Below are 288,358 nucleotides of genomic sequence, written 5' to 3'. Positions count from 1 at the left end.
CGTTATGTTGTGATTGAGTAATGTAATATTTGTCTGCGCACATTTTTAATTGGGTGGCAAAAATATGTAAGTCTGAACTTATGTTTATATCTGTAATGCGTTGTGTGCACAACACTGCGCCAAATGAGGTCAGTCAGTTTCCACAGCAACCATTGTGAGAATGGAAGCAAAGATTTGTATAACTAAACATTGTTCTATCTGTGACGGAAGTGTGAATGAGCTGGCTGCTTCTGCCTCCCTAACAGCCACGCTTGTGTTCACCCTCCCGCCTTAATAAACACTTATTATATCGCCATTTTGTTCGAAAAAGAACACGAACCATTTTGTTCCACGTTGGCATTCCTGGAATAAAATCGTTCACCCATTTTTTTTTATATATATATATATACCAATTTGGTGACAATGTGTTAACAGCTCACTGACCATTTTGCCCGAAAGAGATACAATGTAACATTCTCTGATCTGACTCGTGATGTCTGTATCCAATGTCATTCCAAGGATTTGTCTGGCGAATGGCAAGATATACTATATGCATTTGTAAAAATACTTCGCTACACAACATAAGCAGGTTAATAGTTTCACAAATTGAGGTTAGAGCTCATTGTCGTCATTGACCTGTCACAGATTCACGTTAGCTAGCCACTTGCCTACAAATATATACTTACGTCATTTTGACAAATGTGAAGTTGAAGCAGTGCACAGGATTGATGCACTGTTGGATTTGCTGCTGCTAGGACCGCCGCGAGCCGTTAAACTGCCATTTCGCCCAAGAAAGCGGTGTCACTTGGATGTTGTTGGGTGCTGGTTGTAAATGGCGCATGCTGAGGGCGCAGCGTAATATACAACTTGCAAAAAGACCAATGATGTATATATACACACTAGATTACATTTGGGAGGCTTTGTGTTGAAGCCACCGTGCTTCCATCTTGCCCCCCCTATTGTAAAACATATTTAGGAAGTTATAGAAAAGCATTTATTAATGTCTACATTCATTTTTTGTCACGTTTATACTATTACAGACACCTTAATGCATACTTTGAAATTATATTATGTGAGATAAATATATAAAGTGAAAAAATACATAACACTTTCCTCAGTCAGATTCTTTGAGGTTATTGATGTTACTGTCCCCACTACCGCAACAAATACTTAAATACATGTAATTTTGTCCTTGAAACATTTAAATGAAATATAATTCCATTCATTCCTTTGGAGGACTGCGCCTACTGGGGAGAGCCAATATGTCCGACCAGTGGCTTCAAAGCCTCTAAATGGCCAATACATATGCAATTAAGGGTTTATATACATCGCTGATGCAGACCTAGGAAACTCTTCCACAGGTCCTCACTAGCTTCTATAGCCACAAAGTCATAAACCCCACCCATTTCTACAAATTATCTTCTTAAAATGTGATATTAACCCTAACCACACTGCTAACCTTATGCCTAACCCCTACATTTAAATTAAGACCAAAGCAATTTTTTTCCTGTGGAATCTGACTTTGTGGCTATTGAAGCTAGTGGAAACCGTATCATTCCACACATTGGGGGTTAACAGGGGCCAGTTTTAGAAATCATCCTGTGATGTCTTATACTAATCACATAATTTATGTGAGCAAACAACTTTTCAATAAAGTTTATTGCATGTCCTTTTTAATATTCAGATAATTCACAAATAGGATATAGATAAAATGTCCTGTGGATATTCTCAGCAGTACACACTGCATAGTAAAACATTTCACATTCATACTCGTACATTTTAAATACTTTATTTGAATCCACAAATCACATTAGTCGAGAGGATTCAGACATTTCAAAGTTCATGGATATATGGATACAGAAAGCACCAAGGCTGCCCAAACAGCTGACACAGAGCAGTATCGCTGCTTTGCCTTTGTCCTATTCAGAACTGCAATCTGAAAGTCACGTACTGTCAGCCTATGTACATGGCTGAGACTCCCAAATATTAGCACTGCAAGTTTGCACTGATAACCAAGGCTGTTCACGGGGGCTGACATTTCAGCAACTTGTCAGCAAAGGCTGGCTTCATGTAGGCTTCAATAGGGCAACCCACTTAAAAAATGAGCACCTCCCTTCGGCCTCCCCCCCCAAAAAACAATATCTTGTATGTGTCCAAAACATTGCCAGACCTTTACTGCATTAACGACGGCACACACACAACTCAAAATCTACTGGCTTCTAGAGAGAAAGTCTGCCACACTTGGTGCAGTTCATTGAGCTCCTCCTGTAGCTCTTGGGTCACACCACGAATCCTGGTTGCAAACTTAGTGTCAGAGCCCTTTTCAGCCTCTGGTCGCCCTTGTCAGTATAATACAGGTCCATGCCTCTGGTAAACCCTTTAGGATCATCTCAGACTTCATGCCCAACTGTTGGGACTTATTACACCCAGGATGCACTGCCTCCAGCACCCTGGCTATCCGCAGGGCCTCAGGATCAGCATGATGGAGCCCGTGGAAGTCGTACCGCCTCAGCTCAGCCATCCCACTGTGGATGAAACAAAGACACAACTCCACGTCTGCTATCTCGGCTTTGTACTTCTGCACCACCTCCTCCAGCCTCTTCCTGTCCACAGAGTTGATTTTGTTGTTGCCCATGGCCGCTTTGATGCCTATCCCATTACCCGACGCCACCATGCCCGCCCAATTGTTGTGGCTATGCAGGAGGAACCCATGGTCATGTGGGTGAGGACGATGCCCACAACGGCCACCGCCCCTCCCATGGTGCCTGTAGTGCCCCCTGCGATAGCCATGGTTTTGGTTTTCTTTTGCATGTTTTCCCATGAGTCTTTTCCTATGAGTCTTTTCCATGTTTCTACATCTGCGTTGCTTGCTGTTTCTGGTTTTAGGCTGGGTATGTGTATAGCACTTTGTGACATCTGCTGATGTAAAAATGTCTTCATAAATACATTTGATTGATTGGAGGTCCCACATATGCTGAGCACTTTTTGTCTGCTTTTCCTTCACTCTGTGGTCCAACTCATCCCAAACCATCTCAATTGGGTTGAGGTCGGGTGATTGTGCAGGCCAGTTCATCTGATGCAGCACTCCATCACTCTCGTTTTTGCTCAAATAGCCCTTACACAGCCTGGGGGTGTTTTGGGTCATTGTCCTGTTGAAAAACAAATGATAGTCCCACTAAGTGCAAACCAGATGGGGTGGCGTCTCTTTTTCTTATTGGTGTCCTTTATCAGTGGTTTCTTTGCAGCAATTCGACCATGAAGGCCTGATTCACGCATTCTCCTCTGAACAGTTGATGTTGAGATGTGTCTGTTACTTGAACTATGTAAAGCATTTATTTGGGCTGCAATTTCTGAGGGTGGTATCTGTAACGAACTTATCCTCTGCAGCAGAGGTAACTCTGGGTCTTCCTTTCCTGTGGCGGTCCTCATCATAGGGCTTGTTGGTTTTTGCGACTGCACTTGAAGAAACTTTCAAATGACTAACCTTCATGTCTTAAAGTAATGATGGACTGTCGTTTCTCTTCGCTTATTTGAGATATTCTTGCCATAATATGGACTTATTCTTTTACCAAATAGGGCAATCTTATGTATACCATCCCTACCTTGTCACAACACAACTGATTGGCTCAAACGCAATAAGAAAGAAAGAAATTCCACAAATGTACTTTTTTGAAGGCACACCTGTTAAGTGAAATGCATTCCAGGTGACTACCTCATGAAGCTGGTTGAGAGAATGCCAAGAGTGTGCAAAGCTGTCATCAAGTAAAAGGGTTTGAAGAATCTTGAAGAATCTAAAATAGAATATATTTTGATTTGTTTAACACTTTTTTTTGGTTATTACATGATTCCATATGTGTCATTTCATAGTTGTGATGTCTTCACTATTATTCTACAAAGTAGAAAATAGTAAAAGTAAAGAAAAACCCTGAAATGAGTAGGTGTGTCCTAACTTTTGACTGGTACTGTACATCTGTGGTAATAATGTTTAACTCACATCCCACTGTCTTCATCCATCTCATTAGATTTTCAAATTCCTGATGAAAAACAAAAATAGGTACAAATAGGTTTTTAGATCAAATTGAAATGATTGATAATCTAATAACGCAGGTGAACAGCAACAGAAAAAGGGAAAACCTCATGTGAAGCCTGGTTTTGGCTTAGGCACTGAGAATTGGACATACTACATACATCAGTACTAAAGAAGGAATCAAAATTCCCCCAATCATTACAATACAAATCCATCAGCCTGAACACCTACAGCTGGTATTCCATAGATAAGATGTGGTGGGTGTCAGAGATAGCCTGGAGGAACAGAACAAAGGACTCAGTATTCCTAATTAACCTGGCATCTGGGAAACTAAGCTGGGTTGGGAGTTAAAACAACAGCCCCCATGCAGATGACCACAGGAGATGAACCCAAAGTAGCTTATGGTGCCCCCCAATCTATATGGAGGGGTGGATCTATATGGGAGGGGTGGAACCAGCCATGACTAAGCATTCTTGGTATCAGCTATATAAGAAACAGCATGCTCTGTAAAGGGGAGGCTGCTCGGCCCAATAGTCAAGACTGTTGGCTGACTAGTCTCATTATTGCAATAATTAATCGATTTCATGTGGTAAAATCTCATTTTTGTGAAAATCAAAATGAGTCATGATAACATAGAATTTAATTCTTCGACACACATTGTGTATGTTAATTTACATTTTAGACAATTAGTAGTCACTTTTATCCAGAGCAACTTACAGTAGTGAGGGCATGCATTTTTATATTTTTATGTAATTATTATTCAGCATGTCCTCACCTGGGATTTGAACTCGCAACCACTTGGTTCACGGCATTCCAATCTTTCTGCTACTCCACCACGTCTGTGTAGATAACTGGTTTCACCTGCATTACTACATTTTGGATTTCAAAGTAAATCTCATCTTTGTATAATACACTCAATAAAAACTATTATATTTATGATAGTGATTTCAGAGTAACATTAAAACACAATAATATGCCCCACCAGCATTAGACAACAGTAAAATCTCAAATTGTTGAGAAGTCAGATTAACTGATGACTAAAATAGCAGTGCAGAAGGCACTCTTTTGCTAAGTGCAGAGACTTATTGTAGGTAATGAATGTGAAGGGCAATGCTAAATACTTTGTGGTGCAGCAGAAAGATCAGTGCACCACAAATCCAGAGGTTGTGACTTCAAATCCCAGGTGGGGTCATGTTTCAGCTGAACAGCGTACCACTTACTTTAAAACCACCAAATCATTACTTTATTATAATGGTTTGGGATCATCTGGGACCATCATGTGACGTCCTGACGACTGGTAAACAAATGTCTTGAGAACATTTTACAAACATCCTAACATGGTCCTCACCCCATTACAGATAAACCACATGAATTTCACCTGATCACGTGTTTAAGCTAAGTTAATGTGACAACATGTAAAGTGTGAGTGGACCAAGTAATTTTCAGTTGCTCTAAAGCGGAAAGGTGGAATAAACGAGTCGGGAGCAGGTTTACTTACATTGAACAAAGTTCTCTATTGAGGTATTTTTTTATTCTCAAACAATCCCACACAATCAAGGATCTCACAAGGAGAACACAAATCTTCTTTACAGGGATAAGGAACACCAGGTGAGTAACTTTGAACTATAACATAAATCACGGGTGTGTCACCGCCTCAACTATCCTTTGGAGAGCTCCTTTCGGGTGGTGGTGCGGATCGGTGGTTGCCATTCCCAAGAGGTAGTTTGTCCTCTTCTTCTCCCTTTCGTCAGGTAAATCCTCTCTTTTGGAGAATCAATCACCTTTTTTTTTTCTCCAGACTGCCGGTTCTCTCCTCTCTCTTGTAGGGGAAAAAATAGGTGATTAGTACAGTCAGCTGTGCTTAACTGCCTTTGATCACCTTTACTCACATGCCGGGCTGGGCTACTATCCATGGGACCAGGCTGCCGCCTGGTGGTCCTTCCACAAAAACAACATGTATTAACATGAAACTAAACACGTGACATGTGAAAACATGGTCTCGTGAAATGTTCCAAAAACATGTTTGCAAATGATTTCACGTGAAATTTCACTTGCACATGTGAAGTGTCCCAAAAACATGTTTTCACATGTGAACAAAAACAGCAAATCAACAAGACACAAGTACATTTAATAACCATAAGGGGACTTTTTGAGTTTCAGGCAGGAAGGAACATAAATAGAGGTAGCTATATTTCACTGTGAACACTTCCCTGTCTCTGTCACACACATACAGTATCTGTTTCACCTCAGATGAAAGCAATGAAAGCATATCACAATAAATAAATGTTGTACTATATCCTTTGAACGGCACCATGTGTGTATGTATAGTCGTGAGCATTTGGAGACAGGGGCATGTACGGCTCTCACCTGCAGCAGGGGTTGGAGTTGTGTGGCCAATCCCTGAGGGGGAACGAGACAGGGTGTGGGAGGGGGGCCCTCCCGACCATGGTGGGGCCGTGAAGGGTGAGGCAACCTCTCATTGTCTGTGTTTGAGGGCTATTGAACATGTAAAATCCCAGAAGCGATGTTAGTTGTGAATTGATATATAAGGGCCTAAAAAGTAACTTGAGTGATGCTGATATTGAGTGGTGCTTACCGTCGGAATCTGGGATCTATTGACATCATAGCCCCCATACAAGGAAAGGGGTTCAGATTTGGGTGGAGCTGGGGGTCGAACAGGGCGAGGGGACTGACTATGCTTTCGTTCTATGGAATCCTATACCAATACAAAGATATCTTATTGACAGAAAGTAAAGTTACACTGATAAAACAGTGAACGTTGATGTCTTTTCTTCTTTGCAATGAATATGAAGTACTCTCTCTCACCTAAGGTTGTAGTAGGTGCATTTCTGGTAGCTTTCTCACATACTCTGAAGAGGCTGAAGATGAACGGAACATCATGGGGGATCGAGGGGTCTCACAGGCCATGGGAGAGGAGGAAGGGAAGGCTTATTTTTGCTATACACGTCGAAGGCCTGTGTTAAACCACAGCGAAGAGTAGTGGGTTGATTTGTTTTATTCAACCTATCTTACTGTATACACTATATGCTGGCTTATTCAGTGGTTCTCTTGGTTTACCTTCTCAGTCATTCCAAGTTTAGATCTATCAACATTGTCATAGTCCCCACCTGCAGATGGAGAGGGCCTTAGAAGAGTGCCATAGGTCTTGGGAGGAGGGGGGTTCAAACGGGGGCTCTGATAGTCTGTTAGGGAGCCAGTCTTGATTGGAGGTCTGTCAAAACAGTTCATCAATCATTTAGCAACAACAATTGTAACATTAACTGCAAAACACAGTGAGCCAGACTAGAAAGGGAAGAATGAGAGGGGAAAAGAGGAAGAGGCCCCGGCCTCTGCACAGCAGTGAGTGCATCTTCTATGCTGGTTCTGACAGGAAAACTGATTAGAAGAACCTAGATGTAATGCAACACGAGAAGAGAGTGTTGTTGACTCACCTGGGTATCCATCACATTGCTATAGCTTGAGGAGAGGCCTGGGAAGCCTGGGTTCTGTCTCTTGTCCAGGGGCTCTGAGTGGGCCATAGACTGGGGTAATGCTGGCTGAGTCTAGATTTGGTAAACAGATTGACTTCTTCCTGTTAGACTTAGCTGAGACACAAATCACAAAGTCATGATTATGTGCAGTTAAACGGCATATAGACTGTTGTGGTGTCAGAGCTTTGGGCCAGTAACGGAAAGGTTGTGTCACGCCCTGACCATAGAGAGCCCTTGGTTTTCTATGGTGTAGTAGGTCAGAGCGTGACTAGGGGGTGATCTAGTATGTCTATTTCTATGTTGGTGCTAATATGGTTCCCAATTAGAGGCAGCTGTTTATTGTTGCCTCTGATTGGGGATCATATTTAGGTAGCTAAAACACACCTGTGTTTTGTGGGATATTGATTGATTGCTAGTGTGTTTGGGCACTATGTCCTCACGGGCTTTGTAAGTTTTGTTATTTTGTTTTGTTAGTTTCACTTAAATAAATATGTGGAACTATACTCACGCTGCGCCTTGGTCCGATCATTTTCAAGAACGTGACAGAATATCCCACCAAACCAGGACCAAGCAGCGTGTTCACCAGGTAAAGGAGTTTTGGACATGGGAAGAAGTGATGGGTGGATGCGAAACCCTTCCTTGGCGCCAGACGGAAGGTAATAATGGAGGACAGCGATGACGCCAGGGTTCGCGGCCACAGAAAGCCCAAGGACAACCAAGTTTTTTTGGGGGGGGGTGGCCGGTCGAGCCGAGGAGAGTGCCAGAGCCCGAATGGCAAACTCTGGAGGAGCGTGTCATCACACCACGGCCACAGAAACCCCAAGATTTTTTTTGGGGGGGGGGCACATGGTGCTGGCGGCTTAGAGCCAGAGACTGTCAGGGAGGCAATGGAGAAGTTGGGGGAGAGAGAGAGAGATAAGAGAGATGTTGTCTGCTCAACATTTGACCAGAAGATCCGGTTACCGGTCTGGTGAAACCTGTGTCGGCTTCACGCATCTGGCCTCCAGTGCGCCTCCCCAATTCGGTATGTCCTGTGCCTGCTCCTCGCACTCGCCCTGAAGTGCGTGTCACCAGTCCGGTGCCACCTGTACCGGCTCCACGCACTAGGCCTCCAGTGCGCATTCACAGTCCAGAGCTTCTGGCGATGAGTTATTTCCCCTCCTTTTGTCAGTGTGTGCGCAACTGGTCGAAGGAAGTCAGGTGCAGGAGAGCAGAGATGAGTGAACAGGCACACTTTAATCAGGCAGAGGAAAACAGCCGGACGCAACTGCGTCAACATACTCCGGCCCAAGGTAAAAAGTGATAGGTAACAAATACCAAAACCACGGGTTACAATAATACCCGGCGCAAAACCAGCCTGAAGCGTCACACACGTAACGAAACGAGCAATACCACACACAGACATGGGGGGAACAGAGGATAATATACACTTAGAGTAATGAGGGGATGTAAACCAGGTGTGCGGGAAAACAAGACAAAACAAATGGGAAATGAAAGGTGGAGCGGCGATGGCTAGAAGACCAGTGACATCGACCGCCGAACCTCACCCGAACAAGGAGAGGAACCGACTTCGGCGGGAGTCGTGACACCTTTCCACTTTATGTCCACCAAGTCGTCTTTTCCATGGCAGGATCTTCTCATTTTGAAGTATTCTCTTTTTTATGTAAACATAATGGAATTATGATTAGTTATAGGCAAATGAAAACACCATCCAAATTCGTGTCCTGTTTTCCTTATCACTATAATCTAGTAGTAATTTAGTAGTAGAGGTAATTTCCTTTATGCCCCATTCTACAGACAGCCTAAATTATAGGCACTGAACCATTTACAGGACAATAATAAAAGTAGCATATAGGATCCAACCCTATCACATAGTGAATAAATGTAGAGCGTTTGTAGACTTTAAGAAAAAAATATTAAGTGACAGTTTCATCAGTGCGTGCTTAAAGAAAGGCATGTCAAAGATCACAGATGACAGTGTCCACCAAAATCTATGACAATAGAGAATGAATTGTAAGCACCAAAGTGTGTTTGTCAAAATAATATCTGAAAATGTCAGTTGTTGAACATAATACTTCTATTTGCAATAGCAATTTATGATATATGCAGTTGAGGAATATTCCATGTACCAACACTACATGTAGAACGGACATAAGACATTCCCACATACAGTATTTTTTTATTTCTTAAATTTTTTATTTCACCTTTATTCAATCAGGTAAGCCAGTTGAGAACAAGTTCTAATTTACAACTGCGACCTGGGGTGCAAAGGAGCAAAAAAATATAAAAAATATCAATAAAATAAATAACAATATGGGGATGAGGTAGTTGGATGGGCTATTTACAGATGGGCTATGTACAGGTGCAATGATATGTAAGCTGCTCTGATAGCTGATGCTTAAAGATAGTGAGGGAGATATGAGTCTCCAGCTTCAGTGATTTTTGCAATTCGTTCCAGTCATTGGCAGCATAGAACTGGAAGGAAAGGCGGCCAAACCAGGAATTGGCTTTGGGGGTGACCAGTGAGATATACCTGCTGGAGCGCGTGCTACGGGTGGGTGCTGCTATGGTGACCAGTGAGCTGAGATAAGGCGGGGCTTTACCTAGCAAGGACTTATAGATGACCTGGAGCCAGTGGGTTTGGCGACGAATATGAAGTGAGGGCCAGCCAACGAGAGCATACAGGTCGCAGTGATGGGTAGCATGTGGGGCTTTGGTGACGAAACGGGTGGCACTGTGATAGATTGCATCCAATTTGCTGACTAGTGTTGGAGGCTATTTTGTCAAGGATCGGTAGGATAGTCAGTTTTACAAGGGTATGTTTGGCAGCATGAGTGAAGGATGCTTTGTTGCGAAATAGGAAGCCATTTCTAGATACAAATTTTGATTGGAGATGCTTAATATGAGTCTGGAAGGAGAGTTTACAGTCTAGCCAGACACCTAGATATTTGTAGTTGTCCACATATTCTAAGTCAGAACCGTCCAGAGTAGTGATGCTAGGCGGGCGGGCAGGTGCGGGCAGTGATCGGTTGAAGAGCATGCATTTAGTTTTACTTGCATTTAAGAGCAGTTGGAGGCCACAGAAGGAGAGTTGTATGGTTAGTTAACACAGTGTCCAAAGAAAGGCCAGAAGTATACAGAATGGTGTCGTCTGCGTAGAAGTGGATCAGAGAATCACCAGCAGCAAGAGCGACATCATTGATGTATACAGAGAAAAGAGTCAACCCGAGAATTGAACCCTGTGGCACCCCCATAGAGACTGCCAGAGGTCCAGACAACAAGCCCTCCTATTTGACACAATGAACTCTATCTGAGAAGTAGTTGGTGAACCAGGCGAGGCAGTCATTTGAGAAACCAAGGCTGTTGAGTCTGCCGATAAGTTCCTAACTTCCCTGAAAAGTTGCATATCGCGGGGGCTATTCGTTGTTAATGCAGTACGCCACAGGATGTTTTTGTGCTGGTCAAGGGCAGTCAGGTCTGGAGTGAACCAAGGGCTACATCTGTTCCTGGTTCTACATTTTTTGAATGGGGCATGCTTATTTAAGATGGTGAGGAAATCACTTTTAAAGAATAACCAGGCATCCTCTACTGACGGACTGAGGTCAATATCTTTCCAGGATACCCGGACCAGGTCGATTAGAAAGGCCTACTCGCTGAAGTGTTTTAGGGAGCGTTTGACTGTGATGAGGGGTGGTCGTTTGACCGCAGACCCATTACGGACGCAGGCATTGAGGCAGTGATCGCTGAGATCCTGGTTGAAGACATCAGAAGTGTATTTAGAGGACAGGTTGGTCAGGATGATATCTATGAGGGGGCCCGATTTCATGGATTTGGGGTTGTACCTGGTGGGTTCCATAATAATTTGGGTGAGATTGAGGTCATCTAGCTTAGATTGTAGGACGGCCAGTGTGTTATCCCAGTTTAGGTCAGCTAACAGTAAAACTCTGAAGATAAATGGGGGGCAATTAATTCACATATGGTGTCCAGGGTGCAGCTGAGGGCTGAGGGGGGTCTGTAACAAGCGGCAACAGTGAGAGACTTATTTCTGGAAAGATTTTTAAAAGTAGAAGCTCGAACTGTTTGGGCACAGACCTGGATAGCATGACAGAACTCTGCAGTAGATTGCAACTCCACCCCCTTTGGCAGTTTTGTCTTTGCGGAAAATGTATACACATACATAGAGGCATTTTTCAGCTATGATGGTACCACTCAGAATCCAGAACGGATATGACAATGGGGCCAGCACAGGATGTAATACACCCTTATAACAATCTACTTTTTGATCTTCTTGACTTCTTATCTGGTAAACTGCTACTATGTGTCAAGAAAAGAGACCCAATTAGGGGTTAGTGTACTCCAGTAAAAAAGGGCTGGTTTAGATGAAAAACTATTGCCATGTGTCCCCTTTCATAGGGGCATGAGAGACTCGTCTCTGGTAGAATTGAGTTGGCACTTTATTGGCCCAAACACCCACAGACCCACAAGGTTGAGGTTACTCATGGACAGTAATTATTAATTTTTTTTGTTGCATTGATGCATTGTGTCTTCTAACTGTCCAAGAATAGGATCCAAAGTGCTAGGAAATATTTGTTCCCATAAATACAAAGGAGGATGTCTCTCCTCATACCTCTGGCACTTTAGTCAGACTGCCAGACTGTGCACCACAGAGCCAATCAGGAGAGAATACAGTGGGGGGAAAAAAGTATTTGATCCCCTGCTGATTTTGTACGTTTGCCCACTTACAACGAAATGATCAGTCTATAATTTTAATGGTAGGTTTATTGAACAGTGAGAGACAGAATAACAACAAAATAATCCAGAAAAACGCATGTCAAAAATTTTATAAAATGATTTGCATTTTAATGAGGGAAATAAGTATTTAACCCCTCTGCAAAACATGACTTAGTACTTGGTGGTAAAACCCTTGTTGGCAATCACAGAGGTCAGATGTTTCTTGTAGTAGGCCATCAGGTTTGCACACATCTCAGGAGGGATTTTGTCCCACTCCTCTTTCCAGATCTTCTCCAAGTCATTAAGGTTTTGAGGCTGACGTTTGACAACTCGAACCTCCAGCTCCCTCCACAGATTTTCTATGGGATCAAGGTCTGGAGACTGGCTAGGCCACTCCAGGACCTTAATGTGCTTCTTCTTGAGCCACTCCTTTGTTGCCTTGGCCATGTGTTTTGGGTCATTGTCATGCTGGAATACCCATCCACGACCCATTTTCAATGCCCTGGCTGAGGGAAGGAGGTTCTCACCCAAGATTTGACGGTACATGGCCCCGTCAAATGATGCGGTGAAGTTGTCCTGTCCCCTTAGCAGAAAAACACCCCCAAAGCATAATGTTTCCACCTCCATGTTTGACGGTGGGGATGGTATTCTTGGGGTCATAGGCAGCATTCCTCCTCCTCCAAACACGGCGAGTTGAGTTGATGCCAAAGAGCTCCATTTTGGTCTCATCTGACCACAACACTTTAACCAGTTGTCCTCTGAATCATTCAGATGTTCATTGGCAAACTTCAGATGGGCATGTATATGTGCTTTCTTGAGCAGGGGGACCTTGCGGGCGCTGCAGGATTTCAGTCCTTCACGGCGTAGTGTGTTACCAATTGTTTTCTTGGTGACTATGGTCCCAGCTGCCTTGAGATCATTGACAAGATCCTCCCGTGTAGTTCTGGGCTGATTCCTCACCGTTCTCATGATCATTGCAACCCCACGAGGTGAGATCTTGCATGGAGCCCCAGGCCGAGGGATATTGACAGTTCTTTTGTGTTTCTTCCATTTGCGAATAATCGCACCAACTGTTGTCACCTTCTCACCAAGCTGCTTGGCGATGGTCTTGTAGCCCATTCCAGCCTTGTGTAGGTCTAAAATCTTGTCCCTGACATCTTTGGAGAGCTCTTTGGTCTTGGCCATGGTGGAGAGTTTGGAATCTGATTGATTGATTTCTTCTGTGGACATGTGTCTTTTTTACAGGTAACAAGCTGCGGTTAGGAGCACTCCCTTTAAGAGTGTGCTCCTAATCTCAGCTTGTTACCTGTATAAAAGACACCTGGGAGCCAGAAATCTTTCTGATTGAGGGGGGGTCAAATACTTATTTCCCTCATTAAAATGCAAATCAATTTATAACATTTTTGACATGCCTTTTTCTGGATATTTTTGTTGTTATTCTGTCGCTCACTGTTCAAATAAACCTACCATTAAAATTATAGACTGATCCTTTCTTTATCAGTGGGCAAACGTACAAAATCAGCAGGGGATCAAATACTTTTCCCCCCCACTGTACATACAGGTCAACGGTGCCCATTGAAAGTCAAGGGGTGTGTCTGTGCCTTTTGGATCACTCTCTCTTTACAGAGAACCCCTGAGATTCAAGTCAAGAGCTACCCTTCCCCTTTCAGTCTGCTCTGCGCATGTCTGAAAGTGACAGAGCCAGCAGCCAAGAGAGTTTTTCACAGTATGTCATAAAAAATGATTACACTTATGAATGTAGGTAAAATGCTAATATGTATTAGATCCAGTACAATGGAATAATAACTAAGACCTGAATTTGAATGCAGCCTGTTCCGATTCCTCCTCTTTCTGTCCAGCAGGGTCAACCAAAAACACTTGGCCTGATGGTTCATGCAGATACTGGGGAAGCAATATAGAAATGTATTGATCCCTTAAATTATTTTACTATGAAATGACCCATATCACAACCCTCATACCTCTTTACAAAAATGTACCTAAATCAATTTAGGAAAAATGGATTTTACTCACAAAAGACGTAGGAATTTATTTTTCCAGTTAGAAATAGTAGGCCATGCATCAAATAACTATCTTCATCAGAGAAAAGAACCCTCAAATGCACTATTGCATTTTGTAAGTTGTCTGCAGGTGGCTTGTTGTGAATGCACTCAAATATCAAGTCATTGTCAGGTTATGTAAACTGCGTTCTAATACTCAATGTAGAAGGATTTGTCTTAATGTACAGTATATGAAAGTGATGCTATGAAAAGGATTCTTTCACCTTATCAAGCTCACTCTGACAGACAAATCACTGCCTATTACTGTGATTAAAAAGAGCATATGAAACATTGTTTTTCATGAGGCCTACCTGTGCGCCTTCCTTTAAGCACCTCTGTTCAAACACCTCTCCTGTCCTTGATCCATACCACATACAGCCATTTGCAGATCTTTTCAGTGTCCTGTGAAAGATAGTTATTGCGAGGCTGGAACATTTGTTAACTTCAAAAAATGTTTTAACACCCATGTGAAATGAATGCCTGCAAAGCTTACAGATTTAAGTCCAATAGCATGATATGAAAGTAGACAAACATCAGAATGTGCGATATGAAGGTATAGTCAGTCGACATTCTGAACCTTGTTTGAGGTTAGTAGGTCACATGACCAAGGAGCTATTGAAATGTTACATTTAGAAAAATTCATGTAAGATCTTGTGAGATGAAAATGGACAAACTAAAGGGTGTGCAATATAGCAGGGTAGTCAGTGGACACTCTGAACATTGTTTGAAGTCATTAGGTCACATGACCAAGGAGCTATTTACATTTTAAATTTAGAAAAATTAATGTAAAAACGTGTGAGATGAAAATGGACAAACTAAAGCGTATGCAATATAGAAGGGTAGTCAGTGGACATTCTGAACCTTGTTTGAGTCCAGTAGGTCACATGACCAATGAGCTATTGAAATTCAAAAATGTAAATAAATAATTTAAAATAGTGCGAGATGTAAATCGACAAAAAATAAATGTGTGCAATGTGTGTCTATGCCATCGGGTTAGCTAGAACCAGTTTTGAAAGTTTTAGGAGTAATGGTTAAATAGCTATTGAAATTTGAAAAAATAGATTTGTCACTATGTTGACGGTCCCTAACTGCTGTTGGTTGACATAAGGAAGACTACAGACGAATATCCGTTGAATATCCAACCTGAAACTGTCTTTACCTCGGTCCAGGTCGCAGTTGTAAATGAGAACTGATTCTCAACTGGCCTACCTGGTTAAATAAAGGTGAAATAAATTTTTAAAACTGCAGCTGAGCAACTCATCTACGACTTTATTTCATCCCGTCTGGACTATTGTAATGCCCTTTTTGTTGGCGCATCTACCAACTGCCTAAACTGGCTACAATATGTCCAAAACTTTGCTCCACGTGTCCTCACCCACAGCTCCACCACAAGCACATCATTCCAGTGCTCCTCAACCTCCACTGGCTCCCCACGCATCGACTAGAAAATCCTGGTTCACACCTACCAAGCTATCCACAACTCTGAACCCAAGTACCTGTCTGATCTCATTCTGCACTCCTGCCCCTGACGCACCCTTCGCTACTCCAGGTTCGCCTCCCTGCAGCAGACTAAAAACTATGGGTGATGGTTTTCAGTTGCGCTGCTCCACGGCTGTGGCACACACTTACAGACACTATTAGGGCTGAAGAATCTCTGTCCTCCTGTTAGGGCTAGGGGGCAGTATTGACACGGCTGGATAAAAAACATACCCGATTTAATCTGGTTACCACTCCTACCCAGTAACTAGAATATGCATATACTTATTACATATGGATAGAAAACACCCTAAAGTTTCTAAAACTGTTTGAATGGTGTCTGTGAGTATAACAGAACTCAAATGGCAGGTCAAAACCTGAGAGATTCCTTTACAGGAAGTGGCCTGTCTGACCATTTCTTGAACTTCTTTTCCATCTCTATCTTTTACTAAGGATCTCTGCTCTAACGTGACACTTCCTACGTCGTCCATAGGCGCTCAGAGCCCGGGAAAAAACAGAATGTCGTCATCTCAGCCCCAGGCTGAAACACATTATCGCCTTTCTCAAGTGGCCGATCAAGGGACTCTGGGCTTAGGTGCGTGACCCGACCGCCCCCGCCTTTGTGATTTTTTTCCTCTGTTTGCCGAAAAGGAGATTCCCTGTCGGAATATTATCGCTTTTCTACGAGAAAAATGGCGTAAAAATTGATTTTAAACAGCGGTTGACATGCTTCGAAGTACGGTAATGGAATATTTAGATTTTTTTTGTCATGAATTGCGCCATGCGCACGACCCTTCTTTACCATTTCGGATAGTGTCTGGAACGCACGAACAAAACGCCGCTATTCGGATATAACGATGGATTATTTTGGACCAAACCAACATTTGTTATTGAAGTAGCAGTCCTGGGAGTGCATTCTGACGAAGACAACAAAAGGTAATCAAACTTTTATAATAGTAAATATGATTATGGTGAGTGCTAAACTTGCCGGGTGTCTAAATAGCTAGCCTGTGATGCCTGGGCTATGTACTTAGAATATTGCAAAATGTGCTTTCACCAAAAAGCAATTTTAAAATCGGACATATCGAGTGCATAGAGGAGGTCTGTATCTATAATTCTTAAAATAATTGTTATGCTTTTTGTGAACGTTTATCGTGAGTAATTTAGTAAAATGTTAGCGAATTCCCCGGAAGTTTGCTAGTTCTGAACGTCACATGCTAATGTAAAAAGCTGGTTTTTGATATAAATATGAACTTGATTGAACAAAACATGCATGTATTGTATAACATAATGTCCTAGGGTTGTCATCTGATGAATATCATCAAAGGTGAGTGCTGCATTTAGCTGTCTTCTGGGTTTTGGTGACATTATATGCTAGCTTGAAAAATGGGTGTCTGATTATTTCTGGCTTGGTACTCTGCTGACATAATCTAATGTTTTGCTTTCGTTGTAAAGCCTTTTTGAAATCGGACAGTGTGGTTAGATTAACGAGAGTCTTGTCTTTAAATAGCTGTAAAATAGTCATATGTTTGAGAAATTGAAGTAATAGGATTTTTAAGGTTTTGAAAATCGCGCCACAGGCTTCAAGTGGCTGTTACGTAGGTGGGACGAATTCGTCCCGCCTAGCCCATAGAGGTTTTAAGGCACAGCTCAAGACCTTGCTTTTCAGAAAAGCTTTCAAGGGACCTCTGCTAATTCTGTTTTCATGTTCTCCGGATCTGGCGATATTTGATCATTGCCTGTGTTCTGTTTTGGATTGTTTTTATTCATTTTTTTTGTTTAATTTATTACATACAAATTAAATGACAAATTATTATAATGTTAGTGGGAAAATGGACATCTTCAAATCAAAACCCAACCTTAATTTACCCGTTGTGTCAAACGGATGTTCGAAACTCCGTTTTAGACGAGACTGACTTTATGACCAAAATTATTATATTTACACTTTGTAGTAAATTTTGACACTATAATAACTTTTTATGACTCATATCGATGCCTGATAGGCTGTTTTAAAAGTGATGCGTTGCTTTTTAAAGGCAGTCGGTCTTTAAGAGGGGTTCTTGCAGATGCAGCAACGCCCAGAATTGCGGGCCGCAATCAGATCCTTCTCCGTGTATCTCGTGACCCTGAGACAACGACTTGTCATTTTACATTTACATTTGAGTCATTTAGCAGACACTCTTATCCAGAGCGACTTACAGTAGTGAAAGCATACATTTCCTACATTTTCTTTCCGTACTGGTCCCCCGTGGGAATCGAACCCACAACCCTGGCCTTGCAAACACCATGCGCTACCAACTGAGCCACACGGTTCAGTTGGTGTGATTTAAAATGGTCGGTGCTATCGGGGATCCCCCCAAGCTTTTATAATTTGAATCAACTGTGCAGTATAAAACAAAAACACGTCCACTCCGGACGTCCAAAGTACCCCGATTGCACTGGACCAATTTAAAAGGATGGACACTTTACTAGCCAATAAAACCGTCTAATTTTTGTGCTCTCTCCAATCAGGGTTGGGCCGAGTGAAGAAAACCGAGTGTTTACGGAAATCACCGAAAGACATACGGATATAACTGGGTTTAGTGCGTAGATTTGATAGTGCTCGGGTCTTCTGTGGACAGACGGTTTGGACGTCCTAGATTCTTGCCTAAAGTAAAATAACTTACTATCCAGTTGGTTTATCAAAGACAGAATATGAAGTGTCTTAAAATATTGTATATAACCATCGCGCTGTTGATAGCGCACAGCTCTGCTATTATAAGGTAAAATATTTGTCTACTGTTTGGGACATTTTTGAATAACTTAAGGAATTACTCTTACGCCATCCTGTGAGAATAGGCTATCTCTGGGGTAGTTTAATTTCCTGACATTATGCAATTATTATTACATGCATGTTTGTTTAGGCACATGTGGTTCAGATTTTGTTGCACACGTAGAACGTTTCCATAACGCTAGCATGTCCATGACATCTAGTTTGCATTGAGGTTAACATAGATTGTACATTAAAAAAAAGAACCAAGCTGCTCGTACATGAATGGGGTCATCAGTAGAACACTTGTATAAAACAGGAAGTAGAGCGCACGAGTTCTGCATTATTCGTTAAACAAATTACGACAAAAACGGTATCTTTCCTTATCATACATATTTGCCCTTAGAATTCCCCTCCACAAGACGCGCAGTATGCGCCGCCTGATGAGTGACAATGGGATGAGTTTTGAACAACTCCAGGACATGGCCAAGACCGGTTGTGGTGCAGGAGCTAACGTACCAATAAACGCTCCGAGCCCGAAAGTGCCAGTTGAGAGACTCACCAACTTCATGGATGTAAGTGGATATTGTCACTAGGCCTGGGTTAACTCTAGTTTGTTCTAGGCTGACTGAAGCAATAATAAATAAAGCCAGGGTTCTCCAGGAGTTGGGTGTGCAGGCTTTTGTTCCAACCCTTCATAACATGGCCAATCTTCTAATCATGGCCCAGATTGAAGATCATGTATGTATGTATGTATGTATGTATGTATGTATGTATGTATGTATGTATGTATGTATGTTTGGTTGAATAAAGCTTGCACATTCAGAATCTCTCTCCCTATGAGTGAGGAGAAGAGAACTGTAGTATAGACTTAGGAATATGTATTTATCATATGAATGTTGTTTGTATCAAATCTCTCTACAGGCTCAGTACTATGGGGTGATCAGCATAGGCACACCACCCCAGGATTTTACTGTGCTGTTTGACACTGGCTCCTCCAACCTGTGGGTGCCCTCCATTCACTGCTCCTTCCTGGATGTCGCGTGTTGTGAGTCAGTCTATTATTGCATTCACTGCACTTCACCATAGCCGCAGGAAGTAGGGGTGCTGGGGGGAAAAATGCAGCAATTAACGATGTTACTGAGTTAGTTCATATAAGGAAATCAGTCAATTTAAATAAACAAATTACCAAGGACTGAGGGCTCTCCTTCTCCGTGGCCGACGTGAGTATAACACGTCGGCCAAAGCAATCTTGAAGCGTGGATTCCGATTTAGTCAGACCAGCATTGAATAGTTCGAAGCACGAGTACTTCCTGTTTGAGTTTATGCCTATAGGACGGGAGGAGCAAGATGGAGTCGTGGTCAGATTTGCAGAAAAGATGGCGGGGGAGGGCCTTGTAAGAATTCCGGAAGTTTGAATAGCAATGGTCGAGAGTCTTAGCAGCACGAGTAGTACAGTAGATATGTTGATAGAACTTCGGCAGCATTTACTTGGTTAAAATCCCCAGCTACAATAAATGCAGCTTCAGGATATGTGGTTTGCATAAAGTCCAGGGAAGTTATTTGATGGCTGTTGAGGTAATGGCTTGAGATGGGATGTAAAACAGCCGTGGCAATGACGGAGGATAGTTCTCTTAGGAGATATTATGGTCAGCATTTAATTGAGGTACTCTAGGTCGGGTGAACAAAAGGACTTGAGTTCCTGTATGTTCCTAGAATTACACAATGAGTCGTTAATCACGAAACACCCCTCCGCCCTTCTGCTTCCCGGAGAGATATTTATTCCTGTCTGCGCGACGTAGTGAGAATCCTGCTGGCTTTATCGACTCTGACAGAGTATCCCGAGAGAGACATGTTTCAGTGAAACAAAGTATGTTACAGGCCCTGATGTCTCTCTGGAGAGAAATCCTTGCTCTAAGCTCATCAACTTTGTTATCCAAAGACTGAACATTAGCGAGTAATATACTTGTAAGCCGTGGGTGGTGTGTGCGCCGTCTCAAGTGCCTCTCCTCCGCCAGCGATGTTTTGGGTCGGGCCTCTGGAATAAGTTCAATTTCTCTGGGGAAAGTGAACAAAGGATATAATCCAGGGAAGTCGTATTCCTGGTTGTAATGCTGGTAGTTCTGGTGAGTTACCGCCGCTCTAATATCCAATAGTTCTTCCCGGCTGTATGTAATGACACAAAAGATTTCCTAAGCTAATAATGTAAAAAATAGTACATAAATAACAAATACTGCAAAGTTTCCTAAGAGCTAGCCGCTATGCTGCCATCTCTGTCAGTGCCATTTTATCAGATTAACTGTTTTGTACAGATAATTATCGGACTCATGTTACAAATGCTTGTGAACATTGAAATACAAATACATTTACTTGAAAAAAAATGTCACACTAGTGCACTGGGCCTTCACTAGTCCTGTATTAGCAGACAATATAGATGTCTACAGCACGGGTTTTTTGCATCCTGTCGATGCAGCACCCCCACCCCCAAACTACTTCCCGTGGCTATGCACTTCACTAATAATAACATGGTTTTACTACCTGCTGAGTCTCCTATCATATAATCATGAGATGGGTGCAAAAGCTAAAGTTGCAAATACCTTGTTTGCTCAGCCATGCTTTGGCATTGGAAGTCATATTCATCTTTTTAATGCATCATGAAGGACCTGTTTGGATAAATGGCATTCCTTTTCATACAAAACAATCTGAGAAAGGTGTGACCTTTATCTACACCTCTGCTTAGGGCTCCACCATCGTTATAACTCCAAGAAGTCGAGCACATACGTTCAGAATGGCACCAAGTTCTCCATCCAGTATGGCAGAGGAAGCTTGTCTGGGTTCATCAGTGGGGACACTGTCTCTGTAAGTGAACTGTTCTGTGCTGTCCATTGTTCATTTGCATTCCTCTAATTTAAGTGGGCAAATCCACAGCATTTTTGTGTAATTTTACCACTGTCCATTTTAAGTGATTGAATGTGGAGCATAGTCTGCATACCATTCCTTACTGTGTATTGTCTGTAAACCTCACTGTTTTAGTGTTCAAGAAGTCTGCTTTGTACATCACACTTCCTGTTCTTCATTCCATCCCTCTCTCAGTTGGCTGGTATGCAGGTCACTGGTCAACAGTTTGGTGAGGCTGTAAAGCAACCTGGCATCACGTTTGCAGTGGCACGCTTTGACGGGGTACTGGGCATGGGCTACCCTACCATATCTGTCAACAATATAACCCCTGTGTTTGACACTGCCATGGCTGCCAAGCTGTTGCCTCAGAACATATTTTCCTTCTATATTAGCAGGTTGGTTGGTTTTAGGGATTTTACCTTTTTGAATACATTCTTACTGAGGGCCCTAGGTCAATGTGTGGTTTGTTGACTTGTGATTTGTTTTAAAACTTTTGTCCTGTTCACTGTTGGTGGAGGTCAACTGAAAGGAGTTTCTTGTATTTGAACTGGGATATTTGAACTGTTATCCTGAAATTCTTTAACTACATTTGCTGTCATATTTCCTCAGAAACAAGGAAGTGAAATAGTTAACCTAATTTCAGTTTGTGACAACAAGCACGTCAGTGTAGAGAATCATTGTACCATCTAAACCGATGTCAAACTATATTTTCCATTTTACCAAAAATATTATATTTTCAGCTGCCTAATGGTGTACAAAACTGAAAGTAAGATGCAACAACAACTTAATGGAAGCATAGAAATAGTGCACATAGAACATATCTACTGCTTAGACTTGCTTGCAATGAGAATGACAGATCTATAACTCACGTTTACATGTGAATTTGGTTGGGTCACCCAAAAAGTTGCATGTGTGCAGCTTTAAAATGGCTTCCTTTTTGTGGGTAAAGTCTATGAACATAAACCACAGGGTAATTCAATTCATTTTTCATAACTTGTACAACCTTGTATTCTTGTCGTCACTAGCTTCAATGGGGTTGAGGCAATACATTTTCTCATCTGATATTAGATTGACGATCAAGACCCTCTTCCAGTGCACTAGTAGATTTATCCAATGAACTAATACCTTGTAACCCCTTTGATATCCTGTTCCTTAGAGATCCATTGGCTGCTGTAGGAGGAGAGCTGATGCTGGGAGGCACGGACCCACTGTACTACACTGGAGACCTGCACTATGTCAACGTCACACGCAAGGCCTATTGGCAGATCGAGATGAGCAAGTAAGCAACTTGGTTCTCATCTACACAGAGGCTCTATTATAATATCCATTCAAGAGGAGAACTGCCATCTCATTGAAGCCATGAAGTTCAAGGCTGACGGAGTACTGCATGCCGTTTCCATAAAGCAGGGTCCCCATTATAGTGAATAGAAAAATAGCAATCTTCATGTAAATAAAATGTAAATAATCAAAGACAATCATGGTAACAATAATTGCTTCTATTACACCAGATGCATGTCCTTGAACCGATTTATAAATCGCACACAGAAGTTATAAAGATAATATAGTCGTGAGTGATCGCAGCTAATTGGTGCTCTGCAGTGTGGAAGTGGGCAACCAGCTAACGCTGTGCAAGGCCGGTTGCCAGGCGATTGTTGACACGGGAACATCCCTCATCATCGGCCCTGCAGAGGAGGTCAGGGTGCTGCACAAGGCCATCGGAGCCTTGCCTCTACTGATGGGAGAGGTAGGTAGAGGAGTCTGTAGACTAAATGTCTACCTGTTCTGTCAGTTCCAACCTCTTGTTTTAGTTCTCCTGAATGGTCAACAAAAGATTTCAATCATGCTTGGTAAGGCTCTATTTTCTTGTAACCTCAGTTGTTTATTTGTATTATACTGACAGAAGTTAAGTTTTGATTTGTGAAGTACATGCAATAATTTTTTAACTTACTTTCACTTCCTCTCAGTATTGGATTGACTGTAAGAAGGTTCCATCTCTCCCTGTCATCGCATTCAACCTGGGAGGGAAGATGTTCAACTTGACTGGAGATGACTATATCCTGAAGGTAAATTACACCTTCTGATCAGTGTTCACTGTGGCCGGCCTGCCTGCCTGCCAGAGAAAATAGTCAGAAATTTGGCATCAATCAGCATGAATTAAACAGTTAATCACAGTTCGCATGCATAGAGATGCATTTTATTACATCTAGAAAATGTATTATCTATTTCATTTTGTGGACATACCTGTAGATGGGTTGAAGTGACAAATCATTCAAAGCTTCTCCCCTATGTGCTGCAGGAGTCCCAGATGGGTCTAAAAATCTGTCTGTCAGGCTTCATGGCAATGGACATCCCTCCTCCGGCTGGACCGCTGTGGATCCTGGGAGATGTGTTCATTGGACGCTACTACAGCGTGTTTGACAGGGACGCAGACCGCATGGGGTTCGCCCCCGCAAAGTAGAAGGGAGAAAAAACAGCCCCTAGCCACTTGTGGAGATTTGAGTATAAGCAATATAGTGGGCTTATGAAACCAAGGTGGAGCTAGTACCTATCAAATCCTCACAGATCATGCTGAATTAGGAGGAAAAGCACACCACCAAAATGAACGAACTCCAAAGGGGTACCTTTGCTTTGTTCCTTGTCTGTTTTGCTTCTTGTGGGCCCTTTTTTTTGGGGGGGGGGGTTAAAAATGTTATTTTAAGACCAATAAGTGTTAATGTGAGTTGGGTGAATGATTAATAAATAGTTGCAGAACGAGACTGATATGAGCTGCTGTAGGCAGTTCAGCTTGGTGTTTTGTATGAAGATAAAGTGATGCAACATTGCTGCAAAGATACACTATCTCCTTTCTGACAATGCAACCACTTTGTTTTTGGAAAGCAGATTACTGAATGCACGTCTTTACTCAAAATACATTTCCTTTGTAGATGAAGCAGAAGATGGCATGCATATCATTGATTTAACAAAACTGATGTCCAGTGAATTTAACTATGTACCAGGGTCCAGTAATACTATCAAGGGTTGTGAAACAATGTCATGTGTACATTTACTCTTGTATGTTGACCAAGACCACAATGCTTCTGTTATAGCCTAAAAAGTAATGCATTACAGGATCAGGTGATTCTAACCGATTTGAAATAAGTGCATTTATTAAATAAAAATCAATCTTTTTCCAGAATGAACTGCATCTAATTTTTTTTTTGCGTATGCTTCGGCAGACAAACTAAGGGTAAGTGCCCTTAAAGAAGCTGTACAAATGTGTTAAGTACAGGGAAGGAAATTGACCCAACCAAATGTCACAACCCCACCCCTTTCCCTATTACAGGTGTAGGGATTTAAAATTAAGGATTTTAAGCACTGGTCAACTGAGTTAGTAGGCCAGATTTACTAGCTGGTTTCAAAATCTAGACACAATTTTACTTGCCAATTAGTTGAACATTTACTAATTTCCATCTTTGCCAGCAGCCAGCTAGCTACCTGTTGCTTCACCTGCTGCTGTATCCTACCCAAAGATTATTTTCCCTACAAGCCTCATGATTTGAAATGATTTACTTATTTTAAATTACAAACATCTGCTGCAACATTTATCAGAGAATACAAAGTGCTGTGTACCATTCAGTTCCAGAGCTAAAATTAAATAGAAAACCGTCATAAAAACATACATTGCCTGCAAGCATATCGTCACTAGGCTGAAATCCACAAGGTAGATGTAGTTGTCTACTTTGGGCTTCATAAGATGTAACAAACTTGCATGGCAAAATGACTCCAACAGCACAGAAATTATAGTTGAAGTCAGGTCTGCAAACAAAGACAAATCTGCGCACACACACATCCTCTATTTATAGTAAGTCCCATGAATTCAGTACATCCAGAATGAAGCACTTCAGAACACTGTGGTTGTGGTGGTAGCATTGCAAAACACTTTCTGGTTACAAAAGTACAATAAATAGTCAAATACTCATCTCTACACAGATTTTGTTGTATAATGCACTACTGTACCAAAGCACACCCTCCACTCCTAGAAGACTACCTGTGTGAGCCAATATTGTGGTAATTGGGAAGATAGATTTTTTTCTATCACAGATGAGCAAAGTGATAATGATGCATATTTGCATAACAATCTTGAACGCTTGTGATTGGACATCTTGGCATGGGATGGTTATAGCTGCCACCTGACCTGGTTTAAATCCCTGTCTGCTGAACATAATCTGGTGTTGACCGAGTTGAACCCTGGCTGTCTTTCAATGTGGGTTTACCAGAGTCCTTAAATGCACACAGTGAGCACCAAGATGAATACCCCAAAAATACCTTGTGTCTAAGTGTAAAGTTAATGGAACTATCATAAATAAGGGAAATGTCTCTAAACCGAACACACCTTTGTTCCAATATCCACACTAACATACCACTAAGAATGAAGCAATGTATAGGGTTGGGCATGCATCCCAAATAAGTGGTATGATGAAGTGGATATTGGAATATAGCCCACGCGTCCTCGGCCAAAGTAGCTCTTTGAGAAATGTCTTCAGAAAGTATTCACAACCCTAGACTTTTTCCACAGATGAAAAGTTGAAATGTCTTGAGTCAATAAGTATTCAACTCAGTCATGGGAAGCCTAAATAAATTTGAGTAAAAAGTCACATAAGTTGCATGGACTCTATGCAGAAGTGTTTAACATGATTTTTGAACGACTACCTCATCTCTGTAATCCACACACAATTATCTGCAAGGTCCCTTGCAGATAATTGTGAATTTCAAACACAGATTCAACCCCAAAGACCAGGGATGTTTTCCAATGCCTCGCAAAGAAAGGCATCTATTGGTAGATGAGTAAAAAAAAAAGCAGACATTGAATAGCCCTTTGAGCATGGTGAAAGTTATTAATTACACTTTGGATGGTTTATCAATGGTGTATTTAAAACAGTTACAGAGTTTAAAGGCTGCGATAGGAGAAAACTGAGGATGGATCAACAACATTGTAGTTACTCCACAATACTAACCTAAATGACAGAGTGAAAAGAAGAAAGCTTGTACAGAATAAAAATATTCCAGAACATGCATCCTGTTTGCAATAAGGCACTGAATCAAAACTGCAAGAACTTTGGCAAAGAAATCAACTTTATATCCTGAATACAAAGCGTTATATTTGGGGCAAATCAAACAGCACATAGAGTACCACTCTTCATATATTCAAGCATGGCGGTGGCTGCATCATGTTATGGGTCTGCTTGTCATCGGCAAGGCCTAGGGAGTTTTTTTGGATTCAAAAAAAGAAACAATAGACCTAAGCAAAGGCAAAATCCTAGAGGAAAACCTGGTTCAGTCTGCTTTCCAACAGACACTAGGAGACAAATTCACCTTTCAGCAGAACAATAACCTAAAAAACAAGGCCAAAAAGACGACATTGAATGTTCCTGAGTGGCCTAGTTACAGTTGACTTATAAATCGGCTTGAAGATCTATGGCAAGACTTGAAAATGGCTGTCTAGCTAAAATTAACAACCAACTTGACAGAGCTTGAAGAATAAAAAAAACAAAAGTGCAGATAAATGTTCAATCCTGTTGTGCAAAGCGCTTAGACTTACCTAGAAAGACACAGCTGTAATCGCTGCCAAGAGATTCTAAGATGTATTGACTAAGGGGTGTGAATCGTACATAAATTATATATTTCTGTATTTCATTTAATACATTTGCAAAAACATTCTAAAAACATGTTTTCACTTTCTCATTTATGGGGTATTGTCTGTAGATGGGTGAGAAAAATATATATTTAATACATTTTGAATTGAGGCTGTAACACAACAAAATGTGGAAGAAGTCAAGAGGTATGATTGCTTTCTGAAGACACTGTATCATGACTGAGCAAGAGTTACCTTATACCAGTAGGGGCCACTGAAGCAAGATCAGACCAGAAAGCCAAAGTATGTGCAACTGGAAACAAATAATTTTTTCACAGCGACCGACAAAGAGGCGCACTGTTTTTGATAAATTTCCTCTCAGCTTATAACATCCCAACTATCACAAAGTTTAATTTGCAAATGCACACCAACCATTTTGTGTTATGAGTAGGAGAAAGTCATGGCAGATTTTTCATACAAGGTATGCAACAACCACTTTTACCTAACAAAGACCTATGAATTAACATATAGGTCAAGCATTTCATCTTACAGTACAAAGATGGTGTATAACAATAACTCAATGTATGGTTAACTTTCTACATTGGTATTCTTACTCATGCAAACAGCAAACCTACCTAACATGAAAGTATATATTCTTATTTCTCAACCTTCTTTCATTCAACAACTTTGTGGGAGGACTCCTAGAAAACACACAAATCATCCGCAATTTAAATCCCACGAAGATAGAAACCTCTACGTGATTTATACAATAGGCCTTAGAGGATGCTTCCACCAGTGGAGGCTGCTTAATGTGTTTGATACCATTCACTCCATTCCGGCCATTATTGAGCCGTCCTCCCCTCAGCAGCCTCCACCCTTGCAAAGTTTGCTACAATTTCAGAAATATAACTGCAAGTTGAATTGAAAAAAAAAAAATAACTCACTTCAAGAACTCGCCAAAAAAAAGAAAAAAAAAAGTGGGGGAACATGTTCTTTTTTAACTCAAGAATGTCAAGATTTCAGTCGTACCACAATCATTTATTTGCTTTAGGGGCGGCTCACATGGTCAATATTACATTCTATCCATTTACACAGTGGTAGCCTACTTTAAGTGTTACCTGGTCCCATACTGTATGCAGTGTAAGCAACTCTTCTAGCCTTGCCATGCATGACGAGAACAGTTGGCTACAGCGAAAATTTTCCGATACCATTCTACAGTACTATAAGTGCCCTGCAGTAGAAGAACAACCTCTGCCATGTCCCACTCACTGGTCTTGTTTTCTCGTGGACCACAACAGTGCTTAAGACAATTTACCTTGTTAGGGGTGGCAGTACTGACGGTGTCACCAAACTATCTGTCCATCTGAACTGGCATCTCATGTCAGAGTGTAATAAGCACCCTGCCTCCAAGTCTCAGCTAAATAGTAAGCTATATACACTAACGGTCAAACGTTTTATAACGTCTACTCATTCAAGGGTTTTTCTTTATTTTTGCTATTTTCTACATTGTAGAATATTAGTGAAGACATCAAAACTATGAAATAACACATGGAATCATGCAGTAACCAAAAAAAAGTGTTACACCAAATCAAAATAGATTTTATATAGTTCAGATTCTTCAAATAGCCACCATTTGCCTTGATGACAGCTTTGCACACTCTTGATTAAAAGTTAATTTGTGGAATTTATTTATTTCTTAATGCGTTTGAGCAAATCAGTTGTGTTGTGACAAGGTAGAGGTGGTATACAGAAGATAGCCCTACTTGGTAAAAAACCAAGCCCATATTATGGCAAGAATAGCTCAAATAAGCAAAAATAAATTACAGTCCATTAGTTTAAGACATGAAGGTCAGTCAATAAGGAAAATTCCAAGAAATTCCAAGAAAGGAAGACCCAGTTAACTCTGCTGAAGAGGATAAGTTCATTAGAGTTATCAGCCTCAGAAATTGCAGCCCAAATAAAATCAGAGTTCAAGTAACAGGCACACCTCAACATCAACTGTTCAGAGGAGACTGTGAAATCAGTTCTTCGTGGTCAAATTGCTGCAAAGAAACCACTACTAAAGGACACCAATAAGAAGAAGAGACTGGCCTGGGCCAAGAAACACGAGCAATGGACATTAGACCGGTGGAAATTTGTCCTTTGGTCTGGAGTCCAAATTGGAGATTTTTGGTTCCAACCGCCGTGTCTTTGTGAGACGGGGTGTGGGTGAACGGATAATCTCCGCATGTGTATTTCCCACCGTAAAGCATGGAGGAGGTGTTATGGTGTGGGGGTGCTTTGCTGTTGACAATGTCTGTGATTTATTTAGAAATCAAGGCACAATTAACCAGTGTGGCTACCACAGCATTCTGCAGCGATACGCCATCCCATCTGGTTTGGGCTTAGTGGGACTATCATTTGTTTTTCAACAGAACAATGACCCAACACACCTCCAGGGTGTTTAAGGGTTATTTTACCAAGAAGGAGAGTGATGGAGTGCTGCATCAGATGACCTGGCCTCCACAATCACCTCAACCCAATTGAGATGGTTTGGGATGAGTCGGACCGCAGAGTGAAGGAAAATCAGCCAACAAGTGCTCAGCATATGTAGGAACTTTTTCAAGACTGTTGGAAAAGCATCCCAGGTGAAGCTGGTTGAGAGAATGCCAAGAGCGTGCAAAGCTGTCATCAAGGCAAAGGGTAGCTATTTGAAGAATCTCAAATACAAAATACATTTTGATTTGTTTAACAATTTTTTGGTTACTACATGATTCCATATGTGCTATTTCATAGTTTTGAGGTCGTCACTAATATTCTAAAACGTAGAAAATAGTAAAAATAAAAGATAAACCCTTGAATGAGTAGGTGTTCTAAAGCTTTTGACCGGTAGTGTATGTAGAGACCAATAATGCTAGAGCCGATTATTGAGGCTTGTTCATTTGACTGAGATCTTTCATGCCCCTGTTCAGACATGTTATTAACTAGCATTAGACTAATGTTACCCATCATAATCTCACCGTTTGAAAGACCTGCAATCTGAGGATGGAGCTAACAAAATATCTTTCAAATAGACCCCAATTTCCATTCCCATATATATTATATTTATTAATTATAATTTTTTTCCCGACACCATTCATTCCAAATTGGTTACATAATATTATGGTAACATAATATTAGCCAATGATGCAATCCCCAGTTCAGCAAACACTGAGTCCTAACCCAAGGGGTATACTACGAAGCAGGTTCAACTTTGATAAACAACCAGAAATAACTGTCGATTTTTTTTGGTTCATTAAGAAAGCTTAACTTAGACCAAGCCCATTTGAAGACTATCTTTCTACATTTTTTAAAAGTAATTTTAGGATATCTAGGCAAGTTGGCTGGCTAACTCTTGATCATGCTTTGTAGTATACCCCTCTGAACAGTACTATTTATAAACGGCTTACGTGCACCATTATGAAGAGACTGGTTTCATCATCTGAGGTTTAACTGGTATTTGGATGATCCTGCATTTGAATTTAGCAGATATGGCTTGCATGTCAAAGAAATGTTGTTAAACCCCCATACTAAAAAGTGGTTGATTTTGCATTTCTACTTTATCACAAACATAATTACGCAAATAAAAAAAGTACAAGAGAAACATATTGATTGATGAAACAGTGACTCCAGAGACGTGATGTTGAATCAATCACACAGCAACGTGGTCACAGGGGACATGGTCCATGTGTGAAGCACATATGAATTACATATATCCTTTTCTGCAGTATGGAATCTTAGTTAGAATTATATACCATCTGTCCTAAACCCTAGAACCCATGACCAGACTCAGTCAGAATGAGGAGTCTTTAGGAGTCCCTCTGGGTCAGAGAGGGAACAGTAGAGGGTATATCCTAGCTCATCCACTTCCATTGGCGTCAGCTCACAGAACAGGTTGACCTTGGGGATCAGTGCACAGGGGAGCCTCCCGGCCTCTAGGTGTCCCACTAGCGAGCGGAGCAACTGCAGGAAGCGGTCAGCCAGCGCCTCCTGGGTCCAGTCGCCCTCCTTCTCGCTGAGCAGCAGTATGGCGCTGGTGAGCTGACTGGCCGACAGGTGCGCCAGGGCGGGGTTCAGCTTGCACACAGCTTTAGTCACCTTGAGGCAGGCGCAGCGGCAGCCACCGTCCTCCTGGTCCAGCGCCCGCAGGCGTGCAGTCTCCGCCACGCGGAAGCTCTGCCGCCAAAGGTTTTCGTGGCGCTCGGCGGCCAGCCTGTGTGGTTTGGCGATCAGCGAGGTGCCGTCGTCCATCACCAGCAAAGGCAGGAAGTCCACATAAAGATGGCGGTCCGTCTTGTACTGGATCTCCAGGGTGAGCGTCTCCGAGGGAACCACTGGCCGGATCACGTAGTCCAGAACGCTGCCGATGGCCGGCCAGTTGATGGAGCCCGCCACCAGCTTCTCGAACACCTCCAGGACAGACTTGGGGGAGAGGTAGCCTCCTACCATGCAGCGGTCCCAGTAGCTGCTGCCTCGGGGGAAGTATTCCAGGTTCTCCCTGCGAATCAGCCAGAAGCCCGGAACATTCATAATGGTGTCCTCACCGGGCACTGACGACCACAGGTTCTTCTCCAGGGTCAGAGGGACCATGAGCTGAGCGTGATCCGCTGTCACCACCTGAGAAAGAGTGGGAGAGAAAGACAGAGAGAGCAAATAATTTTATTCTTGTAAACCACAACATTTCAAACCCAGAGACAGGCACGGAGATAAAAAGCATTGTTTGTGGTCACAACACTCCTAAGCCTGTGAAGTGAGATCTTTATCCTTTATCACCCGGAGGGATAATACAATTGTCCTACTCCTACCCTCTTATTACCTGCAGGTCATCGTAGAGACTGCCGCTGAGGTACATCTCTCGGAGGGGCATGTCGGGCAGCTTGCCGTGCAGGAAGATCCTCAGCTCAGCGCAGATGTCCAGGGCAGCCCGGCGGGCTGTGGCCTGCTCCTCAGCGGGGATGGCCACTTGCTCCTGGTAGAACTCCCACAGTTTCTCCTGTAAGGAGAGGCGCATCCTGGCCCGGAGGAGGTCGGTCTCCCCTGCAGCGCTACGTCCCCGCCCCGTCGCCCTCCGCATGCAGTCTGAGGGGGATACAGCCATGACAGGCAGAGGTTAGGAATGTGCAGGTATGGGTAAAATAATAATAATAATAATATCGGCATATACAGTGTATATAAGCCCATGTGGGCTGGACATTCTGATGATGCCAGACACTTTAATAATGAAATAAATAAATCAAATATGTTGAAAGGGCATGGGAGGTAAATAAGAACAAAAGTAAGAAGGATATTGGGTGACGACAGGAAATCAAACCCAACTAACAAGTAACATGAGAGAGGCTGCTTTCCTCTCCTACAGAGAGTAGCCTACTACTAAAGCCGGGCATACACTACACAATGTTTTTAGTTGAGATCAGACCGTATTGAGAATCTTGTAGTGCGTGACCCCCCCCCCCCCCCCCCGGTTTGTGCCACATTGTTTAGTGTGAGCACCAATATGTTGGGAAGACAAAGAAACGACACGAAAGACAGTCGTTAAATGTGAGAGGCTCAGTCAGCAATGTTAGGATTTTGAAAGTTGTGTAAGTTGTGTAGTGTACACCCGGCATAAGAGAACCATCCAAAAGACTGAGGTATTTTTTTTTTTTACTTCATAAAAAAAAAAATCGAATGGAGTTCAATAGAAACTAGCCATCAGTCTATTAGTGGGGCTTCTACTAACAAAACTATAGGGTCGTTCCATTCAATTTCAATAGCTTTGACTTCACCCCTTTTAATTTGAACATAACTTTCCATACATGTTTGCCCAAGGGTAGAAGTGGTCAGAAAGGACATTTTTGGACCTGAATGGCAAAACATTCAGGAGAGAGGTGCCCAAAATGTGATTCATGTTGCATACCCCACCATACCATGGGACATCCACTGTATGTCTTTATCTCTTGAAAAGATAAAATGGCTCAGTTTGATATCATTTAAAAGCTTACAAATAGGATTGTCAAACTATTTGGTCATTTCTTTAAAACAAAAAAGGAAATAATTTTTTTTTTTTACCTTTAACGTCAATTATCTAAAAATGTGTGAACTCAGATTTTCACATATGTTGTAGCTTCGATCCTATTTTACATCTGAGGTTTATGTTGAGACCACCATCGGTTGAGACACAGCATGCACTTGAATACAGAGTGGGTGTAATGTTTTGGCTGATGAATGCACTAAAATGGGAATGACATTGACATTTCAACTTTCCAATTGAACCACAAAGATGATTGGAGGTGTATGAATATGTCGAAGATAAATACACAACGCAGAGGACGAGAGGTCAAAATTACTGAAAGTCAATAGAGTATTAACGGTCAATAGGGAATTATCAATGGAAATATTGGCTTTCAGTTCAACATCTGTTAGGAATGTCAGTTCTGAACTTATAGCTACGTGTGGCACGTTCTCATTGGTCCAACCTGAATACTTGTTATTTGGCCAGTTTTATCGCAAGGAATTGTAATTGGTCAACCACACGCTAGGGCTGGGTTAAAAAAAATGACATCCTGTCCCTTTGTTCTGTGGAGAATCACTGAGGACAGGGGAGCATGAACATCTACCATCTACCTCCCTGCATAATTTGTCCTCTTTGAATAAGAATAAACCCATTTTCCTCCCCCTGATTTGCTTTGGGGTCTGTGTTATTGAAGAGTAACATCAACTGCTAACAGAGGTCCACACAGAAAATATTGACTTGAATGGGAATATCAGTTGTCTTAAAATGACAATGGCAATCTTCCATAGGAAACCTATTGAAATCACAAATATAGATAATAGAATAGACATTCCATTTAAATTGACGTTCGACGGTGGGTGGACCGGTGGCCATCTTTGCGGTAGTAATTGGAACGTCAAATTTCAATTCAATTAATTTCAAAGGTGTAACAGCTAAATTGCAGCTGTCTGAAGGGATGGGTCCATTCTATAAATTATATTTCTATGATTAAAATGACACCCACCCAGTATTCAAGAGTGTGCTGTGTCTCAACCAATGGCAGGCACAACACATACAGTACACCTGAGATGACATACATTAGGGTCTAAGCGTCAACATATGAAACATTTTAAATAAATCTGAGTTTACATGTTTTTAGATTAATTAAATATTTTTTCTGAAATGTATAATATAGTTTGGCAACCCTGTTTTCAAGCTTTTAAATTATATCAAACTTAACCGTTAATCTTTTCAAGTGATGAATACATGGACGTCTCATGGTATGGTATGTAAATATGGGTCAACTTCGAGCACCTCTCCTGCATGTTTTAGTATTCAGGTCCAAAAAGTAATTTTCTGATCACTTCAACCATGGCCAAATATGTATGGAAAGTTCAGTTCAAATCAAAAGAGGTGCGGTCAAAAACTGATTGAAATCAAATGGAACGACCCTATAGCTTCCTACAACAAGCACTGAGAGTCAGTAGCGTCACCCACAATACAGGAAGTACAGCCATCCTGCCATCAGCCATCCTGTCATCAATAGACACAGCCAAGGATTAGAAAACACTGCACAGAGATGAGGTCAAACCATCTGAAAACACACTACTAACCCACTGTGACCACCTGCTACTACATCAATCCCAAGTGTTAGCGTTCAGGCCTCTCTGAACACAGATAGGCAATGTGTACGAGTGTGAGCAAGTGTGAGTGTAACAGGCGTCCCTGTGCTGCTTAGCAGTATAGATTCCTCGCTCACCAATCCTTACCGGTACTTGATCTCACATCCTCTGCCTTGCCAACACACATAACCATCCTGCTTGACAATGTACTAACCAGTCGCACCACTGAAAAAGTACCAGTTTGGTAGCGCCATCGGCAACGTTTCACACTGTGGGGTGAGCTAACGGCACGATTGTAACTGTTATATGAGCAATGTTGATTGTTGTAATGCGGAATAACATTATTGTGTGTGACACCCTAAATACATTAGCGTACCTTACCTGGTTCAAAGGAGTTGGAGGAGGTGGGTAGAGTCTGCAGTGACCTGCTCACTGTTGACTTCATATCATGGTTAAGTACCCGTTGTGACGAGCCCATCCAGCTGGGCTCCTCCCAGCTCCTTTTCCCTGATGGTTCCATCTTAGTAGGGCTGGTCGGAGCACTTATGGCACGGTCATACATCTGAAAGGAGATTGAATTGAAAAGCTTTATTGTCCATTAGAATGTTTCATAAAATGGACATGTCTTCCACTCGTGGTTAAAAACAGTAAAATTACTGATGTAGAAATCAGATGCCAAATAGTGAGACGTGATCCCATTTAGCCTACAACTGGGGACAAATAACGTACATAATAACATTTACAAGAAAATAATTGCTTAGAGAATGTCCCACTTACTCTTTTGACTGCTAGTGTTGCAATGCCAAGCATGGCAGCTCCTCCGACCCCAAGCACAAGCTTGGCATTAGAGAGCAAAAAGTCAACGGCCGTGCCCATCCCGTTGTCATCCTTCTTTCCTTTACGGTCACCGTTCACTCCCGCCATTCTGCCTTTGTGAATGTAGAGTTAGAAGGGGAAAACTATGAGAGAAGAACAAAGAAAGAACTTACTCAGAAGTGAAGAGTCTTGCGTTCTATTACCATAACTCAAGGACTGTGTAACTTTTATTTTAAAATATGTATTATTAACTTATGAAAGCGATAGGATAGGTGGTCAGTTAAGTATCTGAATAGTTTACCTGTTAGTAGTCTGACACAAGCACGTCTTGCTAAAGGTGTGGTTGGATGGTTGACCCCCACCTACATTAGCCCCCCCAGTCTACTGCTGAGGAAGAACTGGCCCTTCTTCAGTGCGTCCTCCTTGTCACTCGGCACGGTCAGGGCCTGGCAGCGGCGGAACTCCCCGGCCACGGCGCGCTGGTAGCAGTTGCGGTCTGTGTAGTGAAGGTGGCGCCCTGCACGGAGCAGTGCTCGGTACAGATCCAGCACCACAATACGAGACCAGCCGCCCATTAGGGATGCACATGGAGAGGGGAGGACTCCTGTGAGGAGAGATAGAGACAGTAGGACATTTATTTATTTCAATAGAATAGGTCATCATCATTATGCAAGGGTAGTATTCGCTTTGATTTTCGAACACTGTCGCCTAGGCATCTGCCACTGGTGAAGCAGAGGGACAACATGGACCAAGTTAGGCTATACTAATCCTGAACAGTAACTTCAACTACTTGGTGGCAAGATGGCGCCGATAGAGATGACAGCTTCGCTTCAAGTCCTTAGGAAACTGTGCAGTATTTCGTTTTTTTATGTATCATTTCTTACATTGTTAGCCCAGAAAACTTCAAGTGTTACTACATACAGCCGGGAAGAACTATTGGATAGACTTACCAGCACTACGACTAGGAATATGACTTTCCCAAAGCGGATCCTTTGTCTGCACCTCCCTGGGCATTTCAACTGATTCCAGAGGCCGACCCAAAACAATGCTGTCAGAGGAGAGGGAGCCGGAGCAGTCTTCTAGTGAGGCTTTGGATGCGTGCACACCACCCACCGCTTCCGAGTATATTATTCACTAATGTTCAGTCCCTAGTTAACAAAGTAGACGAACTTAGGGCAAGAGTTGTATTCCAAAGAGATATCAGGGATTGTAACATACTCGGTTTCACGGAGACATGGCTAGCTGGGGACTTGCTGTCGGAGTCCGTACAGCCAACGGGATTTTCAGTGCAAAGCGCCAACAGAAGCAAATAGCTCTCTGGTAAGAAGGGCGGGGTGTATGTTTCATGATTAACGACTCATGGTGTAATTGTAACAACATACAAGAACTCAAGTCCTTTTGTTCACCTAACCTAGAATTCCTCACAATCAAATGCCGACCGTATTATCTCCCAAGGGAACTCTCCTCGGTTATCGTCACAGCCGTGTGCATATCCCCCCGCAAGCGGATACCAAGATGTCCATCAAGGAACTTCACGTAAACTGGAAACCATGTATCCCGAGGTTGCATTTATTGTAGCTGGGGATTTTAACAAAGCTAATCAGAGAACAAGGCTACCTAAATTCTATCAGCATATTGATTGCAGTACACGAATATGTTACACACTCGACAACTGCTACTCTAACTTCCGCGATGCATACAAGGCCCTCCCCCGCCTTCATTTTGGCAAATCTGACCATGACTCCATCTTGTTGCTCCCCTCCTATAGGCAAAAACTAAAACAGGAAGCGCCCATGCTTAGGTCTATCCAACACTGGTCTGACCAATCGGATTCCACGCTTCAAGATTGCTTCGATCACGTGGACTGGGATATGTTCCGGGTAGCCTCAGGCAACAACATTGAGGTATACGCTGACTCGGTGAGCAAGTTTATAAGGAAGTGTATAGAAGATGTTGTACCCACTGTGACTAATAAAACCTTCCCTAACCAGAAACTGTGGATTGATGGCAGCATTCTCGCAAAACTGAAAGCGCGTACCACCGCATTTAATCATGGCAAGGCAACTGGAAATATGACCGAATACAAACAGTGTAGTTATTTCCTCCGTAAGGCAATCAAACAAGCAAAGCGTTAATATAGAGACAAAGTGGAGTCGCAATTCAACGGCACAAACATGAGACGTATGTGGCAGGGTCTAAAGATAATCACTGACTACAAAAAGAAAACCAGACGCAGACGTCGACGTCTTGCTCCCAGACAAATTAAAACAACTTCTTTGCGTGCTTTGAGGACAATACAGTGCCACCGACACAGCCTGCTACCAAAGACTGTGGGCTCTCCTTCTCCGTGACCGACGTGAGTAAAACATTTAAATGTGTTAACCCTCGCCAGACGGCATCCCTAGCCGCGTCCTCAAAGTATGCGCAGACCAGCTGGCTGGTGTGTTTATGGACATATTCAATCAATCCCTACCCCAGTCTACTGTCCCCACATGCTTCAAGATGGCCACCATTGTTCCTGTTCCCAAGAAAGCTAAGGTAACTGAAAAGACTATCACCCCATAGCACTCACTTCTGTCATCATGAAGTGCTTTGAGAGGTTAGTCAAGGATCATATCACCTCCACCCTACCTGTTACCCAAGACCCACTCAAATTTGCTTACCGCCCCAATAGGTCCACAGACGATGCAATCGCCATCACATCGCCCTATCCCATCTGGACAAGAAGAATACCTATGTAAGAATGCTGTTAATTGAATACAGCTCAGCATTTAACACCACAGTACCCTCCAAACTCATCATTAAGGTGGAGGTGGAACGTTTTAAGTTCCTCGGTGTACATATAACCAACAAACTGAAATGGTCCATGCACCCAGTGTGGTGAAGAAGGCAACAAAGCCTCTTCAACCTCAGGAGGCTGACATTGTTTTTGGCTTGTCACCGAAAACCCTTAACTTTTACAGGTGCACAATTGAGAGCATCCTGTCTGGCTGTATCACCGTCTGGTACGGCAACTGCACCGCCCACAACTGCAGAGCTTGCCAGAGGGTGGTGCGGTCTGCACAATGCATCACCGGGGGCAAACTACTTGCCCTCCAGGACATCTACAACACCCAATGTCACAGGAAGGCAAAAAAAGATAATCAAGGAAAATAACCACCCGAGCCACTACCTGTTCACCCAGCTATCATCCAGAAGGCGAGGTCAGTACAGGTGCATCAAAGCTGGGACAGAGAGACTGAAAAACAGCTTTTATCTCAAGGCCATCAGTTGATAAACAGCCACCACTAGCACAGTGGTGCCTACCTACAGACTTGATATCATTGGCCACTTTAAGAAATGGAACACTAATCACTTTAATAATGCCACTTTAATAATGTCTACATATCTCGCATTACTCATCTCATATGTATATACTGCATCTTTCACCATCTATTCTTTACTATCTATTGCATCTTAGCCGCTCTATCACAGCTCATCCATATAGTTTATATATTTTTATTCTCATCCCATTCCTTTACTAGATTGTGTGTGTTAAGTTTTGTTGTGGAATTGTTAGATATGAACGTTAACTGTTAGATACTGCTGCACTGTCGGGTCTAGAATCATAAGCATTTCGCTACACTCGCAATAACATCTGCTAACCATGTATGTGTGACCAATAAAATTTGATAGCATTGGGCAAATTTAGCTAGATAACCATTGTGAATGATGAGGTAAGAGATGAAACTGGTCATTTGCTGCTGTAGATTCGGTGGTCGTTATACCGATTATTGGTACTACTAGCTAGCAGCAAGTCGTCAAGTTAATTTGCAAACTAGCTAACATTAGCTATGTTACGCCTGTCTAGTCTGCATGCAGCCCAGCCGATTAAACTCAACTTGAGGTCGTGAGATGAGTTTAGTCAGCTATGTGCAGCCGTGTCAGACCAGAGCAACACATAAAATACACCAAAGATACTGAACTAACTAGCTAACCCCTTTCATCTAACATTAGCTAGCTATCTAGTTTACGATAGCACTCGCCCAGCAGAACACATGTTAACAATTTAACTAGCCAACGTTAGTTGCTTTTGCCCCGTTATCCGTATAGACAGTACGATAAGTTAGCTAACAATTAGCTAGATAACGTTACTAGAATAGCAAAACCAGTAGCATAGGCATTATTCCCTTTGATTGGCTAATAGTAAACATAAAATTGAAAAAAAAAAAAATCACGTTAGCTTTTTACAGTAGTACTAACTAACCTTAACTGCTTTTTTTTTTAAACTATTAGCCAATCAAAGGGAACAAAGCTGAACGTCGCTGACCTTACACATTGAGGAATTGATACTCACAATCAATTTAATAAAAATATAGTATATTGACAGAACAACATTTTACATTGTCAAGAGAGAACGCTGAACTTACGTTTGAGAAAGTATTTCAAAGATTTATCCTTAAAAGTACAACAAACACAGTTCCCCCTCATGCCGGGGTCAGAATGACAAACAGGAAAGTATTGGCTACTTATTTTTGCACTGGAGTTACTACATCCGGTTTGAAGTATTTTTATGGTTGAGAAATGTGACATTACATTTACATTTTTACATTTACGTCATTTAGCAGACGCTCTTATCCAGAGCGATTACAGCACTCAATCTTATTTAGCCTACAAACCTACACATTTCTATGATGGAATAAAGCATTTTTATAAAGAAGTCGTATAAGAAACATATGTGAATAAGATCATAAGCCAAAATAATAATAGGACTATATGAGTAGAGTAGACCAGAGTAGGCTAGAGGAGAGTGGAGTATTACTTTATTGATCCCAACTTGGGAAATTGTTTTGTTACCTCTAGCATTATCACTGATTACAAGGACATGACTAGGATAAATGTAACACATATAATAAAACCAACTCATATTAATATGTATTGGTCAGTTTGTGAGCAGCTAAAATACGGCACAATCCCTCTGGCACCAGAGATGGGTAGATTCAACAGAGTACCCGAAGAAGAAAAATGTGTGTATTATGTGATCTTGGGTTAATAGAAAGTGAAGCCCATTTTGTGTTTAATTGCCCTCTGTATGATGACTTGAGACATGTTATATTTGGTAAAATTGTTGGTGCTCACTCATGAAGTGTTCGACTACAGGATGAACACAGGCTCTTCACAAATTGCCCAATTTATTTTCCTGGGGTAGAGAAGGAGAAGTGTATTGTTTGTGTAGAGAGACAAGGTGAAAACTGTACTTTGTTATGATTGCTAATTATGCATTTAAGTGTTAAATGCATTCCATTTGTTTAATGTAACATTTTGTTTTGTGATTTGTGCACACATACGTGACACTTGATATCATGTCTTATATGCCTATACGGGCTGGGCACCATGTTGCTTGTGGTTTCAAGTTTTATTTGTCACATGCCCAAGTACACTGAAATGCTTAACTTGCCCTTGCCCTACCCAACAGTGCAGTATTCAATATCAAATAATATAACTAATAACACAATATAAAATGTTGTTTTTATTGTTATCATAAATATCTACATTCTTATTGTTGTGTAATTGTAGAAACAGCTATTTAGGAATTACACATAACTAATCAAAGTTGTTTCTGGGATTGGGGAACCAAACGCCATTAAGTGGTGAAATCTCACAACTAGCTTACCTAAGCAGCTCGCAAACAATCACATACTGTTTGTCTCCATTAAGAATGTCTGAGTACTTTGTCTGCTAAATTACCCTTAAGTGAAAATGAGGCCCAATAATCTGCGGTGTCAGCAATCTTATCCAAAGGCTTACAATTAATTATATTCTTTCAAAAAATCAGAAACAAACAGAAACAGAAGCCAATGCCCCACGTTTTGGCTAGGTGCCTTTGTGAAGAGCACAACTCCAAATAGAAAGACTGACAAAAGGAGTAATGTTGAATACTATATGTCTAAAGTAAAAAAAGGTTTTAAAAATGGCTAAGAATTATATTTGATTTACAATAAAAATGTACAGCACAGTTCTGTCTAAGGTGTGTCTGTCTAAGGCTGGTGAGGCCTACTTCGGTCAGGGAGTCTCGGGCAACTGAGGTCAGAGGTCAGGGGGGTTTCGGGCAGCTGAGTTCAGGGGGCTTCGGGTAGTTGTGGTCAGTGAGTTTTGGGAAAAGCACCAGTTTTGAAAGTGAAACTACATTGGCCAGACCCATATGTTAAGAACAGTTCCCACTAAGGGGGAAAGGGAAACAAGGCATGGGTTTTACTATGTACACAATAAGAAAAAACATGCATCAGAGTATAAATATAGGTGTGAAACCTCAGGAGGCTCATCACACATCTTTGACACTTTGACTGGAGGTATGGAAATTTTTTGGCAATTTGCTAATTTACTGAAATAGGGATTTCTATTTAACTAGGCAAGTCAGTTAAGAACAAATTCTTACTTACAATGACAGCCTACCCCGGCCAAACCCTAACGACGATGGGCCAATTGTGTGCCGCCCAATGGGACTCCCAATCATGGTCGGTTGTGATACAGCCTGGAATCAAACCAGGGTCTGTAGTGACACCTCTAGCACTGAGATGCAGTGCCTTAGACCGCTGCGCCACTCTGGAGCCCTCGGGATAAGATAACTAAAATATTCACTGAGCTATTCCAATATTTCAGAACTGGATACTATTGATCATAATCAATAATACCAAGGAAATACTTGTGTAGTTACGTCACATGATTGAATGTATGGTGGTCAGTATTAAAAAATAAACCACAGAATTCTCATATTACATTTTGCCCTATGGCCATAAGGATGATGTTTGTGAGTCAGATAATGTTAGTCTACCTAACTGAACTTCACAAGGAACCAAGGCACTGGCAGCAGTGATATTTGTAAAAGTGTTTTCGAATATGGTCTAAATTGTGTTAAATCGTTAAGACTATTGTAACTGGAGATGGCATAAGCCATTGCGAGAGACAGTCATTACTAATTCAGCCTTGTGCCTCTAATTCTAGTGTAGCTACAAATCTAATTATGGAGACCAGGAGTCATGTACCAGGAGACATTTTCGAAACCAGTTAGTGCATTTAATGTTCAGTCACAGGGGTTAAAAGGTCATGTGGAAAACTGTCTGTCAATGACTGGGTGAAATAGAGCATGAAACTAATGATGTACCTGAAAAACTTTAAAAAGAGTTCCAACGTTTGTTGAACATTGACATTGGCCATTCCATTAAGGAGAGTATTTGCAGTGAGAGGCTGCCTCAGATTCACCCAGTGTCTATTGAGAGACAGGAAATGGAATTCCTTAATTGGAATCACTAGGTACATATTATAGCCATCCCTTGTTTGTGTGGTACAACAAAACTTGCTGTTCACTGACTATCGCTGCATCTTACGGAGCGTGCATATCTTGAAGTGTATTCGGTATTGAGGTAAACTAGTTTCTACTTTTATGAATGACATTTTATGAGCTTATACACATACAAACAATGGCTGTAGGAATAACACAACTTTATCTACTAATGTGTAATTACAGACTGTAATGTAAGAGCCATGTATCTGTGAATGCTTGTGTTGTTGATCATAGTGATATTTTGTGTACCTACAATTTGCATTGTTTTTCACTTACGAAGCTGAGCCAGATGTGTATGCTGGTCTATCTTGAAATGCATGTTTTAAAGTTAGTCACGCTTGAATGAGTCATAGTGGTATGATACATTCTTTAGTGGAGGGCAGCCTCCTTGCTAATACTGTTGAGAGGTGTATGGACTTCAGGACATATCCCTGACAATGTATGTCAACTTAAATGATTTACTCTCCTATTTCTAGTCTAAATCATTGCAATTGATCTTAGCAACGTTGATGACAAAAAGTTGTCTTAGGCAGAGGGATTCAAAAATATATATAATAGCTGTGTTGTTATTTTACATGTATTTTAGGCATGTAAAATATAATAGCATTGGTTGTCAGTGGGGTTGTCACAATCACATTTGAGGAACTTACACATTGTAACCCTTACACACCCTATATTTTGGTTGTGTTGCGGTTGTGTTGCCCTGAGATTGTAAACAGATCTCTTGAAGAGAGCTGCTATTACATTCAAAAGTAAATTTTAAACATTTCATTTCAAAGTACAAGAGAAAAAATTCTAAATAACCAAAAATGTATTTTGTGACATGATTTTGACATCTAATAAGCTGGTTTAGTTTGCTGATAACTGATTTTAATGAAACTCCATTTTCACAAAAGTGACACAACTGTGTTATTAGTTTTTTTTATGGTAAATATTACAATTTGGTACTTAAATCCTACAGTTTAATCTTACAGTTTATTTCGGAACTTATATATTACCTATACCATTTATGAAGGTGGTATTACATAAAACCTATCGATTGTAACATAATTTAGTTATAATAATTAGTAACTTCCTGGTAATCAGAAGGTCAGAGGCATAGCTGAACTTGAATTGGGCTTAGAAGAATGAAAAACAGGCAGCATTGTAAAGAGAGACTAACTAGGCGAATCAGCACAAATCTAATTACCCCAACAGGGTCATGCAGCATGAGACATATTCCCATGACAACTGGCAATACAAACACCATGCTATTCTTATTATTAAGGGATGAGGGTAATGTAGAGCAGCCACTCTCACACACAGTGTGATAAAGGAGAAGTCACAATGTATCTCCGAAGGATACATTGACCTTACAGGAGGTATTGTATTCACATCAGCCAACTGAATCCATAAAGAGTCCCCTGTGTATCTCATGAGCTCTTCTCCTAGATAATATGAATAGCCTGATTGAATTACAGCCTTTACTACTCATGCAGGTTAATATGTCACGTTTTTGCATACTATGGTTGAGAGGGAATATTGGGGCAAATTACCTGAGTGTCTTTACAGTAACTCAATTGATTGTGCATCCTCGCTCTCTCATTGCATTAGATTCCCGCTATCAACAGGACAGGATGGCACTTCTCGATTACCCTATTCCAGCGCTAGATGTCACCTTACAAGAGGCAAGCCGTGTGCTCCAGCTCACCCTGAGCCCCGAGCTATACCTTCAATTCAAAAACACCCTTAGCCAACAGAGGGAGGTCCTGCAGGAGGCCCAAAACGGCTTAGCGGCTGCCGCCTCTGGCCGAGAGAACTGGGTGACAGAGCAATTCAAGAGCCGGCTGCTCTCATGCACTGACCCACTGCCCACCTCGACAGCCATCCCCGCTGTCCTGCCCCCCTCCAGAGCCAAGAAGGAGTGTGCCCAACTTGAGAGGGCTGCCGCTCTGCTCTGGGCTGTGGCCAAGATGTATAGTGAGCCTTCGCTGGTAGAGGGCGAGGGGCAAACTGAGCGCACACAGCAATCAGAGGTGTTTGCTGCCAGCCGCATTCCTGGGCAGACCCAAGATGAGATTAAAGTAAGCTTTAGGAAAAAAATAGAGTACTTTGACTCAATGTTGTTTTGTGTTTTCATACACCATCTCTGATGATAATGATAACAGTTCATCATACTCCCTTGTCTTATTTTCATCTAATGTGATTATCTCCTAATTCTTAATGTGCTATTTGTATTACAGGTATACCCAGACTGCCTCCATGCCATCGTAATCTGTGCTGGAGAGGTATTTTCAGTCAACATACTGCAGCTTCTCAGCCCAGGCGGGCCTATGTCCCCTTTACCGTTCCCTGACATCTACAGCCAAGTGGCTCATGTGATGAGCCAACAAAGAGCTGCCAAGAACAATGAGCCCTCTGCCATCTGCGGCCTCTCTGCCCTGCAGCGGCAAGCCTGGAGTGCAGTGAGGGAGGAGATCCTTAGAGCAGCTGGGGCAGCGGCCGCCTCACTGGGGTTGATGGAGAGTGCTGTGGTGGCTCTCTCCCTGGAAGACTGCAATCCACCAGCTGATCTGGCAGACACCCTCAACGCTGTCAGACTGGGAGGAGGAGATGGGCCCTGTCTGAGATACTATGACAAGGTACAGTATGGGATGTTTGTGGTTCTGTAATTGTGGATGACAACTACTACAATACAGTGTCACGTCTGTTTCCGCTCCCCCTCTCTGGTGCTCGAGGCCGCCAGGCTGCTCATCATTACGCACACCTGTCACCATCGGTATGCGCATCTGCGCTTCATCGGACTCACCTGGACTCCATCACGTTATTAATTACCTCCCCTATATCTATCACTTCCTCTGTTTCTTTCCTGAGTCAGTATTAATGTCGTTATGTGTGCCTTGTCGACACTGTTCGTGTTTTGTTTCCTGTCTGTTTATTCATTAAATATTCGCTCCCTGTACTTGCTTCTTGTCTCTCAGCGTCTGTCCTTTCAATACAGTACAGTACAGTGGTGCTGTAGTGAATCAACTGGATTCATCGGGTTACCGGATTAGGATATGGTCTTAAATTATACATATCATTTAAAACCTGGAACATGATTTTATGTGTTGACAAAAATATACGCTAGATAATGGAAGTGCATCAATTTTTCTATATTGAATCAAATTATAAGTGGATATTTACTGCACATCAGCCATACATAATTGCACCCAAAAAACTTCAGTTTATTATCTCACTGACACAAGACTTGAAAACATAGGTTCCTCTTTAGCTCAACATCACAAGCAAACATCCCAAGTATCACAAGTAAAATAAAAATGATTTTTCTATACTTTTTCTACAGGTGGTGAACCTGGTGGTATTCAAAGACAGCACAGCAGGGATGGTGTTCGAGCACAGTGCACTGGATGGAATGGTGGCTGGGTTAGTGGCTGATACTGTGTGGTATCTCTCTGAGTCTCTTAATGTGGACCTAGTTCAGGCCAACACAGGAAGCAATGGGTCAACCTATCTTAACAAGGCTGATTCCTCCTCCCCAAGCCCCCTAGCATTCCCACTACAGGGTATAACTAAAACAGACCCCCCAAAGTCCTCCCCTAAAGCAATTAATCCCATAATCACGTTTGAGGTTCCCTCTTACCCAGATGTCTTTGCTACCCTCCGGGGTCACAGGGGCCTGTACGATGCCTGGATCAACTTTTCCTTGCAGCTCTCCCTAAGGCAGACTCTTGGGGAATCTGCTGCCAGCCACATTCTTGTAACCCCTACCCATATGCGTCACTACAAGCATGGCCGCTGCGATCCGACATACTCCCTCACCATGCAATCCTGCCAGCTCATTAGTGCTTTGGAATCCTGCATCGGACCAGATAACAATCCTCGATACACGAAGGAACTGCTCCGTCAGTTCCATGTGGCTTTCCTGGAGCACAAGAACCTGATCAAAGCCACTAAAAGTGGACATGGTGTGGGCCCTCACCTCGCAGCCCTACGCTGGTCCATGTCTCCAGACAACCCTCTCAAGAAGTTTCTTGACCCCTTTGCGTGCCCCTCCGTTTACCTTACTGGCAAGGATTTAATGGAGGGAGTGGAGCTTGCTGTAGGGAATGTGTACGCTAAAGACCAACTGGCTGTAACCTACTTGGGGAGGAGAGACCGGGTCCGTATGGTGCTCAATGGGAAAGGCACATTTGCCACAGTGTTGGAGAAGCTTCAAGATAGCCTGAAAGTAAACCTGAAGCTGGTGATGCTTCTCGCTGTCAGATATGCCGTAGCCGGACAAATGGGAGCAATGGAGTGTCTGCTGCAAGAAGGACAAGTAGGAAGAAGGAATGGATCCACCCAAGGAGAAATTCGCAAAAGTATCAGTCCAGCAGGCCAAAAACAAGGCAAGACAATGTCCAAGTCAACACTTCCCTCTGACTCTGCCTCCAACATGAGTCCAGACTTTACTCTGGTGATCCATGGTGGAGCTGGGGAGGAGATGATGCTAAATACAAAGGTGGTAGACGTCATTGAATTTGCTCTGCAGACAGCCCTGACCCTCGGAGCACAAGTGCTACAACAAGGAGGCAGTAGTCTTGACGCAGTGCAACAGAGTGTGCAAGCTCTTGAGGACTGTTTTCTGTTCAACGCCGGGAAGGGATCGGTTTTCAACAAAGATGGGAAAAATGAGATGGAGGCGACCATAGTAGATGGAAATGGGATGAACTCTGGGTCCGTGGCTTGTGTGCAGAGTGTGAAGAACCCAGTGAAAGCAGCAAGACAGGTCATGGAGAAGAGTGCACACTCACTCTTAGTAGGGGAAGGTGCAGAAGAGTTTTTGCAAGGCTTAGAAGAGAGTGAGAAGCCTATGAAGGCGGAGTACTTCCAAACTGATGTCCGTCGCAGAGAGCTGATAGCAAAACTCAGTGCTGGCAATGCCTCCAAGAACAACCACCCACAGACAGTGGGAGCTGTTGCTTTGGATCGATGGTGTAGGTTAGCTGCTGCAACGTCCACAGGTGGGTTGGTGGGAAAATGGAAGGGTCGAGTTGGGGACACAGCAGTAGTGGGAGCAGGTATATTTGCTGATGACAAGCTTGCAGTAACCTGCTCTGGTGATGGAGATGTGTTTCTAAGGCACACAGTTGCACAAAAAGTAGCCAGTCTCTACCATCATAAAGGCTACAGCCTTAGGGCAGCATGTCGAGAAGTCATGACTGAGAACTTGAAGGGCAGCTGTGCTGGAATCATTGCTGTAGACGCCAAAGGCGATGCTGTTGTTGAAACCAATGCTGGGGTGTTGTTTGTAGCATCCATGGTTGGTGGCATCGCACGTGTCGAAGTCCTGAGACCCATGAAGAGTTATTCCAATGTGATCTGGGAGACTGACAAACTAGTTGCTCACCTACACTCAAACCCTTGGACACCAGGTGCCACCATCCTTACCCAAAAGACTCTGAGTGGACCGAGCAGCATCTTTCAGTTGGCTGTACCAGATTTCTTAGAACTGTTACAAGGAGCACGGGCTGTTTCAAACCTGCTATGCGAACGACTGGGGGTACAGCGTTGCGCCCTAGTATTTAACCCACATCCCGAGACCCCGGCCCATATCCGAGTGCTACCACTTCATGGCCTGGAAACCAACTGGTGCCCCCATCTGACCGGGGAGGAGGAATTTCAGCCCTATGACCCAGGTTACTGCAGCTCAAAGAGTGGCCCACGCTGGGAAGATGCAGATCTAGACCAGGTTCAGGCCAAGATTCGGGACAAGCTGCCAACGCCTAATGCACCATCGTGTTATGACTTCTTAGGAAATCCCTCCCACAATGGACTGTTCTGCCGTATCGTCCGTGGGGAGGAGCAACAGTGGCGGGTATGGGAGGACAGTGATCATGTGGCTTTCCTCACTCCCTACCCTAATACACCTGGACTCACAGTTCTAGTGCCACGTAAACCACTGTCAAGCAACATTTTCTGTCTGGAAGAGACTGATTACACATCACTGATCCTGGCCACTCGTAAGGTAGCTGGACTGCTGGAGGAAGGAATGCATGCTCGAGGTGTTGCACTCATCTTTGAGGGCTTTGAGATTGATTATGCCCATGTCAAGCTGATACCTCTGGTCCCTCCACGTGGTGACAAGCCTGCTGAGGTGTTCCCAGAGTACTTCCAAAGCTACCCTGGGTATGTCTCATCTGCCGATGGCCCTCCCGCCAGCCCTGAATCTCTAAAGGAAATCCACACCAAAATCACACTTTGCAGGCCTCCTCGTTCCTGGGAGGACCCACAGAGCCACTCCATGTTAGCCATCAAGAGCCAGTGGTACCGCAATCTCTTTCAGATTCAAAATACTCTCTTCCACAGCACAGTGGAGTACTTCAACAACACCTGTCAGTACGCGTACGCCCTGACTCCTCTCACCACTGACACAATCTCCTCTCCGATGGGCCTGGGATCAGACTCCGAGCCCGTTTACGTCAATTTGCTGGGGCAGGATGTGTACTTGGCTGACTCCATGCAATTTGTGCTGGAGTATTTCTTGCGATTCCAAGATAACTTGTCGGGGGCATACTATATATCGCCAAGTTTTCGGGGAGAAGATCCAGATGCCACACATCTTAACCAGTTCTACCATGTTGAGTGTGAGCTCCTGGGCGACATGGATACTGCCATGCACATAGCTGAGGGATACGTGGCTCATCTCACCAATGCAATGCTGAAAAAACACTCCAACATCATCCTGAACTCTGCTGGGACCCTTTCACATGTCCAGGACTTACTGGTGAAGTTGGAAGGAGGAACCGCTCTCCCAAGAGTCACTCTGGACAAGGCCATCCCTATGATGCCCTCGCCAGACTGCTTGGAGTGGGTACAGGATGACCAGCCTCAGTTTGGCAGGAAGTTAACCCGCAAAGGAGAAAAGGTTTTGATTGAGAAGTACGGAGGCGCTGTTTGGCTGACAGAGATGGACCACCTGGGAGTGGCTTTCTACCAAGCATATGTGGAGGGCTCTGGCAGACGCAAGGCAAAAGCATCAGACCTCCTCTTGGGATTGGGAGAGACTCTGGGTCTTGGGGAGCGTCACTCCAACCCCGAGATGGTGCAAGAAGCCCTCAGACATCATGCTGTCCCAGAGGAATCCTACAAGTGGTACATCAACATGCGGCAGGTCATTCCTCTACTCACCAGTGGGTGGGGCATGGGCACAGAGCGCTATTTGTGTTGGCTGCTTCAGCATAATGACATCAGAGACCTACATATTATACCCCGTATGAAGGCCAGGAAATACATGCCTTGAAATATCCCTAACCCATTAGTTACTCAAAGACTGATGAAAAAGTTCCCCTAACTGTCAGCTCTTTCATTGAATGTCGTAAGGGATGCATAGAAAGCGAGACAACATATCTATAAAACTCTGAAAGTATACTATAACATTAGGAACAAGAGATGAGTTGCAGTTATGAGAGAGCAGTGATTGTGTGTTGAAAATGTGCTGATTGTGTAGATGAGGAAGGGCAACAAATAGGAGGTATTTCCTATCATATACAGTACCAGTCAAAAGTTTGGACACACCTACTCATTCAACGGTTTTTCTTTATTTTTACTATTTTCTACATTGTAGAATAATAGTGAAGACATTAAAACTATGAAATAACACATATGGAATCATGTAGTAACCAAACGTGTGTAACGGCCGTCGTAGTAATGAAACTAAGGTGCAGCGGAGGATGTGTGTTCATCTTGAAATTTAATTGAAAAAGAGAACACTACAAAAATAAACAAAAGACGACAGCAAAACAGTCCTGTCAGGATTAACTCTACACAGAAAACAATCATCCACAAACCCTAAAGGAAAAACAGGCTGCCTATGTATGACTCCCAATCAGCAACAACGAACTACAGCTGTTCCTGATTGGGAGCCACACACGGCCAACCAAAGAAACAAACCAACATAGAAAAATAAACATAGAACGCCCACCCATGTAACACCCTGGCCTAACCAAAATAGATAACAAAAAAACCCTCTCTATGGCCAGGGCGTTACAGTGCCCCCCCAAAGGTGCGGACTCCGGCCGGGCGCAGGCACAGGACTCACTAGGCTGGGGAGACCCACAGGAGGCCTGGTCCTGGGAGGAGGCACAGGATAGACCAGGCTGGAGAGACCCACTGGAGGCCTGGTCCGAGGAGGAGGCACAGGATAAACCGGGCTGTGGGGGAGCACTGGAGTTCTGGTGCGTAGGCTTGCCACCCAAACTCCAGGCTGAATGCCCACCTTTGCCCGGCACGGGCGAAGCGCAGGCATAGGCCGAACTGAGCCCTCCCAGCACCCCGGAGACACAGTACGCAGCACCGGTGCAGGATAGCCTGGACCGAGACAGCGCACCGGAGACCAGATGCGCTGAGCTGGCACATTCCGACCTGCCTCGATGCCCACTCTCGCATGGCACTTGCGGGGGGCTGGCATGTAGCGTTCCGGGCTATAAACGCGTACTGGGGACACCGTGCGCTTTACTGTATAACACGGTGCCTGACCAGTACTGCGCTGCCTCCTGTAAGCAGGTCTCCAACCTGACTCTGCCACACTGTGCACGGGCTGCCTCTCGTGCCTGTTGCGCTCCCTTGCCTCATACCAGCGCCTCTCAGCTATCGCCGCCTCGATCTCCCACTGCGGGCGGCGATACTCCCCAGCTTGAGCCCATGGTCCTTTACCGTCCAGTAGTTCCTCCCATCTCCACGAGTCCATACTGCCCCTCTCCTGGTGCTTCTCCTTCCTCCGTTGCTTGGTCCGTTTCTTGGTGGGTGATTCTGTAATGGCCGTCGTAGTAATGAAACCAGGGTGAAGCGGAGGATGTAACAGGTGTGCCTTGTTAAAAGTACATTTGTGGAATTTCTTTCCTTCTTAATGCATTTGAGACAATCAGTTGTGTTGTGACAAGATAGGAGTGGTATACAGAAGATAGCCCTATTTGGTAAAAGACCAAGTCCATATTATGGTAAGAACAGCTCAAATAAGCAAAGAAAAACGACATTCCATCATTACTTTAAGACATGAAGGTCAGTCAATAAGGAACATTTGAAGAAATTTGAAAGTTTCTTCAAGTGCAGTCGCAAAAACCATCAAGCGCTATGATGAAACTGGCTCTCATGAGGACTGCCACAGGAAATTAAGACCCAGAGTTTGTCACTCCCTGATCTGTTTCACCTGTTCCTGTGATTGACTCCACCCCCTCCAGGTGTCGCTTATTTTCCCCAGTGTATTTATACCTGTGTTTCCTGTCTCTCTGTGCCAGTTCGTCTTGTATGTTAGTCAAGTCAACCAGCATGTTTTTCCTGCCTGCCCTTGATTCTGCCTGCCCTTGATTCTGCCTGCCCTTCGGTACCTTTTGGACTCTGAACTGGTTTTGACCCTTTTGCCTGTCCACAACCATTCTCTTGCCTTACCGTATTGGATTAAATAATATTGTAAGACTCCAACCATCTGCCTCCTGTGTCTGCATCTGGGTCTCACCTTGTGTCATGATAGAGTTACCTCTGCTGCAGAGGACAAGTTCATTAGAGTTACAAGCCTCAGAAATTTCATCCCAGATAAATGCTTCAGTGTTCAAGTAACAGACACATCTCAACATCAACTGTTCAGAAGAGAATGTGTGAACCAGGCCTTCATGGTTGAATTGCTGCAAAGAAACTACTACTAAAGGACACCAATAAGAAGAAGAGACTTGCTTGGGCCAAGAAACACAAGCAATGGACATTACACCGGTGGAAATCTGTCCTTGGTCTGATGAGTCCAAATTGGAGATTTTTGGTTCCAATCACCGTGTCTTTGTGAGACGCATAGTTGGTGAACGAATGACCTCTGCATGTGTGGTTCCCACCGTGAAGCATAGAGGAGGAGTTGTGGGGGTGCTTTGCTGGTAACACTGTCTGTGATGTATTTAGAATTCAAGGCACACTTAACCAGCATGGCTATCACAGCATTATGCAGCAATACGCCATCCCATCTGGTTTGCGCTTAGTGGGACGATAATTTGTTTTTCAACAGGACAATGACCCAACACACCTCCAGACTGTGTAAGGGCTATTTGATCAAGAAGGAGAGTGATGGAATGCTGCATTAGATGACCTGGCCTCAACAATCACCCAACCTCAACCCAATTGAGATGGTTTGGGATCAGTTGGACTGCAGAGGTAAGGAAAAGCAGCCAACAAGTGCTCAGCACATGTGGGAACTCCTTCAAGACTGTTTAGAAAAGCATTCCAGGTGAAGCTGGTTGAGAGAATGCCAAGAGTGTGCAAAGCTGTCATCAAGGCAAAAGGTGGCTACTTTGAAATCAAAATATATTTTCATTTGTTTAACACTTTTTTGGTTATTACATAGTTTGTCATCACTATTATTCTACGATGTAGAAAATAGTAAAATTAAAAACCCTTGAATGAGTAGGTGTGTCCAAACTTTTCACTGGTACTGTATAGACAAGCCAATTGTACCAAATAATATTTTTTTTCCAAAGCAAGATTTTGTTACATGTAGAAACATCGGTCTGTCTGTAAATCCTTCTATGTAAAACCCTTAATCATTCTCTATCCTTGTTACAAAATATCTGTTTAAATGAGGAATAACTTGGTTCAATTCACACAAAATAATTACTGTTCACAGGCATGTCAACTGTCTAAACAAGTGAGAGAAGATATTTGCTAACATAACACATTGGTCAAGTGGACACTTCTCTACCGTATTTAAGAAAATTCATGTTTGGCGTATGATTATAAAAACACTTGAGAATACCATAATTGTGTGAATTTTCAAATATTTATTATGAGGTGAATTGTTTGTTTTATATGTATGATCCTTTCAATTGTTTCCTATATTACCAAGGCATTAATAAATGCTGTCTTCATCTGCCATCAAACAATGTAAATCTCTTGTACTTTGGTATTTTTAACATTCAAATTAAATTGTTGCTGGATCATATTTTTGCCTTATTCTTACTCCTGGAATGTTTAAGTATGGCCTAAATAGAAAAACAGCAGTAGAAATGGTTTGTAACAAGCGGATCTCCCAAAACAACACTCTCCTAAATCTCTTCCATCACCAAGAGTCTCTCTGTGTAATGAATACTCAGGGAGAAAAAGATGTAGATTCACACGCAGAGCGCAGCAGGTGTTTATTTCGCCATTGCAGAAGGCAGGAATCGTGGTCACAGGCAGGCAATGGTCATACACAGGTAGACAAACAGGCAGGTGAATCAAAACTAGGACTGAAGGCTATAACTGGTTCTCACAAACAAGCTAGGAAAAAGCTTAGTAGAGTCAAAACGAACAATACCTCACAAAGGCACAAACAGTATGAACTGAACTAAATAAGGAGCTGATGAGACCAGGTGAGTAACTAACACAGGTGAAAACAATGAACAAAAATGAAAGACAGGGCTATGTTCAAAAACACAAAGAAACAGGGCTACGTTCCAGAACACAACAAAACAAAACACAAGGTTGACTAAGAAAATAAACACAGAACCTTACACTTTGAGGCAAAATACTTTTGCCTGAAAATGCACAAGATCACAAGCGAAGCAACGACTTCACAACAACACAGAAGTTTCTCGTGACACCCGAAACACAGAGAGAGTAGTCTTGCACTTTTGAAAGATTGTGTGCAGGTTTGTAGACTTAATGAACTTAAACACTGAGATAACATTTAAGTTAATTGCTAATCAAAGGGTTAGTCGAGGTAAAGGCCTCGGAAATCAGCAAATCACAAAAATTCCTCAAGTTGTTAAATAAGCAGGAGTTTATCAAATAGAATTGAACAAATAGGCCAGGGATCAGGTTTGTCATTTCTTTCAATTGTCCAGTCGATGAGCAACGCACAAGCCAGGCATTGAGCATGTAATCAGAACCCCATGACAAAGCACACGTTCCCACAGCTGACACTATCTCCCACAGGGCAGGCAGCACAACATCGCCTCTCTGCAGACTTTGACCAAGGCAGGATGGGCACAAACAAACACACAGAGAGAACAGGACACAGTGTATCTATCTCTCACATGGGTACATCGGATGATGGCATGATCATGCTCAATGGCACATATCCATTGCTCAACACATTCCTGGTCTAACTACATACTGTACAGTTGAACAAGAGTTGTAGTAGGTAGTGGTGGAAAAGGCACCCAATTATCATACTTGAGTAAAAGTAAAGATACCTTAACAAAAAATGACTCAAGTAAAAGCGAGTCACCCAGAAAAATACTAATTGAGTAAGTATCAAAAGTAAAAGTTTTTTTTATTTTTCTCCAAATTGCTTATAATAAGCACATCAGTCAGATCTTTTACAGATTGCCAGGGGCACACTACAACACACAGACATCATTTACAAACAAAGCCTTTGTGTTTAGTGAGTCCTCCAGATCAGAGGCAGCAGGGCTGACATGCAGACGTGCTCAGTCCCCTCCTGTACTCCCTGTTCACTCATGACTGCATGGCCAGGCACGACTCCAACACCATCATTAAGTTTGCCGACGATCACCGACAGCGATGAGACAGCCTATAGGGAGGAGGTCAGAGACCTGGCCGTGTGGTGCCAGGACAACAACCTCTCCCTCATCATGATCAAGACAAAGGAGATGATTGTGGACTACAGGAAAAGGAGGATCGATCATGCTCACATTCTCATCGACAGGGCTGTTGTGGAGCAGGTTGAGAGCTTTAAATCCTTGGTGTCCACATAACCAACAAACTATCATGGTCCAAACACACCAAGAAAGTTGTGAAGAGGGCATGACAAAGCCTATTCTCCCTCAAGAGACTGAAAAGATTTGGCATGGGTCTTTAGATCCTCAAAAAGTTCTATATCTGCACCATTGAGAGCATCCTGACTGGTTGTATCACTGCCTGGTATGGCAACTGCTCGGCCTCCGACCGCAAGGCACTACAGAGGGTAGTGTGAACGGCCCAGTACATCACTGGGGCCTAGCTTCCTGCCATCCAGGACCTCATACCAGGCAGTGTCAGAGGAAGGCCCTAAAAATTGTCAAAGACTCCAGCCACCCTAGTCATGGACTGTTCTCTCTGCTGCCACACGGCAAGCAGTACCAGAGCGCCAAGTCTAGGTCCAAAAGGCTTGTTAACAGCTTCTACCCCCAAGCCATAAGACTCCTGAACAGCTAATTAAATGGCTATCCAGACTATTGCATTGCCCCCCCCCCCTTTTACGCTGCTGCTACTCTCTGTTTATTATCTATGCATAGTCACTTTAACTCTACCTACAAGTACATATTACCTCAATTACCTCGACTAACTGTTGTCCCCGCACATTGACTCTGTACCGGTACCCATTGTATATAGCCACGCTATTGCTATTTTACTGCTGCTCTTTACTTGTTACTTTTATTTGACATTTTTTACTTATCTATTTTTTACTTAACACTTATTTTTCTTAAAACTGCACTGTTGGTTAAGGGCTTGTCCAAAGAGGTTAAGGGCTTGTAAGTAAGTATTTCACTGTAATACCTGTTGTATTCGGCACATGTGACAAATAACATTTGATTTGATTTGACCAGTGATGTTATCTTGATAAGTGAGTGAATTGGATCATTTTCCTGTCCTGCTAAGCATAGAAAATGTAACAAGTACTTTTGGGTGTCAGGGAAAATGTATGGAGTAAAAAGTACATTATCTTCTTTAGGAATGTAGTGGAGTAAAAGTAAAACTTGTCAAAAATACAAATAGTAAAGTAAAGTACTGTTACCTAAAAAAACGACTTAAGTAGTACTTTAAAGTATTTTTACTTAAGTACTTTACACCACTGGTAATAGGGTATCAATAAGAGCAAACTGATTTTTCCTAACACCCTGGAGTTTGGTTGTTTGTTGATACTGTACTCCCCACTGATAGATCTACACTACTTCTATGACCAAAGTTCCAAAGACTGGACCTAAAATTGTGTATAAATGTTCATACAAGAGGTTTCGCAATGATTCCTATGTCAAAGATGTGAATAATATTTGTTGGTCTGATTTGTGTAATGAGGAACATTCGGACGCTGCACTTGAAGCATTTATGAAACTGCTTCTTCCAGTTACTGATAGGCATGCATCAGAAACTGACTGTTAGAACTGCCAAATCCCCATGGATAGATGATACATTGAAAAACTGTATGGCTGAGAGGGATGAGGCAAAGGGAATAGAAAATAAGTCTGACAAGACAGCAGACTGGTAAACATACAGTAAATTGAGAAATCACTTAACTAAACTAAACAAAAAGAAGAAAAAACTATACTATGGAAGAAAGATAAATGATATAAAGAATTATAGTAAAAAGCTCTGGAGTACTTCAAATTAAATTCTAGGCAAAAAAGAAAACTCGGCTCCATCCTTCATTGAGGCAAATGGCTTGTTCATAACAAAACCCTTTGATATTTCCAACCACTTTAATAACTTCTTTGTTGACAAGATTAGCAAACTTAGGTATGACATGCAAACAGCAAATGCTGGGCCTTCATATTCATGCATAATGGCCGAAATAATGAAATACAAGCACTGTAGTTTTGAGTTCCACAAAGTGGGTGAGGAAGAGGTAAATTTTTTTTGCTATCTATAAATATAGCCCATCTATAATTTAGCCTAAACAACTACCTCTTCCCCTACTGTTATTTATTTTGCTCCCTTGCACCCCATTATTTATATTTCTACTTTGCACTTTCTTCCACTACAAATCTACCATTCCAGTGTTTTACTTGCTATATTGTATTTACTTTGCCACCATGGCCTTTTTTTGCCTTTACCTCCCTTATCTCACCTCATTTGCTCACATTGTATATAGACTTATTTTTCTACTGTATTATTGACTGTATGTTTGTTTTACTCCATGTGTAACTCTGTTTTGTTGTATGTGTCGAACTGCTTTGCTTTATCTTGGCCAGGTTGCAATTGTAAATGAGAACTTGTTCTCAACTTGCCTACCTGGTTAAATAAAGGTGAAATAAAATAAAATAAATAAATAAATAAAGACAATACCACATGTTACCGACAACGTGGATGGTAAATTGCTGAGGTTGGTAGTGGAATATATTGTGACTCCTGTTTGCCACATCTCCAATTTAAGCCTAGAAAACGATGTGTGCCCTCAGACATGGAGGGAGTAAAGGTCATTCCACTACCAAAGAATAGCAGAGCACCCTTTAATGGTTCAAACAGCAGAGCAATCAGCATGTTACTGTCACATTTGCTCCCACTACGCCCTCTGGTGTTCATCCGGTGGCGTCTTAACCTGCAATTCTCCCCCTGTAGTCTCTCTCGCTCTCTCTCTTGGTGTGATTGTGTGGTTGGAGACAGGTGTGCTGGAGTCAGAGCAGATCCCAACCAGTTGCAAATCGTCCCATAAATCAAGACCTCTACATAAACTCATTCCTGCCACTTCCACTCTGCCAGATCATAATCTCTGCTCATTATCGCGCCGTCTCTGGCTCCTGTACTACAGCTCACCATCCAACCACCTTGCTCTGGACTTCACTCCCCACCACTGCCTTGGATTCCCCTCAGGACCTGTTTACCCTGTTCAACTCAGTCAACTCCAACCTCACTCTACACTTCTGGTTTTCTGTAACTCATCTGAGCTACCCCGGTTCTGCACTCCACATCTCTCTGTGTACAATAAACATTTTGGTTCATTCATCCCTGCTTCCGCATCTGAGTCCGCTCTTGGGTTCCCCTGTTTTCACTCCGCGTAACAGTACGACCTGGCCAAGAAATGAACCCAGCAGATTCTACTACTCTTCACCGAATTCTTGTGGGGCAAGGCACTCTTCTTGATCAACATGACTAAGCCCTGAAACCCTGCTGGAGAACATCAAGGAGTTTTCACAGAGCCTGTCTGACCTACAGATCTGAACCTCCGTCCAGCATTCACAACCTGTCTCCAGTTCCTCTTCTCCTCCCCGGGAGCCTTTTGTTCCGACTCCTGAGCTCTATGATGGCAATCTTGTGGTTTGCAGAGCCTTTCTTGTACAATGTTCACTAGTGTTTGAGCAACAGCCCTACTCTTATGCTAGTGAACGAGCCAATTTTTGGGGGGGATTGGCTGCCTTCGGGGAGCAGTGCTCTCCTGGGCCACTGCGGTTATGGAGAGACAGTCATCTACCTGCTTCTCCTACAGTGGATTCACAGATGAGCTAAGGAAGGTCTTCGACCACCCGGTCTGTGGAAAGGATGCTGCCAAATGACTTCTGTCCCTTCGTCAAGGTTCTCAGAGTGTGGCTGAGATGGCATGTGAGTTCCACACCCTCGCCACAGAGAGCGGCTGGAATGACCAGGCCCTTCAGGGAGCATTCCGGATCACACTTACTGAGACCCTCAAGGACGAGTTGGTGACCAGAGAGGAGCCTGATGGACTTGACAAACTAATTTCTCTCACTATCCTCATTGACAACCGTCTCCGTGAGCGTCGGAGGGAGAGGGGAGGTAGGGTTGCATGTCCCATGACGTCTGCTTCTGTGCCTTGCTCAATTTCTCCGACTGCATCACATCACCAGGCAGATCCCAATCATGAACCCATGCAGCTCGGCCGGACCCGTCTAGCTCCAGAGGAGAAGCAGGGGCGTATCAGTACTAGGAGCTGTCTGTATTGTGGGCAGGTTGGTCACCAGGTCTCCACTTGTACCCTGTGTCCAGTAAAAGAGAGGGCTCAGCAGTAGTGGGGGATATACTGTTGAGCCAAATCGCCTGCCCATCATCTCCCAGACCCCTGCTTGAGGCCAACCTTGTGTGGCAGAGCCAGGCTTTTCCTCTGCCTGCTCTCGTCGATTCGGGCGCCGACGAGAGTTTTCTAGACCGAGGGGTTGTTAAGCAGTTGGGCCTGGACATTGTTTTGCTCGATTCACCTCTGGAAGCCAACGCTCTCAATGGAAAACTACTCTTCCGTGTTTTGGAGAGAACTGTTCCTGTTATCCTGCATCTCTCTGGTAATCACCAGGAAAAGATCAGTTTCCATATAATCGACTGTTCTCACCCACCTCTGGTTCTGGGCCATCCATGGTTGAAGCTACACAACCCACAGATTGACTGGTCTTCCGGAAGGATTACTACTTGGAGTACATTTTGCCATGCTAATTGTCTACATTCTTCCCTTTATTTTTACTATTTTCTACATTGTAGAATAATAGTGAAGACATTAAAACTATGAAATAACACATATGGAATTATGTAGTAACCAAAAAAGTGTTAAACAAATCAAAATATATTTTAGATTCTTCAAAGTAGCCACCCTTTGCCTCGATGACAGCTTTGCACACTCTTGGCATTCTGTCAACCAGCTTCATGAGGTAGTCACCTGGAATGCATTTCAATTAACAGGTATGCCTTATTAAAGGTTAATTTGTAGAAACGTTTTCCTTAATGCGTTTGAGCCAATCAGTTGTGTTGTGACAAGGTAGGGGTGGTATACAGAAGATAGCCCTATTTGGTAAAAGACCAAGTCCATATTATGGCAAGAACAGCTCAAATAAGCAAAGAGAAACGACAGTCCATCATTACTTTAAGACATGGTCTGTCAAGTTTGTTAAAGTGCAGTCGCAAAAACCATCAAGCGCGATGATGAAACTGGCTCTCATGAGGGCCGCCACAAGAAAGGAAGACCCAGGGTTACCTCTGCTGCAGAGGATACGTTTATTAGTTACCAGCCTCAGAAATTGCAGCCCAAATAAATGCTTCAGTGTTCAAGTAACAGACACATCTCAACATCAACTGTTCAGAGGAGACTGCGTGAATCAGGCCTTCATGGTCGAATCACTGGAAAGAAACCACTACTAAAGGACACAATAAGAAGAAGACACTTGATTGGGCCAAGAAACACAAGCAATGGATATTATTTTTATTTAACTAGGCAAGTCAGTTAAGAAAAAGGTCTTATTTACAATGGCGGCCTTTCAAAAGGCCTCCTGCAGAGACGGGTGGTGGGATTAAATATACAAATAAATTAAATAAAAAATACAGGACAAAACACACGTCATGACAAGAGAGCCAACATAACACTACATAAAGAGAGACCTATGACAACAACATAGCATGGCAGCAACACAACATGACAACAACATGGTATCAACACAACATGGCAGCAGCACAACATGGTAGCAGCACAAAACAGGGTACAAACATTATTGGGCACAGACAACAGCACAAAGGGCAAGAAGGTAGAGACAACAACACATCACGCAAAGCAGCTACAACTGTCAGTAAGTGTCCATGATTGAGTCTTTGAATGAAGAGATTGAGATAAAAATGTCCAGTTTGAGTCTTGGTTGCAGCTCATTCGAGTCGCTAGCTGCAACGAACTGAAAACATAAGTGCCCCAGGGATGTGTGTGCTTTGGAGACCTTTAACAGAATGTGACTGGCAGAACAGGTGTTGTATGTGGAGGATGAAGGCTGCAGGAGATATCTCAGACAGGAGGGAGTGAGGCCTAAGAGGGTTTTTATAAATAAGCATGGGTCTTGCGACGGGTATACAGAGATTACCAGTTTACAGAAGAGTATAGAGCGCGGTGATGTGTCCTATAAAGTGTATTTTTTAATATCTAGGAATATTTCACTTTCTCTGGTCATCGGAGTAACAACATTAATTGGTGAATGAGGCAAAAATGTGACTTGTGTTTCGCCATCAGCTGGAAGAATGTCGCCTTTTCTCAGCAGAGGGGCGGAGGGATGGTGAATCGGATGATGGCCATCAGTCCAGAAAAAAAAGGCAATTGTTATGCTCACTTAGGCACTTAGTGCCTCACATGTAATACAACAAATGATCAATTATCAGTGTGATCATATACCCAAACGGTCTGATAAGAACAACATTGGCAGGGCAATTCAAGCATAGCCAATACGCTGTGATAATGTATTAGGCATATAGCCTACTGCACAAACCTCATTGCTACAGAACTGTTTTTAATTGGTTAACGTTGCATTGGCTTACGTTTAAGTAATGTTTATTCGTTTTTTTATCTGCGCTGTAGACCTCGGCTTGCATTTTGACTCAAAGTGATCTTTAATTGATAAAAAGCTCCGATATATAATATATCAACAAAAAAAATTGTCGAACACCACATGAAGCCAAACACGACGCCACACCAAAGATGGCCGAAAAGAAAGACCATGAAAGGTGCCCTCCGAAGTGCCTGTCGGTTATGTCGAGATAAACAAATTTAGGTCCTCTTTCTTGACTTTAGCGAGCAAACTAGCTGAATGCTGTCGTTCAGGTATTCAGATATGCGGTAACAGATAAGGAAATCTTTCAATCAGTTGATTTATGTCAGGGGAACTAACTTGGTCGAATTATTAGCACGAAAGTATCGTCATTACTAAGCAGCTTTAGCTAGTTTTGATAGTAAAAACAATAGACGACCCAGCTCATTGTTTTTAGCTAGCTAACGTTAGCGTTGACAAACACCAACAAGCGAACGCCATCTAGCCAGTATCAATTGAATTATAAGGTAAGCAACTACTAGTAACCAATGACTTGTAAACGAACTTCAATGTATTAGCTAACTAGGCTTACAGGTGGGTGGATGTATGTTGCTTGGCTAGTTTGATGATTTGTTGCTAATTAGACTGCTAGCTGGGTAGCTAGCCTTACATATGGCTCTGGTTATTGATATTGCCCGTAGCTAGCTAGCTACGGGCAATATCAATAACCAGAGCCATATGTAAGGGATAATCACTAGGGGCTAACGTTGTGTACTATGGAAAATAATGAACAACGTGGAATGTTTGTTGCGGAATGGAAGTAACCTTCCACTGAGTTGCATTATTTTCCAGAAAACACATAGAGCACCTAGTTGAAACCCTTTTATACCATGGCTATAAATTAACACATTAGCTGCTAGAAATGTGTTCATTCGCAGGTAGAAATGTGTTCAACACCACTGAAGTAGATAGCAAATCTACTACATAGCTACAGTAGTTGCCTTGGTAATCACAGATTTGTAGTTTAGCTAACCTAACCATTAGTCCTAGCTTGCTGATATGAAAATCGAATTCAACAATGCCAATAATGTTTTCAATTCGACTTTTGCTTTCAGAAGTTAACTCATAGCCATTTAATTCTACCATGCAATTTAGGGAAATATTGCACGCTCTAGAATAACATTCAAACCAATCAGAAACGAGTATTCAACAATGTCATTGTATAAATGTAGTTATAAACTGGGTGGTTCAAGCCCTGAATGTTGATTGGCTGAAAGACGCGATATATCAGACTGTATACAATAGGTATGACAAATGACTATTTAGTGGTCTAATTACGTTGGTAACCAGTTTATAATAGCAATAAGGCACCTCAGGGGTTTGTGGTATATGACCAATGCACCATCCACATCATTGCTATCCAAAATTAATGAGGTTAAATCTTTATAGCTAGCTAGTGAAGAGGTTAATTAGCTTTCAAGTTAACTTCATGTCATAAGAATTTTTCATGAGTAATATGGCAAGTCAACATTTTACACTTAGATTTTTGTCATTTTCAGACGCTCTTATCCAGAGCGATTTACACAAGAAATTGGTGTTAAGTGCCTTGCTCAAGGGCAGCACGTCAAAATATTTTTTGCCTAGTTGGCTCAGGGATTAGAACCAGCAACCTTTTGGTTACTGTTCCAAGGCTCTTAACCACTAGGCTACCTGCTGGGCAGGGCAATAGTTTCCTGTCCCAAATTGTAATCAGTAATGTAACTTTTGGATTACCCAGACTCAGTGATGTAATCTGATTACTTTGTTTCTTTTGGATTACGCTCCCCTCAAGAGATATTAGAAGACAAAGTATCCATCAAACACATTTGGTGTGTCATCATAGTGGTCTCTGACTTGTGGTCAGACTCGTTCAGGTGGAACAAACTTGAACTGAATTGAATGTCATTGAGAAAATAAAGGAGTCGTAATATATTTTTTCGCGAACATCCTTTCTGAATTTAAAAGTAATCCATCTAGTTTTTTAAAATATCTGTAATCTGATTACAATATTTTTGGCTTGTAATGTAGCTGATTACAGTGAGGGTTTTTTGTAATCATTTTACATGTAACTGATTACATGTTATCAGTTACTCCCCAACCCTTAATCCAACTATAGTACACTGCTCAAAAAAATAAAGGGAACACTAAAATAACACATCCTAGATCTGAATGAATGAAATAATCTTATTAAATACTTTTTTCTTTACATAGTTGAATATGCTGACAAAATCACACAAAAATAATCAATGGAAATCCAATTTATCAACCCATGGAGGTCTGGATTTGGAGTCACACTGAAAATTAAAGTGGAAAACCACACTACAGGCTGATCCAACTTTGATGTAATGTCCTTAAAACAAGTCAAAATGAGGCTCAGTAGTGTTTGTGGCCTCCACGTGCCTGTATGACCTCCCTACAACGCCTGGGCATGCTCCTGATGAGGTGGCGGATGGTCTCCTGAGGGATCTCCTCCCAGACCTGGACTAAAGCATCCGCCAACTCCTGAACAGTCTGTGGTGCAACGTGGCGTTGGTGGATGGAGCGAGACATGTTGTCCCAGATGTGCTCAATTGGATTCAGGTCTGGGGAACGGGTGGGCCAGTCCATAGCATCAATGCCTTCCTCTTGCAGGAACTGCTGACACACTCCAGCCACATGAGGTCTAGCATTGTCTTGCATTAGGAGGAACCCAGGGCCAACCGCACCAGCATATGGTCTCACAAGGGGTCTGAGGATCTCATCTCGGTACCTAATGGCAGTCAGGCTACCTCTGGCGAGTACATGGAGGGCTGTGCGGCCCCCCAAAGAAATGCCTCCCCACACCATGACTGACCCACCGCCAAACTGGTCATGCTGGAGGATGTTGCAGGCAGCAGAACGTTCTCCACGGCGTCTCCAGACTGTCACGTCTGTCACATGTGCTCAGTGTGAACCTGCTTTCCTCTGTGAAGAGCACAGGGCGCCAGTGGCGGATTTGCCAATCTTGGTGTTCTGGCAAATGTCAAACGTCCTGCACGGTGTTGGGCTGTAAGCACAACCCCCACCTGTGGACGTCGGGCCCTCATACCACCCTCATGGAGTCTGTTTCTGACCGTTTGAGCAGACACATGCACATTTGTGGCCTGCTGGAGGTCATTTTGCAGGGCTCTGGCAGTGCTCCTCCTGCTCCTCCTTGCACAAAGGCGGAGGTAGCGGTCCTGCTGCTGGGTTGTTGCCCTCCTACGGCCTCCTCCACGTCTCCTGATGTACTGGCCTGTCTCCTGGTAGCGCCTTCATGCTCTGGACACTACGCTGACAGACACAGCAAACCTTCTTGCCACAGCTCGCATTGATGTGCCATCCTGGATGAGCTGCACTACCTGAGCCACTTGTGTGGGTTGTAGACTCCGTCTCATGCTACCACTAGAGTGAAAGCACCGCCAGCATTCAAAAGGGACCAAAATATCAGCCAGGAAGCATAGGAACTGAGAAATGGTCTGTGGTTACCACCTGCAGAACCACCCCCAATAAAGGAGTGGTTCTGCAGGTGGTAACCACACACCATTTCTCAGTTCCTATGCTTCCTGGCTGATGTTTTGGTCCCTTTTGCTAATTGCCTATAATTTCCACCTGTTGTCTATTCCATTTGCACAACAGCATGTGAAATTTATTGACAATCAGTGTTGCTTCCTAAGTGGACAGTTTGATTTCACAGAAGTGTGATTGACTTGGAGTTACATTGTGTTGTTTAAGTGTTCCCTTTATTTTTTTGAGCAGTATATATCATGGACATTTCTAATAAAAATGTTAGTTAGCTACATATCCTTGTTCTCTAGTGGTTCTGCTATCTAGCCATGTTAATTAAGTGTTTTTATGTCTTCCCACAGGACTGTGTTAATGAGTAGACATGTCTGGTATCGCTCTTAGCAGACTGTCACAGGAGCGCAAAGCATGGAGGAAAGACCACCCATTTGTGAGGAGCTACCATACAAACAATGAAAATAAACTTGTTCTGATGATTTGTAGAAGGCAAGCTTGTTCCTCAAACCTTATTCCCTCCCTCTCTCAGGGTTTTGTCGCTGTGCCTACCAAAAATCCTGATGGTACTATGAATCTCATGAACTGGGAATGTGCCATTCCAGGGAAGAAGGGGGTATGTCAACTTTTACTTTCTGTCGTTTTTATTCTAACAAGACCCAACATCCACTACCAGTCTGTCAGAATGAGTAAACAGATATCAGTGTTTCTTAAAGTAACATAAAAAAATGGCCAACACAAGTACAAATGCAAACTGATGTGTTCTCATTTAAAACTATTTTATATAGTGTGTAGGCACTCCCTCGTGAGCTGGAACAATTAATGGATGTAATAACTATGTTCTTCAATTCTCTAAGACGCTGTGGGAGGGAGGCCAATACAAACTCCGAATGCTGTTCAAAGATGACTATCCTTCCTCGCCGCCAAAATGTGAGTAAACCTGCAGCTTGTTGTTATCGACCATTCACAAGTCATCAAACCAGCATTAGGCTATAGTAATAGAGCTAGAGCCTCCACGTGGCAAGTTATTAAGAGATATCTAGGCTAATCAATTAAGATGAAATTAAAATGACAGAACTAAAGTTAAATGAGAAGAGCAGGCTACAGCACCAAGAGCCAGCAGGTAGGCTGCTTCTTAAGTTGAAGAGGAGAAAGCACAGTTATGTAGTCTTAATTAGCCAAGCTAACGTTAGCTCAAGATGGGTACTATGTAATCAGATGATAAATAACTAGCAATAACTTAGTTTACCAGCGCGAGTTGACTTGGTTGCTATCCCTCTCCCCTTCCTGTTCCCCTTGTCACTCATATCGCATGGCCCCTCGCCTCTGCCTGCTTGAGCTGCTACTCTCATACTGTATATACAGTCATTGGTTAATAAAGTAGCGTAAATTGTTACACCATTGTTGCATTAGGTAGTTCTATAATATTTCTTTAATCCCCTATATGAGGACGATCAGGACCTATAATTGGTTGTTTTGTGATTACTGCACTTTGATTTTAATTTTGTGAAAAACAAAACGGTTAAGGATTTTTTCTTAACTTTAACAATTCCAATTTAATTAACATTTTAACACCCCTTATGTGCAGTGTTTTGTTCCTAGTCATTTTTGATATCGATGATAAGGAAGTCAACAGAAATGCTTTTTAATCATCTATTCTATATCCTCTCAGGCAAGTTTGAGCCACCCATTTTCCACCCCAATGTCTACCCATCTGGCACGGTGTGTCTTTCCATTCTGGAGGAGGAGAAGGACTGGAGGCCAGCCATCACCATCAAACAGGCACACACACACACACACACACACACACACACACACACACATAAAGAGTGGGAGAGGCATCAGTGCTTTCACCGGTTTGGAGGAATGCACGACATTGGCTCAACGGGTATCAAATTACTGTATTTTTTTTATGTGGATCAAAGCATGGTACTCTCTGGTCGAGTGATTGTTTTCTGATCTGCATTGTTTTGTATTTCAATCCATTCTAAAAGCTGACTTCATCTGTTTTGTGTTCACAGATCCTGTTGGGTATCCAAGAGCTTCTCAATGAACCCAACATCCAAGACCCAGCACAAGCAGAAGCCTACACAATTTACTGGTAAGTTTCAGTTGAGAGATACTTTTTTATATTTTTGAATGTTCTACTGTATAATTGATATAGGTAAAGGGGCTCTTAGTGTGGTTTAAGACACTTGCAAACATACACAATCTCACTTCGCTAAATCGAAAATAATAGCCTTGTTGGGTGATACTCAATTTCATAGTGGATTAATCCCCCTTTGTTGCCTCTTTTAGTCAGAACAGAATGGACTATGAGAAGAGGGTGAGGGCGCAGGCCAAGAAGTTTGCCCCCACATAAAGCTCAGCTGAATATCTGCCTGAGAAGCCTGATACAACACCTGGGTACTGAACAGCAAGCAGCACTTAGAGGACCAATCCAATGATCAATCTACAATTTGAAACGTTCTTCTTTACATGAAAAAAGTATCATGTAGCCTACATGAGAGCCATTTTAAAACAAAAAAATAATTTGTCCACATTTTGTTGTTGTTGCCTTCTAAAACATGTTTAAAACGCTTTCTTATAATTTAATAAGATTGCATTTGGATTTGTGATCTATAAATCAGGACGCTACTTTGCCTTATATTTAGTCTTATCAAATAGTCATAAGGTTTAATAACAAATAATTTCAAATTGCAGTGTCTGATACATCATTTTGTAACTGAATCTGTACTTAAATAAATTACCCCCGTAAGTTAAGTGAGCCTTATTTTTCTGAATGTCTGGTCACATTGAATTTAATTGTAGATTTTTATTGGGATGCCTCTTTAATAAGATGGATGTCAGAGCTGAGAGTGTGCTGCATAGAGAGCTGAAGAGGTTTACCTCCAAAGACTTGAGTGTATGTACATAATATAAATATGTAGGTCCATATGGATCTTATGTTCTTTTCTATTGTTTTAGCAAGTTGATATGTGTGTGGTATTAAAAGTAATAAACACATTATAATGTAAGAATTGTGAAATAAAGTTAATGGAAAATACTAAACGGTGTCCTTTCTCCTTTTACTTTCTTTGCTGATAGTTGAATTTGTTATTCTCTGTGTGGTAAATGTACACGGTATGAGTATTTAGTAGGGTAGGTTTTGTTTGACCTTTTATGGGGGATTAAGGTATAGACTTTATTTAACTGTGGTGGCGTTATATTGGATAACTGAATGATCTTTAGCTCTGAATATGGAGTTCAAATGTCAGGTAATGCGCTCTACACTGTATCAGAGCCCCCTTCACGCGACTACCTTCTATGATAACTATGATGTCATTATCCAGTTAATGTGTTACTCTTCACGCTGATTGGACGATGCGTGGGGTTGAGAAAAAAATAATATGAGGTAAGATTAGCTACAGGATCGCAAAAATACACAGTGACAGGCTCTGAATCGAAGCACAGATGCAAGTATATTTAGGTTGTACTTTTCCCACAAAATAATAACAAATGTAATTTCTCACTTACGGACATTCTATGCAATGCACCTTACATGTGATAATTAAACGTGCCAACGATGGTTATTGTAGCCCAACTGACCCAGCTACAACGAATTCATGTCAGGAAAATAAGGTTGTCACATTTTTCCGGTTTGGTTCAGCTTGAGGTTTGGTTTAGGCTATGTCCTAATGAGGGTAAGATTATATTTGAAAAATAATATTTAATTTGAACGCTAATGCGGACACTTGTGTAAAATAATAAATAGGCATAGACCTTCAGCGTCCCAGTGTTCTGAAAATTAGCGATTTTGAAAGTAGACGCACTTGTCAACTGCAAAAGTAATCTTATTCGCGGGAGGGCAGCACCGTATAATTCTCTGTTAGGTTCACACTAACTTTTTCCGTGCCTAATAGTCCCATTGAAAGCCAATACTCTGTCAAACAGTTACTATAAATCGAGAAAAGTGTATTATCTCTATTTAAACATTAGCATATGTTGATTTGTTATGGCTCATGGTTGCCCAAATGTTTGTGCATCATTAGATTTATTATGAAGGAGCTTATAATGCTGCATCTTTTGATGGAACACTGGACAGTGAATGTTGACATGGGAAACATTCAGGACTCTACCAACAACAAGAACACTTGTGGTCAGGCAGTGCATTCTTTAGTTCTGTTCTCTCCTTACATGACCTAGAATCCTCGTTGCCTCTTGTTTGTTAGTCAAGGCAATGACCTTCACTGGCCAGCCGGAGACAACAGTTGGAGACGAGCCGCAGGTCAGTAGCGTTGGAGAGGGATGGTATAATTCAGTTTATATCCCAAAACGTGGTATTCCACCATAACCTATGCACACAATTAAAAAATTGCTGAAGCTGGAGACTTATATTTTTGTTTTTGCAACTGTGTGTGTCTGTGAGTGTGTGTGTGCTGGAGGTGAGAGTTTTAGCATGCCCGGAGGTTCCTCCTCTCGTGCTGCCTCACTATACTGAGAAAGGGTCAGCCTTTGTCCCTCCCCATTGCTCCTACCACAGCCTGGGACACTGTCTGCACACCAACATCTTTCCAGGTCAGTGTTGCACCAGGTCATTGTTGGGCATCCCTGATTCAGTATGATAAGTGAATTATCAGCACAGGCAGTGACATATACAGTCAAGGAGTACTGTTCCTCTGTCTAATGCTCATGTTCTTTTCTTTTCCTGTCCATGTAACTATTCTATTCTTCCCAGGAGCTCCTCTGGTGTGGAAGTCCCTGATAAAATACTCCTACATCGGTCACCCCTTGTCCGCCCCTCCTACAGACGCCCAGCGTTGGTATGGCCGCAGGACTGATGACATGGGTGGGTGACCTGCTGCTAATGCCACTTATTGCTATATCAGCAACTATTACTACCACTACTACTACCACTCCTAGTAGTACTATGAATACAAATAGTGTTACATTATTCATAATATGCTTTGATAATAAGCTAGATAATAGCTTGATAATAAGCTAATAATAAACACCACTTATTTGATTACTACTACCAATGATATGACAACTAGCTCTATCCTTGCTACATCCACTTATACTCAAACCCCGTTTTCATTCTTCCTCATTTTATTTCTTCTTCCATAGTGAAATGGACAGAAAGAAACATTGTGAACCAGAAGTTGAACAAGGCGCTAAAGGCAATGGGAGAACAAGGAGTCTAAATGAGGCCATGGTGCAGTGGCCATTTCACACCCTCACCGCAGCGCCCATGCACCCTCCACATTATTCACATCTCTTTTAACACATATATCTACATGCAAAACTTTTACAAACCCTCACATTCAGACACACGCACAAGCATACACACAAACATTGTCACAAACTCTCAAAAGTACAAAAACAACCCATCTCCTGACCTCTAAACGCTGTTTTCCTCTCCGCAACAGTTCTGCCCGCTCTGACTCTGGTCCCTGTCTCCAGCCCCACGTCTCGTCATCCTGCTACTCTGTCCTGGATTCCCCACTCTATTACTCCCTTGGATTCCCCTCCAGACCTGCTTACCCTGTCTCAACCCCTCTCGCTCCAGCCTCGGCCTCTGCACCTGGTTTCCAGCAACCCGCCCGAGCTTCCCCTGACCTGCACTCCATCTTCCTCCTGTGTTCCATTAAAAACCTTGGTTACTTCATCCCAGTCTCCATGTCTGAGTCTGCTCTTGGGTTCCCCTGTACCACTCCACGTAACACTACCACTTCGCGGCTGAGCCGTTGTTGCGCCTAGACGTTTCCACTTCACAATAACAACACTTACAGTTGACCGGAGCAGCTCTAGCAGGGCAGACATTTTACAAACTGACTTGTTGGAAAGGTGGCATCCTATGACGGTGCCACGTTGAAAGTCACTGAGCTCTTCAGTAAGGCTATTCTACTGTCAATGTTTAACTATGGAGATTGCATGGCTGTGTGCTTGATTTTTTACACCTGTCAGCAACAGGTGTGGCTGAAATAGCCGAATCCACTAATTTGAAAGGTGTCTACATACTTTTGTGTATGTATATATAGTGTATCTTATTTTCAGCAAATTTGGGTGTGGGTGTCACAAGCACTTTCATTATGTGGCCTTGAATTAAAAGCTTTAGACCAGCTGTGACTTTTCACTCTATTCTAAGAATAGAAACCAATTAGTCAAACAATTATATCATTTCTAAAATGAAATGTTTGAACACCAAATGACTCATTGTGGAGCTTAGGATATGATTTCAATCTGATTAGAATGATAGAATCCGGGCCCCACTTAGAGTAATTACAAAAAACGTTCCACTAAGCTAACATATGGAATTGTTTTAAGATGGTCATACCAATGATAATTTAGCTATTTGATTTAGAATTTTATGACCCCTTTAGGTATCTTTTTATCGATTTAAAAAAATTATTTTATCAAACATTGAATTTGGCTTTACTGCTATTAGCCCATAGAAATGCATTGATTCACAGATTCATAGTTGAAAAATAAATCAAAAGTAAGTAAAGTGTCTGTCCTATATCTGAGAGATATAAGAAGAACAGGAAATTATTACATATATTTTCTTGCCCATATTGAACCTTTTTTGGGGGGTATTAAACTACTTCCATATTTTCTTCCATTATATTGTGGGCGCCCAGGAGCAAAACGGAGAACACCATCGCCTTCGTGAGGTAATATTAGTTTGCATGAGGTGCTTCATTTTACCGGGCGGACAACAGTCTGAAAAAGGACACGTTGCACCTTCACACCCAACTTTTTGAGCAAGATCTCAAAAAGCCCTATAGTTATCAAACTTCAGAGGTGTTGTGATATGATTAGTACACCTTCTCTTTACAAAACATTGTTCTCACCTCCTCCCTTTACACACCACAGCCCCTGTCCCCCCTGTGATCTACAGATGGAGATTGTTTTTCTTATTGCCTCTGTACACAAACTACACATAACACTGAGGCCTCGCACCAACTTCCCGCCACAAAGCGGACTCTGACAATACAACAAGTTTCGTATGTGTCACGTACCCCACCCCCGCCACTCTTCTGCAAACCTCCCTAACCCATGCTGCAGAGTGAAAAGTACTCAGCTAGAGCCCATATGTCTGATGGTGTCAAAGTGCCATCATGGCCAAACCAATGCATTCACTCGCATTCTGTGAACAAACAGGCAGTTGTTGCGACACAAGCCTGAACTTCACTTTGTTTATTGAATGCTTTGTTCCTCACCGTTCACATAAAGAGTGTTTCACAATGCCCTCCTGTACCAAAAGATAAAGCATGAGTTAAGATGTGCAGATACACTTCACAGGACCTGCTCATCTCAATGTGCTGAGCATCTACAACAGCATGCATTTTGTAATGTTGTGACAAGTAGAGGTTTCGATTGGTTTCTATGATGAAGGGATGATTTTCATTTTCAATACAAATTCATTCCAGTACATTGATTGATACAAAGCATTTCATGCAACTGTGTGACATAAAATAGCAATCTACCTATTGCTTATGTTGTTTTGTAAGTCGCATAATATGTAAGTATGTGAAAGAAATCCAACAATGGAGGAAATGGGTATCATGCTGGAGATCTGACACTGTCAGGTGTGTCAAGTGTCAGTTGTGCAGAGGTGAGGACGGAGTCAGGTGCAGGACACAGAACTGAGTAAAATAACATACTTTACTCTGAAAAATAATCAGCCAAATAAATCCACACAGGGATAACAGACCCTAACACAAAAGACTAACACAAAACCAGGAAACAATCACGCACAAAACATAATGAGAACCAGAGGGTTAAATAGGGAAATAATAATAACGTAATGGGAACCAGGTGTGTACAATCAAGACATAACAAATGGAAAAATAAACGTGGATCGGTGGCAGCTAGAAAGCCGGTGACGACGACTGCCGAACGCCGCCCGAACAAGGAGAGGCACCAACTTCGGTGGAAGTCGTGACAAGGTGCCTGCCAGGACCTTCTGCATGACACCATAGACAAACCAATACTCCTTCTATGAGAAAAAGGCCTGTCTTTCCATGGCTACAAAATGAGCGTCCGATGACCTTTGCTTTGTCATACTAACTCAGTTCATCTTTCTATTGCCATTTCTACTTCTGCATTTTATTGACTTTCACAAGGATCTTTTCACTCCAATATCCATTTATTACTTGATTGAAACATTTTTATGACCTAACTTGCTTTCATGAGTGATATACAGTATATTGGAAAACCATTATTTATTTTAACACGTCTAAATGTAGTGTATTCACCTTATGCCTTGATCACACTGACAGTGTCATTGTGCAAAATGGTACACAGCATCATCTGGTTACGTGTGCAACAAAAGTTCAACATTCACCTTCTGCTACCATTTCTGTTTTGCCGTCTACGCATACAGTTTGAGGCATACATTTGATAAATGCAATCCAACAGTATGCACACAGAATGCGCAGAACGCGCTGCAACTGCCTCTCCAACGCAATGTCAGTGTAAACGTGCGTCTCTGTTCTAGCCTACTTTACTGGTGTTCGACTGGAACAGGATGCGGTGTATTCACTATTTATACCTTAACACATAAAGGGGCTCAGGGGCCTAATGGCTTTGCTTGTATTGTATGTGTTGTAGATAAGTGTTTCTCAATCCTGGTACTAGGAAGGGCTACCACATCCTTGTTTTGGACCAAGCACTATTGTACTTAATTTAACTAATCAACTCATCATCACGCCTTTAATTTGAATCAGGTGTGTGACTGCTAGGGCAAAAACAAAAATGGGCAACCCTTTGGGTCCCCAGGACCAAGGTTGATAAACACTGTTGTAGAGAATGGTAATTATACTTTTTTTAATCATCAGTGTTTTGTGTGGCTTCCTGCAAGACACAGGCAAATGTCAGCCTTAGCGAGAGGTTGTGGTTACGTGTGTCACCATGAAATGTCATTGGGCACTTCAATCGAGAGGGAGGGAGGGAGGGAGAGAGAGAGAAAGAGAGCGATAGCGTTAAGGAGCAGGAGAGAATGATAGACAGAAAGTCAGATTGAGAGAGCGCTAGAGGCAGAGAGAGAGAGACAGTCACAAAGGGAGAGACAGACAGAAAGAAACCTACCTGAGGCTAAGGAGACAGAGAGGAGAAAGCATCTACACAAGTCAAATAGTCAAAACAGAGCAAAGAAAGTAGGAGAACAGAATGAGGACTGTGCTGACACGTCGACCCTGACTAAGAGGGTAAGTCTGAAGAGGTTGAATACCTATTTGTTTACATGTGCATTAGCACTTACTTTCTGTAAGATTCAACTTAGATTTACATTTTATATAAAAAAAGCCAAGTTATCATTGAGTATGTATCCCTGTATTGTTCTTGTTATCATCTAGGTGTCAGCTGCATCATTGAATGTAGTCATTTAAAACTAACCCTTAGGACGGCAGGTAGCCTAGCAGTTAGGGTTGAGCCACAACGAAGGTTGCTGGTTTGAATACCCGAGCCAACAAGGTACAAAATCTGTTGACGTGCCATTGTGCAAACACTTAACCCTAATTTGCTTAGTATTACTATGGCTGACTCTGTAAAACAACACATTTCACTGCACCTATCCGGTGTATGTGACAATTCATCATACTGTATGTATGTATGTATGTATGTATGTATGTATGTATGTATGTATGTATGTATGTATGTATGTATGTATGTATGTATGTATGTATGTATGTATGTATGTATGTATGTATGTATGTTTTTTACATTTAGGCCAACCTGGTGAATCTGTCCAACAAGCACTCAAGAGGATAGTGTTTAGACTGTCTAGTTTTTTAGCTGTCTATTGGTGCAAACGAACTTGAACATCTGCCTATTAAGGGGAGACAAGGGTACAAAAGGTTCTCATTGAGAGTTCAACATTAAGTCATGCAGTATTCAGCAGTCTCTGGATGAATGTGTATTCTTTATCGATATCGATTCTAGAGGAGTTTCTGCTGCTGCCTTTAAGTGTGTCACGTCCTGACCATAGAAAGCTGTTATTTTCTATGGTAGTGTAGGTCAGGGCGTGACGGGGGGTTTTCTAGTTTAGTTTATCTATGTTGTCATGTTCTAGTCTTGTATTTCTATGTTGGGTTTTGTTTGGGATGATCTCCAATTAGAGGCAGCTGGTCATCGATGTCTCTAATTGGAGATCATACTTAAGTAGATGTTTTTCCCACCTTGGTTTTGAGTTAGTGTATGTTTCTACTCTGCGTCACAGTTTGTTGTTTTTGTTCGTTCAGTTTATTGTGTATGTATTGCATAGTTTCACAGTGAAAATAAAATGTGGAACGACACACATCCTGCACTTTGGTCCGCTCCTTCCTACGACAACCGTGACAAAGTGCCTACCAAAACTCTTCATGTACTGCAGTCAAAGGTGATGACAGTGGGTAATAATGGTATTGGGCTTGTGACGGAAAGATTTTCATGTCGTATATAATCAATTCAGGATGTCCCTTATCAGTATCGTGTCTGCTGCTGTTCTATGCAACTGTTACTCAGGAGTTTTACTGTCTAAATGTTTCTGGTGTTCCAGTGCTTTGTTATAACAGCCTCTTCATCTTAAGTTTTCATCATCTTTGTTTTACATTTAAACAGTGGTGGTAATGGCCAAGACTCTGTAAGTGATAGTTTCTTCATCTTCTTTTCTTCATCTATGTCATCTTTTGTTTTCCAGTTAGACAGGGGTGGTAATGATGTGGTCCATGCTTCACCTGCTGTTCCTGCTCTCTGTCCCACCAGGCTTCACTCACAACAACCAAGGTAACTAGTGACTTCATGTTACTCTCAGCCTACTCATTCAGATAAGATCTGTGAAAAACAAACAGTACTTGCACCTTGTGGAGAAACACGATTTATTGATTGAATTTATCCCCCCCCCCCCAAAAAAGAAAAAATATTAAAATAAAATGTAAGTCAGATTTGTGAGGTTGGTGAGTTTGTGGATTTTAAAATGATAAGTGTTACTATACAGTAATAATCTTTTTGGTTTGTCTTTGCTGTCTTTCCCTCCAAGGACTGTTTTGTGTGAATGACTACATCAACAACATCACCTGTGTGTGGAACAGCTCGGGAATAGATCCAGATGTGGCCTGCCAGCTCCTCGGTACAAGAGAAGACTATGAAAACAATTTTTTGTAAGGAATATTTTTTGTCTGTCTTTATTACTACTGCAATACAGAAAATGACTGCATTGTGTTTTGAGGTATAAATGCATCCTTGTGTAATATTTTATTTATTTTGTTTTGTATAGCCATAGTAGTTGCGATCTCAAACCCTTGGAAGGTCATTCTTTAGGAGGCTGCAGTTTTGTCTTTAAGGGCCATGTAAGTTTTTCCTGATATCAGAATTATATACAGTATGTTATTCTCCATATATATGTTATTTTACATATCATTTTCATTGTTTTCAATATATATTGATTCCTATTGTATTTTTCAAAAGTGAACTAAATATATCATGTGAAATTTATTTTATAAAAACTACTTGTGAAAATGAGAATTAAAGTTAGAATCCTTAGAATTATTCTCCATGAATGTAGAACAGATGCAAAGAGTTCTTACTTTATTAAACATGCAATCTGTTTTCTGACTGTGTTTCTCTACAGTATTTCAGTTCAAACGAGAACCTCCCCAGAATTAAGGTGGAGTGTGATGGGTCTGAGGCGAAAAACCTCATAAATTACACACCTATCAAGCACAGTGAGTGTCTACTTTTTCAGTGATCTCTTTTGTCTAGTGTACCTGCGAGAGTAGCCTCTCACTAAATAGCTGTTCTTCTTCACTGGTTCATTTGAGAATTTGATTCTTGCATGGGCCATATTCAATACTGAATGTATGTACCACTATCAATGTAAACATTGCTTTGGAAAGCATCTGCTAAATGACAATATTATTAAGTCTTCAGGTCTCAGACAAGGTTACTCATCACCTGATCTTGGTTCACCAAACCGCCTCCTCTATATTTCCACTTCATGGTATTAGATGACTGTGACATCTCCCTCTGTTTCCTCACAGTTAAGATGCATCCTCCTGGTATCCCGGTCATCAATGGGATTAATGCCACCTGGAGTGCTGGTAGTCCGCTGTCTAAGAAGATCTTTGCATACGAGTTCCAGGTGAAGGTGAAGAGGGAAGACCAGCTATGGGGGGTGAGTGAGACAAACCATTGTGTGGGTGGGTGTGAAAGTGTGGTATTGGCTGAACATGCAGTATTCCTGCTGAATGAGGTATAGTGAATCTGATTAGTGGGTAGTCATGCATAATGCCGGTGCCTGAGTATTTAGCTGTGATTTTTGGCTGATTCTTCACTTCCGTAGACATCAAAGCATGATCAAAATCAAATGTTATTAGTCACATGCGCCGAATACAACAGGTGTAGACCTTACAGTGAAATGCTTACTTACCAACAATGCAGTTTAAAAAAATACGGATAAGAATAAGAGATAAAAGTAACAAGTAATTAAAGAGCAGCAGTAAAATAACAACAGCGAGACTATATACAGGGGGCACCGATGCAGAGTCAATGTGCCGGGGCACCGGTTAAATGAGGTAGTATGTACATGTAGGTAGAGTTATTAAACTGACTATGCATTGATGACAACAGAGACTAGCAGTGGTGTAAAGAGGGGGGGGGGTGCAAGTAGTCTGGGTAGCCATTTGACTAGATGTTCAGGAGTCTTATGGCTTGGGGGTAGAAGCTGTTTAGAAGCCTCTTGGACCTAGACTTGGCACTCCGGTACTGCTTGCTGTGCAGTAGCCGAGAGAACAGTCTATGACTAGGGGGGCTGGAGTCTTTGACAATTGTTAGGGCCTTCCTCTGACACCGCCTGGTATAGAGGTCCTGGATGGCAGGAAGCTAGGCCCCAGTAATGTACTGGGCTGTTCGCACTACCCTCTGTAGTGTCTTGCGGTCGGAGGCCGAGCAGTTGCCATAGCAGGGAGTGATGCAACCAGTCTGGATGCTCTCGATGGTGCAGCTGTAGAACCTTTTGAGGATCTGAGGACCCATGCCAAATCTTTTCAGTCTCCTGAGGGTGAATAGGTTTTGTCATGCCCTCTTCACGACTGTCTTGGTGTGCTTGGACCATGTTCGTTTATTGGTGATATGGACACCAAGGAACTTGAAGCTCTCAACCTGCTCCACTGCAGCCCTGTCGATGACAATGGGGGCATGCTCGGTCCTCTTTTTCCTGTAGTCCACAATGATCTCCTTTGTCTTGATCACGTTGAGGGAGAGGTTGTTGTCCTGGCACCACACGGCCATTTCTCTGACCTCCTCCCTATAGGCTGTCTCGTCGTTGTCGGTGATCAGGCCTACCACTGTTGTTTCATCGGCAAATTTAATGATGGTTTTGGTCTGCCTGGCCGTGCAGTCATGAGTGAACAGGGAGTACAGGAGGGCACTGAGCACACACCCCTGAGGGGCCTCTGTGTTGAGGATCAGCGTGGTGGATGTGTTTTTACCTACCCTCACCACCTGGGGGCGGCCCGTCAGGAAGTCCAGGATCCAGTTGCAGAGAGAGGTGTTTAGTCCCAGGTTCCTTAGCTTATTGATGAGCTTTGAGGGCACTATGGTGTTGAACACTGAGCCTTAGTCAATGAATAGCATTCTCACATAGGTGTTCCTTTTGTCCAGGTGGGAAAGGGCAGTGTGGAGTGCAATGGAGATTGCGTCTTCTGTGGATCTGTTGGGGCGGTATGCAAATTAATGTGGGTATAGGTTTTCTGGGATGATGGTGTTGATGTGAGCCATGACCAGCCTTTCAAAGCACTTCATGGCTACAGACATGAGTGCTACGGTCGGTAGTCATTTAGACAGGTTACCTCAGTGTTCTTGGACACAGGCACTATGGTGGTCTACTTAAAACATGTTGGTATTACAGACTCAGACAGGGAGAGGTTGAAAATGTCAGTGAAGACACTTGCCAGTTTGTCAGCGCATGCTCGCAGTACACGTCCTGGTAATCCGTCTGGCCCTGCGGCCTTGTGAATGTTGACCTGTTTAAAGGTCTTACTCACATCGGCTGCGGAGAGCGTGATCACACATTCTTCCGGAACAGCTGGTGCTCTCATGCATGTTTCAGTGTTATTTGCCTCGAAGCGAGCATAGAAGTAGTTTAGCTCGTCTGGTAGACTCGTGTCACTGGGCAGCTCTCGACCGTGCTTCCCTTTGTAGTCTGTAATGGTTTGCAAGCCCTGCCACATCCGATGAGCGTCAGAGCCTGTGTAGTACGATTTGAGTTACACACACTCATCTCAAATCAGGATTTCAGCCTGAATAGTTTGAGACAGTCTTCTAGCTTTGCAGTGATTATGCTTATTTTTGTCTACCTGTCTGTCTCTGTCAGGAGGTCAACAATTTGACCAGACCAAAGCAGGAACCGTGGATGGAGCTGGGTGTGGAGGAGAGTGGGATTCATCACATCAGGGTGAGAGTCAAGCCGACCCAACCCGCCTCTAGCCACTGGAGTGAGTGGAGCCCCACTGCCTCCTGGACATCAGAGGGTGAGGTCTTACCAACCTTTGCTACGTTTGATGCCATGCCATGCCACAAACTTAAACATTACATCTACTATATGTTCGGTCATGCAGAAGACTCTATCCTATCCAGAGAAACTGACAGTCGGTGCATAGTGAAGTTCATGCGGCCCATACAGGAATAAAACTCATTTGCTTGTCTACAAAATTGTGTTAACGACCAGTGTTAAATGCATCCAGATGCATTTCCGAGACATATATTCCAACCGTGCTTCCGTTCTGTGTTTCAGTGGAGTCCCCGGACCTGACTTTGTGGCTGGTGTTGAGTGGTGTGTTTTTCATTCTCATCGTTGTCATGTTGCTAGTCTTCTACAAAACACATATTAACAATAGGTGAGTTATGCGTAAAGGTGGATTTATATGCGTATTGCTGGGTCAGATCAGGAGTGAGACCCACAACCTTTGTCTCAGTGAGTTAATTTGGTCTTGTGCCATGTTGATGACGGGGCTTGATTTTTATCATTGGTTGCATAATCCAATATGAAGCAGAATTTGCTGTCAGGACCTTAGGTCTGTTTGGGTATGTAGTGTCAAGTTAATTCTGGGACAGACCCAAGATGGTTTATTAAAATCCATGTTGTTTTGGTGCTCTACAGGAAACACCAGTATGTGCCTGACCCCGCCAAGTACTTCCAGCCACTTAACTCTGTCCATGGTGGAAACTTTCAGGTACCTGGAAAATACTCCAACTTCCTGCTAAACTTAAACTGTTGAACCAATAAAATTCTGTGTATGTGGCTTTATTCACTAGCGTGAATGTTTTCTTGATATGAAAATCTAGTGAACAGCCTAATATAATATTCTTGAACCTGGTTGAGTGGAAATGTCCGCATTTCTATCCTTATTTAACTTTACTTACTACTTACTTACATTTGATACTTACAGTTGTGTAACTGCCGTCGTCAAAATGAGACCAAGGTGCAGCGGAGGATGTGTTCATCTTGAAAGACTTTAATGGACTAAATGAACACTTACAAAATAAACCAAAAACGACCAGCAACAGTTCTGTCAGGTTGTAAAACTAAACAGAAAACATTCACCCACAAACCCCAAAGGAAAAACAGGCTGCCTTTGTATGACTCTCAATCAGCCACAACGATCTACAGCTGTTCCTGATTGAGAGCCATACACGGCCGAAACAAAGTAATACACCAACATAGAAAACGGAACATAGAACGCCCACCCATGTCACACCCTGGCCTAACCAAAAATAGAGAACAAAAAACCCTCTCTGGCCAGGGCGTTACAGTACCCCCCCCCCCAAAGGTGCGGACTCCGGCCGCAAAACCTGACTCTAAAGGGGAGGGTCTGGGTGGGCCTTCCTTACGGCGGTGGCTCTGGTGCGGGACGTGGGCCCCGCTCCACCATCGGCTTGGCCCACTTAGGTGGCGACTCCGGCTGCGCCCGGCTGGCGGGCGACTCCGGCTGCGTCCGGCTGGCGGGCGACTCCGGCGGCTCCGGACAGGCGGGCGGCTCCGGCGGCTCCGGACAGGCGGGCGACTCCGGTGGCTCCGGACTGGCGGGCGGCTCTGGCGGCTCCGGACTGGCGGGCGGCTCTGGCTGCTCCGGACTGGGAAGACCCACTGGAGGCCTGGTCCGAGGAGGAGGCACAGGATAGACCAGGATGGGGAGACCCACTGGAGGCCTGGTCCGACGAGGAGGCACAGGATAGACCAGGATGGGGAGACCCACTGGAGGCCTGGTCCGAGGAGGAGGCACAGGATAGACCGGGCTGTGGGGGAGCACTGAAGTTCTGGTGTGTAGGCTTGACACCCCTACTCCAGGCTGAATGGCCACTCTAGCCCGGCACGGGCGGAGCGCAGGCATAGGACGAACTGAGCCCTCCCAGCGCCCTGGAGACACAGTGCGCAGAGCCGGCGCAGGATAGCCTGGACCGAAACGGCGCACTGGAGACCAGACGCGCTGAGCTGGCACAATCCGTCCTGGCTCGATGCCCACTCTCGCATGGCACTTGCGGGGGGCTGGCATGTAGCGCTCCGGGCTATCAACGCGTACTGGGGACACTGTGCGCTTTACCGCATAACACGGTGCCTGACCAGTACTATGCTGCCTCCTGTAAGCACGGGAAGTTGGCCCAGAATTCCATCCTGGCTCAGCCACACTTCCCGTGTGCCCCCCCCAAAAGTTTTTTGGGGCTGCCTCTCGTGCCTGTTGCGCTCCCTTGCCTCATACCACCGCCTCTCAGCTTTCGCTGCCTCCAGCTCCTCTTTCGGGCGGCGATATTCCCCAGCTTGACTCCATGGTCCCTTTCCGTCCAGTAATTCCTCCCACGTCCAGGAATCCTGAACCTTCTGCTCCTTCCTCTCACGCTGCTTGGTCCGTTTATGGTGGGTGAATCTGTAACGGCCGTCATCAAAATGAGACCAAGGTGCATCGGAGGATGTGTTCATCTTGAAAGACTTTAATGGACTAAATGAACACTTACAAAATAAACCAAAAACAACCAGCAACAGTTCTGTCAGGTTGTAAAACTAAACAGAAAACATTCACCCACAAACCCCAAAGGAAAAACAGGCTGCCTATGTATGACTCTCAATCAGCAACAACGATCTACAGCTGTTCCTGATTGAGAGCCATACACGGCCGAAACAAAGTAATACACCAACATAGAAAACGGAACATAGAACGCCCACCCATGTCACACCCTGGCCTAACCAAAAATAGAGAACAAAAAACCCTCTCTATGGTCAGGGCGTTACAAGTTGGGAACAGTCTCTTTAGTTGCCAGTAAAAGGAAAGTGCCCAGCCACAGTAAAAACCCAAAGAAAACATTAGTCATGAGCATAGGCTCCTTGATGTGGTTTCTCTGTTGGTTTGAATTTCTTGCAGTAACAGTTAGATGCAGACATAGACACGCTCTCTCTACCACACGCACACATTAACACACCAATAAACTCACGTATGCACTCATTTTAGACTTACAAACAAGCACACAGACACACACTGATCTTGCAGTATCTTTCAAAACTTGATACTTGCCAGTGTAGATGCAGTAAAATATTTATCTTTGTCATTTTGCCTAAGTGTCAGCATAACTTTAAATTTCACCAATAACTGACACTGTACATGTGTGTCTCTGGCCCTCCCCATGCAGAAATGGCTGAGCCCCTTGTTTGCTCCAAAGTGCTTCATCACCGCCCAGCTCGGCGAGGACATCTCCCCTGTGGAGGTGTCTGGAACAGAAGTCTGGGACATCACCGACTCCACCAGCTCCACCAGCGCGGCCTTCCTCCTACACTCTGACCCCAACACCCAACACCGCGGCCAGTCCTCCTGCTTCTCCAACATCGGCTACTTCTACCCCAGCGGCCTCCGCATCGAGTCTTGTCCCGTCTACTTCACCTACCAGGGGGAGCACAGCTCTCTCTACGCCACCACCACATGCTCCTCCTATGAGCTCTTGGAACTTCTCGGTCAGCTGCAGAGGGAGCCCCAGAGCCCAGACTCTGGGTTCGGCATGGAGAGCATAGAGAGGAAGGCCCAGGTGGAGGAGGAAGGAAAGGGTAAGAAGGAAAGGGATGTGGCTCCAGTTGACCATCATTCACCCCCTCTTGTCCTACCAGTCTCCCTGCCTGCTGGGATCCCTCCAGGCCCTCACCATCCCCTGAGTCTCCCTCAACTCCCCCTTCATAATCCTGAGTCTAACTCTGCCATGGAGCCTAGCAGCAGTTACAATGCCTGGCCAGTAGAGGCTGCTCTAGGCAGATCCTCCTCAATGACAGTGGAACCCAGTTGTAGCGGCTATTTGACCATTAATGAGCTGCAGAATACCCACAGCAACAAGTCTATTTGAACAATCCATTTTTTAATCAATTTACATTTTAGTTAAGCTGTTGAACTTATTCTTCATGCAAACTATGACACAAGGCTCAGATAATGCAGGTACAAAATATTTTTTTTGCATGGTATTTTACATGATAAAATACCATGTAGCTTATTTGTATTTTATATACATTTTGTATATTACTTGTATTACTATTGAGGCAGCTGGTTTGCCAATGCGTTGTTACTTTATCTCAGATAGTTAGTGCTGCTAGTTGTTTTTGTCTTTAAATGTGCTCACTGACAGCTTGTTTGTATGAAGACCTGAATAAAACCTCTGGCAGAAGAGAAGTGGGTCAGCCTTAAACTTCCTATGTTTGTGGGCTTAGGTACAAAGCAAAAAGGCAGTAACAGCTAATTTGGTCGAAAATGAGTTAGGCATTTTTGGTACATTAAATACATGCTTAATCATGTGGACAAGTATCCTGCCTCTAATGTATTGTGTTTTGGAGAAAATGGGGTCATGTTAGCAGTAACTGCATTCACCCAGTTCAATGTAACATCAATAAGTTTAGGCTACTACATGATACTCAAATTTTCCCTATACCCATCATGAGGTTGTTACAACCTAGCCTAAGAATGAAAGTTTACAACGTAGGTACACACAGGTCGAGAGAAGTTAAAGATTACAGACAGTGATACATTGATAGACAGCGACACATTCAATCCCGCCTTGCACACTCTTGTCTGCTATATGGTATGACATCTTCGAAGAGTTTTTACACTGCTGGTAAATCCACAGTGGGATTCCCTGACCTTTTCAGCTGCTCACAAAGAGTTTTCATACTCCCGTGTATTATGCTACAACTTCTCTATAGCTAAGAAGAATGAGTGTATTCAAAGAGAAATGATAAGACAAGAGGTGGTATCAAGTGATTCAATTAATAGAGATACAAGACTACTGAAAGTCTAACTAAAGACTCCCACATGAATCTCGAAAGCAGAAGGTCACTGTGAATTTGGCTTACTACCTTTTTTTCTGTAGAATTTGTCTTGGAACGGGTCCACCCTGGAATCTGAGGATGTAGGGCCAAGTCGAGCGTGTCTGTCCTCTTTATTTGTGTGGATTAGAAACAGAGCCCGGAGGAAAGTTTCGACGACACTGTAATCGTAACCAAGATACAGACTAGCCTAAATTAGAGGGAGGGAGCATATGGAAGCACTTCTATTTGAGGCAATAGGGATAACCAGGGACAAATGTGGATCGTGTTCCAAAGATCCACTTTATTTCCCATTCATTCCAGATGGTGTGGTGGACTTCAAATAAAAGCCATACAAAATGTGATGTTTCTCATATACTTTCTCATCATGCCTGGCATTATATACAGACTTTTACTTTACTGAGATTATTTTTACAGGGACAATGCACATTAATCAGCGTTTCAGTAAAAGTGCCGGTTTTAGCCAGCCGGCTAATTTTCAGTACTTGCAGTACCTGGGCAGGTTATTAAAAACAACTATAATAACAATACAGACAAACAAAGAGCAGTGAGAACATGCAGAGCAACATATGACAAGCAACACTTAGCACACAGACAGACAGACAGAGCAATAGCACAAAAAGAAACAGAACAAAATATATAAAAGCAACAAGCAAGCTACAGACAAAATATATATTTTTGTAGGCTGTCGTTGTAAATATGAATTTGTTCTTAACTGACTTGCCTAGTTAAATAAAGGTTAAATAAAAAATATAAAGAAACAACAGATAGCAATGTACTGCCGCTTTCCATGTTAACAATGATGTTCACAAGTCTGATTGTCCTTTAGACATGTCTTTATGTATTTTGTGAAGGTGAGATAGGTGCTGCACAGAGAAAGCAGTTTGAATAAAGGTGTTTTTCCTTGATTAAGGGAATTATACAGTCACTTCTCATGGCAAACCTTGTGGATCTGCTGCCAAGGCTTTTGTCTTTGACAAAAGTGCTAAGTGGGGGGAGGGGGGTGGGGGTCAGGCCATTTAGGATCTTGAATACCAGACATGCATCGGTTTATTGCACAAGATTTTCTGAACTCAACAGCTCATGCTTTCTGAGGATGTAACAGCAGTATGTTAAGTAAGGGGAGTATCATAGAATTGAAGTACTGTTTTGCTGTCTCTGTAGTCAAACAATGTCATATGTATTGGAAATTAGCTAGGTTCAATTTGGATATTCGAGTTACCCTTTTCACCTGCTTTAATTTTTGGGGGGTACCCCCCTTTTCTCCCCAATTTCGTGATATCCAAATGGTAGTAACAGACTGGTCCCATCGCTGCAACTCCCGTACGGACTCGGGAGAGGCTAAGGTCGAGAGCCATGCGTCCTCCGAAACACAACCCCTTGGACAAGAGAATGCTACTGGTAGGTAAACATACATTCATAATCCATTGTCCTAGATTTGAAACAGAAACAAATCTTTATATCTCAGCAAAAATCTTACCCAAGTTTGTTGAATGCCACAACCATATGAACTACTGCATTGGTGTCCATGTTTCAGGTCAAATAATATTTGCCACCTCATAAAAAGGAATGAGTTCTGCCTGGTGGAACACTGACTATGTCCCAAATAGCACCCTATTCCATATATAGTGCACTACATTTTGGATGCAGCCTCTCTACCTTCTGGTTATTGGTGGGCAATTAAGTTGAATAGAGAAAAGGAGCGAGTCTAGAGAGGGTTATAGAGGTTTTAATGAGATGAGAAAATGAGAGGTCAACTCGGGGTCAGTGGTTAAGGCCTAGGTGTGTCAGAACAAACTGTATAAACATGTGACCACTTGTAGGAAAGGTCACAGGTCAAGAGCTCATGTCAACGATATGATTGAGGAGGCTCATGCTGAAGAATTTCATTTTGGAATCTCACTATTAATATATCCCCAAATATAAATAATTTATTGTACATCTGGTGTTTTTGTATTATTTATTCATGTTCATTCATTTATTCAAATTGAAGGATAGTCAATGAAACAAAATGCATATTGATGTAGTGTAAAACATGGTTTGATATGTGATTTATCAGTTCCCCTTCCTTCAACACATTACATTTGTGGGACAATTATGTTCTCACAGCTGAATGTTTTTGGATGTTTTGCAGTTTTCTCTTTTAAAACCTGTTGAGGCTCGGGGGCAGTATTGAGACATTTTGAAAAAAATATGTGCCCATTTTTAACTGCCTCCTACACCAACTCAGAAGCTAGGATATGCATATTATTAACACATTCGGATAGAAAACACTCTGAATTTTCTAAAACAGTTTGAATGGTGTCTGTAAGTATAACAAAACTCATATTGCAGGCAAAAACCTGTGAAAAATAGATTAAAAATTTTTTTGAATTTTGTGACTGTACTATTTAGTGTCATTGTTTTATAGATACCATAGTGAGAAAGGATTCATTTCGCAACTCCTACGGCTTCCACTAGATGTCAACGATCTTTATAAAGTTGTTTGAAGCGTCTATGATGAACAGAGACCGGATGGCAACGAAGAGAAGTTGACCTCCCTGGGATGTCGTCACTTCATTATTGGCTGCACCTGCGCAATCATGTGATGCGATACATTTTTCAAAGACGTTTTTCAAGACACAGGAGAGGTCGGGTTGAAACATTACTGATGTTTCACGTTAAAAATGGCTCTAAAGATTGATGCTAAACAACGTTTGACATGTTTGAACAATGTAAATAGATTTTTTTTTTACTTTTCGCCGTGAATCCCCCCCGCGCTACTTTTTAGTAGCCTACCGAAGCGCTAACAACATGGAACAACTTGGAGTTATTTGGACATCAATTATGAACTTTGTCAAAAGAAACCACATTTGTAGTGGACCTGGGATTTCTAGAAGTGCCAATGGATGAAGATAATCAAAGGTAAGGGAATATTGACAATAGTAATTTTGATATTACATGGTTACATATGGTGCTAACCTGTATAGCCTAGCCTATTGTTCTTAGCACAGCACCCGGTTTATTGCAAATTGTGATTTCCCAGTAAAGTTATTTTGAAATCTGGCATTGCAGTAGCATTTACGAAATGTTAAACTATGAATATTTGAATGACAATAATATAATTTACCAATGTTATCGAATAGTAATTTTGTGATTTGTAACGTTGTTCACCGGAAGCATTTGAGAGAAAAAAAATCAGATTTTCACCGCTTCGGTAAAATGCTGTTTTTGGATATAAATATCAACTTGATGGAACAAAAAATGCATGTATTGTGTAACATAATGTCTTAGGAGTGTCATCTGAGGAAGATTGTCAAAGGTTGGTGTATAATTCTAGCTGGTTATCCGCTTATGGTGACGCCTGTGTTTGAATTGACAAAACATTACACACAGCTATTTTCAATGTACTCTCCTAACATAACCTAACTTTATGCTTTCGCCGTAAAGCCTCTTTGAAATCGGACAATGTGGTTGGATTTAGGAGATGTTTATCTTTCAAATTGTGAGAAATAGTTGATTGTTTGAGAAATTGAAATTATTAGATTCTTGCAGTTTTTGAATTTCCCGCCGTGGTCTCTTGACAATGAATCCCGATATCGGGATAAGATCCCCAACAGGTTAAGATTAGGAGTAGTGTTGACATTGTCGGAAAAGAAAGGTACAGAGAAAGAGATAATGGTTGAGTAGCTTGCAGTTGAAAGGTGAATCAATAGTCTGAATGAAAGCATATCGAGCTACAAATAACGTTTTAAAAATAGCCTTCCTTCCTTATTTCCTCCCTCCTTTCCTTCCATCCTTATTTCCTCCCTCCTTTCCTTCCATCCTTATTTCCTCCCTCCCTCCCTTCCTTCCTTCATAGATATACACAAACCGGTACTATTGACACTGGAAGTTCAAGGGAGGACAGTCAGTGTCAACGTAGTAGAGTCAATAAAATATGGGTCAGATGTGTCTGTTAATGTCATGGAGATGAAAGAAGAAGAAGAAGAACACGCCTGACATAATTACATAACAGTCTGTGGAGTCTCCTTCAATCATGGACCCCTAGGCGGTAATGCGTTCCAGATGTGCTTGTGTTACACGTGTACACCAATTTGAAATCAACTTCCGCTCTCGGCTCTCACAGCAATGGCAATAAGAGCTCATCCAAAAACTTGCAGAGGGTAAATAAAAATAGGCCTGTTCATTCTCACTGTTTGCTGCAGGTAGACGGTTGTGCCAACATGGTTGTGCTGAATCTGTGTCTATTCTAATTAACAAAAACTATTGGGCCCAATAAATAGTAAAACATATATTGTCTCTGCTAAAAGTGGATCTCTGTGTGCTCGCGCGTGTGTGTGCTTGCCTGTGTGCCTGCACATGGGCATGTGTGTGTTACTGTCCCTTCCCCAAGGTTTCTGCCACCAATTTCTCCCCAGCGATGGTCCTCCCTCCCAATCTTTTCCTTCCCTCAAGCTAGCCTACCTCTCCCCTCTGCCCCCCTCACCTTCTGTCTCCACCCCAACAATAACACTACCCCACCCTGTCTGTCCCTGACTCCATGTGTAAAACCCTGTGCCCCCTTTCTCCTCAGAGTGCTAGCTCCCCTCCAGGGCCTCCACACTCCCACACTAACATCTGCTTCCTCCTCTCCTTTGTGGCTTGAGCTTTTACAGATGTGAAGCAGCAGAAAAAAAGAGCAGGGGGAAGGAATTCACCACAGCAGAAATACAGGACTGGACTGGAAGGATGGCAGACAGTACTTGCAAAGGCAATGGGATGGCTTCTCTTGAGCCTCCCGCAACTATTATGCAGATGTAGTGTAATGTAATGTAGGGTAGCGTGTGTGTGTGTCCACTGTTTGATTGGTTATGGGATATTACTAAAACGTTCCTATGTGTGTTCTAATTCATTTCTTTAACAGAATGTAATAAATGGGTGTTCAAACAGAACCTCCAGACATAGCCTATACATTCCATCCGTTCTGTATTGTCAGAGCCCTTAAGCATTCCCGTCATTTTTCATGAGTTATCAACTTTGAAATGGGCTCAAATTAAGATCTTTTTACCAGTTTTTTATTTAGTATTTCTAGCTATTCTTATTGTTATCGATGTTGTTTTCATAGTTTTTATGTGTATCACTTTGCTTTGGCGATATTGAATTTGAATTTTAGAGAGAGAGAGAGAGGCTGACTCAGGATTCTCCTCCTCCCCTCCCCTCTCTCTCCTCTCTCTCCTCGGCTGATCGACACGACTTGCAGAGACTTCTACGAGAGGTAAGTTACAGCCTGCTTTACTATCAATCACATTAACTGTCATTCTGCGGTAGCTTCTGCACAATGCCAAGAGTTTCACGCAGTCTCGCATCTTTTATTTGGCTACATTAAATGTAATGCCTCACTGATGGGCGTCGCCAGAACTTGCAGAGAGGAGGATAGAGCAGCACCAGAGAGCTGGTCAAGTTGCATATCAGCAGCCGCAGCTTGTTTCAATAGTTGGCTGCCTCTCTACATGACCATAGAGGCATGGCCGTAATTAAAAACATGTTTTTTAGGAACTCAATCTCAAATTACTGTTGAGAGTTAGAATTGTAGAATAGACAAGGTGCAATTTCAAAACTTAGTTGTGCATCAGCGCTTTTCCTCTTGCTATATGTCACTCACTGACAGTCACTCAACTAAACCATGTCATAAAATAGACTTCACACTCTTGTTTATCACTATCCAGAGCTCAGCCTGTTCTTTTCCCTCAAGGTTAGGAACTCTTTGAAGCTTTTACTCCTTTGACCATCTGCTTCTGTAGCTATACTAATTGCATACACACATTTCTTTCCCTCTCCAGTGGTTCCTGGACTTTCCGGAACTAATCAGACTAATCGATCCCTACATTGATCATTACATTGATTATTCATTAACCCTGCTGTATGATTAATAATTCATCATGGTTTATTGATTCATTTACATTTATTAGATCATTCTCCTATCAATTAGTCTAGGGGAGAATCTCAATTGTATACTCCTTGTGTCCTCTCTCCTCGCCTCCTTTTTTAAAACCCATTGGAGGAGAAGTTCAGAGGGGAGGGATCTCTGGCTTTCTCAATCAATGGGTTTCGAGAAGAAGGCAAGGAAAGATGACACGAGGAGTGTGCATTTGAGATTCTAGTTAGCTGGCTAGACTATCTAAATTTGTAGTAATCAGGGCAAATTATCGACAGGTAACACTGGGCCCCCATTGATTTTGTTTGTCACTCTCAGTCAGATATCATATTAGCATGACATTTACAGCTAATTCCTTGCAATTCTACACGGTTTGCCATGGGGTGGGGATACATTTTTGCAGTTTTAAAGCTAATTCCATGAAATTCTACATATTTTGCCATGACTTATGTCATGCTAATATGATATCGGAGTGTGAGTGACAAACAAAATTTCACAGTATTATTCCAACATCATAGTGTGGACTTATATATTAAAACAAGAAAAATCACTTTTTTGACTACACTGAGCCTTTAAAAATGAACAGAGCAGAAATCGCCATTTCCTGTTTGCAAAAATTCTAGTAGTTTGCATAATTTCAGTTTATGTGACAAAACAAGAAAGTATATTGTAGAGAATATTGTGCCATTTAAACAACTGCCACATAATGAAAGTGATTGTGACACCCAGATTTACTGAAAATAAGATACACTATGTACACAAAAACATGTGGACACCCATTCAAATGAATGGTTTTGGCTATTTCAGCCACACCTGTATAAAATCGAGCACACAGTCATGCAATCTTCATAGCTCAGTGACTTCCAACATGACACCGTCGTAGAATGCCACCTTTCCAACAAGTCATTTCGTCAAAAATCTGTCCTGCTAGAGCTGCACTGGTCAACTGTAAGTGCTGTTATTGTGAAGCGGGACGTCTAGGAGCAACCACAGCTCAGCCGTGAAGTTGAAGACCACACAAGCTCACAGAACGGAACCGCCGAGTACTGAAGCGTGTAGCGCTTTTAAAACATCTGTCCTCGGTTGTAACACTCACTACTGAGTTCCAAACTGCCTCTGGAAGCAACATCAGCACAATAACGTTGGTCAGGAGCTTCATGAAATGGGTTTCCATGGCCGAGCAGCTGCACACAAGCCTAAGAACACGCGTTTTCTGGAATGATGAATCACACTTCACCATCTGGCAGTTCGACGGACAAATCTGGTTTTGGCGTATGCCAGGAAAACACTTCCTAACCCAATGCATAGTGCCAACTGTAAAGTTTGGTGGAGGAGGAATAGGCCCCTTAGTTAGGCCCCTAAGTTCCAGTGAAGGGAAATCTTAACGCTACAGCATACAATGACATTCTAGACAATTCTGTGCTTCGAACTTTGTGGCAACAGTTTGGGGAAGGCCCTTTCCTGTATCACCATGACAATACCCTCGTGCACAAAGCGTGGTCCATACAGAAATGGTTTGTTGAGATTGGTGTTTTGAAGAACTTGACATGCCTGCACAGAACCCTGACCTCAACCCCACTGAACACCTTTGGGATGAATTGGAACGCTGACTGCGAGCCAGGCCTAATCGCCCAACATCAGTGCCCGACCTTGCTAATGCTCTTGTGGCTGAATGGAAGCAAGTCCCCGCAGCAATGTTCCAACATCTAGTGGAATGCCTTCCTAGATGAGTGGAGGCTGTTATAGCAGCAATGGGGGGACCATATTAATGCCCACGATTTTAGAATGAGATGTTCGGCGAGCAGGTGTCCACATGCTTTTGGCCATGTAGTGTATGTAAGGCCACATATGGCCATATTACTTTTCCGTATGGGGCAGCTTGCTCCGAAATGCTAATGTACATGATTTATCTAATGCAGATTAGGCTACTGCAGCATTCCACATGGCTTTATTAGCATGTTCTCTGGTCTAGCACACCACCAGATCATATAGCTTTAAACACAGACGGTACCATGTCACTGCTACTACACGCCAAAGTCAAACTTGATTAACCATGCTTGTGTTACCATCGCCTTGGTCTAGGACTGCAGGCCAGCTTTGCTGTAGTGTATGGATATTCACTCAAACAATGTTTTCTGGATCAGTTGAATCCTGATTCATAAAGTCAGCCTTTATACTCTGTTTGCTCTAGAGATCTACCCAGTGTGAATCCCAAATGGCACCCTTTTCCCATAGAGCCCAACTTTTTTCACCAGGGCCTAAAGTACTGCACTATGTAGGGTATAACGTGCGATTTGGGATGGCGTCCAAATGTCCATCTTCTAAACTGTAAAATTGAACTCTGTGGCACAACTATCAACTAAAGAGGCTGAATGATTTAAAGCACTCCTTAATATCAAATCAATGTAGTTATTTCTGACCCTTCGGTAGTAGCAAAACATTTGGCCCATAGCTAGCCTGTACCAGAGGTGGGACCAAGTCATTGTTTACAAGTCACAAGTAAGTCTCAAGTCTTAGCACTCAAGTCCCAAGTCAAGACAGGCAAGTCTGAGTCAAGTCTCAAGTCAAGACCGTCAAGTCTCAAGTCCTAAACTTTGAGTTTCGAGTCTTAAACAAGTCATAATGTGCTCTTTACCAAATGTAATACCATTTCATATTTTTAACAAGAGTAATAGTTAGTATATTACATTTACGCAAATCATGAATGCTTTAAAAAAAATCTATACATTTATTATTTTCCAAATAAATGTTATATTTCCATGGAAATACATGGGTAGCCATGAGAAAGACCCCCCCCCCCCCCCAATAGTGATCGCCTATCGAGGATCGCTATGGGGCACAATCGGCGATGTAGGCTTGTACACAATCACCCAACCACAATCGCCCAACCTTGTTTTAGGAACAGCAGTAACATCAGGCAGGATTTAGGCTACCAACTGCCAAGCCAGTTGTAGCTCAATCTTGCGTGCAATGGTCACGTTCCCGCACTGACTGACTGTGTAGAGGCTCATTGATTTAATGTTACGTTAGCCTACATTATACACTAGTAAAGTAATAAAATATATTAGCCACGACTTACCGTTCTTGGTGCAGCTTCAAATGTCGAACAAATTTGGAAATTGTTGCGCCTCCATCTGTAATTTTCTTCCCGCATGTTTTGCAAGTTGCAATCCGTTTTTGTAGATACAGCGTCGTCTTTATATCCGAAAATAATAATTTTGGGTATCATCTTTCCAAGGGCTCCCTCTGAATTCACCCACCGACGTTCCTCTGCACTGCCACGCACCACTTTTTCTCAGCTGGCACAATTTCATTGGCTGCTGTCCGATTCAAACTGTAATCCGTTAAATTAAGAGTTTATGTGCAGCACACTTTTTTAATAGCATAATTTTTTATATTTGGGCTTGGGGAGGGTGTCAAGTCAGGTCGAGTAATAAGGCTCAAGTCCAAGTCAAGTCACGAGTCATTGGTGTTAAAGTTAAAGTCGAGTTGCAAGTCATCATATTTGTGACTCGAGTCTGACTTGAGTCCAAGTCATGTGACTCGAGTCCACACCTCTGGCCTGTACAATCAAAAAATTATCAAGATACTGTACCTCAGTACACTTCACAAGTTTAAATGGTTCACATTTTTTGCAGCGATTAAGCATTTCATTGTACAGAGTACTATGCTGCATTCCGTGCATATGACAATCAACTTTGATTTGATTTGAAAATCCCAGAAAAAGACCATCAAGATCACTCAGATGTCTGCAGATCATGGCCATTTATTTCAGGGACATTATGGAAGAAGCTATAGCATTGCTATACTTTTGGTTTGTTGATGAGAGCCACACTAGTGTTTCTTCTGTGGATTTTCATTGGACCACTGGCCCTATGTTCTGTCACTGCAATGAGCTATGGATCTAAAATGGCACCTTAGTATAACAGCTGTGTTGGACTGTCTGTCTGAGACTATAGGGCTGGCATCATAGAAAATGATCAATGATGGTCATGGTTTGAATAGAAGCTCCAGACAACAACAGTGGTTGCTGTCTCATGGATAGTTCATAGCTAGCTCAAATCAAATCAAAGTTAAATCAACATTTATTACAGTGACATGCTTACTTACAAGCCCTAACCAACAGTGCAATTTTTAAGTAAAAAATAGTTATTAGGTAAACAATAGATAAGTAAATAAATACAAAAAATAAAACAGTAAAATGACAGTGAAAATATCAGTAGCGAGGCTATATACAGGTGGTACCGGTACAGAGTCAATGTGCGGGGGCACCGGTCAGTCAAGCTAATTGAGGTAATATGTACGTGAATGTAAAGTTAAAGTGACTATGCATAGATGTTAAACAGAAAGTAGCAGCAACGTAAAAGAGGCAGTTGGCGGGTGGGGGGTGGCGGGACACAATGCAAATAGTCCGGGTAGCCAATGTGCGGGGGCACTGGTTAGTCGGGCTAATTGAGGTAATATGTAGGTGAATGTATAGTTAAAGTGACTATGCATAGATGATAAACAGACAGTAGCAGCAGCGTAAAAGAGGGGTTGGGGGGTTGGCGGGACACAATGCAAAAAGTCCGGGTAGTCATTTGATTACCTGTTCTGGAGTCTTAGGGCTTGAGGTAAAAGCTGTTGAGAAGCCTTTTGGTCCTAGACTTGGCACTCTGGTACCTCTTGCCATGCCATAGATGAGAGAACAGTCTATGACTGGGGTTGCTGGGGTCTTTGACAATTTTTTTGGCCTTCCTCTGACATCGCCTGGTGTAGACGTCCTGGATGGCAGGCAGCATAGCCCCAGTGATGTATTGGGCCGTACGCACTAGCCTCTGTAGTGCCTTGCGGTCGGAGGTCGAGCAGTTGCCATACCAGGCAGTAATGCAACTAGTCAGGATGCTCTCGATGTTGGAGCTGTAGAACCTTTTGAGGATCTGAGGACCCATGCCAAATCTTTTCAGTCTCTTGAGGGGGAATAGGTTTTGTCGTGCCCTCTTCACGACTGTCTTGGTGTGTTTGGACCATTCTAGTTTGTTGGGGATGTGGACACCAAAGAACTTGAAGCTCTCAACCTGCTCCGCTGCAGCCCCGTCGATGAGAATGGGGGCGTGATTGGTCCTCTTTTTCCTGTAGTCCACAATCATCTCCTTTGTCTTGATTACGTTGAGGGATAGGTTGTTATTCTGGCACCACCCGGCCAGGTCTCTGACCTCCTCCCTATAGGTTTCCTCGTTGTTGTCGGTGATCAGGCCTACCACTATTGTGTCGTCTGCAAACTTAATGATGGTGTTGGAGTCGTGCCTGGCCATGCAGTCGTGAGTGAACAGGGAGTACAGGAGGGGACTGAGCATGCACCCCTGTGTCCAGTGTTGAGGATCAGCGTGGCAGATGTGTTGCTACCTACCCTCACCACCTATGCGCGGCCCGTCAGGAAGTCCAGGATCCAGTTGCAGAGGGAGGTGTTTAGTCCCAGGATCCTGAGCTTAGTGATGAGCTTTGAGGGCACTATGGTGTTGAATGCTCGGGTTCATCATTCCTAAACCTTCCCTGCTCCCATCTATGCAAATATACTGTATGCTTTCTCTGGCTCCAAAACCACTCTTTTTCCTACTGTCCTGGAACAGCAATGGGACACGTAATAATTCAGTTGCTAAGCAGAGACTGATATTTCAGATTATGTTTTTTTCCAATCTTATTTATGTGGATATTCATTATACCACTATAGCAAACTTTTTTGGCCCACAACCACATTTTAATATCTGAAAATGATTGCGACCCCAACCATGTGAAAAAAATGCATGTAATTAACAGCCAATGTTTACTTTGTTATTTGGGGTCATGGCAGTTCATTGTAAAACATTCTAACAGTATTTCTGATTGTGTTCTCAAATCACAATCATATACTTTTAATGTGGGGCTATGACAGTCAATTGCAAATTAGTCTGACATAATGTCTCTTATCTCACCACCACTAAATAGATGGGTGTACTTGATCCATGTCGCGTCGGAGCTTCTCAAAGTCAGGGGATGTGGTCGACAATGCGCACCTCATCTCTCCTCTCACATCCAACCTGGATCGATATTGTTTTTTTTCTAATACAGACGAGAGCACTGAATCAGAGTACCGTAATGTCCGAACTATTAATCGCACCTGAATATAAGCCGCATCCACTGAATTAAAAAAAAAATATTACTTTGAACATAAATAAGCCGCACATGTCTATAAGCCGCAAGTGCCTACCGGTACATTGAAACAAATGAACTTTACACAGGCTTTAACGAAACACGGCTTGTAACAAAAATAAATAGGCTTTAACGAAACACGGCTTGTAACAAAAATAAATAGGCTTTAACGAAACACGGCTTGTAACAAAAAATAAAAAATTTGCAGTAAGCTTTACCGGTAGTTGTCTTTTTGCACTGAGTCAATTCCTCACGCTGCTGTTTCCAACGTCTTATCATCGACTCATTAAGACCAAGCTCCTGTGCAGCAGCTCTATTTCCTTTTCCAACAGCCAGATCAATCGCCTTCAACTTGAAAGCTGCATTATATGCATTTCTCCATGTCTTTGCCATGATGAGGGTGACAAAATGACTACCGTAATCAGAATGATGGGAAGTTTGAGAGCGCTCGATTTACTCTAAACAGTAAACAAAAAAGTTGTTTGACCTTTAACCCGTTCGGCAATTTCATTGGTCTAACGAAAGCTTCATGCCGCCAAAAAACTGAGCACGTCACAGAATGTGTTTTTTTTTTTTAAAAAAATTGAAAGCGGGAAAAATCCATATATTAGCCGCTTCATTGTTTAAGCCGCAAGGTTCAAAGCCTGGGAAAAAAGTTACGGCTTATAGTCCGGAATTTACGGTACCATGAGTTTTAATGCTCTGAGGGAGACGGCACAGTATTCCCTTTGAGTCATGAACCAAATCTCCTTCATAGTGACCTGTGAATGCCTTATCTGCTGCATTCGGTCACATGACAGCTCGATCAGCTGTTCGATTTCACTTAAGGGCATGTCAGCTGAGCCAGGGTCACAGTCAAATGGATTTTGCTGATTTGTTCACTCGTCTGTATAAATGTTTTGTATTTCCCCTTAATGCTTGCATTCAGTTCGTTCAGTTTCCCAAATATGTCTATTTCCATAGGCAAGGAGCACATTTTCACACATTAAGTCAACAAAGTGTTTTACATCCATTGCGAATAACAACAGTCCCTCTCCAATTCAAAAAATCTTTCCAACACTCCCCCTCGATAACCACCAAGCCTCGGTGTGAAATAGAACATTGTCATGCTCTGATCCCATATCTCCACATAGTTTTGCGAACAGGCATGTACGACGTAGTTTACAATCAAAGTTACCTGCTGCGTATCTCAGAGTTCTGCGCTCAGCTCTTTTGCTGCCAGTTGCCCTCGGTGTATCCATTATAGCTCAGTGGGTGTATCATACAGTGCATCCATATGGCAGAGGGAGAAACATTTATAACTAGAGTGCAGAGGCCTGCCGCCGTCCTTGTCCATTTACAGCACTTACAGTGCTAGAATATGTAATTTGGGTGAACTATCCCTTTAAGGGTAAAAAGGTCAAAGGTTGTGTCTAATCTGTCTGTTGACCTTCCTTGTCCTCCCAGGTGCAGCAGCCATGTTTGACCGCCTCCTCCTCCTGAGCCCCGTTCTCCTTTTCCTCCCCCTGGTCATCCCTGTCCCACCCCCGGGAAATGCCTCTCCTGCCCCCTGCCGCCGCTGCTGTGATGACCTGGAGCCACAGGAGGGCCCCCCTGTGAGTGGCCTGAACCAGATACCTGAAGTCCGCACCTTCATCAACATGACCATCCTCAAGGGTGTGCCTGGATTGTGCCTTTACACCTGCAATAGACATAGCTTGATCCCAGGTCTCTTTGTGGTGTTTTGCCAACTCCTATGGTGGTTGTCATGCCAAAGACAAAACAAGTGGCAAAACAGCCTACACTGTACACAATGACTGAGTTCCATTTGATTGGATTATCAGTATGTGTATTCCGATCCAAGGCTCTACTCAATTGGACCCCTGCTCGCATTTGACACATTTAAGAGGCTTGGTAGGATGCTAGACACTGAGATTGGCTCGGTGTACATGTGATTCACCAGAGGAGAATGGCTGCCCCTGGAGTTAATGAGGCTGTTAGGTTTCAAACTAACCTTTTCATTGAATGCCTTTATTTTTTTCTCCAGTCAGTGGACTGGAGGCTAAAAGGTCTGCTGCCATTTCAGAACATTAACCTGGCATTGAACTTGCTGATGTGGCAGAAAACATGACCAATAACGTAACAGTTTGTGTGTGTGTGTGTGTGTGTTTGCGTGCGTGTTTGTGTGCTCACTAGAGAGCGTGACTTAGCTTTGAAAAACATGCTTTGGCTTTCCAAAAATAAAGCTGCAAAAAAATATATATATATCCTGTTGAAGATAAGCAGAACTCCAGAACCCTAAATTCTCAAATACTGAATGGTCTGGAGTGACTCCAAGTTTCCGTAACATTCCTCTCGAATCACTCTGGAATCGAGAAAATCTGGAGAAAATCATAAACAATCTATCTACACAAAAGCTTCTATGGTCCATGTTATACTAACTTTAATCTCAACATTACCCCATTTGGACCTTTAGTCTACATTACTGTGTCATAGTGCTGTAAGGACTCATGTGCTGTATATTTTCCATCTTGCCTCACAGGAGACAAGGGAAACCGTGGGGAAAGGGGGACACCTGGGAAGTCTGGTGAGGAAGGCGCTCCTGGATCCCGAGGGCCAATGGGCCCCAAAGGAACCAAGGGCCAGGCGGGCCCCTCAGGGGACCCCTTCAAGACCCAGGACGCAGCCTTCTCGGTGGGTCGTCGCAAGTCCCTCCACAGCGTGGACTACTACCAGGCCCTGGTGTTCGACACAGAGTTCGTCAACCTCCACGGCCACTTCGACATGTTCAAAGGAAAGTTCTACTGCTACGTCCCTGGGATTTACTTCTTCAACGTCAACATCCACACCTGGAACTTTAAGGAGACCTACCTGCACATCATGAGGAATGACAAGGAGCAGGCCATTGTGTACGCCCAACCCAGCGAGAGGTCCATCATGCAAAGCCAGAGCCTTATGTTGCCCCTTGAGCTCAATGACGAGGTGTGGGTCCGGCTGTACAAGAGGGAGAGGGAGAACGCTGTGTATAGTGACGATGTGGATGTGTACATCACCTTTAACGGATACCTCATCAAGCCCACCCTGGAGTGAGATGACCTGCTGGGTTATGTTCAGTAGGCACAAACTGGAAGAAAACACCCTAAACAGAGTCAAATGGGGAGGTACTATCTGGACTTGTCCAGGAAGAAACGCTTGTTTTCCTTTTCCGTTGCAAAATGTTTTAAATGTTTTGGTACGGTGTGCGCTTATGAACATGATCCCCAACTGACCTGAGGGGAGGGGGCTAGAGGTCAGAGTTCAGGAGGGCACATCGAGAGGGGGCCTCTTTATGCAGGGTTTTCATTGACGCACACACCCACTTTTAAGTGCCTCTATACGGTGCAAGGGGATACTGGGGGCTTGTAAGGTAATGACTCCAAATACATATACTCCTTCTTTTCTTTTTTCTTTTTTTTTTTACATAGACTCCTTCTCTCCTGTATTGAAAAATAAATATTAGATGTACAGTGGGGGGAAAAAAGTATTTGATCCCCTGCTGATTTTGTACGTTTGCCCACTTACAAAGAAATTATCAGTCTATAATTTTAATGGTAGGTTTATTTGAACATTGAGAGACAGAATAACAACAAAATAATCCCGAAAAACACATGTCAAAAATGTTATCAAATGATTTGCATTTTGATGAGGGAAATAAGTATTTGACCCTTCTGCAAAACATGACTTAGTACTTGGTGGCAAAACCCTTGTTGGCAATCACAGAGGTCAGACGTTTCATGTAGTTGGCCACCAGGTTTGCACACATCTCAGGAGGGATTTTGTCCCTCTCCTCTTTGCAGATCTTCTCCAAGTCATTAAGGTTTCGAGGCTGATGTTTGGCAACTCGAACCTTGAGCTCCCTCAACAGATTTTCTATGGGATTAAGGTCTGGAGACTGGCTAGGCCACTCCAGGACCTTAATGTGCTTCTTCTTGAGCCACTCCTTTGTTGCCTTGGCCGTGTGTTTTGGGTCATTGTCATGCTAGAATACCCATCCACGACCCATTTTCAATGCCCTGGCTGAGGGAAGGAGGTTCTCACCCAAGATTTGACAGTACATGGCCCCGTCAAATGATGCGGTGAAGTTGTTCTGTCCCCTTAGCAGAAAAACACCCCCAAAGCATAATGTTTCCACCTCCATGTTTGACGGTGGAGATGGTGTTCTTGGGGTCATAGGCAGCATTCCTCCTCCAAACACGGCGAGTTGAGTTGATGCCAAAGAGCTCCATTTTGGTCTCATCTGACTACAACACTTTCACCAGTTGTCCTCAATCATTCAGATGTTCATTGGCAAACTTCAGACGGGCATGTATATGTATTCTTGAGCAGGGGGACCTTGCGGGCGCTGCAGGATTTCAGTCCTTCACGGCGTAGTGTATTACCAATTGTTTTATTGGTGACTATGGTCCCAGCTGCCTTGAGATCATTGACAAGATCCTCCCGTGTAGTTCTGGGCTGATTCCTCACCGTTCTCATGATCATTGCAACCCCACGAGGTGAGATCTTGCATGGAGCCCCAGGCCGAGGGATATTGACAGTTCTTTTGTGTTTCTTCCATTTGCGAATAATCGCAACAACTGTTGTCACCTTCTCACCAAGCTGCTTGGCGATGGTCTTGTAGCCCATTCCAGCCTTGTGTAGGTCTACAGTCTTGTCCCTGACATCCTTGGAGAGCTCTTTGGTCTTGTCCATGGTGGAGAGTTTGGAATCTGATTGATTGATTGCTTCTGTGGACAGGTGTCTTTTTTACAGGTAACAAGCTGCGGTTATGAGCACTCCCTTTAAGAGTGTGCTCCTAATCTCAGCTCGTTACCTGTATAAAAGACACCTGGGAGCCAGAAATCTTTCTGATTGAGATGGGGTCAAATACTTATTTCCCTCATTAAAATGCAAATCAATTTATAACATTTTTGGCATGAGTTTTTCTCTATATTTTTGTTGTTATTCTGTCTCTCACTGTTCAAATAAACCTACCATTAAAATTATAGACTGATCCTTTCTTTATCAGTGGGCAAATGTACAAAATCAGCAGGGGATCAAATACTTTTTTTCCCCACTGTATATGTTGACAAGGAGGCTGGGTGGGAAAAGACCTATGACACAAGGAAAGAGATGTCCCCTTAAAGACACAAACCCCTTTATGACCATCTGGCTGTAATGGATTTCACTATTGGTTGTTAGCTTTATTAAGAGTTGTCACAGAGAACAGACACACAGGTTGAAGTGCTTTGAAACCATTAGTGATTCGATAAAGCCTGGTTGCCTTTTCATATGCCCTAATACTGTCATTTGTCTCAGATGTTTTGTCTGGACACTAGACCAGTGTGTATGCTGTTTTTTTAGTGTTCAGTTTCTGAGCTCTTGATCAATTTTGGCTGGTAAAGCTGTTCATAAGATCCTGATATTTTCCAGCTGGATATCAGTTGCACAGTTGTATAAATGAAAAAGACTACAGTAGTCATTACAGTGGGCTTGCAAATTTGATCTTGCAAGTTCAAATAAGAATAATATGATACTAGTTCAGTCTCAACAGGGATCCCTTGGTAACAGGATACAGAAATGTTATTTACAGTTTGGTGCTGTTTCTGTTTGGTCTTCTCTAGTCAGAACATGATGCGGAAAACTAAGAGTGCCAGCTGGAATAGGGTACCATTGCACCATTCAAACAGGGTCGACATGGATCAAGTATTCAATACCGCAAATAAGCCCTCTGAAGTAGAACGATTCATAGATTGTTACTTTTGGAATCAACTCAACAAAAAAAATGTATGAACAGTTCTCTTTGCAGTATTTCCTTCAATGACAGCAGCTGAGACAAGTCTTGTGAGATTTGGCGCCTTGCACCTCAGGGAATTTACATTTTTACGGAAATATCAGAGGTTCCTTGTGTGGTACTATTTTGCCAGGTACTCTGAAAAGTAATGGCGTAAAACTCCAACAGTAACATTGCTTCAGGAAATAGAGCATTTCGGAGTCTAAAATCATCACAAATCCAGTTGCCAGCAGTAGCCTTACTGTATGCTGAAATACCCTACTTAATACATGGTGCTAAAACATCCTTCAATCGTTTTGAAATTCACACTGTAAATGCTTGCAAATGTGTGGTTTTACTGCAGGTTTATGAATGTCTGTGTGAGAGTCAGCGATGGGCTTTACAGGTAAATAAAAGGGAGGGGGGCTGTTTTTATAAAGATTCAAAACAGGATGTCAGAGGTGCAGGTGAGTTTCCTCTAGTCAGTCGTCCAGACAGAGCTCAACCCTCATATCACATGCAGAAGGATGTCCAGAGATAAAACAAAGATAAACTGTTGATCAAAGGGTTGATTAAGTGTGAAAATACAGAGAGTGAATGAAGGACAAATATAATTCTATATGTGTTTAATGGTGTGACAGACAGTTGCTTTTCAATGGAATGGCAGAGTGCAAGCTATCCAAAACCCTACCAAGTACTCACAGTACTGTGGCCCTCATGAACCAATTCCTAACCATACAGGTCAATGGTTTTAACAACAGGTGGCATTCTTCAGCCAAGTTCAAACCTCTTCACACAGCACTTTGTTGAATGTTGTTTTTGTGTCAGAATGGGGAATGAGTTGATAGGAGGTTGGCTTTGGGAAGCTGGCCATTCAGGGGAGAACTTTTAATTTAGAAAGTTAGCTAGTAGACACAGGGGTAGAGATGTAATAATTCGAAAACTATTCTTCCTTTATTCATGAGAAAATGCTCCAATGAATTCAGAACTGTTTTGCTGTTCAAGTTACTTGATTGTCTGTCTCCTTATGGTGCTAAATAATTTACAAAAAGGTGCTACATTATATTTTGGTTTGTAATTTAAATAAATGTACATATTCTGCTTGAACATGAATGACATGACCAATACATATTTTACATTAACTTCACAAACCTTTGTTAATAAAGATATTGAAACATCTTTGTCTCAACCTCAAGCTTGATTGTTCCACACTTGATACATCTGTCAAACAGCTGCAGTCGAGCAAGGAAATGTACATAAGAGAAGAGGTCAACACATACTTTTACATGTCTTCATAAATTAACAACCTCCATTGTTATAGGACCGATTATCTGTTATTTTGAGTGTTGAGGGATTATTGTAGCCTTCTACCAAAGGCAATAAAAATATAATGGTTGGATGGACCGGTTAGTGCGCTAGAGTGGAGCCGAGTTCAAGTCAGCCACCTCCCAGTTCTCTATGTCACAAGAACACCCTTGAAATAACTAGGGCCTCCTTTGGACATAAAAAAACACCACAGAGAGAACATATACTGCTCAAAAAAATAAAGGGAACACTTAAACAACACATCCTAGATCTGAATGATAGAAATAATCTTATTAAATACTTTTTTCTTTACATAGTTGAATGTGCTGACAACAAAATCACACAAAAATAATCAATGGAAATCCAATTTATCAACCCATGGAGGTCTGGATTTGGAGTCACACTCAAAATTAAAGTGGAAAACCACACTACAGGCTGATCCAACTTTGATGTAATGTTCTTAAAACAAGTCAAAATGAGGCTCAGTAGTGTGTGTGGCCTCCACGTGCCTGTATGACCTCCTTACAACGCCTGGGCATGCTCCTGATGAGGTGGCGGATGGTCTCCTGAGGGATCTCCTCCTAGATCTGGACTAAAGCATCCGCCAACTCCTGGACAGGCTGTGGTGCAACGTGGCGTTGGTGGATGGAGCGAGACATGATGTCTCAGATGTGCTCAATTGGATTCAGGTCTGGAGAACGGGCGGGCCAGTCCATAGCATCAATGCCTTCCTCTTGCAGGAACTGCTGACACACTCCAGCCACATGAGGTCTAGCATTGTCTTGCATTAGGAGGAACCCAGGGCCAACCGCACCAGCATATGGTCTCACAAGGGGTCTGAGGATCTCATCTCGGTACCTAATGGCAGTCAGGCTACCTCTGGCGAGCACATGGAGGGCTGTGCGGCCCCCCAAAGAAATGCCACCCCACACCATGACTGACCCACCGCCAAACCGGTCATGCTGGAGGATGTTGCAGGCAGCAGAATGTTCTCCACGGCGTCTCCAGACTCTGTCACGTCTGTCACGTGCTCAGTGTGAACCTGCTTTCATCTGTGAAGAGCACAGGGCGCCAGTGGCGAATTTGCCAATCTTGGTGTTCTCTGGCAAATGCCAAACGTCCTGCACGGTGTTGGGCTGTAAGCACAACCCCCACCTGTTGACGTCGGGCCCTCATACCACCCTCATGGAGTCTGTTTCTGACCGTTTGAGCAGACACATGCACATTTGTGGCCTGCTGGAGGTCATTTTGCTGGGCTCTGGCAGTGCTTCTCCTGCTCCTCCTTGCACAAAGGCGGAGGTAGCGGTCCTGCTGCTGGGTTGTTGCCCTCCTACGGCCTCCTCCACGTCTCCTGATGTACTGGCCTGTCTCCTGGTAGCACCTCCATGCTCTGGACACTACGCTGACAGACACAGCAAACCTTCTTGCCACAGCTCGCATTGATGTGCCATCCTGGATGAGCTGCACTACCTGAGCCACTTGTGTGGGTTGTAGACTCCGTCTCATGCTACCACTAAAGTGAAAGCACCGCCAGCATTCAAAAGTGACCAAAACATCAGCCAGGAACATAGGAACTGAGAAGTGGTCTGTGGTCCCCATCTGCAGAAGCACTCCTTTATTGGGGGTGTCTTGCTAATTGCCTATAATTTCCACCTGTTGTCTATTCCATTTGCACAACAGCATGCGAAATTTATTGTCAATCAGTGTTGCTTCCTAAGTGGACAGTTTGATTTCACAGAAGTGTGATTGACTTGGAGTTACATTGTGTTGTTTAAGTGTTCCCTTTATTTTTTTGAGCAGTGTATTTCATGATTGTTCATGATTCCCCCTCTATAGTTTTGCTGACTGAGACATTAGTGGTTTAAATGCAACCTGACCACAATGGGCAGGCATTCCCTCTTTGGTCTGGTTTTCTCTGTGTAGTCCCAAGGATCATATACTTTCCTTTAGTCTTAACAACAGTCTTCCACCACTCCACAACACTCACTCAGCCAAGACACACACAATGAGCATTTCAGGGTTTTCACTTGGTTCAATCTGCAGTGGTGGACAGCTACACCCTGTCCTCAAACCGCAGGCCATTCCACTGCTGTTGTAATGGGGGCTATAAATTGGCCTAATATGTACAAACGCACTGCTTGACAATGGCATGCTATGGTATCCATCTGCTACACAGACAGACTCCTCTCAAGCAGGACTCTACCTGACTTGATCCAGTGTAGTATAGTTGGTAGAGCATGGTGTTTGCAATGCCAAGATAGTGGGTTTGATTCTGGGACCACATACGTGAAAGGTCTTGGCCATAGTAATGTAATCTAAGTGCATGTGATACTCAAATGTATGCTGTAACTCTACGGTAACCACAAGTAGAGCTCATAAACGGGTGCCAGACAGCAATTGTAGTCGGGTGGCATCCCAAATGGCAGCGGTGTAAAGTACTTAAGTAAAAATGCTTTAAAGTCATTTTTTTGGGGGTATCTGTACTTTACTTTACTATTTATATATTTTTTAATAATAATAATTTGAGTTTACACCCCCTGGTATTCTCAGGCGGTCTCCCATCCAAGTACTAACCAGGCCCGAGGGTGCAGCCACAAGTATATTCTTTTTTTTCACAATTTTCTCCACGAATTACAAGCTTGGCTCATCGCTGCAACTCCCCAATCGACTTGGCGAAAGTTGAGTTATGCGGCATCCGAAACATGACCTGCCTGGCCACGCTACTTCTTATCACACTGCTCGGTTCACCCGCAAGTAAGCCGCACCAAATGTGTCAGAGGACAGAGTCAGCTTGCAGGAACCCGGCCCTGCCACAAGGAGTTGCTAGAGCGCAATGAGCCAAGGAAAGCCTGTCCTATGGGGCAACAAGGCTGACCGGTTTTGACAAAGCCTAAGAACGAGCCGTTGCTCCACTCAGGATCCTGCTTTACCTTTTATATACGTTGACAACTTTTACTTCACTACATTCCTAATGAGAATATGTACTTCTCTGACAACCCAAAGTATTTGTTACATTTTGAATGCTCAGGCAGGACAGCAATATGTTCCAATTCACACACCTATTAGAATAACACAGGGGTTCCCAAAATGTTTTGGCCCACGACCACATTTTGATATGTGAAAATTCCTGCGACCGCAACCATGTGAAAAAAATTATGTAATTAACAGCCAATGCTTATTTTTTAATTGGGGCTATGGCAGTCAATTGTAAAACAGTGTTTCTGATTGTATTTTCAACTCAGCATCATATACAGTTGAAGTCGGAAGTTTACATACACCTTAGACAAATACATTTAAACTCAGTTTCACAATTCCTGACATTTAATCCCAGGAAAAATTCCCTGTTTTAGGTCAGTTAGGATCACCACTTTATTTTAAGAATGTGAAATGTCAGAATAATAGCAAAGAGAATGATTTATTTCTGCTTTTATTTCTTTCATCACATTCCCAGTGGGTCAGAAGTTTACACTCAATTAGTATTTGGTAGCATTGCCTGTAAATTGTTTAACTTGGGTCAAACGTTTCAGGTAGCCTTCCACAAGCTTCCCACAATAAGTTGGGTGAATTTTGGCCCATTCCTTCTGACAGAGCTGGTGTAACTGAGTCAAGTTTGTAGGCCTCCTTGCTCGCACACGCTTTTTCAGTTCTACCCACACATTTTCTACAGGATTGAGGTCAGGGCTTTGTGATGGCCACTCCAATACCTTGTCTTTGTTGTCCTTTTGCCACAACTTTGGAAGTATGCTTGGGGTCATTGTCCGTTTGGAAGACCCATTTGCGACCAAGCTTTAACTTCCTGACTGATGTCTTGAGATGTTACTTCAATGCCAGGAGAACGCTACCTGCCCCAATGCATAGTGCCAACTGTAAAGATTGGTGGAGGAGGAATAATGGTTTGGGCCTGTTTCTCATGGTTTGGGCTAGGCCCCTTCAAATCAAATCAAATGTTATTGGTCACATACATATCGTTAGCAGATGTTAATTTGAGTGTAGCGAAATGCTTGTGCTTCTAGTTCCAACAGTGCAGTAATATCTAACAAGTAATCTAACAAATTCACAACAACTACCTTATACACACAAATGTAAAGGGGTAAATAAGAATATGTACATATAAATATATGGATGAACGATAGTCGTGCAGCATAGGCAAGATTCGGTAGATAGTATAGAATACAGTATATACATATGAGATGAGTAATGTTTATTAAAGTGGCATTATTTAAACTGACTAGTGATACCTTTATTAAATCCATTTATTAAAGTGGCCAGAGATTTGAGTCTGTATGTTGGCAACAGCCACTCTATGTTAGTGATGGCTGTTTAACAGTCTGATGGCCTTGAGATAGAAGCTGTTTTTCAGTCTCAGCTTTGATACACCTGTACTGACCTCGCCTTCTAGATGATAGCGGGGTGAACAGGCAATGGCTCAGGTAGTTGTTGTCCTTGATGATCTTTTTGGCCTTCCTGTGAAATCGGGTGCTGTAGGTGTCCTGGAGGGCAGGTAGTTTGCCCCCGGTGACGCGTTATGCAGACAATACCTCCATCTGGAGAGCCTTGCGGTTGTGGGCGGAGAAGTTGCAGTACCAAGCAGGGATACAGCCAGACAGAATGCTCTTCGATTCTGAATCTGTATAAGTTTGTGAGTGTTTTAAATGACAAGCCACATTTTTTCAGCCTCCTGAGGTTGAAGAGGCGCTGTTGCGCCTTATCCACCACACTGTCTGTGTGAGTGGACCATTTCAGTTTGTCCGTGATGTGTACGCCGAGGAACTTAAAACTTTCCACCTTCTCCACTACTGTCCCGTCGATGTGGATAGGGGGGATGCTCCCTCTGCTGTTTCCACGATCATCTCCTTTGTTTTGTTGACGTTGAGTGAGAGGTTATTTTCCTGACACCATACTCCGAGAGCCCTCACCTCCTCCCTGCAGGCCATCTCGTCTTTGTTGGTTATCAAGCCTACCACTGTGGTGTGGTCTGCAAACTTGATGATTGAGTTGGAGGCGTGCATGGCCACGCAGTCAATGGTGAACAGGGAGTACAGGAGAGGGCTGAGAACACACCCTTGTGGGGCCCCAGTGTTGAGGATCTGTGGGGTGGAGATGTTGTTTCCTACCCACAACACCTGGGGTAGATTGAATATGTCTGTAAACACACCAGCCAGCTGGTCTGCGCATGCTCTGAGGATGCGGCTTGGGATGCCTCTGGGCTGGCAGCCTTGCGAGGGTTAACATGTTTAAACGTTTTACTCACGTTGGCCAGGGTGAAGGAGAGCCCACAGGCTTTGGTAGCTGGCTGTGTCAGTGGCACTGTATTGTCCTGAAAGTGAGCAAAGAAGTTGTTTATTTTGTTTGGGAGCAAAACGTTGATGTCCGCGACAGGGCTGGTTTTCTTTTTGTAATCCGTGATTGACTGTAGACCCTGCCACATATGTTTCGTCTTTGAATTGCGACTCTACTTTGTTTCTATACTCATGCTTTGCTTGTTTGATTGCCTTGCAGAGGGAATAGCTTCATTGTTTGTATTCGGTCATGTTTCCAGTCGCCTTGCCATGATTACAAGCGGTGGTTTGCGCTTTCAGTTTTGCGTGAATACTGCCATCAATCCACAGTTTCTGATTAGGGAAGGTCTTAATAGTCACAGTGGGTACAACCAGGGGCGAAAATCTGATATCCACTTTGGAAGGGACAATTACATGACATTTTCTCAAGAGCAATTCCTGAGGGGGACACCAAAAGTAGTGCTGTAACACATAGCCTACATTGTAATATGGTAAATGTATATAGAGGAACCAAAGAAATAAGGTGTTTGCCGTACTCCTAACTACCGGTACCCAAAACTACACAACTAATCACAACAGCAATACCATTGCCTTTAACAAATCTTAGTTCAGTCACCAGTTTAAGTTGAGAGTGGGGGTATCCATGGCATTTTCCAATTATGTTCCTATTTTACAAGTCAAAAAAATGTAGAACCTTTCATAATGTTGCCAAACAAAGACTCAACAAACTTACCTGAGACTCCCTGTCTCTGCCAGTCTGTCGCTGCATATCTGTCCCCAACTCTGCTGTCTGTGTGCCATCTGTTGCCTGCTCTGCCTAATGACATCATTGTGAAACATTTCCATTAGAATTTCATTTCTTTCTTATGAACATTTTATCAACTAGTCTTTGAGATATTAGGCTACTAGGGTTCTTACTATGCGTTTTGGTGTATTGAAAAATACTCTGATGTCCGTCTTTTATTTTTCTGCCATTTTTCTACCTGGCTGGCTGGCTGGCTACACACACAGTGTGTAGGTTATTTACAGTAGGAGATGGGCTTCTATCATCTTCAATCATTCTATTTGGGCTTCGATCTAAAAGGTAGCTAGCAAATGTGAAACGGATTAAAATGACAAGAGTTGACAGCTGTATGAGTTCACCATTTACACAACATATGCTGCAACCTTTTGTAATTTTAATAGTTTGTTTCATATTGGCTGGCTTCCAACAATAGCTGAATTTGCAAAGCTAGCGAGCACCAATTCAGTTTCAGTGGTGTTTGCTATAATCTTTGCTACCCGGGTTAAATAAAGGTGAAATAAAATAAAGAAATTATGGTTCACTTGCGACAATTTAGCTTTTGCAACGAGACCATTAAATATATTTAAGACAATGGTAGAAGAGAGTGTAGTTCTGTTCAGTTTGGACTTCAGTTTATCGCTAACCTTATCACAGGGACTTTGAAGCACTAACTTACATCATCTGCATGCTGATTCCATCTTTGACGACGCCACATAAATGGAATAGGTACTAGCTAGCTTAATAGTTAATATTTGCGCGCTAGCTCTGCATATTCAGCTAGTGTGTGTGTGCGCGATTGACTGGATGAACCTCACGGCAGTTACGTGCAAACTAAGGAACTGGCAGTGGATCAAACCATTGTGAGGCAAAGGGCGGGGGGGTCGCAATCTTTTGAAACTTAAAAACGCGCTATTAAGTGTCTATAATCAGCACAATTGCTTTCATTGCGTATTATTAATATTATTTAAATTACATAGTTATGTTTCAGTGATATATTGGGGGGGACAAATCATATTTTTCCCAGGATGGGGGGGCCGTGTCCCCCCGTCCCCCCCGGGATTTCCGCCCCTGGGTACAACATCACCCAAACTCTCTCACCCAGTCAGCGTATTGTGGTGGCTAATTTCTGCATTACCAAATGAGGAGAGTTAAACACACCAGTCCGAGTTAACTACATCTTTAACCTTGGGGCTAGGTGGGACGCTAGCGTGCCACCCGTGGTGCACTCCATCAACAGCAGGTGCATTTCAAGAGCGGCAAATTTGAATCCAAATAAATGTCAAAATTCAAATTTTTCAAAAATACAACTATGTTACACCATTTGAAAGATAAACATCTCCTTAATCTAACCACGTTTTACGATTTCAAAAAGGTTTTACGGCGAAAGCATAAATTTAGAGTATGTTAGGACAGTACATTTACAAGAGTTGTGTGTAATGTTTTGTCAAGTCAAAGACAGGGTCACCAAAACCATAAAACCAGCTAAAATGATGCACTAACCTTTTACAATCTCCATCAGATGACACTCCTAGGACATTATGTTAGACAATGCATGCATTTTTAGTTCTATCAAGTTCATATTTATATCCAAAAACAGCGTTTTACTATGGCATTGATGTTGAGGAAATCGTTTCCCTCCAATAACCGGCAGTCAAGTCAGCGTAACAAATTAAATAATTAAAATTAGAAAACATTGGTAAAATATTATATTGTCATTTAAAGAATTATAGATTTACATCTCTTGAACGCAATCAACTTGCCAGATTTAAAAATAACCTTACTGGGAAATCACACTTTGCAATAATCTGAGCACTGCGCCCAGAAAAATACGCGTTGCGATACAGACTAGACGTCATGTTGGGGAGATCTAAAATCGAAAATACTATGTAAATAATCCATTACCTTTGATTCTCTTCATCAGATGTCACTTCCAGGTATCACAGGTCCATAACGAATGTAGTTTTGTTCAAAAAAGCTCATCATTTATGTCCAAAAATCTCCGTCTCGTTAGCACATGATGTAAGCCAGCCGGACTTCTCGTCATGAACGAGGGGAAAAAATATATTTCCGTTCGTTCAAACATGTCAAACGTTGTATAGCATAAATCATTAGGGCCTTTTTTAACCAGAACATGAATAATATTCAAGGTGGACGAATGCATACTCTTTTATAACGTATTGGAACGAGGGTACCCAACATGAACTAGCGCGCCAGGTGTCTAATGGGCCATCATCGTTCCATGGCTCTTGTTCGGTCAGATCTCCCTCCAGAAGACTCAAAACACTTTGTAAAGGCTGGTGACATCTAGTGGAAGCAATAGGAAGTGCCAAAATATTCCTAAACCCCTGTGTTTTTAAATGGGATAGGTTTAAAGTCAATACAACACATCAGGTATCCACTTCCTGTCAGAAAATGTCTCAGGGTTTTGCCTGCCAAATGAGTTCTGTTATACTCACAGACACCATTCAAACAGTTTTGGAAACTTTAGAGTGTTTTCTATCCATATATAATAAGTATATGCATATTCTAGTTACTGGGTAGGATTAGTAACCAGATTAAATCGGGTACATTTTTTTTATCCAGACGTGCAAATGCTGCCCCCTAGACCCAACAGGTTAATACTTAAGATACTTTTGCAAAAGCCTATTTGACCTTCAATAATGCACTCTCTCGAATGAACCAGGAAGGTGATTACACAATGGCTACAGAGATATTTTATAGCAAAGATATACCCCCTTCAACGTACATTGACAAACCACAGATCTTAGTAACAGTTCACAAAGGTTAAGTTTTATATGACAGATATCCATAAAACACAGCAGACAGTAACTGCTATGTCAACAGGGTTCATTATATAGACCAGTATCTGGTCCCCTTAGAACTGTCCCTCCCTGGTACGGTATTGAACAGAACCATTAGCTCATGTCCTCTGGAATGCTTTTTAGGCGTTCTTATCAAAATACATCATAAATCTCCTTTGTCAGTGCTATCTCATAGTGGCCCATCCTCAGTAAAACACCTCTTGTTCCCACTCTTGGACAAGCTCACTGAGAGGGGAGTGACCTGCGCACAGACATTGTGGAGACAAAAAATTGGTTCCCCATTAATTACGCCATCCCTTCACATGGTTTAACCTGTTACATCTAGACGTTCCGCTAGCGGAACACCTGCTCCAATATCCAATGATGGGCGTGGCACGAAATACAAAGTCCTCGAAAATCCGAAAACTTAAATTTTTCAAACATATGACTATTTTACACCATTTTAAAAGACAAGACTCTCCTTTATCTAACCACACTGTCCGATTTCAAAAAGGCTTTACAGCGAAAGCAAAACATTAGATTATGTCAGCAGAGTACCCAGCCAGAAATAATCAGACACCCATTTTTCAAGCTAGCATATAATGTCCCAAAAAACAAAACCACAGCTAAATGCAGCACTAACCTTTGATGATCTTCATCAGATGACACTCCTAGGACATTATGTTATACAATACATGCATGTTTTGTTCAATCAAGTTCATATTTATATCAAAAACCAGCTTTTTACATTAGCATGTGACGTTCAGAACTAGCATTCCCACCGAACACTTCTGGTGAATTTACTAAATTACTCACGATAAACGTTCACAAAAAACATAACAATTATTTTAAGAATTATAGATACAGAACTCCTTTATGCAATCGAGGTGTCCGATTTTAAAATAGCTTTTCGGTGAAAGCACATTTTGCAATATTCTGAGTAGATAGCTAGCCCGTGATGGCGAGCTATTTTGACACCCACCAAGTTTGGCCCTCACCAAACTCAGATTTACTATAAGAAAAAATGGATTACCTTTGCTGTTCTTCGTCAGAATGAACTCCCAGGACTTCTACTTCAATAACAAATGTTGGTTTGGTTCCAAATAATCCATAGTTATATCCAAATAGCGGCGTTTTGTTCGTGCGTTCAAGACACTATCCGAAGGGTAAAGAAGGGTGACGCGCCCGGCGCGTTTCGTGACAAAAAATGTCAAAATATTCCATTACCGTACTTCGAAGCATGTCAAACGCTGTTTAAAATAATTTTTTATGCGATTTTTCTCGTAAAAAAGCGATAATATTCCAACCGGGAGCTTTTTACATTAGCATGTGACTAGCATGTGACTAGCATTCCCACCGAACACTTCCGGTGAATTTACTAAATTACTCACGATAAACGTTCACAAAAAACATAACAATTATTTTAAGAATTATAGATACAGAACACCTTTATGCACTCGCTATGTCCGATTTTAAAATAGCTTTTCGGTGAAAGCACATTTTGCAATATTCTGAGTAGATAGCCCGGCCATCACAGGCTAGCTATTTTGACACCCACCAAGTGTGGTACTCACCAAACTCCGATTTACTATTAGAAAAGTTTGATTACCTTTGCTGTTCTTCGTCAGAATGCACTCCCAGGACTTCTACTTCAATAACAAATGTTGGTTTGGTCCCAAATAATCCATAGTTATATCCAAATAGCGGCGTTTTGTTCGTGCGTTCAAGACACGATCCGAAGGGTAAAGAAGGGTGACGCGCCCGACACGTTTCGTGACAAAAAAATTCTAAATATTCCATTACCGTACTTCGAAGCATGTCAACCACTGTTTAAAATCAATTTTTTTGCTATTTTTCTCGTAAAAAGCGATAATATTCCGACCGGGAGTCGTTGTTTTCGTTCAAAGAGAGAGAAAGTAAACATGGACTCGGCTCGTACACGCGCCTCCAGTCTCATTGTCCTCAGATCGACCACTATCAAAATGCGCTAATGTTTTTCAGCCATGGCCTGCAAAGCCACCATTCATCGTTCTGGCGCCTTCTGAGAGCCTATGGGAGCGTTAGAAAATGTCACGTTATGCCAGAGATCCCCTGTTTTGGTTAGAGATGATCAAGAAGGCCATGAAATGGTCAGAGAGAGCGCTTCCTCTTTGGAATCTTCTCAGGTTTTGGCCTGCCAAATGAGTTCTGTTATACTCACAGACACCATTCAAACAGTTTTAGAAACTTTAGGGTGTTTTCTATCCAAATCAAACAATTATATGCATATTCTAGTTACTGGACAGGAGTAGTAACCAGATTAAATCGGGTACGTTTTTTATCCGGCCGTGCAAATACTGCCCCCTATCCCCAACAGGTTACACGTGTTAACCCTGGCAAGGCTGCCAGCCCAGACGACATAATGAGCCACGTCCTCAGATCATGCGCAGACCTGCTGGCTGGTGTGTTTACAGACATATTTAATATCTCCCTATCCCAGTCAGTTATCCTTACATTATTCAAGATGGCCACCATTGTTCCTGTACCCAAGAATGCAAAGGTAACTGAACAAAATTACTATTGCCCGGTAGCACTCACACCTGTCATCATGAAGTGCTTCGAGAGACTAGTCAAAGATCATATCACCTCCACCTTACCTGTGACCCTAGACCGAATTAAATTTGCTTAAACCCCAATAGGTCCACAGACGATGCATTGCCATCACACTGCACACTGCCATATCCCAACTGGACAAGAGGAATACCTACGTAAGAATGCTGTTCATTGACTACAGCTCAACATTCAACACCATAGTACTCGTCAAGCTGATTATTTAGCTTGAGGCCCTGGGTCTCAACCCCGCTCTGTGCAATTGGGTACTGGACTTCCTGACGGGCCGCCCCCAGGTGGTGGAGGTAGGAAACAACATCTCCACATCACTGATCCTCAACACTGGGGCCCCACAAGGGTGCGTGCTCAGCCCCCTCCTGTACTCCCTGTTCACCCATGACTGCGTGGCCATGCACGCCTCCAACTCAATAATCAAGTTTGCAGATGACACAACAGTAGTAGACTTGATTACTAACAACGACGAGATATCCTACTGGGAGGAGGTGAAGGCTCTCGGAGTGTGGTGTCAGGAAAATAACCTCTCACTCAACGTCAACAAAAAAAAGGAGATGATCGTGGACTTCAGGAAACAGCAGAGGGAGCATCTCCCTATCCACATCGCAACAGTGCCTCTTCTACCTCAGGAGGCTGAAGGAATTTGTCTTGTCACCTAAAACCCTCACAAAGTTTAACAGATGCGCAATTGAGAGCATCCTGTCGGTCTGTTTCACCGCCTGGTATGGCAACTGCACCGCGCACAACCGCAGGGCTCTCCATAGGGTGAACTACCCGCCCTCCAGGACACCTACAGTACCCGATGTCACAGGAAGGCCAAAAAGATTATCAAGGACAACAACCACCCAAGCAAATGCCTGTTGACCCCACTACCATCAGGAAAGCGAGGTCAGCACACGTGCATCAAAGCTGGGACTGAGAGACTGAAAAACAGCTTCTATCTCAAGGCCATCAGACTGTTAAACAGCCATCACTAGCACAGAGAGTCTGCTGCCTACAGACTCAAAATCATTGGCCACTTTAATAAATGGAACACTAGTCACTTTAATAATGCCACTTTAATAATATTCACATATCTTGCATTACTCATCTCATATGTATATACTGTATTCTATACTATCTATTACATCTTAGCCTATGTCGCTCTGTCATTGCTCATCCATATATTTATATATTCTTATTCCATTCCTTTACTTAGATGTGTGTATTAGGTCTCTGTTGTGGAATAGTTAGATATTACTGGTTAGAGTTTGCTGCACTGTCGGAACTAGAAACACAAGCATTTCGCTACACTTGCAATAACATCTGCTAAACATGTGAATGTGACCAATACAATTTGATTTGAAGTTAATGTTTATATACCTTAGTAGAATTCACTGTGGATAAGTGTCTGGTAAATGATGCATATGTATATGTTAAAATGAACATACCAAAATGAACTGCCAAGCACACTGGGTAAAATTATTTGCCTTGTTTCGGGGCAGAGCTCATTAGAATAATACTTGTACAGTGCATTTGGAAAGAATTCAGACATTCACTTTTTCCACAATTTGATACATTACAGCCTTATTCTAAAATAGATTAAATTGTTTTTTCCCCTTATCAAATCGACACACAATACCCCATAATGACAAAGAAGAAACATGTTTTTAGAAATTTTTGCAAATGTATTAAAAATAAAACTTAAATACACATTACATAAGTGTTCAGACCCTTTACTCAGTACTTTGTTGAAGCACCTTTGGCAGCAATAACAGCCTCGAGACTTCTGGGTATGACCCTACAAGCTTGGCACACCTGTATTTGGGGAGTTTCTCCCATTCTTCTCTGCAGATCCTCTCAAGCTCTGTCAGGTTGGATGGGGAGAGTTTCTGCACAGCTATTTTCAAGTCTCTCCAGCGATGTTCGATCGGGTTCTGGCTGGACATTCAGAGACTTGTCCAGAAGCCAGTCCTGTGTTGTCTTGGCTGTGTGCTGAGGGTCGTTGTCCTTTTGGAAGGTGAACCTTCGCCCCCGTCTGAGGTCCTGAGGGCTCTGGAGCAAGCTTTCATCAAGGATCCCTCTGTACTTTGCTCTATTCATCTTCCCTCGGTCCTGACTAGTCTCTCAATCCCTGCAGCTGAAAAACATCCCCACAGCATGATGCTGCCACCACCATGCTTCACCATAGGGATGGTGCCAGGTTTCCTCCAGACGTGATGCTTGGCATCCAGGCTAAAGAGTTCAATCTTGATTTCATCAGACCAGAGAATCTTGTTTATCATGGTCTGAGACACCATTAGGTGCCTTTTGGCAAATTCAAAGCTGGCTGTCATGTTCCTTTTACTGAGGAGTGGCTTCTGTCTGGCCAGTCTACCATAAAGGCCTGATTGGTGGAGTGCTTCAGAGACGGTTGTCCTTCTAGAAGGTTCTCCCATCTCCACAGAGGAACTCTGGTGCCCTATAAGAGTGACCAAGGCCCTTCTCCAATTGCTCAGTTTGGCCAGACAATTCCTTCGACCTCATGGCTTGTTTTTTGCTCTGACATGCATTGTCAACTGTGTGACCTTATATAGACAGGTGTGTGCCTTTCCAAATCATGTCCAATCAATTTAATTTACCACAGGTGGACTCCAATAGAGTTGTACAAACATCTCAAGGGTGATGAATGGAAAAAGGATGCACCTGAGCTCAATTTCAAATCTCATAAATAATGTATTTCAGTTTTTTTTAAATACATTTGCTAAGTAAACTTGTCATGGAAATTCTTACACAGGGACAAGCAAAGTCAATCTTAAATTAATCATCCTTCATTTGTCAGCACGCTGGAGAGTTTCCAACCAACTCAATGCACCATAGTACACATGTCAATCAGAAGCTCTGCCTGGGCAGTTGTCTTATATATGACTATAAACAGACAAGTTATATTTGCATGATTTAGCATAATTAATTAATCATTACTGTTTTGTTTCATTCATGTGACCAACCAATACTGGTTCATGACATGTGACAAACCAATACCTAATGAGGCTTCTTCTCTCTAAGCTGAGACTTTGAAACGGAGATATTTTTCGCTCGTTCTCATAACAAGGTCTGGGTGTCCTGCCAAATTGCAGATACTGATAAGAGAAGATTCGTTAAATCAGTCCCTTGCATGAACACAAAAATTGGTTATTAGAACGGCACATAAATAGAACACAGAAATGAGTTAACAAATCTAAAAACCTTTTTTCACTTTGTCGTTATGGGGTATTGTGTGTAGATTGATGAGGGAAAAAAATGTAACCAATTCTTGAATAAGGCTGTAACGTAACAAAATGTGGAAAAAGTGAAGGCATCAGTACTTTCTGAATGCATTGCAATTTAGCTCTGGAATCATCACTAGATAACACTGGCCAATTTGCTGTGGAGGCATGCATGAACACACACAAGCACACACGCACACGATCAACTTCTCCCTTATGCAGCACATTGAGCTCGGACCCGGCTCCATAAGGAGCCAAAATGGGGCTTAGCCCCCTCAGTTGAAACTTGTGCCCCTCACAGTTTTAGTTTTATGTCCCTATATACAAATAGCAAATGGGTTCAAATAATTGAGTGACAGGTTGGCGCAAAATCTGTATCCCCAAGGCGCTGTGTCAGCACAATGGACAGAGTGCATCATGGTGTGTGTAGAGGGGCTATGGAAAGCCGCTGTGGTGGTTAGGTTATAGGACAGCAGGCAGACCCCGAGCCTGTCTGCCGTCCTGTACTTGCCTGATTCTGACCTGATTACGAACCTCTCCTGCCCTGACCCTGAGCCTGCCTGCTGTCCTGTACCTGCCTGACTCTGATCTAATAACGAACCTCTGCCTGTCCTCGACCTACCCTTTGTGTTATAATAACTGCTCCAGCTATGTCAAGACTCCCGTAGTGTGGCAGACTACGCAGTGTATTTTCGCACGTTGGCGGCTGAGAGTGCCTTGAACCAGGAAGCATTGTACGACATCTTCCTTCACGGATTATCGGAGGTGATCAAAGATGAGCTCGCAGCCCGGGAGCTTCCCATGGACCTCGACTCTTTCACAGACTTGACAATCCGGATCAATGGCCGGATACGAGAACTTAGAAGGGAGAGGGAATCTGTTGCCCGTCACCCTCGCTCGCCCTCGATTCCCACCTCGCCTCCGAGGAACCCCGGAATCCCCCAAAGTAATTTTAGAGAGAATCCGATGTCACCTTAGTGCTCCTGGAATCGCCAAGGGCTGTCGCCTCGCCTCCTCTAGAGCCCAAGCTACTGGGAAGGGCTTGATTGTCTCTGGGTGAACATTTACACAGACTGAACAACAGGAGCTGTCTGTATTGTGGGACTACAGGATATTATATTTCCACCTGTTCATTAAAAAGAACAGGCTCATCATTAGGTACGAGTACTCTTCTGAGCCGTACAGGGATTTTCCAATCTCTCATTACTCGCACCCCTTTTCATGCCACTCTGTTGTGGGGTGACCATACCAAATTACTCCGGGTGCTCATTGACTCTGGGGCCGATGAGAGCTTTATCGATGCAACTTTGGTGTCAGAGCTGGGCATCTCCATTCAACCCCTCTCCATTCCCATGGACGTCAGAGTGTTGGATGGGTGCTCTATTGGTAGAGTCACCTGCACTACGATTCCGATCGACTTACGAGTATAACGAAATCACAGTGAGTGTATGCAGTTCCTGCTCATAGAATCTCCCCATGTACCAGTGGTTTTGGGATATTCATGGCTCCAAAAGCACAAACCCTTGATCGACTGTGCTACTGGTAATATCGTGGGTTGGAGCTCGTTCTGCCATGCTCATTGTCTTAAGTTGGCCCAGCCTGCCCTGCAGGCTTGAGAGAACCCTTCGGATTTCTCCGCCATTCCTGCGGAGTATCTGGACCACCGGGAAGTCTTCAACAAGGTCCACACTACATCTCTCCCTTCGCATCGACCCTACGACTGCATTGACCTTCTCCCGGGCACTACACCCCCTCGGGTGGCTTTACTCCCTATCGGGTCCAGAGACCAAGGCTATGGAGGAGTACATTGAGAACTCTCTCGCTGCAGGGCGTATTCGTCCATCGGCCTCTCCCGCCGGCGCAGGATTCTTTTTTGTGGAGAAGCAGGACAAAACCTTGCACCCATGTATCGACTACAGGGGCCTTAATGACATCACGGTTAAAAAATGTTACCCTCTACAACTCATCTCCTCGGCTTTCGAACCTCTTCAGGGAGCAACCATCTTCTCTAAGTTGGACCTCCGGAACACCTACCATCTGGTTCGGATACGAGAGGGAGATGAGTGCAAAAACAGCCTTTAACACAGCTGGTGGACACTACACCATTCAGACTGATCAACGCTCCTGCGGTGTTCCAGGCCCTGGTCAACAATGCGCTCTGGGACATGCTGAACTGGTTCGTGTTTGTCTACCTCGACGACATCCTTGTCCTTTCCCGTTCAGCTCACGAACACGACCTCCACGTCCGACAAGTCCTTCAGCGTCTCCTAGAGAACCAGCTTTTCGTTAAAAGCGGAGAAGTGTGAATTCAATCCCTCCACCATCTCCTTCCTAGGATACGTCATCACTGCAGAACATATACAGATGGATCCAGACAAGGTGAGAGAGGTGGTGGATTGGCCTCAACCCACATCCAGAGTGCAGCTGGTGTTAGCCAATAGGGGGCCCAGGACAAATTTGAACAGTCAAGGGGCCTAGCCCTTCTAAGAATATGTACAACAGACCATGCATTAATATCAACCTTAATTTTGGACTAGCTGTTCTGCTAGCGGGACAACATCCGGTGAAATTGCAGGGTGCGCAATTCACATAAATATTCGTAATATTAAACATTCATGTCTTATATAATTTAAAAGCTTAACTTCTTGTTAATCCAACTGCGTTGTCAGATTTCAAAAAGGCTTTACGGCGAAAGAATACCATGCAATAATATGAGGACTGCGCCCCACATCAACCTACATTTCAACCAGCACAAAATCACAAATAGTGATTAAATAAATCACTTACCTTTGAAGATCTTCCTCTGTTTGCAATCCCAAGGGTCACAGCTACAACATTTGTTCGATAAAATCCTTTATATCCCAAAAAGTCTGTTTACTTGGCGCCATTGATTTCAGTAATCCACTCGTTCAACATGCAGACAAAGGAGTCCAAAAGGCTACCGGTAAACTTCGTCCAAACAAGTCAAACGACATTTCTATTTAATTATGAAGTAGTTTAAAATGTAAATAAACTATAATATTTCACACGGAAAGTACTATGTTCAATAGGAAAGGAAAAGTCATAAGCGCACACCTTCTCCCTCGCACGCCAAAAGACTGATTTGGTTCAGGTGCTCTTCTTACAATAACTCCAAATACTTGTTTGTTTTTCAAAAAAGAAGCCTGAAACCTTGAATAAAGACTGTTGACATCTAGTGGAAGCCACAGGAATTGCAATTTGGTGACGGACATATGTATAAGCAATAGGTTTCCATAATAAGAGCCTGGGAGCTGAAAAAACAAATTCTGGTCAGATTTTCTTCAGATTTTCTTCGGATTTTCGCCTGCCATATCAATTCTGTTATAGTCTCAGACATTATTTTAACAGTTTCAGAAACTTCAGAGTGTTTTCTATCCAATGCTTATATCCATATCCTGGCTTCTGGGCCTGAGTAGCAGGCAGTTTACTTTGGGCACGTCAGTCAGGTGGAAATTCAGGAAACTAGACCCTATCCCAGAGAGGTTTTAATGTGTGGGTGGTTTTGCAGGGGACCAAGCCCTAACCTTTACCCTACCTTACTCAACCCTTTATGGACTGACTGAGACTTGACATGTTAAGGCACAGACAAACAGACCAAAAGCACACTGTAAAATATTTGCTATAATTTTTTAAGTGAATTACTGGCGGTACAGTAGCCAGTAGATTACTGTAAATGTACAGTAAAATACTGTCAGCACAGAAGCCAGTAAATTACTGTAGATTTACAGGACCTTTACTGAAACACAAATTTACAGAATATTTCTGTAACACCTGACTATAGCAACATGTTGTATTTCTAGAATTCACAGTACATTACTGGAAGCACAGTGGTTACTAAACTGTTGTAGATTTGCAGTGTAGGTAACTAGTGCCAACTACAGTATGTGCAGTATTTCTGTTGAAAGCATTTGATATAGGTATTTCAATACCTATTTTGTTATTTGTATTTCACTGGCCTGAAGTACAATTCATGTCTTTTGTAACAGTTATTTTGGAATACATGTATTTTGTGTTTTCTTGTGTTTTTTGCAAATAACCCACTTAGCTTTAACATTCTCGGTAATGGTAACATTATTTTTTACTTGCTATGAATGTGATATGTTCTTGTTTATCATTTTTACATTTACGTTTTGGTAATTTAGCAGACACTCTTGTCCAGAGTGATCTACAGTCAGTGCATTAAATGAAAGTTGATTAAAAAAAACATATAACAGTGATAGCAAGTAAAATGTTTCTGTAACCGTTACTGAGAATGTTTTTGTATTTAAGGATACAATGGTCTTCAAAGTATTTTGTATTTGTGAAAAGATACCTTTTGATGCATCTTTGTCCATCTCAGACTAGTGCAAAGTACAATACGGTAATATTCACAGTAACTTCCCACTAACGTTCTGTAAGTTACTGTAATATCATAGCAACAATACAGTACAATACTGTACAATTAGCATACTATACTTTAAGAAAGTGCTACTGTTATTGTAATATTGGTATTTTACTGTAATTATATGGGATGGGGTGCGTATACAGTGCGTGAGTGCAGAGTTGGATGGTGAGCGGTGCATTGCATGACGTGCAATTTTGTGCTGTTCCTATCAGAATAAAGCTCCATGACTGGTGTTACAACTTGGAGTTTGTGTCGATGATTGCTTGTACACAACGCAAGAAGAGTACTGTTACACTTAGGTACTAATCACAATCACATGTGATAATAACAGCTAGGTTACAGAAATGTAACTGGGCTGACAGACAGTTGATGAAGTTGTGGCAACTACACTAAAAAATACAACTTAACCAATTGCTTAATCAGCTCTATTCTGTGAGTCGTCTGGACTTTAGAAGGATAAGAAATGTAGGTAATGTTTTCATGTTTGTTTACTCAACAAACTTTGCTCACAGTGAGCTGAATGTATAAAAACGTGTTGAGTCAAAATACAAATCAATGTTTGCCTTCACTGTGAAACAAACAACTTACCCATTGCTTAATCAGTGTTTTTCTGTGAGTTTTGTGGACTTCAGAAGGACAAGAAATGTAACTAAGGTGTGAACGTTTGTTCACTCAAAAAACTTTGCTGGAAGTGAGCTGGATTTAAAAAGCTTGTTCAATAAAATTACAAATGTATGTTTGCCTTTGGAAGGAAACACTGTGGCCTTGTCCAAAATCTGTCTTGCCTACTACTTACTTAAACTGCATACTGTGTACTAATCGTACTATATACTATTTAGAATGTTCTGTTTAGTAAGCAACACATACAGTAAGCAACACATTTCAACATACTACTCATCCATGCTGAGAAGGCATCATCCAATGTGCAATCATGCTTGTTCCCCACCAGGAATGGAACTTAAGGATTTTGGGGCCTGGTCAGTCGGGCTAGTAGACCACCATTTTTACTAGCCCAGCTCCCCAGGTGCAAAATCTGTGCCCTGAGATATTTGAAAAGACAAAATGTCACTAGCCAGCGGGCTAGTTAAACACATTTTCAACTAGCCCGTTCTGAAAAGTACTAGCCTCAGTACATTTTTTGTCGATCGCACTAATACAGGACTAGTAAAGGCCCAGTGCACTACTTTTGAGAATAAAAAAGAAAAATGTTTTTCTTTAACATATTTTTTTCAGTGGATGCTGCAATACCCTCAGCACCCCTACTTCCCGCGGCTATGATTGGGTGCACTTGTACACATGTTTGTAATGGGCCTAATAGTAAAGATGTAATTTAATGGATGAATTAGCTTTTATTATCTGATTGTCATGCAAACCACTTCAAAAAGTAGGCTGCCTGTATATTCATCCACTCCAATATAATGCCAGCATCCAAACAGTGCACTGCATGTACAGTATACTTGAGCCATTTGATGAATCGAAATAGACGTCTGTTACAAAGCACAAAAAAGTGTGCCTAATGACATTCGCAGATTGCCATTGACTAGGCCTGCATTAATTAGTTCTATATTGATTAGGTCTACATTCATCAGTTCTATATTGATTAAGCCTACATTAATTGATGCTCTTGCTGACAAATTGACCTTTTTTGTAGCCTGAAAAGTCAGGTCTCATGAAATGGGGCTCAAACTGTCCCAGGAAAAATGGCATGATCACCCTAACAAACATGTCAACTTACTATACTAGGCTACAATGTGTATTACCATGAACTTCTAAAAGGCCTACCAGTAACCAGTGATGTAGCCTAGTGTGGTAAAATAAATGGGTGTGTAAATTCTGATTGCCAGTCGCGGTAAAGAAAGTACGTTACTAGGGGGTAACTAGCCCCCCCTAAGAACAATGTCTAATTGCTGACACAAAAAAGCAAAGTTTGGAATGAATTGATATGTGGATGATGGTTATGCTTAATGCTCCCTCTACTTTCAATGCATTTTTCTGAAAAAGGTGGGTAAACTGCATTTACAGTACTTGCGTTTACCCTCCACTAGGCTTACACCACTGCCGGTAGCCTATCCTTTTAGCCGAGGCAATTTTACACCCATGAACACACGCAGGTTTCAGATAAAGCTGCTGATGCCATGTTCAAAACAACTGGGAATTCAGAAATCTCCGACTTCCAACTTCAGTAAGTTCAAACACAGGCATCTTTCAGAACTCCGACTTTCCAACCTGAAGATCACTGACGTCATGATTTAAACTTGTTTTTTTCAGAATTCCAAGTTGTCTTGAAAGCACCATTAAGATATCACAAGGTTAACAGTTATATCCTGTCATTACACAATCACCATTTAGAAACAGACACATTACATTTACATTTTAGTCATTTAGCAGATGCTCTTATCCAGAGCGACTTACAGTAGTGAATGCATACATTTCTTTTCTTCTTTTCATAATGGTCCCCCGTGGGAATCAAACCCACAACCCTGGCGTTGCAAGCACCATGCTCTACCAACTTAGCCACACGGGACACAATTAATTGATAAAGGCATTGTAAACAGTAAAATATGCTTGGAGTCTTAACAGATAGTGTGTCATCACAAGAGGTTGATGGCACCTTAATTGGGGAGGATGGGCTTGTGGTAATGGCTGGAGTGGAATCAGTGGAATGGTATCAAATACATCAAACACATGGTTTCTGGCCATTACTATGAGCCATCCTCCCCTCAGCAGCCTCCTGTGTGTGTCATAAAACACTACCTTTCTTTCCTTACATTAGTGACATTTATGGCTTGTTATTTATCATTATTAAGCATTTAACAATTGAATTAGAACATGGAACTTAAACCCAGTGGGAATCCTGGATCATGGAGATCTCGGAAAATGCACTGTAAGTGTAACTATGCCTACTTAACATTATGTTTCACTGTGAAAACTGTTCTCTCGGGGAAAACAAATCCAAAATAATGCAGGCCTATGCCATTGCAAAATTGAATGCTTCTAACTGAAAGAGTCAACTATATATAGGCCTAGGCTACTTTCATTACCTTATAGACTACTTGTTGGATGGATTGGATGCGTATTGGTGTCTAGATGTAGGCTGGTTGTCTAGTGATATTGTCGACCATCATCAGGTGATCCAGGAAATAAAAAACACATACTGATAGAACATAAAGCAAAATAAATGGTCTTCTTCTTGTGGCCACAGACGACACAGGGAATTACAATGCCCACAAGGCACCTTAAAATCAAAGCAATGACTGCTCTAAACAACTGACTGACAAAAGAAAACAATGATAAATCATTGTTTAGAAAAAACATTTAAAAACGGTATAATCTTTGTTAATGATATCATAAATGCGACTGGTGGAGTTATGTCACACATGCAGCTAACAAAAATATATGAAAATGCCTACTCTATCCAAAATTACAACCAACTGACTGCATGCAGCATTACCGCAAAAATGGAGAAGGAAAGTGGAATCGGGAGAAGCTAAGGAACTTCTCTGTTGGCCCTGTATTAAAGACCAAAATTGGTTAAAAAAAAAAACGATCAATTGGCTATCAGATCCATTTAAGGACCAAAAAAAATGACAGCTGTGCTATACAGATTTCAAAATAGTTGGGAAGAGATTTTCGATATGCCGAATCCATGGCACATGGTTTATGAACTGATATACAGAACAATGTCAGATTCAAAAGGTAAAGATTTTCCAATTAAATTATTATACAAAATTCTTGCAACAAATAGAATGTTATATATATGGGGTATACAACCATTTCAGCTCTGCAGATTTTGCATCGAAGAGACAGAATCATTATATCACTTGTTTTCGTACTGCTTGGTCACAGGTTCAGAAATAGCTGAAAAATCACATTTACCTATTGTAAAGCTAACTCTGCAAATAGCACTGTGACTTGAAAAGCCATAGTCATTCTTAGCTAGCCAGCTAGGTGTGTCAACACACACTATGAGTAATGTTAGTTCCTCTTCAATGTAGCTAAACACATTTATTAGTATTAGCACAGATAGAACAATGGCCCAGCTGTTTCACAGGAAATATAAATGTGAAGCATCCACTTGGAGTTTCCTCTCCCTGACAAATATGGTGGAGAGAGGAAGCTCATTGGTTGGCAGTGGGAGATAATTGGAGCGAGATGGAACTGGACATTCTGCTGATTAAACAGTCGATCTCAAAACAGATTTCTGTTCCCAAGACAAGAATATGTTACAAACAGCCTCAGTGGACTAAGTTTTGTAAACTTTACCCTTTGCCAAAGTTTCAAAAATGGGGCTGTTTAGAAGGAGTGCAAGGACGAATTGAGTTATTGCCCATGCACACAGAGAAGAGCAGGGGTTCCCTAATGTAATATGATGTAACACAAGAACTAGCTAGGTAGCTTGCTAGGCCTATCTAGCTAAAGGCCTAAACTATAGAAAGCATGATGATGATAACTAGTATAGGGTAACGTAGTGTCTAATGCTAAATTGTCATAGATTATTCTTCTTTACCATAGATTTCCACATGGACTCTAGGACAAGAAAGAAACAAAGGAGACAGAGACAGAGTTGTTGAATTCCATTGTTACTTGTAATATTAAAAAGGGGAGAAAAAGACAATTAGCTATCTGGCTACTCACCATTCTAAAGGCTACAGATTTGATTCACCACTAGAATAGTTATTTTTATGTTATACCTTTGTTCAATCTAATAGCTCACAGAAAAGGGCTCCGGGCAGCCGAGCGGAAATGGAGGAAAACTCGCCTCCCTGCGGACCTGGCATCCTTTCACTCCCTCCTCTCTACATTCTCCTCTTCTGTCTCTGCTGCTAAAGCCACTTTCTACCACTCTAAATTCCAAGCATCTGCCTCTAACCCTAGGAAGCTCTTTGCTACCTTCTCCTCCCTCCTGAATCCTCCTCCCCCTCCCCCCCCTCCTCCCTCTCTGCGGATGACTTCGTCAACCATTTTGAAAAGTAGGTTGACGATATCCGATCCTCGTTTGCTAAGTCAAACGACACCGCTGGTCCTGCTCACACTGCCCTACCCTGTGCTTTGACCTCTTTCTCATCTCTCTCTCCAGATGAAATCTCGCGTCTTGTGACGGCCGCGTGACGGCCGGCCGCCCAACAACCTGCCCACTTGACCCTATCCCCTCCTCTCTTCTCCAGACCATTTCCGGAGACCTTCTCCCCTTCCTCACCTCGCTCATAAACTCATCCTTGACCGCTGGCTACGTCCCTTCCGTCTTCAAGAGAGCGAGAGTTGCACCCCTTCTGAAAAAACCTACACTCGATCCCTCCGATGTCAACAACTACAGACCAGTATCCCTTCTTTCTTTTCTCTCCAAAACTCTTGAACGTGCCGTCCTTGGCCAGCTCTCCTGCTATCTCTCTCAGAATGACCTTCTTGATCCTAATCAGTCAGGTTTCAAGACTGGGCATTCAACTGAGACTGCTCTTCTCTGTGTCACGGAGGCTCTCCGCACTGCTAAAGCTAACTCTCTCTCCTCTGCTCTCATCCTTCTAGACCTATCTGCTGCCTTTGATACTGTGAACCATCAGATCCTCCTCTCCACCCTCTCCGAGTTGGGCATCTCCGGCGCGGCCCACGCTTGGATTGCGTCCTACCTGACAGGTCACTCCTACCAGGTGGCGTGGCGAGAATCTGTCTCCGCACCATGCGCTCTCACCACTGGTGTCCCCCAGGGCTCTGTTCTAGGACCTCTCCTATTCTCGCTATACACCAAGTCACTTGGCTCTGTCATATCCTCACATGGTCTCTCCTATCATTGCTATGCAGACGACACACAATTAATCTTCTCCTTTCCCCCTTCTGATAACCAGGCGGCGAATCGCATCTCTGCATGTCTGTCAGACATATCAGTGTGGATGACGGATCACCACCTCAAGCTGAACCTCGGCAAGACGGAGCTGCTCTTCCTCCCGGGGAAGGACTGCCCGTTCCATGATCTCGCCATCACGGTTGACAACTCCATTGTGTCCTCCTCCCAGAGTGCTAAGAACCTTGGCGTGATCCTGGACAACACCCTGTCGTTCTCCACTAACATCAAGGCGGTGACCCGATCCTGTAGGTTCATGCTCTACAACATTCGCAGAGTACGACCCTGCCTCACACAGGAAGCGGCGCAGGTCCTAATCCAGGCACTTGTCATCTCCCGTCTGGATTACTGCAACTCGCTGTTGGCTGGGCTCCCTGCCTGTGCCATTAAACCCCTACAACTCATCCAGAACGCCGCAGCCCGTCTGGTGTTCAACCTTCCCAAGTTCTCTCACGTCACCCCGCTCCTCCGCTCTCTCCACTGGCTTCCAGTTGAAGCTCGCATCCGCTACAAGACCATGGTGATTGCCTACGGAGCTGTGAAGGGAACGGCACCTCCATACCTTCAGGCTCTGATCAGGCCCTACACCCAAACAAGGGCACTGCGTTCATCCACCTCTGGCCTGCTGGCCCCCCTACCTCTGAGGAAGCACAGTTCCCGCTCAGCCCAGTCAAAACTGTTCGCTGCTCTGGCACCCCAATGGTGGAACAAGCTCCCTCACGACGTCAGGACAGCGGAGTCAATCACCACCTTCCGGAGACACCTGAAACCCCACCTCTTTAAGGAATACCTAGGATAGGATAAAGTAATCCTTCTAACCCCCCCTTAAAAGATTTAGATGCACTATTGTAAAGTGGTTGTTCCACTGGATATCATAAGGTGAATGCACCAATTTGTACGTCGCTCTGGATAAGAGCGTCTGCTAAATGACTTAAATGTAATGTAAATGTAATTTATCTAATTATTAATCTAACAAAAGAAATCCAAATTATTTGTAAGAAATGTAAGGTATTTTTACATGTTGCAATACACTTGACTAAAGTAGAAGCTCATCTATTGTTTGTAGATATTTTCACTTAATGAGTAATTAGTAGTAGGCCCAAGTAATTATATAGAAATGGCTATATCCTATGTAACACCTAGTAATTACATTGTACTTATGCAGATATTACATGTACTCTGTGGTGTACTAGTGTGTTTATTTATTACTTGCATGGCACGTTCAGAAGCAGATTATTAGATTGTCAGGACAAGTAACATATTTGTAGGTACACAATAAATACAAGTAAGTACTCCTCAAGATACACTTCATTTTAACTAGCTAAATTCTGTGTAACAACTAGTAATAAGTGTCTTATTCCTCATCTGGGATGACACTCGTATTAGATCTTTATTTGTAAGCTCAACCAAGTTAACCCAGATGGTATGCTTTATTTTGGGGGCAAGTGCTAGCAACAACGTTGACAGGAGATATATTTTGAACAGTGCACATTGATGGGTGGTAAGCAATTAAAGCCTATTGAACATAGGCTATAATCTCTCGGACACCCAGCGCATCCACAAGGGATCCCAACGTTTGTCACAGTTGTAAATGAATCGGAGCCAGCTGAGAAGAAGCGAAACAATAAATTGGTGAATTTAGTGGAAACCTGCCCATTTATAACAAGTATGGTAACAAGCATTTGTTGTTACACTTCTGTTATTACAGGGCGCAATTACTGCCAGTTACATGTCGTTATTACACTGTAACTATGAGTTGATACAGTTAACTACAATGCTTGTTACATGTAATTACACTGCGACAAGAACCCCTTAAAAGGAAGTGTTACCGTGTAGGTATTTAGTAGTTTTTTACATTGAATTATATAATTATTCAGATATCAGACAGAACATGTGATATAAATCTAGTCTGCGCGCCACGGGAAAATTCACTTCAAAGCTTTGCCGCCATCTAGTGGAGATAAGGGAATATTTGCGTAGTGAATCATGAGAAACTAAACTGAGAAACTGAACATTTTGTGACTTGAAGGTAGGTGATTGATTTCCCTAATGGGTTCACACCAATAAAATTGTATTTTTCATTTTATGGACATCAAGCTACTCACAACATCAATGCGAACACACGGGACAGCCACTTGGGGTTTGAACAGTGACGTCACAAAGGCAATTGCCATAGAAATACATGTTAGTTACATGAAGTGATTTCTAAAATAGGTTTATCAATCGCTTTTCTCACGTATGCAGATCTTGTTATCTGTAGGCTGTTGTGGATTCGTATACTTTAAGCATCTTTTTAAGTGCTTGCATCAGCAGCTAAAGTAAGAAATTCAAGAGATCTCATGAGGAATAATGATAAATTATGAGATTAGGGTGAATGATGTTCTCTTGTTTTTAGCTTTTCTCACAAATTACTTTTCTTTTTTTAAATCCAGGTGCGTGTATGATGGATACAAACCCTTACGTGTTAGGGCTGGAGGACCAGCATAGAACTGTAAGTAGCCCACAATGTTTGATTGTTGTAATAGCAGATGCATGGTTTTGGAATCTATCAGGTAATTGACAGCACTTGATCTCTCTCATCACTTTACTCAAATACAACTGACAGTTTTCTAACCCTTTGCCCATTAATGTAGGTGTTGGGTTACTTGACTGGACTGAGAAATATACCCTGCAAAAAGTCACAAGTTTTGCCTAAAATGGCACCCTATTCACTAGGTAGTACACTGCTTTTGACTAGGGCCTGACTACTTTTGAACAGGTCTGGTCAAAAATAGTGCACTATGTAGTGAATAGGATACCATTTGGGATGTAACCGTGAGTGATGATACTGTCCACCTTCAGGCTTCCTCCAGTTCCTCTGGCTGTAGGGAGACAAGTCAGGCTGCAGTGACATCTGGATCCAGAGTCAGTGGAGAGCAGCGTCTTCAGAAACCCAGCAAACAGCGCTCCCAACAGGGTTTCAGTGTACTACAGAAACTGTGTGCGGAGTAAGTTCAGTTACAGTGTATCTACATTACCAGTCAAAAGTTTGGACACACCTACTCTTTCAAGGGTTTTTCTTTATTTTTACTATTTTCTTCATTGTAGAATAAAAGTGAAGACATACACTATGAAATAACACATATGGAATCATGTAGTGACCAAAAAAGGGTTAAACAAATGAAAATATATTTGAGATTTGAAGATTCTTCAAAAAAGCCACCTTGATGACAGCTTTGTACACTCTTGGCATTCTCTCAACCAGCTTCATGAGGTAGTCACCTGGAATGCATTTCAATTAACAGGTGTGCCGTGTTGAAAGTTAATTTGTGGAATTTATTTCCTTCTTAATGGGTTTGAGCAAATCAGTTGTGTTGTGACAAGGTAGGGGTGAAATACAGAAGATAGCCCTGTTTGGCAAAATACCAAGTCCATATTATGGCAAGAACAGCTCAAATAAGCAAAGAGAATCAACAATCCATCATTACTTTAAGACATAAAGGTCAGTCAATCTGCACAATTTCTAGAACTTTGAAAGTTTCTTCAAGTGCAGTTGCAAAAACCATAAGCTCTATGATGAAACTGGCTCTCACCAACACAGGAAAGGAAGACCCAGATTTACTTCTGCTGCAGAGGATAAGTTCATTAGAGTTACCAGCTTCAGAAATTGCAGACCAAATAAATGCTTCACAGTGTTCAAGTAACAGACACATCTCAACATCAACTGTTCAGAGGAGACTGCGTGAATCAGCCCTTCATGGTAGAATTGCTGCAAAGAAACCACTACTAAAGGACACCAATAAGAAGAAGAGACTTGCTTGTGCCAAGAAACATGAGAAATGGACATTAGTCTGGTGGAAATCTGTTGTTTGGTCTGATTTAAGATTTTTGTAGGTGAGTAGGTGAACGGATAATCTTTGCATGTGGGGTTCCAACCGTGAAGTATGGAGGAGGAAGTGTGATTGTGTGCGGGAGCTTTGCTGGTGACAGTGTCTGTGATATATTTAGAATTCAATGCACACTTAACCAGCATGGCTACCACAGTATTTTGCAGCCATACGCCATCCCATCTGGTGTGTGCTTAGTGGGACTGTCAATTGTTTTTCAAGAGGACAATGACCCAACACACCTCTAGGCTGTGTAAGGGCTATTTGACCAAGAAGGAGAGTGATGGAGTGCTGCATCAGATGACCTGGCCTCCACAATCACCCGACCTCAACCCAATTGAGATGGTTAAAGATGAGTTGGACCACAGAGTGAAGGAAAGGCAGCCAACAAGTGCTCAGCATATGTGGGAACTCCTTCAAGACTGTTGGAAAAACATTCCAGGTGAAGCTGGTTGAGAGAATGCCAAGAGTGTGCAAAGCTGTCATCAAGGCAAAGGGTGGCTACTTTAAAGAATGTTAAATATATTTTGATTTGTTTAACCCTTTTTAGGTTACTACTGTACATGATTCCATGTGTTATTTCATAGTTTTGATGTCTTCATTATTATTCTATGTAGAAAATTGTGAAAATAAAGAAAAACCCTTGAATGAGTCGGTGTGTCTAAACTTATGACTGGTACTGTATGTCTTAACTGTTGTTTTTCATATGTGTAGTTTTTTCTTGTATATAACCACTCAACAAAAGAAATCCCCCCCCCAATGTACCCATTGATTCTTGAAGAATAAGTTATAAATGCCTCATGAGCTTAGTTTGACTGTCGTACCCCATCAGAACCCAAGATATATACTTGTTTTACTCTGTTTGTAAACAAAGTAAATGTAATCAAAGAGGCGCGAAACATGGTTAAAACTATAATCTTGATATCATGGATGGCCAGTCCTTGGCATCCTCTAATTTATGAATTTGAGAGCGGTTACATTTCTCCACACCCATCCCTCAGCTTTTTACTGAAACAGGGGCATTCTGTTTTGTTATTGTTTCTACTGCTGATTGCACCTTTAAGGTATTAGTTATTAGTTCAGAGGTTTCAGTAACTATCTTTTCAGTCACATTGAAAAAGTTTCCCATGTATCTCATTGCCGACTAAAGCGTTGGTTTTCTCCTTTCTTCAAAATTCAGATTAGTTTGGAGGCCCTGAGTCACGCCTCGGATGGCATCATCGACTGGGTGTTGACCGTCACCACTGAAGTTCTCCTCCCTTCCATCTTCCTGTGCAAAGCTCTGAGAAGCAGATCCACCTCCAGATCCTCTAGGACCTCCTCCAGCACTAAGCAGGATCCACAGAGAAGGATCCCATCAGAGGCCTCGTTGCTACAGGCCCCATCAATATCAACATCATCATCAACACCTCAACACTCTGGTACCTCCCCAGAGAGACTGAGTATCATCCGCAAAATGTCCAGCTTCCTTACAGGCCAGGGTGAAGCTACTGTTCCCTTGGATCCCTGTTAGGTGGAGAGGTGAGGACGGAGGCTGAGTTAAAACACATGGCCAGCAGGGTGGTGGCTGTGGTTCTACAGAAGTTCTGGACAATGACATCAGTAGACACCAGCGACCCTGAGATGGGGGCTCTTCTCTCAGGCATTCTCAAGAACATCCCCATGGTGTTTGAATTCTGCTGCAGCTGCAGATAGAGAAAGCTCTGAAAGTCAGAGTCCCTTAGAGATAGTTGACATTGGGCAGAGAATCAATCCAGGGTTTTTCCTCTCAGACAAGCACATCAGCTGTATTTGCTCAGACATGGTGACCAGCGCGTACAGCAATGTCAGGTTCTCTGTGTTGGAGGACAAATCTCTAGGCTTCACTGATGACAGAACCCGGTCTCCTCCATCACCGCTGTGTCAGAAGTCCCAGTTCTGCCTGACTGCTGGGGAAGAGACAGACAGAGCTCCCTCTCTCAATGTTCCTCACACTGCAGACAGATGTTAGGGCAGAGTACTGCCTCCTCCTCCTCTGGATGCCTCTGAGTCCAGATGAGCTCCTCACTCCTGAGGTGAAGCAGAGGATTATCATGGCTGTGGAGGAGATAATCACAAAGGGCGGTGAGGACGAAGCCTCTGGATCCACTGAGCTGTGTGAAGCTACCAGGCTCTCACCGCTCCACTCCCACTACCAGCCAGCAACATTTTGTCTGTTGTTCTGCATGGCCTAAAGGACACCATCGGTGCATTTCTGTCCAAAGAGGTCACAAGGCCAGAGTTGGAAAAGGCTATCAGCCAAAGCCTGGTCAACTCTGTGATGGTGACCCTGAAGAGTCTGCTGATGCTGGATGTCCAGGTTCCTGTGGTGCAGGGGGACAACTCCACCCTGAAGACCTCAGAGTAGATCCCACATGGAACCATGGAGATCTCAGAGCTGATCCCCGCTATAACCATGAAGACCTCAGAGCTGATCCCAGCTGTAACCATGGAGACCTCAGAGCTGATTACAGACAGAACCATGGAGCCTCCAGGGTGTTCCTCAGACATAGCTGTGGATAAGAACCACATCTCCCTCCAAGATGAGGACATGGCTTATGAGGCCAGCATCACCACCACCTCTATCTTCTCCTCCATTGTGAATCTGGTGAATCCCAAAATGGACAGAAGGATCACCTCTTCCAGGGGGGGCTCTCAGTATCCATGCCCCATGCGTGCTTTCCTGGACTCCAAGGACCTAGCGGGGTTCCTTTGCAGCCCAAACCTCTGCCACTTCTCTGAGCAACTGATCTGGCACATGGCGTGACTGATCCTGGAGTCCAAAATGGCGAAGACGACGTCCGTGAGAAAGTGTTTCTCATACCTAACAGTGGCCAACCTGAGTGGAGGCCTTGACCTGTCCACAGAGTGCTGTACTGAGCTCCTCTACAGCTTTGTGGAGGGGGCGGTCAAGAACCTTATGGAGACCATCCTGAGTGTTCCACCCAACCCTCCTGTGGAATCCTTCATGGAGGATTACAGCTGCATGGAAGAGAGGAACTGGGTGGTCTCTCCTGTTCTCTCTCATGGCAATAGTGTATGTCTGGCCTCTCCCACCCTGAGTGATAATGACTCTACAATCATACAACAGTCAGGTGAAGTGGGCATGGTCAAGCCCAGCTCTAGGAAAATCATCAATGCTTTTCTGTCTGATATGTTCATTGACAGAGTTGGAGAACTTCTCCAAGAGGGTTGTGATGTGGGTGAGGTTGAACAGACTGCTGCCAGAGTTGAAGAACATCTCCAAGAGTCTTGTGATGATGATGAGGTTGAACGTACTTCAATCAATGGTAAGATATCTGTACAATTATATTTGGTTTGATCAACATAGGCCTGTCCATAATGTGTTCGTGCAAAGCTAAGATGATTAGTAAGTCAGATTGGCTGTATTAGAATATTATTTTTTTTTTACTTTAGCAACATGGTATTTATACGATGCACAACCATAGCGCTGTCACATTTCTTTAAGATAAGTGAATGTATAGATTATTGATGGTATCAACATGACATAAGGACACAATTTTCTTTGTGATTTAACTGTTGTGCATTTCCAGATTGCATGATGCCGGACATGATGTCAGAGACTTCGTCAAAGTATTTTCTTGAAGCTGAGGCCACCAATAACGATGTCACTGGCTATGAGAAGAACCCCGACTCCCTTTGGATGACAGGGTAACTGGATGAGTGCAGAGCTGAATCAGTGGACTCAGCCGAGACAGGGCACAGCACCTCATCCTTCTGGCAGTCATTTCCCAGCCAGGCTTCCTTCAAGGCAGAAGCCTCATCAGATGCTTTCTCACTGGAGACGGTGGTAAAACTCAGCTCTGCTAACAATGCTGCATTAACAGCTGACCGTCAGAACATGGCTGTGACTCAGAGCAGCACAGGGGCAGCAGGTCACAAAGGCTGGCGCTGCGTCCTCTGCTGCCAGACTGCTGAGGGGACTCCCATTGAGATAGCAACACTATTATCACTATATTTCATAGACAATTAAACATTCAAATACATTGAAATTAAGTATCTTTATTTCAATTAATTGATTAGAGAAATACATTATAGCAAACAAATGAATGTCTGCGGTTAACAGCAGCGTAAGGTGCCTTCAACTCTATCAAAGACATCAAAGTGTCACGTTCACTATCTTCAAACTCCCGATCATAAATAAACCAAGGCGCAGCGTGCATGGAATTCCACATCTTTTAATGAAGATGAAACTCACCAAACAACAAAACAGAAGAAAAATGAAACGTGACGTTCTGGGCTGCTCACAGGCAGCTACACAAAAACAAGATCCCACAATCACAGGTGGGAAAAGGGCTGTCTAAGTATGATCCCCAATCAGAGACAACAATAGACAGCTGTCTCTGATTGGGAATCATACCCGGCCAACAAAGAAATAGAACACATAGAATGCCCACCCCACATCACACCCTGACCTAACCAAATAGAGAAATAAAACGGCTCTCTAAGGTCAGGGCGTGACAGTACACCCCCCCCCCCCCCAAAGGTGCGGACTCCCGGCCACAAACCTGCACCTATAGGGGAGGGTCCGGGTGGGCATCTACCCTTGGTGGCGGCTCCGGTTCAGGGCGTAGCCCCCGCTTCGTCCGCTGATCCCTCCGCTTTTGTGTAACCGGACTGTGGATCGTCACCGGAGGAACCGGACCGTGGATCATCGCCGGAAGCTCCGAACTGGGAACCCCCACTGGAGGCTCTACACTGCCGACCGTCGCTGCAGGCTCCGGACTGCTGACCGTCGCTGGGGGCTCCGGACTGCGGACCGTCGTTGGAGGCTCCGGACTGGGCATGTCGCTGGAGGCTCCGGACTGGGGACCGTCGCTGGAGGCTCCGGACCAGGGACCGTCGCTGGAGGCTCCGGACCGGGGACCGTCGTTGGAGGCTCCGTGCCATGGATCGTCCCTACAGGCTCCGCGCCATGGATCATCACTGGAGGCTTCGCGTCATGGATCAGCCCTACAGGCTCCGGGCCATGGATCATCACTGGAGGCTTCGTGCCATGGATTATCACTGGAGGCTCTGGGCCATGGATTATCACTGGAGATTTCGTGCCATGGATCATCCCTACAGGCTCTGGGCCATGGATTATCAATGGAGGCTTCGTGCCGTAGATCATCACTGGAGGCTTCGTGCCATAGATCATCACTGGAGGCTTCGTGCCATAGATCATCACTGGAGGCTTCGTGCCATGGATTATCACTGGAGGCTCCGGGCCATGGATTATCACTGGAGGCTTCGTGCCATGGACCATCACTACAGGCTCCGGGCCATGGATCATCACTGGAGGCTTCGTGCCATGGATCATCACTGGAGGCTTTGGACCATGGATCATCACTGGAGGCTTCGTACGTGGAGCCGGAACAGGTCTCACCGGACTGGGGAGACGCACTGGAGGCCGGGTGCGCAGAGCAGGCACAGGGCGTACCAGGCTGGGGAGATGCACTGGAGACCGGGTGCGCGGAGCTGGCACAGGATATACTGGGCCGTGGAGGCGCACTGGAGGTCTGGAGCGTAGGGCTGGCACAATCCGTCCTGGCTGGATGCTCACTTTAGCCCGGCAAGTGCGGGGCGCTGGCACAGGACGAACTGGGCTGTGAAGGCGCACTGGCGACACAGTGCGTAGAGCTGGCGCAGGATATCCTGGACCGAGGAGACGCACCGGAGACCAGGAGCGCTGAGCCGGCACAATCCGTCCTGGCTGAATACTCACTTTAGCCTGGCAAATGCGGGGCGCAGGCACAGAGAGCACCGGGCTGGAGACACAGTGCGCATCACTGCATAACACGGTGCCTGACCAGTCACACGCTCACCATGGTAAGCACGGGGAGTTGGCTCAGGTCTAAACCCTGGCTCCGCCAATCTCCCCGTGTGCCCCCCCCCCCCACAATTTATTTTTGTTGAGCTGCCTCTCGGGCTTCCGTCGTTGCCGTGACTCCCGATCTCGTCACCGTACATCCCTCACTGCTTCCACCTGTTCCCATGGGAGGCGATCCCTTCCGGCCTGGATCTCCTCCCACGTCCAGGATCCTTTGCCGTCCAGGATGTCCTCCCATGTCCAACACGTCTTCTCAATAGGCGCACACTGCTTGGTCTTTTTGTGGTGGGATCTTCTGTCACGTTCACTGTCTTCAAACTCCCGATCATAAATAAACCAAGGCGCAGCGTGCATGGAATTCCACATCTTTAAATGAAGATGAAACTCACCAAACAACAAAACAGAAGAAAAACGAAACATGACGTTCTGGGCTGCTCACAGGCAGCTACACAAAATCAAGATCCCACAATCACAGGTGGGAAAAGGGCTGTCTAAGTATGATCCCCAATCAGACACAACGATAGACAGCTGTCTCTGATTGGAAATCATACCCGGCCAACAAAGAAATAGAACACATAGAATGCCCACCCCACATCACACCCTGACCTAACCAAATAGAGAAATAAAACGGCTCTCTAAGGTCAGGGCGTGACACGAAATTTCAGAACAAAAGCCAGAAGAAATCTTCCAAGCCTCGTAAAGGAAAGATCTTCAATAATTCAGTGTCACCCCAGCCTGCAAATTTTTCCTAACATAACAAATGCTCACATCACAGGTTACCTTTTAATTTTGTGTGGAAATCAGTTAAATCCATTGTGGTGAATTGTGTTAAGCTGTGTACCATTTAAATACAGGTGACAGTAGCTATTACAGGCCTGTCAGAGTACTGATCTCTTGTTGATCTGTAGTTTCAGCTGCTACAGAGAAACACAAGAAGCTCTCCTTTGGCTCCCGCTTGTCTGCTGCCTTCACCAGGTTCTTTTTTGGATGCTGTGGTAGCACGAAGAAGATCAGACAGTAGAGAATAATATCAGCCACAAAGGTTAACACCAGACATATTTCAACACTGGGTTTAAATAGTAAAACCCACATGAAGAAATAAACAAACATAATTGCACTCAAGTTCAACCATACCACAGCTTTTCCTTTATTGATCGTCTCCCGACAAAGTCCACCACATCTACATCAGATCTTTCACAAACAAGCAACAAACAGATAATAATTATATATCCTTAATTACTTAACTGATTAATTTAATCAAAAATCATCACATCAAAAGCATTACAACAATTTTTTTTTCAACTCTGTAGTAGCACACAGAGACCAAATAATTCTTACACAATGTCTATATAATTGGTAGTTTTGTCCCGTTATCCCAGTTTTTCTTTATAATTGTTGGTCACACTTTATTTGTATAGTCCCATATAGATGAACTACAGATGGTGATAGTATCAACTAAGTAGCTGTTGATAAGCAAATGTCTGCTAAGGTTACGTTTATGGTTAGGTTTAGAATAAGGGTTAGGGTAAGGGTTAAGGTTAGGGCTAGGTTAAGGTTTAAGTGTAGTGTTAGGATAAGGGTTAAGGTTAGGGTTAGTGCTAGGGTTAGTGGATAGTTAGTTGAAATGTTTTTGTTAGTTATTGAACATCGACTGACCATCTACAACCCATCTACTTGGGACAATCCAAATAAAGTGTTACCTAAATGTTTCGCCCCAGAAAGGTTTGCAACAGTAAAACATGACAAAGTAAATGTTTCCTGATCAGAAAACAATGCCGTACCTCACATAATGAAAGCCGAAGATGTCAGGTCTTTTGAAACACACACACTTTAAATGCATTAATACATATAGACATATGCTATTTTAACAATAGGTACAATATATTATCTTTGTTAATAACATAGTAATATCTGGTTAATAATAATGTATTAAAAATGTTATTTCATACATATATAATTACATGTTGTTCATAATTACACATTTGTTATGTATGCCACAAAATAAAAACATCCTGTTTTTTTTTATAATATCTGTAGTATATACAGCACCAGTCAAAAGTTTGGACACCTACTCATTCAAGGGTTTTTCTTTATTTTTATTATTGTCTATATTGTAGAATAATAGTGAAGACATCGAAACTACAAAATAACACAGTTGTAGTAACCAAAAAAGTGTTAAACAAATTAGATTTTTCAAAGTAGCCAACCTTTGTCTTGATGACAGCTTTGCACACACTTGGCATTCTCTCAACCAGCTTCATGAGGTAGTCACCTGGAATGCATTTCAATGAACAGGTGTGACTTGTTACAAGTTTATTTGGAGAATTTCTTCCCTTCTTAATGTGTTTGAGCCAATCAATTGTGTTGTGACAAGGTAGGGGTGATATACAGAAGATAGTTCATATTATGGCAAGAACAGCTCAAATAAGCAAAGAGAAACGACAGTCCATTGTTACTTTAAAACGTGAAGGTCAGTCAATCCAGGAACATTTCAAGAACTTTGAAAGTTCCTTCAAGTGCAGTCGTAAAAACCATCAAGGGCTATGATGAACTGGCTCTCATGAAGACCGCCACAGGAAAGGAAGACCCAGGGTTACCTCTACTGCAGAGGATACGTTTATTAGAGTTACCAGCCTCAGAAACTGCAGCCCAAATAAATGCTTCAAAGGGTTCAAGTAACAGACACATCTCAACATCAACTGTTCAGAGGAGACTGCTTGAATCAGGCGTTCATGGTCGATTTGCTGTAAAGAAACCACTGCTAAAGGAGACCAATAATAAGATGAGACTAGATTGGGCCAAGAAACACAAGCAATGGACATTAGACTGGTGGTCTAAGTCCAAATTTGAGATTTCTTGTTCCAACCGCCGTGTATTTGTGAGGCGCATAGTAGGTGAACGGATGATCTTTGCATGTGTGGTTCCCACCGTGAAGCATTGAGGAGGAGGTGTGATGGTGAGGGGTTTCTTTGCTGGTGACACTGTCAATGATTTATTTAGAATTCAAGGCACACTTAACCAGCATGGCTACCACAGCTTTCTGCAGCGATACCCCATCCCGCTTAGTGGGACTATCATTTGTTTTTCAAGAGAAAAATGGCCCAACAAACCTCCAGGCTGTGTAAGGGCTATTTGACCAAGAAGGAGAGTGATGGAGTGATGCATCAGATGACCTGGCCTCCACAGTCACCCAACCTCAACCCAATTCAGATGGTTTGGGACGAGTTGGACCGCAGACTGAAGAAAAAGCAACCACAAGTGCTCAGCATATGTGGGAACTCCTTCAAGACTGTTGGAAAAGCATTCCAGGTGACTACCTCATGAAGCTGGCTGAGCGAATGCCATGAGTGTGCAAAGTTGTCATCAAGGCAAAGGGTGGCTACTTTGAAGAATCTCAAATGTAACATATATTTTGATTTGTTTAACACTTTTTTGCTCACTACGTGATTCCATGTGTTATTTTATAGTTTTGATGTCTTTGCTATTATTCTACAATGTAGAAAATAATACAAATAAAGAAAAACCCTTGAATGAGTAGGTGTGTCCAAACTTTGGACTGGTACTGTATATATACAGAAATATTACAATATATATACAATTCTTGAGCACGTTTTGCCTTGAAAAAAACCCCACTCAGTTACACATACATGGATCATTACAAACATTTGGAAACAGAAATCACTAATCAGCTGTTGGCATGAAAGAAGAGATAACAAACACCGGTCAGTCTGAAATCAACTGCTGGTATTCTAGTGCTAAGTCAAATGAGAGGCTTCCGAGCCCACTTTGGGAGAATCTCAAATGCATACTCCTCGCGTCCTCTCTCATCACCTCCTTCGCTTTAACCCATTGGATGAAAAAAACAGAGATCCCACCCCTCTGACTCCAATAGATTTTGAGGACGATAGGAGAGAGGACAGGAGTATGCAATTGACACTCGCTTTGATTTTAAGGACATACACAATGTCAGTTACTAGTGTCAAGCCAGTGTTGGTCACATTTTGGTTGGCAGTCAACGTTGGTGCATGGTGGTTGGTTATTGGCGGAAAAAGACTTGGCTTTTAAGTTGGTTAAGTACATTGGTCTTCTTAATTAGTGCTTACACGTCATCATTATAGAATTTGGTGCCTGCTGATGGAATGCTTAAGAATTTCATTAAATGTTTACTGATTTATCTAGTTTGAGAATTTTCTGCTGTGAACAGTTGAGGACAATATCTGAGTTTGCGCTGGTGATGACGCAGCACATCTGCAACAGCTCAATTTGTGTTAATGTGGCTTGTCTATAGTTGTGCTTTACTGTTAGTTGTTCGGTTCCTGTATGTCATACCCTGTCCTTTGTCCTGTATGATGGGATAACCTTTCAGATTTAGCACCGTTAACAGTGGGTTTGGCTTGGGTGTTAATTTGGTATAGATATGGCCAAGAGGACACCAAACAGTGCCATTTTACATTTGCCAAACAAAGAAAGCTAAACTGGAAGAAAAGGGATGGCAAGCAGGTCCTAGGTCATTGTGCAATGACCAGGCTATAGTGTTGAGGCCCACAAAACACAGTGGTGTTTCTTAAGACTTCTGTTGTTCAGGTCTCATCACCTCTATCATCAGGTGACTATCTAGTCCCTTTGTTTGCCAGAAAGTAGTTTTGCACACCAATTGCATTCCTAACGTTCCTTCTTTAATTTGTGTTGATATATGTGCTAGTATAGGTGTGTATGAGTTCCAAGACTGCATCCATTTCGAATCCCACTGTATCTTCTCTGCTGTGCAATCCGGTTTCCGAGCCGGTCACATCTCAGCCACGCTCAAGGTACTAAACGATATCATAACTGCCATCAATAAAAGACAGTACTGTGCAGCCGTCTTCATCGACCTGGCCAAGGCTTTTGACTCTGTCAATCACCGTATTCTTATCGCCATACTCAATAGCCTTGGTTTTTCAAATGACTGCCTCGCCTGGTTCACCAACTACTTTGCAGACAGAGTTCAGTGTGTCAAATCGGAGGGCATGTTGTCCGGACCTCTGGCAGTCTCTATGGGGGTACCACAGGGTTCAATTGTCGGGCCGTCTCTTTTCTCTGTATATATCAATGATGTCGCTCTTGCTGCGGGCGATTCCCTGATCCACCTCTACGCAGACGACACCATTCTGTATACTTTTGGCCCGTCCTTGGACACTGTGCTAACAAACCTCCAAACGAGTTTCAATGCCATACAACACTCCTTCCGTGGCCTCCAACTGCTCTTAAACACTAGTAAAACCAAATGCATGCTTTTCAAACGTTCGCTGCCGGGCACCTGCCCGCCCGACTAGCATCACCACCCTGGACGGTTCCGACCTAGAATATGTGGACAACTATAAATACCTAGGTGTCTGGTTAGACTGTAAACTCTCCTTCCAGACTCATATTAAACATCTCCAATCCAAAATCAAATCTAGAATCGGCTTTCTATTTCGCAACAAAGCCTCCTTCACTCACGCCGCCAAACTTACCCTAGTAAAACTGACTATCCTACCGATCCTCGACTTCAGCGATGTCATCTACAAAATAGCTTCCATTACTCTACTCAGCAAACTGGATGCAGTATATCACAGTGCCATCTGTTTTGTTACCAAATCACCTTATACCACCCACCACTGCGACCTGTATGCTCTAGTCGGCTGGCCCTCGCTACATATTCGTCGCCAGACCCACTGGCTCCAGGTCATCTATAAGTCTATGCTAGGTAAAGCTCCGCCTTATCTCAGTTCACTGGTCACGATAACAACACTCACCCGTAGCACACGCTCCAGCAGGTACAGTGCCTTGCGAAAGTATTCGGCCCCCTTGAACTTTTCGACCTTTTGCCACATTTCAGGCTTCAAACATAAAGATAAAACTGTAATTTTTTGAGAAGAATCAACAACAAGTGGGACCAATCATGAAGTGGAACGAAATGTATTGGATCATTCAGAGATCCTCACTGAACTTCTGGAGAGAGTTTGCTGCACTGAAAGTAAAGGGGCTGAATAATTTTGCACGGACAATTTTTCAGTTTTTTATTTGTTAAAAAAGTTTGAAATATCCAATACATTTCGTTCCACTTCATAATTGTGTCCCACTTGTTGTTGATTCTTCACAAAAAATTACAGTTTTATATCTTTATGTTTGAAGCCTGAAATGTGGCAAAAGGTCGAAAAGTTCAAGGGGGCCGAATACTTTCGCAAGGCACTGTATATCTCACTGATCATCCCCAAAGCCAACACCTCATTTGGCCGCCTTTCCTTCCAGTTCTCTGCTGCCAGTGACTGGAACGAATTGCAAAAATCGCTGAAGTTGGAGACTTTTATTTCCCTCACCAACTTTAAACATCAGCTACCTGAGCTGCTAACCGATCGCTGCAGCTGTACATAGTCCATCTGTAAATTGCCCACCCAATCTACCTACCTCATCCCCATACTGTTTTTATTTTATTTACTTTTCTGCTCTTTTGCACACCAGTATTTCTACTTGCACATCATCATATGCTCATTTATCACTCCAGTGTTAATCTGCTAAATTGTAATTATTCGCTCCTATGGCCTATTTATTGCCTACCTCCTCATGCCTTTTGCACACACTGTATATAGACTTTCTTTTTTTTCTACTGTGTCATTGACTTGTTATTGTGTTATTGACTTGTTTATTGTTTATTCCATGTGTAACTCTGTGTTGTTGTCTGTGTCACACTGCTTTGCTTTATCTTGGCCAGGTCGCAGTTGTAAATGGGAACTTGTTCTCAACTAGCCTACCTGGTTAAATAAAGGTAAAAAAAAGAGAAAAATCCAGACTCCCCATCTCTCTCCCAAAGTGTGCACTTGCACACTCTCCATCAAGGGTTGGTGGAAACTCCTTCCAGTCAATGCTTACACCAATCCCATTTTATCCATGATGGGGAGTATGCAAGTGCACACTTTGGGATAAGGGTGGACAACTGGGACACACATAAGTGAATTAAGGCTGCAGAAAATAAACCTCTTCTGGTTAGAACTCTGTCTGATCCCATGGAGGTGGCCAACCAACACTGCACCCCCCCCACACTAAAGGCAAACCGCTTTCGGACACCAACACACACACCGACCATGGTCTCTGAGAAGACTCTCGCTCTCCCCCTTACCCTGCCTCCACCTTCCCAGCAATGTTGTAGCACTCTCAAGACTCACACACACAATGATTGCCAACCCTTGGTCCTGTGCCAACCCTTGGTCCTGTCCCACCTTGTTAGCCACCCAAAGTCCCTGTCAGGTATTCAAGTCTCAGATCTGTTAGTGCTATCTTGCGAACTCCTACACTGCCTTCAGAAAGTATTCATAGCCCTCAAATTATTCCACATATTGTTGTGTTACAGCCTGAATTCAAAATTGATTAAATGTATTTTATCTACACACAATACCTCATAATGACAAAGTGAAAACATGTTTTTAATTTTTTTTGCAAATGTATTGAAAATAAAATACAGAAATATTCACACCCCTGAGTCAATACATGTTAGAATCTCTTTTGGCAGCGATTACAGCTATGAGTCTTTCTGGGGAGGTCTTTAAGAGCTTTGCACGCCTGAATTGTACAATATTTGCACATTATTATTTGTTTTATTCTTCAAGCTCTATCCAGTTGGTTGTTGATCATTGCTAGACAGCCTTTTAAAGTCTTGCCATAGATTTTCAAGTTGATTTAAGTCAAAATTGTAACTAGGCCATTCAGGTACATTCAATGGCGTCTTGGTAAGCAACTCCAGTGTATATTCGCCCTTGTGATTTAGGTTATTGTCCTGCTGAAAGGTGAATTTGTCTCCCACTGTCTGCTGTAAAGCAGACTGAACTAGGTTCTTCTCAAATATTTTGCCTGTGCTTAGCTCTACTCCATTTCCTTTTATCCTAAAAAAGTCCCTAGTCTTGCTGATGACAAGCATACCCGTAACATGATGCAGACACCACCATGCTTGAAAATATGAAAAATGTGGTCAGTGATGTTTTGTGTTGGATTTGCCCCAAACATAACGATTTGTATACAGGACATAAAGTGAATTTCTTTGCCACATTTTTTTGCAGTTTTACTTTAATGCCTTATTGCAAACAGGAATATTTTTATTCTGTACAGGCCTCCTTCTGTTCACTCTATCATTTAGGTTAATATTGTGGAGTGCCTACAATGTTGTTGATCCATTCTCAGTTTTCCCATATCACAGCCATTAAACTCTGTAAATGTTTTAGTCACCATTGGCCTCGTGGTGAAATGTCTGAGCGGTTTCCTTGAGTTAGTTAGGATGCCTGTATCTTTGTAGTGACTAGGCTTTGCATGTTGTATCAATACACCCAATTAATTACTTCACCATGCTCAAACTAAGCACATTTTTACTCCTGAACTTATTTAGGCTTGCCATGAAAAAAAAATAGGGTTGAATACTCACTTCAGCTTTTCATTTTTTATAAATATGTAAACATTTCTAAAAACATAATTCGACTTTGACATTATGGGCTATTGTGTAGGCCAGTGACACAAAATGTAAATGTATTCAATTTGAAATTCAGGCTGTAACACAACAAAATATGGAAAAAGTCAAAGGGTTTGAATACTTTCTGAAGGCCCTGTATTTCATCATCACAGCTAACACAAACAGATCTGGGACTTGGCTACTTTTAAGACACCCCATGTCCCCATAAAACACAAAAATGTCCCCTTAAACCACCCCTGATGCTGAGTAAGCCCATTCCTGGGCCTTCTCTTCCTCCATTTGCCCTCTGGCTCAGTACTCCTGGCCCTGGTAGCCAGCGGAGCCGTCAAAGGCTGGCTCTGTGCTGGCCGCGGGGTCAATGTCGGCGGCGTAGCTCGTGTAGTCAGTGCCCATGGGGGACGCAGCGTTGGGGTCGGCGGTGGGGTCAACATACTCCTGGGAGAAGAGGGCTGAGTCAGCCCCCAGCTTGTACTTCTGAAAGCCCAGGAAGGCCTGCACCGCCTTCAGAGTAGAGAGGGTGTTATGCGGCGGGCGAACAATTGAAAAGGGAATGGGCAATAATATAGAGGCGATAGCAAAACAATGTATGCGTGGAGAAGGGAAGAGGGAGCCCAGACCATAGGGGGCAGCGAGCGATTGGAAAGGGGATGGGCAACAACATGAAGCAATAGCAAAACAATATGTTGTGTGTGAGGGGGATAAACAAGAAAAGTGGAGACATGGGGTTGTGTGGGTTGGATTTGAATATGACAGATGGGCAGAATGAGATGACACGATAGATGCAACCAATGATAGGGGGGGAGGGGGGGATATCAGGTAACATGCCATTGATTAAAAAAGGTATGAAGTAAGGTTAGGAGGATGAATGGTAGTTAGATAAGGGTGGGATAATGAGAGAAAAAGAGAGAGGGAATAAGAAGGAAGAGGGGAGGAGGATTAAGTCTGTTAGTCAGCTTTAAGTGGGGAGTGTGAGTAACCTTTCACCTGATCAGGCACTGTCTTTTACTTATTTATTTTTAATACAACAATTTATCATGAATAATAAACATTCACAAATCATCCCAGTGTCATATACAAAGCAAAAATACCCAAACGAAATATAAAAAAAGTATTTTAATCCTAACTCATAATACAAGATAACAGACAGATTCACATAGTGGTTGCAGCCAGCTGGACCTGGTAACACTAAATGCATGTTATTAAGCTGTAGTAGTTAGCTACAGCATGTGTGTATGGAGAGCATAAGGCTAGATTAGAGAGAGGAGGTGAAAAGAGATCATAGCTTATCCTTCACTGATTTGTAGTTTTGGCATTGAAATAAAATGTGAACAATTCCTATATATCTAATATACAATCTAACAAGGTTTGGGGTCAAATTGGTATGAACTCTGTACATTTTTTATCACTTTCTAATAATTTCCTGATTGATCCCGACCATGCAAAGTGGCCCTACAGAAAATGTTGAATCTAAATTGAATGGTACCATGAAATCAAATTATTTCATCAAAATAATACTTTACATAACAATGAATTGAGACAACCAGCAAAGGTGAACATAGCTAAAATGGTGGATTGAGAACCTGATATGTCAACAGTAGAGTACCACTGTTTTAACCCCACAAAGACACTCATTTTTGGCAATGGTTTGATATCAAGGCACTTTGGAAGGGCAATCTGAATCTAGCAAGCAGATCCTAGCTGTAAACACTAGCCAATCATAGTAAACAAATGCAAGGTACTCCTTCAATATGTTTGGCCATCTAAAGAGGACATCATTCAGACAGCCTGGATGGGAAGTTGGTGTGAGCAAAATAATGTGAGGGTCAGGATATCTATCATTAGGCTAGTGGTGGTGTGGGCTATGGAATGAACAGTTTGTTGTACTCTTCTTCGAACGACACTCTCTTTATCCTCTCCAAGGACAGCAGTGTCAGAGCACCCTAGAGAGAGACAAACAGGTCAGGGACAGTTATGGGATAGAAAGGGTGGTGAAGATGGGTGGTGAGGGTGGTGAGGATGACCCCAATATTCACCAGATACAATCCTTCCATAAAGTTATGTATCATAATAACCTTCTAAGCTTTTTCTAGACTGAGACGGAAACAAAGATTAAATTGGCGAAGAGGTGGAAACTTAGATCTGAACTAACTAAAACAGAGATTAAGCATTATTGTATATAAAAATACAGCATAGACAAAGATTAAAATGCAGAAAATTAGGAATCTAAACAGACCCAGAGAAGATAGAATTAGGAGAGAAACATTTAGATCCAGATTACAAAACTGCAGAAAAACAGAAGACAGTAGACACTTCTAAATATGAAGAAAAAGCAGTGTTAAACAAAGCTAAGTTAAGACTGACAAAGAGGAGCAGAATGTTATGACCCAGCTTCAGACGGAGCAGAATTAGATCCTGATGAAGAAGGCAGAGGTGATATGTAACCAATTTAATTGAAGGGGCACTGATGGAAAAATTTGATTTGAATACATTTTGTGTAATATACATATTTTCTATTTTGTAGATGCACAAATGGCCATTACGCCAGACAGGAAGGTTGATGAAATGGAGGGCTGTTGTACTGTACGTACCCAGGTGAAGATGGAGAAGAAGGCGAAGGTAATGGCGGCTCGGGCTGCGTCCGCACCCTCCCTTAGAGGGTTGTCCTCCTCCTTGGCAACCTGCCACTGGTTGGCCAGGAAACAGAACCCCACAAACCAGACAAACGACCAGAATGCTACAGGAAGGATGGGGAGAGAGAGAGAAAAAGGGAGAGGGAGAAATACAAATGGAAACCAGTAATACTATGGGTGGTAAAACTAAAGAAAAAAATCTGTTCTTGAAATGTAATATCATACTCAGTAATACCACATTACACATGTCATGCCAATAACAGACTAACATGAGTATGTTTGTGCATTATGAGCAACACCAAAGGTCATGCAACAATATAAAAAAACATATCAACTACTGATTCACAACATATTTTGCAACCATTTTTACAAGCCTCAATAGCCTCACAGTAATCAAAGCATCAAAGGTCATAACGAGTATGTTAGGGTTTATCAGCCACACCACAGCTAACCAGAGGGGGGCACCTGTGCACATACAAAATGGCTCCTATAGTACTCAAGTCCGCCAATGTCCTGGAGCTGTGATTCAAATTCCAGGGCTCTGTTCCAATACTATTAATATGCATCCTTATCCTTCTTTAATCCTTTCCTTGAAATAATCACCCATCTGATATAATATAATTGGTGAGAGCAATGCAGTGAAAAGCTTGCTTCCATGACAATCCAGTCACGTTGGAGTGATTACGTCAAGGAAAGAAGGAGGGATTATACATTTTAAGAGTATACAGACAGGGCCCAGTACGCCTAATGAAGAAACAACACCTTTATCAATGTCCATGTATTGATCAGTGTTTCCTAAGAGTTTAGAAAGGCAAAAAGACAAAGGCCACATCCACCTCCCCACCCCTGAACCGAATCTTCACAGAGCACCCAGATAAACCGTGTGCCTCCAAACACACTCCAAACTCGTATCATGACCAACTTCTCAACTAAAACAACCCCTTTCTTTGCTGTAAACTCACACCAACAAGCCAAAACAACATTCTTTCTGTGTGGGGTGAAGTTGTCCATAGACGCTGATCTGTGGTCAGTTTTGCATTTGCTCCAGTAATGGTTAAGGTTCGGATTGGGGGAGGAAAAGCTGTTCCTAAATTGGTGCCTAGGAGAAACTACACCCCAGAGCTTACCAGACACTCCAATGTCAGCAAGCACAGCCTTCTTGCGGTCCTTGACGCTGCTGATCTGGGGGAAGTAGATGTCCAGGACCAGGAAGGCAGCACAGCTTAGGAAAGCCAGGGTTCCCATCCCCACTGCGTAGTTACAGGCATTCTGGTTCCTGTTGAAGATGCAGAACTCCTCAATCTCGTCAGGCCGGTTCACATAGCCCTCGTTGGCTATACAGCCAAAGATCACGATGGAGAAGAGCTGGGGGAAGACGAGAGGGAGGGTGTGAGAAAGAAGTTGATTGAGGAGAGAGGGTAGAGTAGGGAGAAAATGAGAAATGCATAGGAGCAAAAGCCTGCAAAATCAGTAGCTCCAGGAGGACAGTTGGCAACTGCTGATCTACAGCATATGGTAGTAAAATCAATGTGGATGGTACATCAGTTGCACAAGCTGATCCTTTTTGCACCCTATGTAAATCTGTTATACAGGCATTTGGAAAGTATTGTCATGACGTGACAATCATTAATTCAATGACTTATCTTATCAAATCAATTAACTATGTTTAATTAAATGATTAAATTAATCATGTAACAACTCAGTAACTTGGGGCACCACGGGAAACTAATTTAACAAGTTATTATTTCCCGAAATAAAAACTCTTATAAGATATGAATATATCTATCGATAAGTCACTTATAAATGTATTTTACCTCATATCAGTCTCATTCTGAACGTCATAATATTCTATAAATCTGCACGAACCCTAGTCTACATGATGACTCAGCTTACACAAATTGACTTAATTATTTATTTACTAACTAACAAAATAATTACACAGAAATACACACAGTATAGGTTGAATTGATTACTAACATAATGCATTGAAAAGTCCCCAGTGCACTAACCCGATATGACGGCTGGTAACACAATGATCGGGGTGGGGAAAGAAAGAACGGGAGAAGAAGAGACCAAGGAATTCAACTATCGTACATAGTTGAATAATACGCTCATCGTAAATATGGATATTTAGCACCCTAACAACCACTCATTCGGATTTAGAAATGCAATGCAAATATTGACGCTTGTTTGTCTGTCATATTGCTCTGTTGAAATCGCCCGATCCTCTGTGACGAATAGTTCGACAGAAAGTCTCTGGATGTGTAAGTCTCTGGTTGGCCACCAGAGATCACCATGTCCTTAGTAGTTGTAGTAGTAGCTTTCTTCGTTCTGGAAGTGTTCTTTAGATTGGATACATCAGACATTCCAATGATCGTTTGTTAAGATCTTCCTTGTGTCTTTGGTCAAAGTTCTAGCTTTGATCCTCACCCAGGAGGGAAAGTCATGACAGCATTCAGACCCGTTGACTTCTTCCACCTTTTGCTACGTTACAGCCTTGTTCTAAAACATACAAAAAAAATCCTCATCAATCTACACACAATACCCCATAATGACAACTCAAGGACATTCAGAGACTTGTCCCGACACCACTCCTGCGTTGTCTTGGCTGTGTGCTTAGGGTCGTTGCCCTGTTGGAAGGTGAACCTTTGCCCAAGTCGGAGGTCCTGAGCGCTCTGGAGCCGGTTTTCATCAAAGATCTCTCTGTACTTTGCTCTGTTCAGCTTTTCCTCGATCCTGACTAGTCTCCCAGTCCCTGCCGCTGAAAAACATCCCCACAGCAGGATGCTGCCACCACCATGCTTCACCGTAGGGATGGTGCCATGTTTCCTCCAGATGTGACACTTGGCATTCAGACTAAATAATTAAATCTTGGTTTCAGACCAGAGAATCTTGTTTTTCAGGATCTGAGAGTCCTTTTAGATGCCTTTTGGCAAACTTCCAGTGGGCAGTCGTGTGCCTTTTACAGAGGAGTGGCTTCTGTCTGGCCACTCTACCATAAAGGCCTGATCGGTGGAGTGCTGCAGAGATGGTTGTCCTTCTGGAAGGTTCTCCCATATCCTCAGAGGTCACCTCCATGACCAAGGCCCTTCTCTCCCGATTACTCAATTTGGCCAGGCGGCCAGCTCTAGGAAGAGTTTAGGTGGTTCCAAACTTCTTCCATTTAAGAATGATGGAGGCCACTGTGTTCTTGGGGACCTTCAATGCTGCAGACATTTTTTGGTACCCTTCCCCAGATCTGTGCCTCGACACAATCCGGACAATTCCTTTGACCTCATGGCTTGGTTTTTGCTGTGACATGCACTGTCAACTGTGGAGCCTCATATAGACAGGTGTGTGCCTTTCCAAATAATGTCCAATCAATTGAATTTACCACAGGTAGGCTCCAATCAAGTTGTAGAAACATCTCAAGGATGATCAATGGAACCAGGGTGCACCCGAGCTCAATTTCAAGTCTCATAGCAAAGGGTCTGAATACTTATGTAAATAAGGTATTTCTGTTTTCGCTTTGTCATTATAGGGTATTGTGTGTAGATTGATGAAGAAAAACATTTATTTACTCAATTTTAGAACAAGGGTGCAACATAACAAAATGTGGAAAAAGTCAAGGGGTCAGAATACACTGTAGTAATGTATGGCATCATGCAGAGAAGTCACAACATGATCATATCATCACACTTTGGGGTAAAATGAATCCAGAACCTACAAATCCACAGTCACATTTTCACCCAGTTGTCTACATTCAGATACATGTATGGCAGTACCTGATCTGACACGAGTGTAGATGAAGGAAGATCCTAATGACATGTGAAACAGTAAGCAAAATCAAAACTGGCCCATCTTGCACCAATGCCAGTAACTACATTATAAAACCATCTAGCATTATATCAGCATTAAAAACTTCTACTCATTTAATTCACATACATTAGAAAAATTACTCATATACTGGAGTACATCCCAACTGCTTCAATCCAGGTTCAGGCCAAGGTTGATGTTTGTTTTGTTGATGATGAGATGGGATGATATTAGGGGGCTTGTGTATGCTACTGCATCTATTGCGCTCAGGCACGTGCACAGTTAGGAGTCAACCTGTGCCCAGCATATGCCCCTTTGAACTCCCATTCGACAAGTGCCCTTTTGCGTGGTGCTATAACTATTATTTTATGTAGAAGGTTTTGTCGTTGTTGTTCTGAACCCATTGCCCGCAAGTCGTGACGTTGTCAAGTTCGCCACCCCCCAACCCGTCTGTTGGTTGCACCTGATGGTCTGCCCTGTACTGAGATTGCACACGCCCGGTATCCAAACATGTCACCGGTCGAGTGTGTGTAGCTAGTCAACTAGTTTAAATATCAACAGTGCTGCCTCAGCAGCATAACATTTGATTAACATTATTATTAATATTTGGTCTGGTTGGCTGATACACGCAGCAGAGAAAGGCAGAAAGACAGAGAGGAGCGGCTGCATCAACGACCCTCGCTCCGACCCAACTCCACCCCTTCCTCAATCGTCAGCAGCAACCCAGGTAGTCTAGACTAGCTAACCACCCTGTACTAAAATATCCACACAAGACACCATATATCTAGAGTTAGAAGGTTATGAATATTATATTATGAAATGATCTTCAAGAGCATTTATGATAGCTAAATCACAAATCAGCAACAAAAAACCCCCAGCTAGTTAACAAGCAGATTTACATCAATCATCAACATCAATGATCAGCTGCTAGCCCTCCCTCTTTTCCCAATGTCAGTTTGAGCACCTGCCCACTGAAAGATCTGTGCACGGCCCTGACTCCACTTATGGTGTGTGTATAATGTGTGTATTGTGTTCCCCACCACAGGCAACCCCATCCAGCATTAGGCATGTGAGGAGGTAGCGTGGGGACCGTCCTGGCAAAGTCCTGCGGTTTTAACAGCTGGCCTCTTCAGACAGCCCTGTGTATGCGCACGCGCGCACATATATGTGTGTATGTGGGAGAAAGAGAGAGCATGCATGAGGGAGTGGGGTGGTGGTATGACAGAGCGTCTCTGATGTAATACTGTATGTGTTGGTGAGGAGCGAGTGAGAATGCAAGTGTGTGTGGCTGGCAAGCAACCAGATGAGTGGATAAAAACACAATATGTAAGAGAGAAAGCAGAGAGCAGAGAGAGAGTGAGAGGAAGAAGAAGAAAGCCAGAGTAATGGCCTTTAGCCTTCTTTCAATGTGCATCTTTCCCATTAGCTGTGCTGAAACTGGCCCACCTTGGTTGGCAGGAACTCCCCGAACACCTCAGGCTCAACAACCTACTGAGTGCTGTACGTTCACTGCTCTTTGACTAAACTAATATTCACATTCAATTTGAATATGCTACTGTCGACACACACACACACACACACACACACACACACACACACACACACACACACACACACACACACACACACACACAATATATATTGTATATACGAACAATATATATACACACAATATGTCAAAGTTACAAGGTGAACTGAAAGCTGAATACTACTGCATATAACCAGATCCCTTGACAGAAGAGAAAGCAAGGGGGCACTTCATGTTATTACATTCTCAATGCTTTAAGTGCTCACATGCTTGTTTGCTTCTCTTCACAATGCCTAGTTCCAACCGTCCAGTATTTAAGTTGAAGTCGGAAGTTTACATAAACCTTAGCCAAATACATTTAAAAATCAGTTTCACAATTCCTGACATTTAATCCTAGTAAAAAATCCCTGTCTTAGGTCAGTTAGGATCACCACTTTATTTGAAGAATGTGAAATGTCAGAATAATAGTAGAGAATGACTTATTTCAGCTTTTATTTATTTCATCGCATTCCCAGTGGGTCAGAAGTTTACATACACTCAATTAGTATTTGGTAGCATTGCCTTTAAATTGTTTAACTTGGGTCAAACGTTTCAGGTAGCCTTCCACAAGCTTCCCACAATAAGTTGGGTGACTTTTGGCCCATTCCTCCTGACAGAACTGGTGTAACTGAGTCAGGTTTGTTGGCCTCCTTGCTCGCACAAGCTTTTTCAGTTCTGCCCACACATTTTCTATAGGATTGAGGACAGGGCTTTGTGACGGCCACTGAAATACCTTGACTTTGTTGTCCTTAAGCCATTTTGCCACAACTTTGGAAGTATGCTTGGGGTCATTGTCCATTTGGAAGACCCAGTTGCAACCAAGCTTTAACTTCCTGACTGATGTCTTGAGATGTTGCTTCAATATATCCACATCATTTTCCTTCCTTATGATGCCATCTATTTTGAGAAGTGCACCAGTCCCTCCTGCAGCAAAGCACACCCACAACATGATGCTGCCACCACTGTGCTTCACAGTTGGGATGGTGTTCTTCGGCTTGCAAGCCTCTCCCTTTTTCCTCCAAACACAACGATGGTCATTATGGCCAAACAGTTCTATTTTTGTTTCATCAGACCAGAGGACATTTCTCCAAAAGGTACAATCTTTGTCCTCATGTGCAGTTGAAAAACATAGTCTGGCTTTTTTATGGCGGTTTTGGAGCAGTGGCTTCTTCCTTGCCGAGCGGCCTTTCAGGTTATGTCGATATAGGACTCGTTTTACTGTGATACTTTTTTTTTTTTGATACTTTTGTACCTGTTTCTTCCAGCATCTTCACAATGTCCTTTGCTGTTGTTCTGGGATTGATTTGCACTTTTTGCACCAAAGTACGTTCATTTCTAGGAGACAGAACGCATCTCCTTCCTGAGCGGTATGATGGTTGCGTGGTCCCATGGTGTTTATACTTGTGTACTATTGTTTGTACAGATGAACGCGGTACCTTCAGGCATTTGTTAATAACTCCCAAGGATGAACCAGACTTGTGGAAGTCTACCATTTTTCTTCTGAGGTCTTGGCTGATTTCTTTTGATTTTTCCAAGATGTCAAGCAAAAAGGCACTGAGTTTGAAGGTAGACCTTGAAATACATCCACAGGTACACCTCCAATTGACTCAAATGATGTCAATTAGCCTATCAGAAGCTTCTAAAGCCATGACATCATTTTCTGGAATTTTACAATGTGTCAACTTAGTGTATGTAAACTTCTGACACACTGGAATTGTGATACAGTGAATTATAAGTGAAGTAATCTGTCTGTAAACAATTGTTGGAAAAATTACTTGTGTCATGCACAAAGTATATGTCCTAACCGACTTGCCAAAACTATAGTTTGTTAACAAGAAATTTGTGGAGTGGTTGAAAAACGAGTTTTAATGACTCCAACCTAAGTGCATGTAAACTTCCCACTTCAACTGTATATGAAGATTGCATCCTTGCCTCCTTTCTTCCATGTTCTGAAATAAAAGAGAGTGCTGCTATCTTTATAGCTCATAATGTAAGCATTCCATTGCACAGTTTACACTGTATCCTGTGCGGATGACAAACTTTGATTTGAAAATGCAAAGCGGATAGAGATTTGTTTGTGGACATGATCTTTGGTCAGGATCTGGTTGTAAATCTGTGAATTCACTACTCTGTAGTTGTCTGCAGGTGTGGTCTCGCCTCCTGGTCCAGACACCTACTCAGATATATAATTAACAGGCTAGCAGCACAGCTCTCAGTCCTGTCTGGATCACAAGGCCCCAGCACCTCATAGACGTATGAGAGCAGACATTGTGGCTGGCGCCACGTGGGGTCCTGATCTTGTGATCATCAGCAGCCTTTCATGCTCCATATTAAGCCTGAGGGAATTTAGTGTTTGTGTGTGTATGTTTATCATGTGATCAAAAAATAAACTTATGCATGACTTTCTCAAGATGAGCAGCACTGGCTTTCTGTTACATTTTCACTGCTGCACCACCACCACAGCCTAACAATTAAATGCATCCAATAGATACATGTTGGATTACTGTCAGAGTCCCAGTGTGTGCCTATTAGTGTGCAGGATGTCTTTCAGGCAGGCCTACCAGTCAATAAATCAATCAGACTCTGCACACCATTACAGCTAGAGCCCCTTAGCTTTGCTGCAAGTTTCAACCGAGGCCTACAGAGGCACTATGCTCTTGCGGTCATAGCAATACTGTGAGCAGACTGCACTGGATGCCCTCTCTCTCTCTGAATCTGCTTGTGCTAGTCTCCCTCAGTCAGTGTATTCTCCTCCATCATGGAGTACCACTGATACAGATGTTGATTGAGATGTACACAAAGGAGTCCTTGACAAACAAACATGGACACACACACACACACACAGACTGCTTGCTGGCCGAGCACCACATTTCTGCCCTCCCCCACAATAATTCAATTTTAATCTCTGTGACCTTGTGTTCACACACACACAGAGAGAGGGAAAGAGAGAGAGAGAGAGAGAGTGAAAGGCAGAACAACCAAGACTGTCAGATTATTTCAGTCACAAAACCGGAAGTCTTTCTCCATACTAATGCACACATAAGTACTACCAGGAAACCAGAAATGCCAACTCCCTATTTAGAGATGGCTAGCTGAATATAGGCCTAACATGAAGTTACAGGTGTGCATGTTAATGCATAAGTAGCATACAGCTCAACAAAAACACAGGAGGAAAAGGCACATCTATCCTAGACAAACCAACCATCAAACCCAATTTTTGCTGTGGAAATATCAACAGAACAATGTTATCAACTGGTTACAGTAATTTCAACGAAACCGTGCGAAAACAGAATGAAAACCGGTTACAAAATGAAAACCGATTGCTAGAGCAAGGTTAGTAATAGCAACTTCAAAACACTAAACAGTGTTTTTGAACACACCACTACCTACTACAACCCTGTTCCTGGAAAGCTAAGAGAGGTCCATATTCTCCACTGGTCTTCTCGGAGTAGATTGGCCTCAGCTACTTACATCATAAGCCCTTATAAAATGTCCCAGTCCATCTGTACCTGAAGGCTGTGGTGAAAACTCTGTGCCCAGTAGAGCGTCTAGATCCAGTTGCTGGTTTTGGCAAGAGGAACAACTCAATGACACTAATGTCATCCTTGTTTTGGGTAACTGTATTTGAGCTCCGCTCCAACGAGCCGCATACACACAGAATCAGAGGTCCTCTCCACACTACGGTACAGCAGCTAAATGTCATTCTAAAGCTGCACTTCACCTCCACAATAGCAATGCTATCTTTCTCTTCTCTATTATGAGCACTACATTCCCGACAGCGAATCATCGTCACACAAAGAACAAGAAGAAGAGAGGGAAGGAAAGGAGACGGCTAGTCGGGAATGTAGTGCTCATAATAGAGAAGAGAAAGATAGCATTGCTATTGTGGAGGTAAAGTGCAGCTTTAGAATGACATTTAGCTGCTGTACCGTAGTGTGTATATACATTCATGGCACACACACAAAGACACACACACACACACACACACACACACACATTCAATTCGAACTGTCAAAAGAAAAACAGAACAAATGTTATCAATTTGTCAGTCTTATGGCTTGGGGGTAGAAGCTGTTCAGGGTCCTGTTGGTTCCAGACTTGGTGCACTGGTACTGCTTGCTGTGCGGCATAAGAGAGAACAGTCTGTGGTTTGCAGCAGGACACACTGTAGCAAAACGTTTTGCAACAAAAAACAAAACAAGTTCCAGGTGGTAACTCCACATTCAAAAAAACATCTCTCCTTACTGAACATGGTTTGGAAAGCAAGCAGAGGTGAGGAGGTCAAAAAGCTCAACAGCCAAACCCGGTCACCTTTTAATCTTACATACCAAACAAACATTACGCATTGGCTGGAGAACATTTCAAATATGTTCTTATGTCCCCAGCATTACTGCCAAACACTGGTGCAAAGCCTGACCGTGGAAATGCACTAATAGTGCTCCGGTTATAGTGACTCCGACATCTGAATGAACATGCCACACACACACCTAATGCAGTTCCATCAACTATGGTGGATGCGTCATCAGGCCAGTGCAGTAGAGTTTGGCTCGGCTCTGCTCATTATTGTGAATAGGGTATAAGTGTCTATTTTTTGTATTTTTATTGTGCCTCATTGGTCAATTAAAATCAGTTGCTAATTACAAGGTAACAACATAGACCAAGTAGCAGACATTGCAGCCTTCCAGGACCGGAGATCCACCAAAAGAAAATACTTCTTCATTTCCAGGTCTCCATCTACTGTATTAGCTCAATAAAGCTTGTATTGATCTGGTGACTGAGGAGTTTCTCAATGGGACACCATCATGTATCATCATCCAATATCACTCGGCAGATCCCAGTGACATCATTAACAGGAGTACTAGAGAAAAATAACTATGTTAATTCAGAGAATGCTTCCATGGAATGAAGAAAAAAAAACAGACAACTCATTCCACATTCCCTCATGACTCGCAAGCGCATGACTATTCTATTTGCTCAGACAAAGGCTTCACACTGAAAAGGCAGCAGATGATCGGACAAGGAAAAGAAAGCTGAACTAAAAGGGGGCTGATAGGATGTACTAAACTGACATGTCACGTGACCTATAACACCCCTAGTTACAAGGTCGCCATGATACAAAGATCCAGCCATTCTAAAGGCCGTCCCTGTCCACTTCCTCTGGTGTATAACGTACTTGTGTCGTGAGCAAGCCTCCTCTCATGTGTCCCCATTCCTCCCTCCCATCCCTTTCTCATGAGTGGGCTTGCCGGTGACATCTTTCCGGTGATCTCTGACAGTCGTCATGCCAACGCAGCAGACCTCAATCAGCCAATCAGGATCTCGGTTGGGGGGGTCCGCCTCCCTCTCATCCTGAAGAGAAAGCTGTGGTCCAGCAAGTTAATACTAACCTATCATCATCATCACACGGAGGGCTACAATGGCAGATTGTAAAATGGGAGGGGCTGAGCTTCCATTCCCCTTCTCAATATTAAATGGCAGATTTCTCTCCACCAAGACAAATGTGTTGGTGTCCATCTTTGTTTTGTTTAGCCTTAGTATTCATGAAAGCAAGTTGTCTGATCACACATTTCTGGATCTTAGCTGAATGAGGAATAAAACCTCTCCATGATCATATGCTGCATTCCTATAGTGTTGTACACCTTTTCTCTAATCACTATGCTTGACAGACAGACAGACAGACAGACAGACAGACAGACAGACAGACAGACAGACAGACAGACAGACAGACAGACAGACAGACAGACAGACAGACAGACAGACAGACAGACAGACAGTTTTAAATGACTTCTGAGTATTTTGTCATTTGTATTGCACTGGGTTACACTACACTCCAATGTATTTTGTAACAAGATAGTTTCGAGAGTTGTCATTTGTATTTTCAAAATACAAAATACTTTTCTGTACCATTTTTTTTTATAGCGGTTCAACATTTTGTGGCCCCCTTTCACCCTGCATTGGTATCAGAAGTCTGATACAACTATGGTATGATAAGAGTGTATGCTAAACGAACTGAATATAAAATGTACATGTAAAAATTGAACAATTGCAAAGCATGCTGAGTATTATTCTAATGAGCCCCCCCCAACAAAAAGGCAAATAATAATAATACCCAGTGTGCTCTGCAGTTAATTTAGGTAGGTTCATTTTCACAACTACATTTAGGTAATTTAGCAGGCACTCTTATCCAGAGTGATTTAGGCACTGCATTCAACTAATCTAGATTAACAACATATCACAGTCATAGCAAGTAAATGTTTCTATAACCATTACTGAGAATGTTGTTGCTGTTTGGGCTGGCTACTTGCAAATGTATTTCTGTATTTAAAAACATACCAAACACATGTATTTTAATTAAATACATTTCAACCAAAAAGCATTTTGTAGTTTATTTTGATACATTGATCTTTATGGTATATTTTCCCCATCACCCGCACTCACACATTCACACACTCTTGAGAGATGCTGTGTCTTAGGCTTGGCTATTGATTACTATAGCTATTAGGCCTATTTGAAAACATCATTCATTATGCATGATGCAGGTCATTTCTCAGATCTAAATGAAACACCAGGACAAGAGCAAATGAATTATTTTTGTCTCTCTGTTTATTTTAGATACAAAATAATAGCCTTCATGTCCAATTACATCTTTTTGCAACAATAATGGCCTGAGAACCTACACGTGTAGCCTACAGCAGACAGGAATCTTTGTCTCCAGTAATTGAACCTTATGGTCCGCAGGCACTGACGAGGCGCCAGGCTCGTTCCGCCACTGTATCTGAGGTTGTAATATACAGCCTACAAAGCCTTGTCCTTACTAACACCTTAAATCCTACGCTTGCTGATCATTGTCTGTGTAAATACTAGCCTACAAAGGCCTTGTCACTAGTAATTGTGCACAAAGCGTTCAATAATAACAATAACGTTAAAGGGATACTTCGGGATTTTGGCAACGAGGCCCTTTATCTAGTCAGATGAACATGTGAATACCATTTTTATGTCTCTGTGTCCAGTATGAAAGAAGTTAGAGGTAGTTTTGCGAGCCAATGCTAACTCGAGTTACTGCAATGACTTGAAGTCTATGGGTATCTAATAGCATGCTCATTGCTAAAATCCCCAAATATCCCTTTAACGAGAGGAAATCAAGCTCTGGTTATCACATTGATTTGTGGCGGACTGAAAATCCTTCCATGCTTGACTATTGAGTTCTGAGATGGTTCCAAAATAGCCTGTCTGTATTTACACAAGTAATTGTCTTTTGACCAATCAGAACAAATTGGTCAAAAGACCTATTAGTGATTTTTTTTTAAATCAGAATTGACCTGCCTGTGCAGGCTGGTCTCAGACTAGACGTAACATGCTAAACAAAAATATGTCCCGCTGAAATTAGTATGATATGTTACGTTTGGTATGCTTACCAGTACTCGAATTTCCTGGTGGCATTGATGGCCCGTCAATCCCCCCTTGTGTGACTGAACATATTAATAATAATTCCTTTCTCCTGGCTGCCAATCACCCTGCTCCGAAGCACCTCTCACTCATATGGCTCTCTCAGATATTTCTATTCTTATTAACCAATGCTGGTCACGTGATCAGGGACGTTCTCTCAGGCATCGCCGCGCCGAAGTAGACTACTGGTGAAGACAGAGATATCGGGGATACAACAGTGCGCGTCCTTCTTGTTCTGTGCTTGAAATATTACAAAAAGACTCTGGGACAGGTGTGGGATGATTGAGCCAAAATTAATACAACCACTGTACATCAAAAACATTTTAAAAGCAATGAGGCTGATGCAACAGATCAGATCGTTTAGCTTAAAATGTTGATAAACTATTAGACTATTTCTTCACATTATAATGTGTTCTTAAATGACTTGCCTAGTTAATCTTGAGGATACCCTAGGATAGGGGGCGCCACAGCGCATTTTGAAAAAATATCGTTCCCATTTTCAACGGCCTACTAATCAAACTCAGAAGCTAGGGCATGCATATACTTATTATATATGGATAGAAAACACCCTAAAGTTTCTAAAACTGTTTGAATGGTGTCTGTGAGTATAACAGAACTCAAATGGCAGTCAAAACCCCGAGACCGATTGAAACAGGAAGTGGAATTCTGAATTGTGGACTCGACTTCTCATCTTTCCCTATTAATCACACCGTTAACAATGGTTCAGTGAGCACTTCCTATTGCTTCCACTAGATGTCGCCAGTCTTTTCACAGTGGTTTGAGCCTTATACAGTCGAAACTCAGTGAATGAGACGCATTGGAAATTGGTCACAGGGGATGGGCCATCACCATTATGACGCCGGCGGCCATGTCTACCCCCACCTTTGGAAACGGTTTGAAACACAATGAAATCATCCCCCTCGAATCTTATTGGCTCTCTTGGTGTTACAGGCCCTGAAGATTAATGTTTTACAACGTTTGACATGTTTGAACGAACCTACAGGCGGGAAAATCTCATTTTATCCGAAACTTCAGCCTGCGCACGTCGGAGAATTTGGAGAGAGCCCTAGGACGCGCTACCAACAGCAGGCTAATGGAACATAAAGGATGGACTTTTTCGACCGAAAATACATCTGTTGTGGACCTGGGATTCCTGGAAGTGCTTTCTGATGAAGACAACTAAAGGTAGGCGATTATTGACAATATTATACAAGATGAGATGTGACATGCGATTGTTCCAAGATGGCGCCGAGCTCTGTATATTAGCTCATTTTCTGAGTATCGCATCTCCTTTTATCGCAAAGTGTGATTACCCAGTAAAGTTAATTTAAAATCTGGTATGACAGGTGTTCTCAAGAGATATTCATCTATAAATGTTAGATTTGACAATATAAATTTAAAAAATCGTTATCGGATAGTAATTTAGGGAATTGTAGCATTGTTTCCCGGGACGCATTTGAGGGGAAAATAGTTAGTCAACTTCAGACGCCGATGTAAAATGCTGTTTTTATATATAAATATGACCTTTATTGAACAAAAGAATGCATGCATTGTGTAACATGATGTCTTAGGTGTGTCATCTGATGAAGTTTGTAAAAGGTTAGTGCTGCATTTAGCTGTTTTTTGGTTATTTGTGATGCAAGTGGTTGGTCGGAAAATGGCTATGTTGCTGCTTTTTACGATGGACTCATCTAACATAATCTAATGATTTGCTTTTCCTGTAAAACCTTTTTGAAATCGGACGACGTGGGTCGATTCAGGAGAGGTGTATCTATAAAACAAAAACAAAAATTATATATATATATTTTTTTTTATTATGATTTTTTTTTTATGCTAATTGGCGATATGATTTTTCGCTGGATTTTGATCCCGCTGACGGGATGAGACGCTGAAGAGGTTTTTAAATAAAGGTTAAATAAAAAATAACAACATTAAATAAAAAATGTAAGTGCAGCAATGTGCACTTAGTAGTAGGCTATAAGCGTGAATGTTCCAAAATGCAATTAGCGGGAAAACACTGTTCTACAAAGCGCACCACATCGGTTGTTAATATGACTACTGTAGGATTGTGTCTTTGGCTGCTGGACAACAGGAAGTTGAGAACATGAAAGAAATACTGGTATCAATGGGATATGAGGAAGTGTTTATAAAAGAATCCCCTTAACATTCCTATGGTTGAAAGTAGGGATGCACGATATATCGGTGAAGATATCGGAATTGGCCGATGTTAGCTAAAAATGCCGACATCTACATCGGCCCGATGTCTAGTTTAACGCCGATGAGCAAAACCGATGTCAAAGCTGACGTGCATACCTATATAACGTAGGTACATGACGTAATGACGCCACGTAAAATGTAGCGCTACACGTGCAACACAGCATTCCTAACCTAGCCCACAATGTCTGCTGTGTGGATCGAGCAGTCAACAAGTCGAGCAGTCATTTGAAAGAGTCAGAACATTTCAGCGAGACAACTCAAAGGCGAAATCCATTAACGCCAAGATAATGGAATTCATTGCCATTGACAATCAACCGTTCTCTGTCGTGGGTGAAGTTGGCTTTGGCCAACTGGTCGAGCACTGGTACACACAACCAAATGCCCTATTTTTCAGATGTTGCCCTACCAGAGTTAAACAGTAATAGCATCACTGCTGTTAGCTCACGACTGACATTTGGACCAGTGATATCAGCCCCATGAGCATGCTGAATCTGACAGCACAGTGTGTCATTGAGGATTTCGTACTGAGAAAAGTCGTATTTCATGCTCATGAATGTTGTGGTTCTCATACCGCTGCTGCCACTTCAATGGCATTTGAGAACATGTTTGAAACATGAACACACTAGCTAGCTCCATTCGAACAACTGACTCGAGAAATAAGCTCATCAACTGCGCCTGCAGCAGGCGTGATACCCTCTGTCATGGCATTGAAACACCTGCTTAACAGGCATTCTCTCTTTACTGTGTCGCCACGATGCTCGATGCTATGTACAAGGACCGCTAATTGCAATTCGTAAAATATCGTAAATTGTAATTCATAACATATCATACGAATTGTAATTCGTAACATATCATACGAAATAGATGGACATCCACAAATTAATAAATACTTTACCAAACGTAACAAATCATGCTTATTTAAATGTCACGGATTTTGGTTAAATATGTTACGTCTACCACTGATTCCACGTTGGCCTGTGTAAACGCAGCCCATGTTAAAAGGGGCAATCTGCAGTTACTACATCCATTTTTGGACAAACAAATGATTGATATGTACCTATTGTTCTTAAAGAATATAATTTATAAATGCCCCATGAGCGTAACTCAACTGTCAAAATATAAGCTTTTCTTACTCCAATGTTTGTAAACAAAATACACTCTACAGCCTCAAAAAATGGTTAAAACTATAATTGTGATTTCATGGATGGTCAGTCCTTGCATCCATAGCTCGGTCTATGAATTTGAGAGTGGTTACATTACTGCAGCCCCATTCGTCAGCTTTTTAGCGAAACAGTGGCTGTGTGTGTGGCTTTGTTATTGTTTCAACTACTGATTGCTACTTTAACTGACATTTAGTAGTCTATAAAATAGGGGTCTTTAATTCAGTGGTAGCCATAACATTTTAATTGAACACATCGTTTTCAAGACAAGGTAGCTATAGTCAGTAGTGTAATATTATGATAGTCTGAAAACAATCATATTTATTCTGTGCGTCCCATGAAAGTCCTTCCACTCAAATATGTGCGTAAGCAGGGTATATAGCCTGGCCTATGGGGTTAACAGATTGCCTACGAATCAATCGGTTAGCTTTTAAAACCTACACATTGCTCGACTGTTTGTAGATATTTTGCTGTACACACACAAAACCACCCGTGTCATCCACTCTTGAATTGTTAAAATGACATGCTCAAATAAACAACACAAAACATGACCACTCACTCACCCAGCACACAAGCCGAAGGATCGTTTGAGGCTGTTGAAAGAACGTCAATGGGTCGAAGGCTCCTCCAGCCTTCCCCGCACCGTACGCTTGCATCCCCTGCATCACCCCCTCCATCTTCAGCTGCTGCTGCTGGTGATTTCCCCGTCTCCGAATTCAGTACCCAGTCTAAGGCGTTAAATGACGTGGGTTTGTGCGCTCGTTCAGTGTGTTGACCTTGGTATTATTATAACACTGCCCGTTGTAACGGGATTGACTCGGTTTTAATTGATTCTAGTCTCTGCTCTGCCCTTTTGCCAATCCAAAACCTTCCGACCGTGGCTGCTTTCTGTGGTTTTGAAGCTAATTTAGTTCCATCAACAGCCTCTTCCTCTTCTCACTATCCCTTTCTCATCTAAAGGGTTGAGCGAAAGAAGCCGAGCAGACACGCATTCTTGTGAGTAGCGAGCGCGCGCATACGGCACAGTCAAGTTTTTGACGCGCACTCACCCTCGACAATCACCGCAAGCTCCTTGCCATTTTATTTTTACTGAGGCGCGCTCCTAACAGAAAACATGATCTTATTCAATAACGGGAAAAAAAACCTATCACTATTTAAAAAGAAGCCTACACGCTAGGACTTGAAGTGGGGGAGAAACAAGCCCACTCACTACAGGCTCACATATTTATTATATGCATGGGTAATCAGCGATCTCTTCCTGATTTACAAATTGGATCAACTGCCCTGCTCAATCTGTTCGTCTCCCCAGTCTACCGTGTAGGAGAGGCCTATGCCACCTGGCGGATAACCATTGGCAGTGGCTCTCACTAGGCAAAACATTGTTCATGACTATGTATTGTGTTGTGTATAAATCTAGAATATATAGTTCAAGTCATTTACTGACTAGTGTTTTTTAGTCCAGGGCCTAAAGAGCCACCCAGAGACATATCCAATGAAAATGAGTAACGCCTACAAATCCCGAGGTATAATTATATTTCATGAGAAATTGTGACATTACCACGAAAAGATAGACTTATAAGCCTATTGCTTTTTCTTCTTCAGAGCCAACTGAATGACATTAGGACAATAAATAAATAGAACAACTATTGTAAGTGAGCTGCTGATGCCAATCACACAGTACAAATTCCAAGAATGCAGATTACTTGTTAAATGCTTTAATTATTGGATTGTATATTAACATTATTAATAACAAGCAATAAAAGTTAGCAAAGATTTGCCTCAGAAATATAGATCTGAGAGGGAAAGGAGGTGGCACCAGTTTACCATAACAGCACATCATCCCTCTGTCTGTTGCCTTGGAGACAACAACTGCCCTTGTATAAGCACTCAAACAGTAGGCTATAGGAATTATGATTAGCCAGGCATTCACATATATAAAAAGAACTGTGTAAAAAATGTAGGAAAAAAACCTTGCTCAAGTCATATTTATTCAGAAGACAACACACCCCATTTACACCGTTTAACTTTCACTGACCTGTGTTTCCAGCACTGACACCATTGTGTGGTAGGCTGTGATTTGTCAGAATTCACAGATGCTGCACTTGCTAATATGGGGAGTTTCATCCGTGGCTTGTCCTGCACTGACAGAGGTGGAGAGACTTGACACACCTTCAAAGCTCTGACTGCCTTGTTTATAGACATCAAACACCAGTATTATCCTTGACCTCAGAACAATTTCTGATGACAAATGTAAAAAAACGCTCATTGAATTGAACACACCACATAGACCACACAATTCAGTAGTGCCTCGTAGGGCCAATAGAACTATTAGCGTTTTTGTGCCAACCTAATCCCTTAAATGACATAGGACGTTAACTTCATCCCAAAAACATACCCTGGACAAAAAAAATAAACAAACATAAAATCTCTGAAATAGTCTAAGGAGATTCCATATCAGAGCTGAGCTGGTTTATTCACAGAGACAGGTGGCTCAATTCTGCAAACTTAAGCATCAAACCATTTTGAAGGTGAGAGAAGTGGATTGTATGATGAACAAAACAAAACAAAAACACAACAGCCCAAATGCTTATGAGAGGAGGAACATGCATGTTTGTTGTGATCCTGAGTCTCAAACCACAGGGAAACCACTTCACATAATAGTATCAACTCTGTAAATCAAAACAGGGTAAGTATCAAGCCTTAAAAAGAGACTTTCAAGGCTCATTCACATACATTAGAATGGAGAAAGGGGAGCGAGAGAGCAGTGACAGTGTTGTTATCAAATAAAAACATATGTGGGTTTACAACATGGATTGTGACAATACAGGTTTGAAATCAAGAGGACCATTGCTGTGCATCTTAGGCAAGGTCCTAAACCTGATTTGCTTTATGCCGTGTTGTATATTAGTCCACAAGGCAACATGATAGAACTTCAACTGGACTTTATGAACCTGATAGCGAGTGTTTGGCTTGATTGCCTTCAAATGACCCCTGATCATGAAGGTTGAGTGCTGTTTGTTTAAATCAAAGTCGATTAGCTAACAATAGCTTGACATTGTGTATGACTCAATATCATAACCTGAAAATAATGAGCAAAACTTGTTACAGAGTATGTGTTAAACCCTTTGTTTAGCCAGTAGCTTTCTGAATGGTTGTACAATGGTTGTTACTGCTGGGTTTACATACCGATGCCTTGAATCCAAGCCATTATTTTTTATGCTAAATGAAGGCACTTAAAAGACTAATTGCTTGGTGTGATTTGTTGGACATTAACATTTTTAGGTCTGAGAAAACCTGGATGGATTCCTGTCTTATTTATCTGAAGGCTAATAATTAGATGTTTTGAGAAGATGCGCCAGTGGAGATTACTGGCAATCTAATATGGCACAGTTTATGGGAACATTAGGTAATTGTGATTTCCACTCAGTCAACTCAGTGTCTTTTCCTTTCACAACATCTTTCAAGTTTGCAATAATACCCAATTATTCTGTTTTTTAAGCTTTACATGTCTGTATCATCCGATCCATGTCTGACTATAAATTGATATTGCAACAAAAGGTACAGACTTGTAATGATAAGATAACAAAAATGTTCTAGCAAACGGTTCTGTGATGCTCTAATTTGTTTCCAGCTCCGCTGCATAATGAACATTTCAAATAATTTAGTCAGGTACATGCTTCCATTGATGTTAATGTTACAAGTCAGCAGGTTAGCAAAGCAAGAACAAAATATGACTGTAACATATTCTGTCAGTAAGGAAAATGACAACCAAAACGGTTTGCATTATTCTCCAGGCTTCAGTGATAGTAACGTTGAGGTGGTTTTCTGCCATTATCTCCAAGGAAATTTTACAGTACAAAATGAAACAACAACATCGTTGTAAACACTGGGTTTTAGGACTTACTTATTAGGATTTCACAATCAAAACAGCAACCTTTTTTCCAATGTTCAATACATCGATCTGTCTCCTCAATGACATTAAGTACCACTCAGTCATAAAAAGAAGGCCATCTGATCTGTTAAAAAAAACAAGAGTAAAGAGTGAAACAAAAATACTAATTAATTCCACTATGTCCATCAGTTCTGGCCAGACAGTCTTGATTTTCCATAGGAATCAAATGTTTCTGTTTGGCCAGCTGACGTCTCCCAAAAGGTCTGTAAAAATTACTTGAGGTTAATGCTAAGGTAACAGGAAAATCTGATAGGTAACGTTTCCAAGGAATTCTACTAACAGCACAGAGCGGAGAAAAACATTGTTGAGCATTTCTCAAGAATCTCAGAACACCAACCAGTCAGAGGAACTCTCCCACTTGTTCCTGTGGGCAAACAAACACCATCCACATGCTTAGGGATCATGATTTTGGTAATAAATAAATCCACAGCCATGTGAAACTTCTAGAGATTTGGATATAGCTACTGGTCTCAGTGACATTTTTCTCTTTATAAAATTATTTGCCGAAATTGTTGCAACCCCTATTACTAGCCTGTTCAACCTCTCTTTCGTATCGTCTGAGATTCCCAAAGATTGGAAAGCTGCCGCGGTCATCCCCCTCTTCAAAGGGGGAGACACTCTAGACCCAAACTGCTACAGACCTATATCTATCCTACCCTGTCTTTCTAAGGTCTTCGAAAGCCAAGTTAACAAACAGATTACCGACCATTTCGAATCCCACCGTACCTTCTCCGCTATGCAATCTGGTTTCAGAGCTGGTCATGGGTGCACCTCAGCCACGCTCAAGGTCCTAAACGACATCATAACCGCCATCGATAAGAGACATTACTGTGCAGCTGTATTCATCGACCTGGCCAAGGCTTTCGACTCTGTCAATCACCACATTCTTATTGGCAGACTCGACAGCCTTGGTTTCTCAAATGATTGCCTCGCCTGGTTTACCAACTACTTCTCTGATAAAGTTCAGTGTGTCAAATCGGAGGGCCTGTTGTCCAGACCTCTGGCAGTCTCTATGGGTGTGCCACAGGGTTCAATTCTTGGGCCGACTCTCTTCTCTGTATACAACAATGATGTTGCTCTTGCTGCTGGTGATTCTCTGATCCACCTCTACGCAGACGACACCATTCTGTATACTTCTGGCCCCTCTTTGGACACTGTGTTAACAACCCTACAGACGAGCTTCAATGCCATACAACTCTCCTTCCGTGGCCTCCAACTGCTATTAAATGCAAGTAAAACTAAATGCATGCTATTCAATCGATCACTGCCCGCACCTGCTCGCCCGTCCAACATCACTACTCTGGACGGCTCTGACTTAGAATATGTGGACAACTACAAATACCTGGGTGTCAGGTTAGACTGTAAACTCACCTTCCAGACTCACATTTAGCATCTCCAATCTAAATTTAAATCTAGAATCGGCTTCCTATATCACAACAAAGCATCCTTCACTCATGCTGCCAAACATACCCTCGTAAAACTGACCATCCTACCGATCCTCGACTTCGGTGATGTCATCTATAAAATAGCCTCCAACACTCTACTCAACAAACTGGATGCAGTCTATCACAGTGCAAACCGTTTTGTCACCAAAGCCCCATACACTACCCACCATTGCGACCTGTACGCTCTCGTTGGTTGGCCCTCGCTTCATATTCGTCGCCAAACCCACTGGCTACAGGTTATCTACAAGTCTCTGCTAGGTAAAGCCCCGCCTTATCTCAGCTCACTGGTCACCATAGCAGCACCCACTCGTAGCACGCGCTCCAGCAGGTATATCTCACTGGTCACCCCCAAAGCCAATTCCTCCTTTGGTCGTCTTTCCTTCCAGTTCTCTGCTGCCAATGACTGGAACGAACTGCAAATATCTCTGAAGCTGGAGACTCATATCTCCCTCACTAGCTTTAAGCACCAGCTGTCAGAGCAGCTCACAGATCACTGCACCTGTACATAGCCCATCTGTAAACAGCCTATCTATCTACCTACCTCATCCCCATACTGTATTATTTATTTATCTTGCTCCTTTGCACCCCAGTATCTGTATTTGCACATTCATCTTCTGCACATCAGTGTTTAATTGCTATATTGTAAATACTTGGCCACCATTGCCTATTTATTGCCTTAACTTACGTCATTTTCACTCACTGTATATAGACTTTTTGTTTTATTTTGTTCTACTGTATTATTGACTGTATGTTTTGTTTATTCCATGTGTAACTCTGTGTTGTTGTATGTGTCGAATTGCTATGCTTTATCTTGGCCAGGTCGCAGTTGCAAATGAGAACTTGTACTCAACTACCCTACCTGGTTAAATAAAGGTGAAATAAATAAATAAATAGAGATACAGATATAGCTACTGATCTCAGTGATGACTACAAGCAAAAGTGGGACTACAAAACACCTGGTACTTTCACAATTCATGTGACAATTGTGCTTGTTTGATTTCCTTTCTCACTTCATAATCTCTTTCACACAGGTCTTTCTCTTTGTACTCCAAGACAGACCTCTCACATTCACTGCTCTTCTTTCTTCTTCCTGGCATTCGTTGACACAGTGGTTCTTCTCCCCCTGTTCTCTTGTAGCTCAATGTTCCCTGAGAGCCCTAGGTCTACCTTACTTCCATACCATGAGGGGTCTCTCCTCGCGCTTCTGCCAGGGACTCTTCTTGTTCCCCTCCTCGTCTTTATCATCGGCATCCTCCCCATCCTCGGGGCTGGTGGCTGGGTCTCTGCGTGTCACCTCACTGGTGGAGGTAGTGGTGGTACTGCTCCGGGCGCTATCCCGGCTGCGGCCCTTCCGGGGGAACGTGCCACCGCGGGGGGTCTTCTCTGGGGCCTCATCCAGCAGCGGTGCCAGAGAATTGTCCTCTGGAGAGTACATGGCGGCGTGGCTCTCGCTGCTGCTGCTGGGGGGGTCTGTGGTGTCGATGCAGGGGAGTTTAGAATAGGTCTTCCCTGCGTGACCTTTCCTCTCAGCTGCCGCTGCAGCCTCTTTTGCTTCCTTGGCCTTCCTCTCCTCCTTTCCCTTTCGCTGCTTTATGTTGGCTTCACGAGCGACGTCTACCCTGTTGTCATGATGACTCCCAGTGGCTCCTCCACCTCCCCCTCCTCCAGGGATGCTGAGAGATTCTCCCCCAAGCTCGATGTAGGAGTGACGAACCAGGGAATTGGAGCAACCGTCCAGGGGGACGAACCAGGCCCGGGGGTGCGGCTTCACCCCCAGCTCAAGAAGCTTCTTCTCTGTCAGCGCCTGCAGCTCTCCGTTCATCTGAGATATGGTGTTGTCGTTGAACAGGACCGGGATGCGGACTGGAGCCGCGTTAGGGTCCGAGGCCCAGTTAGAGTGTCCCTCTGAGTCCTCCCTCTGCTGGCCTGGTTCTTCCCCTTCCTCATCCTCCTGTTGATGATTCTGTTGTTGCTGGTTCGGTTGTTTCTGCTGCTGGTTCTGGTGTACCTGTCCCTGCTGCCTTGGAAGGGTCATGCTAACCTGGATTCCCTCCATGTCATGCTGCATCTGTTGCTGCCTCTCCAGGGCCTGCTCCACGGCCGACAGGTCCGACGGCAGGCGCATGTAGTGGGCCGGGATGACCAGCGTGGGCACCACACTCCGGTACATGCTCTCCTTCATCTGGTCCATGGAGTGGCAGAAGATGAGCTGGCCGGGCTGGGTGTTTAGAGAGTTCGGCCTGGCTAGGAGGTCCCCGGTCTGGGACGCTGAGTACTCTGGGGGCAGGCCAGAGTACTCCTGGTAGTGCCCAGCGAAGGGAGGCAGTAAAGGTGGTGGAGATGGTGGATCTGAGGAGTAACCCTGGTTGTCGTTGGCATTGTGATTTTGGTGGTTGTGGCGATGTCGAGGATCATGGGTATTATCCTCCGCTGAGCTGAAGCTGCGGGTGTCGTTGCGGAGCAGCAGCTGAGGATCCAAGTTGTTAGTGTTAGTAGAGCGTGTTGTCACCTTCATGGGAAAACTCTCCCCACCGCCACGCCTGGTGATATTGTCCGTGTTCACCTTGGCGTGGCGCTGGGCCTTTCCTGGGGGCGTGTGCCGGAAGAAATCCTCCCTGGAGCTGTGGAGATCCCGGGTGGAGGACAGGTCTGATTTGAGGGCGTCTGGGTCACCCCTGGTGGAGGAAGCAGTGTCGATGTGGATGTGGCCTGAGCTGATGAGGTTGAGGTGGGACATGGAGGTGCATTGATCTCTCTTGGAGCCGTCCAGGCCGGAGGAGACATGCATCTTGCCGTGACGGTACTGTTGCCGCGGTTTCAGACATCTCCGCCTTAAACAAAACATAACAGAGAAGGGTAAAGGGAGAATGCAACCAAACGCACATTTTAACACCCTGTAGACTGGAAATGAAACAACAAATAGAGTCCTGGAGTATCCCGGATTGGTCATTTTTTTCTTTTACATTTTTGACCCAGCCCAGTAATAACACCACTGATTCAACTAAGCAAGTGCTTGACAGGGTTGGGGTCAATTCCATTTAAATTCCAGTCAATTCAGAAAGTAGTTCCAAATTTTCCTTGTTGAAAAGCATTGAAGAGAATTGGCATTGGAACTTCAGTGTACTTCCTGAATTGACTGGAATTTAAATGGAATTTACCCTAAACCTGGTGATTGACGATTCGTTGAGTAGCTAGTTCAAAACTAGTGCTGGGTTGGAACAAAAATGTGCTATACTGGGATTGACTACTCCAGGACCTGAGTTGAGACACGCTGGGCCTGATACCAACCTGCAGTAGTAGAGCAGCAGACAGAGCAGCACCAGAACCAGCAGAGCCATGGAGCCCAGGATCGTCAAGAGGAAGACAGTGTGGTAGGTGGTGATGTCTTGCAGGCCCGTGGGGTTTAAAGCTGAGCCTGCAACATAGGGGTACACCGTAAAACATTTCCTGTCATTTTTATAGTAAATTACTGGCAGCACAGTAGCCTGTAGGTTACTGTAAATCTACAGTAAAATACAGGCAGCACAGAAGCCAGTAAATTACTGTAGATTTCCAGGACCTTTACTGAAACACACATTTACAAAATATTACTGTAAGACTTGACTACAGTTACATGCTGTATTTCCCGAATTTATAGTGCATTACTGGAAGCATAGTAGTTAGTAAACTGTTGCACATTTACAGTGCAGGCAGCTAGCGCCAACGATGGGCAATATTTCTGTTAGGTATTTCAATAGTTTCAATACATATTTAGTCATTTGTATTTCACTGGCCTGAAGTACAATTCATGTATTTTGTAACAGTTTAATTATAATACATGTATTTTGTATTTTCTAATAGAAAAATAAACGTGCAAGTAGCCCGCTTAACTACAACACCATTCTCGTTTAATGCTCTCACTGTAAGTCACTCTAGATGAGAGTGAATTACCAAAATGTAAATGTAAAAATGAACACTTGCAAAGCACACTGCAGGCATTATTCTAATATGGCTCACCTCTCACAGTTCTGGGTGACTTTAACCTCCCCACGTCTACCTTCGACTCATTCCTCTCTGCCTCCTTCTTTCCACTCCTCTCCTCTTTCGACCTCACCCTCTCACCTTCCCCCCCTACTCACAAGGCAGGCAATACGCTTGACCTCATCTTTACTAGATGCTGTTCTTCCACTAATCTCATTGCAACTCCCCTCCAAGTCTCCGACCACTACCTTGTATCCTTTTCCCTCTCGGTCTCATCCAACACTTCTCACTCTGCCCCTACTCGGATGGTATTGCGCCGTCCCAACCTTCGCTCTCTCTCTCCCGCTACTCTCTCCTCTTCCATCCTATCATCTCTTCCCTCTGCTCAAACCTTCTCCAACCTATCTCCTGATTCTGCCTCCTCAACCCTCCTCTCCTCCCTCTCTGCATCCTTTGATTTCCTCTGTCCCCTATCCTCCAGGCCGGCTCGGTCCTCCCCTCCTGCTCCGTGGCTCGACGACTCACTGCGAGCTCACAGAACAGGGCTCCGGGCAGCCGAGCGGAAATGGAGGAAAACTCCGCCTCCCCTGCGGACCTGGCATCCTTTCACTCCCTCCTCTCTACATTTTCCTCTTCTGTCTCTGCTGCTAAAGCCACTTTCTACCACTCTAAACTCCAAGCATCTGCCTCTAACCCTAGGAAGCTCTTTGCTACCTTCTCCTCCCTCCTGAATCCTCCTCCCCCCCCCCCTCCTCCCTCTCTGCGGATGACTTCGTCAACCATTTTGAAAAGAAGGTTGACGACATCCGATCCTCGTTTGCTAAGTCAAACGACACTGCTGGTCCTGCTCACACTGCCCTACCCTATGCTTTGACCTCTTTCTCCCCTCTCTCTCCAGATGAAATCTCGCGTCTTGTGACGGCCGGCCGCCCAACAACCTGCCCACTTGACCCTATCCCCTCCTCTCTTCTCCAGACCATTTCCGGAGACCTTCTCCCCTACCTCACCTCGCTCATCAACTCATCCTTGACCGCTGGCTACGTCCCTTCCGTCTTCAAGAGAGCGAGAGTTGCACCCCTTCTGAAAAAAACCTACACTCGATCCCTCCGATGTCAACAACTACAGACCAGTATCCCTTCTTTCCTTTCTCTCCAAAACTCTTGAACGTGCCGTCCTTGGCCAGCTCTCTTGCTATCTCTCTCAGAATGACCTTCTTGATCCTAATCAGTCAGGTTTCAAGACTGGGCATTCAACTGAGACTGCTCTTCTCTGTGTCACGGAGGCTCTCCGCACTGCTAAAGCTAACTCTCTCTCCTCTGCTCTCATCCTTCTAGACCTATCTGCTGCCTTTGATACCGTGAACCATCAGATCCTCCTCTCCACCCTCTCCGAGCTGGGCATCTCCGGCGCCGCCCACGCTTGGATTGCGTCCTACCTGACAGGTCGCTCCTACCAGGTGGCGTGGCGAGAATCTGTCTCCGCACCACGTGCTCTCACCACTGGTGTCCCCCAGGGCTCTAATCTTGGCCCACTCCTATTCTCGCTATACACTAAGTCACTTGGCTCTGTCATATCCTCACATGGTCTCTCATATCATTGCTATGCAGATGACACACAATTAATCTTCTCCTTTCCCCCTTCTGACAACCAGGTGGCGAATCGCATCTCTGCATGTCTGGCAGACATATCAGTGTGGATGACGGATCACCACCTCAAGCTGAACCTCGGCAAGACGGAGCTGCTCTTCCTCCCGGGGAAGGACTGCCCGTTCCATGATCTCGCCATCACGGTTGACAACTCCCTTGTGTCCTCCTCCCAGAGTGCTAAGAGCCTTGGCGTGACCCTGGACAACACCCTGTCGTTCTCCACCAACATCAAGGCGGTGACCCGATCCTGTAGGTTCATGCTCTACAACATTCGCAGAGTACGACCCTGCCTCACACAGGAAGCGGCGCAGGTCCTAATCCAGGCACTTGTCATCTCCCGTCTGGATTATTGCAACTCGCTGTTGGCTGGGCTCCCTGCCTGTGCCATTAAACCCCTACAACTCATCCAGAACGCCGCAGCCCGTCTGGTGTTCAACCTTCCCAAGTTCTCTCACGTCACCCCGCTCCTCCGCTCTCTCCACTGGCTTCCAGTCGAAGCTCGCATCCGCTACAAGACCATGGTGCTTGCCTATGGAGCTGTGAGGGGAACGGCACCTCCGTACCTTCAGGCTCTGATCAGGCCCTACACCCAAACAAGGGCACTCCGTTCATCCACCTCTGGCCTGCTCGCCTCCCTACCTCTGAGGAAGCACAGTTCCCGCTCAGCCCAGTCAAAACTGTTCGCTGCTCTGGCACCCCAATGGTGGAACAAGCTCCCTCACGACGCCAGGACAGCGGAGTCAATCACCACCTTCCGGAGACACCTGAAACCCCACCTCTTCAAGGAATACCTGGGATAGGATAAAGTAATCCTTCTAACCCCCCCTTAAAGATTTAGATGCACTATTGTAAAGTGGTTGTTCCACTGGATATTATAAGGTGAATGCACCAATTTGTAAGTCGCTCTGGATAAGAGCGTCTGCTAAATGACTTAAATGTAAATGTAAGCTTCGCCCCCAAACAAGGTCAAATTTGATAAAAATACAAATAGTTTGAGGGCGGAGCTCACGAGAATAATACCCAGCAGTGTGCTTTGCAAGTGTTCATTTTTAAATTGATATTTTGGTCATTTAGCAGACGCTCTTGTCCAGAGCAACTTACATTAACTAAGGTTGATAAAAAAAACACATATCACAGTCATAGCAAGTAAAACGTTTCTGTAACTGTTAATGAGAACGTTGTTGTAGTTAAGGATATATTGGTCTTCTATTTGTAACAAGATACCTTTTGATGTATCTTTGCCCACCTCTGGTTAGTGCCAATATTACGTTACTGTAATATTCACAGTAAGTTGCTGCCAGATTCCTGTGAGTTACTGTAATATCAGTGCAACGATACAGTACAATACTGTAAGAAAATAAATGCTACTGTAATCGTAAAATTGGTATTTTACTGTAATTACATGGGATTGGTGCAAGCAGGTTGGCTGCTAGGTATGTGTATATTACAGCATATTTATGAATATTTTGTGTTTTATATCACTTGCACTTCTTGAGGCCTAAACAAAGGCTTCCAAACTGGCTGTGATTTAAGTATTGATGGGGATACTAAGCTTCTTGAAGCATTGAGGCTTTCCAGACAATTCTGTCAAAAACAGGTTAATTGTTCAAGGCTTTGATCCACACAGCGTACACTAGTGGCACCTGCTGGTCAAAATAATTCAGAACAGCCAAATTATATAGACGACGTCTTCTACCAAAACAGGTGGTTGTTCGACAAAATGAAGTTTCGGACGTCATTGATCACGTGCTTCTGATAAAGAGATAAAGGCACACTGCTTAGTGATTTCGACGCACGTATTGGAGCGTCGGTGATAAGAGAATTATCTAATAAAGGTAAATGAATCAATAAACCATGATGAATTATTAGTCATACAGCATGGTTAATGAATAATCAATGTAATGATCAATGTAGGGATCGATTGGTCTGATTAGTTCCGGAAAGTCCAGGAACCACTGGAGAGGGAAAGAAATGTGTGTATGCAATTAGTATAGAGAGCTACAGAAGCAGATGGTCAAGGGAGTAAAACTTCAGAGAGTTCCTAACCTTGAAGGAAAGGAACAGGCTGAGCCAGAAGGTGATAAACAGCGTGAGAAGTTTATGGGGGTTGCAGGTCACCAACAGATTGTGTGTAAATGCATGTGCGTAAGTAAGCAAGAACTATATAATGACTGTTTTGTTATCCTGACGCCAGAACGTTCTCATGAATAAAGCTACAGAAACCTTTTGCAGAAAGCTGAGTCCTTGCCTAATTATTTTAACCCATTGTCTTACAAACCTTGGGCATTAGTCAAGGCGAATTGATTATTGATTATTATCATCAAGATATAAAATTCCTATAACAGTCGGTATCAAACATAACATCGCTAGATTATACAGGGCAAAACATACTTGGCAAAACACTCAAACAGTAAAGGTTTAAGACTTGCTGCCACTCTGACCTGTCCCTATACACATTAAATTGTTAGGGCACTACTACCACATATTAGTTCAATCGGTACAGCAGTCTTACAAACAGGTGCAAAAACATAGCTACTTACAAGGCATGCCTCAAAATATGTTATTGAGCCAAATATTCTTCCCCTCCCACAGCATTTCTCCACAGTGCACCATCATTTACAGAATGCTGCAGTAAATACATATTAAAACAGCAATACAATACTTTATTGTTAAATTGTATTGTAATAAAGTTACAGAAACAGTGAATATGTAATTATATATTGCAGCATACCAATGAATATTTGGTGTTTTTTTCACTTGCAGAGGCCTTAACAAAGACGTCTAAACTAGCAGTGATTACAGAGCAAAACCGATCAAAAGGACATAGCTAAACAATCAACCATTAAAGGTTTGAGACTGCTGCCACTGATTTGTCCCTTACAAACATTAAATTGTTAGGTAACTAAATTATATATATTTATTATTATTTAACTAGGCAAGTCAGTTAAGAACAACCTATTATTTACAATGACGGCCTACTGGGGAACAGTAGGTTAACTGCCTTGTTCAGGGGCAGAACGACTGATTTTTACTTTGTCAGCTCGGGGATTTGATCTGGCAACCTTTCGGTTACTGGCCCAATGCGCTAACCACAGTTAAATTGGTACAGCACTCTCACTAACATTTGGAACAAATAGCCTCTTACAATGCACACCTCAAAATATGTTTATGACCCAGAAACAACAATAACACTAGAGTTCAAAAGTTGATTGGTGCTACAAAAATACAGTATGGCACTGTAACAATTTTTTTTGCAGTAAATTTACAGCAATTTGTTACAGTGATAAATAAGATACTAAGACGGGCCACGTCTGCAACAGAACTTCCTACAAAAAGCTTTGTAAGATTGACCGGCCACAACCCCTAGCTATACAGTTTCATCGCAAAAGTGCATGAACAAGTGTTCGTGACTCAATTTGTATCTCATATTGATATGGTCTTAAGACAGGGATCATCAACTAGATTCAGCTGCGGGCTTTTTTTTTTATTGAGCGGATGGTCATGGGGCTGTAACATAATTAGAAATAATCAGTAGACTGCAAATTGATCTCAAACAGCTCAAACAGATATAATATTTGACTAAAGCATAATCATTTCAAACCTTGCTGACATTTGTATACAATCACATATCTTGCTCTATTATCTGTGGGAATACTTTGTAACAGATTTCCAAAATGAAAAAGTTTTTTTTTTTCTCAGAAAACTTGGGAGTCCAAATAAAATCAACTGCGGGGCGCTAGTTTGGGAACCCTGTCTTAATCCTTCTGTGGTGTTCATGTTTTTGTTTTCACCCAGTGTTCGCGGGTCTGATGGACCCACACCATTATTGGGTTTTTAAAACAATACAGCCATAACAATTTACGTAAAAATACTTAATACTTACATGTTGACTTATATCAATTGCAAGCACTATAGACAGCATACATGGTTAATATTTGCCATTTACCTCTGCTAGATCACATTTATCAATAAAAGCTCTGTTCGTTTTTTTAATAAAATGTGATTTTTGTAAACAAAAATCAATTATAATCAAGAAATGGGTGGAATAAATCATGTTAATCTTGAACAAATGATAAAACAAGGTTATCACTATTGATGTTTATTGCTTTGAAATGAACAAATTGAAATGATAAATGAGCCCCATTGAACACAAATTAAGGCCGGTCTACACACCACATGAGGAACAGAGTTTTACTGTGTGTGTGTGTGTGTTGCAAATTTATTTCTTGGACTTCATGCATTTGTGCTGTGTCTTCTTGTCCTTCTTGGGTCCACACACATCGCAGTGCTTCTTCTTGTGTTGCTACTGGCTGCAATCTAGAATGATGAAAACACTTAGTTCAGGAATTTTACTAACATCTCACTTACTCACATACATACATGTATGTAGTTACAGCAGGCACACACATGTGCAACAACATCACTCATACTTACATCCGGTATTGGTGTTGTTGGTTCTGTTGGTCGGGCGGATGGGGCACCAGCATCCTCCTCCTGAATCCTCCTCACGATGGCTGCAGAAGATGGGGTCCCTTGGATATGTTGGCTCCTCTGGATTTGAGGTCTTACCAATGCCTTGTCCAGCTCCCCGAGAAAGAGCCGTCTCCTCTGAAGCTTCCCTCTGTCCCAATCTGGGTTCAACGCCATCCAGGTAACAAACGCGTTGTATGTCAAATATGTTGAAGAATATCACAAGTGGCCAGCATAGGGTTCTTCTTTTGCAGCTGTAGCCAGTCACCAGCTTGTCTAAATTGTCCACCACTCCTTTTGTGGCATTGTAATCCATTATGATTTCTGGTTTTAGATGTTCGTGGCCATAGATTCTCCCATCCCTATGCAGTGTACTCATGAGTACCACGTTTGCCTTTCTTTGGCACATAAGACACTAGGGATGTGTCGGGTGTGGTACACAAACTTAGAGGAATTGATAGGCCTGTTCCGTGTATTCAACAGCTGAGGTGGGAGCTCTGGCTTGTTTTTTTATGCTGTTCCTACCATCGTCAGCTTCCTCTTGAGGACCTCCCTCCAAATTAGTGCAGTCCAGTATGATTTTCTGGATGGTGTCTGGGATGAACAGTTCAAAAGAAGACTTTATGTCTTGCACATGAGTAACCACCATCCGTGTAGGCCCTGGTTGCATCCTTATCATATTGGCAGCCATGCGGGGTGGCTCATTCCTTGGGCAAGAAGACCATTCAATTTCACAATTTTTTGACATCTATATTTTCCCTATGCAGGCTGCTGATGAGCTGGTAGGTGAAGGGCTGGTCCTGGGGCTGGCTGAGGGTCAATCTCATCCTCTTCTTCCAACTCACTGTCAGAATCCGAATTGACAGAGACATGATCCTCATATTCTGAAAATTCTTCATCTTCCAAAGTGGAAGACACTCCGTCCACTAGCTTCTCTCTCTGCAAAAATTATTTCTAAGGCCTTCTGAGCAGAGATTCTTTTTGCCATACTGATTGATTGTGGTAAGGAGCCACACGTGCAAAACTATTTATTTGTTTTGTCCCTCCCCCAATTTGCACCTGGCTGTGGTAGAGTATGGGAAAATGCAGATTTCTTTACAATGTATCGAAATAATGTGTTGTAATAACATTGTGCAGGTTCCCACAATATTGCACACACTACAAAGGGTAAAGAGTGCAAGAAAAGTGGGACACAGGCAGACAGGTTCTTGGTGCTATGTTGAAACAGCAGGCCCAGCGAGGCACACAGCAAACCTTTTGTTTAATTTTTACTTGTTTTCGAACACCACACAAGGGTTAAGGGAATCAAGATGACAGTGGGGCTGTATAAAAAATGTCAGACTGATGCAGTCCCGAGCTATGTCGATGGGCAAAAATTACAAAATACATTTACAAAATACCATAAAAATCTGTTTCAAAATAAATGACGAAATACTTGTATTTTGTCATGTATTTCATTAAAATATGTATTATGTATTTTAAAATACGAAAATGAATTTGGAAGTAGCTGGCCCAAACAGCAACAACATTCTCAGTAATGGTTACAGAAACGTTTTAATTTCTATGACTGTGATATGTTGTTTATCTACCTTAGTTGAAGGCATTGACTGTAAGTTACTCCGGATAAGAGTGTCTGCTAAATGACCAAAATGTATATGTGATAATGATCATAGTAAAATGAAATGCAAAGCACACGGTATTATTATTGGCCTTGTTTCGGGACAGAGCTTATTAGAATAACGCTCAGCATGCTTTGCAATTGTTCATTTTTACATATACATTTATATTTAGTTCATTTAGCAGATGCTCTTATCACACTATAGTGCAATCAGACTTCTGATACCAATGTAGGGTGAAAGGGAGCCACAAAATTGTGAATAGCTATACAAAATGGTATAGAAAAGTATTTTGAAAATACAAATTACAGCTCTCGAAAGTATCTTGTTACAAAATATATTGGGAGTGTAATTCAGCCCAGCGTAATACAAATTTCAAAATACTCAGAAGTAATTTAAATACATATTTCAAATACATGTAACAGAAATACTGTCCATCTCTGGACATAGTTACCGTACCTGTGGTTGAGGGAAAGGCAGCCAGCCAGTATCCTAGCTGGTTGGCCACAAAACTCCATGTCAGCTGTGTTCCTTCTTTCTTGATGTATCCGGTTCCTTTCCTGACCCAGAGTCCTGTTGAAGTAAAAGTCAACATTGAGGACAGAATTAGTTAGAGTAGAGTTGGAATTACATTATGCCAATGCTTGCTCATAATCCCTGTACACAATAATTTCAAGGATAATCAGTATATTATTATTAATCCTGGAGTGAGCTGATGGAACAGCTCCATAGTTACTGTACTGAACGTGTGCTGTGAATCTATTGCTCTACATTATAAGGCCAGCGGTGTTTTGCATTCATATCCAGTGATGTCTAGCTTGTCGGGATAGAACATACAAATGATGAGCGAATAACGTGATTCAGGGAAGGAAGACAGCTTTGAGTCCAGGTAGATGCTTTCCGACCCTAACCAAAATAATGAAATAAGAAAAAGAAGAAAAAAAAGAAGAGAACAAAAAATGACAAAACAAATAAAAACTTGGCCACCAAAAAAAGAAGAAAAAAAAGAAATTTCCCATAATGCCAGGTGCCCTGAGGAGAGGGTCAGGATTCGGTAGCGTAATGTGTTTTGACAGGGTGACCTCGGCCCACAGTACACCCAAGGTCCCCTTCTACATCATCCTCCCTCTCCTAAAATAGTTTTAATTTCTGTAATTCTCGTTAGCATTTTCACTTTGCAGAAAACATAAACACAGAGGCAGGTTATGATTAGGCCTACATGTTACTTATGCAAGTGTCCTGAATGATTTTAACACACTGTAGGGGAGAATGGAAACAGTGGCCTAAAATAAAAAATGTCAAGCTTACAGTAAGATATAGCTTATGATTAATAACATATTTGAAAAAATAAACATAATATTGCCTTTCAATTCGAATAAGCAATATAACTATTACTTTAAATAACTATTAGATCAATATCATCTGTTTCCCTTAAGACTACAAACATGTGTTCGACTCCTCTTTTAGTGATAATAACAGAGACAAGGGAAGTCTGTGAATATACTACCTTTGTCATCATAGCAGCAATACAACCAGGGCCTGCATTAATCAAAAGTGTTTATCTAGGATCAGGTCATCTTATTCATTATGATCTAAAAGTCAAAACTGATCTTAGATCGGCACTTCTACTGACGCTTTGTGAATACAGGCCCAGGCATGAAAATCCATTAGGGCTCTATCTATTAGTCATGTCTGACATCTCTACTGCCCATTGGCTACAGCTATTATTAGACATTAATAGACGATCTGGCATCCACAACCTCAAACATTGAACCACCTGAGAAGTCAACCTAGGACTTCTAGGCTCCACTTTGAGCCAAGCTCTAATTAACACATCCTAAGTGGTGTGAATAGAAACACACTTGGCTAAAATGGTATATTCAAAAATCCTCTAAACTAGGGGTAGAAGGGAGGTTAGAGTGAATTGAAGTGTGATTGTGTGTCATGCCAGGTCACTTATCTAGGAAGTGCACAACCATGGATGTAGTGTTATATGTTGACCACTAGGGGTCATCATGCACACAGACGAACAGTAGTAGGGGCTTTTGTTAATCTCCTCATCATAAGGCAGGGGGATCGTCTTTATGCTGAGTCCGTGTGTGTGTGATCCGTCTCCAAAACAAACACAGACTCATATCCTTTCCTCTGTCACAGCTGAGTCAGGAGAGATAATGGAGCCTCTGATCTAGTCTCCTGGGCTATATGGAACAAGAAACACTGTCTCGTCCTTCTTCCTCCTCCTTTCTCTTTTAAAGACGCCTTGAAGGAGGAGGATGGGAGGAGATCACATAGGAGGGGTCATCAAGGACAGAGAGAGAGAGAAAGAGAGAGTATTCCTCTTGACTGACGAAGGGGTCATGTTCAACTTTGACTCAACTTTTTGGACTCATCATCACACTGTTCTCTTGTACTCATTTGTCATGCAAATATGCAAATGTTATGTACAGACTGTACGCACACCCACATACAAAACAAATCAATTTCTCTCTTCAGTGGCAGCTCACCCTGGCCATCCACCCACGCCCAATATCTACCCACGCTCCATATTTCCCTCTTACATCTAATTTCCCCTCAGTCGCAATCCTGACTGACAGTCAGCAGCCTTGTATTACAGCTCACTTAGCTCTCCCTTGATAGTCCTGTCATAGTGCCACAGTGTTCCACAGCGTTCCACAGTACCCACCAATTAAAGGCTTCCGCTGCAGCACCTGATTCTATTTGCTAGAGTGTTCCGAGTGCTCCTGGCAGGTGTCCCCAACCTCCCCAAACATCTACAAAACTCATGGTGGATTTAAAGTCTTGCAAGTGTAACCTGACACGCTGGAGGAGTGGAGTGTGTGTGTGTGTGTGTGTGTGTGTGTGTGAGTGAGAGAGAGAGAGAGAGAGAGACAGGGAGAAAAATCTGGTGTCAAAGCTGACTCTGGAAGAGAGGCCTCTGGGGATACGAGACTAGAGGCCCATTTTTCTACTCAACACTGATCTAAAGCTGCACAGGAGTATATTTTATTGCTCTGTGTGGGATTCTACATCTGTAGTACTTGTTGACATTGGCTGAACCTGCGATGTTACTTGATTTGTTTTGAGTAGAAACTTTCAGGTTTACTGCTTCTGCAGAGGTCAGGGAAAAGAAGAAGGTAACTTTGTTGGACGTAAGTTAAACCATGATGGATACAAAAAATTATTTATGACTAAATGCTGTCAACCAGAAGCTTTTATGTATACAATATATACTGAAATACTGTATAGAGCACTTGAGACATAGGACAGTACTTGCTGCAGTACTACATGAGGGTCAGTGGGGGGCATTCTCCCTCTTAAGCAACTAAAAGCCCACACCCCCAGAGCTCTCTCTCTCTGTGTGTGTGTGTGTGTGTGTGTGTGTGTGTGTGTGTGTGTGTGTGTGTGTGTGTGTGTGTGTGTGTGTGTGTGTGTGTGTGGTGGGATTAGAGGCGAAACATTTAGAGATGACACAGTTAACAAAACATCCACCCTGGTGTCCACATTATAATCAGTAAGCTTCTCACCACCTAGCTAACTGTTCATTCGTTACTGCAGATAATGAGATATGAGCTCTGCGCTGGCTGAGCCTCCCACTTAGTGGACGGTTGAATAAAAACCCATACAGTTAAATAATGCATGAACCTAACGCTGCAACGCTCTGTTTGACTAATCAGTTTGCTTAAATCCTGTGCTGTATTGTAAAGATTTGATTTTACTCTCAGCTACTGTACAGAGTAAAACATTTTCATACATCGTATTTTAGCAAACTACTAAATTCAACACCCACAAATAACCACAATATAAGCCATGTAGTGGAGTGAGAGAGTGAAAAATGTTTATTTTTTTCGTGGGGGGTGCCTAGTCAATTGGCAGTAACCTGTTTTGGCCCAATGCTGAATGTTAGGTTCAGCACTTACTACAGAGAGTCACAACCATTAATCCTCACATCATCTTAGCCATCCTAACATGATGTGAGCAATAGCCTACAGCTAACTCCAACAGACAAGCTCATCACACTATTCAAAATCTTTCCCTCCACGACAGCTTTGTTGTCCCCTTTCTCCTCTACTCAAAACATTAACCCTCCAAATCCTCTCCTCCCTCCCTCCTCCCATCCATCCATCCATCTGTGTCTCTGTTTGCATCTCATAACATGTTACCGTGGCAACATGAGACCAGAGAGGTGGGAAACATTGCCTCCATTGTCCCAGGGTTCCTAGAGCTACATAACAGGACTAATCACATCATCAGACTTCAGGACAACAACACTCTACAGCTGCAGTTTTACACAAGGTGTTAAAAAGGGATGTTTACACAAAGTCTGTTTTCATGTTTTCTGCACATTGAACCCACAACTACGGTATCAGAATGACACACCCATCTTTTGTGCATTGGGATCCACCGATCAATGCATGTCCATGATTTCTAAATGCGATAGTTCCGAGTTGCACACGCATATTGCTCTCCGTATTGAAGATACCACCACAGAAGGATGCTGGGAATCCAAATGGATCCTGCCAGATAGGTGCTTCATCATCTACCCTTGGGAAGACATATCCAGACTGGTTGGCTATTACTTTTTATTCATTAGGCTTGCTCTTCTCAGTTCATTGTGCACTGTACCATCCTTGAAATCCCACTTCAAGAAGTTGAGGTTATCGTGGAGATCTGTAGAAATAGGCTTGGGGCTTCGTTAACACTTCCTATGAATACCCTCTTCATAACGCATCATAAGCACATTTGGAACACCTGAGCTATGAATCATGCATAATAATGCACAACATGGGCAATAATAACTGCTCATAAACTTCTATGACTAAATACATAATTCGTTTATGAAGAGGGCATTCATAGGAAGTGTTTACCAGGGCTTCTTCAGCATAGTTATGGTAATGTGAATCTCGGAGGGAAATGCCAGGCATGTCAATGAGATCTGCAGTGATCTGCATGTTCCAGTTCAGACACACTGGAACGATAGCTACCATGGGAGGTCCGGAACTTTTGTCACAAGAAACAACCCTGGCCTGGTGTTTTTAGGCATCGGTTCCACAAAGCAAGGGGGGAAAGTGAATGTATGAGAGAGAGAGAGAGAGAAGGAAAGAGATAGAGAGGCAGAGAGAGAGAGAAAGAAAGAGGGAGAGAGAGGGAGGCAGAGCAAGAGAGAGGCAAAGAGAGTGTGTATGTGAGAGAGAGAAAGAGAGAGAGAGAGAGAGTGAGAGGGGGAGACAGAATGACAGAGAACAAGAGAGAAAGAGAGGGAGAGAGTGTGTGTGTGAGAGAGAGAGACAGAGACAGAAAGAGAGAAATGTGTGAGAGAGAGAAAGAAAGAGAGAGAGAGACAGAGACAGAAAGAGAGAAATGTGTGAGAGAGAGAAAGAGAGAGAGAGAAAGAGAGAGAGAGAGAGAGAAAGAGATGGAGAGAGTTGTGTGGCTCCTTCCCTATGAAAGCATGCACAGCAGTTGTATAACAGTTCTGTCAGCCAAGTGAACTGCAATATTCCAGACGCTGAGGAGCAGCGAGGAGGAAGATTAACCCCATGTGAGTCCGGATCAGCTAGTCTGGGTATACCACACTGAACTGAGGAAAACACTGCTGAGCACAGTGTTCAGGCTGGTTGAACCAGGCTAGCTGTGACCAGCTGGGAGTCCAGGCAGCCATAGTTAGAGCAGATGGACTGGAGGTTCCTCTTATTCGCCCCTTCCAAGCTCAGACCACTGCCATTTATATGCCTTAGAGTGGATTTAGCTGGGATAAACGATTTGTGGTTCGACGGCGGTGGCTTACTGCTTAATGGCAGTTTTTTATTGACAGGCATTTTTCTGTATGTATTTCAGTATAGCAGAAAGCCCACTGTTGATGAACAAATGAAACTGGCAAAGTATGTACGAGGATGTTTCTGTATGTGTCTGTATACAAGGATATTTTTTTTAGGGAAACCATTTTCAACTGACAGCACTCAGAGTCGGCACTCTATCAAACAAATTGATGACACTTGTACATGGAGGGCTCACAGTATTGGTTAGCTATGATGGTGGGTGTTTCCCCTTTACCTGTCTTGTCGTCGAACCTCCACACAGGGACACTGGTGGCTGTCTGCAGGGGTGTGTCTAAGGGCAGGGGGATGCAGATATGGACGGGGTCCCACACCTGAACACCTGTTCCGTTACGACTGAAAAGCTGGGCATTGACTGCCGCCACTGCTGTCAGCTCCACCCAGCTACTATTAGCCCCTGGGGAGAGACGACACAAAGGTCTTTAGACCACACACCAGTGTGGTGTAGAACCCAACAGTAGAAAATCCCCAAACAAGGCTTGCTACCATGCTAATGCTACCATCATCGTGCAAATATCCCAATATTCATCATCATCGTCATGGTTGACCTGGTTTCCTAGTCGGAAGAGTCTTTCCAACAGACACTATCCATTGGCTTCTCATCATTCATGACACTCAGACATAATACTATGTAATCAAACTTTTCCCCTGGTTTCCTACCATCACTTCTCATCATTCTGGAGTTTTTGACAGAAATCTATTTCGGTCAAAATCTCTGGATTTTCCACTTGAGCAATTCTACTTTTTCAGCCAGTCTTTTACCCATGTACTTTCCCTCCATCCTTTCTTCTCTTCCTATCTCATCTCCTGTTTCCCTCCTTCCCTCTCCTTTTCAACCCTCGCTGTTCTCCTCCCTCCTTCTCTCACCCTCCCTCCCTCTGTCCACCCTCTCTTCTTCCTCCTCTCTCTCCATCCCTCCCTCCCACCCTCCATCCCCTCCCTTTATGTCTCACCTGTGGCATTGCTCTCCAGGCCCAGTGGGTAGGGGAAACCTCCTATCTCATACTGACTCTGTGCAGAGGTCAGCACAGCAGAGAGCTCTGGGTTGGTAGAGTTGAGGGCCAGAGCCACTGCTTTCCTCTGGAGCTGTATCCATGGCTGGTTTTTGACACCTGGAGGGGGAAGGGGTGAGAGAGGGGAAAAGTGGGGAAAAGTGGGGGAAGGAAGGGAAAGAGAGAGGGAGTCTGTGAGATTGGGGGTGCAACTGAAGAAGAAGCATAAAGGTTACAGCATTGCTGTGGCAATCATATGGCCTATGAAAGTTGATCATCCAAAGTGAAGAGTTGAAGACAGTTTTCATGAATTGTAGATAGTACTGTTTAGAATCCTAGTAATAATAAAATACAAATATTTCCTCCCCACAAAACAGTTTAAGACAGACACTAAATAATGTATCTATAATTTATTCAGATTATACAGAAACAACTACAGGATCAACCCAACCCTCAATTGAAATGACAACCAAGCACACATACAGTACAGTAGGAGCATCCAGGGATAGTGGCAGCTAGCAGGATTTGTTGGTCTATAGTAAGACAATAGAGACTAACCCTGCATGTTGGACAAGTCCCCTAGTCTCCCTGCCTGTCATACTATAATCCCATTCTCCCTGTTTGATTTGGCTTGCCACAAAGGAAAAAAGAGGCCTAAAAATACACTGGCACCTCGTAACGGTGTAACATGTCTGATATGATTAGTATTTGGTGAGCATGGGTCCTGATCTGTGCAGACAGCCAGGCAAGCGTGTCCACGCAGAGGGTCTATATACTATACTGAACACCCCAGGCCGGCTGTATTGTAGCATCCATCTCTATCTCTTTCTCATCTCTCTTTCTCTACTGAACTATGTGTATCCATTCCATGCCTGTGCTCATCGTTCCATTCCACCTCATCTCTAGAGTAGCTTGTTGCCACTTCTTTTCTCAGGTTCTCTTTGTCAATCTCAGTGAAACATGTGACACTTTCCATGTCCCTGAATTGGACATTACATCTCTCACTTATCTTTTTTCTACTCTCATTCACAGCATAGTTGTTGTTGTTGACATTGTCAAATTACTCAAGCATAGATTGGTCACAAATGTTCTAATTTGGCACACAGAAACTAGATGCCATAAGTAACTTGGTCAAAAAGAATGCCACCGATTGCTATAAGCGGTCTAACTTAAACCCTCATATCTAAAGACTTCAAACTTTGTATGTAGGTGTCTTTCCTCATCCTGAACAAATTTGCCTCAAAGACCCATTAGGTCTGTCAGGATGGATTTTCCTCCATCTTGGAACATCGTCAGACTCACCTGACTCCATCACTTCCCTGATTACCTTCCCTATATATGTCACCCCCTTTGGTTCCTTCCCCAGGCGTTATTGTTTCTGTTCCTGTGTCAGTTCTGTGCGTTGTTCGTGTTTCCTGTTTAATATTATGTTACGTTTATTTATTAAAACACTCACTCCCTGAAATTGCTTTTTTTTTTGTTTCGGTGGAAATGACGTCAGGTCCGGGAGCTGCTACAGGCTCTCTCATGCCTCAGCCAGATCGTCAGGCTCCCCTGCCTCAGATGGCTCGTCGGGCTTTCATACCTTTGCCGGATCGCCAGGCTCCCCTGCATCAGAGGGTTTTTCAGGTTCCTGTGCCCCTGCTGGAGACAGGTTCCCGCACATCAGCAGGGGTAACCGGTCCGCTCCTGTTCCCCGGGATCGTCACTTTAGTTGGCGTCCTGGGGCTGGAGCCGAACATGCCGGGGAGGGGGTACCGTCACGCATGCTCTCTCTCAGGCGCTCTAGGTCGCCATGCTCCCACGTCTCAGCCGGACTGCCAGGTTTCCCGTGCCTCAGCAGAGGTCCGCTCCTGATCCCCGGGATTGTCATTTTGGTCGGTGTCCTGCGGCCGGAGACGCGCGTTGGGGAGAAGGTACTGTCACGTGTGCTCCCTCTCCGGCCTCTAGGTCACCAGGCTGCTCGTTACTTCCGGGTTTGAAGCGAGTAGTCGTGCTGCACTTCGCTCCGCAGGTAATATTACATTTCATTACATTACAACGGTTTGATTTGTTTGATCTGAGCAATTTTTTAGCTAGCTACATAGCCGTCTTTGTATCAAAGATAATTGTGTAGTTTAGAGTAATTATCGAGGTTAGCTAGCCAGCTATTTTCGTCCTCCGCGACGCGTTCTCCAAACTCAGTCAACACTGCTAGCTAGCCAACTTCTACCGACTAGCAGCACTGTAGAAACTAATACATTACAACGGAACGATTTGATTAGTGTAGTGTTAGCTAGCTACATAGTTGTCTTTGCTGTCTTTGTATCTAAGATAATTGTGTAGTTTAGAGTAATTATCGAGGTTAGCTAGCCAGCTATTTTCGTCCGCCGCGACGCGACACCGTTCTCCAGATTTAGTCAACACACCTAGTCAACATCAAACCCACTGCTAGCTAGCCAACCTTTACCGACTAGCAGCACTGTCGAAACTAATACATTACAACGGAACGATTTGACTAGTGTAGTGTTAGCTAGCTACATAGTTGTCTTTGTCATAGTTTGATAATTGTGTAGTTTAGAGTAATTATCGAGGTTAGCTAGCCAGCTATTTTCGTCCCCCGCGACACCATCTTCCAAACCTAGCCAACTATTACCGACGAGCAGCATTGTAGAAACTAAATACATTACAAAGGAACGTCTTGATTAGTGTTATGTTAGCTAGCTACATCGTTGCCTTTGTATCATGATAAAGGTGTAGTACTGAAACTATCGAGGTTACCTAGCCAGCTACACTTTCAAACAAAGTCAACAACGCAGCCACTGCTAGTTAGCCTACTTCACCAGCCAGCAGTACTGTATCATTTTAGTCTTTTTAGTCAATAAGATTTTTGCAACGTAAGCTTAACTTTCTGAACATTCGAGACGTGTAGTCCACTTGTCATTCCAATCTCCTTTGCATTAGCGTAGCCTCTTCTGTAGCTTGTCAACTATGTGTCTGTCTATCCCTGTTCTCTCCCCTCTGCACAGGCCATACAAACGCTTCACACCGCGTGGCCGCTGCCACTCTAACCTGGTGGTCCCAGCGCGCACGACCCACGTGGAGATCCAGGTTTCCGGCAGCCTCTGGAACTGCCGGTCTGCGGCCAACAAGGTAGAGTTCATCTCAGCCTATGCTACCCTCCAGTCCCTCGACTTCTTGGCGCTGACGGAAACATGGATTACCACAGAAAACACTGCTACTCCTACTGCTCTCTCCTCGTCTGCCCATGTGTTCTCGCATACCCCGAGAGCATCTGGCCAGCGGGGTGGTGGCACTGGAATCCTCATCTCTCCCAAGTGGACATTCTCTCTTTCTCCCCTGACCCATCTGTCTATCGCCTCCTTTGAATTCCATGCTGTCACAGTTACCAGCCCTTTCAAGCTTAACATCCTTATCATTTATCGCCCTCCAGGTTCCCTTGGAGAGTTCATCAATGAGCTTGACGCCTTGATAAGTTCCTTTCCTGAGGATGGCTCACCTCTCACAGTTCTGGGTGACTTTAACCTCCCCACGTCTACCTTTGACTCATTCCTCTCTGCCTCCTTCTTTCCACTCCTCTCCTCTTTTGACCTCACCCTCTCACCTTCCCCCCCACTCACAAGGCAGGCAATACCCTTGACCTCATCTTTACTAGATGATGTTCTTCCATTAATCTCATTGCAACTCCCCTCCAAGTCTCCGACCACTACCTTGTATCCTTTTCCCTCTCGCTCTCCTCCAACACTTCTCACTCTGCCCCTACTCGGATGGTATTGCGCCGTCGCAACCATCGCTCTCTCTCTCTCCCGCTACTCTCTCCTCTTCCATCCTATCATCTCTTCCCTCTGCTCAAACCTTCTCCAACCTATCTCCTGATTCTGCCTCCTCAACCCTCCTCTCCTCCCTTTCTGCATCCTTTGACTCTCTATGTCCCCTATCCTCCAGGCCGGCTCGGTCTTCCCCTCCTGCTCCGTGGCTCGACGACTCATTGCGAGCTCACAGAACAGCGCTCCGGGCAGCCGAGCGGAAATGGAGGAAAACTCCCTGCGGACCTGGCATCCCTTCAGTCCCTCCTCTCTACATTTTCCTCTTCTGTTTCTGCTGCTAAAGCCACTTTCTACCACTCTAAATTCCAAGCATCTGCCTCTAACCCTAGGAAGCTCTTTGCCATATTCTCCTCCCTCCTGAATTCTCCCCCCCCCTCCTCCCTCTCTGCGGATGACTTCGTCAACCATTTTGAAAAGAAGGTCGACGACATCCGATCCTTGTTTGTTAAGTCAAACGACACCGCTGGTCCTGCTCACACTGCCCTACCCTGTGCTTTGACCTCTTTCTCCCCTCTCTCTCCAGATGAAATCTCACGTCTTGTGACGGCCGGCCGCCCAACAACCTGCCCGCTTGACCCTATCCCCTCCTCTCTTCTCCAGATCATTTCTGGAGACCTTCTCCCTTACCTCACCTCGCTCATCAACTCATCCTTGACCGCTGGCTACGTCCCTTCCGTCTTCAAGAGAGCAAGAGTTGCACCCCTTCTGAAAAAACCTACACTCGATCCCTCCGATGTCAACAACTACAGACCAGTATCCCTTCTTTCTTTTCTCTCCAAAACTCTTGAACGTGCCGTCCTTGGCTATCTCTCTCAGAATGACCTTCTTGATCCAAATCAGTCAGGTTTGAAGACTGGTCATTCAACTGAGACTGCTCTTCTCTGTGTCAGGGAGGCTCTCCGCACTGCTAAAGCTAACTCTCTCTCCTCTGCTCTCATCCTTCTAGACCTATCTGCTGCCTTTGATACTGTGAAACACCAGATCCTCCTCTCCACCCTCTCCGAGTTGGGCATCTCCGGCGCGGCCCACGCTTGGATTGCGTCCTACCTGACAGGTCGCTCCTACCAGGTGGCGTGGCGAGAATCTGTCTCCGCACCACGTGCTCTCACCACTGGTGTCCCCCAGGGCTCTGTTCTAGGCCCTCTCCTATTCTCGCTATACACCAAGTCAATTGGCTCTATCATATCCTCACATGGTCTCTCCTATCATTGCTATGCAGACGACACTCAATTAATCTTCTCCTTTCCCCCTTCTGATAACCAGGTGGCGAATCGCATCTCTGCATGTCTGGCAGACATATCAGTGTGGATGACGGATCACCACCTCAAGCTGAACCTCGGCAAGACGGAGCTGCTTTTCCTCCCGGGGAAGGACTGCCCGTTCCATGATTTCGCCATCACGGTTGACAACTCCATTGTGTCCTCCTCCCAGAATGCTAAGAACCTTGGCGTGACCCTGGACAACACCCTGTCGTTCTCCACTAACATAAAGGCGGTGACCCGATGCTGTAGGTTCATGCTCTACAACATTCGCAGAGTACGACCCTGCCTCACACAGGAAGCGGCGCAGGTCCTAATCCAGGCACTTGTCATCTCCCGTCTGGATTACTGCAACTCGCTGTTGGCTGGGCTCCCTGCCTGTGCCATTAAACCCCTACAACTCATCCAGAACGCCGCAGCCCGTCTGGTGTTCAACATTCCCAAGTTCTCTCACGTCACCCCGCTCCTCCGCTCTCTCCACTGGCTTCCAGTTGAAGCTCGCATCCGCTACAAGACCATGGTGCTTGCCTACGGAGCCGTCAGGGGAACGGCACCTCCGTACCTTCAGGCTCTGATCAGTCCCTACACCCAAACGAGGGCACTGCGCTCATCCACCTCTGGCCTGCTGGCCCCCCTACCTCTGAGGAAGCACAGTTCCCGCTCAGCCCAGTCAAAACTGTTCGCTGCTCTGGCACCCCTATGGTGGAACAAGCTCCCTCACGACGCCAGGACAGCGGAGTCAATCACCACCTTCCGGAGACACCTGAAACCCCACCTCTTTAAGGAATACCTGGGATAGGATAAAGTAATCCTTCTAACCCCCCCTAAAAGATTTAGATGCACTATTGTAAAGTGGTTGTTCCACTGGATATCATAAGGTGAATGCACCAATTTGTAAGTCGCTCTGGATAAGAGCGTCTGCTAAATGACTTAAATGTAAATGTATGTTATGGTGCACACCTGCCACCATCGTTACACGCACCTGCACATCATCAGACTCACCTGGACTCCATTACTTCCCTGATTAACTTCCCGATATACAGTTGACTGATGTCTTGAGATGCTGCTTCAATATATCCACATAATTTTCCTGCCTTATGAAGCCATCTATTTTGTGAAGTGCACCAGTCCCTCCTGCAGCAAAGCACCCCCACAACATGATGCTCCCACCACCTTGCTTCACGGTTGAGATGGTGTTCTTCGACTTCCTCCAAACATAACGATGGTCATTATGGTCAAACAGTTCTATTTTTGTTTTATCAGACCAGAGGACATTTCTCCAAAAAGTACAATCTTTGTCCCCATGTGCAGTTGAAAACCGTAGTCAGTTTTTTTTAATGGCAGTTTTGGAGCAGTGGCTTCTTCCTTGCTGAGCGGCCTTTCAGGTTATGTCAATATAGGACTCGTTTTACTGTGGATATAGATACTTTTGTACCTGTTTCCTCCAGCATCTTCACAAGGTCCTTTGCTGTTAACAGTTCTGGGATTGATTTGCACTTTTGCTGGAGGAAACAGGTACAAAGTACGTTCATCTCTAGGAGACAGAACACGTCTCCTTCCTGAGCGGTATGACAGCTGCGTGGTCCCATGGTGTTTATACTTGCGTACTATTGTTTGTACAAATGAACGTGGTACCTTCAGACGTTTGGAAATTTCTCCCAAGGATGAACCAGACTTGAGGTCTATAATTTTTTTTTCTGAGGTCTTGGCTGATTTCTTTTGATTTTCCCATGACGTCAAGCAAAGAGGCACTGAGTTTGAAGGTAGGCCTTGAAATACATCCACAGGTACACCTCCAATTGACTCAAATGATGTCAATTAGCCTATCAGAATCTTCTAAAGCCATGACATAATTTTCTGGAATTTTCCGAGCTGTTTAAAGGCACAGTCAACTTAGTGTATGTAAACTTCTGACCCACTGGAATTGTGATACAGTTAATTATAAGTGAAATAATCTGTCTGTAAACAGTTGTTGGAAAAATGACTTGTGTCATGCACAAAGTAGATGTCCTAACCGACTTATCAAAACTATAGTTTGTTAACAAGAAATTTGTGGAGTGGTTGAAAAACAAGTTTTAATGACTCCAACATAAGTCTATGTAAACTTCCGACTTCAACTGTATGTCACTCCCTTCGGTTCCTTCCCCAGGTGTTATTGTTTCTGTTCCTGTGTCAGTTCTGTGCGTTGTTCGTGTTTCTTATTTTTGTGTTCAATTGGCATGCTGACTGTCCACCAGAGCTGTTGCAGTACGTCCAACCAGCCTCAAAACCACAGACCATGTGCAACTACTCGAGCCCAGGACCGCCTCATCAAGCTTCTTCACCTGCGGAATCATCTGAGACCAGCCAGACAGCTGATTAAACTAATTTCTGCACAAACTGTCAGAAACCGTCTCAGGGAAGCTCATCTGCATGCTCGTCGTCCTGGGTCCTGACCTGACTGCAGTTCAGCATCGTAACCGACTTCAGTGGGCAAATGCTCACCTTCGATGGCCACTGGCACGCTGGAGAAATGTGCTCTTCACGGATGAATCCCGGTTTCAACTGTACCGGGCAGATGGAAGACAGTGTGTATGCCTTTGTGTGGGCGAGTGGTTTGTTAATGTCAATGTTGTGAACAAAGTGCCCCATGGTGGCAGTGGCAGGCATAAGCTACAGACAACAAACACAATTGCATTTTATCGATGGCAATTCAAATGCATAGAGATACCATGACGAGATCCTGAAGCGTACTGTCGTGCCGTTCAGCCGCCGACATCGCCTCATATTTCAGCATGATAACACACGCCCACATGTTGCAAGGATCTGTACTCAATTCCTGGAAACTGAAAATGGCCCAGTTCTTACTCACCAGAGTATGTTTGGGATGCTCTGGATCAACATGTACGACAGCGTATACCAGTTCCCGCCAATATCCAGCAACTTCGCACAGCCATTGAAGAGGAGTGGGACAACAGACCCCAGGACACAATCAACAGTCTGATCAACTCTATACGAAGGAGATGTGGTGGTCAAACATGATACTGACTGGTTTTCTGAGCCATGCACCTATATATATATTTTTTAAAGGTATCTGTGACCAACAGACACATCTCTGTATTCCCAGTCAAGTGAAATCCATAGATTTGGGCCTAATGAATTTATTTCAATTGACTGATTTCTTATATGAACTGTAGCTCAGTAAAATCATAGAAATTGTTGCATGTTGCATTATATTTTTGTTCAGTGTAAATCCTTTGTAAATCCACTCCAGAATCAACCTGCAACTTTTTAGGTGATCAAAGACATTACCATGATAAACAATTACGTTTGGCATTGATATTTTTTTTTAAATCTGGAAACTATTAACAATTAACTTTTTTGACTATATAATGCTAATGCTTAAAATAATCATAAAACTTTTTCTTCGCATAGACTAAAATTCAGATTCACTCCAACTTTGGTCTTTGAACTCATCACAAAAGTTCCTCAAGAGATTGAGAAAATAATGTTGATGCATTGAAAGACGGCCACACTATACCAGTAGATATAAAATATATAAATCTTCCTCTCATGAACCATATAACCAAATTATACTAAATGGTACATTTCTTAACATAGTTTGAGAAAAAAAGCTAAGGGATTGGCCAAAAGATGGCTGAGTTATTGACAAATAAAAAAATAGAATTTTACATGTCCATTTAAACCACTGTAAATCCACCCCATAGTGGTCTATGAACTTGAAACTTGCCATCGCTATAATGGACATCCCTAAATGAACCACACCGAATTCGGTATTGATATCTCAAAACACTAGGACACTATTAACAACTCATTCCTTGCATGTGTAACGCTAATGCTCCAAATCATCTGCAATCATCTCCTCATGAACCATATGTCAGATTCACTACGGATTTTGTTTTTAGACTCATTACATCAGTCTTTAATGTTTTTGAGAAAAAATTGTTTCAGGACCGTGGACAGATACGTGATCCATCCCCGTTCGCCAAGTTTAGAATTGTCAACTAATAGAAAATAGTCATAGAAGACTATTGCGACCACTGCTCCAGATCACTTGATATCCACCACAAGGGTAAGAGAAGAGGGAGAGAGGGGAGAGGAACAGAGAGGGAGACAGAGAGACTTGACTCAACTCAAACTAAAATGTCTATCGTACAGCAGAATGTGTGTGTCCGACTCCAACCCCCACACCTAAATAGATAAGAGCATTAATCATGTGCGCACCGCTTACAAAGCAGAGCTCAGAGTTCTCCATGCAGAATACGGCCTGTGCCACCCAACTAAATCCAACAAAGTGGACTCACCTCCCACCAAAGCATTAGAAATAATACACTGCAGCACACAATACATTTTGTTTTGCATGTTTTAACTTTGTGTTGTCTATGTGTGTCATTTGTTTAATTAAATTGTATTTTAATACAAACCTTGGTTGTCATGTCCTCCATGACGCTGTCATCTCTCAGTGTCCTTACCCATTCCCTCAGCACATTGGCAAATTCGAGGGTACCTAGTGCACTTGCCTTAGTGCTCTGTATGGTCCTGGCTACTGCCTCACAGGGCCCGAACAGTGCTTCCCTACACAGTATGCAAAAATACGTTATTTCCTTGATCGCCTGTTTGTGCAGTCCCCCGATTCTTGCACTCATTTCCCCTTTGACACTCTTGTCACTCTTGTCATCCTTCAGAATGTCAAGTGTGGAGAGGAGAGCGCTGTATGCGGAGATGACACGCAAGATTGGCTTTCGTGCGCATGCACCACCTGGATCTTGGTCACTACTTCTTCCACACAAAAAAGTGACTCGTACAACTGTTGGCGCTTGTGTGACTCCCGTATGACAAATGCCACACCCTGCACAAAGTTTAGCATGTCAGCCACAAGGCTCACCTCGTGTGCAGACTCACCTCGCACGCAACGTCTTGCTAAACCAGATCCAGGGAACACAGTTCACATAGGGTCGAGCCTGCACTCCTGAAAAGCGGTCTGACGTTAATTGCTCCATCAAAAGCAACCTTGGAGCCGTCACACACAAGAACAGAGTTTCAGCCGTAGAGTCGGGGGCATTATAGATCCCCAAAACCCGGTGTGACTCCAGGTTCTGGTCAACGTACTGGAGATTGCATGAATATTGTTCAGTGGTGCCAATCACTTCATAGAAGGGACACTCTGGTACGCGCGGCACAAGCTCCCTCTGCATGGCGTGAGACAGTTGTTATATGATCTTATTCTGAATGGTATCCAACATCCAGTTGTCTCTTCTCATAACTCATTCCAGTTCCTTGGGTAGATTGTATGTGTGTTCTATGATCAACTTGTAAAGCACACCATTACGAGTTGTGTTTAGTCTCTGAACATGACTCCCTTGTAGGCTTGGGCGGTATCCAAATGTTCATATCGTTATAACGTCCTTCTCTCATTTATGTTATTACCATTATTGCATACAAAAACGTAAGAAACGCCCATTGGGCCTCTATTACCAGAATGCTAATAAAATTAGCACAAACTTATAGAGAAATCACATAGATGCTGTTAGCTAAATGCTAACATAAACGAATTACAAAGACAGGCAAATCCAGCTCATAAAGTTAGACAAGCATAGCTAGTAGCTATGATGGAAGAGAAGAACGTGTACACAAAGCAGAGGGGAGATGATTGGAGGAGAGAAAAAAGCACAGGGAAAAAATGGCAACTGTACATATAACTCATCTAGCACTCTTTGACTTCTGGCAGAAAACCATTATCAGATATCTAATGTCAAATATATGGTACAGAATTGCATACAAGTATAACTTCAACACCTCATGTGCGCCGCACAACAGACTCGCCGATAGATATATAACGCTATGGACTCACCAGATCCCGCTTTCTCCCATTGTGCTATTTACAAACAAACGTGCCTGGCTCAACTGTTCTGGGGAACTATGGTAAACTTCATAATGTAAAATAATGTGACAGGTGAAATGAAGAACGGAATCTGCTTTATCTCCTAACATATGGCACAAGTTGGCTGCAGGTATTTACTTAAAATGTAGCTACAAATATTCAAATGTAAAGAAAAACTTAGTTTAGATGGTATTGGCAGTATTGAAAAACCATCCTGTGGCTTTTTCCAAATACCATGGTATATGCTCAAGGCTACTACTTGCTTGGGGTCTAGATTAGATGGTTGCAGACAAGGTCGTTTTTTATTGATCTGTTTATCAGAGTCAGCAGTAGCCAATAGGCCTATACTAACCTGCCATTTTTGTTGTATTAAAAAAGATTCTGCTAATGTCTCCAGTCATATAAAGTGTAGTAGAATTGCATTAAATGTGTTTATATACACAAAAAGAAAGGAGAAGAAACTGATATAGCCTATAGCCTAGGCCTACTCTACGCCACTACACACTCAGTCATGCATTGAACATTGCAGTCTTTTTTTGTGAACAATGATTGAGTTATTCTATTAGCTTAAATTATGACTATCTAATCTACATTAAGAATAATAGGCTATTTTACATGAATCTGCAAATGTGATGATAGATAGATGTATGAAACGCTTGATTTATTATAATTTTCCCTAATATACCAATACACTTACACTGAAAATATTTCACTAATCTTAAAGGGATACTTTGGTATGTTGGCCATGATGCCCTTTATCTACTTCCCCAGAGTTAGATGAACTCATGGGTAAATTTTGTATGCCTTTGTGTCCAGTATGAAGGAAGTTAGAGGTAGTTTCGCGAGCCAATGCTAACTAGTGTTAGCGTAATGGCTGAAAGTCTATGGGTATCTGCTAGCATGCTATAAGATACCCTAGGTCTATGGGTACATGCTAGCATGCTAGCAGATACGCATAGAATTCCAGCCATTAGCGCAACTACATTTAACTTAAAATCATACAAATGGTATCTACGAGTTCATCTGACTCTGTGGAAGTAGATAAAGGGCTCCTCACTGCCAAAATGTAAACATAAACCATTAGGCAAATTGACCCAGAATTGGTATATGTGACTCACCACCTGGATTCGGTCTTATGTAGAAAAGTTTTAAATTGTGTTTTTAACATTGGATAAAAGTAGACTCAGAGCTACAAAATGGTATATCATACATTGCATTTTTTAGGAACAATGGGAAAGTAATTCTGCTTTGAAAGTTTATAAACTTGTAAACTCACTTTTGAGAAAATGGCCTTTGAATATTTTGGTATCTAGTGAAGAACTCTTCTTTGTCTACATCCATTCAGCATCGTTCAGACCCTCTTAAGCTTTAGACCCACACCTCGTTTTGCTCTCGGAGCGTTCAGAGCGCACACTTGACGATTTGGCCAATGATTTGTTTACCTCTGGATAACAGCCTAACCAGCTCTGCTGGCAACCCTTTCATTATGCTTTTTTGCCGACGTTTACTGACACCAGTCATATTCAACGGGTGTTGTACACTTTAGCTTAAGACATGTAGCTAGCTAGCTAGGTAAGCAATGAACCTAGCTAGGTAAATAATGTGTAAGATCACACACGTCACGTAACGTTAGCTAACGAGCCAGCTAGCTAATGCTATCTAGTTAAACAACAATGAACATAGTGCCAAATCATGTCGCTACTACCCTGAATGAATCTGCTGGGAGCTAACCAACCAGGTTCAATGTTAGCTAGCTAACATTAGGCTCTAACTAGCAAAGCAAACAGTTCTGGGATACGAATAACAACGTCATACACTTAACGTTGGCTAAGGAGCCAGCCAGCTAACTTAAGCTAGCTAGATAACAGTACACTTTAGCTTGAAATGAAACCACTTTCTGTCAAAATCATCATGCATGATGGACGTATCTCCCGGTCACGGATGCCATGCCACGGTTGCCCTTAGTTTGAAGATGTAATCCAGAGACAGGTGTTTTCTCCATCTCTTTAGCTATCATACTCTAATTCTACTGATTTCAAAACTCAATCCTCCAGAAAGTGGAGAGCAACACTTATGCAGCTCCACTACACAATAAAACATTTTAAAAGCCGCGTTCGACAAGATTACCAACACAGACTGACCAGCTCAAATAGACAGAAGCCTTCTATATCGCAGACCAATCCGAACTCCTCTCTCGGCATGTCCAGCCCACTCATTATCTTAGACCATCATGGCTAGTGGGAAGGTTGCGCCCTTTTTCTGTGGCTTAACCATCAAGGCTTGTAATTTAATAATTTTATTTGTATTTACAGATGGTATACAAGTTTGTTATTAAGGCACATGAAAGTTTACATGTTCCAGAAAGCATTTCTGCCCCACCCCCCAAAAAACATTAAAATGGCTCTCTTGTGAAGTTGTGACTTGTGACATATGCCTAGTTTCCTGATCAGGTCACATATAAACTCAATACATTAAGTAATGGCTTAAAGAATGATTATCTGCTGAATTCAGACCTACAGCACTAAACTAAACATCACTTGTGTCATCATTTTGATTTCACTGATTGCACATAAAGGAAGATAGTTTCTACATGATAGAGTGCTTGCTTTGTTATCCTACATGTTTTTGTGTCCTTTCTAAGTTGTGCATGTATGACTGTTTTCACCCATATATAATATACTCATGATACAACCGATGCTCAAATGTGAAACTACCTCAAAAGAGCAGCCGCCAAGGCCTAATGTTTAATCCTAATGGCTTTAATTTCCCCTATACAACCATTCTTTACATTGCATCATCATGTTTGAAATATGCTGTTCAAAATGTTCAACCAAGCATAATCATTTTCACTCTATATAGTATCAGTGTGAATGCCAATGAAATAAGTAACCTAAATAGATACCCCTATCCACCCAAACAAACTGTCACTCAGCTCAGATCAAGTGAAGAACAGACAAACAAACCAGCGATATTACTGGACAATGCAGGAACTGCCAATTCCCACCAAAGGACTCAATTAGGTTGTCAAGGGCAACCAGGGGTAAGATTCCATAGCTCTGAGATGTCTGACACACTCAGTCTCTTTAGTTCACTTTTCCTGATCCAAATTGGCTCTCATTTACGTTGGCACTCCAACAAAGTCTTAAGAATTTTCTTAAATAGGGTGTGGGAGGTGAACTCAGCACCCTACTCAATACAAATGTAATTTCATTCAGTCCTTTGAAACATTTATTCTACTAAATTCTGTAATTTAGTAGGATTTAGTAATTTAGTAGGGATTGTTTGACAGAAATGGATTCTATATGTATACTGAACAAAAATCTAATTGCAACATGCAACAATTGTACTGAGTTACTGTTCATATAAGGAAATCAGTTAATGGAAATCATTTCTTTACACCCTAAAATATGGATTTCACATGACTGGGCAGGGGCACATGGGAGCCAGGCCCACCCACTGGGTAGCCAGGCCCAGCCAATCAGAATGAGTTTTTCCTCATAAAAGGGCTTTATTACAGACAGAAATACTCCTCAGTTTCATCAGCTGTCTGGGTGGCTGGTCTCAGAAGATCCCGCAGGTGAAGCAGTCGGATGTAGAGGTCCTGGGCTGGCGTGGTTACACGTGGTCTGCGGTTCTAAAACACTTATGGTAAAGAAATTAACATTCAATTATCTGGCAACAGCTCTGGTGGACGTTCCTGCTGTCAGCATGCCAATTGCACGCTCCTTCAAAACTTGAGACATCTGTGGCATTGTGTTGTGTGACAAAACTGCACATTTTAGAGTGGCCTTTTATTGTCCCCAGCAAAACTGCACCTGTGTAATGATCATGCTTCTTCTTTATATTTTTGTTCAGTATAATTATATGGTCCTGTGACTAGTGGACTTCCTCACAGAGGCCAGACCACTCCTTATCAGACTATGTCCCCTCAGAGCTGTGCTTTAACTTGTTATTCTCCAAAATTTCTTTCCTGCCTCTCTGCTCCCTCCTTTCCGTAGACCCCTCCATCTGAGAGGCCAAGCTGCTGCCCTTCCTTCACTGAAGCCAGCCCAGGACAGGGACGTGATCTGGGGCATGGCTCTAGAAAACACAGAGCTGATTGGTTGGTACAGGGGGGCTCTCTGGGTCCTTTCTGAGCCCTGAACAGTGCCCGTCTGTTAAGCAGAGCAGGATCCCAGCCAGACTGAGGAGGAAGCTATGGCATAAAGGAAAGATGGAGAGAGAAGATGACTGAGGAGAGGGGAGTATGAAGACTCTCACAAACAAACCTCAAAGGACTCTGCAATGGCCCTGAGAGGCAGGCAGACTGGGTCACTCCTTGGGTTCTGCTCTAAGAGAAGGGGAAGGGCCAAGGAGGGAGTGGTGGGGTGGTTGTAGGGTCCTAAGGGGGAGAGAGGCAGTGGGGGTCCCAAGAGAGAACATGGGTCATCCTTCACCAAAATGTCCCCCCGCTGAAAGCCTGGTTGATGAAGATTAAGAAGAGACCCCCAGAGGGAATAGGACGCTGATTCATTCCACCCAGCCATTCATCAGTTAAAAGTACTGCACTCCATTTCACAAAACGTGTTGGAGTTTCATTGGGCCATTTATTCACCAAAAGTAAGGCCATGCTAAGAAGATAGAAGACTGCATTAAAGGTGCAGGCATACAACTGAGTGCTTTTGACCTTGAGGGGGTACCGCCATCAGAGGTGACAAATTAATGGCGGTGCCCTGCATTGTGTGATCTCATCTTATTAATGCCACCCAGAGCCAGTTGTTGGCTGTGGGTGAAAGTTCAGCAGAAGCATGCCATCTGTCAACTAGGCTGGAAAACGCACGGGAGTGAGGACTGGGGAGTGCCTCTTTGTGTTCTGCACTGTAAAGCCAATGCTAACGATAACCCCATTGAGTTTAGAGTTCGGTGGCTGGCTGAAGTGCCTGTGATCTGGATGGTTTGGCAGCTTCCCAGTGTCTGTCTGGAGGAATTCTCTCTAGGTATTTTATCATGCTGGACACACTGTGTCTAAGCTCCCATGGCATGGGTCGATTGGCAGTCTGGCAATTCTGACAAATACCAGAAGGACCATCTTCTATTACGGTGATGCCCATAGACTTTCACCCCCCAATAAAAAAATACAATAAAAGTAATAAATATATACAGTGAGGGAAAAAGTATTTGATCTCCTGTTGATTTTGTACATTTGCCCACTGACATAGAAATTATCAGTCTATAATTTTAATGGTAGGTTTCTTTGAACAGTGAGAGACAGAATAACAACAAAAACAATACAGAAAAACGCATGTCAAAAATGTTATAAATTGATTTTCATTTTAATGAGGGAAATAAGTATTTTACCCCCTCTCAATCAGAAAGATTTCTGGCTCCCAGGTGTCTTTTATACAGGTAATGAGCTGAGATTAGTGCTCCTAATTTAAGCTTGTTACATGTATAAAAGACAACTGTCCACAGAAGCAATCAATCAGTCAGATTCCAAACTCTCCACCATGGCCAAGACCAAAGAGCTCACCAACGATGTCAGGGACAAGATTGTAGACCTACACAAGGCTGGAATGGGCTACAAGACCATCGCCAAGCAGCTTGGTGAGAAGGTGACAACAGTTGGTGCGATTATTCGCAAATGGAATAAACACAAAAGAACTGTCAATCTACCTCGGCCTGGGGCTCCATGCAAGATCTCACCTTGTGGAGTTGCAATGATCATGAGAATGGTGAGGAATCAGCCCAGAACTACACGGGAGGATCTTGTCAATGATCTCAAGGCAGCTGGGACCATAGTCACCAAGTAAACAATTGATAAAACACTACGCCGTGAAGGACTGAAATCCTGCAGTGCCCGCAAGGTCCCCCTGCTCAAGAAAGCACATATACATGCCCGTCTGAAGTTTGCCAATGAACATCTGAATGATTCAGAGGACAACTGGGTGAAAGTGTTGTGGTCAGATGAGACCAAAATGAGGTCTTTGGCATCAACTCAACTCGCCGTGTTTGGAGGAGGAGGAATGCTGCCTATGACCCCAAGAACACCATCCCCACCGTCAAACATGGAGGTGGAAACATTATGCTTTGGGGGTGTTTTTCTGCTAAGGGGACAACTTCACCGCATCAAAGGGACGATGGACGGGGCCATGTACCGTCAAATCTTCCCTCAGCCAGGGCATTGAAAATGGGTCGTGGATGGGTATTCCAGCATGACAATGACCCAAAACACATGGCCAAGGCAACAAAGGAGTGGCTCAAGAAGAAGCACATTAACTTGTTATGGATAGGGGGCAGTATTTTCACGGCCGGATAAAAAACGTACCCGATTTAATCTGATTATTACTCCTGCCCAGAAACTAGAATATGCATATAATTATTAGCTTTGGATAGAAAACACTCTGAAGTTTCTAAAACAGTTTGAATGGTGTCTGTGAGTATAACAGAACTCATATGGCAGGCAAAAACCTGAGAAAATTCCAAGCAGGAAGTGGCCTGTCTTAGAATTGTAGTTCTTCTTTTGATTCTCTATCGAAACTACAGTATCTGTGGGGTTACGTTGCACTTTCTAAGGCTTCCATTGGCTGTCTAAAGCCTTCAGAAAGCGGATTGAGCCGTCTCCTGTCTCTGGGCAGAGTATAGTAGCTCAGTTTCTCAGTGGTCTGCCTGGGGACAAAGAGATTGGATATGCGCATTCCCGCGTGCACGCTGTTTTTTCTTTTCCTCTTTGAATGAATACACTATTGTCCGGTTGGAATATTATCGCTATTTTACGAGAAAAATACCATAAAAATTTATTTTAAACAGCATTTGACATGCTTCTAAGTACGGTAAAGGAACATTTGGAATTTTTTTGTCTCGAAATGCACTCGCGCATTTCCCTTTGGATAGTGACCTGAACGCACGAACAAATCGGAGGTATTTGGACATAACTATGGATTATTTGGAACAAAGGTAATACAATATTTCTAATACTAATTCTGAGTTTAGTTTGCCCCGAACTTGGCGGGTGTCAAAATAGCTAGCCGTGATGGCTGAGCTATGTACTCAGAATATTGAAAAATGTGTTTTCGCCGAAAAGCTATTTTAAAATCTGACATAGCGATTGCATAAAGGAGTTCTGTGTCTATAATTCTTAAAATAATTGTTATTAATTGTTGTTGACAATGTATTTTGTCAACGTTTATGATGAGTAATTTTGTAAATTCACCGGAAGTTTTTGGTGGGAATACATATTCTGAACATCACACGCCAATGTAAAAAGCTGTTTTTGGATATAAATATGAACTTTATTGAACAAAACATACATGTATTGTATAACATAATGTCCTAGGAGTGTCATCTGATGAAGATCATCAAAGGTTAGTGCTTCATTTAGCTGTGTTTTGGGTTTTTGTGACATATATGCTTGCTTGAAAAATGGCTGTGTGATTATTTTGGTCTATGTACACTCCTAACCAAATCTAACGTTTTGCTTTCGCTGTAAAGCCTTTTTGAAATCGGACAATGTGGTTAGATTAATGAGAGTCTTATCTTTAAAATGGTGTAAAATAGTCGTATGTTTGAAAAATTGAAATTATTGCATTTTTTAGGTTTTTGTATTTTGCTGTTCCATTGCATGTTGGCTAGGCGTTCTGTCCACAACAGGATATCAGAATATATCACTAGGTTGCCAAAAACGATTAAGATTTCTTGTTTCCCTTCAATAAAATGCATTCAAAACTACTTTATGCACATTTCTGCTACTTCCTTAGGCTATACAAGTGCTATCTCTTGCTAAAAAATATATGTTTACACCTATGCAGTACCTTTAGCAATAATAATAATAATAACAATAAACCTCTACTTTAACCTCTTACATCTAGATGTTCCACTAGCGGAACACCGCTCCAATATCCAATGACAGGGCGTGGCGCGAATTACAAATTCCTCGAAAATCCGAAAACTTAAATTTTTCAAACATATGACTATTTTACACCATTTTAAAGACAAGACTCTCCTTTATCTAACCACACTGTTCGATTTCAAAAAGGCTTTACAACGAAAGCAAAACATTAGATTATGTCAGGAGAGTACCCAGCCAGAAATAATCAGACACCCATTTTTCAAGCTAGCATGTTTGAGAAATTGAAGTAATAGCATTTCTAAGGTATTTGAATAACGCGCCACGGGATTCCACTGGCTGTTGAGTAGGTGGGACGATTTCGTCCCACATACCCTAGAGAGGTTAAGCAGAGTTCCTCTGTCCAGTGTCTGTGTTCTTTTGCCCATTTTAATAATTTCTAACTTTTGAAATCGGAAGTTTACATACACCTTAGCCAAATGCATTTAAACTCAGTTTTACTGACATTTAATCCTAGCAAAAATTCCCTGTTATAGGTAAGGATCAGCACTTTATTTTAAGAATGTGAATCAGAATAATAGTAGAGAATGATTTATTTCAGCTATTTCTTTCACCACATTTACATTTACGTCATTTAGCAGACGCTCTCATCCAGAGCGACTTACAAATTGGTGCATTCACCTTATGATATCCAGTGGAACAACCACTTTACAATAGTACATCTATATCTTTTTTGGGGGGGGGGGGATCGGGTCACCGCCTTGATGTTAGCGGAGAACGTCAGGGTGTTGTCCAGGGTCACGCCAAAGCTCGTAGCACTCTGGGAGGAGAACACAATGGAGTTGTCAACTGTGATGGCGAGATCATGGAACGGGCAGTCCTTCCCCGGGAGGAAGAGCAGCTCCGTCTTGCGGAGGTTCAGCTTGAGGTGGTGATCCGTCATCCACACTGATTTGTCTGCCAGACATGCAGAGATGCGATTCGCCACCTGGTTATCAGAAGGGGAAAGGAGAAGATTAATTGTGTGTCGTCTGCGTAGCAATGATAGGAGAGACCATGTGAGGATATGACAGAGCCAAGTGACTTGGTGTATAGCGAGAATAGGAGAGGGCCTAGAACTGAGCCCTGGGGGACACCAGTGGTGAGAGCACGTGGTGCGGAGACAGATTCTCGCCATGCCACCTGCTAGGAGCGACCTGTCAGGTAGGACGCAATCCAAGAGTGAGCCGCACCGGAGATGCCCAACTCGGAGAGGGTGGAGAGGAGGATCTGATGGTTCACAGTATCAAAGGCAGCAGATAGGTCTAGAAGGATGAGAGCAGAGGAGAGAGTTAGCTTTAGCAGTGCGGAGAGCCTCCGTGACACAGAGAAGAGCAGTCTCAGTTGAATGCCCAGTCTTGAAACCTGACTGATTTGGATCAAGAAGGTAATTCTGAGAGAGATAGCAAGAGAGCTGGCCAAGGACGGCACGCTCAAGAGTTTTGGAGAGGAAAGAAAGAAGGGATACTGGTCTGTAGTTGTTGACATCGGAGGGATCGAGTGTAGGTTTTTTGAGAAGGGGTGCAACTCTTGCTCTCTTGAAGACGGAAGGGACATAGCCAGCGGTCAAGGATGAGTTGATGAGCGAGGTGAGGTAAGGGAGAAGGTCTCCAGAAATGGTCTGGAGAAGAGAGGAGGGGATAGGGTGAAGCGGGCAGGTTGTTGGGCGGCCTGCCATCACAAGTCGCAAGATTTCATCTGGAGAGAGAAGGGAGAAAAAGGTCAAAGCATAGGGTAGGGCATTGTGAGCAGGACCAGCGGTGTTGTTTGACTTAACCTCTCTAGGGCAGGTGGCACCAAATCGTCCCACCTACGTAACAGCCAGTTGAATCCTGTGGCGCGATATTCAAATACCTTAGAAATGCTATTACTTCAATTTCTCAAACATATGACTATTTTACAGCATTTTAAAGACAAGACTCTCTTTAATCTAACTACACTGTCCGATTTCAAAAAGGCTTTACAACGAAAGCAACACATTAGATTATGTCAGCAGAGTACCCAGCCAGAAATAATCAGACACCCATTTTTCAAGCTAGCATATAATGTCACAAAAACCCAGAAGACAGCTAAATGCAGCACTAACCTTTGATGATCTTCATCAGATGACACACCTAGGACATTATGTTATACAATACATGCATGTTTTGTTCAATCAAGTTCATATTTATATCAAAAACCAGCTTTTTACATTAGCATGTGACGTTCAGAACTAGCATACCCCCCGCAAACTTCCGGAGAATTTACTAACACTTTACTAAATTACTCACGATAAACGTTCACAAAAAGCATAACAATTATTTTAAGAATTATAGATACAGAACTCCTCTATGCACTCGATATGTCCGATTTTAAAATAGCTTTTTGGTGAAAGCACATTTTGCAATATTCTAAGTAGATAGCCCGGCATCACAGGGCTAGCTATTTAGACACCCAGCAAGTTTAGCCTTCACCAAATTCCGATTTACTATTAGAAAAGTTTGATTACCTTTGGTATTCTTCATCAGAATGCACTCCCAGGACTTCTACTTCAATAACAAATGTTGGTTTGGTCCAAAATAATCCATAGTTATGTTCCAACAGCGGCGTTTTGTTCGTGCGTTCAAGACACTATCCGAATGGTAAATAAGGGTCACGCGCACGGCGCATTTCGTGACAAAAGATTTCTAAATATTTCATTACCGTACTTCGAAGCATGTCAACCGCTGTTTAAAATCAATTTTTATGCCATTTTTCTCGTAAAAAAGCGATAATATTCCGACCGGGAATCTGCAATTAGGTAAACAGACGAAAGAAAATAAATCACTGGGTCAACTTGGGCACGCGCCTAAGCCCTTTGTCCTCTGATCGGCCACTTGGCAAAGGTGATAATGTGTTTCAGCCAGAGGCTGCCTCGATATCGTTCAGCTTTTTCCCGGGCTCTGAGAGCCTATGGGAGCCGAAGGAAGTGTCACGTTACAGCTAAGATCCTGAGTCTTCAATAAACAGAGGCAAGAACAACAACACCTTGTCAGACAGGCCACTTCCTGCATGAAATCTTCTCAGGTTTTTGCCTGCCATATGAGTTCTGTTATACTCACAGACACCATTCAAACAGTTTTAGGAACTTTATGGTGTCTTCTATCCAAAGCCAATAATTATATGCATATTCTAGTTACTGGGCAGGAGTAGTAACCAGATTAAATCGGGTACGTTTTTTATCCGGCCGTGTAAATACTGCCCCCTAGCCCTAACAGGTTAACAAACGAGGATTGGATGTCGTCAACCTTCTTTTCAAAATGATTGACAAAGTCGTCCGCAGAGAGGGAGAAGGGGGGGAGGAGGATTCAGGAGGGAGGAGAAGGTGGCAAAGAGCTTCCTAGGGTTAGAGGCAGATGCTTGGAATTTAGAGTGGTAGAAAGTTGCTTTAGCAGCAGAAACAGAGTAAGAAAATGTGGAGAGGAGGGAGTGAAAAGATGCCAGGTCCACAGGGAGGCTAGTTTTCCTCCATTTCCGCTCGGCTGCCCGGAGCCCTGTTCTGTGAGTTCGCAATGAGTCGTCAAGCCACGGAGCAGGAGGGGAGGACCGAGCCGGCCGGGAGGATAGGGGACATAGAGAGTCAAAGGATGCAGAAAGGGAGGAGAGGAGGGTTGAGGAGGCAGAATCAGGAGATTAGTTGGAGAAGGATTGAGCAGAGGGAAGAGATGATAGGATGGAAGAGGAGAGAGTAGCACTGTCGGTCAGAAGTTTACATACACTCAATTAGTATTTGGTAGCATTGCCTTTAAATTGTTTAACTTGGATCAAACATTTCAGATAGCCTTCCACAAGCTTCCCAAAATAAGTTGGGTGAATTTTGGAACATTCCTTCTGAAAGAGCTGGTGTAACTGAATCAGATTTGTAGGCCTTCTTGCTCGCACACACTTTTTCAGTTCTGCCCACAAATGAGGTCAGGGCTTTGTGATGGCTACTCCAATACCTTGACTTTGTTGTCCTTAAGCCATTTTGCCACAACTTTGGAAGTATGCTTGGGGTCATTGTCCATTTGGAAGACCCATTTTTGACCAAGCTTTAATTTCCTGACTGAAGACTTTTGGAGGATGGCCTGGTGTCAAGAAGGGCAGCAAAGAAGCCACTTCTCTCCAGGAAAAACATCAGGGACAGACTGATATTCTGCAGAGGTACAGGGATTGGACTGCTGAGGACTGGGGTAATGTCATTTTCTCTGATGAATCCCCTTTCCGATTGTTTGGGGCATCCGGAAAAAAGCTTGTCCAGAGAAGACAAGGAGAGCGCTACCATCAGTCCTGTGTCATGCCAACAGTAAAGCATCCTGAGACCATTCATGTGTGGGGTTGCTTCTTAGCCAAGGGAGTGGGCTCACTCACAATTTTGCCTAAGAACACAGCCATGAATAAAGAATGGTACTAACACATCCTCTGAGAGCAACTTCTCCCAACCATCCAGGAACAGTTTGGTGACGAACAATGCCTTTTCCAGCATGATGGAGCACCTTGCCATAAGGAAAAAGTGATAACTAAGTGGCTCGGGGAACAAAACATCGATATTTTGGGTCCATGGCCAGGAAACCTCCCAGACCTTAATCCCATTGAGAATTTGTGGTCAATCGTCAAGAGGCGGGTGGACAAACAAAAACCCACAAATTCTGACAAACTCCAAGCATTGATTATGCAAGAATGGGCTGCCATCAGTCAGGATGTGGCCCAGAGGTTAATTGACAGCATGCCAGGGTGGATTACAGAGGTCTTGAAAAAGAAGGGTCAACACTGCAAATACTGACTCTTTGCATCAACTTCATGTAATTGTCAATAAAAGCCGTTGACACTTATGAAATGCTTGTAATTATACTTCAGTATTCCATAGTAACATCTGACAAAAATATCTAAAGACACTGAAGCAGCAAACTTTGTGGAAATTTATATTTGTGTCATTTTCAAAACTTTTGGACATGACTGTATATACTCAATGAAAATATAAACGCAACATGTAAAGTGCTGGTCCCATGTTTCATGAGCTGAAATAAAAGATCCCAGAAATGTTCCATACGCATAAAAATGTATGCCCCTACCGCATACAGAAACAAAGACAGGGCTTCGTACTAAATTGGTGCTGCTGAATAATTGTGCTATATGCCTTAGCACTAATCAACATATAAAATGGCTTGATGCTGGGACATGGCTTGGCTTAGAGACAGCGGAATGAGATAGGACAAGTGTGATTTTTGTGAACGCTCTGTACCCTTTGTTCCCTCATTTCCATACCAACAGACAAGGCCCAGGTGTTCAGTCCGACATCACAGAGCAACAACAGAAACAATGGAGGGGGCAGAGCATATGGAGGGAGGCATGATGGGAGAGCGTGACCACCGAGTGTAGCCACTAAAGAGCGCATATGCCAGACGCGGAGGCTGCTGTAAATGTAAATAATGTTATGTGTGTGTGTGTGCGTTGTGTGTGTGTGTTGTGAAGGCTTGGCTGTGTGTGTTGTAAAGGCTTGACATTTGAGTTAGAAGTGCAGCTGGGATGCGGTGATTGAATCACAGCATGATTCATGTTAGCTAGGTTGCAGTCACTTACTGCTGACACTGTATGTGTTTACCCATTTTTTAAAACAACCAATTGACTTCCCTGGAGGTTTTTCTGTACATGTGGACACATCAGGCTCAATGCCATAGCTGAGAAATAACCTTTTTGATATCCCTGCTATGGTCTCTATCATGAAGCACACAGATAAGACACACAACCACATGGCTAACAACCACTCATAGCAAAGTACCTTCAGAGCCTGAATATGCCTCCACCGAAGGGCTGTCGAGGCGATAACTAAGCCTCCCCTGTTGCTCCAATTAATTGTGTGCAACACTGCGTCATCCCCAGTAATACATTATTATGCAACACGCTATGCAACACAAAATATAGGAGAGTCAACTCAACCATGGCCTGTTTCAGTAACTCTGTTCTGAACCCACATGACAATGGGGGGATTCTGAGAGAAAGAGAAATGTAGGCTTTATGGGCAAAGATAGAGTGAGTGTTATTTTTTAATTTTTTTAATTTATTTCACCTTTATTTAACCAGGTAGGCCAGTTGAGAACAAGTTCTCATTTACAACTGCGACCTGGTCAAGATAAAGCAAAGCAGTGTGACAAAAAACAACAACACAGAGTTACACATAAACAAACGTACAGTCAATAACACAATAGAAACATCTATGTACAGTGTATGCAAAGGGAGTAAGGAGGTAAGGCAATAAATAGGCCATAGTAGTGAAGTAATTACAATTTAGCAAATTAACACTGGAGTGATAAGTGTGCAGATGATGTGCAAGTAGAAATAATGGTGTGCAAAAGAGCAAAAACGTAAAGTAAATAAAAACAATATGGGAATGAGGTAGGTAGTTGGATGGGCTATTGACAGATGGGCTGTGTACAGCTGCAGCGATCGGTAAGATGCTCAGATTGCTGATGCTTAAAGTTAGTGAGGGAGATATGTCTCCAACTTCAGCGATTTTTGCAATTCGTTCCAGTCATTGGCAGCAGAGAACTGGAAGGAAAGGCGGCCAAAGGAGGTGTTGGCTTCGGGGATGACCAGTGAGATATACCTGCTGGAGCGCATGCTATGGGTGGGTGTTGCTATGGTGACCAGTGAGCTGAGATAAGGCGGAGCTTTACCTAGCAAAGACTTAAAGATGACCTGGAGCTAGTGGGTCTGGCGACGAATATGTAGCGAGGGCCAGCCGACGAGAGCATACAGGTCGCAGTGGTGGTATATGGGGCTTTGGTGACAAAACGGATGGCACTGTGATAGACTGCATCCAGTTTGCTGAGTAGAGTGTTGGAGGCTATTTTGTAAATGACATCGCCGAAGTCGAGGATCGGTAGGATGGTCAGTTTTAAGAGGGTATGTTTGGCAGCGTGAGTGAAGGAGGATTTGTTGCAAAATAGGAAGCCGATTCTAGATTTAATTTTGGATTGGAGATGCTAAATATGAGTCTGGAAGGAGAGTTTACAGTCTAACCAGACACCTAGGTTTTTGTAGTTGTCCACATATTCTAAGTCAGAACCGTCCAGAGTAGTGATGCTAGTCGGGCGGGCGGGTGTGGGCAGCGATCGGTTGAAGAGCATGCATTTTTGGTTTTACTAGCGTTTAAGAACAGTTGGAGGCCACGGAAGGAGTGTTGTATGGCATTGAAGCTCGTTTGGAGGTTTGTTAACACAGTGTCCAAAGAAGGGCCAGATGTATACAGAATGGTGTCGTCTGCGTAGAGGTGGATGTGGTTGGTGGATGTGTTATGTGGTTAACATCTATTGAATCATCTTTAAAACAATGTAACAAAAGAGGTAAACATATCAAGGTTGTACAATGATGCCTTCATTGCAGGCTGTCCTTGAATGATATACAGTAGCTGCTACTACTTGTGCAATGATGTTTCAACGATAATGTCAATAACACAGAGTGGAATAACACTTTAACAGGCTACAATGTTGACCAAATACCTAACATACCTTGTGATTACACAGCTTAATTACACCAATCACGTGCTGCATGCTTTCAAGTTCACAGCCACACTAACAATCCCTTTCTACCAAACACAGCATTTTGGGTTTTGTCAAACACAGCTTGAAAAACACCCCCCTCATTGGCATTCCTCCACCTCTTCAAAACTCTTTCGTTTCCTGCCACCGGTTGTCTCCATGGTGACCAGCCTTAGCACTGAGAGCTGCACTTTCAGATGGCCTCTCATCAGTTCCAATCCATCAGCACAGGGAATCTACTGCCTTTCTTCTCCCTGTTACTAGGGCCCTCGTCGTGATACACTACCGTGATTAGTCCTTCTGAGAGACTCGGCTCTACCGCTTAAAGAGACAGCAGTGTCACGACTTCCGCCGAAGTCGGCTCCTCTCCTTGTTCGGGCGGCGTTCGGCGATCGACGTCACCGGCTTTCTAGCCATCGCCGCTCCACACCTGGTTTTCATTTCCCCAATCAATCTACATGTATTTAACCCTCTGTTTCCCATCATGTTTTGTGTGTAATTGTTTCCTGTTATTATGGTGTTTTATTTACGCGCTTTACTTTTATGATGTTCCGTGTTTTGAGCGCGTTTTATTTATGTAGTGCTCAGGTTTTTGGAACTAAAATAAAGTGCGCCTGTTTACATCACTCTACTCTCCTGTACCTGACTTCGCCTCTAATACACCTGTTGACAAGCAGAGAAAACGTGCTAAACTGCTCCTCGCTTAACTGACTGAGAAAGAATACTCTGGAGGCATTGAGAGAGAGCGAGAGAGAGTGGGAGAGTGTGAGAGCCTGTGTGAGAGAATGTGTGTGTGTGTGTGTGTGTGTACGTGTGTGTCAGCAAAACGACCACATCCTCCATTCATGTCCCTCTATAAAAGTTGCCAGATGCTCCAACATGTTAACAAGAGAGTTGTGTAACTATATCTCATCCTGATTCAATTAAGTAGTATTCAAACCTGACTAACTAACTAAGAACACAAGGGTAGCTGGTCATTGGAGCCAGTTTGGTATTTTTTTGCATTTTATTAGGATCCCCATTAGCTTTTGCGAAAGCAGCAGCTACTATTCCTAGGGTCCACACAAAACATGAAACATAATACAGAACATTAATAGAAAAGAACAGCTCAAGGACAGCACTACATAAATAAAAAAAATGGCACACATAGCCTACATATCAATACATACAATACACAAAATATCCAGGTAAAATGGGGCGTTGTGCCGTGAGGTGTTGCTATCTGTTTTTTGAAACCAGGTTGGCTGTTCATTACAGCAATATGAGATGGAAAGGAGTTTTATCTGGATTTGGGGACAGTGAAAAGACCCCTGGTGGCATGTCTGGTGGGGTAAGTTTGTAAAACAGTTGTACATACAACTACCTCAGGTAGGCCCAAATCAATTGAACAAGTAAAGGATGCCTCTCCTTGCCACAGATCGCCAACACACTACTAAAACCCCACAGGGGGGTGGAGTAATATGTAGTCAATTATGTCATGAAAGGCCCTCTTGACAGAGGGATGAGCAGAGGAGGAGAAAAAGCTGTCTGGGGCATAATTAAAGGGGACAGACAGGGCTCTCATTGAGGCTGATGGTACAGAAATCAATGTGCTGCAGTCACAATAAATGCCTCTCATCCTGTCATGCAGACATACAGTCAAGTCAGTCCCAGATTCTGGGATCGTTAAGGAGATAAGGGAAAACTGCTGGGTCAGGGGCCCTGGCCATGACAGTTCAGAAAAGAGAGAGAGAGAGAGAGAGAGAGAGAGAGAGAGAGAGAGGGGAGGAGATTCAGTTGATAGACAGTAGAGAGAATGTGTGTTGTGTGGGTCTGAGAGAAAGGAAGAGAGAGAGAAATAGAGAGAGAGAGAGAGAGAGAGAGAGAGAGCATGAACTACAGAGAAAGTGTGAGCATGTCACGTGTACAGCTTTCCTAAGGGGCCTTGGTTGGAGCGGATTACATCATTCTGGCACACTCATTGGACTGGACAGGTGACAGGACGTTGAGGGATGACGCCATGATTATATATTTAATTCACTCGGCTGTGGCACCACGTACAGCACTGTACTGTCTGCGTAAGCAGAGAAACTGACAGAGATGAAGAGAATGAGGAAGATGGAGGGCGAGAAGACAGGGAGGTGTACACTGTGATTATTACTAACACCTCATACTGTATATTTAAGAGGAATATAGAGGTAAAGATAGAACATTATTTTCTTAAATTAGCGGGTATTGTTCCTACCCAGCATTACCCGAAACACATACCCCACATCCCCAACTGCGGGTCATGATTGTTTTCCTAGCCACTGTGCGTCTGCCTCTGCATTGCGTGCTCTTTTTGGTTTGAGGCTGGGTATCTGTAAAGCACTAGGTGACCACTGCTGATGTAAAAAGGGGGTTAAAAATACATATGATTGAATTAGATTTTCACACCCAGAGGCTATCATTAAACAGAGACTTATCGATCACATCCCATAATGTGGGCTATAACAACACAACAATAGTACGCACTGCTGCCACTGAAAGCAATTATTAAAATCATACGGAAATATGACTGGTGAATCTATAGGTCTTTCTTTAATTTATTTCATAGGGATGAACAAAGCATGCACTTTACACCCAGCCCATTCCTAAACAGGTGTAAATTCTGGAAGACATTTATAGCCTGTTTGGTTTGCCTAGAAATGCCTTGAGGCAGATACAGTGTTGCATCTAGGTCGATTTAATTTGGATGCTTCATCTTTTGTATTGCTGGTTTATTGGTACTATCAATAATATGGAAAGTTACGAGTGTATTTTATCGGATCTGAGTAATAAACACACACACACACACACACACACACACACACACACACACACACACACACACACACACACACACACACACACACACACACACACACACACACACACACACACACACACACACACACACACACACAACTAAGAGCTGCGATTAGCTGATTTGGCAATAAAAGCCTGTTTCTCTTTTGCTGTAGTTTAGCGGCCGGGTGATGTACTAGTGATGTAACTGGCATTGGATACAGAGAGGCTTGTTAGATGACAGCAAGCTCCATTTGTTCTGCCACTTACTCTGCAGCTCCACTATACGCGTGTCGCTGTTGCATTTTACCTGCTACACAGAGCTTTGTTTTGAGAGTGGGGAGGAGCAGAGGGGGAGAGCATCTTTATTCTATTTTGCCTACTGTACTATATTCATTGATTGTGCGTTAGTACAATAGCTTTGGTCCAGTTTTTTTCACAGGTACTCATTAAATCTACAATATGTATCTTTTTGGGCGACCTGACCAAATTCTCAAGAGTTATAGATCTGTCATTCTCATTAAAAGCAAGTCTAAGAAGTGGTAGATCTGCTCTACAGTATGTGCGCTATTTCTGTGCTTCCCATTCTTACGTTTTGTTTTTGCGTCTATTACTTTTGGTTTTGTACGCCAGCTTCAAAAAGCTGAAAATGCAATATTTTGGGTCATTCAAAATATATTTCACAACAGTTAAGATGGTAAAATGATTCTCTGTGCTTGTTTTGTCACATAAACAGAATTTTAGCAACTAGGAAATGGAGGAGTGATTTCTGCATAATGCACCTTTAAATTGTTGCTAGTGGTTGTCCTAAAATATCCTCTAATTTCACAAGTTGCTTTTGTTTACATTGTGAACCTAGCTAGTCAATGTAGCTGGCTAGCTAGTAGAAGTAGCTTCTTCTGACATTATTTCAATTCACATGATAAAATGAACGCACGCGTCAGCCATCAAATTTTCTTATAAAAACATTTACCCCAGGCTGTAGCAACGCCGCAACACTGTGATGCAGTGCCTTAGACCAATGCGCCACTCGGGAGGCCAGACATCAACATTTTTACCTTGCCGATCTTGAACTTGGATGCTGTCATTGGACATGATGCAACGTGAAAGCAACACGGGCAGTGAAGCAGCTTTCATTGATTTCAAAGGAAGCATTTCCTCAACGGTTGACGGCTGATGGCAATGCCGGACGCCCAATGGCTATAGTAGGGCCATAATAGAGTATCTGTTCTGTCTGTGCTAGGGTGCACTGAACCCAATGCTATGCTTTATGTGTTATATCAAGCACTGCTACTATCCTAACAGTCCACTGTGAAAATATATTTTGGCCCTCAAAATGTGTGATTACTGATCTAAGGCCAAATTGAGAAGAGTTGAAAAGCCACAAGCCAGACATTTTGTAATGGATATTTTCCTTTGGAAGAAGAGGAGAGATATGTAAAAGTAGACAGTAAGTATAGTGTGGAAACATGTATATATTTTAAATTTTTTGTATATGCCATTTAGAAGACGATTTTATTCAAAGTGACTTACAGTCATGCATGCATACATTTCACAAATGGGTGGGCCCGTGAAACAAACCCACAATCCCGGTGCTGCAAGTGCCATGCTCTACCAACTGAGCCATACAGAACCACATACAGGACCAGGCAGGTATAGGTAGGTAGAGTATGTAGAGACTCACCTGGGGATCCCAGCAGCACCTGGACTATGTCATCATACAGGATCAGGGTCGCAGGCCGCTGGGGGAGCAAGTAGAGGCTGACTGAAGCATACACTGTGAGAGAGAGAGAGAGCGAAAGAGAGAGAGTGAAAGAGAGAGAGAGAGGAAGGAAAAGTGAGGAGGAAAAGGGAAAGAGAGAGGAGAGAAAGAGAGGAAGAGAGAAACAAAACAAACATGAGTTAGTTATGACAGATCAGTCATCAACCAGACAGACACATGTCTCTGTTGCCTGCTGTTGTATTGTCCTCACCCCACCAGTCATAACAAAACAATGTTTATCAAACACAGAGAGACAGTCATGACCTACATTTCTCCCTTCACAAAGTGTTTCCAGCTATGCAGCAAGACAACAATGCACCTGGCGTGGGGTTATATAAAGAAACCAGCCCACCTCCTTCCTCAGCGGTCCACAGAGTATACTATATACGTATAGTGAGGTGAGGAAATCCTGATGCATCCCACCTGAGAGTTCCCTCCCTGTCAGTCAGACTGTAAGGAGTGTGTGCTCGTGTGTGTGTGTGTGTCTGCAACCCGAGTCCACTAGAGGAGGAGAGACAGGTAATGAGCAATAACAGTCTCCGTTCGTTAACATCTGAGCTTCTTTTTGAAAGGGGGATTGTGACGAAGCATTGAAATCCACCCAGAGGGAAAGCGCTCAGAATAGATTCAAAACACTCTTGACATTGACAAGACTCTCTATCCTTTCGCCTGTGTTCAGGAGGTGTGGAAGGATGTGTGCTGTCTTTACACTCCTGACATGTGTATGCGTTGCTGGTCAAGAGAGTTATATCTATTGGATTATATCTCGAAAAGGTGTAGACCAGTGGTTCTCAAACTTTTTATAGTCCTGTACCCCTTCAAACATTCAACCTCCAGCTGCATACCCCCTCTAGCACCAGGGTCAGCGCACCCTCAAATGTTGTTTTTTGCCATCATTGTAAGCCTGCCATACACACACTACACAATACATTTATTAAACATAAGAATGAGTGTGAGTATTTGTCACAACCCGGCTTATGGGAATTGACAAAAAGCTCTTATAGGACCAGGGTACAAATAATAATATAATAATAATCAATAATTTTGCTCTTTATTTAGCCATCTTACATATAAAACCTTATTTGTTCATCAAAAATGGTGAATAACTCACCACTGGTTAATAAGAAGGGTGTGCTTGAAAGGATGCACATAACTCTGCAATGTTGGGTTGTATTGGAGAGCGTCTCAGTCTTAAATCAGTTTCCACACACAGCCTGTGCCTGTATTTAGTTTTCATGCTTGTGAAGGCCGAGAATCCACTCTCACATAGGTACGCGGTTACAAAGAGCATCAGTGTCTTAACAGGGCAAATTTGCCAAGGCAAGAAACTCTCACAGAGCGCAACCCTATCCAGAAATCTGGCAGTGGCTTCTGATTAAATAACATTTTCACAGAACCGCTTATTGCAATTTTGTTGAGGATCTCTTGTTCAGATATCGGTAAGTGGACTGGAGGCAGGCCATGAAAGGATTAACGAATCCAGTTGTTTCTGTCATCCGTTTCGGGAAAGTACATGTGCAATTGCGCACCCAGCTCACTCAAGTGCTTCGCTATATCACATTTGACATTGTCCATAAGCTTGAGTTCATTTGCACACAGAAAAATCATTCAATGATGGAAAGACCTGTGTTGTCCTTGTTAATGCAGACAGAAAAGAGCTCCAACTTCTTAATCATAGCCTCAATGTTGTCCCGCACATTGAATATAGTTGCAGAGAGTCCCTGTAATCCTAGATTCAGATCATTCAGCAGAGAAAAAACATCCCCCAGATAGGCCAGTCGTGTGAGAAACTCGTCATCATGCAAGCGGTCAGACAAGTGAAAATGATGGTCAGTAAAGAAAACTTTTAGCTCTTCTCTCAATTAAAAAAAACATGTCAATACTTTGCCCCTTGATAACCAGCACACTTCTGTATGTGGTAAAAGCATTACAAGGTCGCTGCCCATATCATATCATATATCATTGCATAATGCAGAAAATACACTAGAGTTCAGGGGCCTTGCTTTAACAAAGTTAACCATTTTCACTGTAGTGTCCAAAACATCTTTCAAGCTGTCAGGCATTCCCTTGGCAGCAACAGGCTCTCGGTGGATGCTGCAGTGTACCCAAGTGCTGTCGGGAGCAACTGCTTGCACGCGTGTTACCACTCCACTATGTCTCCCTGTCATGGCTTTTGCGCCATCAGTACAGATACCAACACATCTTGACCACTAAAGTACATTTGATGTCACAAATCTGTCCAGTACTTTAAAAATATCCTTTCCTGTTGTCCTGGTTTCCAGTGGTTTGCAGAAGAGGATGTCTTCCTTAATTGACCCCCCATAAACGTAACAGACATATACCAGGAGCTGTGCCATGCCCGCCACGGTTGTTGACTCATCCAGCTGTAACGCATAGAATTTACTGGCTTGTATGCGAAGCAGTAATTGTTTCAAAACATCTCCTGCCATGTCACTGATGCGTCGTGAAACAGTGTTGTTTGATGAAGAAATTGTTTTTTTGGCCTTGTCCTAGCCACTCAGTAGCTCACCATATAAGACGCTTCTAGCCCTTCTTATTAATGGTATCTGTTGCTTTTATACATGACTTACTACTCGAAAGTCGTCTTAATTCTTGCTCAAAAAACTTCCATGGCTTATTTTTCAAATTGGCATGTTTCGTTTCTAAATGTCTGCCCAAGAGTGAAGGTTTCATCGAGTTGTGAGATAGTACTTTTGCACATATAACACACTGTGGCCGAGGAAAGGCACTACTCCCAATATAAGTGAGCCCCAAATCAATTTAGTTCTCATCATATTTGCGCCTCTTCGATGGTCCAACGTCCCTGTCTGTTGTTTGATGCTTTCCCGGTTAAGGGGGCAGCAGCTTTTCGGCTGCATCAGATTCACAACTGTCAGTGTGCATGCTAGCTGGGCTAGCAACAAAAGTAGAATTACTGACGATAGCATTGGATGTGCTCGTGGAAGCAGAACAACTTGTGTCAATGACAGGTGCTAGTGTAGTACTGCTGGTAGTAGCAGTACTACCAGTAGAGCTGGTATGTGTCTCTATGGACGCGGGCCGTACTTTTTTTTAACCATTTATCAATTTTCGAGCAAATGGAATGAGCAGCAGCTACGTTTAGCTACATACGGACAACTTGTGATAGTAAGTTGAAAGCAGGACTGAGTTTTGGGGTGCCCCTCGAGCCCCATAGTTTGGGAACCACTGAAGTAGAGTAAGGTTATTGAATGGCATTCATTACTTGGCTCAGCATCAGCAGGAATGACAACTCAACTGTGTGGCATTTGGGCATTATTTTCTCCAGAATGTGGGATCTGACTATACACACTGACCAGTATAGCCTTGGGCTGTCTGGACCCTCTGAAGCTGTAGCAAGTGCTGGCTACTCTCCAGGACACATTAGCATGTTGGCTGGAGTAAGCTGCAGTGCCCAGTGCCTATCTAGCCTGGTTTAACCAGACTGAACCCTGAATGCACCATTGAGAACAGTGTTCAGTCTGGGTTAACCAGGCTAATGCCCATCTGTTATTGAGAAGAAGCAGGGTGCTGCTGCTACTGATATGCACACAGACTTATAGCTCAGGGAGTACAAGGCAGCAGAGACATCATGTATGTACTCAAGGACTCAAAACATTTATCAAGCTTTTTGTGAATTTTGTTATTGCACAGATCCTCATAGTAAAACCAAGTGCACACTCATCTGCATCAGTCAATTGGTATACAGTTGTCATTTGCTTGATGCATTCTGCAAGAGCTAAAAATACAATAATTAAAATTGTCATTATTTATTTTATTTGATGCACAATATGCCTACAGCTTGGTAAGATATAGACTGTGTACTGTACGTTAAATGCTGATCATTCCATAAAGGGAAAGCTTTGTGTGCAGATGTCTGTATTGAAGTCACTGTGGTTTAGAAAGAAAGTCGATGCAGCATGCAGTGTTTACACCGTTCCCTGCAGCTTGAATTATTAGGCTGTATGAGTATGCCCTTTGAGTGGGTGGATGCTTTCCAAGAGCTAAGAGCTACTGTTAGAGTGAGCCTAGCAGGTTACGCCACCCCAGGTTCATAGATGCTGCTTTAACTGAGAGAACAGGGACATTCACCCCTTTCTCTCACGCACACACAGACACGCACACACGCACACAGATTGCAAATGGACACACGCACACCACACACACACACACACACACACACACACACACACACACACACACACACACACACACACAGAGAGATCACACAAGCACACACACAGATCCCACAGTGCTTAATATTCTCCACCATGGGAAGCAGAAAAAAGGAAAGGTGACTGCTTGTCAGAGCAGAGCATATACAGCATTGGGCCTGAGGCACAGATGGGGGGAGAGACAAGAGCCAGAGCTAGAGCCAGAAAAGACTGTGGCAGAGGGATAAAAAAAACGGGTGCATTTGACACAGGGGAGAAGGAAAGGGGGATGGGGAGGAAAAGACAGATGGAGAGAGCGAGAATCCACATTAGGGGACAGAGTCAACATTACAATAAAACAACGCTAAAATGCCTCTGAGACACCAGTTTTATCATCCATCCTTCCAGGATGTGTCCAGTTCAGGTTTGGCCCCCTGACTTCAGCTGAGTCAATCAGAGCTCTGAGCAAGAGGCACCTCGTCTCGTTGCACAATGAAACATACAGTGCCTTGCAAAAGTATTCACCCCCCTTGGCATTTTCCTATTTTGTTGCCTCACAACCTGGAATTAAAATAGATTTTTTGGGGGGTTTGTATCATTTGATTTACACAACATACCTACCACTTTGAAGATGCAAAATATTTTTTATTGCGAAACAAACAAGAAATAAGAAATAAGAAAACTTGAGCGTGCATAACTATTCACCCCCCCAAAGTCAATACTTTGTAGAGCCACCTTTTGCAGCAATTACAGCTGCAAGTCTCTTGGGATGTCTCTTTTACGCTTGGCACATCTAGCCACTGGGATTTTTGCTCATTCTTCAAGGCAAAACTGCTCCAGCTCCTTCAAATTGGATAGGTTCCTGCAGGTGTACTGCAATCTTTAAGTCATACCACAGATTCTCAATTGGATTGAGGTCTGGGCTTTGACTAGGCCATTCCAAGACATTTAAATGTTTCCCCTTAAACCACTTGAGTGTTGCTTCAGCAGTATGCTTAGGGCCATTGTCCTGCTGGAAGGTGAACCTCCGTCCCAGTCTCAAATCTCTGGAAGACTGAAACAGGTTTCCCTCAAGAATTTCTCTGTATTTAGCATCATCCATCATTCCTTAAATTCTTAAAGTTTCCCAGTCCCTACCAATGAAAAACATCCCCACAGCATGATGCTGCCATCATCATGCTTCATTGTGGGGATGGTGTTCTCGGGGTTATGTGAGGTGTTGGGTTTGTGCCAGACATAGCGTTTTCCTTGATGGCCAAAAAGCTCAATTTTAGTCAGAGTACCTTCCTCCATATGTTTGGGGAGTCTCCCACATGCCTTTTGGCGAACACCAAACGTGTTTGCTTATTTTTTTCTTTAAGCAATGGCTTTTTTTCTGGCCACTCTTCTGTAAAGCCCAGCTTTGTGGACTGTATGGCTTAAAGTGGTCCTATGGACAGATACTCCAATCTCCGCTGTGGAGCTTTGCAGCTCCTTCAGGGTTATCTTTGGTCTCTTTGTTGCCTCTCTGATTAATGCACTCCTTGCATATTGTTTCCATTTTTCATAATGGATTTAATGGTGCGCTGTGGGATGAACAAAGTTTATGATATATTTTTATAACCCAACCCTGATCTGTACTTCTCCACAACTTTGTCCCTGACCTGTTTGCAGAGCTCCTTGGTTTTCATGGTGCCACTTGCTTGGTGGTGCCCCTTGCTTAGTGGTGTTGCAGACTCTGGGGACTTTTAGAACAGGTGTATATATACTGAGATCACGTGACACTTAGATTGCACACAGGTGTTCTTTATTTAATTAATTATGTAACTTCTGAAGGTAATTGGTTGCACCAGATCTTATTTAGGGGCTTCATAGCAAAGGTGGTGAATACATATGCACGCACCACTTTTCAGTTTTTTTTATTTTGTTGAATTTTCTGAAACAAGTAATTTTTTACATTTCATTTCACCAATTTGGACTATTTTGTGTTTGTCCACTACATGAAAACCAAATAAAAATACATTTAAATTACAGGTTGTAATGCAACAAAATAGGAAAAACGCCAAGGAGGTGATACTTTTGCAAGGCACTGTATCAGTGATTGCAGAGAGTCATCCATCCCTGGGACTTGCATGACAACCACAGATTATGGAAGGGCTGGAGGGGATGGCCTAGCCGGGCTGTTTCTCTTAGACTGACGATAATAAAATATGCAAGGAGAATAGAGGGTCAAACATAGTCAGTGATGAACAGAACACTACTGACGGAGACTGTTGAAGAGACATCTCTCAAAGGGGGAAGGAGTTTTGGGTTTGAAAGCATAAGGGACAAAGGATGCAGGGCCGACCCATATCCTCTCTCAGATTGTTGAGTCATGGTTATAGTACGTTAACAGTTTACACATAGTTAATGTTTAACTTGTGTTTATACACATATGATAGTTATTGTGATAGGGACAAAACGGCTGTATATCTCCAGCTTGGTCCCAGATACGTTTGTGCTGTCTACCCAAATCCTACCCTATGATAACGATCATATGAGTTGACTATATAAACAGATCTGGGACCAGGCTAGCATCTCTTTTCAGATTTCTGCAATATCATAATGGCTTAAAAAGTGTCTATAAAGTTTGTGAAATGCAAACAGACCGAGTGGATTCTCATTATCACAATCATCAAAGACATTATTCTGTTCTGTTGTCAGCACTCTGCAGCCCTCTCCAATTTCCATACAGTGCCTTATTAAAATGGCTCAGGAATTTAAATGGACATACTGTAATTAAATAGAATAGGATTATAGTATTGACCTATAGAGAATAAATATATTGTGAAATATATTACAAATGAAGATCATTTAATCAATACAGTTCACTTCAGAATTGGGGTAATAGTCAGGGCCCAGGGGGATAACTTGGGAACATTGAAGTTTGTCTATTTCTGTATACCCATAATTACAATGCTAATTCTGCCGACAGTGTGTGTGCTCTGTGGAGAGAACTTGTTTGACAGAGACAACAATGGCTGGGGACAAACGCAGGCATGAAATGGAAAAGCAATTAAAAAGGTTTGTGAAAAGGAGAAACACAAAAAGAAACACAAATAACAGAAAACAAAAATAAAATGTAAATAAAACCAAAAATACAAGAAAGAGGTTTACCACTTGGATGAACATTGTTTCTCATTCAATCATTATGACCATATGTCATTGAATGTAGGCTACAGTATCAGAGAGAGCAGGTAAAAAAAGCATTGGAACAAAAAGGTGCTGTGCTGCGGTTGGTATAATGGAGGAAAGAGTTACAGTAATGCTCCATCCCTTCTGAAGCAGCTCTCCGCCCGCAAATGAATGGCAGTTAAAAGCTTATTGGCCTTTTAAAAGCTTGGAGGTCTCAGAGAGACTATCAACAAGAAATGTGTGCTGGATCAATCCGCCTGGCTGTTCGAGTGACAACAGATGCTTTCAGAACATGATCAACTCAAATGGCATATGAGGTATGAATTACGACGATGGAAACAAGAGGAAATATTCCCACCAGCGTCTAAGGTAAGGAGCCAGATCAGTGAAGGGATCAAACAGGGTATGGGAGTATTCTTTTTCAATTCAGTCAAATCAGGAAGCCAACTTTTTATTCCAATACTAACTTAAACTTTACTTCCTGAATTAACTGAATTTATAATGTAATTGAACCCAACCCTGAGATCAGAGGTTGGGGTGCACTTACAATGTACACTGCTTAATTTGTAAATTGTGAGGTCCTGGAACGTTATCCGGGGTGTTCTGGGGGAGTTATCCGGGGGGCTCTGAGGTACCGGTGTCACGTCTACTCCCGCTCTTCCCCTCCACCAGCATTCGAAGTCACCTAGCATCACGCTGACTGGGTGGGCATTGGAATGGGCCACGGCTGTCTGGGAGAGAGGAGAGGAGGAGCTAGATTCTTATGAGGGGTTCATGGCTCTGTTTAAATGTGTCTTCGATCATCCCCTGGAGGGCAGAGAGGGGGGTGAGCCCCTACTCCAATTACGACAGGGGGACCAGATGGCTGCCGAGTACACACTCACCTTCCGGACAGTAGCAGCATCCATTACATTACATTACATTTACATCATTTAGCAGACGCTCTTATCCAGAGCGACTTACAGAAGTGAATGCATACATTTCATAGAATTTCATACATTTTAAAAAAAAATTCTGTGCTGGCCCCCCGTGGGAATCGAACCCACAACCCTGGTGTTGCAAACACCATGCTCTACCAACAGAGCTACAGGGAAGGGATCCAGCAGATGGAATGAGCTAGCGCTTCGTACGCTATTCAGAAGAGGTCAGCGCGAAGAGGTCCAGATGGAACTGACCTGTCAAGACGACAAGCACTCATTGTGACGCACTCATTGCGATGGCCATCCGTCTGGATAACCTTCTTCGGGAGCGTCGGTATTCTCATCGCTTCTCTCCCTCCCTCAGTGAACACTCGATCAGAGCCTGAACCCATGGAGGAAGGGGTCACAAGCATCCCCGCAGTGAAGCGACGAAGACGGAGACAGCTGGGGCTCTGTCTGTGTTGTGGTCAAGGAGGGCACCAGCTCCAGCGATGTCCGGCACTTCCTAATCCGGGATCCACAAGAGCAGAGGGACGGTCACGTGATCTTCCACCTCCTGGGGAAAGAGTGAGTATTTCATCTTCATCACTCTTTGCTAAACTCTTTTTGGTGTCCATCACACTAGTTGACTGTCCCTCATTTACTGTGTCTACAGCATTAGTGGATTCTGGTGTCGCGGGGAACTTTATTGACCAGACCCTTGCCTCCTCTCTTAACATCATCTCATACCTGCTCTCCTCTCCTTTCAAGCCCTCGATAGTCGGCCACTAGGATCTGGAACCATTACACACATCACCCAACCACTCACCCTCACCGTGGAGTCCATTCATCAGGAGAACATCCCCTTCTTCATTACCAGTGCACCAGATCATCCTCGGCCTCCCTTGGCTTCAACACCATAACCCCAAAATCTCATGGTCGAGGATGAGAATCACAGACTGGTCACCCGAATCCCATTCCCTGTGGTTCCACGTCAGTTGAGAGTCCTGTGGTTGCACTTCAGGTTGCACTTCAGGTATTCTTCAAGACCCGCGCCACATATCTTCCTTTTCATTGCCCCTGGGACTGTGCCATCAACCTGCGTCTCCGCGCAGACACATCTATCCTCTGTCGGTGGCTGAGGCCCAGGCCATGGAGGATTACATCCAAGAGTCGCTCCAACAAGGTTTCATCCCCACGTCCACTTCTCCTGTGTCAGCTGGTTTCTTCTTCGTGGCCAAGAAGGATGTAGGGTTACGTCCATGCATTGAGTACCGAGGACTCAATGAAATCACCACAAAGTATGAAGCTCATATTCAGATTAACTTCACAGTACAGAACAAGTTTGTGAAGGAAAAATGTGTTCCTACCTTAGTTTTCAAAATCTCCCACTAGTCAAGTCCATTTAACTCCTAACAGTCAGTTTCTTGCTCAAAGCCATGACGTTTAGACTCCTTGTAAGGCTGTTCAGGAGATTCTGGCTGTAGTGTCTATTTTTCTATTTTGAATGTTAAATATCTTCTTTAGCCTTGTCTACAATGCTTGATACCACAAAACGCACCTTGGTTCAGGCATGTTCAAAAACATGTTGGTTTTTTTACGTCGGCGGCAGAGGACGTTACTGTACATTCCACCTACTCTTTTGCTAATTTAATCCCTCCAGTCTTTTCTAGACCCAAGTTCCCTAACTGTACCTTTTGCATGTTGTACAGCCCAGCTTTGAATTTTGCATGAAAAGCCAGGGGTTATACGTTTGCCTGCTCTTGAACTGAGCTTCCGTCCAAACTGCACCTGCTCTGAGCACTTCATCGGTAGATTTACTGTCCACCACCCCTCCCCAGCTCCCCGTCCCCCTCTCCCGCCGAGTCTGACTCGCTAGTCGGCCTACTAGCTAGTGGAGGTGCCGGTGGTGGTGCTGAACTGGTGGGATTAGCAGCGCTGCTAGCTAAGGCATCGCAATCAGGAGCAGTTTGCCCCTCACTCCTCTCCTCTGGCACTGACAGTTCTCCGGCTTGTTTCGGGTTCGATTCACCATCTTTCTCTTGATTTTTTTACAAAAAAATTACATCAAACTTGATTTGTATTTTTTATCCATTATTTTGGTTTCATATTCAGTAGGAAGATGACTAGCCTAGGCTAAGTGACGAGATTACATAGGGACCTCTTCACTAGCTGATCACCACTACCAAGACCTATGTCAAGATCAGTTACTTACCTCACCGGCCCTCCCCATAACCTCTATGTGGAAATATGAGAGCGCGTCTGTAATCCATGTGGCAGGATAGGATAATTACACAGAAGGATCCATGCGCTTTGACATTATGTTTTTTCTGGGGGGAGGAAGAAATAACGAGGAGGCAACATGACTAAACTCTGATCACTTTTATTAGAATGTTTATAGTACGAACTGTGAAAAAGTTATAAATCATGCCGTGAGAGGTACCAGATCCTGGCAAATAGGTGCCGGAACAAACTAAGTCAAATCTGTTCCGGCAGGATCCGGGTCAAATTAAGCACTCAATAAATGAAGTATAAGTATAAGAAATCTAAGATGTGTCAAATAAATTATATCCAGCTCAGGGCACCAGCTATGCATTTGGTTTGCTAACTTGCTAGCTAAGTGGCTAGATGTCAAGATCAAGCTTCTTGGTTACAGCAGAGACATTCAATCCTCTGCTGGATCAAGATTCCTGTTGCCTAAATTGTTTTGTAATAATAATATATATATATACAGTGTATTTGTTTTTTTTATAGCACTCCTTGTTTGCACATTCAGCAATACCATATACCCTGGTATGGTACAGAAACGGTATAAGAGTATGAAAATCTGGATACTGCCCAGTAGGCTTGAGCGATGTATAGTTTATACTGTATACCGGGATATTTAGAAAAACAGTATGGTTTACACCCCTGCTTATAAGTTATGTATAACTATAACAAATCTAAGCGGTATGGTACAGAAACGTATGACGTATGAAAATCTGGATAGCGCCCAACCTTACCTCACGTGACATCTGTTTGATTGCCCGGTCATCCCGTCTTCAGTTAGCTGTTTGTTCCACAACTCAAAATTATAAAACTGGCTAGTTTGTCTTCGTCTCGTTTGTCCTTAGATAGGCTGTTAGATGTAAAACAGGATTACTTTTACTTTGCTGCTTTTGGGTAAAGTTTGTCGACTTGAATATGAAATTGATTTGAATTATTTAAAAAAATATATATATTAAAACAGTTATGACGGTTATTTTCTTTTCATTACGGTCTTCAGGGCTCCAGCTATGCATCGTCGATTACACGGTTATTAAAAAATCGTCACAGCCCCATCCATGGCATGATGGCATTGGCATCCATGCAATTCTACCCTCAAGAACCAGTGCCATGTCAGAGAGGAGACGCAAAAAAAAAACACCACAGACATGAGTGCACCCCAAATAGCACCCTATTCCCTACATAGTGTACTACTTTTGACCAGGACCCATGATGCAGCCGAACAACATGCAATTCATACAGGCCTGGACTCCTGTCACTTTTTGGCCCTAATGCTAAAAGTAGACCAGCACTAACAGCTAAGTGGCTTCCAGCTGCTAGTGCCGACAGGACAGCTCTTTCCCTTACGGATGAATTTGCAGCTCAGAGGGTGGGATATAACTACAGCAACAACTGGGTTAGATGGGGTGGGCGGGTGGAGACAGATATACTGCAGACGGTGGGAGTCATCTGGGGTGTGCAAACGCAGGGGTAACACCCTGGCAGTGGACCCAGAGAGGAGGAGGCAATGGAGGGGAAATGGGGTGGGGAATTTGAGGTTAAACAACAACTGGGTAGGACTGTCCACACCCCACAGAGGACAGATCGGCAGAGACGGCTTGTTGGACATTCCTTTATGATGGCATCCTGGCCTCTGATTCCATCAAATGTCCCAAAGGATTCTGGTAATTATTATTGTAATTCATCCATTACTTGCATAGTTTAGCCATCAGTATTTAAAATATAACTTTGTGAGGATTAAGTTCTCATAACGTGACCGCACAAAGTAGTACGAATAAGACTTTGATGCAATGGTGGTAAACCACAACAACACAACATTCTTTTCATTCCTGAGGTGAAAAAGTGATAGTTATGGATGAAACACAATACTCACAGGGGATGCGGCTGGCATGCCAGGGGGCGGAGTTAGTGACAAAGCCCTGTTTTGTTGCCGTGACAATGACCCAGGTGCCAGGGCGGTATAGGAAGGTGACCATGACGACACCATCTTTGCCAGCCTTGCTGGATGCCAAGGTAGACTGGTTCCCATAAACATCCACTGCGGCCTCTGCCAGAGGTGAAAGGTCACTGTTGTCAAACACCTGGACTCTGACGAGCACCTCTGTGGAGAGACAGGAACGAGAATTATTAAATTATTCAAACTAAACCAGAAACCTACAGGATAATTTGCAATGAATGCACAAAAGTATTGTTTGGTTTTGATTAAAAGTTGGAGGCTAAACTTGTACGCCATCGTACAAGTTCCACAATGAACTCTTATTGCAATCTGAGAGCACACAGATTGTTCTGCTTTTTCACATATAGTTGGGTTGTAGTTTCTAAGTTCCCTTGTAGCTAACGATAGGAAATGTGTTGCCCTTATACAACAAATTCGAGTGTCATCTTGCCCTACATATAGTAAATGACAGGGCAAGCTTGTCTCTGTTCAGGTGTTCTAGTTCTCAGCTGACAAGGCATGATGACTCATCGTTGTTAACCATGAGATCAAAAAGCATTTAATAGAGTTTAGCGGTCTAGTGCCCGACCCTATTAGGACATGCTGGGACTTCTGCCATCAGAATCGATTGATCCTCCAAACCCCAGCCAAACTGTCTGGAAGGACAGAATGGCTGGCTGATTCCACTGCAATGACCATGTGCTTTCTTGTACCCAAGGTGATGACCTAGATCATACAGGCATACTACTCATAAGCTGTTCAGAACAATTCTAGTTATTGAGTTCAAGAATATATTCCATGGAAAACATCCTCTCTCATGATCATGAGATCACACACACACAGTCCAAGGTCCATTGACAGAAATGTTGCAATTAACAGTTGATATTATTGGCTGTGATAGACTCTTTCTCAACATACTGTGACACAGACTCTGTAGGGGGTAACACTAACACTATGTGCTTCTCAGAATAGTGTGTGTGTGTGTGTGTGTGTGTGTGTGTGTGTGTGTGTGTGTGTGTGTGTGTGTGTGTGTGTGTGTGTGTGTGTGTGTGTGTGTGTGTGTGTGTGTGTGTGTGTGTGTGTGTGTGTGTACCCTAGCCCATTCACATGACCATTGTTTGGCCCAGTTCACATTTTCACATGCTACAGAGAGTCCTTCAGAAAACCCAGTTCACATTTTCACATGCTCCAAAGAGTCCTTCAGAAATATATTTTGATTCTAAATGGGTCAATGGCTCAATTGATGCATGTCCCCAGAAAAGAATGTTGGGAAAATGGGTCGCTTGGCAGCTCCATCTAGCGTGGAGGACAAGGCCCAGTGATGTGGCATACTGAGAAGATGATATCATCTCCATAATTAACATACAACATGAATCAACAAACACAACAACCCACATGAAGCTATAAGGGAAATCACATTGCATGAACTGGTACTCAATAGGGGTACTCAATTCCTCTACGTGCCTACATTACAAAAACGTTTCCTCTATGACTTCAGTAGGTTGTTGGTGGTCCACCATATAGTGCTACGCAGAATATTATTTATTGTGCCAATGCAGCAAGCTGCGGTTGTTGAGAGTGCCTCCTTGATATTTGGGGATACAAAGCCAAGAGCTAAAAGGCTGAAATCATGGCAGGAAATACAATGAGATGCCAATTAAATGTAATATTAAACCTGACACTGAACTGGCTTAGAGTACCCCCCTCTCTCTCGCTATCTTTCCCAACACCCTCTCTGAGACCGATCACTTTGGTCCTTTTTACATTGATGAAAGTTGAAGGAGATTCCCAAGAGGTATCAAACAAAATCCTGAGAATGGACTTATTACTGTAATGTAAACTTGCAAACCTGTCACGTCTCGACCGCAACCTCCTGAAGTTATGCACGACACTCAGCCCTCTCCAAGCAGGGCAATATAAACAGAATTGTCTCGTTGAGCCCAACACTGGTGCAGTAAAAATAGCAATAGCACAACAATGTTTTTGAAACAACTAAAATGTATAGACATGTTCATTATATTTCAGACTTGTTTTATTGCAATTTCACCTGAAATTGCAGTAGCTGCCTGTTACATTATGAAATTCTCACTGTATAAGAATCTCAATGTGTGTTTTCTTTCCTTGGCTGCACTGAGCCACCATCCAGGCAATATATTATCGAGCTAGCTATGCAAGCATGAAGCTCATTAGCTCCCCGGGGAATTATCAATGTTTTCAATGTTTTACGTCATATAATGACTTCCATGATATTTATAAAATTAAGCCTGGTTTGTAAGGTAACTTAAAGTAAAAATCCACCCAAAACCATTAATTCATTTAATTTACAGTGTAAAATAACACTAATATGTGAGAAAAAAAATTGTGAAAAAAATAAATCATTTTGGCGTTATAATAAGGTTGTCCTAGCTAGCTAACAAAATTAGCTACACACAATACCAAAAACAATATCAGCATGTAAAGTAGCTAGTTAGTGCAGTTTGTTTAGGCGATTTTACAGCTATCAAAATAAGAGTCTACAATCTCAACATGTTCAACCTGTAGATCAATGTGCTTCACAGAGTGGAGTCCAACATTCGCTACGGCAGATAAACTATTGAGGAGATCGGAAACGTTGGCCACGCTACGCCAATGGGCTGCGCGTTGCATTCTGAACGATTCTGGAGCGCTCTCCTTCGAGGAGTGAATGGGAGTCTATTGGGTGCTAGCTCAAAAACCCAACATTAGCACAAATTTCATCAACTTCGTAAACATCTTTTCTGAGATGTGAGATAATTAACTTGCTATCTGTAATATTGTATAGTTTTGGAATCACAAAATGATGTACTTTCGAGATTAGTTTAGCAACCGCGTGACGCAGCATGAATGCGATTGGTCGGCAGTCGACAGGTCGGGCTTTATACAATCCCTCATTCATTGGATTCCTATCTCCTTTCTATAACATCTCTGGCAACGGCACCATGCAATGCACCCTGGACTAAAGCGGCAGACAAAGAGGAAAAATGTGCTAGACCCTCCATTAAATTACACATTTCCCAAGGTAGGAATATCGCAAAAATATGATCAATGGCTTATTCGAGAGAAGACATCCTCCCGAGTTATTACATCACCCAGTATTGAAATCTGTATGAAAGACATTTTTGCAATCTTAAAGTAGTATTCCTATTAACTTCCAGTGTAGTGACAGCGACTTTATCACAGTGATACATTATACCGGTGTGATTTCTGCTAGCTTTGAATGCCAAAAAATTCAGATACACATGAAAACAGGAAATGACCTAGGGAATCAATAGAACATCACTCAGAGATGCACAAAAACAATATAACATTCAAAATGGGTGAACCTTTCATGTAACACTCTGAAGTTGTAATGTAGGCCTAAGAGCTATCTAGCTATGGTTCAGCTAATGCAAGATAATGTCAACATTCAGCTAACTAGGTAATGCAGCTATTATGATGTAGTGAAGGAGAATGCAGAAATAATTTTGTTTAGTTTGCTAACTAGCAAGCTCTGTAGCTATTATACTATGAACGACACTATATGATAAAGTTACTGTACCTTTATATTTGTATGAGAGTCGTCAACATTCATGTTTGATATGCAAACGGTACTAGCTAGCAGTAGCTAGCCAGCTGTGCAAGCTAATTTAATGTGTGTACGAACAAGAAATAAACCCTTTAATTGTTTGCATATGGTTGTGAATTGTTGCATTATTCAAGAGTGTAATAGCGTTATGTTTTAGATGAAAAGTTGCTTGCAGGGATCAGTGTGCTTAGCTTCCTCCACTGTCCAATTGCCCCATACTCGAACCAGTGATCCTCTGCTTCGCAAGACACGTGACTGCCCTCCTTGACAACGTACCAACAGTTTGAGACACCTAAAAGGTACTGATTGGATGGCTCCATCTGCAACATTTCCAGCTAGCTCTGGAGTGAGTTTATGGCACATTCTTAAAAACTTTTTAGTGACAGGGGACAGTATTCGGAAATTCGGATGAATGACGTGCCCAAATTAAACTGCCTACTACTCGGGCTCAGAACGTAGGATATGCATATTATTAGTAGATTTGGATAGAAACCACTCTGAAGTTTCGAAAACTGTTTGAATGATGTCTGTGAGAATAACAGAACTCATATGGCAGGCAAAAACCTGAGAAAAAATCCAACCAGGAAGTGGTTTGTAGTTTTTCAAGACTAGGCCTATTCAGTATACAGTGACTTAGGGTTCCTAAGGCTTCCACTAGATGTCAACAGTCTTTATAAAGTTGTTTGAGGCTTTTATGGTGAACAGAGAGCGAACAAACGAAGTTGGAAGTTGTTGACTCAGGAAAGGACATGGCCTCAATTGCGCGCATTCACATGAGAGGTAGCTGTGTTCCATTACATTTTTGAAGACATTTGAATCGTCCGGTTGGAATATTATTGAACTTTTATGTTAAAAAGGCCCTAAAGATTGATGCTATACATCGTTTGACATGTTTCTACGAACTTAAATATAACTTTTTTAGACTTTTCGTCATGACATTTTCGGCGCGCGTCCTACATTTGGAGTAGCTTACTGAACGCGCTAAGAGGACATAAATGATGGACTTTATCGAACAAAACAAAATTTATTGTGGACCTGGGATTCCTAGGAGTGCATTCTGATGAAGATCATCAAAGGTAAGTGAATATTTATAATGCTATTTATGATTTTAGATGACTCCAAAATGGTGGGTATCTGTATTGACTGCTGTTGTTTTCTGAGCGCAGTACTCAGATTATTGCAAAGTGGGCTTTCCCCGTGAAGCTTTTTTGAAATCTGTCACAGCGGTTGCATTAACCTGTTGGGGATAGGGGGCAGTATTTGCACGGCCGGATAAAAAACGTACCCGATTTAATCTGGTTACTACTCCTGCCCAGTAACTAGAATATGCATATAATTGTTTGATTTGGATAGAAAACACCCTAAAGTTTCTAAAACTGTTTGAATGGTGTCTGTGAGTATAACAGAACTCATTTGGCAGGCCAAAACCTGAGAAGATTCCAAACAGGAAGCGCTCTCTCTGACTATTTCTTGGCCTTCTTGATCATCTCTAACCAAAACAGGGGATCTCTGGCATAACGTGACATTTTCTAACGCTCCCATAGGCTCTCAGAAGGCGGCAGAACGATGAATGGTGACTTTGCAGGCCATGGCTGAAAAACAGTAGCGCATTTGGATAGTGGTCGATCTGAGAACAATGAGACTGAGGCGCGTGCACGAGCCGACACCATGTTTTCATTTTTGGTTTTTGAACGAAAACAGGGTTTCCCGGTCGGAATATTATCGCTTTTTTACCTGAAAAATCGCATAAAAATTTATTTTAAACAGCGTTTGACATGCTTCGAAGTACGGTAATGGAATATTTTGACATTTTTTGTCACGAAACGCGTCGGGCGCGTCACCCTTCTTTACCCTTCGGATAGTGTCTTGAACGCACGAACAAAACGCCGCTATTTGGATATAACTATGGATTATTTGGAACCAAACCAACATTTGTTATTGAAGTAGAAGTCCTGGGAGTGCATTCTGACGAAGAACAGCAAAGGTAATCCAATTTTTCGAATAGTAATTTAATTCTGAGTTTGGTGAGTACCACACTTGGTGGGTGTCAAAATACTAGCCTGTGATGGCCGGGCTATCTACTCAGAATATTGCAAAATGTGCTTTCACCGAAAAGCTATTTTAAAATCGGACATAGCAATTGCGTAAAGGAGTGCTGTATCTATAATTCTTAAAATAATTGTTATGTTTTTTGTGAACGTTTATCGTGAGTAATTTAGTAAATTCACCGGAAGAGTTCGGTGGGAATGCTAGTCACATGCTTGTCACATGCTAATGTAAAAAGCTGGTTTTTGATATAAATATGAACTTGATTGAACAAAACATGCATGTATTGTATAACATAATGTCCTAGGAGTGTCATCTGATGAAGATCATCAAAGGTTAGTGCTGCATTTAGCTGTGGTTTTGGTTTTTGTGACATTATATGCTAGCTTGAAAAATGGGTGTCTGATTATTTCTGGCTGGGTACTCTGCTGACATAATCTAATGTTTTGCTTTCGTTGTAAAGCCTTTTTGAAATCGGACAGTGTGGTTAGATTAACGAGAGTCTTGTCTTTAAAATGGTGTAAAATAGTCATATGTTTGAGAAATTGAAGTAATAGCATTTCAAAGGTATTTGAATATCGCGCCACGGGATTACACTGGCTGTTGAGTAGGTGGGACGCAAGCGTCCCACCTAGCCCATAGAGGTTAAGGAGATGTTTATCTATAATTCTTTGAATAACAGTTTAATATTTTATCAACGTTTATGATGAGTATTTCTATAAATTGATGTGCTCATTCACCGGACGTTTTCGGAGGAAAAGCATTTCTGAACATTACGGGCAAATGTAAAATGTTTTTTTTTTTTATATAAATATGAACTTTATCGAGCAAAATATACATGTATTGTGTAACATGAAGTCCTATGAGTGCCATCTGATGAATATCATCAAAGGTTAGTGCTTAATTTTAGCTGTATTTCTGGTTTTCGTGAAGCCTGTCCTTGCTTGGAAAATGGCTGTGTGGCTTTTATTTTTTAGGCACTGTCCTAACATAATCTAATGTTTTGCTTTCGCCGTAAAGCCTTTTTGAAATCGGACAATGTGGTTCGATTAACCTGTTGGGGATAGGGGGCAGTATTTGCACGGCTGGATAAAAAACGTACCCGATTTAATCTGGTTACTACTCCTGCCCAGAGACTAGAATATGCATATAATTATTAGCTTTGGATAGAAAACACCCTAACGTTTCTAAAACTGTTTGAATGGTGTCTGTGAGTATAACAGAACTCATATGGCAGGCAAAAACCTGAGAAGATTCCAAACAGGAAGTACCCTCTCTGACCATTCCTTGGGCTTCTTGGCTCTGTTTATTGAACATTTAGGATCTTTGCTGTAACGTGACACTTCCTACGGCTCCCATAGGCTCTCAGAACCCGGGAAAAAGCTGAATGATGTAATTCCAGCCGCTGGCTGAAAAACTTTAGCGCATTTGGATGGTGGTCGATCAGAGGGCCATCAGACTGAGGCTCGTGCACGAGGGGATCCCATGCTTTTATTTTCTCTCTCTTTGTACTAAAAACCGATTTCCCGGTCGGAATATTATCGTTTTTTTACGAGAAAAATTGCATAAAAATTGATTTTAAACAGTGGTTGACATGCTTCGAAATACGGTAATGGAATATTTAGAATTCTTTTGTCACGAAATGCGTCGTGCTCGTCACCCTTCTTTACCATTCGGATAGTGTCTTGAACGCACGAACAAAACAGAGGATATTTGAACATAACTATGGATTATTTTGAACCAAACCAACATTTGTTATTGAAGTAGAAGTCCTGGGAGTGCATTCTGACGAAGACAGCAAAGGTAATAACATTTTTCTTATAGTAAATCTGACTTTGGTAAGGGCTAAACTTGGTCGGTGTCTAAATGGCTAGCCCTGTGATGCCGGGCTATCTACTCAGGATATTGCAAAATGTGCTTTCACCGAAAAGCTATTTTAAAATCGTGCATAGAGGAGTTCTGTATCTATAATTCTTAAAATAATTCTTGTGTTTTTTGTGATCGTTTATCGTGAGTAATTTAGCAAATTCACCGGAAGTTTGCTAAGTATGCTAGTTCTGAACGTCACATGCTAATGTAAAAAGCTGTTTTTTGATATAAATATGAACTTGATTGAACAAAACATGCATGTATTGTATAACATAATGTCCTAGGGTTGTTATCTGATGAAGATCATCAAAGGTTAGTGCTGCATTTAGCTGTCTTCTGGGTTTATGTGACATTATATGCTAGCTTGAAAAATGGGTGTCTGATTATTTCTGGCTGGGTACTCTGCTGACATAATCTAATGTTTTGCTTTCGTTGTAAAGCCTTTTTGAAATCGGACAGTGTGGTTAGATTAACGAGAGTCTTGTCTTTAAAATGGTGTAAAATAGTCATATGTTTGAGAAATTGAAGTAATAGCATTTCTAAGGTATTTGAATAACGCGCCACGGGATTCAACTGGCTGTTGAGTAGGTGGGACGATTTCGTCCCGCCGACCCTAGAGAGGTTAAGGAGAAGTGTATCTTTAAAATGGTGTAAAATAGTAGTATGTTTGAGAAATTTGAATTATGAGATTTTTGCTGTTTTGAATTTGCCGCCCTGCTATTTCACTGGCTGTGTCCCGCTGGTGGGACTGTAGCGTCCCACATAGCCCAGAGAGGTTAACTCTATTACACTTGGTTACTGGCTAGTGGCTACTGTGATGTTTACGGTAAATTGGATCAGCAGAGCAAAAATGTCATGTTGCCAGCTACAACGAAAGGTAAGGCAAAGATGTGATGTATAAATTGAAAAGTGTATGTACATATTTTGCCAATGTAAATCTCGTTGCGGTGCCTCTCCTTCAACCCTCATCAATGAGAATAGCCCCCCCCCCCTCTCTCTCTCTCTCTCCCACCCTCCCTCTCTGGTACCTCTCTCTCCCCCTCCACCTCCCTCCCTCCCTGGTACCTCTCTATTTCTCCCACCTCCCTCTCTCTCTATCACTCTCTCCCTCCTTCCTTTCCTCCCTCTGCAGATGGGTATTCAGGACAGGATGAGGGAAGCCGAGCCGCAGGGTGGCCTTGGAATAGGAAGATAAGTATTCCCGCATTCCAATAACGTCCCATTTCCATGTTTGCTCACAGCCAGCTCTTCCTGTATGTACAGTAGGCTCATTTCCATTCCATTGCTTAACACACACATTACCTACCACGATCTGATCTGAGCCATCTCATTCTGGCTACGGGCCAAATCTCATCTAGGCACTTCACACCTCTCTCACACTACACAGCTCAATATAAATGAGTGATTTTGCCGATTGAGGTACTGTAGGCTATTTGAATAGAAATCAGCTGTTATTCAATGTTCACACACTTTCTTTCTTTAGCCTCCCCAGACATGATGCACAAGCATACGTGTGAGTTACTAATGATGAGGTTCAGGGGGTGTGAATGAGTGACAGTGGCGGTCGGTGACGTTTAAAATGAGCATGGCCTTATTTCTATTACAGAATATGACTGTCATTCATATTCCATTCACCCAGCTCAATGTGACATCGATAGGTTTAGGCTACTACATGATACTCAAACTTCCCTATAACCATCATGAGGTTGCTACAACCTAACTAAGCCTATGAATGAAAGTTTACAACATACTGTAGGCTTGCTTCCATTTAAGAAACGTTTTTCAATAGAATCAGCGGAATGAATACACACTTGATCACACGCAAACACAGTTCACTTTCATAGCAGCCATATACAAACAGCATGATCCAAAGGAATATAGGTGGAATCAGTCACTGACACAGACATGGTGGTGTTGTCACGATCTGACCTTAGAGATCCTTTTATGTCTCTATTTTGGTTGGTCAGGGCGTGAGTTGGGGTGGGCATTCTATGTCCTTTTTTCTATGTTTGGTATTTCTTTGGTTCGGCCGGGTATGGCTCTCAATCAGGGACAGCTGTATATCGTTGTTGCTGATTGGGAGCCATACTTAGGCAGCCTGTTTTCCTTTGGGTTTTGGTGGGTAGTTATTTTCTGTTTAGTCATTTGTTACCTGACAGAACTGTTTGGCTGTTGTCTTTTGTTTAGTTGTAATGTGTTCTCATTTTCCATTAAATTTCATGATGAGCACTAACCACGCTGCGCCTTGGTCTACTCCATTCAACAGCCATTACAGGTGTAGCAGGAAGAGGTTGTGAGTTCAAACCCCAAGTGAATAATAATCACTGTGTAAATAAACATATACATTGTTAAAATGTGTCATATGTAAGTGGGAAACACTGCCGCTATTTTATGACGTTCCCTGAGACTTCCTAATAACTTTTTGTTTGTAGGGCATCATGTTAACATTTTTATCCATGAATCCAAAATGTGTAATCACGTGAAAATCCACATGTGACACTTCATGTAAAATAGCATCACAAGGGATGTTTTCCAAAGCCACATGGTTTTATAATTATTTACAATAATAATAATAACATTATGAAATAAATTGTTGCATGTGGAAATTTCACATGTGAAATCTGGTGATTTTACACATGTGAAATCATGTGTTTTTTTTCCATAAGGGCTTCCTCAATCTGGACAGCCTTGTAAAGCTGTTTGGGGGAGTTTCCTGAGAGAGCAGATAGGATGGAAGACTGACGTATCACAATCCCAGTCTGTCCTTCTCCTATGAGCAAGGTCAAACCTCCTTAGAAACATTTTGATCTAAGGAGACTCACTTGTAACCCAAATGAAACACAAAGGGTTTGAGGTAGCGGTATCAAGGGCGAGGATAGAGTTAAGAGGAGATAAATCTAACCAAATCACCTCCACCTCCTTCCTACTCACATAGACCAGCTGGAAGTCATCATGAGGGACTTCCTGAGACTGCACATAGAGGGGACAGGAGAAACAGAGAAAGAGAGTGCAGAGAGGGAAAGAGAGGGGGATCCACAGCTGGAGCACATCAGTAGAGAGTGTCTCTCTCAGGCCTCTGTTGTCTACCAGGGCCCAGAGGGAGAGTTATATGGTGTGTGAAGGTTTTTAGGGGTCCTTAAAGTTGGGTTACAGCTTTGAATATCTTTCAGCTTGAACCCTACCACCTACAAGGTGAAAAAAAAGCTACCTTTGGTAACACAAGAAGGGCCCCGAAAGCACTTCATGTGTAACATTGGGATTTTTACCAAGGCATTTCAGAATAACTACAGATCCACTATCCACTAATAGCCAGCATGAATTGTTAGCTTAGAAAGTGAATGGTTTTGTCGTAAAATACTTGGAAGTTTCTGACTAACTCAGCAAGCGATGATAGCTTAGCTTGTTGTTACTTAGCTTGTCATTACACGTGTAAAGGTTTCGATTCAATCAAAAAGATTTAAGCTTCCTCAGCAGCAGGTTGACAGTACAGTACACCCAGGTTGATATGTTAATATGGATGATTTCCAAGTGTTATAAACTACTGCTGAGTGTCCCCAGAGAGGAAACCCATCCACCATTTAGACCGTGTTGGCCCTGGTGCAGGGCATTGTTCCATGTGGAATCACAGCCTCACAGGACACATCAAGGCTGTTCTAGAACAGGAAAACACAGTTCCAAGTTTCAAGCCAAAGTCCACAAACAGTTCCCCCTACTGTGATCTCCTTCAGAGGCAGGATCCCAGTGGACAAGAGGCTAGTCCCCTTGATTATCACAGAGGAGAAAGGAGAGGACACTACATATACTTGATATGAGAAAACAGGATAAGACACACAGATGGCACAATTTCTGATTGATAAAGTAGAAAAATAACTGTTACAATCAACTCAGATTTAACACAAAGTCCCTGCTTTATTTTACCAGTGTCATCCTTTTCCATATGAAACCAATAGTAATTTCTGATCTGTAATTATGAACAGTGATTCATATCATTAAGGTGTCATTACTTTTCATTCCTGGGTAACAGTAATTGTTTCTGCTCATTTGCACAAGGAAGTGGTGAACAATCCAATAAAATCACAAGATTTCACCACAACTGAGTGGCGTGTAAATTACCGATATTTCCATAGTTTACAGTCACGATTCCACAGAACCTAACGTCAACACAACAGGCTGAGTACAGAAATGTGTTACCATGACAATCATCCAAGAACACGTTCACCCGCACCCACACCCACACAAAACACTGGCTAGTACATATTAATGGTATCAAACGTTTTTGTGTTACATAGTCCTACATTAGTCACAGAAGATTGTTGAATCTATGTGGTGTTCAGGCACTCATAGCACTCTGAGCAAAAGAGTGGTATCTGAATCAAACAGATGCTGGAAGGGAAAAAACACAAATGCACGATCTGGTTACACTAATCTATGATCAGAGTGAGGCCACGGGCAGGTTGCTGGGATGCAGTAATACAACTTGGTCATCATGTCCAGATGTTTTAGATCTCTGCAGCTTAGCCAAGATGTTTAAAGCTGGCCTGGGACATCACATTGGCTTGTACTGTATGTGGTCAGAGAGAGGATTAAGAGGAGTAGCTAGAGAAACTATCATGTGGAGGTGAATTACATACACAGAGCCTTTCATACAGTATCTCCATACAGTGTATGGCACTGACATACAGCTGAAGTCAGAAGTTTACATACATTTAGGTTGGAGTCATTAAAACTCATTTTTCAATCACCCATTTGCGACCAAGCTACAACTTCCTGACTGATGTCTTGAGATGTTGCTTCAATATATCCACATCATTTTCCTGCCTCATGATGCCATCTATTTTGTGAAGTGCACCAGTCGCTCCTGCAGCAAAGCACCCTCACAACATGATGCATCCCTTTTGCTGGCAGTCCTTGTTTAGAGACAAGGCAGGCTGTTGAGATTTTTTCAGGCTCACTTTTGATGTAAATTAATCTCATTCCAGAATAACTTGTCATCTTCGGCTTGCAAGCCTCCCCCTTTTTCCTCCAAACATAACTATGGTCATTATGGCCAAACAGTTCTATTTTTGTTTCATCAGACCAGAGGACATTTCTCCAAAAAGTACGATATTTGTCCCCATGTGCAGTTGCAAACCATAGTCTGGCTTTTTTTATGGTGGTTTTGGAGCAGTTGAGCAGCCTTTCAGGTTATGTCGATATAGGACTCATTTTACTGTTGCTATAGATACTTTTGTACCTGTTACCTCCAGCATCTTCACAATGTCCTTTGCTGTTGCCCTGGATTTGGCTAAGGTGTATGTAAACTTCCGACTTCAACTGTAAATACAACAACCTTGTACAGTGTCAGTATCTCATGATTTACTTATGGCTGATCATGCGTTAACCGAACAACATAATATATCAAGGAAAGATATCATGATCGTTATACGACAATGTCGCTCACTCACCATCACACCGAGAAAGGGTAGTTGAGAAACTGACAACATTATTGTGTCCATAATTTCCTGCAACTGTTTTGTATTTTCATTGCAATGTCATAAGGCGGCATGTAAGAGTCTTGGGCAAGTAACTGAAAGGTCGCTGTTTCGAATCCCTGAGCCAACTAGGTGAAAAACCTTTAGATGTAGCCTTGAACAAGGCACTTAACCCTCATTGCTCCTGTAAATCGCTCTGGATAAGAGCGTCAACTAAAATGGGTCATTCTCTTACCAGTATTTTTGTGTCATTCTTTCTTTACAAAATATGTTTAGCTCCAACTGTGTTTTGGGAATATGCAAGAAAATGATCTTCGGACATTTTCTAAAATGGGTATGTGGCAAATAGTCTTACATGCCAAATTAGTCAACTGTTCTCAAACATAATCCAGATTAAAATGTGGAAGCCCACTTAACAGGTGTGAGATAATACAGTACAAACAGAAAATAATGAGGGGACTTAGTCTTAAATGCCAGTCGACAAAGTATTTGATATGGTTTCTTACTGAAAGCCTTTCAAAACATCCAATTTTGCAAGGAGCAGAATTTCATCCAATACTAAGGGCGGGAAAGTTGTATATGAACTGTGAGTACCCTAGCCAAACTGAATACTATATAGCAAGTCAATCGAAATATTTAAGTATTGTTTGCTGGCAGTCCTTGTTTAGAGACAAGGCAGGCTGTTGAGATTTATTCAGGCTCACTTTTGATGTAAATGAATCTCATTCCAGAATAACTTGTCATTAGGAGGAAAATAAAGTCACAAGGCAAGAATTCGAGGAAAGAGCCATGGTTCAGGGATCCACCCATTGTGTGTTAGGCTGTCTATATTTCCAAAGGGGTGCTATGCTGTGCTACTATGCTATGTCTAGACAGCTCTACTAGTATGCTCTGAGAGGAGAGAGGGTGTTAGGTGTCAACAGTCGGATTCCTCCCACTGTACAGTTGCCTGAGCAAAAATTCCACGGCAGACAGCCAGCCCACCTTCAATAGGCTACCACTACAGCAAAATAGCCTGGTTGGTCCTGGTCCACAGTGCTCTGAATCCTAATACAGGATGTCAGTCAGAGCAAAATTCTATGAGTCAGACAGACCCACTCTTTATAGCCTGGTCCTCGATCTTGTTTGCGCTGTCTTGCCAACTCCTATGGTCATTGTGACCATATGATTTGGCAAGACAGCACAAACAGATCTGGATCCAGGCTACCACTCTTCAGTAGAAACCAACTAATTTGTACATGCCTCAGCTCCACTCCCAGCAGTAGAATGTATAATTAAAAAGAAATGATTGAATTGCTAATTAGAACTGACCTCTTCTTGACATTGCTTCCATATTTAACATAACCATATATCTACTCTACACTGCCTGCTACTTCCCCTGGACGGTTTAGTGAGACAGCATTTTCACATCACAATATAGCCAGCCATTTTTGAGATTCTCAAAAGAGCCACAATCCAGATTCTTTTGTGGCTAATTATCAAATAATATGACCTGGAGACGTTGTACAGTCGTGGCCAAAAGTTGAACTGAATCCCCCAAAAACATTTCTACTGCATTTCAGCCCTGCCACAAAAGGACCAGCTGACATCATGTCAGTGATTCTTGCGTTAACACAGGTGTGAGTGTTGACGAGGACAAGGCTGAAGATCACTCTGTCATGCTGATTGAGTTCGAGTAAGAGACTGGAAGCTTCAAAAGGAGGGTGGTGCTTGGAATCATTGTTCTTCCTCTGCAATCATGGTTGCCTGCAAGGAAACACATGTCATCATCATTGCTTTGCACAAAACGGGCTTCACAGGCAAGGATATTGCTGCCAGTAAGATTGCACCTAAATCAACCATTTATCGGATCATCAAGAACTTCAAGGAGAGCAGTTCAATTGTTGTGAAGAAGGCTTCAGGGCGCCCAAGAAAGTCCAGCAATAGCCAGGACCGTCTCCTAAAGTTGATTCAGCTGCGGGATCGGGGCACCACCAGTACAGAACTTGCTCAGGAATGGCAGCAGGCAGGTGTGAGTGCATCTGCACGGACAGTGAGGCGAAGACTTTTGGAGGATGGCCTGGTGTCAAGAAGGGCAGCAAAGAAGCCACTTCTCTCCAGGAAAAACATCAGGGACAGACTGATATTCTGCAAACGGTACAGGGATTGGACTGCTGAGGACTGGGGTAAAGTCATTTTCACTGATGAATCCCCTTTCCGATTGTTTGGGGCATCCGGAAAAAAGCTTGTCCGGAGAAGACAAGGTGAGCACTACCATCAGTCCTGTGTCATGCCAACAGTAAAGCATCCTGAGACCATTCATGTGTGGGGTTGCTTCTTAGCCAAGGGAGTGGGCTCACTCACAATTTTGCCTAAGAACACAGCCATGAATAAAGAATGGTACCAACACATCCTCCGAGAGCAACTTCTCCCAACCATCCAGGAACAGTTTGTTGACGAACAATGCCTTTTCCAGCATGATGGAGCACCTTGCCATAAGGCAAAAGTGATAACTAAGTGACTCGGGGAACAAAACATCGATATTTTGGGTCCATGGCCAGGAACCTCCCCAGACCTTAATCCCATTGGGAACTTGTGGTCAATCCTCAAGAGGCGGGTAGACAAACAAAACCCCACAAATTCTGACAAACTCCAAGCATTGATTATGCAAGAATGGGCTGCCATCAGTCAGGATGTGGCCCAGAAGTTAATTGACAGCATGCTTGTGCGGATTGCAGAGGTCTTGAAAAAGAAGGGTCAACAATGCAAATATTGACTCTTTGAATCAACTTCATGTAATTGTCAATAAAAGCCTTTGACACTTATGAAATGCTTGTAATTATACTTCAGTATTCCATAGTAACATCTGACAAAAATATCTAAAGACACTGAGGCAGCAAACTTTGTGGAAATTAATATTTGTGTCATTCTCAAAACTTTTGGCCACGACTGTAGTCCTAAATCCATAAGAAAATGGGGTCCCCAATGACCACAATGAAGGAAAAACTCCAGAATAACTGTATATGGAGGCATAAAAAGATAAAACACCAACTGATAGAGCAGGGGTAGGCAACTAGATTCAGCTGATGGACGATTTTTTTGGAGCGTATAGTCCGGGGGCCAGAAACCTAATTATAATAATTTGTAAACTGCAAATTTACCACAACTAAGGCCAAAAATAGATTGTATTTGAAAATAACTATCAATTGATTCCTTGATCACGTCTTTTTATTTTTTATTCATGGGAATTGTTTCCTAAATTAAACAAACTTTAGTTAAATTACTGGTGACTGTAAAGCTTTTGTTGGACCAAAAATAAACAAAAAAGTTTGGGCCCACTTTCCGCCTGTTGCCGACCCCTGCCATAGAGGCTCAAAGTGCAGCAGTGTACAGATATGGACAGACTACCCCTGAAGTGCAGCTATACAGAACAACCACCCTGTGACTGAACTACCCCATGACATCGATAGAAAACGAACAAGAAAATTGATAATTTTGCTTAAAAAAAACCCACAATAAAACCTAGACCTCAGGGTACAGAAGGGACAGTACTGCCAAACAATTACGATTCTGAACAATTATGAATTTGAGATTGTATGGTTCACCTGCCCAGCGGCAGTGGAGAGAAAGATGGGGGGGGTACAGACAACACAAAGCAATGGCAGTCAGCTCACATTAGACCCCTGCCTGGCCAGGCCTCAGCCGGCTATTGTCCTCACACCGGGGCAGGCTGTACAGGTTATCAGACCGATTAGGACAGTCAGGTGTTGCTCATGCAGAAACAGCCCAAGAATAACAATTTTTTTTATGCTTTGGTTGTTGCTTTGGGCAGTGGGCACAGTCAGTCCGCAAGTATACATAGCTGATGCTTTTACATAAACCTCTGATCTCAACAACAGCAACACTGCCTCCATCCTCACAAAATAGTTGTTTTTATCAATCTCAGGCGCTAAGTGGCCAGCAATACACCATAGATGTTTGATAATTTAAAAAAAAATGACACTGTACGCCTCCCTGCGGACCTGGCATCCTTTCACTCCCTCCTCTCTACATTCTCCTCTTCTGTCTCTGCTGCTAAAGCCACTTTCTACCACTCTAAATTCCAAGCATCTGCCTCTAACCCTAGGAAGCTCTTTGCTACCTTCTCCTCCCTCCTGAATCCTCCTCCCCTTCCCCCCCCCTCCTCCCTCTCTGCGGATGACTTCGTCAACCATTTTGAAAAGAAGGTTGACGATATCCGATCCTCGTTTGCTAAGTCAAATGACACCGCTGGTCCTGCTCACACTGCCCTACCCTGTGCTTTGACCTCTTTCTCCCCTCTCTCTCCAGATGAAATCTCGCGTCTTGTGACGGCCGGCCGCCCAACAACCTGCCCACTTGACCCTATCCCCTCCTCTCTTCTCCAGACCATTTCCGGAGACCTTCTCCCCTTCCTCACCTCGCTCATCAACTCATCCTTGACCGCTGGCTACGTCCCTTCCGTCTTCAAGAGAGCGAGAGTTGCACCCCTTCTGAAAAAACCTACACTCGATCCCTCCGATGTCAACAACTACAGACCAGTATCCCTTCTTTCTTTTCTCTCCAAAACTCTTGAACATACCGTCCTTGGCCAGCTCTCCTGCTATCTCTCTCAGAATGACCTTCTTGATCCTAATCAGTCAGGTTTCAAGACTGGGCATTCAACTGAGACTGCTCTTCTCTGTGTCACGGAGGCTCTCCGCACTGCTAAAGCTAACTCTCTCTCCTCTGCTCTCATCCTTCTAGACCTATCTGCTGCCTTTGATACTGTGAACCATCAGATCCTCCTCTCCACCCACTCCGAGTTGGGCATCTCCGGCGCGGCCCACGCTTGGATTGCGTCCTACCTGACAGGTCGCTCCTACCAGGTGGCATGGCGAGAATCTGTCTCCGCACCATGCGCTTTCACCACTGGTGTCCCCCAGGGCTCTGTTCTAGGCCCTCTCCTATTCTCGCTATACACCAAGTCACTTGGCTCTGTCATATCCTCACATGGTCTCTCCTATCATTGCTATGCAGACGACACACAATTAATCTTCTCCTTTCCCCCTTCTGATAACCAGGCGGCGAATCGCATCTCTGCATGTCTGTCAGACATATCAGTGTGGATGACGGATCACCACCTCAAGCTCAACCTCGGCAAGACGGAGCTGCTCTTCCTCCCGGGGAAGGACTGCCCGTTCCATGATCTCGCCATCACGGTTGACAACTCCCTTGTGTCCTCCTCCCAGAGTGCTAAGAACCTTGGCGTGATCCTGGACAACACCCTGTCGTTCTCCACTAACATCAAGGCGGTGACCCGATCCTGTAGGTTCATGCTCTACAACATTCGCAGAGTACGACCCTGCCTCACACAGGAAGCGGCGCAGGTCCTCATCCAGGCACTTGTCATCTCTCGTCTGGATTACTGCAACTCGCTGTTGGCTGGGCTCCCTGCCTGTGCCATTAAACCCCTACAACTCATCCAGAACGCCGCAGCCCGTCTGGTGTTCAACCTTCCCAAGTTCTCTCACGTCACCCCGCTCCTCCGCTCTCTCCACTGGCTTCCAGTTGAAGCTCGCATCCGCTACAAGACCATGGTGATTGCCTACGGAGCTGTGAAGGGAACGGCACCTCCATACCTTCAGGCTCTGATCAGGCCCTACACCCAAACAAGGGCACTGCGTTCATCCACCTCTGGCCTGCTGGCCCCCCTACCTCTGAGGAAGCACAGTTCCCGCTCAGCCCAGTCAAAACTGTTCGCTGCTCTGGCACCCCAATGGTGGAACAAGCTCCCTCACGACGCCAGGACAGCGGAGTCAATCACCACCTTCCGGAGACACCTGAAACCCCACCTCTTTAAGGAATACCTAGGATAGGATAAAGTAATCCTTCTAACCCCCCCCTTAAAAGATTTAGATGCACTATTGTAAAGTGGTTGTTCCACTGGATATCATAAGGTGAATGCACCAATTTGTAAGTCGCTCTGGATAAGAGCGTCTGCTAAATGACTTAAATGTAAATGTAATAATTCAAGGAGACGTACCATAGAAGGATCAACGATCGTATGAGTATCTCAGTTGTGATGGCACATGTCATTATTAGGGTTTCTTTCAGCCTTGAATGACAGACAGCACCTGGCTCTTGTAAGACAGATAAACATGAACTTCAGAAGAAAGCCCCAAATGGACATGTGACAAACCGCCTCAACTGGGTAGGAGACAACATAGAGGTCACTGAGAGGGGAAGGGGCAGGATTCACCATGGACAGATTACCATGGCAATAACATAATGTGACAGAGAGAGGACAAAGAGAAGACATGTTCCACTCAGTCACTCTGATCTGCAGAATTCAGCATGAAATAATGTTAAGATAACCAAGATCAGTTTACATCAAACTGAAGATGACCTTGTGTCAAAAGTTCCTTTTCAGGACAATAATTCAGATATGAGGATTTCTGATGTCAGTGAAAGGTGAATGTTTTTTTTAAATAAGACCATTTTCATATATAGTATTTCAAAGTACACTTAACTCCTCTAACATACAAACCTTCTCTGGGGATGTCAGGCTTGCATTGAATATTGCGCTATTAGACATTATTCATTATAACATTATTCATTATAACATTATAACATTATTAATTGAATAAATGACACCCCTATGGCTGGTTTCAATCCATTCTTAATTCATTTCAACAGTACATCATTAATATGTATGCCTTGATACTGATGCTGCAGAGAGTGTGTACCGAAAAACTGCATCCCAAATGGCACCCTATTCCCTATGAAGTGCACTACTTTTAACCAGGCCATATCGGAAATTGGGTGCCATTAGTTGGGCCATTTGCCCATCTACCTGTAACTAAATATGCATCTTCAAAAGGAGCTGAGCTGATACAAGAAGACAGTCTGGCACAATTTGACTATGTCCACAGCATCACCCTCCACTAATCTCTGAAATAATTTCCTTTTTCTTCCTAGACCAAGCATTTAATTGGTAATAGTATACTTTTTTTGATAGGCTGTGGTGATTCATCTCATTCTTGCTGAGCTACTGAGCCGAAAGAACATTGAAGTCACTGTGCTGTTAAAAGAAAGGAATTTCAACTGCGATAAAAAAAGAGACACTCAAGCTTTGTAACAGTCAGCCCAAGCTTCCCGGCCTCAACTCAATCCACAAGCGCCAAATTCTTTCAGCTACTCGACTTAGTTTACCATCCAAGCTCTCTGACTGCTTCAAAGGGACCTTTACTTCTGAGGAGAGATTGAGGTCATAAGCACTATGATAAAGTAATGAAAGAACACAGTCTGACAAATCATATGAGGTGAAGGTGGGGTCGTGGGTGACGACAGCACCTTCAAATGAATGAATCAACATTTCCTGTCTCTCCAGTTGGGATACTTTTTATCAACCCATGGTGTAATAGCATGGTATGATGTTATTGACAAGGTGTTAGAGACTTTGATGTGATTTCCCGTTTGAAAGTGTTTCAAGAAAGTTTAATCTATACAGCTAAACTGCAAGGCAGTGGCCATTTTAGTATGTAAATCTTGGTGGGGCAAAAAATAAACTAAGTGGGATGTATGCCAGCAAAGCCACTACACATAAAAACCTAGTTGACATGGCAGACTTGCTTAAACAAATGTGGATTCTACTGACAATTGAGATGTACAAACTATGGCATAAGGGGATGACGAGCGGATAAGAGGCAATCGGCAATTTCGATTAAGACATTAATGAGCAAGCGACGACGGACGTAGTCAATATAACTATTTGTTCAGCACTTTTGAAATGTAAAGCGACAGAATTCAGAACATGGGCCATTCTTACAGTGTACTCCCTGTACCCGTCAGAACCATAGGATAAATAAATGGGGCATATAAACAGACAATGAAAGCTCTTACAATATTCTATGATTACATTTCTCTAAAACAGGTTATAGGTTATTTGTGCACCACCAAGTTCGAACAGTAGGCAAAATTAAGAGGTGAAAATAGACCAAATTATTAGGATGAGGCATATTGAACGCCATTTGGGTCTTTGCGTGTCAAAAAAGATGCACATCATTTAACATTATTTGACACGTTAAATAAGCTTTTAATTTGACACGTCAAAATAGCACAATTATATTATAGTGTGTAATTGTGTGTAATTAATTTGCACGTGCAAGCAAAGCACCACAACTACTATTAGTAGCACTGTCAAAGCTGTATAAAAAAAAGTTGCCAAACAATCACATACTGGGCCACGAACGATGTGTTTACAATACCGCGTTGGTGAAACTAGACCAAATTATTAGAGTGAGGCACATGGGCTAGTAACAGCTAACTACACAATATACACCTAGTATTACTTTCTTAGCTACAGCATACATTTCTCCCTTGCATATTACATCATTTATGCAGCAGCATACAATACATTTTTGGACTCACCTTGTGAAGGTGGAGCAACCGTCCTTTGTTGGCAAATTTTGTCATCAAACTTTGTCATCAAAGTCTGGCATTCTCTGGATTTATGGTGGGAACTCGGGGGGGAAAAAATACAGCCACTCCATTGAATAGCAGGCTAACGTTAGTGGTTTCTTTGCAACGCTTGCAGTTAGCCACTGATTCCTTCCAATCGACTCATTGTTGAATTTGCTTTTTTTTTTTTTATCTATTATTTCTCTTCAAGGATTAAAAAGGATTTGCCAGTAGATTGTCGACTTGATGACAACTGATGATGGCTGCTACCTAAGACTTTGAAAGTTAGATGTTGACATGTTGTCCAATCAGAGCTACTGTAGATATAACGTGATTTGATGTCATTCTATCTGTGGCCAATTACCTTAAGCCTTCTTGGATGGGCACCTGTATTATAACTCTATGACAGAACCCAAGCGCCTAAAATTATTGAGCTCTAACCTTAGAATTGGGCATGACGTACTGTCCCATGAGTGACAGAAAACGGAGCCAATCATGACAGAAAACTGAGCCAATCAGGCGCAACGCTCTGTATTTTCTGCTGGCTAGCCCCACCACCACAGAAAACACTGAGCTAGGCTGAAACACAAGCATTTTGGAGCTGCCTTCCTCAAAAAAGCAAAGAGACCATGTTTGTATGCGGCTTTATTAACTCAATGACATTGTTTTTTTTTACATTGTTTGCAAACTGATATGTGACAAGCAAAACAGGCAAGCCCCCCCCCAAAAAAATATAATTATATATTTTTTTTAATGTATTTTTTACCTAAAAGTGTGGTGCTCAAAACCCCACCTGCCATGAATGAAGGGTCGCCACTGCTGCAAGGACAAACTATTAGACCAACCACAACCAGTTTGCTCAGTTGGTGAAACTAGTGGTATTCACATGGATAATCTATGATTATTCATAGATAACATTAGAGAAGCTAAAAGATTAAAGTACACTGAATTTGACATGTATGGGTTAAGAAGCTCTACCCATTTTGACAAGCGTGTCCAAAGCACTAAGCAATAAGCACATCTTCCAGAAATAGGGTTCTTTGGTTGCAAAAAACTTAGTTAATGAAATATAGATAATGGACACAACTTCTTAAAAGCCTGCTTAGCTATAAAAAGAGGCATCTACAAGGAATTGCAACATATGAAAGCATATGAACTAAACCATGCTTGGCCCAGTTGAAGGATAGGGAACTGTATGGGAGAGGGAGGCTAAAGCACTACCAAGCATTGACACTAGCATCCACTTCAAGCACCATAGTCTACTGTCCCAGGACAGCCTATTTAATAATAATAATAATAATAATAATAATATGGGTATAAAATTGTGAAAATATTCCTGCAGAGAAACTGAATTGAAATAGGATAAATGAAATGTATCAAAAGTCCTGGGAACCCAAAACAAACATTGTTCAAATGATAATGTCCTTTGGCCATTCATGAGGCCTCTTGGGACATAACAACAACAGAAACAACAACAATGTCAACAATGGGTGCGTGCAGATGACAGTAGCCAACACAAGCTTGTCGACCATCTGGCATTCACAAATGCACATGAGCTCGTGCTATACTCTTATTGGCCTATTTTTCTAGCGTGGAATTATTTGATTGATTTTGATTAAAAAAAATAGTTCTACTAACCATTGGTGTCTGACAATTGACCATTTGCTAATTGAAAATATCTAGTTGGGATCTTCCAGAGTTACATAAAGTTAACGGGCTGGGCATTGATAGAAGTTTGAACTAAGCTGACGCCTCATTATAACATAATTGCTATCGCACAACTCAGATCGCACATGGTAACGGAATAATGCAACTGCTATTGATAGGCTATATAGACTAGCGTTAGGTTAGATTGACCTACAGATTTAACCTACAGATGGCCCATCAGGGAAGGGGGCTGCAGTTCAGGATCCTTTGTTTCAAAACTGAAGCCCTATTCCATTCTCGAATGCAAAGAAGTAGCCACAAGACTAGAGCATGCGGCGACTAAATTGTATCCATTCATGCGTAGCCTATTATAGCTGAATAAATGCGACGGTTACATAATAACTCATCCTCATCACTGACAAGGGACACAAATAATAATAACAGCCAATGCGTTAGCTGTGGCAGCCAATTCACCACCACAGACTTCCCCCTTAAAACTCGAATCTTGCCGAATCTCTACGAATAACTCACCAAGTGCTCCCTGGTCCGAAATGGATTTAGCAAGTCCTTCCCAAAGATTGCCGAGAAAAAGAAAGAGAAAAAGAAGACGAGATGTGTGCGGCGGTGGCATTCTTACTGCGATATCATCAATTCCACTTAGGTGGCCATTCATCCATATTGCTTTTGAGTTTGGCATTGACTGCTCCCTTTTCGCGCTGCCTCGGATGCCCACTCCTTGCTCGGCTCACGCTCTGGAGTGGCTTCACAATTCCATTGTCCTACGTGGGAGGGGACGCTTGCTCTGCCTTGTTGGTGGTCGTGATCGCCCCCTAACGGTATCAAAGTAGAGTGTGTTTATAGATGGGCCCCTATGAAGGTCTATGAGCCTTTATAAGTCCATCTCAAACCCCATTAGGAGAACAGTGTAATTACAACGTAAGTACACAGTGTTCCAGTTCACTTAAAAGTAGGCTACCTATCTGTTTGCCTGCACAATAGCAACTATTCATTCAAATTTGTTTTGAAATGCATATAAAGTGTCGGTGTAACAGAAAACCACCAATAAGTACTGTACCCTTCTTGCCATATCTGGGTATTTATTTCTTGATGAGCTGCATAAACACAGGATTGCCTGGTCTATTCATAGTCACTTCACCCGTACCTACATGTACAAATTATACAGGTACCCCCTGTATATAGCCTCATTATTGTTATTTTATTGTGTTACTTTTTATAATTTTTTTACCTTACTTTATTTGGTAAATATTTTCTTAACTCTTCTTGAACTGCACTGTTGGTTAAGGGCTTGTAAGTAGACATTTCATGGTAAGGTCTACACTTGTTATATTCGGCGCATGTGATAAATAACATTGGATTTGAGTGTTATTGTCACTCTAGGGTCTCCCCTCTCCCCTCTACAATAACAGGAAGCTGGCTCAGCCTTTGGTGAGTCATGATGGTCTCCCTAACACAATGGTTGCTTATAGAGCATGCCGATGACATCACACTAACAAGGATATCCCCTCTGTGAACATTGGAAGGCCAGTTTGGCTTCAAAAGGACACTAAGTGTTAAATCAAGATGGTAAAGATGATATGTTTATTTTAATACAAAATAGAATAGCTACAAGATACCCTTTAAAAAACATGTTATTTTTTAAATGGGGCATCTTTAGAAAGTGTGCAGTTATAGGGAGTAGAACAAGAAGCCAATTGCAACATTTACAAACCATGTGAAACAGTTTAACACTCATAAAAAGGGAGGGCGTCTGTGTCAAAACAAATAAATACAACCCTAGGGTTTCCAGGCTGATACAGTAGTTGTTTATTCTTGCTTGTCCTCTGTGTTTGGAGGCATCTCAGCGTATTCAGGCTGTCCAGCCCCAGCTAGCTGTTCTGCATTGTCATCATCATCATCATCATCATCACACGGGGGACGGTTGCGATTAAAGAACCCCACCTGAAGCATAAACACGAAACATTTACATTTCCACATATTATTTTCTGATTCAGGTTTCGTTTGTGTGTCATTGAGGTCATTATCCTTTATGTCCCCTCCTTTTTGTCTCCATTCGAACCAATAGTTACAGGTTTCAGAAAAACATATCATTCAAAAGACTGAGTGATCAATACTTAGATGATAGCTGAATAGCACCATCTAAATGCTACCCAGTTATGGCGCCGAATCTTGCGCCACCTGCTGTTTTAACTATGTCACTACATTACCTTCCAGAAGATCAAAGCTAGCAGAGTGAGGAGGAATAGGCCAGAGACCACAGCCAAGACGTTCCACCACACCGGCACCTCCTTCTCTCCATCAGGAGCCCTCCACACCACACTGGTCTGGGTCTACACACACATACACACATGGTCAACTGGCTCCAATTAAATTCGTCCAATGACTACTGAAGAAATGGTTGCTTTGTGAGATATGGTTGTGTGTATATGCCTCAAGTAAGTCATTTACGTCATTAGTAAATAAATGTTGTCTACACAGCAGCAGAAGTGGAAAGGGGAAACTTTGGTTCATTTTTTACCTCAGCCTGTCCACTTGGCAGCTCTTCAGGCTGGATCTTAGAGGGCATATCTATAACCGCATAGCATGCTGAAGAGTGGAGGACATAATTCTCATAAGGCCTCTAGGGGAAACAGAATGAGGGTTACATAATCATTACGGAACTAGGTCAAAGAAGTAAAATCCTACAAAATGCTATCTCAATTTGATGCAGAGCTGTCTTGGAGCGCTTTTCCTTTCTGCCTATGATTGTAGCTATAGTGAAAGATTGTGTGGAAAATATGTCACTGTGCTATGCTATAGGCTCCCGTATTAGTCTCTCTCTCTCTCTCTCTCTCTCTCTCTCTCTCTCTCTCTCTCTCTCTCTCTCTCTCTCTCTCTCTCTCTCTCTCTCTCTCTCTCTCTCTCTCTCTCTCTCTCTCTCTCTCTCTCTCTCTCGTTCTCTTTCTCTCTCTTTCTCACCTCCAGGAAGGTTTGTACCCAGAGTCGGGACATCACCTTCACTACAGCGCTCCAGCCTCTTTCCAGACCTTTGGCCTCACACACAAACCTCAGACAGGTATCTCCACTGGTGCAGTTCTGTGGAAAAATCGAGAGGACCACACCGAAGTGTCAACGTTTTCCCCCCATGACACATCAGTGGAATGTCCCCATCCACCTGAGAGATGCAATATTTTGTTGTACAACCCCCTCTTGTGGCATATATAGAATATTGCAAGTTGTCTCTGAAATTGCAGTAAAGTGGAACTGGCCTACTATACAGCATCAAGTAAAGACAAGACAGTTTGATTGTACACTGATGCATGTCATTATGTTAATCGCATGAAGCGACACTTGTTTACCACATGAACAGTCTCTTTGTGCTGAGGCTCCGGTCGTTCCACCTCATTCTGTTTAACCTTGTACACTGTACCAACAGTAGGATTCCCGGTCTTAACCAACTGCCAAAACAAAAGAGTGTACTCCAATTTCATATAACCAAAACATCATCTAAAGAATAATAGAAATATGGTTTTGCTTTCCCTTTAAATAAAACATAATGAATGGAAAAACAACATGGTTTTTCCGTTACAGAAAGATTTGCTGTCTGGCACACTGCAGGGCCACAACATGGCTACCTCTCTCACCTGATATGGGTCGATGTCAGGGGAGTCAGAGTGGCAGATGAGGAAATCCTCGGAGGCGTTAGCAAACACATAGAGCAGTAAGTCTCCATGGTGATGTGTGGGGAACTCTACTACCACCCTGGCGTTGACCGTGCTCGGACCCAGGTTTCTCAACTGAGTGTTTCAACACAAAAACACATGCTTTCAGATTTCACTCACTAAGTTGTATCTCACTGTGTTTGTATAAATATGAAATAACGTATACAAACATACTCTATAACGGCCTTATGGACTCTTCAAATATATGTTATGCATTTTGGCCTAAAACTGCACCAACCTCAGAGAGACCGATGTCTTAAACGTTTTGTTTCTTTTCTGAGTGAACCACTGAGTGAACCATATAAGGTTACCTCATAGACGTGTTCCACTAGCGGGCCAACCTCCTCCAGGTCAGCAGGCTGCTCCTTCTGTTCCCACTTGGCAATGGGCAGGACACACTCAGGTGGAGAGGAGCCCCTGTCCAAAAAACAACAGGCTATAAGGGTGGACCAAACGCTGAGGACTACACTGAGAACATTAGCATGGTCCTATCTTAGTGGGATATAGGGATCAGACTGCTTCAGGAAGCTTAACTTGCACCTCTTAGTCATATAGTTAAATAGTCCTGGTGATAATTAGTTACCACATGTCCTGGGAAAGCCAATAACTACAAGGAAAAGAGGAAACCATGCTGTTACTGTACCGTAATGCGCTTGCATTAGGACAGCATCTTCCAATGGCAAACATCACTAATCCCTTTTGGATATTAGATATTCGGTCTGCTACCAGTCTGACAAGGCAGCTCTGAATTGTCACACAGAAAGTGTGTCTCAGGAGTCAGGGGGAGTGCTCATTTCCATGGTAGAACAAAACAGCACAGTTTATGGCTCTGATGATAATTGGAGGATAATTGGAGGACAATAAGGAAGGCCCCACCCACCCCCGCATCTCCAGAGTTGCTTCAGCGCTGACATCGATCCTCAGATGGGCCACATTACTGTCAGGGTTCTGGCTGTTCTTGCTAGAGATTATAAAGGAAGGAAGAAGCTGAATGAATGTTGAACATTTCCCTTGTGTCATTAGAAAAGCCATGAACCTTCAGCTGACACCTTGAATGTCTAAAATACAGACAACTGGATTAACAAGCATGTCAACTATATGTATTTCAGAGACTCCAAATATGCCTTGTTGATTTCCCCATTAAAATGTTGTTTTAAAAACACAAAAACAATGCCTTGGTAGCATCGAGGGCATTAAAATCACAAGACGGGACGAAAGTGTTGTTCTCAACCTTTTGATCTGTAATGTGACTGACACGTGGCTCTCCACCTTCTCCAGGTTCCCCACGCTGAAGAACAGACCGGCCTGGAGCTACGACAGACAGAGAGAAAAACATACTGTACAGAGCTATTGCAAACATATAGTCACATGTCATCCACGCCCGTTGACAGTAAAGACCCAGAATGGCCGGAAGCCTCCTTGATGCTTTCACACATTCACAGGAACCCAGAGCACACAGTGACATGTCTGGGTAACACATTCACACCTACCACTCCCCTTGCACTAGCTATGGTTAAATCCTATTGAATTACTATTATTCTATGTGCAATTCTATGCCAACTCAGTGTGTCCGGCCAGAGTTTGGAAGGTTGGGAGTTCGATCCCCAGCCAAGTTATACTACAGACTGTAATAATTGGATCCGATGGGTCTCTGCTTGGCACTCAGATAGCATTAAGGAGACTGGGGTTAAGGCCCTGTGATAGATTAGTGTCCTGCCTTTCAAGCTGCCTCACGCTACAGAAACAGGAGATAGGCTTTTGCTCCAATGAGCTGTTCTGGCTCGTGCAAGGCACGTGCAAGGGTTTTTACTTTCACTATATCAAATTACATGGTGGTTACCTTCTGGCCCTGCTTCATAGGGTTTCCCAGCTCACAGACCACCACCACCGTCTGGTTCTCCTTCTTCTGAGCACAGATCAACCTGCTGAAGCCCTGGGAGAGTTGGAAAACTCATTATATAGTACACTATTTTTGACCAGGGCCCATGAGGCTCTTGTCAAAAGTAGTGCACTACTGTATATAGGGAATAGGGTGCCATTTCTCAGACAGTGTGTTTTACATAGGGCCAGTAGGTAATGCTGACCACGTAACCTGACCAGCAAAACGCTGGGCTCATAGTTTTTCCTGCAGGTCACATGCGTGGGACAGTTGATGTCACTCTGTTAACAATTCTCTTTTATTATGAACAGGAGAGTCACAGTCACCTCTCTGTCAGTCACCATACTCTGGTAGTGTGTGTTGGCTGGTGGGCGTATCTCCAGCTCGGTCTCGTAGGCCCCCTCTCCTCTGTTCTCTGCTGTGATGACCAGCAGGGCAGGGTGGTCATCCCCTATCAGAAGATGGTCGGTACCTCTGAGGATGGGTCAAAGGTAGAGGCGTAAAGGGCTGTATAGTAGACAGGAATAAAATGCTCTAACTAGACAATAATTTCCCTGATATTCAGTTACCTGCATGGTTCGTATTACAAATAAAAAGTCAAATGTAACCCTATTTTCCCTCACACTGATCCCATGAGATCTCACTTGGCCAATGTCTTGAAAATGTAGTGACCAAGAAAACAGATGACACTACTTAGTGATGTGGAACTCAGGGGAGTTTGACACTCACTCTTCAGAAGTCAGCCTCAGGTCAGGGACACAGACATTGTCCTCTCCGCAGTCCAGAATGATCCTGGTCTGCACAACACACAGATACATACACACATTTTTATACCCAAAGAAACAAACACATTTGCTAATTCATAGGTTGCAACTATGTAATTACCACTTATAAAATGTTATTCCTTTGCAAACTAAAATGTATTAATACATTAAGAACGTAATGTGTGATGTCACCTGTGCGACCACAGCTCTCTGGCCATGCAGTATGGTCTCCTGGGAGTTGGAGTTGGACAGGCTGTAGTTCAGGGAGATGAAGATGGGGCTCAACTTGTCCTTGAACTCTGACTCATGCTGGAAAGAGAGACAGGATGCAGTACTGACATTGATGCAATTTACCCTCGATTCAATTGAAATTCAGTAAAGATCTACTGCAGTTTAGTGGATCACGTAGTGTTAAGACAATATCAATCTACTCCCCTTTCAGGTTTTTCTGTTGCCACTGACAATGGCAGTGTACACAACATTTTTGTGAGGTTACTAATTGTATTGTGATTGGAGCCTGTTGTAGTGTCACGTCAGTGAATGGCCACTTGGGAGCATCAGCCTGATAAGAACACTGCTGTAACATTATGGTTTTATTTCAGGTTTTGAGCTCTGACCATTGTAATACAAAATACAGGCCTATAAATTGGCTAAATTGGACAAGCAACCCACCCTTAGGTAAGCGGTTTGGTTTCTGCAGACCACTCCCACATCTCTCTGAATGGTTAGCTGGAAATACTCTTGGGGCAGATTTGTGTGCAGCAACAGGGTCCTCCTGGCCATTGGCTGTTTCATCTTGTCCAGCTGAAGCTCTGCATCTAGAACTACAAGTGGATTTAGAGTATCTTGAACAAACAGAAAACTCAAACTCAAGGAGAATATGTATGTTTCCTCAGGAATAAATAACTTCAGTATGAGTCTCCTACCTATCTCCTCTGGAATGCTGTGGCCAGACACACTAATGCACATCATGACTGTGAAGCTGTAAGGAGAGAGACAGACCACATCAGTCATAACGTCATTCTGAATTTACAATAACAAATTCACACAACACCACGGGAAAGATCAGTCTAACACAACCAGGAACTGTCCAGGCATGTCACACATCTCAATAATATGTTAGGCACCTAGGACACTACAGGAATTCTACATAGTGCCAATACGTGCATTCTTGCCGTGCCCACCAACATTTGTCCATCAGAAATGTTCTTCCCAGTTGGCCAAAAATACAATAACATTCCTGCAGCAGTGAGTTGGGTTAATGACATAGCCACGGGAAGTAGGGTTGCAGCACCCCCTGTAAAATCGGAATAAAAAATAATATTGATAAAAATAAAATAAAAATGGTCACAAAAGTATTGCACTGGACCTTTAATAGTGCTGTATTAGCGGACCGATATAGTGTCTGTAGTGAAGGGCAACACCCTACCCCTCGAAAAAAATATCAAATATCCATCATAATTAACGCAGCACCTCCACCCCCAAACAACTTCTCGAGGCTATGGTTAATGCCTACACTAGCGGTATGATACTCTGGTATGAGAATAATCTTTACCAGGCCACAGGCTCGTTGGTGGTGGTGTGCTCACACTCCTTCACATCTGGGTTCAGGAAGTCAGGGTAGAGGGAGAGTTGGGTCTTTGCCATCACCACGGCTTGAGCCCTGGTACCACCCCACACAGACAGAGAATAGACATTCTGGGTACATTGTGAATGCAAATGTTAAACTTCTACGGATAACATTTCTCAAGTTAATTTAAAGTAACAAATAAACTGTTTGTTTATCTCACAGTACTGTACCTGTACACAGCAATCTTATTGACTCCCCATGCACCAACAATTAGATCTGTGAGGCAACAAAGATTGATAGTAACAAGTTGCAAGCTCTTATTTTTCTAGTCTTGAAACAAGAAATATAGGGTCATGAAACAGCTTTGGGGAAAAAAATTACATTATTGATAGCACTTTCTCATGAAAGGGTACCAAAAAATAGTCCATGGGATTGATCGCCCTTTGGTAACAGCCAGAACCTCTGCTTTCATATCACAGTGACTCCTAAGAAACTCAAGTAGGAAACCAAACTATTTTCAAGGAAAGAGGTCAGCTGAAAAAAATTAAATAGTTTTCACAGTAACCAGTTTGTCTCAAAGAGTTGAACTGTAATGGCCTCATTGTATCTTTAAAAGCCAGAGGTGTTGCACATCAAAAAGCATTGCTGTGTTGAGAGTAGCTCACTAGTCTCCAAGAGACACCAAATGTATCTCCATTTAGTTCTCTCCCCCGACAAATGTCGGCCCCTCCACTGGATGAGTGACCTTTCTGTTTCTCTCTCGTGTGTCCAAGAAACTTTGCCTTTGCCTCCAGGGGACGTTTTAACTGGGACTGAAAGGAACAAGGACTTTGTTAAGTAGTGGCAATATGTCCTTGGGTAGTAGTCAGCTACAAAGAAAAGGACAACAGAAATCTTTGCTGCTGCTGTTGTTGAACTGTGCCAGAGGCTGATAGTGGAGACGTAAGGGAACAGAGTGACCTCCAAGTGATCTTACAGTTTGACATCTCCAAGTGGTCTTGGCAGGATTGACACTGTGGCTTGACAAGAGAGGTAGGGACATTGTTGGGAATGGTTGGCGGAGTAAGGTTTGTTGTTCCATAACTTCTCAAATCTTGAAGAGATTATTATTTCACGATTTTGGGCTAGAATCAATTATTCAAGTCAAAACACATGTATAACCCAAATATAATCAAATCCACATCTATTCTAAATCAAGGTAAGCAAGCCCACAGTTTCCGAAGAGTTTGTTTTCAGACTAACCTGGGTAGCCATTTGAATCAATGTCAGTGGCTCCTCTCAGGGTGAAGCCAAACTGTGCTGGAGAGGGACCTAGGGACCGGAAGGGACTCTCAATGACCTGGGTATACTGGGGAGACAGTCCATCGCTACTCCCCATGTAGATGAAAACCCTCCCTTCAATGCCTGAGGATGGGGCTCCCACAGCAACATCTGAGAGAGAGGGGGAGAGCGAGAGAGACAGAAACGCTTTATAGTGATGAGTAATCCATGGACAGAGTGCATTGAAACACTGCTATAACAAAAGCATTCCCCACCATTAGAAAATGGAGCATTCAAGAGGGAATCATGAAATCAAAAATTGTTTCAGAAAGGAGATTAAAGTGTTTTGGAGAGGATATTTTCACATTTAATATCATTCCTTGTTTACAGAGAAAAGCAGATACTACTGATTCTGCTGCCCCTGAGGCAGTTACTATATTAGAAGGGAAGATACATATATTATAAGTCAAATGACTTTATATCAGAGCTTCACCATTAAAACCGTCATTGTCCAGGTCACTGAGGGGGGCGATGGTGCTGCCAAAGCGTCCGTATACCTGGGAACCTGTCAGCTTCTGGTCTGGCTTGGAGTGGAAGGTGGAGCGCCCTCTCTGCAGGTACACACTCACCTGGGAAAGGATTACACACATCCATTATCTCGGAGCAAGTGCTGGGCATAAAATAATAGTTAATAAAAGGTGAATGGAGACAGCACACTATGCTCACATGTTCTAGATTTATTTGATAACATTTCAACCACCCAGGGCTCATCAGGTTTTCACTCACCTGGCCCACCTCCTGCAACTGCTGGCCTGACACACGCTCCATGAAGAGGGGCGCCCCAATTAGGATGTCATCTTGTCTGTAGTAAACAGAGGACAGAGCAAGAATGGCTGGACATTTGATCTCTTTTTCATTGTTCCTCGAGACAGCAAGCCGGCGACCAGTGGCTTAGATGTTATCAGATGGTTAATTCATGTTTAATGCTTCAATGATTATGGTCTTAAAAAAGTAAGTACGAGAGTTCTGACATACCCATCATTGTTAATGTCAGTCACTGCAACGCTGTGGCCAAAGTAAGAGGCCACCTGCAAGATGAAAGTTGCATGTGGTTTTGAGTGGACTACATTGCTCATCACTCAGATATAAACACAAAGCCCTATCTGTATAGACATGTCACATAGTGATCACTTCTTCATCACTCTCCTGTAAACAAGTAAATCAAAATAAAATATGATTATGTAAGTATAGTCTCACCTGAGAGCCTAAGAATGTGTGTTTCACTCCCAAAAAGTCAATTGTATTTCCATCATAGATTTTGACCTGGATACAAAACCAAAACATTAGCTTAGATCACTCTCTAATAAATGAACATGAAAAGTAAATGAACATAACACCATCGGGAGCCCTTACTGAGCCAGCTGTGTTGCGGTCATTAGGTACTCCAACCACATAATCTGAAACAGAAAATACATACTTGTACTGGATTTTAAACACAATAAAACAGACTTAATTCATTAAGTATTGAGAAATGTTTCAACCTTTTGTATCCTTTACAGCTGTCACTATCTCTACCAGTCACATAAAGTGTAGGAAGTGTAATTTTCTAGCCTGGGCACCACTCTGTGGCCCAATGTGCTAACATTCCATTCCTCATCATGGAAAACATGAACAAATGTTTAGCATGACAATGAGTTGGAATGATAGTACAAACTGGGACCAGGTTAGTAATTATCTGGTTGTGTGGACACTTTTGACGGAAACTTTCTCACCTGGTATTGAGTCTCCAGTAAACTCGCCAGCGGCCACAGAATACCCTGTTGGTGAACCAGTGTAATGCATCAACCTTTCTGGTTTATTGAACTAATGATAATGTCTCTAAATATCATTGGACCGAATACTTTAGGCCAGCGGTTCTCAAACCTCTTCTCGGGGTAGCACACCTGATTCAACTTGTCAACTAATCATCAAGACCTTGATTAGGTGAATTTGGTTTGCTAGCTCAATCATCAAGCCCTTGATTAGGTGAATTTGGTTTGCTAGCTCAGGGCTACAACAAAATTGTGAAACATCTGGGCGTCTCTGAGAAGAGGCTTGAAAACCATTGCTTTAGACCACAAGTCTTGCGTGTAACTCTCTTACCATGGTAATGATCGTATCCACCAGTCTCAGGGGAATGGGTTTGTCCAGCCACATAAGGTTTGGCATTCTGGCTGTTGGCACTGTTGACAATGTCAGGCAGTCCTGCACTGATGATCTGACCTGCAACAGAAAGGTTAAGCACCGCAAACAGCATTTGGAGAAGACACTTTAGTAATGTTTATACATATTTATACATATTTATTTCATAATATTCCATGGTAATATTAGTAAACTAAAGCAGACAGGTTGCCTCCCACATTAACAATGTTTGACATTATTTACGAGACTAGTAATTTGATAACTCATCATGCTCAGTTATCATCAACCTTCCCGGAGACATCCTAACAACAGGGCTATTAATGTACACATTTATCATAGGAGTGTTGATGAATGCAATAATGGAAGCCACCATAATTATGGAAGCAATAATGGAAGCCACCATAATTATGGAAGCAATTATGGAAGCCACCAGCCTAAGAACGATAGATGGTGACATTTTATGTTTCTTGTATTTTAGTGTTTGTCCACCCCATTTTTGGTCAATGCTCCAGCAGCAGAAGCAACCGACCCCCATATCCCAGCAGCCTCAGCAAGTGTGGCATCCAGCTCCAATGACCCAGCAGCAAATGTTATGCCCCAGCAATTTTATGCCCTAGCAGTTTTACATCAGTGTGGTAGGCAATCTAGTTTAACCAGGCTAATCATTTTGTTTACACACTACGAAACACCAGATGGCACATGTTACCTTGAAAGTAGTAGCCTCCAGGGGCACCAATAAGGAGCCTTCCCTCCTAAAATAGTACAGCAAGAAACAAATCAAATCATTGTTATAGATGGTATCATAACACTGTTGGTGTAATTACTAACTTACAGTATCATAAACTATGTGGATCTAACCATTACTGATCTAATCTGCTACATTACTGTGTAATATATAACCTTATATGACTCAACAAGATAAAGTTTGATGAGAAATGTTTGGAGTGTGGGCACCTTTGTTATGTCGGAGCTAAATCCCACTTCACAGTATCGTCTGTCTTTATCTGAGAATCAAGATTAGGATCAAAGATGAAAACACATAGAGTAGAAAAAAAACAGCAGGCAAACTTGTGAACATGAAGTCAACTGCTGTTTTAAGAAGGAATACCCTAGTAGTTCTGTGGCATAGCAGGGACAATAATCCTCATTTACCACCACAGTTCTGACTCGATGCTTATTTGGCTGCGTTTACACAGGCAGCCCAATTCTGATCAAAATTGGGCTGCATGCATAAATGCAGCCTTTGAGTTTTGAGTGGACAACAGAGGAACATGTACTGTACAGGTACTACTGGCATGACTAATATCTCTTACTGTACTTCAGGACTTTGTAAACCTTCTCAGTCATGATGTCTCTGCAGGGGGAGAAGTTGACCGTCTCCCCTGTCAGTGTGTTCAACACTAGGCAGTTCCCCACTGGAGTGTTCTGGGCCTCATCACGTTCACCCACGTCTATCACATTCCAGTGGAACAGAGGGGCACAGGCCTGGCGCAGGGGGATGGAGACCGAGAGAGAAGGAAGTAGAGAGAGAAAGAGAAAGAGGGGGAGAAGGAAAGTGATATAGAGATAAAGAGAAGGGTAAGGGTAAAACAAAGTGATGTAGAGAATGACAGCAAGAGAAAGAAAGTAAATTAAGAAGGACCAGAGGCATACAAACATTGGTAGAAAAAGAGAGGGGGTCGGTGGTTGGGAGAAACAAAATGTTAGAAGGAGAATGACAGTGCGAGAGGAAAGACAATAAATTAAGGGAGGGAGAGGGGTTGTGTAAAAGATTTAGAGGATCGATATCTGATACATTCTATACTGCACGGTGGCTGTATACAGCGGCCTTCAGACTCAGCACAATGAATGACTGGTTTATGAGAATTCAAAGAGTCAGAGACAGTGGGAAGAGTAATGTGCTACAATGGCTGGAAAAACTCACCACAATGTAGTTTCCAGAGGATCGCACAGTAGCGCCAAACCACTGGTGGTACTTTGAAGACCTTATCACTAAGTTCTGGTGAGGATAAACCTCATCACCTGTATTTACATCAGACAGCTCAGTTTGTCAACCTGTTTTTTAATTGAGCCCAGAATAAATAAATACCTACTTTACTTTTTTACTGATCTACAGTATTCTAATACGTTCACAGCATCAATAAAAAAAAATAGAAATGCATGAATAGGACTTTTGATACTTAAAGGATTACCTTTTGTGTCAAAGGTCATGCTAGTACAGGCCCCTCCTGTCTGTGCCCAGGGACAGAGATACACAGCCCCCGCCTCTGTGACTCCTGGCTGACTGGTGTTGGCTCTGGGGGCCCCAACCACAACACCGATGCTGTGGGACAGAAAATACTAGGGTTAAAATATTCTCTTCAGGATTTCAGACAAGCATCTGATGAAAGGCCATTCAAACTCCACATACCTTTCCCAATTGAATATAAGACTAATACCAGCATATACACTACATCACCCACAGTATGTGGACACCTGCTCGTCAAACATCTCATTCCAAAATTATGGGCATTATTATGGAGTTGTTCTCCCCTGTGCTTCTATAACAGCCTCCACTCTTCTCAGAAGGCTTTCCACTAGATGTTGGAACATTGCTGCAGGGACTTTCTTCCATTCATCCACAAGAACATTAGTGAGATTGGGCACTGATGTTGGGCGATTAGGCTTGGCTCGCAGTCGGCGTTCCAATTCATCCCAAAGGTGTTTAATGGGGTTGAGGTCAGGGCTCTGTGCAGGAGAGTTCTTCAACACCGATCTCGACAAACCATTTCTGTATGGACCTCACTTTGTCAATGGGGCATTGTCATGCTGAAACAGGAAAGGGCCTTCAACAAACTGTTGCCACAATGTTGGAAGCACAGAATCGTCTAGAATGTCATTGTATGCTGTAGCGTTAAGATTTTCCTTCACTGGAACTAAGGGGCCTAACCCGAACCATGAAAAACAGCCCCAGACCATTATTCCTCCTCCACCAAACTTTACAATTGGCACAATGCATTGGGGTAGGTAGCGTTCTCCTGGCATCCGCCAAACACAGATTCGTCTGATGGACTGCCAGATGGTGAAAAGTGATTCATCACTCCAGAAAACGCATTTCCACTGCTCCAGAGTCCAATGGTGGCGAGCTTTACACCACTCCAGCCGACGCTTGGCATTCCTCATGGTGATCTTAGGCTTGTGTGCGGCTGCTCAGCCATGGAAACCCATTTCATGAAGCTCCCGACAAACAGTTATTGTGCTGATGTTGCTTCCAGAGGCAGTTTGGAACTCAGTAGTGAGTGTTGCAACCGCGGACAGACAATTTTTACGCACTACGCGCTTCAGCCCTCAACAGTCCCATTCTGTGAGCTTGTGTGGCCTAGCACTAGCATTTGTTGCTCCTAGACTTTTCCACTTCACAATAACAGCACTTACAGTTGACCGGGGCGGCTCTAGGTGGGCGGAAGTTTGACAAACTGACTTGTTGGAAAGGTGGCCTCCTATGACAGTGCCACATTGAAAGTCAGTGAGCTCTTCAGTAAGGCCATTTTACTACTAATGTTTGTCTATGGAGATTGCATGGCTGTGTGCTCAATTTTATACACCTGTCAGCAACGGGTGTGGCTGAAATAGCCGAATCCACACAATTTTACTTACTTTTATATATACAGTGTAGTTTAACAGATACCATAAAAACGATGCAACGCCTACTGAATGATGCAAAGCCAAAACTTACAAAATAGTATATTGCAATACTTACGTTTTGTTGTTAAACTGATAGAAATCTGCAGAGAATCCAAAGAAGCTTCCCTCAGGGCCAGAGAACTCAGTGAAATTAACCAGGTTTAGATTTAAGGTGTCAGAGTAATGTGGGAGAGCAAACAGCAGGAGACCCATCATTTGTGTTGATGTATGAATGCGGTGTTCCTCCATCTTTTTCAGCTATAACGCTTCTCTAGCTCCGTCAACTCCCTCACCTAAAGGAAAGTACCCTCACTGAAAGTGAAACTGTAATCCAAATGTGTTGCCAAATGTGTTCTTCCTATGTGAGTAATTCTTATCATCTCCGTTTGTTTTCCGCAAGGCAGGGAACTTACACAGTAATGTCGAGAGGGCTGTCGTAGGTAGTGCAGAGTTGTTGAAGGATTTTTTTCTTGCTAAGCTAAATTTGTTTGCGGCTCTCATTGCATTGTAGTGAGTGGAGTGTAACTAACTGCTTCCTGTTGATAGGACTTTGCAGAGAATATTTTGCGCAATGAAGTGAAAATATGTGAGTCTGTCAGAACAGAACTGCAGCTCTCACACACATTAGCACATACATTTATAGTGTTATATTAACTTGTAAACAATGTCTCTCATAGTACATACATTTATTTAAAAAAAATTGCATTAATTACACGATTCAAGACTGTGCATAACCAACGTATAAAACTATCGTGATGTGGATCCAAATACAATGTTTTCTATTGTTTTCTCTCAGTTGGGAGCGAGAAAGAGAGAGAGAGGGAGAGAGAACGACAGAAGCACACACAGACACAGACACAGATACAGACACACAGACACATGCACAGGGAGGGTTGCTGGGTTTGAGAGATTAAGGAGACAATGGTCAATTACACCCAACCCTTCTCTTCCCAGATGAGTCCTCCCCAGGGCATGACAATTCATGGAAACAGATGGGAAATTTAAGTGGACCTGACACAAAATAGCCTGGTTCCCCTCTAGGTTTCTTCCTAGGTTTTGGCCTTTCTAGGGAGTTTTTCCTAGCCACCGTGCTTCTACACCTGCATTGCTTGCTGTTTGGGGTTTTAGGCTGGGTTTCTGTACAGCACTTTGAGATATCAGCTGATGTAAGAAGGGCTATATAAATACATTTGATTTGATTTGAAAATGACTCCTGTAGCTTCACACTCACTTAACCATCTCCCTACCCTGTACACATGGTAGGACGACTCATAAGTTTGGTGTTTTCAGCTTTAATAAACTCTTGCACAGGGTACATGAAAAACATTACAGTATGTTCCGTTTCAACACAGTGAAAAACAAATGTAAAATGAATTATATAATAAAGAACATTTTACTGAGTTATACAGTTGTCATTTAAATATGTATTACAGGACAAACCCCATGATAGTGTTATATAAAAACACATATCATAGTGATCTGTCCCATAATGTGAATGATTACACAGCTGGTACCCCTACTTTAACTGACCTGAATGAAATCACCTTGGACACTCATTAACATTTCTAGGCTTTGGTCTGAATATAAATTATCTGCTTCTATAGATGGTTCAACACCTCAGAAGTACAAAGATGCACAAAATGAAGTCAAACTGACAAACATGATTGTGAAGAACCTGAGATGGTGGATACGTGTTTTGGTCAGTTCTGAAATATCACAGAACTATACAGAAAGGAAACTAGTCAGTACATTCAGGAAAAGAGAGGAGAGAGCAGTCTCCCAGAGAATACAGCAGAGTATATTTTCATAGCAACATTGAAGATGTGCATGAATACTAAAGATGTGTACAAATGTTGAGTTTCTTCACTCAGTGGTACTCAACGATGGACCCAGCTAGCACGATCACTTGTGTAAACCAGTGGTCAGATATCAGAGAATGGTGTGTGGTAACCTTTGCTGAATGATCAGAGAATGGTAAGAGAACTGCCTCCATCTCTACTCCACTGTGTGTTCCAAGGTGGTGGGCTGTTTGAGTGGATCCTTGGGAAACAGTTCCTTAAACTCAGCCAACCAGTCACCAGGGAAACCCCATCTTGGGAAGAGCACAAGGTCATGTAGTAGGCCAGCTAGTAACGCCCCCACAAACAGCCCCACACAATACACCTGCAGAGGAGAGAGATACTTTTTTGTAAGTAGATTTGTATGTGTGCACTGTTGTGTGATCTTAGTAAACAGCGCCAATATACTTTTATAATTTCATGGAGCACAATGAAAGATAGTCAACAATTTTAAAGTGACCACAGCTGGACCAAAAGACCTAGCTGGATTCATGCCACAGCCAGTGTACCAAATCTGGTCAAAGGTAGAAGGTAAAGAGAGAGAGAGGGAGAAAATGAGTGAGAGAGAGAGGGGCATGAAATCAAAAGATAAGTCATAGCAAAAATGTAAAGATCTACAAAATGTTTTAATTGGCAAAATCCATCAAATTACCCATATAAACTCTATTATGGTCAGACAGCATTAGAACTAACATAAATAGGATCTGGCATCTTCCTTACCGCTTCTAGATTTCCCAAAATGACAGACAAGCCGACCACTACAGGACCCAGGAGGTGGAAGGCTGATTTGGGTCGAGATGTGGCGAGGACACAGACTACCAGCTGAAAGGTGATGGCTGTTTCCATTGAGAAGGCTTGGCATGGGTGGACACCCAAGGCTACCTGGAAAAGGAAACATTTTACAGATATCAGACCTGTACTCATTGAGTAATGTATTTTTTTTATAAACACCCATAATCAATTAAGCCCACACAAAAATACAGAGACACTTTTGGCAAAGCATTTCTTATAATGACTTTTCGGAAGCTATAATAACACAGAAAAACAATAATTCAATACAACCTGGAATCAAATAAAAATGAACTAGACGTGACTCACCTCGTTCAGCCCCAGATGCCCTCTGAGCGGGGCAGGTACCATTCCCATGAGAAGGGCACAGGCACAGAGCGCACCGAGGAGCTGTGCCCCCACGTAGAGGACAGCTCTCCAGGGGCTCACCCTCAGTCCTGCAGCCAGAGCCAGGGTCACAGCTGGGTTCAAGTGGACCCCTCCTCCAGAGGTAGCAGGACCCAGGCACACAGTCACCAAAGCCACAGAGGCCCCAAACGCCAGGCCCACATGCAGGGGGTCAGGGTGGCACTCGGAGAGGGACTGGGCATCCGAGAGAAAGGATGGGTCTAACTCGGAAGACAAGGCATGGAGATGATGATCACTGGTGGGACTGGAGAGGCTCCCATCCCAGGCTGGAAGCTGGGGCCATAGCACCACCGAGGCCAGACTGGTGAAGAGGAAGATGGCAGTGCCCGCAAATTGACACAGGAGGTCCCAGAGGAAGGAGAGTGTCCAAATGTTCTTCAGAACCAGCACCAGACTGGAAAGGACTTGCATGATGGATGAATGAATCTCTGTTGTCCTGTTTCTCTGTTTGTTTGTTGCTCTGCCATGAAACACATCCAGGACTCAGCAGCAGCAGAACCAAACAACCACAAGGGACAGCAATGGGAACCTATATAGAGGGGGCACCTACCGCTGTGTGACATATATCAGGAAGGTGGCCTCTTTCTTTTCCCGCTGAGATTATTTACCTGTCCCCTCAGTATACTGCTTGTATTGTGATGTGTACTGTAGGTTGGTAAGGCTGGAGGGGAGGTGAGGTAGCTTACATTAGCTTAGCCAATGCATATTTTGGCTTTCTGCTTTTCCGTACTCTCAGATGGCTGCCGGTAAATGTCGAGTGGTGTCTTCTTTCCGGGGGGCCATATATTTACTCATAGGTAATGAGGGGCCACTAGCTAGGGGACGCTAGCTTCTGGTCTCTCTTTGCAGCTGGGGGTCTCCCCTCTTCCTTCTCCCTTCTTCTAACTCTCTCATATACACCCTTGCCTCTGTTTCTCAAAGAAAAGTGCTTCACCACAGAGTATTATAGGGTTACCTGAAGCTTTCTATCTTTCAAATAGAAGAGGAGTGTGGCTGAGGATTGAGCTGAACAAGCCAAAGCCAACTAACTGAATTGCAATTAGTGATTCCCTGGGATTCATCCAAAATGTGTACTTTCCTGACCTGGGGTCAACCAGAGTTTAGGATCAATTTATGTAATTTTAAATAAACTGATCAAGATACTGTATATTCTGTCCACCCCAAAACAAGCCAAATACAGCATTTTAAGCCAGCGTAGTATGTAAAGGGTGCCAAGAGAGGGAGCTCTCTCATCACAGAGATTGGCCAGGGAAGTTTTACTGTAACAGGGTGACTAAGAGAGGGTGGGGGAACTAAAAACGACCACAGTAAAGCATGTAAAGGTCAGTTAGGACCAATGGCAGTACAGGTATACTGAGATTCACCTGCAGAGAGCTTCCTACCAAGGTCATGGAAATTGATTCAGTAGCTGAGACTGGTTGAGTCAGGACAGGGAAAAATGTGTAAAATATGGTAAGGAGAGATTGTGTTTCAACAAAATGTGGAGATGGGGATGAATGTAGATGACAGGGAATGTCATAGTAGGAGAGTACAGTATGAGCCTTTAGACTACAAAGTATAAATTGGTGTGTATGTGTGTTAAAACCTGTTGGGGCTAGGGGGCAGTATTTTCACGGACGGATGAAAAACGTACCCAATTTAAACAGGTTACTACTCTGGCCCAGAAAATAGAATATGCATATTATTAGTAGATTTGGATAGAACCACTCTGAAGTTTCTAAAACTGTTTGAATGGTGTCTGTGAGTATAACAGAACTCATATGGCAGGCAAAAAACCTGAGAAAAATTGAGTCAGGAAGTGGGAGAAATTCGAAATGTAGTTTTCTTTTGAGTCCCTTGAAAAACTACAATGACGTAGGATTTACATTGCACCTCCTGACTCTTCCATTGGCTGTCAACCATCTTTAGGAACTGCTTTCAACCGGGCAGAAAATTCTGGCTCGTTCAATCCGTGGCCAGTCTGAGAACAGGTGTCTTATGACGCGCATCCACGTGACTTAGCTGTTGTTTTATTTTTCTTGTATGATGAATACCTATAGCCCGGTTGTAAAATTATCGAAATTTTACGTAAAGAAATACCCTAAAGGATTGATTGTAAACATCGTTTGACGTGTTTCTACAAACGGTAATGGAACTTTTGGCCATTTCGTCTACGGATTTGCGTCCACGCCACATGGCATTGTAAAGTGTTCTGGATGGGTCAACAAAATGGACGTATTTGGAAATAAATGATGGGCTTTGCAGAACAAATTAACATTTCTTGTGGGTGCCCATCCGAGTGCATTCCGCCGAAGATCAGCAAAGGTAAGTAAATATTTCGAACATATTGTTAGAGATTTGTCGACGCCGTGGTTGTAGGCTAACTGTATAGCTTAGCATTGAAGGCTAAGTTCTGTACTCAGAATATTGAACAATGTGCTTTTTCCGTAACGTTATTTTGAAATCTGACAAAGTGGTTGCATAAAGGAGTAGATTATCTCTAATTCTTTAACCTCTCTGGGCTAGGCGGGACGAATTCGTCCCACCTACGTAACAGCCACTTGCAGCCTGTGGCGCGATTTTCAAAACCTTAAAAATCCTATTACTTCAATTTCTCAAACATATGACTATTTTACAGCTATTTAAAGACAAGACTCTCGTTAATCTAACCACACTGTCCGATTTCAAAAAGGCTTTACAACGAAAGCAAAACATTAGATTATGTCAGCAGAGTACCAAGCCAGAAATAATCAGACACCCATTTTTCAAGCCAGCATATAATGTCACCAAAACCCAGAAGACAGCTAAATGCAGCACTCACCTTTGATGATCTTCATCAGATGACAACCCTAGGACATTATGTTATACAATACATGCATGTTTTGTTCAATCAAGTTCATATTTATATCAAAAACCAGCTTTTTACATTAGCATGTGACGTTTAACAGTTTGCTAAATTACTCACGATAAACGTTCACAAAAAGCATAACAATTATTTTAAGAATTATAGATACATTACTCCTCTATGCACTCGATATGTCCGATTTTAAAATAGCTTTTCGGATGAAGCACATTTTGCAATATTCTAAGTACATAGCCCGGCATCACAGGGCTAGTTATTTAGACACCCACGCAGTTCAGCCTTCACCAAAATCACATTTCCTATAAGAAAAATGTTCTTACCTTTCTTGTTCTTTGTCAGAATGCAGTCCCAGGACTTCTTCTTCAATAACAAATGTAGGTTTGGTCCCAAATAATCCATCATTATATCCAAACAGCGACGTTTTGTTCGTGAGTTCTAGACACTATCAGAATGGTAATCCACGGTCACGAGCATAGCGCATGGCGTGACAAAAAATTTCTAAATATTCCATTACCGTACTTCGAAGCATGTCAACCGCTGTTTAAAACCAATTTTTATGCCATTTATCTCGTAGAAAAGCGATAATATTCCGACCGGGAATCTGCAATAAACTAAACAGCCGAATTAAAATACTCCACGGGGGCTAATCGCGCACGCGCCTCACTCCATTGTCACCTAATGGGACACTTGAATAAGATGATAATCTGTTTCAGCCTGAGGCTGTATCATCAACCTTCATGATTTTCCCGCGTCCTGAGAGCCTATTGGAGCCCTGGGAATTGTCACGTTACAGCTAAGATCCTTACTTTTCAATAAACAGATGCAAGACGCACGACTCCTTGTCAGACAGGCCACTTCCTGCATGAAACCTTGTCAGGTTTTTGCCTGCCATAGGAGTTCTGTTATACTCACAGACACCATTCAAACAGTTTTAGAAACTTCAGGGTGTTTTCTATCCAAACCTGAACAATAATATGCATATTCTAGCTTCTGAGTTGGTGTAGGAGGCAGTTAAAAATGGGCACATATTTTTTCCAAAATTCTCAATACTGCCCCCTAGCCCAAACAGGTTAAATCATTGTTATAAAAATTTTCAACGTTTATGAGTTCTTCCGTAAATTAAATGTGCCTATTCACCGGCTGTTATGGGGAGAAAACATTTTCTGAACGACACGCGCCAATGTAAAAATTGGGTTTTTGGATATAAATATAAACTTGATCGAACAAAAAATGCATGTATTGTCTAACATGATGTCCGAGGAGTGTCATCTGATGAAGATTGTCAAAGGTTAGCGCTTAATTTCAGCTGTATATCTGGTTTTGTAATGGCTATCGTGCTTGGAAAATTGCTTCTTTTCTTTGTTGCTGAGATGCTATGCTAAAATAATCGGATGTTTTTCTTTCACCGTAAAGCCTTTTTGAAATAAAACAATGTGATTGGATTAATAACGAGTAGAGTATCTTTAACCTCTTACATCTAGACGTTCCGCTAGCGGAACACCTGCTCCAATATCCAATGATAGGCGTGGCGCGAATTACAAATTCCTCAAAAATACAAAAACTTCAATTTTTCAAACATATGACTATTTTATAGCATTTTAAAGACAAGACTCTCCTTTATCTAACCACACTGTCCGATTTCAAAAAGGCTTTACAGCGAAAGCAAAACATTAGATTATGTCAGCAGAGTAGCCAGACAGAAATAATCAGACACCCATTTTTCAAGCTAGCATATAATGTCACAAAAAACAAAACCACAGCTAAATGCAGCACTCACCTTTGATGATCTTCATCAGATGACACGCCTAGGACATTGTTATACAATACATGCATGTTTTGTTCAATCAAGTTCATATTTATATCAAAAACCAGCTTTTTACATTAGCATGTGACGTTCAGAACTAGCATTCCCACCGAACACTTCCGGTGAATTTACTAAATTACTCAGGATAAACGTTCACAAAAAACATAACAATTATTTTAAGAATTATAGATACAGAACTCCTTTGTGCAATCGAGGTGTCCGATTTTAAAATAGCTTTTCGGTGAAAGCACATTTTGCAATATTCTGAGTACATAGCCCGGCATCACAGGGCTAGCTATTTAGACACCCAGCAAGTTTAGCCTTCACCAAACTCCGATTTACTATTAGAAAAGTTTGATTACCTTTGGTGTTCTTCGTCAGAATGCACTCCCAGGTCTGCTACTTCAATAACAAATGTTGGTTTGGTTCAAAATAATCCATAGTTATATCCAAATAGCGGCGTTTTGTTCGTGCGTTCAAGACACTATCCAAGGGTGACGAAGGGTTACGCGCCCGACGCAAAATTCTAAATATTCCATTACCGTACTTCGAAGCATGTCAACCGCTGTTTAAAATCAATTTTTATGCCATTTTTCTCGTAAACAAGCGATAATATTCCGACCGGGACTGGTTGTTTTCGTTCAAAGAGAGAGAAAGTAAACATGGAGTCGACTCGTGCACGCGCCTCAGTCTCATAGTACTCTGACCGGCCACTATCCAAACGCGCTAATGTTTTTCAGCAGGGCCTGCAAAGCCACGATTCAGCTTTTTGCCGCCTTCTGAGAGCCCATGGGAGCCGTAGGAAGTGTCACGTAACAGCAGAGATCCCCTGTTTTGGATAGAGATATTCAAGAAGGCCAAGAAATGGTCAGACAGGGTACTTCCTGTTTGGAATCTTCTCAGGTTTTGGCCTGCCAAATGAGTTCTGTTATACTCACAGACACCATTCAAACAGTTTTAGAAACTTTGGAGTGTTTTCTATCCAAAGCTAATAATTATATGCATATTCTAGTTTCTGGGCAGGAGTAATAATCAGATTAAATCGGGTACATTTTTTATCCGGCCGTGAAAATACTGCCCCCTAGCCATAACAGGTTAAAATGCTGTATAATACTTGAATTTTAATTTTGAGATGATTTTGTTTTGAATATCACGCTGTGCTATCTCACTGGTTGTTGTCCAACCAATCCCGTTAGCGGGATTGTATCCTCAAGAACCTGTCTGGGCTAGGGGGCAGTATTTTCACGACCAGATGAAAAACGTACCCAATTTAAACTGGTTACTACTCTGGCCCAGAAACTAGAATATGCATTTTATTAGTAGATTTTGATAGAAAACACTCTGAAGTTTCTAAAACTGTTTGAATGGTGTCTGTGAGTATAACAGAACTCATATGACAGGCAAAAACCTGAGAAAAATTCAAGCAGGAAGTGGAAAGTCTGAGAATTGTAGTTCTTCTTTTGATTCTCTATCAAAAGTGTCTGTGGGGTGACGTTGCACTTCCTAAGGCTTCCATTGGCTGTCTAAAGCCTTCCGAAAGTGGTTTGAGCCTTCTCCTGTCACTGGGCAGAGTATAGGAGCTCATTCACTGAGTGGTCTGCCTGGCAACAAAGGGATTGGATATGCGCAGTCACGCGAGCACGCCGTTCTTTCTTTTTCTTCTTGAATGAATATGCTATTCTCCGGTTGGAATATTATTGCAATTTTACGTTAAAACCTGTTGAGGCTACAGGTTAGCAATGAACCCCGAGCCGGGATTGCTAACAAGGCTGGAAATTCAAAACATCAAAAATCTAATAATTTCAATTTCTCAAACAATCAACTATTTTACACAATTTAAATGATAAACATCTCCTTAATCTAACCACATTGTTCGATTTTCAAAGAGGCTTTACGGCAAAAGCATAAAGTTAGATTATGTTAGGACAGTACATAGCCACAAAAGTACAAACATCCATTTTCAATTCAAGGTCAGGCGTCACCAAATGCAGAAACCAGCTTGAATTATGCACTAACTTTTGTCAATCTCCATCAGATGACACTCCTAGGACATTATGTTATACAATACATGCATTTTTTGTTCCATCAAGTTCATATTTATATCCAAAAACAGCATTTTACAGTAGCGTGAAATTCAGATTTTTTCTTCTCTGAAATGCTTCCGGTGAACATAACAAAATTACTATTCGAAAACATTGGTAAATTATAATATTGTCATTCAAAGAATAATATATTATCATCTCGTAATTGCTACCGAATGGCCAGATCTCAAAATAACTTTACTGGGAAATCACATTTTGCAATAAACGGGGTGCTATGCTAAGAACAACAGGCTATGCTATACAGTTAGCATCATCTAAAATCGATAATAACATTGTAAATATCCCCTTACCTTTGATTATCTCCATCAGAAGGCAGGATCCCAGGTCCGGAAGGCATTCCAGGTCCGGAACAAATGTGGTTTCTTTTGACAAAGTTCATAATTTATGTCCAAATAACACCAAGTACTTAGCGTTCATTATGCTCCCACAAAACGTGGTGGGGGGCTGGTAAAATCACGCCGAAAAGCTAAAAAAACCTAGTAAATAATCTATTTATGTTCGTTCAAACATGTCAAATGTTGTTTAGCATTAATCTTTTGGTCCATTTTTAACGTTAAACATCAGTAATATTTTCACACAACCTATCCTATGTCTAGATAAAAAATGATGACAAACTCACGTTTCTCAGATTTATGCGCAGGCGCAAAAAAATGAAGTGATGACATGTCAACTTCCTTGTATTCTAATTTGCTCTCTGTTTATCATAGACGCTTCAAACAACTTTATAAAGATCGTTGACATCTAGTGGAAGCCGTAGGTGTTGCGAAATGAATCCTTTCTCACTATGGTATCTATAAAACAATGACACTAAATAGTACATTTTTTTGGATCTATTTTTCACAGGTTTTTGCCTGCAATATGAGTTTTGTTATACTTACAGACACCATTCAAACTGTTTTAGAAATTTCAGAGTGTTTTCTATCCGAATGTGTTAATAATATGCATATCCTAGCTTCTGTGTTGGTGTAGGAGGCAGTTAAAAATGGGCACATATTTTTTTCAAAATGTCTCAATACTGCCCCCGAGCCCCAACAGGTTTAAAAATACCATAAAGATTTATTTTAAACAGCGTTTGACATGCTTCCAAGTACGGTAATGGAACATTTTGACTTTTCGTCTCTCGTTCCGCGCTCGTGCGTTACGCCTTTGGATAAGTGATCTGTACGCATGAACAAAACAGAGGTATTTGTACATAAATATGGATTATTTCGAACAAAAACAACATTTCTTGTGGAAGTAGCAGTCCTGGGAGTACATTCTGACAAAGATCAGCAAAGGTAAGAGAATATTTCTAATACTAATTCTGAGTTTAGGTTGCCCCGGACTTGGCGGGTGTCTGAATAGCTCACCGTGATGGCTGAGCTATGTACTCAGAATATTGAAAAATGTGCTTTCTCCATAAAGCTATTTTAAAATCTGACACAGCGGTTGCATCCAGGAGTAGTCCATCTATAATTCTTTAAATAATTGTTATATATTTTGTCAACGTTTATGAGTATTTTTGTAAATTGATGTGCACATTCAGCGGACGTTTTGGTGGGAATACATTTTCTGAACGTCACGCGCCAATGTAAAATGCTGTTTTTGGATATAAATATGAACTTTATCGAACAAAACATACATGTATTGTGTAACATAATGTCCTAGGAGTGTCATCTGATGAAGATCGTCAAAGGTTAGTGCTTCATTTAGCTGTGTTTTGGGTTTTATTGACACATGTCCTTGCTTGGAAAATGGCTGTGTACTCTCCTAACATAATCTAATGTTTTGCTTTCGCTGTAAAGCCTTTTTGAAATCGGACAATGTGGTTACATCAAGGAGAAGTGTATCTTTAAAATGGTGTAAAATAGTTGTATGTTTGAGAAAGTTGAATTATGACATTTTGTTGTTTTTGAATTTGCCGCCCTGATATTTCACTGGCTGTGTCCCGCCCATAGAAGTTAATTGAGTTAGTGTAGAATCTGCTATCCTTCAGTTATTAATCATCTTTCCATTGTCACATTTCTCCATCATCTGTACTGATTCCTGCCTCCTTGTCTCCCCATTCTCTTGCCTTCCTGTCTTAGTTCCGACCAGACGTCATCGCGCACATGCACTGCAACTGAGTTCATCTCTTTTTTACCGATGCAGATCTTTTCAGCTCTTTCAGTCAAAAGACTGAATCAACATAATTATAACAGGCAATATCTGCTCTACTCCATTCAGAATCACTGGAAGCAGCAGACATGGCGATCCAATTTCGCCTTTGCTATTTTTATTATCCATGGAACCCCTGGACTAGGCAATTCATCAATAGAAGGAAATAACAATTTCCGCTAATATCGACCTGCCTCTTGCCTGCCCCTTGTTGTATAATAAATATCGTAGACTCAAACCATCTGCCTCCTGTGTCTGCATCTGGGTCTCGCCCTGTGTCGTTATAGTACGAACTGGCCATGACAGACCCAGCAGACTCGGACCAACTCCACAACTTACCGGGCGTTTCTTTCTCATTTTTGAGCTGCAGCCATCTTTGTTCCCTTCGGATCGGTCGAAGATAGCGTATCTGATTATGCTAATGGTTGGAAGGGCGATCTCCTTGGCTATGGCAGTTCGGGAGCAACAACCCGCTATTTGTCGTCAACTTCAAGATTTCATGGCAGAGGTGAGGAAGGTGTTCGATTCTCCGGTATCCGGGAGAGAGGCGGCCCGAAAACTACTTCGATTACGTCAAGGCTCCTGTCGTGTGGCAGACTACGTAGTAGATTTTCGCACGTTGGCTGCCGAGAGTGCCTGGAATCCGGAGTCCCTATTCGATACCTTCCTTCACGGATTGTCGGAGGAGATAAAAAATTAGCTCGCAGGTCGGGAATTACCTTTGGACCTTGATTCCCTCATTGTCTATGGGAACGCAGGAGGGAGAGGGGGTCTGTTCTCGGTCACACACGCTCCTTCGCTGCTGCTTGCTCCTTTCCCGAAGAAACCCAGAAGTCCCCGACGTCTGGATTTCTGAGAGGAGCCGAAGCCACCCGAGTTCCATCGGGAGTCATCGGTGACGGGGGACTCGTGTACTCCGGAGCGTAAGCAACTGAGCAGAGCTCGATTATCGCCTAAGGAACATTCACAAAGGCTAAGCTCTAACTGTTGTCTGCATTGTGGTGCCACGGGGCATTACATAGCCACCTGCCCAGTAAAGAGACCAGGCTCATTAATAGGAACGAGTACACTGGGGCCCCAGACTGGGAGTTCTCTAACTAGCTCAGCGACTCTGGGACAGATGAGTATCCCCACTCAACTTCTCTCCGTTCCCATGGACACAAGAGCTCTGGATGGCCGCTCCATTGGCAGGGTCACGCACAGCACCGTTCTCCTTAATCTGCGGGTATCTGGCAATCACAGTGAGTCAATACAGCGTCTCCTCATTAAATCTCCCCACGTCCCTGATGTTTTGGGATTTTCTTGGCTCCAGAAGCACAACCCCAATATTGACTGGACCACGGGTTCAATCCTGGGTTGGAGCCCATTCTGTCACTCACGTTGCCTTAAGGCGGGCTCAGACTCCCCCTGGACGTCCTCCTCCAGGTTTAAGTAAAGCCTCAGATCTCTCTGCCGTTCCCGCAGAGTACCATGACCTCCTGGAGGTGTTCAGCAAGGCTCGTGCCACCTCTCTTCCTCCACATCATCCCTGCGATTGTGCTATTGACCTCCTCCCAGGCACCACACTCCCTTGAGGCCGGCTATATTCCCTGTCTGGCCCTGAGACTGAGGCCATGGAGAAGTACATTGAGGACTCTCTGGCTGCTGGGAGCATTCTCCCTTCTGCCTCCCCTGCCAGTGCAGGGTTCTTCTTTGTGGAAAAAAAGGACAAGACCCTGCGTCCCTGTATCGACTACCGGGGCCTTAATGACATTACATTAAAGAATCGTTACCCCCTGCCACTCCTCTTCTCTGCTTTCGAACCTCTCCAGGGGGCTATCATCTTTTCCAAACTGGACTTTTGGAATGCCTACCACCTTGTTCGAATACGCGAAGGAAACGAGTGGAAGACAGCCTTCAACACTACAGTACCTGGTCATGCCGTTTGGAGTCACCAACACTCCCGCTGTTTTCCAGGCCCTGGTCAACAATATGCTCCGGGACATGTTGAATTGGTTTGTGTTCGTCGACCTCGATGACATCCTGGTTTTCTCCCGTTCTGCCCAATAACACATTCTCCATGTCTGACAAGTCCTTCAGCGCCTCCTGGAGAATCAGTTGTTTGTAAAAGCAGAGAAGTGCGAATTCCACCGCTCCACAATCTCCTTTCTAGGATATGTTATCGCTGAAGGAAATGTCCAGATGGATCCGGATAAGGTGAGAGCGGTGGTGGATTGGCACCAACCCACATCCAGTGTGCAGCTACAACGGTTCCTGGGGTTTGCTAATTTCTACCGCTGTTTCATTTGGGGCTACAGCACCCTGATGGCTCCCCTCTCTGCACTCACCTCTCCCAAGGTACTGTTCACATGATCCCCAGTAGTGGACAGAATGCAGAAGCCATCAGGAGCCCTTCCCACGTCAGGCTTCAGCCGGATCAACAGGGTTTTATGCCTCAGCCGGCTCACCAGGCTCCCACGTCCCAGTGGGATCATCAGGTTGGAATGGGATGAGGTTGGGGTGGAGGGTCACTTCTTTTTTGTTTTCTTTTCCTGTTTATACTGAATGTATTATTACTTAATACATGTATTTCTTACTGTTTTGTCTTTTTTCCCCTTTTGTGCCAGCCTATGGGTACATGTTTTATCAACTTAAAAATGTAAATGGATAATGTACCAACAAAAAATGACAAACATAATAAATTATTTGATTCAGTATTGGCCAGACCCCCTAGCAGCGAACTAAAAACTTAAAAGAATCATGATTCTACAAGCTTCATTCACCATAGTTTTTTTGGGATCTGTCATTTGTGACACTTTTTAATGAGGGATTCAAACAATGTACATTGGATACCGATGCTCCAATGCAGCTTTCAAAGCACTACTGATCCGACACAATGTACCGATGCTCGTTTCAAGTAAGATTACCACGTGAACAATGATGTCCAAAGCTTTGTTTGATTCATGCTTTTTCGGAACGTGTCTCGCTTTCAATGCCAAGTTGCTTACAAATATAGTTCATATTTTTTCCCTGTCAGAGCACCTGAACGGCAGCTCAGCAGATAGGGTCGTGCGTCATAAAACTCTTAGACATGGGTTTGAGTCCCCACCAAATCAAAACTACACAGCAGAGCAATCTATCTTGAAATCGCAGCACACTAATATCAAATCTTGAGAGAGCCTATTTAGATTTTTTTTTCTTAAACAGTGATTGAAAATTAATCAGCTCTAGGTGTTATTGGTAGGCTAATTATTTAACAAAAGTTTTTGTGAATATATAATGGTGAGTTGAAAAGTTATATTCAAAACAAAAGGAAAGTTTATAGGCAGTTACCGCGTGATAAATTATATAAGAAGCTTCGATTGATCCAACTGTGGCTTTGAAAACATAAAACGCTGTTGGACACCATTTACAGATTAATCTAGATATTCTTCTCCATCACTTGGCAGGTGGCTCAGTCAGTAGAGCAGCGGAGAGTCGGTAGTGAGATTCTTGTCATGGGTAGTCACAGGATTGGCTAAAATGTATTTTAAATGTCCAATTTTTGACAAGCATAGGCAGTTAATATTTTTTTATTTAACATTGTAATTCATGCAATGGCGCCACCGTCTTTAGTAAATGCGTAAACTTGTGGTAAAAAGCAGGTTGCATGTTTCAAAGTAACAGTAACAGCGGGAGTGTTGGTGACTCCAAACGGCATGACCAGGTACTCATAGTGTCCACTGGCAGTGTTGAAGGCTGTCTTCAACTTGTTTCCTTCGCGTATTCGACCAAGGTGGTAGGCATTCCAAAGGTCCAGTTTGGAAAAGATGGTAGCCCCCTGGAGATGTTCGAAAGCAGAGAAGAGGCCTTCCCTGTGGCTCAGTTGGTAGAGCATGGTGTGTGCAATGCCAGGGTTGTGGGTTTGATTCCCACGGGGGGCCAGTACATACTTTTTTTTTTATATATATAAAAAAAAATGCATGAAATGAAATGTATGAAATGTATGCATTCACTACTGTAAGTCACTCTGGATAAGAGTGTCTGCTAAATGACTAAAATGTAAATGTAAAATGTCCGACGTGCTTTTCCAAATGTGTGTTGCAAAATTCCAAGATCCCACTAAATTTGTTTTGGTGTTGGTTCTAGAGCCGAATTGCTCTCAGACTCCGACATTTACTGAAAAAGAATGTCAGCACATAAAGTACCTTCAAAAGGTATTCCTTGACTTATTCTGCATTTTGTTGTAATAAAGTTATTAAATAGATTTGTCACCCATTTACACACAATAACCCATAACGACACAGTGAAAAGATGTTTTTAGAATTTTTTTCAAATGTTTTGAGTATGAAATACAGAAATATCTAATTTAAGTAAGTATTTCTACCCCTAAGTCAATACCTTGCAGAAGCAGCTTTGGCAGCGATTAAAGCTGTGAGTCTTTCTGGGTAAGTCTCTAAGAGCTTTCCACACCTGGATTGTGCAATATTTGCATATTATATATTTTTTTTCATTCTTCAAGCTCTGTGAAATTGGTTGTAGATCATTGCTTAAGAACCGTATTCAGGTCTTGCAATAGATTTTCAAGTAGCAAATCTGTAAAAAAATACAATTAAATTATAATCTGTACCTTGGCCACTAAGGAACATTCACTTCATTCTTCGTAAGAAACTCCAGTGTATATTTGGACTTGTGTTTTAGGTTATTGTCCTGCTGAAAGGTGAATTAATCTCCCAGTGTCTGGTGGAAAGCAGACTGAACCGGTTTTTCTCTAGGATTTTGCCTGTGCTTCGATGACAAGCATACACATAAGATGATACAGACACCATGATGCTTTAAAATATGGAGAGTGGTACTCAAGTAATGTGTTGTATTGGATTTTCCCCAAACATAATGATTTGTATTCAGAACAAAAGTGAATTGCTTTGCCACATTTTTTGCAGGAGTACTTCAGTACCTTGTTGCAAACAGGATGCATTTTTTGGAATATTTTTATTCTCTACAGGCTTCCTTCTTTTCACTCTGTCAATTAGGTTAGTATTGTGGAGTAACTACAATGTTGTTGATTTATCCTTAGTTTTCTCCTATTACAGCCATTCAACTCTGCAACAGCTGAGAGCTGCCCAGTGACACCAGCCTACCAGACGAGCTAAATAACTTCTATGCTCACTTTGAGACAAGTAACACTGAAACATGCATGAGAGCATCAGCTGTTCCGGACGACTGTGTGATCACGCTCTCCGCAGCCGATGTGAGTAAGACCTTCAAACAGTTGAACATTCACAAGGCCGCAGGGCCAGATGGATTACCAGAACGTGTACTCCGAGCATTAATTGTGAATTGTTAAGCAGATTTTTCTCCTGAACGTTTTAGGCTTGCCATAAAAAAGTGGTTGAATACTTATTGACTCAAGACATTTCAGCTTTACATGTTTGATTAATTTGTAAACATTTAGAAAAACATAATTCCACTTTGACATTATGGGGTATTGTGTGTAGGTC

General features: G+C 42.8%; 11 protein-coding genes and 1 long non-coding RNA gene across 24 annotated transcripts in view; 6 read left to right on the top strand and 6 right to left on the bottom strand.

Annotated features, from left to right (window-relative positions):
• Positions 1-865, bottom strand: part of LOC106607446 (cyclic AMP-dependent transcription factor ATF-4) — a 3,035-nt gene extending 2,170 nt beyond the window's left edge. For both annotated transcript variants that reach the window (XM_014204400.2, XM_045720647.1), the window contains exon 1: positions 666-865. The gene's annotated coding sequence lies outside the window, so the exon portion shown is untranslated. The remainder of the gene's footprint in view (positions 1-665) is intronic.
• A 17,425-nt stretch (positions 866-18,290) lies between these two features.
• On the top strand, positions 18,291-24,583 carry LOC106607447 (cathepsin D). The gene is made up of 9 exons (XM_014204401.2): positions 18,291-18,523; positions 18,917-19,085; positions 19,435-19,558; positions 21,251-21,369; positions 21,604-21,803; positions 22,565-22,687; positions 23,008-23,152; positions 23,373-23,471; positions 23,705-24,583. Exons 1-9 carry the CDS (start codon positions 18,456-18,458, stop codon positions 23,864-23,866), a joined length of 1,209 nt encoding a protein of 402 aa, XP_014059876.1. The 5' UTR covers positions 18,291-18,455; the 3' UTR covers positions 23,867-24,583.
• A 5,155-nt stretch (positions 24,584-29,738) lies between these two features.
• Positions 29,739-39,981, bottom strand: LOC106607448 (mitochondrial dynamics protein MID51). Of its 4 annotated transcripts, none has more exons than XM_014204405.2 (7): positions 39,856-39,981; positions 35,748-36,050; positions 35,408-35,555; positions 35,012-35,192; positions 34,506-34,541; positions 31,854-32,116; positions 29,739-31,654 (listed from the first exon to the last, which is right to left on the bottom strand). In XM_014204405.2, exons 3-7 carry the CDS (start codon positions 35,552-35,554, stop codon positions 30,827-30,829), a joined length of 1,455 nt encoding a protein of 484 aa, XP_014059880.1. In that variant the 5' UTR covers position 35,555; positions 35,748-36,050; positions 39,856-39,981; the 3' UTR covers positions 29,739-30,826. The 4 variants fall into 4 exon arrangements, with proteins under 4 accessions (XP_014059880.1, XP_014059879.1, XP_014059878.1 ...); XM_014204404.2 differs by having other exon boundaries at positions 29,741-31,654; positions 35,408-35,559; XM_014204403.2 differs by having other exon boundaries at positions 29,744-31,654; positions 35,408-35,589.
• Positions 39,982-42,690: 2,709 nt separating this feature from the next.
• LOC106607449 (uncharacterized) lies at positions 42,691-52,539 on the top strand. The gene is made up of 4 exons (XM_014204409.2): positions 42,691-42,846; positions 44,361-44,830; positions 44,990-45,388; positions 46,093-52,539. The coding sequence occupies exons 2-4, from the start codon at positions 44,384-44,386 to the stop codon at positions 50,029-50,031; spliced, it is 4,785 nt and encodes a 1,594-aa protein (XP_014059884.1). The 5' UTR covers positions 42,691-42,846; positions 44,361-44,383; the 3' UTR covers positions 50,032-52,539.
• A 9,350-nt stretch (positions 52,540-61,889) lies between these two features.
• LOC106607450 (SUMO-conjugating enzyme UBC9) lies at positions 61,890-68,290 on the top strand. The gene is made up of 7 exons (XM_014204410.2): positions 61,890-62,211; positions 65,590-65,675; positions 65,772-65,855; positions 66,097-66,169; positions 66,912-67,021; positions 67,261-67,340; positions 67,538-68,290. The coding sequence occupies exons 2-7, from the start codon at positions 65,610-65,612 to the stop codon at positions 67,599-67,601; spliced, it is 477 nt and encodes a 158-aa protein (XP_014059885.1). The 5' UTR covers positions 61,890-62,211; positions 65,590-65,609; the 3' UTR covers positions 67,602-68,290.
• A 1,008-nt stretch (positions 68,291-69,298) lies between these two features.
• Positions 69,299-70,944, top strand: LOC106607521 (uncharacterized). The gene is made up of 3 exons (XR_006770410.1): positions 69,299-69,796; positions 69,957-70,067; positions 70,346-70,944. It is a non-coding gene; the product is annotated as an uncharacterized lncRNA (long non-coding RNA).
• A 3,248-nt stretch (positions 70,945-74,192) lies between these two features.
• On the top strand, positions 74,193-84,027 carry LOC106607522 (interleukin-2 receptor subunit beta). 4 transcript variants are annotated; one of them, XM_045720645.1, is made up of 11 exons: positions 74,219-74,430; positions 75,486-75,599; positions 75,904-75,985; positions 76,239-76,359; positions 76,476-76,548; positions 76,830-76,923; positions 77,239-77,372; positions 79,572-79,728; positions 79,992-80,094; positions 80,358-80,430; positions 82,877-84,027. In XM_045720645.1, the coding sequence occupies exons 2-11, from the start codon at positions 75,504-75,506 to the stop codon at positions 83,573-83,575; spliced, it is 1,632 nt and encodes a 543-aa protein (XP_045576601.1). In that variant the 5' UTR covers positions 74,219-74,430; positions 75,486-75,503; the 3' UTR covers positions 83,576-84,027. The 4 variants fall into 4 exon arrangements, with proteins under 4 accessions (XP_014060030.1, XP_045576601.1, XP_045576602.1 ...); XM_045720646.1 differs by having other exon boundaries at positions 75,900-75,985; XM_014204555.2 differs by lacking the exon at positions 75,486-75,599 and having other exon boundaries at positions 74,193-74,430.
• A 3,307-nt stretch (positions 84,028-87,334) lies between these two features.
• Positions 87,335-100,220, top strand: LOC106607451 (complement C1q tumor necrosis factor-related protein 1). Of its 3 annotated transcripts, XM_045720644.1 has the most exons (4): positions 87,335-87,449; positions 89,174-89,781; positions 98,056-98,265; positions 99,131-100,219. In XM_045720644.1, exons 3-4 carry the CDS (start codon positions 98,067-98,069, stop codon positions 99,676-99,678), a joined length of 747 nt encoding a protein of 248 aa, XP_045576600.1. In that variant the 5' UTR covers positions 87,335-87,449; positions 89,174-89,781; positions 98,056-98,066; the 3' UTR covers positions 99,679-100,219. The 3 variants fall into 3 exon arrangements, with proteins under 3 accessions (XP_045576600.1, XP_045576599.1, XP_014059886.1); XM_045720643.1 differs by lacking the exon at positions 89,174-89,781 and having other exon boundaries at positions 87,393-87,449; positions 99,131-100,220; XM_014204411.2 differs by lacking the exon at positions 87,335-87,449 and having other exon boundaries at positions 88,098-89,781.
• A 46,521-nt stretch (positions 100,221-146,741) lies between these two features.
• On the bottom strand, positions 146,742-166,855 carry LOC106607452 (synaptogyrin-1). 2 transcript variants are annotated; one of them, XM_014204412.2, is made up of 4 exons: positions 166,183-166,855; positions 150,562-150,799; positions 149,393-149,538; positions 146,742-147,305 (listed from the first exon to the last, which is right to left on the bottom strand). In XM_014204412.2, the coding sequence occupies exons 1-4, from the start codon at positions 166,294-166,296 to the stop codon at positions 147,096-147,098; spliced, it is 708 nt and encodes a 235-aa protein (XP_014059887.1). In that variant the 5' UTR covers positions 166,297-166,855; the 3' UTR covers positions 146,742-147,095. The 2 variants fall into 2 exon arrangements, with proteins under 2 accessions (XP_014059887.1, XP_014059888.1); XM_014204413.2 differs by lacking the exon at positions 146,742-147,305 and adding an exon at positions 147,903-148,744 and having other exon boundaries at positions 166,183-166,846.
• Positions 166,856-171,715: 4,860 nt separating this feature from the next.
• On the bottom strand, positions 171,716-256,726 carry LOC106607454 (protein FAM171A2-like). 2 transcript variants are annotated; one of them, XM_045720642.1, is made up of 9 exons: positions 256,476-256,726; positions 232,827-233,054; positions 228,337-228,520; positions 220,387-220,479; positions 189,496-189,654; positions 188,760-188,939; positions 183,168-183,281; positions 174,305-174,431; positions 171,716-173,847 (listed from the first exon to the last, which is right to left on the bottom strand). In XM_045720642.1, exons 2-9 carry the CDS (start codon positions 232,986-232,988, stop codon positions 172,185-172,187), a joined length of 2,682 nt encoding a protein of 893 aa, XP_045576598.1. In that variant the 5' UTR covers positions 232,989-233,054; positions 256,476-256,726; the 3' UTR covers positions 171,716-172,184. The 2 variants fall into 2 exon arrangements, with proteins under 2 accessions (XP_045576598.1, XP_045576597.1); XM_045720641.1 differs by lacking the exon at positions 228,337-228,520 and having other exon boundaries at positions 171,725-173,847; positions 256,476-256,725.
• An 800-nt stretch (positions 256,727-257,526) lies between these two features.
• LOC106607455 (integrin alpha-IIb) lies at positions 257,527-271,523 on the bottom strand. Of its 2 annotated transcripts, XM_014204417.2 has the most exons (32): positions 271,394-271,523; positions 271,057-271,273; positions 269,510-269,640; positions 269,242-269,339; positions 268,631-268,802; positions 268,272-268,321; positions 268,024-268,069; positions 267,279-267,398; positions 266,909-266,953; positions 266,550-266,593; positions 266,394-266,459; positions 266,172-266,224; positions 265,923-265,998; positions 265,630-265,765; positions 265,119-265,307; positions 264,107-264,152; positions 263,862-263,969; positions 263,233-263,288; positions 262,979-263,130; positions 262,499-262,615; positions 262,272-262,339; positions 261,869-262,016; positions 261,504-261,596; positions 260,895-260,974; positions 260,544-260,624; positions 259,975-260,080; positions 259,586-259,738; positions 259,301-259,399; positions 258,921-259,037; positions 258,481-258,582; positions 258,170-258,292; positions 257,527-257,903 (listed from the first exon to the last, which is right to left on the bottom strand). In XM_014204417.2, the coding sequence occupies exons 2-32, from the start codon at positions 271,227-271,229 to the stop codon at positions 257,769-257,771; spliced, it is 3,183 nt and encodes a 1,060-aa protein (XP_014059892.1). In that variant the 5' UTR covers positions 271,230-271,273; positions 271,394-271,523; the 3' UTR covers positions 257,527-257,768. The 2 variants fall into 2 exon arrangements, with proteins under 2 accessions (XP_014059892.1, XP_014059891.1); XM_014204416.2 differs by having other exon boundaries at positions 271,057-271,519.
• Positions 271,524-272,975: 1,452 nt separating this feature from the next.
• On the bottom strand, positions 272,976-274,426 carry LOC106607404 (aquaporin-5-like). Its single transcript, XM_045719512.1, has 4 exons — positions 273,917-274,426; positions 273,539-273,700; positions 273,246-273,332; positions 272,976-273,143 (listed from the first exon to the last, which is right to left on the bottom strand). Exons 1-4 carry the CDS (start codon positions 274,424-274,426, stop codon positions 272,976-272,978), a joined length of 927 nt encoding a protein of 308 aa, XP_045575468.1.
• Between the last annotated feature and the right edge of the window lie 13,932 nt (positions 274,427-288,358).

The sequence above is a fragment of the Salmo salar genome, chromosome ssa06 (assembly GCF_905237065.1).
Source record: "Salmo salar chromosome ssa06, Ssal_v3.1, whole genome shotgun sequence".
NCBI classification, from domain to species: domain Eukaryota; kingdom Metazoa; phylum Chordata; class Actinopteri; order Salmoniformes; family Salmonidae; genus Salmo; species Salmo salar.
The sequence above is the reverse complement of the archived record's forward strand: the minus strand, read 5'-3'. Positions and strand labels throughout refer to the sequence as shown.

Coding starts and splice junctions, on each gene's coding strand:
- LOC106607448 (XM_014204405.2), bottom strand. CDS start 35,554: ATGGCGGGAGTGAACGGTGACCGTAAAGGAAAGAAGGATGACAACGGG. Junction 34,542..35,011: donor CTCCAACTCCTTTGAACCAG/GTAAGGTACGCT, acceptor TATTGATGACAG/GATGGCTGATGGCAGGATGG. Junction 31,655..31,853: donor GTCTCTACGATGACCTGCAG/GTAATAAGAGGG, acceptor ACTCTTTCTCAG/GTGGTGACAGCGGATCACGC.
- LOC106607455 (XM_014204417.2), bottom strand. CDS start 271,229: ATGGAGGAACACCGCATTCATACATCAACACAAATGATGGGTCTCCTG. Junction 269,340..269,509: donor CATGACCTTTGACACAAAAG/GTAATCCTTTAA, acceptor ATGTAAATACAG/GTGATGAGGTTTATCCTCAC. Junction 262,017..262,271: donor CTGAGGCTGACTTCTGAAGA/GTGAGTGTCAAA, acceptor ACCCATCCTCAG/AGGTACCGACCATCTTCTGA.
- LOC106607454 (XM_045720641.1), bottom strand. CDS start 256,641: ATGCCAAACTCAAAAGCAATATGGATGAATGGCCACCTAAGTGGAATT. Junction 189,655..220,386: donor GGTGCTGCTGGGATCCCCAG/GTGAGTCTCTAC, acceptor TTCCCCCTCCAG/GTGTCAAAAACCAGCCATGG. Junction 188,940..189,495: donor CCTGGAGAGCAATGCCACAG/GTGAGACATAAA, acceptor GTCTCTCCCCAG/GGGCTAATAGTAGCTGGGTG.
- LOC106607404 (XM_045719512.1), bottom strand. CDS start 274,426: ATGCAAGTCCTTTCCAGTCTGGTGCTGGTTCTGAAGAACATTTGGACA. Junction 273,701..273,916: donor GGCATCTGGGGCTGAACGAG/GTGAGTCACGTC, acceptor TTCCTTTTCCAG/GTAGCCTTGGGTGTCCACCC. Junction 273,144..273,245: donor TGTTGACTATCTTTCATTGT/GCTCCATGAAAT, acceptor TCTCCTCTGCAG/GTGTATTGTGTGGGGCTGTT.
- LOC106607451 (XM_045720643.1), top strand. Junction 98,266..99,130: donor CAACATGACCATCCTCAAGG/GTGTGCCTGGAT, acceptor CTTGCCTCACAG/GAGACAAGGGAAACCGTGGG.
- LOC106607452 (XM_014204412.2), bottom strand. CDS start 166,296: ATGGAGGGGGTGATGCAGGGGATGCAAGCGTACGGTGCGGGGAAGGCT. Junction 150,800..166,182: donor TCCTTCGGCTTGTGTGCTGG/GTGAGTGAGTGG, acceptor GTCTTCCCCCAG/CTCTTCTCCATCGTGATCTT. Junction 147,306..149,392: donor TCTTCTCCATCTTCACCTGG/GTACGTACAGTA, acceptor TCTACTCTGAAG/GCGGTGCAGGCCTTCCTGGG.
- LOC106607449 (XM_014204409.2), top strand. CDS start 44,384: ATGGCACTTCTCGATTACCCTATTCCAGCGCTAGATGTCACCTTACAA. Junction 44,831..44,989: donor AGACCCAAGATGAGATTAAA/GTAAGCTTTAGG, acceptor TTTGTATTACAG/GTATACCCAGACTGCCTCCA. Junction 45,389..46,092: donor GTCTGAGATACTATGACAAG/GTACAGTATGGG, acceptor CTTTTTCTACAG/GTGGTGAACCTGGTGGTATT.
- LOC106607447 (XM_014204401.2), top strand. CDS start 18,456: ATGAAGTGTCTTAAAATATTGTATATAACCATCGCGCTGTTGATAGCG. Junction 21,804..22,564: donor TTTTCCTTCTATATTAGCAG/GTTGGTTGGTTT, acceptor CCTGTTCCTTAG/AGATCCATTGGCTGCTGTAG. Junction 23,472..23,704: donor GAGATGACTATATCCTGAAG/GTAAATTACACC, acceptor TATGTGCTGCAG/GAGTCCCAGATGGGTCTAAA.
- LOC106607450 (XM_014204410.2), top strand. CDS start 65,610: ATGTCTGGTATCGCTCTTAGCAGACTGTCACAGGAGCGCAAAGCATGG. Junction 65,856..66,096: donor CCATTCCAGGGAAGAAGGGG/GTATGTCAACTT, acceptor CAATTCTCTAAG/ACGCTGTGGGAGGGAGGCCA. Junction 66,170..66,911: donor TCCTTCCTCGCCGCCAAAAT/GTGAGTAAACCT, acceptor ATATCCTCTCAG/GCAAGTTTGAGCCACCCATT.
- LOC106607522 (XM_045720645.1), top strand. CDS start 75,504: ATGTGGAACGACACACATCCTGCACTTTGGTCCGCTCCTTCCTACGAC. Junction 75,600..75,903: donor TTCATGTACTGCAGTCAAAG/GTGATGACAGTG, acceptor TTTTCCAGTTAG/ACAGGGGTGGTAATGATGTG. Junction 76,360..76,475: donor GACTATGAAAACAATTTTTT/GTAAGGAATATT, acceptor TGTTTTGTATAG/CCATAGTAGTTGCGATCTCA.